This window comes from Copadichromis virginalis, linkage group LG23 (genome assembly GCF_057382275.1).
Source record: "Copadichromis virginalis isolate Kocher_CV1m ecotype Utaka linkage group LG23, C_Virginalis_male_GT1.1, whole genome shotgun sequence".
Taxonomy (NCBI): domain Eukaryota; kingdom Metazoa; phylum Chordata; class Actinopteri; order Cichliformes; family Cichlidae; genus Copadichromis; species Copadichromis virginalis.
This window is the reverse complement of record NC_140639.1, coordinates 14,624,035-14,872,044: the sequence shown is the minus strand read 5'-3', so window position 1 is coordinate 14,872,044 and position 248,010 is coordinate 14,624,035. Positions and strand designations below refer to the sequence as shown.

The following is a 248,010-nucleotide window of genomic DNA, read 5'->3' as shown; positions in this document are numbered from 1 at the left end:
AGATGAAACCAAAGTAGAACTTTTTGGTATAAACTCAACTCGTCGTGTTTGGAGGAAGAAGAATACTGAGTTGCATCCCAAGAACACCATACCTACTGTGAAGCATGGGGGTGGAAACATCATGCTATGGGGCTGTTTTTCTGCCAAGGGGACAGGACGACTGATCCGTGTTAAGGACAGAATGAATGGGGCCATGTATCGTGAGATTTTGAGCCAAAACCTCCTTCCATCAGTGAGAACTTTGAAGATGAAACGAGGCTGGGTCTTCCAACATGACAATGATCCAAAACACACCGCCCGGGCAACAAAGGAGTGGCTCCGTAAGAAGCATTTGAAAGTCCTGGAGTGGCCTAGCCAGTCTCCAGACCTCAACCCCATAGAAAATCTGTGGCGGGAGTTGAAAGTCCGTGTTGCTCGGCGACAGCCCCAAAACATCACTGCTCTCGAGAAGATCTGCATGGAGGAATGGGCCAAAATACCAGCTACTGTGTGTGCAAACCTGGTAAAGACCTATAGTAACCGTTTGACCTCTGTTATTGCCAACAAAGGTTATGTTACAAAGTATTGGGTTGTATTTTTGTTATTGACCAAATACTTATTTTCCACCCTGATTTACGAATAAATTCTTTACAAATCCTACCATGTGGATTCATGGATTTTTTTTTCACATTCTGTCTCTCACAGTTGAAGTGTACCTCTGGTGCAAATTACTGACCTCTGTCATCATTTTAGGTGGGGGAACTTGCACAATCGGTGGCTGACTAAATACTTTTTTGCCCCACTGTATAAACACTCAGTAAAACGGTACATAAAAAGATTATGGTCCACCGTCTGTGATTTTTATGAACTACAATAACTTGTAATTCCATATTTATATTTTGTTTCTCCTTTTGAAAGAAATGCAAGTTTTTTTCATTATTTCAGTACCCCCCCCCCCCCCCCCCCCTTTTTTTTTTTTAAACTCAAGACATGACGGAAGATGAATGAATGTTAATATGCTGATCCTTTCATCCACCATAAAGACATATTTCACAGGTTGTAGTTTGCATCTGCTAATTCAGAGAATTTAGAATCAGCAGAACAACACAAAGTGTCAGTGGACCAGTATCACCAGTGACAGCCCTAATTCCACTCTGCTTTTGCTGCACGTCACCTCTGTATTGCTTAGCCTCTTTCTCAGCTTAATAACCTTGTCTTGACTGAGGGCCAGACTTCTTGATATCATCTTGATGTTACCTCAGATAGCTGTTGTCTGGGTTTTTTTGGGTGGTGGTTGGTACAGTTTAGTGTTGCTTCTAAGACACATTAGTTAACTTAAAGGTTGTAACTTTAGTCTAAAAAAACAAATAAAGATCCCATTAGGCCTGATTTCCCTCTTTTGCATTAATCGTGACAGGTTTAGTTCAGGTCACATTAATTTCATAATTCATTTCAATAATAATTAATGTTCAAGAAACCCACTGAATTAAAAAGATGAGTGCCATTTTTTCTTTTTTTTTTTCAAAGTGTGTGATGAATTGTGATTTCAAATATTAATTAAAATTGCTGTTATTTTGATTTTTGCCATGAGCAGGGCTCAAATACAACTAACTGTATCTAAATGGGTCTACATACTACAGTACCCATAAGCTGGGTGCTGTTGCTATGGAGAAGAAACCAGTTGGAGGCATGAGTTGTAACAGTAGCGATGTCAAAAGGTTTTGTCACTGCAGCTAGCAACACTGTAGCAGCTGAATTTATTCAACCTGATAGGATTTAAAAATTTTGCATACTCAAACTTTTGCATTTGTCATTTTTTAACAAACACTCAGATATTTTAACATCGCTACATAGGTTTCCAAAATGCATAAATACTTCAGATGTTTCTTCACAAACATGTTCATTACGTTTTTGGAGAGTCAGATACAGATGCTGCTGTTGAGCCATCGATTATGATGACCTCTGTCGCACTTATTTATGCAAACCCTCGGTTTATCGGGGATGACAAATATAAAACAATCACAATAATGATGGCGGTTTGATGTGGAAATTAAAAACATACAGTATCTGTTTGTACGGTCTAATCGTCAGCGACTGTCTGTGTGCAGTCATTTGAACTAACTCTGGATGCGGCACAGTTGCTCGAAATGGTTTTTGCAGGGAAGCGGCATTATTAACAGTTAATCACAGAGTGAAGTTGTCAGCGGGGGTGGTTGCAGTTTTCATAATGGCCTAATTTCTAGCAATCGCAGACTAATTATCTGCATTTGCAATTGTTGTGATTTTCCTTTGTGACTATGCGGCAACTTTTAATGTAGATTTTATAGTCCAGGGATGAGTTGTTGGATTACGTCTCAGGAAAGCTCCATAGGGCATAACTGCCCCATAAAGCTGTGACATAATTGCAGGATAATTAAGAAGGTAAATTCTTAATGGGTGCCTGTTTCATAACGTGTTATAATCCGCTTTGTATCATCAGGAATTTTGTAGTAGGATGAATACAACTAAACATATAGTGTTTTTAATAAAAGATCCAGATAAGTTGACTAAAAAACAATAAAAATCCACATTAAAACAGCAACATACAGTAGTTGGTGCATGCTTTCATATCTGAACAGACTTGCAGGAGCTCATTAGTGTGTTTCTTAATATATTCAACATTATGGGCCCTGTTACCTTGCGAATGCATAATTTAAATGTGGTATTAAGTTATATTGGTCTGACTGTTTTGAATTACTTTCTGGTTTTAATTTCAGTTTTGTTGTGCTCTAATTAATCTGATTAAACTCTGTCAGTGGGTGTATGTTAATAGTTATGTCACAGGCTTGTGTATGCTAATAAGTTTTATGTGTCCACTAGTTTTCCTGAGGTTCACAGTATAATGGTGATCTAATGACAGTTTGTAATACTTTTCTGTGGGTAAACAAATCAACTGTCAGCTCTTTTTAAAGTACACTTCCATGATAAACTGTGCCTGTCTGACGGCGCAAGACAAGGGCAGAGAGGGTAAAGAGAAAGGAGAGGCAGGAGTAAATTATATCATAAATGAAAGGTGAGCAGCAATTACAGTAATTTGAAGTCAAAAGCAGGAAGCTTATTGTATTTAGAGGCAGGGAGGAATCATCTTTATGAATCTCTATAATGGTTTCAGGTTACTGTATAGACAGAAGGTTGTTGGGGTCAACAGTTTTGACGGTGTTCCCCTGAAGGCCCTATTTTCTGTCAGAAAAGCGGATTATGTTGTGGAGGGTTTATACATTAACTGAATGAACTGTGACAGCCAGCAAATGTGTCTAAATCTGTGGTTATTTGTAGAGACTCTGAAGAATCCCTCTCCTTGTTTCACGTGACTTTTTCCATTTAAAGAATCTCAGAAACACTTATCAGACTCAAAACATGTACCTCAGATTAGAAATGCAGCGAATCAGGTGTCATGACTTGTCTTTTATCCTGTCTGCCTCAGCTCACCCCAGCTAGTTGTGGCAGGTGGCTGCCCCTCCATGACACTGGTTCGGCTGGTGGTTTCTTCCTGTGAAAAGGCAGTTTTTCCTTCCCTCTGTCACTAAGTGATTGGACGTCTAAGTGTTGGGGTTTTCTCTGTATTGTAGGGTCTGCGAATGCTGTTGTCATTTGGTGATCTATAAATAAAATTGAATTGAACTATTTTTTACAATAATTTACTGCAGATACTTTCCCTTCTTTGCTGGACTCTCTGAAATTGCCACTGACAAAGCATTTATTTTTCGTCAGTTTGATGAAGGTTATTGCTTGCCGCCTTTGAATTTGCATGATACAGTTGTCACAGACACACTATCCGAGAGACTTTAAAAGAGAGAATCAGAAATAGAAATGTAGTATGTAAAGTGTTTAGCCATCCATTATAACACGATTTAATTACTGAAATGGTTGTGTTTACATATGTGTTCATACTCCTACACATATTTCCAAGGTTGAGAATGAAACTTTCAACTTAATTTAATGAATTTTGAACCTAATTATAAAAAGTCTGTAAAACTGTAAAGAATTTGAAGGTGTGACTAACGGTTAAGACAGTATAATACATTTATTTGAAATTAGTTTTCATCAGTTAGATCTGATTCACAAGAAAAAGGTGCACAAATATCTTAAATGTATTTGTATTAATACTTATTTTATTTATTACATGCTTCATAAAAATGTACAAAACATCCTCATCTTGTGGTTTTGAGTGACTTGAAGATCTTGACTGTATTTATATTATACAATAAATAGGACTAAGGACTTGATGATATTTGCTTTTAAAATAACTTAAGAACATGCGTACCTGTTTCCCTCTATTTCAGTATGGTAGATATAACACTTATTATGACTCTCTATATAGGGTCATCACAAAGTCAATTAAGCTTCAGGGATATCAATCTGTCTAGTTAGGAAGCATTAACCATTGTGAATCTTTTACCTAGTTTGGTACAAATTAAAGTTGGATTGGAGAGGAAACAACCAGACAATCCCCAAAGAGGGTTTAGTAGATGGTGGCACGGACCATCCCTCTCTCTTTATATCTCCTGACTGATTTTCCTATAGTATTTCTGCATGAGATGGTACCTGCTGCCCATTCAGAGTGCAGAGGTTGTCCAGTTCCTCCAGGATGCTGTTACAAAGTATGCTGTGTCTCTCAGAGTGCAGATAAATAACGCCAGCTGGCTGACTGTTTTGAACCCCCTTAAATCCAGAAGCTCTCTCCATCGTATAAATACTTACCTCAGTCTTGTTTGTCCTCTCTTCTGTCACTCTCCCTCTTCATTTTCCTTGCTTTAACTATTAAAGCAGCTTGTTTTGTTTATAAAGGTTTTCATGGACGCAGCATGCCAGCTAGCTAAAGATACGAGTTGCTAGCGACCTCCAGTTTGCACTGTAGATTTAGGTTTGCGGTCGATTGTAAAGTGGTGGGATTGAGAATTACACCTCCAAGTTTGAGCCTATGGTTGTCAACTGGAGAAGGGTATAGTGGAAACTCAGCCACTTTTAGTATCTTGAAGTCTTGGTCACAAGTGAAGAGAGGGGGCAGCTCGAGATTGACAGGTGGATTGGTACAGTATCCATGTCGATCTGGACGTTGTATCTGTCTGTTGTGGTTAAAAAGGAAGCTGTGATTTACCGGTCAGTCTATGTCCCTCAGCTGTGGCCACAAGCTTTGGGTAGTGACTGAAAGAATTAGGTTGCAGATAAAAATGGTATAAATTAGCTTCCTTTGAGATGGGTGACGAGCTCAGTCATTCAGTAGACTTACTGCTTCTCCACATCAAAAGGAACCAACTAAGGTTGTTCAAGCATTTGACTAGGATGCCTTCAGACACCACCACCTATGTGAGGTGTTTCAGGCATGTCCTACTGCAAGGAGGCCCTGAGGCAGACCCAGGAATCATTTTGGTTGACTTCAGAATCACTCGGTGACCTGCTGAATGAGCTGGAAGAGGTGGCAAGAGTGAGGGATGTCTGGACTTTTCTGCTGTCCCCACGACCTGAATCTGCAGCAGTAGAGGATGGATAGGTGTATGTGTTTAGCAAAAATGCTAAAATCTTAATTCCTCTTTAATGCCCATTAATATATGGTGGGTTTCAGCATGGCTGGCAGGATCGTGTTTTCTGCTGGCTCAACTGAAGATGTGCTCTGTGAACCTGAAATTGTCGAAGCCTATAAAACATCTGGTATTTGAAGGAAGAAGCCTGGAAATGTTTTAGATCGTGTGCCCTATTGAGCAGTTTTCCATCCAATGAGTGAGGCACCACCTTGTAATGTGGTATCATGTTCTCATTATCAGTTCATGGTAGAACCACAGAGCAAACGTACAGACTTGGAAATGTACACATTATGTACCCTTAAAAGGGTCAGCAAAAACCTGTAAAACTCACTGGCACCGTTTGGCAGGGGGAAAAGCAATGAATAGGGCACTGTGTGAGTATCAGTAATCCATGACTCTGCAGCATTCACTATCTTGCTTGTATATCCCAGTGTTGTTTTAATTAGTGTTTAATTATTGAGGCTTTCACAGTCAGTGTTTGCTTTAGGTTCTGAGCTGTGATTGAGCCACAGAGGGAGGCGGCCTCGATTTAGCAAGTTTTGGTCAGTAAGCGTTTGCTTAAATTTGCACTTGTCTTGTTGACTGCACATTTGTTTTAAAAAATGCTACATCAGATATAATCAGCTTTTAGCTCAGGGTTCAGATGCAGAAATGACCAGTGTTTCACTTTTTTTTTTTTTTTTTAAGATGTGTTTGTTAACCAAGACTTGACTTAGTGAAAAATGTGTAGCTTCTGCTACAGTAGACTCGCCTATACTTTTTACGGCACCTTTTCCTTCGTGCTCCATCTCTCGTTTGCTTTATCTCTGCCTCTCTCTCCTCTAACCCTAACCCCCCCCCCCATCACATTCTTTCCTTCGGAGAAAAGAAGGCTACGCATTAATGAGTCAATGCAGAGCTGTATTATGTTTAATTAGGTAGTTTATATAATGAGGTGTTCATTTCTAATGGAGGGACATGCTGTGAGCAGCACATCTGCAAGAATAACTCAGGCAATCAGCGGCATGAGGACCCATGGAACTGCAAATGAGACTTACTCAGAAATGAATTATGTCTCAGTGCCTTTCCCAAAGCCCATTAATTAAATCCACTGGCATCAAGGTCTTTTTCTTAATTTCATGTACCATTAGCATAATAAACACAATTTGAGTTAGCACAATGTGATCAGTTTAATGGATGCTATTTATTTTGCTTTATTATTTAAAGCTCTAGTAATGGGGGAAGAAACATAAATATATCTCAATGGCTCCCTCTATTAAAAAAAAAAAAAGAAAGGAAGGAAAAAACTCCCATCAGGGCCTGGCGTCGACACAGATGCTCGTTTCAGTGGCCCCCATACATTTGGAGAGCTGCTCCTGCCCTTCTGAGTGTGCAGAGTGGAAAGGTGGTGCATGGCTATAATTTTCGAGCAGTAGACTGCGGTTCGGTTTCACATTTATTAAAAATTGGCCTGTGGTCTTGCATGTCACAATCTCCTTCCTCATAGTGTTTAGCGTTCCGAGCTGTTCCAGCATTTCGGGGTATTTTTTCTCTGTTAAGTGAGCGGTGAATTAGAATTTGGAGGCATTTATACACTCGGGACATTTGAGGTGCAAGTGCAATCCGAAGCGGCAGGAATCCGTGCACCTTCATTAAAACAATACAAGGACTTAATGTATGGTAGCGAATTTGTTCTGACCTTAAAGCGAAACCCTAGAGGTGAGATATGATTAGCGTTATTGTTGAGGACAGGTACATCATTATCTCAATGTACCTCGACCATTGCCAAGTTCCACAGCCGTGCTCCATCCTCTGACTCGGGCACTGGCACAAGACATAATCTCTCCTCAGGAGCAGAAATGCACTTAATCATCTACTCAAGTTTCAGGGACTGCCCCCGAGTGCTCCCTGTCTAGTAGAACTACCACGACTGCTCGGCAGAAATCTGCAGCGGTGTTTTTAAGTTCCCAAATTAATTGCCTAATGGATTAGGAGGTATGAAGTGTCCTACTTTACCAAGATGGAGCAATAATTTAAATTGTGCCAGGTAAGGACAAGGAGAACTGTTTCCCCCCCCTTCTTTTGGATAGAATACATCTTTTATTGCCCCAAATTCTGTGAAGCCTCCTCCCCCACCCTCATTGGCATTCAGGAGTTCATTAGACAGTCTAGTGCCTTGAAAAGAGAATTACAACCAGTAGCTTCTTGTTACTTTTGTTACACACAAAACTACTCAGGCAGTCTGACATTGGCTCGTACGCTCTGTACGCTAAAGAATGGTGTCACGCACACACCAGATACAGCGAGGCTGCATGTTACCAAGACAACTTAGCGTGTAAAGATGCAAAGAAAGACTGGTATTTTAAAAGGAAAGGAAAGACTTTAAAATAGACGCTCATTTTGGACAATCAAAGTGACCAAAAGTCAGCCTGTTACTGTGGCATACCTCATCGTAATGGGCATTAAAGTGGAGTGATTGAAGGGGAATGGCTGCATGTGTCAAGTGTTGAGTGAAAAACACATGACACCAAAACCCATTAGTGTCCTCCAGAGAGACAATGCCCAGAACGCTCCCTCCTTCTCCTCTCCTCCTCCTCCTCCTCTCTTCAGACTCAGGGTGCTGTTTCTGACAAAAGACACTCTTTCTGCTGCAGATAAAAGGCCCCACGATTAGCCCAGGGGTTGAACTGTGCTCCATTCCAGTCTCACTTTTTTTCTTTCTTTCTTTCTTTCTTTTTTTAAGTAAAATGAGAACTTGAAATTATGTCAAAGTCTGGTGTAATGAAAGTGAGTGTTTTTCTATAATAGATCTCAGGAAATCATCCAATTATCTTTTTTGCTGAAAGAAATTTTTATTGGAAATGCTGATGCTCAGAGATGGTTATTCTTGATGTTTATTATATGAATTTAGATAGACACTTCTTTTAACAAAAAGTTTGACTTGGATTATCATACTGCTTATGGTGATCATTTGTCTGTCAGTCTATCAGACTGTATGTGGTTGTGTTAATTTTGTCTGGGGAAACTATGTCAAAAATATTCCTTGCCAGCCTTTTTTCCACAGTGACAACAAGCTATACTGAAACATGATTTGGGGTTTAGATTGTGACAGTTGGAGGAGATGAAAAAAATTATGTGCTTGTAGTTGTTAACTGAGCTTAAATCGTAAACTTTCTTGTTAAATAATGCAAATTAAAAAGCACCCGTGTGAAAATGCATTGGTTTCATGACTCTGTGGCGCTAACACTGTTAGCCTCGCAACAAGAGGAAGGTCCTGAATTAAATCAACCAACTGGCTGAAGCCCTTCAGTGTGGAGTTTGTTTTCCCCAAAGACATTAATGATTCAGGTTTATTACGTTGTTATATATTCTAGATTGGCCGTGGGTGTGAATCAGAGCATGAATGGTTGCCTGCACCTCAGTGTTAGAACTCCGATAGACTGGCAACCTGTCCACGATGTGCTAACAGCTGGGATAGGCTCCAGGAACCCCACGGCGCTGTATTGAATAAGTGAACGAAGATGGATGGGGATGGATTTATTTTTAATTAAATATATTTATTAAATTAGTATATTTACTAAATATACCTCCTCCACAGCTAAGGCCCAGCTAATTGTGAGGAGGTCAGATGGGAACTTTTTCCAAATTTGGTTGGCCAGCTTCAGTTTTTCTGTGAGCTCTTGTGTAACAATAATTATTCCAAATTATTCTGGCAGGAATTGAAATTTGATGAAAAGCGGTAATTAAGTGGTAATTTTAATTCATTACAAATCAGGTTCAAGCCCATTAAAAGAACTTTTGTTTATAGCAGCTGCACCATTTAACAAAAAGTCCAAATTGTGTTGCTACAACACAGGCAGTTGTGGGTAAAGACAAATGTTTGCAGTGCTTGTGGTCAAGTCAAGCCATAGAAACGTACAGATTTCTTTTCTTTTTTTTGTTTACAGTTTTCCTTTAAAAATGACTGATAAGCCTTTGACATGTGCTTAACACATTCGGCATTATTACTGGAAGCAACATGATCAAATTATGTATATAAAATATGTATTTAAGACACTCTGCTGAATATAGTTTAATTAACGCCATTTAAATGTTAGATTAAAACTAGCATTGTGATAGAATCTGTGTTTTCATCTGAAAATGCTCGAAGTTAAAACAGCTCTATTAGCAAATGTAAAGAAATAAACTTGGTGACGAAATCGGTCTCAGTAAAAGCAGATGTCCTGGTTTTGTTGACTCACTCTTCTCGGTTTGGCTGTAGCGCTCTTTGACACCCTTTGTTAAGAGTGTTTGACACAAGGAGGGACGTATTAGGATCAATAGTGGGGTTGTGTGCTTATGTTACCCTGAGAGTCCTGCTGGTCATTGAGTGGCGCCATGAGCTCATAGCTAATGACTGAAGATCGATGGCCAGAAACTTGACTGTGGTTTGTTTCAGTGTTATGTTTACCATACAGTGGCTGATGGCTGCACCACTGACACTCCTCACCCAAGGGAGAAAAAAGCAGGCTCTGGAAATGTATTTGCTAATAATGGTTTAGTTGCTCATTAGATTTTTCTGCCACATGACAAATCCCTGATTGCATCAGCTATACGGAAATCAAAGAAATTGTGCATGGGTCCAAAGAGTCTACTGCTCATCCACCCATTGTTCATTTTTTCGTGATTTAATTCAAATAGATAAACTTCCATATATTCTATATCCTGGGATGTTTAATATTTAAGTTGGTTTTTTTGGGGGGGTGGGATGATTGTGGCTTATAGGTCATACAATTAGAAATCCAGCATGAAATACATGTTCCTTATATGTAATCAGTGCTCTGTTGGTCCTTTATCATGAATTACTGCATAAATGCACCGTCGCATGAAGACTATCAGCTGGTGGCACTGGTTGCTTTGAAGGAGCCTCCAGCTTGTTTGTATTTTTGGGTGTCCCTCAAATTTCCTCCAGCAAAACTGACCTGACCCCCATAGAAGGAGGGAGCTACTTCAACAGTGTCTAACAAAGCATAGTGCTTTGCAAAATATGCAAGAAAACTGCTCCTGCTAAAGGTAAAAGCTTCAAACCACCTTGATTGGTGTGTTTTTGCCTCAACACTTGATCATCCAGGCTTCAAAGAATGACATGCTGACAGCTGGTGATGTGTAACCCAAATGTAATCAAAGGACTCTTGCTATTTGGTCTGAGTGTGAAGCTGCACTCACATCTGTTACTGACTTATGATTGAGAAGGCTTTAGCCATAGTTTTGTCCTTCAGAGGTCAAGACAGAACGATGCTTTTCCACAGATTTCCATAAGACGGGAACTCTTTTTTTTTTTTTTTAACCACAGTTATCACCTTCTGGTGGCATTCAGGCACTTCTGTGTTGGCTTCATTTTTCCGACCCAAAAACGACGTCCAATTATGGCTGAATCTCAACAGCGCTCAGCTCCATTAAAGGCCACAGAGCTGTCGCATGTCCTTGTGTGACTTGTTGTACAATCTGTTTACATATCTGGAATATTCCGTATTTTATTTTGGGGGAAAGAGAGTGAGCTTCAGAGAAAACGATCTAAGAAATCTAATCCCAGTAACGTTTGTGCAATTTTTAATGGAGTGAATAAAAAAACTTTTAAAAAAATGATGTGAGTGCAGATTTTAACAAAATGTACTGTAGCTTGTTTTTAATTGCTCTCTTACAGTCAATGATGCCTGTCTCTAAAGAGAGATTGAAAATGACTCTCTGTGCCACCATCAGCCGCTGTGGTTTCAGGCTCAGAGCCCACATTCAGAAACAGGCTCATCTAGTCCATTTTTTCAAATATAGACTTATTATTACCTTCCCACAATAAATTGCTCTAGAGGGCTGGGGAAATGCTGCTCTCCGTTTCTGTAACAGTGGCATCTCAGATATCATTAGGGAAGTACTATGCAAGGGGACAGCAGATCAATGGATTCGGCCACAAGAAGCATTAGTACACTCTGTATATGATCAGTTTACTGAACAACAACACCGCCTGCCTCTGCAGCTCTTACTGGAAACAATTGATGCATTGTTGCAGTGAAATTAATCCCCTGAATTCATAAGCCCAATCAGATATTCAATTGGCACTACCCAAAATAATTGTGTGGATGCCTACAAATGAGAAGCATATTCAGCAGCAAGGCAGAGGCAAGACTCTGGTAAGTGTGCCCATTTAATATCACATGATGATTTTTACACATGTGACTCATATTTGATTTAATCTTACACTTATTTTTGTTTTATTTGTTACAATCAAGAGACACACTGATAATTCCAACACTATAAAATGTTACTTTTAAAAAATTGTTTTGGATGTAAGATCACGACTGTGTCAAATCATGATGTTTTCTTGAACAAATGTTGAATTCTTTACAACCCAAACATGATCAATATGTTGGTCGTCAACCATCTACAACTAAAATTCAGACCTAATATGAGCCAGTAAGTGTATACTCCTTACTTAAATGTCTTTAGAGACAACTTTGATTTAGATGTAGATTACTTTGTCTTGAATTTGAAAGTAATCCCACAGAAATGTGGATGTTTTAGGGTCTGGCACTTGAACTATTGTCCAAAAGTTTGGAACCTCTCTGACTGGATGCTTTATAAACTGGATGTCAGCATTGATAATGTGTTGGTGAATTTAATCATTTATATTCTAAGGTTTATTTTCTTTAGATAACTTCTAACATTTGCATGTAACTAATAGTCGTAATCAGTGTGATGCAATATTTAAAATGAAATGTTAGTCTTTTTATGTGCCATGGCCTTGTTATTATGTAATGAGATAAGATAAGATAAGATAATATAACCTTTATTAGTCCCACACGTGGGAAATTTGTTTTGTCACAGCAGGAAGTGGACAGTGCAAAAGTTATGAAGCAAAAATTTGAATATAATAAGAATAAATACAGTACACAACTGTACAGAATAGAATAAAATACTATATACAATAGAATAAAATAGAATAAAATATACAATAGGATAAAAATAGAATACAAATGCTGTATACAACTGAGTAAAAATACAACGATGCCAGAAAAGAGTATTGCACTTAGTGTTATTGCACATGTGTGGATGTGTGTGTTTGATCAGTTATATCAATATTTGATCAATATTCAAAGCCTCAAAAATAGATCAAACTCATGTATATTGAATATTTTATTAATAATTAGCTTTTTTTAAGTAAAAAAACCTTACATTTTAGCACACAAATGAATCTTGACACTACTGACTTCTGATAGTTTTATCTGTGAAAAAACTCTGTTATAAAATGTATGTTTTGTTTTTAAACATTTTTGTCAAATTTTTAATCCTGTCGTCCTAACTTTTAAAAGTTCTGTCACAACTAACCCAGCAAGTTTCTCGACCTGCAGGCCGTTGTCGTTCCGCTGCTCTCCAGCTGGATGTCCTCCAGTAACACCATTGTATTCTGCAGCTGGTAATGCTAGGTCTTGTTCAGATCTGGATATCCGTTTCCAGCTGAAGAGCCACTCGGGTGGAGAACTGGTTCATGTGCCGCTATGCCGAGGCTGCAGAGCAGAACCAGGGCTATTGGAAGCTGATGTTCAAACTGTTGGATTGGAGTCCATCCACAAGATCAGGAATGCATTAGAGAAGCAGCTGATTGTTGAGACATTTATTGTTTTACAGCATATCTTAAACTATTGAATTCATTTAAGAAAGCCTGAGTAAAAAGCATCTTTTTACCCTTGGCCCATGAATGCCACAAAATGTGGGTGCACTAGCACAGCTGCTCTTTTTTTTTTATCATAGCACCTGTGCTAAATGCACAGTTGTGAAAAATATAAATTATAAACCCAATGAGCTCACAAGTCCTGTAATGTGGGTCACCCAGGCAATAGTGTTGTTTTGTTTGTTTTTTTCTTCTCGCATGCCCTCAAACTTGGAAGTCACATCTTCTGTTAGGGACAATAAATATTGTAGAGAGGCTGTATCAGTTAAGTGACATGGTCACAATGAGAGAAGCTTGCAGTCTGAATTAAAGATGTACTCTGTACAAATGCTGTGGCTGCATTAGATTAGCCACAACCTGTAATCTGTCACTTAGCTGCAGCATGCCTTGCTGTTTGAACTGATGTAAACTGCTGCTGTCTGGGCACAGAGCTGGGGAGTGTAATGGGGATTCATTGATCCACTGGTCTTTAGCTGATTGAGTTAGATAATTAAAAAGCCTCTTGTATCAGTTCCATTAAGGATTGTTTGTGTTGCTTTTTTCTTTGTGCTCTTGTTCTTGAACAGCAGAACTTCGAGCTCCAGAGAGCTGCTGGAAAACAAACTGTCTTTTCTGGCCCATTATTTGATGTATTATTTAGCCAGTTTGATAATGAGTTGACTGATTTTGGGAGCTAGTTGAAACACAAACCTACTGGCAGTTCTAACCCGGATTACATGGAGATATTTTTATGATTTGATATCTCCATGCACCGAGTGAAAAATGAAAAATTGGCGATACGAATCAGAATAGTAACCAGCCAGTATGATATGCTGGGATCACGCGTATCCCTCCAAATAGGATCTGGAGTGAGTGTGGTGTCCTGAAGCGTGCAGGCTGAGGTCTGCTTTGTACCTCCTCCAACAGGCCAACTGTCCTCTGCTGTCACTGGAAGCCGCGCCAGGCCTCCTCAGCAATGGCTATGATGTCTGCGGCAATGCTGAAAATAGCCATGCTGAGCTCATTAGCAGATTAGGTGTTGCAATGAATCTGTGTGGTTAGAGCTCCACGGCCTGATATTGTTCCTCCAGGACGGCTGTTACAGCTGATTGACGTGTTGGCACATCGGGACAGAGGGGTGGAGCCCATAGATTGTCCCTGTGGAGGATCGCTGAGTGAAGGGCAAAAAAGAAATCTTCATTATATCACATACAGTATGTTAATAAACAGTAATCATGCATGAAAAGGGAATACCTGTAGCTATTATAAAAGCAATTTTACCAATCATCAACAGAAGAACTGACCCTCTCAGAATCCAGCTTCATGTTTGGACAGTAAACTTATATGTAACTTTATAATATATTTACTCAAGGCATGCAACATTTTACCTTCATAATATAAAGGTATTCAGAGCTCCAAGCCCTTGAGGTACACAGGATTTAGTGGAAATGTGACACTTATCCATTATCCCTTAGCTTGCTGTATTTTATTCCAACATTTCCAAATGGCCATCTCAGATTACAGAAGATGGGCACATTCTCAGCGCTGAAAAACATATCAGAGCTCTGTTTTAAAAACTGCAGCCGAATCATTTTTATCCCATTACAAGTCTGTCTTAGTTTGAAGGTAAAATTTTGATTAAATAAACGAAATCAGTCTTCAGGGGTCAGGTGAGAACTTTAGAGCTGTCACACTGAATCTGGACTGTGGATGCCATCAGATTCATGGGATCTGTTGCTTCGCCTTATCTTGGCATTTACCAGTAAGTAGTTTTTTTTGTATATTGTAGCCTACTTACAGTGTAAAACCAGCTTGGCAGATTTACTTAATTACAGTTGTTTCAGCTATTTTCCCCTTTTATATCAAAGATACTGTGAGACATCCCAAGATGGCTGCAAATCAAATAAGCATGCCTCTTTAAAAACAACAACAACAAAGATCTAGTGTGTGCTTCCAAGTGACACTTCACACCACTTTGTTTAAAAGAGAATCACTGTGGGTTGCCAGTCACTGACTGCCCCCTTGTCTTTTGAATTTTACAGCTTGGTCTGTGCTGTGTTGGTTAATCTTCAAATTTCAAAATGAATATTTAACTTGATCTCACTACATCAGCTGGATGTGGCAAGAGAATATTTGATACTTTGCAGAATGCAACAAACTGCCAAGTCTGTGATCATGTTCTGTTTTTAATCAAATTGGCCAAATCAGAAAATTTGAGTGTGTCTTTGCCCCTCTTGACAGATGTGAAGTTTGTATGATATGCATGATTTAAAACTAGGGAATGGGAGAAGGGGGAGGAGGAGAGGGGCGACTGCATGTGTGAGTAGGAGGGTACAAATGTAAAGATATTTAGCAATGAGATTTTAGAATTGTTTCCTTAAAATAATACCAATCTCTTCTCACCTTGCAGTAAGTGACAGGTTATTCTGCTAATGACCTTCACGAAAAGGGCTAAAAAGCCTCTAATACTACAACATTCATCCAGGCCCACCTTTGCTCTACTAACCATAAGTTTCTGCTTTTGAGTCTAGGAGGAGCTTGGCTGTCACTGACTGGTCTCACACGTTCAAATAGTTGAGAAGACAAAAGACTTTTCCAAAAGGTTCAGAGTTTATGTCCAGATATCAGTCCGCAAATAAAAACTATTGCCAAAAATAAATATAAGATCTAAAGAACAAAGGAAGTATCAACAAAGGAAAAAAAACACCAATTCAGGGAACTGAGGATAGAAATGTCACTGATACCCCCAAAAAGAAGTCTTTGCCAAGACATGGGCCAATACCTCTGTCCTCTCCATTTACTGCCTCCTCATCCTCAGCCCCTTAAACAGTATCATCTCAGTACCAGAGATCAAATGAAATGGGCTTTTAGGAGTCTTGGTTCACAAAAAAGAAAATAGGCCTCATAAGATTCAAACCAGGTCACTAAAGGAGAATGCAGAAGATCCAGCCCATGCCATTGTGTCACACATTTCTTATTAAATGACGGATGACTATGGATCTGAAACAGTTTCATGTTGGCCTTAGTAAATGAGGTCAGTCTAAGACAGTAAAGATACTCTTTAATAAACCCAGCTGCAAGAAAGTAAAATTAAGCCTTCACCAATATGAATCAGGTTAATGATAAATGTAGGAAACCACAAGCTGCTTTCTCTGGTTAAAAAAAAAAGTATAACAACTGAAAAACTTAAATAAATTCTGACATTTAAACATCAAATAATCTCGATGAAGAACAGAAGATGATTAGAAACTTTTTGGGTGCTTTTAAGGTGAAGAGGCTAACAGATATCTACAAGCACCAGAATAGGATTTGGTAGAAAGTGCTTGTTTTGAGACACATCTCTTGCATCAGTAAATACCAGAAAAATGCAGAATTTTACATTTTCTGGCCATCTTCTAACAGTTTGGTTTTAAAACAAAAGACTTTAAAGGACTCTTTTGGCATCTAATATTTGAATCGTTTTGTCCAGGACTTAATGAAAATGCAACCACTGTATTACTACGCCATAGACCTTTTCACACCAACCATTTTGACTTGTAGAAAGAAAAGGTGTAATGAATAACCTTAACAAAGCCTGAGTTCCATTAAGTGTACCATTAGCATACAAAATGAGGATCCTGGAAAGGACTGCAACCATTATTACTGGTATCAATTAGGGATGTCGTCAGTTTGGTGACTTTCAATACCAAAATTCGAAACATGTGACAATATTTGCTTATTTTCAGTCCTGTCCATCTGTAACCAATTACTGCATTTATGCCTAACAAGTGTTGTGTTTCTCTAACATCCCTGATTGAAGCTGAGAAAACTCTATCAGAAACTAGGCAAAAACAGAGGCGGCCTACCTTACCAACACTACCTGATATTAGCAAAGAAAATATCCTGTCAAGTCACCAGAGGTATCAAGTACTCTATCGAGTTTGAAATTCTAATATCATGACATCTCTAGTACCAGTTACACCTGTAGTTTTCCTTCTATTATAGGTCAAAACTCCCACTGTTGAAAAGGTCTGTTGTCACTGGAATATAGAGGGGAACCTATGGTGAAAACATAGATGAGGATTGATGAGGATCAACCGTAAGACATCGGCGAGCAAGCTCAAGTTCTCTGGATTGTATAATTTGATGCCTCTTTTTTGTTTTTCTGTTCTAGCTGTTAGACATTTGGACTTTTCAGAAACCAGGTAGGTTTAATTTAACTCTAAGAACCTCAAAAGGTTTTTTCAAACATGCTCCTCATCAGGTAATGTCTAAAACAGTTCAGAGCTACAGTGAAATCATCTTCAGTTACCAGCAACTTACCATCCACCAGGATTTAGCTACAATTAGCTTTTAGTGATGGTAAAATGTCACAGTACAAGTTGGTGTTATTTTTTCTTCTTCTATTATTTTTTAGGATTTGTATTTTTTTTAATCGGTTAGTAACAACTATGTTACCTTTGCTCACATTTTTTTAAAACTCAGACTAACAATAAAAATCCAAAAACTAAACATGAAAAGATCCACAAAGACAAATTGCACTATTTTATTTGTGCTTTCTAGTTAGTACATAATTAGTCTTTTTTTTTTTGTCTTATTTGCTAATACAGATAAGAGATGAACATGATATTTGAATGGCCATTAAGCTATGTTAAAAACAAATAATAAATAATCCATTAATCGTTTTTTTGTCTAAAATATACATTTATGTCGTTTTTTTCAGCATCTGATGAAATGTCATTAGCTCATACTGCCAGAAGGTGGCGGTAATGCAGGAACTCAATATGATCAGTTGGTGTTTTAAATGATAAATGAAACGAGGTCCATTGCAAATTGCATTTAACATCAGGTTGGAGCGGGTGGTGATCTCCACAGATTCTTTATAGTTGAAATGATGGTCCCTAATACAGGCATGGTTGCTGTGTATAACTACACTCGAAGTAGGCTACTCTTATACAAAAGCGTTTTTGTGCAATCCTTGATGATTTAAGTGATAAAATGATTTCTTTAACTAAATTGATGGTCGTATTGTTAAAATATATGTGTCGGGTACATAAGTAACCCCCTTAACAGGTTTAGTGTTGGTTGTGTGAGGTGGCCAATGGCATGACCTTAACTCGGTACAAGGTAACATTTAATCACGTAGTGTCGGGAGGTGCTCCAAAAACCAAAAAGCTGCAAACCTTTAAATATTAATGCAAGTGAGCATGCAGGGCAAACATGATTGAGATTAATAGGAAACCAACAACCTGGCTTTACAGTTGGCACAACATAGAAGATATTCCTTGTTTAACCAGTTTATTTAGACCCACAGTCCAGTAGCCACTCTTTCAGCCCCATAGTTTTGAATGGTCTCTTTTTTTTAACCATTTCATGTCTTTTGTTGCTCATCCCTATTTCATTTTGAAATTTAATTAGCTTATCAAAATTCTTTCCTGCTTTGATTAACTTTGCTGACTAGGGTGTCCTTGGTATTTGATTCGCTAAGAGATTTCTATTAGTCTGGATTTGACAGGTGGATTTGATCGTGGATTCAGATTCAGTGTAATGGTGTCAAACTCCCTGCCCTAAAACTAACAGCTTTGCCTCTTTTGTAACCCTCCTCTGACCCATCATAGCAGGGTATCGATGCAGAGTTGCAGATTAAGGCTGACAATGTCACAACACATTTCTCTTTCAAAGGGCATTACTTGACCCCCTGTCGTCAAGGAGTGCAGAGGGGTTCCTCTGTGGCCTTTAGTAAAAAAATAAACATTTCCTCTATCTCTATATATCGCTTCACTTCTAATTTTACCTGCAAATGTAGGCACAAAGCGAAACACTACTGCCTCATAATAGTGTTCATTTCTGCTATATTATTTGTGTATTTCCCTAATGCAATATATGTCATTGTACCAAAGTTTTTGGCTATTGTATGAAGGATTAATGGAATTAATGGAAAGTGTCAAAATTGCTGCATTCATAGTCTTAGATCTAAAAAATGGAAAAGCTAGCTGTATGTGCAGGGTTACAGTTTTTTACTTTATTATATGATTCCAGTGTGTTAAGTCAAGGGTCAAGTCTGAGATGTCGTGTTTGTGTGTGTGTGTTTTAAATCTCTACATGTATGGGGGCCTTGAGGCTCAGGGTTTTGGTGTAAACTGATTTTATTGGGGTTTAGGTAAGGTGTCCTGCCCTGCATTGTCTTCTTTGGTCTTTTGTTCAGCGTCCTGCAGCAGTATGAATTCTTCTGCACCAGAGGGTTGAACATGTCTCTGAAGATATGATTGCTCATTCTTTTTGGTCAGGGTGGGGTTGACACATTCGTCCAGTGTAGCAAATTCTCCACCAGATTTGAGTTATCCTAAAGCATTTTATATTCTTTCTCCCCCTCACATACACCCTGCACTTACTGCCACAAACCATTATTGTGCCCATCATGCTCACAACTCCATACTTTTGTTCTTGGACTTTACTAGAGTAGCTTTACTTGATTCACAGTTGAAAATAATTTTATCTAATGCTGACCTTTGGTGCAGCCCATCAGTTGACGCACCAAAAAGGCTAAAATTACTGGACTCCAATCATCCATTCTTTTTTGTTTAATCAACTATACTTAAATATTTCTGCTTCACTTTTTAAATGGACTTTAAGACTTTTTTTCAGTGTAGTGTATGTAAATATTTCGCATGGCTTACTGAATGTTTTCTTAGCATGTTCATTACAACTGAAAACCTTTCTCTTTGTTAATTCCTTCGCTTGATTTATGTGCATTTAAACAATACATAATAGATGTTGTAATGGATGTGCAGAGACCGCATGCAAGTCTCACTACATGAAAACTTGACAAAATATTGTCAAATTGGAGTAAAATGGAGTTAAAGTGTTTCATTATGCGCTTGGTACATTATGATAAATATGCTCTCACTCTGCTCTGTTAAAAGCCCGGTCCTGATGTGCAGAATAGCTGTATTCTACTCTGTGCTAAGCTACATTTCTTCATTTGACTTTTATTGATGTAGATTTTGCGTGGCATCTACTCTATAACTACTTAAGTTTGAATGTGCCTCGGCCTCCCTTTTATCATTTGATAAATGTTTTTCCTCTGAGTGCACGTCGTGTCTCCTTACAAGAATTCCACAGCTTTTACCAAAAGCCATCGCACCGGGAAGTAATCTAATAATGAATACAACAACAGTTTACACACTGCCTGCCTTTGTACCCGTAATACAAACAATGGATCTGCGAGCATCCAGACCTCCTCTAATGGAGTACCAGAGCAAACACATTCATTTAATCACAGGCCTTTATTTCAAAGCAAACTGGCCAAGCAGCAGAGGATGAGAGGCTAATGACCCATGAGCAATAAGCAAGTGTTAGACTGAATGTAGTCTTGCTAAAAGAAGAAGAAAAAAAAAGCTTTTACGGAATAGCCTATCAATATTTTAAAGCAAAGCCTCTATGGTATCCCCTCTAACTGGATTAGCAGTGTGATGTGTTCTGACAGTATGTTGTTAGTGATACTCCATTTGCTTTGTCTATCATCTGATTTTCCCTTGGTAATCCACAGAGCACCGTTATATTTCATAATTTGTTTTGCTATCAGGGCTGATTTGTAAATGTGCAAATTCTAATTAGCCATAGCTACTGTTTCTAATTTATTAAATATTAAATGATTCCTGTAGTGGAGTCTTTTCTTCACATCCCCCCAGATGAAAGTTTGCGGTATGCAAATTCAATAGCCTTTTAGATGTCAGCAGTTTTTTTTTTTTAAATGTCCCATTTTGCGACTGAAGCCATTTTCCCCTTGTAGTTTGTTTGTCTGTCCACCGCTCCTCTTTAACTTCATATTTATTCATCTCTGATCTCCAGTTCTCGTTGGCTTTTCAATATAAGTTACATACTCTGTCAGACTCCGGCACCACTGCTTTGTTTAACGTCATTCCTCTTAACAGTCTGCTTTGGTCACCTACATAAAAGGGGGCTTTGCATACTCTCTGAAGTTAACTTTGTTCTTTATTATTGCATGGTGTTTTGGAAGTTTGAAACCCTGATTTATTTATTTTTTTTAAATAACAATTGATCCAAAGTTAGACATTTTTAGACACACTTCATGCAGTAGTTGAAATTGTTTGAGAGTGCTCTTAAATTGTATTGAAGATACAGAAATATGGGGCAGGGCAGTGTGATTAAAAGCATCGTGGAAGCTGTAGCACCATGCATTTTGTTTTTGGTCTCATTTAATATGTTCTTTTATGCATAATACCTGGTAGATATAGATTTAAAAGAACATAACTATTGTATTTTATTTCATTTTTGTCATAACAATAAGTTGTAAATTCGGATATACTAGTACATGCCCATGCTATATCGTCACCATCGCAATTTAAAGTTACCGAAAGAAAAATGGGGCAGCATGCTGGCAAAGTGGTTAGCACTGTTGCCTCACAACAAGAAAGTCCCGAGTTCAATTCCACCATCAGGGTCTTTCTGTGTGGAGTTGCATGTTCTCCCCATGTTTTTGTGGGTGCTCCGGTTTCCTCCCACAGTCCAAAGACATGCAGTTAGTGGGTATAGGTTAACTGGAAACACTAAATTGCCCATAGATGTGAGTGTGATTGGTTGTCTATGTGTTAGCCATGCAACAGACTGGCAGCCTGTCCAGTGTGTACCCTGTCTCTTGTCCTAAGACAGCTGGGATTGGCTCCAGCACCTCCCGCTACCCTAAAAGGGATAAGCAGAAGCAAATTGTTGGATGGAAAAGAAAAATTATGCTTTTTTTTTCTTTTTTTTAAAAAGGATTTTCAGTTGTGTAGCTAGTCAACATGATAACACCATAAAATCAGACATAGAACATTCGGGGGCCTAAGATCTACCTCTGTGCCACGTTTGTCTACTTAACTCTTGATTGTGTAGAAGGAGCTTTTGGACAGGAAGAGGTTTTGTCTATTACAGTAAGATTCTTTGATCAGTCGATGGTGTTGAGAGTTGTGCACAAACCGTCAAAGAAATTGCAAACTCTTTTTGGGTAAGTGGTTTGGGTCACTGTTATCCTTGCACCCAGACCAGATGGGAGTGATTTCTTTCAGTATAACAACACTCACATACATAGGTCATGAGGGGTATCATATGTCATGGCCTTCCCTATTACATACCTCTGTGAGGTTTTGCTCCACGTTCAGGACTGTGGCGCTCTATGCAACCATCATTAAAACATCAAATGAGTGAATGTGTTTGGGAGGAATGATGTTTGTCCAATTTTTAACAATAGTCTTTGCAAGTGACATTTTATGTGTCACATAAGAGCATTAATAAGTGGGGTGGTTTGTTTGCCCATTAGGAAAAATGTTCTGCAGTTGTGTTTAACATTGTCATGTTGCTGTGTATAGCTAATCTCTGTAAACTATATGTATATGGATATGTAGAATACATTATAGGGACACGATTTCTAATAGGGGAAGCTTTTTTCCAGTGACTACAATACTACAACCCTTCATGTTTCAGCGGGCTTTTGTTGCATGGAGGTAGACAGTGAGTGTGGGGAGCAAAGGAGTAATTGCATTTGCCAAAATGCACTCTTGCAACCATCATGTATTGTCTGATGAGCATTTTATTGGCTTTTAAGAATGGCTTGTGACCACCAGTGGCCAGCCGTTGGCTGTTGGCTAGCCTGGAAGCCCAGTAAAAATTGTTCACTGTCTCCAGATTGAGTTCAGTTCAATTGCATTTATATAGCGCCAATTCACAACACAGTTATCTCAAGGAGCTTGATGTGAGAAGGGAAAGAGCCTACAATATTAGAGGGAGAAAGCAATCCATCAGACGATGACTGTGAGCAGTACTTGGTGGAAGAACAGTCTGGAGGGAAGAGAAGAGAAAAAAGGACGTTATAGAGGCAGGAGGTACAAAACACAAACTGTGGGAGAAAGAAGACAAAGGTTAATGATATGAGGTAGTGACATTTTTAATGAATAGAGGAAAGTGGAGAAGGAATGCATAGTGAATAATGGGAAGTCCCCCAGCTGCCTGAGCCTATAGCAGGGTCACCTGATCTTAAAAATCACATAGCTTTCTATCTCATGAACGCAAACAGGGAGCTGGTTCCACACAAGAGGGACCTGATAGCTCAAGGCTCTGCCTCTCATTCTACTTTTAAAAATTGTAGGAACCACAAGTACGCTTGTGTTCCAAAAGCAAAAGGCTCTATTAGGATAATTGTATACTATCTGGTCTTGTGGTGTTTTAAGTCAACCAAAAGCCAAACTAGAGCCCAGGTCTACTAATGATGGGATGGACTGAGATTACCATGTAGTGCTGGTTAATATAATTACTACTTACTAAAGAAGCAATCAAAAAAATTAGGTTGAAAGTTCACTTTCTTATTTTTATTTATCCGTCCATCCATTTTATGCACTATTTTATAATATATCAGTATATAATGACAATGTAGTTGTCTCTCTGTTGTATTCACTCCTCTTGCTTCTCCGAGGCACCTCTCCTGCTGTTCCCTCTCAGTTTTATGTGATTTGAAATGTTTTTGAATGCCACTTGTATTCAACTGCTAGACATTAATTGAACACCCACTTATCCCAAGTGAACTTCACACTAATTAAGTTTTAAGAAACACATCCATCAAGCTATTGAGGCAGTTAATTTACTATTGCGGTGGGAATCTGATGCATATATTTCACATCACTCTGTGTGGAGTTCTTAGGCTGGAATGAAGGTTTCTAAAATATATAGTTACTCACTTGCATGTTGTGGATATAAAAGCGACGTTAAAACATGTCGAAGAGATGAATTTTCAGAGAATTGTTGCCACACAATTTGACGCACTTGGAGTAAAATCTTTATAAGCATTCATTTAAATTTTCTCTTGTGTTGTTGGGGTTTTTTTTCTCAATGTTTCCCCTGCCAGATACCACAGCATGGACTTTAAATATAGACACAGCAGCTAGCAGCCAAGCCAAAATTTTACAAGTCATTACCACATTTTCTACCTTTCCTAACTATAGCCCCCCTTTATTTTAGCTCCTCGCTGTCTCTGTTCTGCCTTCTCCTTTGCATAATAAACCTCCACCCAATTTGTCATGAAATCCCTCATTTGCTGGATACTCAGAAAGGCAGATTATGCTTATTTTTCATTTGGACAGTGGGAGATGGAGCCAGGTGTTTGGCAGCAGCAGAGTGTTCAGGTGTAACTGTGCCGGTGACGGGACATGACGAACAGCCGCAGATGAAGGATGAGGCGTGGAGGATTTTTGGGAAGAGCGGCACCCCACGACCTGCTCCCTCAAGAATACCCCCACCGATGGAGAGGAGGTAAAACTTTCTTTTCAGTCACTTCTTGCTAGAATCAGCTCCTCTTTCTTAATTAGCCAGTTAACGCCATATTGGAAATCCAGCTGTTAATCTGGGAGAACAGAGAGGTGATTCTGCTTTGCTCAACAAGATTAATTTATGCCTCCTCAGACGTCAGTGGTCTGATCCATAACAAGTCCATTAAATCAGTCGCCTCTGGTTATTGTTATATTAAAAGTGACCAGCAGTGGCATTAAAGCTTTTGTATTAGGGCTTTCAGGATTGTCACTTCTATTATTAGCACTGAATCATAGAGCTCGATTACATACAATGCAGCTCTGTAGCCCAGTGAGTCAGTCCATCATAAATCAGAATTGTACATGGGTGGTTTAGTTAAAACTTGCTTTACCTGCAGCACCCCGTAGGAGTGCATTGAGCGAAATGAACACCTGAAATCATATTTGTTCTAGAAATATATATTGTAGATCAGAGTAATATAACAATAACAACAGATGCAGGATTTTTCCTGCATTCAAACAATTTGGCACCCCAAAGACATTTTAGCCTTCCACTGAAAGGAAAATCACCAGGATTGTGTAGAAACTCATGGTGCCCAATATGAGAACGTTGTAGTACGAGCTGGGAGTGTGTACAAAAATGGCTGTAATTCCTGAACAGTTAATGTGATGTTTTTGTTGCACTGTTTGAATTGAAGCAGAAAGTCTGCAATTCAAAGACATCTTGATTGCTTGATTGAAAAATTGTGTACCTGACAGTCTCTTAATAACTCATTCAGGCTAAAAAAAAAAAAGCTAGCTGATGCACTCAAACAGTATGGTCCTGATAGCCTTGCAAAAAAGCCTTGATGAGCATTTTTGCCATTGCAATCTTAGTGAAACCAATCAGACAATGAAACCGCACACTCATTGGCTAACAACTTGCTAGTCACAAGTCTCTAGTCAGTGAACATGCTCTGAGCAGCCCTCCTGTCTGGCTCTTAGAATAACCAAAATCAAAAAATGGGTTTCATGTTTTATTCAGTTTGAGCCAAAATGAATGACCGAGCCCATAAATTCTGAGCCCAGGAAAGTGTTTACATGTCATTTTCCTAAAGACTTCTGTAGCATTGGAAATCTTTCTACAACCACAGTTATTGCCCATTGCTTGCCATAAAAAACTTCGGTGTTCAGTTTCTTTTTCAGACCCAGAAACTACAACCATCTTTTATAATGCCTTGCCAAAAGTCAAAAGGTGCAACTCCGCCTACCAAGATGGATGTAAATCAGCCTCTTGTCAAAGCAGGCAAACAAATTAGCACGTTTAAAGTAATTTAATATGATTAGAGTACCGTTTTTTTATGTCTTGACATTTTGTTTATGCTAGCAAAGCTAGCTGATCGGGTGCATTCCACAAACTAGGGCAGAATAAGTTAATAAAAAATTCCACCACCCTCTTTGTATTGAAGCTTTCAGCTTAAACTGCTTCAGGTACACTCTGCGATCACTCACTTCATTACGTATACCTTGGGGATAGTGTTTTGGACAGCCTTTTGCCTCAGTTCTTCATGACATAGATTCAACTTGTGCTGGAATCAGAAATTTTGGTCCAAAGCGGAGCTTTGCGGCATGGTGAATTATCCTGCATGAAACAGCCATGAGATGATGTGGTCACTGTGGTAATAAAGGGATATAGTCATCAACAATAATAATAACACAGCTGCTGCAGATAAATCAGTGCTGTGAGAGGAAAAGTTCTGTATTGTAGTTTAGTGTTAAAAGTGCTTTATGAATGTGTGATATACTTAAACACTTTAAACAGTAAAACTATAAAAGAGCTTCTATAATAATTAAATGTTGCCTATTTAAAGGTGTTGCCTGCCTCTCACCCTAAGACAGCTGGGATAGGCTCCAGCCCCCCCGAGACCCTGAAAAGAAATAGTGGAAGAGAATGGATGGATGGATGAATAGAGTTAAGCTGCTAAGAATCTATAATTATTACCGATACTCATTTATGAAACAGAAAAAAAAAAGCTAAACAGAACTTTAGACCCTCCTACTATCTGTGCACAGAGGTCTGAGGGATCTTCCAGGAACACTGAAGCTATTTTCCAAAGACTTGATTCGTCAGTAGGCAGTGATTTCATACTTACTGATCTCTAATCTCGAACATAATAGCAGGTTACGACATCACTGGATTTACAGACTGTTCTCTATAAATCCTGGAGACAGTTGTGTGGAAAAATCAGCAGTTTCCAAAATACTCCATGTCACGTTCACGTTCCCCATTCTGATGTCCGGTTTGAACTTTAACTTTGATCATGTGTACATGTCTAACTGCACTGAGTTGCTGATGTGATTGGCTAATATTTGTGTTAGTGTTCATCAGGTATACCTAATAAAGTGGCAGAAATTCATCTCATTGTCCAGTGATATGAATTGTTAAGAGAAGTGCATATTTTATAAAAGCTTATAGCACTTAATTAGGCTTGAACTGTGATAGATTTTGCTGTATACACACTCTTTTAGGATAATGATCCCAAACAGCAGTGGTTACCCCATTACAGACTTCCATCAACACCACCCGTCATGTTCCTAATCAAATGTTTTAAAGTGGATGCTATTTAACACTATTAATCACATAAAAGTGGATACTGTTAATAGTCACCGTGTGCTTGGCACTAATTGCATTCTCAATTGCAACATGTGTTATTAAAATTTTACAACGGCATTATCTCGATGGAGCCGGCTAATTGTTGCTCAGGTTTATGTGTCCTAATCTAATCGAAGAAATAACTATTTTTTTCTATCACTCTGCTAGAAAAGGCAAGAAGTACCCTGTGGCATTTGAGCGCCAAAGCTTACGAATCAGGTTAGGAAGGAGAACATCAATGGCCACTTTTCCTTTAAGTGTCTTTTAGAGCCATGAGCAAAAGCTCCAAGCACTGTGTTAAGCATACTTCATTGTACAGCCTTATTAGTACAGTCAGAAGGCTCATTACCATTTGCAGAACAAAACCAAGATCAAGACGATAATGTTTGCAGTCCACCGGCCTTTTGTTTGTGTACTGATTAGTTTACATATTTTAATTAAGTAGGACATTTAGCAAAGTAAGTAAAGCAGACAATAAAAGCTGTGCTGCAGTGTGTTAATATACCAATTTGTATTTAGCTGGCTAGCCGTCCTCTCTGAGGGGAGCAGCTTTGAGCATGTCTGTATTTCCTGCCATGTTTGACATTAAAATCCATGGGTTTGACTTTTCCTAGTGAGTTAATTTTGTGGCACATCTGTAGCCATGCCTGCAAGCCAGCTCGTCTTAGCACACAGACTCTATCATGTAAGCCCCTGAATTGAAATATCCTCTGCTTGAAATATTGACTTTAATATCTCATTTGAAAAATTCCTGTAACCTTTTGATGTTAAATCCATACTCAATTTTGCAGAATGTTATAGGAATATGCAGAAAGGGATAGGAAGCATTATTGTGTTTTCTCCTGGAGAGAAATTACATTTTATGGCTGTAACACCAACCTCCCCTGTGTTCTTTTTAGTCCGTGAGGGGGGAAAAAAAGACGAGGCCATTAAGGCAAAATGAAAAGAGCTATTGATTGGGCTCTTATGCCTTTTCTATTTGCCTCATTTCCTAAATGCATGATAATAAGGGCTCAGCCACTGAAACTAACAATACTCCTTAATGAATCGAACTCTAAAGAATTAGCCTAAGTTTGCATAATGATTCACAGATGTTTCCATCAATGGATGATATGCTTTTGGTTCGTTGTTTTGTGCATTCGTGTTCCGTTTACCCAATACATGCTCATCTCCTTATAGCATTATAATGCAATCAAGACATTATTTGATGATTTCTGTTAGGGAAAAATGCATCACTTGTCATCAGAGATGTCTGGGATGACTTTTGTAAAAGCTATCATATTAGAGTAATATTAGTGTTGATGGATTGGAGCTAATAATAGTCAAATAGGGAACATTAAGTTATAACAAGTGCAGAAAACCATGCTTTTAGCTAATGGAGTTGTGCTTTTAATAGAGAGATGGGCATAAAAGCATCACAAAGGGGAAGAGTGAGAAATAAAAAGACACACCATTATTAAATCCATAGTTTGCCAATAGTAATATCCAGTACATACAAATATTGGATTCCCAAACCTTTTTACCCAGCTTCCTGAGGTCCATTAGTAGAGTGAGTAGAGTGACTTTGAGTCAGGACATCAGCCTGCAAAAAGGTAAAGGATATTTAGTCTGTACAATAGTAGATTCAGTTCTGTTTGCACCCCTCAACCTTTTTTAAGAAATATGTTAATTTAAAAAAAAAAATAAACTTTTTACAGCTGCACAGAAAAAAACAAATCTGATCTTCTTTGCCAAACTATGCTATTGCAAACTATGTTTTGATGGCGATCGTGGCTCAAGAGTTAGGAGTTCCCCTTGTAATTGGAAGATTGCCGGTTCAAGCCCCGGCTCGGACAGTCCCGGTCGTTGTGTCCTTGGGCAAGACACTTCACCCGTTACCTACTGGTGGCCCGGTGGCGCCAGTGTCCGGCAGCCTCACCTCTGTCAGTGCGCCCCAGGGTGGCTGTGGCTACAATGTAGCTTGGCATCACCAGTGTGTGAATGGGTGGATGACTGGATGTGTAAAGCGCTTTGGGGTCCTTAGGGACTAGTAAAGCGCTATACAAATACAGGCCATTTAAAACATGTCCATATACAGATATGGTACTTTTGCACCGTTTGATCACATTGCATAACAACATTTTTAGGCAGTGCATCAGTGAAGTCTTGATGGAAGCCTGTACTACTTCTTCAGAAATTACTTGTGCTGTGTGTGCATGTTGATTCGCACAGCATGTTTCAATCAGGCTACTTATGTGGCCATAATAAAAAGGAGAAAGGTCATGTTCCTGTATAGAAATATGTTGTGCTTGTCATGAGTCTTTCAGTTTAATACTGTGGATGTTGGGCTTAGTTTGGCTTTGTTTTGTTTTTTCTTATTGCAGTGCATTAACAGTTACACTAACAAAAACCCAGTGAAACTCTGTGGGATATTTCTGTCTCATTCCTTTACTGTGGAATGTCACAAAGATTGCAAACTCAGCTCCTGTGATGCTATAGCAAGTGTAATTTAGCTTGATTCATAATAGTGGAAAGACAACCTTTAGTCAACAAGAGTTAAAGCCAAATCCATGATTTTCTCCAGGTCCATAAGTATTCATGTTAAATAATCTCAATATTTTCCTAATAATTATCAAGATCAAGAAGCCTTACTTTGGACAGATACCTGGAATTTATTTAGTATAAAACTGGCCCAGGTTTTTCCTAGTTTATGATTATTTTTGGCGACAACACAAGCATGCCAAATTGCTATAAGTTTTCCTTATCAGCAACGTTTGCTGCAACTCCGATGCTATGCAAGTTATTTTCCTCTGGGCAAATTACATGTTATGTGTCCAAGCAGCATATCTAAGCATGAAAGCAAAGCGAGGTTATCTCAACCTTCACTCCTTTAATCCAAAATACAGTAACGGGGTTTAGTAGGATGTTGTCGCGTCTCCACAGAATTGTATCGTCTAATTTGCTCTGGCTGTTGGCTTTGCATTACCTCAGGCTACATATTTGCATAATGAGCATTTGGAGTTGGAGTGTTGCATTGTTGAGTGAAGTGCACAGAGGTGAGGCCAACATCGCTTTTGTAAGGCTTTTATTGAGATAGGACAGTGGAGAGAAGGCAATAGCCTGACCGCATATAGGTCACTTCCTCAACCTGATGAACTTTACGGTGCCCTCCTTGGATATCATTTTTAAAAGAGGGGGGCACTCAAAAGAGCACAAATAGGGAACATAATCTCCTGGTTTTGTTTTACAGACTACATTTTTAAGATCTTCTGGCATGACAGAAAACAAAAAAACATTTTTTTATTGAAGTAGTTGCTCATTCTGTTTTTGCTAATTAAATTTCCACTTAATTAGGGAGAACTAAATTAGGTTTGGCCTTTCACTATGATGATTCAATTACTCATTCCTTGCAGGTCAACATAAGTTTTAGGCCACCAAGTAGACTAACAATTTATTTCACTTTAACAATTTTTAAATGCATAAACAAACAAATGAAAAAATAAAAGGAGAAATACATTTTTGTTTGCAGTGTTTTATAGGGTTGCAATGGTACTCCAGTTATTGATTGGAAGTTAAATGAACTTTAAGGATCTTCAGAAGCCTCGCTTGTTAGCTGCAAACCTTTACTGTTGTGCTGTGTTGATATAATCTAAGAAAGATTGTGGGTGGCAGGCAGAAACAAACAAATGAAGGAAAGAATCAGAGTTGAATCTGGGATGACAGACTGATGTAAGTGGAATGTAAATATAGCACTTGTCCACTCTACTCAAGCACCCAAAGCACTTTATACAACAGCCTTGTTTACCCATTCACACCAGTTCATACACGCGCATTAGACAGCAGCTCGGGGTTCACTATCTTACCCAAGGATGCTTTGCCATGCAGACTGAAGCCTCAGGGATCGAATCGCCAACAGACCCCGACCTTCTTCTTACCTACCTACTGAGCTACAGCCACCCCATGATGTCTGACCACTTTCAGGTGGGAGTCTTTCTCATGAGTGAAAACCATGAATCAGACAGTAGTTTGTGTTTATTAATTAATCCTTGGCCTTTGTATTAAAACTCCATGGCCACAGTGTCATCCCTGGTGAAATACCGGGCAGGAATGCCATTCAGCTCTCAAGACATTGTCTTTGTGGTTAAGCATGCGTTGCTTCTAAGTGAAATGTATCACTCTAACAGTTTATAAACAGGCTTGAGGAAACTGGTGCCAGCTGTAAGGTTGCTAATAGTGTGCTGATTACAGTGCTTTGCTTGCTACAGCAACTTCGTATCAGGGCAGTTTACCCTGCAGCTCTCTTTCGCTGTCTCAGCTCAACTCCATCCTCTATCTGGGGACAGTCACCTGCAGAGGGGCAGATGGTCTCATTTCTCCCACTGGGATAGTCTCTCTCACGTGCAGCAGTGTTGCGGTGCTTTCTTTTGCGAAATCTTGCTTAGAACAAATAATTTAACTTACAGTTTTGATGGATTCCCTGGACTGTGTATCACCTGTGAAAATGGACTTGGAAGCAGTTGGTGCAAGGGCTGACCTATTTTGGCAAGCATAAAAAATAGGCTGTTGGTCAAGTCAGCTAATGTTGTAGGTATGTCCCACAAAATACTGCATGCCAGCAACATGACCTGCAAGTATATCCATCTCAGAGAGAGCGTATGTTCCCCAGCAGTAAAGAAGCACTCTGCTGTGATATTGTTTTTCAGCTTCCTGTCTGCACCACGGTATTTGTTTTATTAGGCTGGTATTTGTTGCCTGTGACCTCTTTATGCTTATATTTGATTTAGAATTGCATTGCTTTAATAATTTAACATACAGTGAAGTGCGGAGATTTATTGTTATTTTGTTTTTCACAAACACTAACCGCTGTTACAGTGTTGTGGACTGGCCTGGGACCAGCTCATTTTACTCTGACCGGGTCACTCATGCCCACAACTGTTAATTGTTGTTTGTGTGTTTCCCAGTGTTTAGTGTGTTAATGCAGTATTTCTGTTCAACACATCACTTTCATGTGAAAGTTCATATTAAACTTTTTTGGGATCTAAAAAAACACAAAATCTACATTTCGTCAACGTTTCATTCCCTTAAATTTTTCTAATTTTTAAATAAATAACACATGAAAAGAATATGTTCTTGTAACGTGTATTATTATTTTCACCAGATCTCTACAGTGAATGGAGTTAATGGGAAGATAACAAAGAAGCATGCTTCTGTGCTATCTGCTATCTTCTTTCCTCATGAATGTTTTCACATCTCTTTTGAATTCATCCTTTCAAAGAAAAAAAAAACACGTTGATATAAATTTATCTTGATTTTTGACCTGAGCAAAATAAAATTTTAACCCTAATAAGTTCATTCACTCATTTTCTTCTGCTTATCCAATCCTGGTTTCATGGTGGGGTTGGAGTCTATCCTAGTTGCTATCCGGTCCTAAGTCTGACGTCATTAGCCATTTCCAGGTCCAAACTCCGCTTCAGGTGCCAAAGTCAAACAAACACTGCGGAGTTCAAAACTATTTCAACTAGTAAAAAAATTCCTTCTTGTTGTGCAGTGACAACCCATCAGATGGAATTATTTCCTAAAGTCAGAAATGAAGAAGAAACTGCTGTTTGAGGGCAGCTGGAATTGTTGAACTGAACTTTTAGAATGGGACAGGTGAAAGGAGATGTCTTGGAGAAAAGTGTGCAAAACTGAAGGACTTAATTGCAAGTTTTCAAAATCTGTTTCTGTAACTTGACTTTAGCTATTGGTTGTGCTCCTCCTCGGGCTGATGGCCATCAAGGGCAAATATTTGTGTTTCCGGTGTGACTGAAATTATGTTAGTAACACTAGGTGAAATTTTGCTTCATGTTTGTTGCAAATGCACCTTTACACGCCTCATTTCAGAAATGGCTTAAAGCTTAATAGTTTACCTCATCATTCCTAGTTTCTCTAGATCCAGACACAAAAATAATCCCCCCTCTTTTGCAAGCTGGACAAGAACAGGAGACACAAACCCTCACATATTTTTGTGAAATCAAAATTCTTGATTAAAATATGATTTTGGTCTACATGCACTGGCCAATTTGCCTTGCATGGGTCTCAACGCCTCATTAATATTGCATGATCTTGTTAGTGTCTACTTTTCCCCTCTGCACCACCCCCTCCAACCTCATCAGTTGCAGAAACTGGAGGGTACATCTGAAAGTCAGCTTGCATCTCCTGCTTTTACTAGACTTGCCGACACGGGATAGGCTCATATCCATCCAAGGATTATCCTCCACTGTCTTCCTTCCTTCCAAAAAAAAAAGAAGAAAATACATATATGGAAGTGTCAAAGAAATGAGATTAGTTCCTGCGTCTTTCCTCTCTGTGGTGGAAAAATACATTTTATGTGTGATTTTCCCCCAAATAAGCCGGGGGTACAGATGAGTAGCTTCTTGACAGCTATGAATGAGGACCTTGCTGCATTAAGGCAATGACAGAAGGAGGAGCAATTGCAGGTTTCAAAGAACACTGGAATGAGTCTCCGTCATCTGTGTTATGGGCTCAACACCCAGTCACTTGATCACGGGTTACCCTCGTCACTATAGATGGAGGCGTTCGTTTAAAACATTTCCCACTGAGCTGTTGTCGATGTAAAAAGCTTCTCTCCCATTACAGCAGGCAGTGAGGGGAGCAGCATCTAAATGACCGCACGGAGGCCAGGGGATGAGGCTACAGAAGAGCAGGAGGAGAGGAAAAACAGGTGGAGTGCTGGGAGAACAAGGTCAATACTTGAAGTGGAATAATGAAAAGAACTAACATCAGTGTTATTAAATAACATCTGCTGAACAGTTTCAAATACACAGTGACTGCTGGAGCCTTTTAAAGTACCCTGGGCATTACCCTGAACATCAGTATGCATCTGTGTGAGTTATTATCAGTGCCTAGCCAATCATCTGGCTAAGATAACTTGTATTTCTTCAAATAAGATTAAGCTGAACGCTCCAATCTATAGCTATAAATTGCAGTTGTTAGCATTGGGTGCAGACTTACAACATTTGGCAGGATCCTGTGGTTCATGGGCAATTAATTAGTTTTACACTTCAGCCAGTCTTCCAAAGAAGAGTTCCTGACAAGTGAAACTCCTTTAGGATTGGCTCTTCAGCACCACAGTTACGTACAGTATGCTGATATTAGTTTTGATAAAAGAAGACTCCGATTTTGCATGAAATGAAAAAGTATTGAGACAGAAAATGTTGTGTGTACGGTAGATTCATAATTAAGGGGTAGTTTTGTCAATGATTAATCTTTCAATATTTGTCTTCAAATGTATTGTTTTGTTGGACCAAACTGGGCAAAACCCCCAAATATTCTATTTGCAATCACATAAAACTAAAAAAAATCTTAAACCCTCAGAAATAAGAGGCTGGTATCAAAGAACAAAGGACATAATTTGAAGCTGGGTACTGACGATTGAGCTGCTTCTTACACTGTGGCTACGGAAAATGTGCAGTAAATGCAAATCGTTTGTATGTCAGACACATAGCATTTACTTTTTAGTGGTGTCTTTTACTTTGACAAACAATGTTGTTTCATTTTCCTTCTTTTTTAATGATAGTGACATTTAATGGCATTACATTTCCAAAAACTGTTTCTTAATAACTAATATAGAGAAAAAAATGAATTCATGAGGACACGGAGAGAAAAGATGACCAAAAACACGACTGTATGCTCAACAAAGCTTGACCAAACAAGACACCACCTGTCCAATCAAGCTACGACAGCCGAAGATATTTATATATTAGGTAATGTATATTTTTGGTCAAAACATATTATTTTGGATTATGATTGCATTTTATTCCCACAATATTTCAGCCAGAGTTTCAGACTTGGGAAAATTTCTCCTGCAATATGATCAGAAGTCATAAAAAGTCTTCGAATGGGTGACTTTTTCGTCCTACTTCTAACCCAACAATGCTTACCAGTACTGAATGTGAATTTATTGTTATAGTAATTAATCTGTCCTTGTTCTAATCTGTCAAAATGGTGTTCAACCTTCATGTTCTTCCATCATTGTTCATAAATGTGGCCTGTGTGCATCAGCAGTGATAAGGCAACGCAAGACGGACATGTGCGCTGCTCTAGCACCCTTCATTGATTATAGTGGAACTGTAATTGGGCAGGATACATTAATGTTTAGCGTAGCAACGGTGTTATTTGTGGCAGCTCTAGAATCATATAACAAAGAAAGTTTGCAGCATTTAAACTTTTTATAATCTATTAAAGAGAGAATAAAATAGATTTTTGAAATCACAGTGTTAAGACTCAAGTTCATAATTAGCCCCAACTGTTTAAAGTATACGCAGTTGTTGGGTTGCTTTTTCTTCACCCAGAGGCACATGTGCATTTTTTATTTGATAAATAAGACAGTGTTTTCTTAATGGTTTCTCTTTATTTTTAATCTCTCAGCACTTTGTTTTATGCATATTGTGTTTTTGTGCTATTGCTTTATTATTTACTTTTCCTAAACTTTTTCGTTTTGTTGGTATGTAACTTTTTATTTATTAATAGGTTCAAATTGTTTTAAATTTGTCTCATTAGCTTGTCACTGATGTATAAGGCACGCTGAACTGAAGTAATCTGCATGAAAAGTTTGATTATTAGTCCTAAGAGATCTTTTTGTCAAATATGCATTTGTAATGCAGAACAACAAATTTTAACCCTGTGAATGATTTCTGCTGCGATGATGTCCTGCTGCCTGTTTTAAAATACTTTTGTTTACTCTGATGGTGTCTCCATTCTTGGTTTCTGTAGATATAAAATCCCATAAAGAATGTGATGGACTGGTGACCTATCCAGGGAGCATGCTGCCATGCACTGGCGTGGCAAAGAAAATGGATGGATGAATGGATCATGCCATTAATCTTTAACAAAAACATATGCATATACACTATGTTACAGTCTGCACCTTTAGTATTGAACATAATTTACTGTTTTTGTATAGTGAGTGTTGATTAATGACTGTAGACCATTAGTGTCTCTGGACACATACTGCAAGATGAAGGGGCTTATATGACTGAGATGGAAACTAGCAGAAAAGCTGTTTTCACTGGCACAAGGTGCAAAACGTGAGACTGCTTCATTAACTGTAGGCTCGGTCGTTTCTAACTTTGGCTTGTACAAATATCTGCTTTGCTAGAGCAAACAAACTGGGTTCAGGTAATATTTAAAAATGACTCTTAAAGCACAGTAATTCTTTTATAACTATCAAAGCATCAGTGAAATGATAAGCACTGAAGGACAGCACACCAAACAAGGTATTACCTTTTCCATGAGCGCATGTTTAAATGTGGGGGGAGAATTCAGAGAACTCTTTGGAGATTAAATTTTGTTAATTGCCATCATCCATCAAGTATAACATTCATAAATGGAATAGCCATTGGACATTTAAGATAATGCTCAACTATTATGATGGATCACAGTTTCAGTGCTCGTGTTCAATCTGGTTAATGTCTGAGATAATCATTTGGCTTTAATCAGTCTCATTTTGTATATTTGAAATCCCCACCACCTCCTGAGGCACAGTTGTGGTCCACCACTAATAACGCAATGGCTTAAAGCGCACATAATGGACTTCGGTATTTGCTGTAGAAATTTGATCCCCCACAGCCTGATATGATAAATAATAATATATGTTAATACATCTCAAATGACAATGCAGTAGATAATGTTGAACACAGTACACAGGGTCAGTTTGCCTTTATAGTGAGAATATTTACACTTAAATATGTGCAAAGGATCCCCTCCAGACAGGTTTTAATATAATTTGTATTTGAGCTTTTTCCACATTTAATTACAAGCACTACTTGTTCCTCCCTGGAAAAATCTTATAGTCCAATATGCAAAAATTGTTCATTTCAAACATTGGATGCACGTGTTTACCTCACCGATTAATTCTTAGTATATGGGTTCTTTAGTTTTCCACATTATGCTGGTCTAAGTTGCGTATCAGACCATGACTGGCTTCAGACTTATCATGTTTGTGGGCATACATACAGCACAAGTATTAAGTGTTAATTTTGTATTTTGGACAAAAGGTTTATTGGTTTTAAAGCAAGGCAAGTTTATTTATATAGCACAATTCAACAACAAGGTGACTCAAAGTGCTTTACAGAGACATTAAAAAACAAAAACAATAAAAAGCATGATTTAAAATTGATTTAAAAAAACAGTAGATAAAATCAGAACAGTAGATAAAATCAGTAGTTAAAATGTAAGTTTTGAATTTTAAGCTTAAAAGTGTGGATTTGGTGTTTTATTCAAATGCAGCTGAGAATTAAATAAACTGAGTGTTTCAGCTGATCTGAGGCTTTCTGGGAGTTTGTTCCAGATATATGGAGCATAAAAGCTGAATGCAGCTTCTCCGTGTCTGGTTCTGACTCTGGGATCTGATAAAAGACCGGATCCAGATGACCTGAGGGATCTGGAAGGTTCATACTGGGTCAGGAGGTCACTGATGTATTTTGGTCCTAAACCATTCAGAGCTTTATAGACCAGCATCAGAACTTTAAAGTCTATCCTCTGACAGACAGGCAGCCAGTGTAAAGACCTCAGAGCTGGACTGATGTGGTCCACTTTTTTGGTCTTAGTGAGGACTCGAGCAGCAGAGTTCTGAATGAGCTGTAGTTGTCTGACTGATTTTTTAGGTAGACCTGTAAAGATGCTGTTACAGTAATAAAGCCTAAAGATGAATGCATGGACTAGTTTTTCCAGTTCCTGTTGAGACATCAGATCTTTTATCCTTGATATATTCTTGAGGTGATAGTAAGCTGATTTTGTTATTGTCTTAATGTGTTTTTCTAAGTTTAGGTCTGCATCCATCACTACACCCAAATTTCTCGCCTGGTTTGTGGTTTTTAGCTGTATAGATTGAAGTTCTCTGGTGACCTGCAATCATTTTTCTTTGGCACCAAAGACTATTACTTCAGTTTTGTTTTTGTTTAGCTGGAGAAAATTGCGGCACAAACAGTCATTAATTTCCTCAATGCATTTACCAAGAGCCTGTACAGGGCCTCGGTCCCCTGGTGACATTGTGATGTATATTTGTGTGTCATCTGCATAGCTATGATAGTTTATTTTGTTGTTCTTTATAATCTGTGCCAGTGGGAGCATGTAAATATTAAACAGATGGGGTCCCAAGATGGAACCTTGGGGAACTCCACATGTGATACTTGTCTGCTCAGATGTGAAGTTACCTATTGATACAAAGTATTTCCTGTTTTCTAAGTATGTTTTGAACCAGTTTAGTACAGTTCCTGAAAGACCTGCCCAGTTCTCCAGTCGTTTGAGTAATATGTTGTGGTCAACTGAATCAAATGCTGCACTGAGATCCAGTAAAACTAAGACTGACATTGTTCCATTGTCTGTATTCAGACACAGGCAGAGTTGGCTTGCTGAGGCCGGGTTGATTGCCAGCCTACTACTTACAGCAGGCCTGTCCAAAGTCCGGCCCAGGGGCCAATCACAGGTCAGATCTTATATGGCCCCTTTAGTCCTATCTTAAAATGTTTTTGTTTTTTTTTTTTTTTTTTATCCAGTCGTTAAGTCTAACGTCACTAGCCGTGTCTGGGCCTACACTCCGCTGCAGGTCCATATATCAAACGATCACTATGGCATTACTGAGAGTTGACAAACTGTCTAATGTCTTTCATCTTTAATAAAATGATCAGCGTTCTGCTCTACCAGGTGTAACAATTGAGTTTAACATCCAGGCATCCATGAAAACGGAATTTATGACATTTAACGGAGTTAGAAGTTAGCAGGAAGTTAGCTTGCTAGCTTCTATCTAAATACAATATAGCATGTCCTGACTGCGGGGTTTTTGAAACAAATTCAAACGTACAGCTCTGTTATCACTTCCAACATAAATGAAGACAGAAAACTAAACAGCAGCGACGTTGATGTGCTACGTGACCGCTAGCGACACAGCTATGTTAGCATAATATAAACAAGCTAACTTTTTTTGCACTCGATAAAAGTTAACGTGAGTGTTCTCGGTGGTCAGGAACAAATGTAATCGCATGGCAGGATGCTGTAAAAGGACCAAAGGACCAAAAAGGACCAAACTTCTTTTTGAGCTTTTTGAGATTAAATAGAGGAAAATACAAAACATTAAACATGTTAACAACACAAAAGCCATATTAAACGCAGACTACTTTAGGCCCGGAAGTAGGATTTGTCACGTCATCACTTAACGACCGGATTGCCCGCTATCACAAAAACAATTAATAAAGTGTAATTTGTCTTTTCACCTCATGGTGGCAGCACCATGTGGCATAACAAATGAATGTATAAAAGTTCTATACACGCTCACAAGAGTACATCTCGTTTAAAATGAACCTGTGATACTGATATTCAGCAGCTTCACTGAAGTTTCAGGCATTCCGGATAGTTTGATCTTTGTTATTTTTTTTTCCATATGTGAATGAAAAGGAGATTTATTTTATAATGACAACTCTCATGTTACTCAAAATAAAATTTAAAAAAGCATAACATTTATGCTTCAAAAAAAGGCACAAAGAATTGTTGGGCCCTGGGTGATATTAATAAATATGGCACTCTTGAAAATAAGTTTGGACACCCCCCTGACTTACAGGGGCACTGAGTCTTGGAGGACAACTGCTGTTCCCCGTTGAAGTTGTCAACATGCAAAATGTAACTGATTTGTGGCATAGCAGGCCCTGGCCTGTAGTTTTTCTTTTTTTTTCTGCAAGTTGGATATGGATATGGTTATTGTAGCAGATTATTGAATGATTATTTTCCTTTTGATCTGCACAATTTAACTAATAATTTACATTTTAGGATTTTAGCGGTTGTCATCTTTTGCCCACAGCTGAGACTGTTTGTCAAACTTAGTATCTGTTTGTGTTACAACCATGTTTTACATGCCATCCATCCATCCATCCATCCATCATTCCATCCATCGTCATCCAATTCTGGGTCACATTTGGCTGGAGCCTTTCAGAGCTGCCATAGGGCGAGATACAGGGTATATCACCATGCCACTATGCTGCCCATAGTACACCCCATCAGACTGTAAGCTTACCCCTGCCTGCTGTCGGCTTCGAGGTGACAGGAAGATGGACCTCTGCTGTTAGTGTGGAGCAAGTTTACGCTAAAGCTTGTTGATCAGCTTGTGTGATTATAGGACTCTTATCAGTGTTTTCTTTTAATATAATTACAGTAAAACAAAAAAAATGGTGTTTATTAGCAATGTTTTCCTTCAGTCAGTTTGCTTAACAGGTGAACTCATAACTGCTGTTGGCAGAAAATCCATCACTTACCCCAACATGCCAGAAGGGGCCAATCAACTTGGCCTGCATACTTTTTCACTGGCCGCAGGTTATATCGAACCTTGGAACATGAACAACATTAATGCAGTGACATTTCTTTTGCAAATGTCTTATGGATGGTTTTGATGGTGCGCAACAACTAAACCTGGAAGTGAATTATTCCTTTGGTTACAACGTGAAAGCTTTTAAAACAAGTAAATGTAACTTTGCCTGATAATTCAACTTACTCCTGAATAAACTCCTGCCTGCATCACCCCCCGTAAAGTTGATTCTGTTCATCTGGACGTAGCGTTTTCAGTTAGAGAAACGTCTACCTACGTGTTTTGGGGTATTTTGTAGCTGCCTTTTCGTCAATTTATCTAAGTTTAGTTACAAAACCTGAAATGAATGATACAATTCAAGACCCAGTGACATCAGTCAGTTTTATAGAGAGAATACTTCTGAGTGCAGGATGCTTCTGATAAATGGGTAAGCAGAAGAAATTACTTCCACTCATGCTGTAAGTCCCTCTGAATTGCCTTAATGTCAATTCATTCACCTTAAACTTTTGGTTTGTGTTAAAAAAAAATCATTCTCATCACAAAGTATTAATCAACTACTATTTTTGAATAAATAATACAGAGCACACATAGAAACTTTCCACTTTCAGTAGATTATTTCTCAAAAATCACAGTAAAAATAAAAACAATAAAACACACATTTGTTTATTTACTTGCAATGAAGCTGTGTTGTATATGTTAAAGTGTAAGATTTGTATTCATGTGAAGGATCAATGCCTACTTTTAGGGGGAAAAGCACTAGCGACTTACTGATTTAGTGTGTATTTGATGGAGCTCTGAGCGTCTCAGTTCTTCTGTCTGATTTATATGTTAAATTTCAAAGCTGAGCAGTGAAACACACTTTCCTTTTAGGCATCAAACCTCATAGTATACATAAATCCATCATTTACCTCTTTGCATTTTCTTCTTTTGCGTCAGTGCTCGTATTTCCCTCTTTGACTTCTTTGTCACAGGAAACATAATGCACTGTGCGTGGTATATATAATAGGGTGTCAAAGGTTACACATACAGACATACACCATTGCAGTTTGACTTTCAAAAGATGTCAGTGTCGATAAATGACAAGCAGGTGGAGCTGTGAGCAAAGTAAAGCTCAGAAAACCTCCGGCAACATTACTTTTAGGTTTTTTTTTCCCTCTTCTGAAGAGGGACGTGTTGGTGCTTTATTCCTGAGAAGGTTCCTCAGAGAGAGATTATTACTGCGCAGCCTTCTTCCACATAGATAAGTCTGTGTAACATCAAGACCTCCACTCTCCACACTTAGCCCATATCTATTATAACTAGAGGCTAATAGTCTCATTCTAATTGATGTTACTTCCACAGCTCTGCTTCTTCCTGTGTACTCCGATGCTGCTGCTGCTGCTGCTGGTTGGTAGTGTAAGTGACAGCGTGGAAAGGCACTTCTAATCCGGAGGTGGCAAATAATCAGAATAATTTGGACTCTGTGTGTGTTTGTGTGGGGCGATGGCCTGTATGTACTGCTTGTCATTTTTTCAATTACTCGAGCTGTGGTTAAATGTTCATTTTCAGCAGTCAGCCCGGAGCGAAAAACTACTGAGCCCCATTAGGTTTTACCCACAGCCTCGCACTCATTAGTTTTCTCCGGTCAGACGAGAGTGAGGGAGAAGCTGGGAAGGCCTCTCTAAAGAGGTCAGGGTGGAGTCTTGTGCAGCCATAGTAGAGATTGTTAAGGAGTTTTCAGCCAGTATGCTACAATGGGAAGATTGCTGTGAAGACTCGGGCGACCTTTTTAAGGCCAATCGCACACGCAGCCATATCTCTTTTCTCTTTCTCTCACACATGCAGGAAACTACTGACCTATGAGAAAACTCAATAAACATGACAGCACAAACATGGGTATTATACTTATGTTTAAATCTAGATTCTGGGAAATGTGCACTGTCCTCACTGCTAATAGTTACAAGGCTTTTATCTTCCCTGTTGCATCTCGAATGGCGCTTTCAGACCAGTACAGGCATCATTAACCAGCGTCCTCTGTTTCCATTGACCTGAGGGATCCTGTCTTGATTTTGTGCCGCTACGGCTCTGCCAGCTAAATGGAGGTTGCAGGAAGATGGCATCCATTATTGAGGTATTCAATTCAAATGTCACCCGTTTCCACTTGGCACTGTTTTCTCTTCCCTAATGTTTGCTCGGGGCATGTGGGAGGGAGGAGGGGCACTGGTTTTTCAGTGTTCTCCCAGCACTTGGGAAGGACTTTTCACAGACATTAGCAGGGAAAAGATGCAAGGTGACACTGTTGTAAGTCCCGCCACTTCACCTTGCACTCTGACACCTGGACGGTTTCTCCCTGCATTGTTAGTATCCTCCTGAGCACAGGCCTAAAACAAGGCTGATTGTAACTATTCATCATCCAGCCTCTGCTTAATTGGACCAAAAGTAGATTGCATGTAGGGCGCCATGAGTCTCTCAGGTGGGTGTGGACAGAATACAGTTCAGATAAGAGCTGGAAATACTTCAGGTGCTCACATGGAATAAACCCAGTTTCTCTCTAAGTGCAGGTTACTTATTTGGCCACTACAGACTCGACTTTCATTACCCGGTTACCCTCCTGTCAGTGTAATTCACTCCTATCATCCCTCAACCCAGTTGAAATTAACAGGTAATTTGTAAATGTCACTTTGGGTTAGACACCTCATTTTCTTCCTTTTCCAACAATCCAGCACCCGTGAGCTATTTTTTTCTCGTCTTTTGAATAAGGTTTTCATTCACAAATAGAGTTATGGTCCACTAAATAAATGAGAGTAATTGATGAGGGGGAAAAAACGTGATTTACCGTAACCTATTAGAGTCAATCAGTGACATACCACCCAGGATTCTTTTAGTTACCCTAATGCTGCATGTCAGCTGAAATTCTGAAGAAGTTCATTTTAGGAGTGAAATGAACTGTGATGAGATGGTAAAAAAGCTGTATTATGTATATTGTTTCCACACAACCCCACAAAAACACTCAAAGATTATTTATATAATTTCTTTTTTTTTTACCTAAATAGAAAAAATATTGTTGAGCTCTTTTTATACTTACATACAGTCTATATTTGCAAAGTGATCTTTAATTAAAAAACACATTTATTTACATTGGAAGTAGTTCAGAAAAATCACCCTGCCCTCCCAAATGTTACAGTTGTTATCATAAAGTTAAATAAATAAAAAAAAAATCTAGTTGCTTGCCAGTCATTTAATACACATATATATATTGACTATTGACTGTTTTATTGTATTTTTTTAATCTGTATTGCTCCAAATGTTTTAAAACTCTTGACTGTTTTAGTCTGAGTGTTTGCTAGAAAGCAGTGCTGTTCTGAGTGTGGTTTGGCATAAGCAAGGTTTTCTGGCCATAGGATATGTCCCTCCAAATATGTATCATTTAGCTTTAATGGTGTCTTCACAGACATGCAAGTTTCCATTGCCATGTGTATCACGACTCTGACATACCATCGCACTGGGTGACTTTTGAACAGTCTGAATACAGTCTGTGTGTGAGTGCCCTGAGTGATGGGGGTTACTCAGACCGTGGCTCAGATTGTTGAGGTGGGCAGGGGTAAAGTGTGGGGTGATCGTGTTTGTTAACAGTTTAAATGGCCCAGGGGAGGAAGCTGTTTGTGAGTCTGAAGTTGTGGGACCTGATTTACCAGAGGGCGGCGAGTCAAACAGATGGTGGGCGAGGTGCAAGGGGTCACCTATGGAGGGCCCTGGTTTTCCTGAGGTTCTGTCCTCCAGAACATTCCTGTTCTCAGTAGTGGCACCTCTGTACCAAACACCCAGGCAGTAGGAGAGCACGCTCTCCAACTTCTTCTTTACCAGGGTGTTGGTGTTGTGGGCCCAGGTAAGATCAGCGGCGATGTGGGTGTCCAGGTCTTTGGGGATCCGGTGATGAGTGACAGTGGGGGGAGAGAGGTGGGAGCCAAGTCTGACTGATTGAGGTTGGTTTGTGAGGAAGTCTTTGATCCAGGAACAGGTGACTGGGGGGATCTGAAGGTGGTCCAGTTTGTTGGCCAAGATGTCTGGGATTATGGTATTGAACACTGAGTTGTAGTCCACGAAGAGCATCCTCACGTAGCTCTTCCTGTTCTCCAGATGGCTCAGCACTTTGCTCTATCACAGGTGGGGGTCGAGGGAAGGGGCTAAAGAGTCTGTGATGTGCTGAGACACTATCCACTTGAAACACTTCATGACTACAGATGTGAGGGCTATAGGTCTGTAGTCACTGAGGCTGTATATTCCAGTCTTTTTAGGGATGGGAATGATGATGGTGGCCTTCAGACAGGTGGGAACGGTGGCACGAGTCAGGGAGAAGTGGAACAGCCTGGTGGAACAGCCCTACCAATTCAATTCAATTCAATTTTATTTATATAGCACCAAATCACAACAAAAGTGGCCTCAAGGCGCTTCATAAGCGGAAGTTGGTCCTCAGAGGCTTTAACCACAACCCCAGGGATGCCGACAGGGGTTAACCTCTATCTCCTCCTGACTTTTAATATTGGATTAGTTTTACTATTTTTTTTTAAATTAGTTTTACTATTTTAAAATTAAACCTGTAGTTGTGGATTTTTGTATTTTGGTTACTTGGTAAAACTTTATTTTTGTAATTTACACTTTGCCACCATCATAGCTGGTCTTGCATCTCAAGATACTGTATATAAGAAAACTTGCCTTAATGTGTCAGTGAAGTATTACATCGATATAGTCCCAGCAGGTCCCTGAGGTCATGTAATCAGGGCCTGCTGGCTGTGCATCATACCAGGCTGAAAGGTAAAGGAGACAGAGCTCTTGGAACAGTGCCCCCCTCCCCAGACTGTTGAACCCTTTCCCTCTGAACTCTGGACTGTATACCTCTTACTGGCACATACCCTCTATTGAACGTTACCTCAGCTGTTCATGCAGCATTGAAGAGTTATTCAACTTTTTGTTTTAGACAGCTTGTTTCTGGGGCATTTAGCTGCTGAAAAGCCAGATTCTTCCTCCAGGACTTCTTTGGTTTTAAGGAGGTGGAGACCCAAGGAGAGTTAAGAATGTGAATCCTGTACTTTTTTAGGTGGCCAGGACCACCGACTCCAAAGTCATGTTCCTGCTTTTTGACTGTTAAACAAGGGCATCCGACAAAAATTTCCAGAACCTTTCTTTTTTTCTTTACACAAAATTAAAATTCCTTAGTCTCCCAGCTGAGATTTCCTCTACTGTTTCTCAAACAGGAAGTAACTTTATTACTTCAGTGATGCATTTAAATGTTATGCTTTTACAAAGCCCATCTTCAGAGTGGTATTGCTGAGTTGTACTGTCCCAAATGTAGGACATACCTGATTATAAGGCATTTTGAAAACAGTCACTAAACCACAATATGCAAGGCACTTTGTAAAAGTCTGTAGTTGGTTCTTTACAATAATATTGGTCTTATCAATATTCTTCTGAAGGAACTGGCCACAAGTGGTGCAAATAGGTTTGCTCAAGATTTTTGGACAGTCCTGTATTTAGCATCACTCTTCCTCCCAAAATCTGATGCAGATTCAGTTTAAAACTGTGGCTTTAACAGGCTTATAAAACATGCTGAGATGGTGGCATTGAGTTACACAAAGCTAAGTTGATATAACGCTGGTTTACAATTTTTCAAAAGTCGTCTACTTTGGAAATACAGTGTAGTATTTATCAATCACGCTCAGTCCAAACATACACTGTGACATGGACAAACACTGGTTTCATTTCATTCATTTCACATTATAGCATCTGAATATGTTGGTTTCATCACTTGGCTACATGTCTGCCTCTGGCTGTCACCACTAACATAATATTATTTAATTATTTAACAACGAAGGGCACCAGTTGAAAGAATGCAAGAGCTTTTATAAGTCACAGTGCCAGCATGTTGTGAAAGAAAAATAATATAAAACTTATTGGATATATTAACACAGTTTTTGAAAACATGTTTGACCTTCTAGAAAGAACAAATCTATGTTGAAATAGAGTCCAAAAGTTCAAGTAGATATAGTATAGGTTTAGAATTTCACACTTGCATTTCTTATTTGGTTTGAATTCCAATTAATACAAGCCCTTTTAAAAAATATATATATATAAAAATGAGAGAAATAGTTTTGGAAGAATGACAATCTGAAAATGAGCCCCCACACCTATTTGCCAAATTTCAGGGCTAAAAATATATTTTATTTATTTGGATTTCAGTTATAAAACTTGTGGTTCTAAAACTGACCTATTACGATATCACAGAAACTGAAGCCAACCAATAGTTTTCAACCTTATTCAGTTTCTCAGTTTCAGTGACCCAGAACTGGGATTATGTTAATTTCAGAAGCATTTTGGCTGTAGACCAATATCGACAACATAAAAGCAATATTAACTACAGTGTTAACAACGTTAATTTAAAAAAAAGACATATTTCTGCTTTATATAAGAGTATGCACAGACAATGAACATTTGTAGGTATAATGATTTTTTACACAAAGGCCTCAGTGCAGGCATCACTGGTTTCTGGTCAGAAGGATATTCTGTATTTCTGTCTGTATGTTTGTGGCTTTATGCCCAAACAGAGACTTTCTGATCAAGAAAAGCAATTTCGTCCATATATTGACAAAATACAATATTACCACCTTCGCATAATTAATGCGACTGTGTTTTGAGGACAGATGTTATTGCTTTTGTAAGATATTAAAGGTTTTTGAACTGATCATTAGGAAAATGGAATTGAAATGATGGCCAAGCAGGTGGAGGGATTCGTGTTTCATTTGACTCAGCTAGAGGAGTCTAATAAGGAAAATTGTTCCATTAACTGTAATGCAGCCTTTAGTACCAGGAAAAGGCAACATTTAGGATACATCGCAATATTACAACAGCCAAAATCCCTGATAATATCTACTTTCATTTTAGGCTATTATATTACTAAGTCGCAAGGCTCCAGGTGGCATGAGCACAAAAAAATTATAGCAATAACTCTATTAAGACAAAGCATCACTGGCTTTCATACATAATTTATTAGTTATTGAGGGATCAAAAAATTTGGGAAAATTTCACGTTGAAAAGCATGCAGGTAATGTCTGCCTTTTCAGTGGCCAGGGGTGAAATGTAAATAAACATTACACACTTTAATTTATAAATAGTATACAGTTTTAGTTTTGTTCGTATAGCTGTCTTGGCTGTTGCAGTGCCATCATTCAAAATAGCATTCAAGCTAATTCCTCAATCAGTCAGAGCACCGGCTAAGTGGAATTCAAGACTGATTTCACCATGTGATACCCGTGTGCCTCCAGCCTAAAAGCCTCTGTGTGACTGATAAAAAGGAGAATTGAGGAGACATTTCGACTGGGAAAAGGCCCCTCTCATTAAAAATATGGTGTTCGTAATGAAGAGGAAATAGAATTAGCACTGAAAAGGATGAAGGGGAGCAAATTGATGTAAATATTGTAAAGACTGATTGGCAACCTCCTCTTCCAGCCACAGCAGAAAGTCATTATGTGGGTTTTGGGTATAGGTTCCCCATGACCGCATATTTATTATCTATCTAAATAGAATCACTTACCTCTGATGCTGCCTCTGATAGCCAGTCACCACAAATATCAGTTCCCCTGGTGCCTCTGCCGGCAGTTTTACATAAGGCCAAATGATTATATGTGAAACCAGACAGGATTGCATTTTGTTGTTAACTTGATTCCTGTTTTCCTGTGAGAAATAACCATTTGTGGGGGAGATTTTTTCCCTTTTAAGAGTGTAAATTCAACACTGTTTGACATCCTCCATGGTGGAAAATGAGGTCAGTGGTAGAAAGGCAGGATACTTTGTAAAAGCAGAGGCAGAAAACCGCTGTGGCCAAAATCCCTATCTGTGGTCCGATATCTTTATTCACTGCAGTCTGCTGTAATTTAGCATGGTTGTTTTTCTGCGCCGCCATTGTTCAGGCGTTAAGGCAATAAATATATGTATTACGACCGGGGATGCGGCACAATGCCTATTCATGAAGGCAACATATGCAGTGCTCAAAAGCATGTATGCACATAGGTATTGGCCCATTTGTCAAGCCAGGAGAACTAATTATCTCATACCGTGTGATATTGTTTTCAAGCCATGCATTTCATTTTGCAACATTAAAACACACGTGGTAGAGGCAGCAGAAATGGTTTCCATGAGTATGAATGCATTAGAAAATTTTGGGAGGGGATGTTGTATTAGAACTCCACAGGGATATCAGCATGCTACACCTCTTTCGGTTTGTCATTCATCTTCTTCCGCGAGGGCGGAGAAAGAACTGGTGGGTAGTGACGCCTTCAGCCAACTTGGCAGGTTAATGAAGGTAATTTGATTTCATGCATAATGGCTGCCCGTGCCACATTGGGCTTAATTGCGCGCGGTGTCTGGCCGTCATTTCGTGGTACCAGCCGAGGCCCTGCGTATTTCCTGAAGGTTGTGCAGAGGCAAACAAGTTCCTGATTCATGTGAGATGGAACTGATAGCTCAGTTTCATCTGCTAATAGTTTATCTTATTTCCCAGGCAGCTGTGAGCTCTGCCGTCACAGTGTGATGGCAGCGGCTCGGTTTTAGTGAATCGCGCAAGTTCATTACTACATGGCAAACAAACACCATAGTAGGTCGTACAGTCCCAGGATGACTCTAAAGGAACACGCTGGTGTTAACTCTGTCCTATTTGTTACACCTTGATATGATATTATCCATGTGGAAACTGATTTAGCTCTTTTTAAGAGCTGATAACTTTTGTCAGCTGTATGGTATAGTACTGTAAGGTGAGATTGTCCTGATACCTTTGTGGTTATTAGGAAATATTTATGGGAAGGTCAGTTTTGCTGACAATCAAATCTTATTTACCGTAAAGCAACCAAGTGACTGAGATTGTTTATAAATCCATTATATTTTATCTAGAGAAGATATTCCAAAATCATAGTTTCTAAACACTTTTATGCAAATACAAGAATGTAAGCACACATGTACCATGCCATAAAAGTCAGATAATCTCAAACTGGTTTGTTGAACGTGTAAACATTGTACTGAAATAGCTTCCACAGTCACCAGATCTCAATCCAATAGAGCACCTTGATAGACCACTTCATATATATATACAGATATACAACCAACAAATCTGCAGCAACTGTGTGATGATGTCATGTGAACGTGGACAAAAATCCACTGGGACTAGCATTGAATATAGCGTTATAAGATTCGATACGGACAAAAATTCAGTTTAATGTAAATCTGAAGCATTTAACATTTAATTTTTAAGTCTTTGCACATTATCAAATCTGTCTTATTTTTACCGTCAAAGTATGTGGAATAGTTTATGTAGACATATATCTGTTCCACGTATTTTGTTGTCATTATTCATTTTACTTTTCTTTTAGCGGTGTTATAAAATAAGAAACTGTGGAAATAGAACACTTTTAAAAGTTGCTTCTTTGAATAAATAAATACAGGGATGCATAAATGTAACTTTTTCCAACATTTGATGTAAATACTTTTGATGTAAAAAAATTATTTTATTTTTTTTAAATTAAAAATTCCAAGAATAAATAACATGTTCATATATATTATATATCATATCTATAATACTTATTATGTTATTGCATTATATTAAGCCTGCATTTTAAAAATAAGCTTGACTATATGGGTTATGCCCATGAAAAACACTCTCTATTGACTCTGCTATTTCTTTACTTCTTTTGCTGAGTTTCTATAATTCTTTTCATCTGTAGTTCTTCATATTGGTCTCACCATTACTTTTTGTACATCTTAAGTATCCAAGTCTTTCTCAGTTTCTCTCTCTCTCTCTCTTTGGACAGAATTTTCTATCTTCTCAAGTGAATGAGAAAAACGATGCATTTAAGTAATGTGGAAAAAATAAAGTATGCATTTAAAATAGTATTTTCAGCAGTTAACCCTAATCAGGTTTTTCCGAATAAAATAAAAACAATCTGAGAAAAACCCCTGCCTTTCTCCTCCAAACCAGATCAAATCACAAAACAATGGGAACTACAGGCCATTCTAAAATTAATTAGATTTTGTTTCCCACCCTATAATTGGATCCTAATTAGAATTGGGGTTCAATCTATTTTCCTAAGACCTCTTCACTTGATTATTATCTACAAAGCCGGTGTAGATATTATAGGTCATATTCCTTACTCTGCCATACAATCTAAATGGATCTTGTTTCAAAGCCTCAAGGACAGTCTGAGATGAGCTTGACTAGATTGCACTTTCCCCCTTATCTTCATCTGCACAGATGTCTGTAAACAACATAATGCAGAGATCAAAAAAATGTTGTGTTGCACAAAATGATTCTCAAGAAATTCAAAAATTATTCAAATATATTTCCAAGGAAACATCCACAGTCCATATGAGATTTTGAATCACGTATAACTGTTTCAATTTGTCTGTGGAGTTATTCTGCCTTAGATGTGGCCTCCTCAGTTTGGGCTTATAAAAACTGCTTTCCAGTGGCAAACAGTGAAGCTGCAAAGCGACAAAAACAATTTGGCTCATTCAGCGCACTTTGACGGCAGCTTTATGACAAATATAAAGCTGTATCTTCCTTAATTGCTGTTACCGGTACATCTACCCATTAATGGGCTCGTAGGCTGTAGTTCCTGATATCTTTCTGTGGTCATCTTGCCTACCAAACAGGTCTGTATGTTCTAGTTTGAACGTTTACATTAGATTGGCAAAAAATTGTGTGAAAATTATATCTTCCATTTTCACACAAAGGCCAAAAAAACATCACACTGAGGTGATAAAATGAGGAGATGGAAAAAGCTCTTCCTACAGGAACGCCTCACTTTAACACACAAAGACGTAGCTCCACACCGTTTTCAAATTACAGGAGGAACACACTGAAAAACAGTAGGCAATTTCGCTTGTAATTATTGCTGGGGAGGGAGTGAAAAATTACCTGCATTCACACCCCATACGGGATTACAATCACTGTCCAGGGCAGGCAATATTAAAATCACCCCATAAAATCTTATCCAAATGGAGCTTTAGAACAGCAGTGACAAGGAGCCTGAATGAATGGCTAAAAAAAGATCCAAAACAACAACAAAAAAAAGACGTGCAGAACTCTTAAAATGTGCAGTCGCTTTATTTAGCAACTTCTGAAAATGGTTGAAGAAAGTTTAAAGTGTTGATGTTTCGTTGTAGTAACAGTTTTGTCTTTGATTATACAGTTTGCTGAACATGCCAGCACGCAGGAGTCTAGAGCTGCTGTATGGCTGCATGTTACCTTTGACCACATCAGTTATGCACAGAAATGCTTCAAAGTGCTGTTTTCATTGGTCAGTCTCACTCTGCTCTGTCTGTAAAACAATTTTCACTCGGTGCCAGAAAGCTGAGTGGAAAAGCGCTCCTACAAATGCTCATAATATGGAGCTAAAAGCCTAGTTCTTCCTCAGCTCACTGCCAGCCTTTACTAGTGGCTGCACAATTAGCAATAATGGTCCCTCACATAAAGTGTGTGCCTGCCAGGATGAACACTGACCACCCACATTTTATAGGTGGGTGTTTAACTGTTATAGACTAAGAGGGGTTCTCAACTACCAACATTATAAGAATGAAGACATGATATGAACCGAGCACCTTCAAGTTTCCCTGTAATTGCAGTAGGGTGACTGTGTAAGAGAAAATACAATAGATGAAGATAAATGGCGTATGCATGTGTACATGTACTTGGTAGTGCTACAGAAGCATGTTGTGGATATTTATTTTAACGTTTTACTCAGTTTGACAAAACAATATGAGTGGTTTACTACTGGACAATCCCCTCCCTCTTATTTTGAAAGCTCAGTTGCTGTTAGCAAGCGAGCTCCTGTCTTTCCTGTCCTGTGTTTCCTTACTAGCACTCTGGTTTGGTCACTGTAGTGGCAGTCCTCAGAGAGGACATTTGGGACTGCAGTGGGCGATACTCCAACCAGAACGTGAAGGAGGTGGAGACCAGAGCTTTACTTCACCAAGGCTGAAGAACAGAAACATTGTTGTCCAACATGTAACATAAAATGAAGTATGATGGAACTTCCTTTCATGCCTTGGACAATATTTAAAGATAGACATGGGTGATGACTCCTACAGCTGCAGAAAGACCTCTGGTTGTGTGGAAGTCTATCCGGTCGTTAAGTCTGACGTCACTCCGCTGCAGGTCCATATATCAAACGATCACTATGGCATTACTGAGAGTTGACAAACTGTCTAATGTCTTTCATCTTTAATAAAATGATCAGCGTTCTGCTCTACCAGGTGTAACAATTGAGTTTAACATCCAGGCATCCATGAAAACGGAATTTATGACATTTAACGGATTAGAAGTTAGCAGGAAGTTAGCTCACTAGCTTCTATCTAAATACAATATAGCATGTCCTGACTGCGGGGTTTTTGAAACAAATTAAAACGTACAGCTCTGTTATCACTTCCAGCATAAATGAAGACAGAAAACTAAACAGCAGTGACGTTTGTAGGGTTACTGAAGTTTGGCTAGCTGGTATATAATGATGTACTACGTGACCGCTAGCGACACAGCTATGTTAGCATAATATAAACAAGCTAACTTTTTTTGCACTCGATAAAAGTTTTTTTTTTTTTTTTTTTTTTTTTGCCTGTCCCATTTGGTTCTTTAGCCATCAGAATTGTTGTCTGAAGACCAACAAGGATACCCAATGGATTTACTTTGCCAAATGGATCATCGTGGCATTGCCGTATTGGTCCATTTGGTCGATCTTTGTTTTTATTATTTATTATATTTTATTTTCAGATGTTACAGACGGGACAGACATGAGTGAGGGATAGGAAAGGGAGAAAGAAAGAGGAAGGAAAGGAAAAACAGAAGGGGAGAGGGACAGTGAGAAAGGGGGGGAGAAAAAAAATAAAAATCTCCTGGATCACCTGTTGAGAGAAGAATAGAAAACAAGCAGAAAAAAAAAACAAAGCAACATACTAAACACAACACCATCGCATTAATCTAGCTAAGTGTAAACAGCAGTAAATACTAAATATTCAATGTTGTTGTGCAGCACGCAGGACAGATGTGCTTCGAAGTAGCAGCCAAGAAAGGTGTAATTTGGGTCTACGAGCAGTGAACACCCGTGTGCATACCTGTGTGGATACCTGTGTGGATCCACGCGCTTGCATTCCAAAGGTTTCTCCATGTAATGATCTGCTAGGGAGTGTGTGGGGGGGCCACAGCCCCGTCCTCCAGGGTGTGAAGCGGGTATGGAGGAGATCAAAACTCCAGACTTCCAGAGGCCCCCAGAACACAAGAGACCATGGAAGACCAACAGAGGGGCAGCCGCGCCACTGTTCCAGTAAGAGCTGAGGAGAGTCCCAGATGAGGGCTCACTCAGCAGCCGCGGAGCAGAAGCCAGGGGGAGTTGCAGTGACGCGCCCATGAGCTCCGCCGGCCCCCAGCTGTGCCTGAGTGACCGAGCCCCAGGCCGAGAGGCCGGGGGCACCCAACCTCCGAAGGGGCCCAAGCGAGCCCTAGGCTCCAGGCCCCGATAAGCGGCCGCCAAGGAGTGAGCCGGTGTGTACCTGGACGCCCACCCCCAGACACAAAGAACCACCAACGCACCGACACCTGAGGGAGTCCGCCACTGGCAGGGGAAGTGGTGGTGGGCGGAGATAGGCCTCCAAACCTTGGAGGGCCTGAGGTGTCCCCAGAGAGGTGGCGTCTGATACCCAACCTGACATATAGACACAGACATACAGGCACACACAGACACAAACATGCACTCGATAAAAGTTAACGTGAGTGTTCTCGGTGGTCAGGAACAAATGTAATCACATGGCAGGATGCTGTAAAAGGACCAAACTTCAGCCAGGAGAACAACTGAGATAATCCATCCACAATACGAGGTTAGTCATTCAAATACTGCTGCATGGGCTGGGCTGTAGTTACATCCTAAGGTTTTAAAAACTGAGCTTAAATAAATGATTAGTGGTAATAAAAGCCGAGGGAGGTCAACAGTGATCACTAACTGTTTTAGGAGCTTTTTTAGATTAAATAGAAGAAAATACAAAACATTAAACATGTTAACAACACAAAAGCCATATTAAACGCAGACTACTTTAGGCCTGGATTCGTCACGTTACCACTTAACGACCGGATAGTAAAGCAGTCTTCTGCTCCATCGCTTTGTGACCTTACTAAAAACTTCCCTGATGATTTTATGGGCTTATTCCAAGAGTTGGGAAAATTATCCAGGATATTGTCATTGGCTGGTGACTTGTCAATCATAAGCTGTTAACTAATAAGCATTCATTTTTAGAGTCAGATCCAAACCTTGCTTGTCACTGGTTTCTAAACGCCAAGATGGCAACAATGAAAATGCTTAGCTCAAGGCATTGAAATGGCTCATGCATGTCACCATGACTACAGCCATCTGTTTCACAGGCGCACACACTAGCGTACAAGTGCAGGCTTTGTCCTGGACAGTGTATCTCTTTCTTTCAGTTCTGTGGGAAATATTTATTATTATTAACTATTTTTGTCTTCAAAGTCTAGTTGAGTATGGCACTGTACACGTTGAATGCCTAGTTATGAACTTTCTTTGATTTTAGCTTAGTAAAACAAATCTCGTCCTTGTTTATGCAAAAATCTTTCATGGCTCTCCTTCTCACTTTGAAATGTGTTACCCTCTCAACTCAGACATTATCTCCACCTTGTTTGAAGAGGTTGGGATGATCCAATTGCACTTGGCTTTAACAGATCGAGGCTATCCAGCAAAAGGCTGCTGGGCAGCTGAGATCGCTGTGGGAATTTTAGATGCTCTGTTTAGATAGATATTATACAACATAATATTAGAGAAAAGAACAGGGCAAATCAGCACAGATCTGCATCACAATCACAACAAAATACTCCCCTGCTGTGCATTGATGTGTTTGTCTGTGTTTTTTTTAATATACAGGTTGTGGGTTCTATACACAGTTACTATCTTACCAGCGTTCCTTGTGAAGCTTTGCCTTTCTTCTTGGCCCTGTTACTGGGTAGTCATGTCAGGCTGCCTGCTTTTCAAATATAGAAACTTTCCTTTTATAAGGTCAACATTTATGATTGTTTGGCTCCATAATCTACCATAAAGCCAAAGCCAAAGTCCACTTCTGAAAATGGCTCATTAAGATTTTGATCAATCTTGTGCTTTCGGTGAGACAGACTTAGGAAATGCCATCAGAAAATTGCATTTCCCAATGACATTAGGCGCCCAGTTGACCATCCAATTCCATGTGTTTCTATTGAGATGTTAAGATCTGATATCATTTGGGTCAGAAAACCTGCTTTTTTCTCTAAGTGAGGCAATTAAATTTCCTTGATGGTCTCTGAGAGCACTTAGCTTAAGAGAATACACTTCTAAATCAAAAAGCTTTCAATCATCTCAAATCATATTTGGGAGAAATCTGCCCCCGAGTGTAGTGTCACATGCAATGCCATTGAGCATGTGACAGACTTGTGCTGAGATAGGCGATGTTGGGAAAGGTTATTGTGCGTGTCTCTGTGGGCTGTGCATTGGTTGCGACATGTTGTTTGTCGGAGATCCAGTGTAACTTCATATCAAAGACAGGATGGGAGAAGAGAGACTAACCTTAACTGAGAACAGGCCTGCCAAATTGAGACAGAAGATATCAAAGGACATAAATGAGAAGAGAAATACTTACAGCCTGCTGAATTTATTAAATTTTTTTTCCTCACACACCACAAGTAAATTTGGCAGTTGATGTATTAAGAGTAGCATTAAGAATGACTGCAAGTTTTAAACAGTCATCTAATTAACGATTTAGATTGATTTGCCTTTAAAAGCTCACTACAACACCTGCCGTGGATGAAAGCATAGGCCATAAACATTTATGCCTAAAAGAACATTACCTTGCCAAACACATTTATATGCATGTGCTTATGAGTCTTTATCCTTTGCTCATATAAAACTTCCAAATTGAGTACAAACAGTGAACTTCTAACATACAGCCACTGATTCATGTTCAAATTTAAAAAGCAAAAATTCACATCAATTTTAAAAGATAAATAAGGTCAAATTAAGAGACTAAAATGCAATTGAAGAAATAGTTTAGCAGACAGAGCCTAAATAGACTCAATCATCTGTTCAGGCTCCATCATCTATCATAAAGCTCTGCCATGGTAAAAAAAAAAAATGTGGATAAAGACTGGCTAAAGCAACAAGAAATATTTTTTAGAAGTTGAGTCTACTTTGGCACAGCATTGTTCTTTTATTGTAGAAGTAGCAGATTATTATAATTTGTTTTTGTTTTTTTTAATCATTTTTGAGTTTGTTGGCCCTTTTTCATGTGGTTTTTATTGTTTGAAAAGGTTATGTTTAGCTTTTAATAGTGTTACTGTTAGTTTAGTCTTTTTAAATTATCTTACTATAGGAAGTAAAGTTTTCATGAATGCCTTGACATATTTGTAACACTTCCAAAAACAGTCAGAAAACTCTTGAACCTTGTTGCATTTGGACAAGTGAAAAGCACTGCTAAAACTCGAGACATAAAATAAGACAAAAAACTAAATACTAACAAAGTTTGTTGGGTGTAATGATGTACTATGGTCAATATAAATCTTTAGCTTGTGGAAAACAGAGGATGAAGGTTAGGTTATTATCAGTTAAAAACAGTAGCATGACTAATTGGAGACGTTGTACATTTGGAAGATGGTAACTGGCGTCTCTTTTTTATGGCTCTGTCACACTAGAATAGAAACAGGACAAAGCACTCTTTACGATTGTGCAATCGGTTGTTCTCTGGTAATTGCAATGACGTTTTTTGTATTTGGTGACCAATTGCAAGTAGTTACCGTGACCGCTTTTGATTGCAAGACAATTGCACAGGTCTGGTCACGGGAGACAAACAATCTTTAAAGAATCGAGGTCCAACTTGGACTGACTATCACTGCTATCACTCTGACAGATTGGCAGTGGTTTGCAAATAATTTCTGTTTAATTTATAAAAGCCCACAGATTGCCAACACGTTAAAGTCAGTCAAAGGAAATTTTGAATGATGTCAATTTTTTGCAGATTATTATGAGTTAAACTGACTCTGTGTTATTGCTCTTTTATTGATGTTTTGAGACAAAGTTGCTTTAAAGTTGCTTTGAAGACAACAACTAACTGTAGCTGGTCGTAGTCCTGGTTCACATCTTTTAATAAAACCATTTCAAAAGTAAGAAGATCACATTCCACATGGTCAAAGTAATTTCGACGGTGCCACAGTCTCCAGCAACTGTTCCCTAGTATGACCTTAGCATTAGAAAGGGATTTCAAATATACTAGGATCATGTGACCAATAAATTATTGGTAACATGAATAATAATAATTATTATTATTATTCACTAAAAAACCCAAGTAATTCTGGATACTTGATTTAAAAAAAAAATTCAGTACAATTCATTAGAATTTTTAAAATAATTGGTGACTGAATTTTCTAATTCAAAATAGGGAAAAAAATAAAATCTTTGAATATTATAATATAAAAAATAATTTTTCTTTGCTGCACAGTTGAGCATTAGGTCAAATAAATGTAACACATAAAGATCTTTAGTTAATAAAAGTGAAAAATATGCAAGGAGGCCATCTGGAGAGTGAGAAATAAAATCCTTAATTCTTTGTAACTACCTGCTCGCTGGTTTACCGTTCAGCTCTGTTTTACGACAGCTAATTAGGCTGGTTTTATAACCAGGTTTACTTAACTCTGTCATGCAAGGATAAATTACCATTTTGCACTTCTCACTTAATCATTTTAATTACCACAGGCAATTTATCAGGCTGTCTTCAGGGCATGAATAATTGGAAATATTATTAGATGAGAATATATACTGGATATATCAAAGTAAGCTGCATATGTATGCAGAAGAATATATGGTACACTTTAAGGAGATACAATGTATGTTGCTTTTTATATTTATAGTATAAAATGCATTACAGATGGGCAGGTAATAGGTTATGGCTTCATGCTCTTATATATCTTTTATATAGTCATTCATTGGCTCTGTGTTTGGAAGAGGCTGACCCTTTGCTGACTTTGTCCACGTTCATTCTCACACTATATTAGCAACAAAAGTGGGAGGCAGCAGCCACCCCTTCCACACAGATCAAAGTGGGGTGTGCCGTGCTGCTATGGTGCTTACTTGAGAGACTACCAACATGAAAATACCACATCCCAGTTCTCAGCAGGGGGCTGGTCTGTAATTGTGTCTTGTCAGACCTCCAGAGTCGCTCTCACAGCTTCGTACCTGACATTTTCCTCCAAAGAATTTATTTTTCAATCTCTGGTATTTTTGCAGTTGTGCCACTTGTGACCAAATTTAGCTCCTTTTTTCCCCTCTTCACCATGTGCACTGTGAGCCAGTGATAAAACTATGTGTGAAAATTGCACTTTTTATGAAAAGAGAGCATTACCCTCATCAAGAAAAGGTCACATCGTGTAACTGATGAGCGGCCAAATGCACCAGTGTTTTATGAGATTGTAATTCATCACTTTAGATGTCTGTGTGTGTGTGTGTGTGTGTGTGTGTGTGTGTGTGTGTGTGTGTGTGTGTGTGTGTGTGTGTGTATTTTATCCAAGATAGAAATGGGCATAAAATTATAAACACTATGGTTTGAAGAAAATCAAATTTCCCACAAAGCCCTTTTAATGTAAACAACCAAAACCACGAAGGACGTGTACGATGTGTTGTCTCTTCAGCTGTCGTTGCATAAAGTGTGCCTTGGTTATAAAAGAAGGCATTGTCCACGACACAGATCCCAACCTCTAACCATCATAACAGACAATTACCTGTCTTTAAAGGCAAACGATAACGGTGATACTAAATACAGATATGCTGTTTTTAGTTTTGTTGAACTCATTCCCTTGGGATCATCCTGAAGAAGGCTGGATCATACACCTGAGTCACTAGCATCCACCTCCACATGCAAAAATCTAGAGCAGCAAAGAACAGCAAACTGGATAGACGAGCTTTGGTTATTTTTGTATCTGTCAGAGTGCTTTTGTGAGGCTGTGCAACTGTGTTATGCTATTGTCTAGTTTAGGTTCCACTTTACCGTATTATTTTGTTTGCTTCTCTTATGCTAATTCATCCTTTGTTTTCATCTTTTCGTGTTAACCTTGCCAGAGAAAGCTTGAAAGGAGCGCTGCCATTTTCCCCTCTTCTCTTTTCTTTGAGTTGCTAGGAGGTTTAGTTGCAGTTTTTCTTTTGTTTAGTTAGTTGACGATGATTTTGTTTTAACTATGGGTCTTATCTGTTGCTTTGGTTTGACCTTTGGCTGCCCTGTCACCAGCTTAGGGATCAACTTGGATTCATTAGAATGAACACTTTCAGTGTTGGAGGAGGTCAGGGTTGGACGCAAATGCTCAGAAAGTAGATACAAAAGCACAGAGACTAAATCAAATCAAATAATTTGCCTGTATGGAGACTAGAATATGTAAATATCTGGATAAAACATAGCAGAAGTGACTTTATTGTAGGTTTTTTAGTCAATCTGAGGCTTTAACAGTAACTTAAGCTGTTACTGTTAAAGCTTAACAGTAACAGTAATCCATACCAATCCATACATTGGTATGGATTAGTGTTGGTCCTGTTGATGACACTGGCGATGTGAATGTGTAATATTTATATGATTTGTCCCACTAATTTTGTGCTGGCTAAATGATTGACAGATGTGTGAAGAAGAACTTCTAGACCAGCCCGTTGTACCACTCTAATGTACCGTTCTCTTGTGGTAAAGATAGGGTTTAGCACTAAAGCAACGAACCACGAGCTGCGGCTCATGACCAAAAGGATAAGACTGAAGATAATGTACAAGCTGCATAGATGAGCTTCATCGAAAGGGTGTCTGGGGTCGGTCTTACAAATCAGATGAGGAGCTTGATGATTCAGAAGAAGCTCAGAGTAGAGCTGATACTCCTCCACATTAGAAGGAGGTGATAGATGTAGATCAGCATTTGGCCAGGATGCTTCCTAGGTGAGGTGTTTTGGACTCGTCTAACTGGAAGGAAACTGTCGAACAGACCCAGGAGATGCTGGAAAGATGATCTCTCTCAGCTGTTTTGGGAATGCCTCCCATATCCCCACCCCCACCCCAAAATTATAGCTGGGGGTGGTGTCTCCAGACAGGGAGGTCTGGGCATCTTTGCCCCGACCCATCCCCCGATCTGGATCTGGACCAGGGGCACAGAATTGTTTTGTTTTTTTGTTTTGTTTTTTACAGTGACAATTTGCTCGTTTCCCGGGGACAAAAAGTTAAATACATTTAAAAAAAAATCTAAATACTGGGGAAAAAATGGTGTTGGTTATCAGCCAAATTGTTATTTTAAACATCGGCAACGAATTTCACAATCTGTGCATCCCTGCTAATAACATCTGTCCGACTGGGAAATAAACACGGAACTAATGTACCAATACACTGATGTGAAATACCAACAAAGCATGTGTATAATACACATCATATTATACAGATATGGTTTTCCCTGTGCTGTTTATTATTTCGGTTGCAATTCATTTCATCGGCTTTTTAAAAAAAAATATTATTTTGTGTTTTCGTATTATTTTCTTATAGATGTTAAAATGTTGTCATTGTGTTTTTTTTATGATTTCAGTCATGTAATGTTATGACAGCCCAAACTGTAGGCAGTCTGAGTTGTAGGAGAACGCAAACACACGCTGTAGGCCGTCTCATAGCACACCTCTGACTTACTGTAGTGCTCCTTGAAAGCTCCCCGTGCTAACATGCTGCATGTTACCGAGAGGACTGAAGATTAGCATATGACATGACAGATTACATTAAATCATGTCTGCGCCGTACTTTATGACATTAGCCTCTTAGCCCAGGCATACAGATGCATGCAAATGCTCCCTCAAACCCTCTTATTTAAATCTGCTGCATGACATGGCACCTTTGATATGATTATTAGTCATCTAAGCGACTTGACTTCACCCTCATCAGATAGAAGGTGTCAGCAAAGGTGAGAAATGATGGCCACTTTGAACACGAACCTTGATGAGCTGCGGAAAAATGGTGAAAATCAGACGAGCGACTGAAGACGTTATTTAACAAAGGACGGCCATGTGGGCGGAGGGGGAAGGGCCTCCGACCCGTCCGTGCTGACGTTATGAAAAAAAATGTTGTTAAAAAAGTTGAGCAGAAAGTGTCGCCACCTCCTCAAATATCACAAAAGGAGAAAGTTGTTGAAAATGTGGTTGTTCATTTCATGCTGGCCAACTCATTAGCAACAGAAGTCAGTCTGTCTCAGTCGTAACTGCTGCCCAGATGGCTCTCCAATCTGCCCTGTGTAAAGAGCGAATAGTCATAATAATACATAATCTTCTGTTTAACACATGCCTTTTGCTTCATTTTTTTGAACTGAACTAGTACAGTAATACATAAATCAAGCTCTCCCTTTTTTTTAACATCCTGAAGCGACACAGAGATCGTGAGTTATCACGCTTTCTGAAAGACGTCAGCGATTGTGGTATTTCAAGCTCATTCCGATTGTCAGTCACACCCAGTGTTTGCATATAGTGATACCCACATTCGCCTGCTCTTTAGGGAGGTAGGGATTGTAGATACTTCTCTCCAATTATTCCCAGTATCATCAGAGAAGCCCCCAACACCACTCGAGTGTCTTGTCTGTGCTCTGTGGTCTTTAATCTTAATTATAAAGCTATCATTACAGCATGAACCCTGGGCTGCCAACAGTGGAGCCCTGGGCTCATCTGCTCTGAATCAATCAAACTAAGTTCTGCACTGGAGGACTTTTTTCTCTTTTTTTCAATCAGGTCATTTTGATTCTCCCTTATCTCATTTTCATAATTATGCTTGTCCCTTCTCTAATGGAGTGAAAATGCTCTACCTCCTGAAGCTTTACATGGTCAAGTCTGAATATTAAAACCGTGCGGCAACCTTGAACGTCTGACCTTGCTTTAGAACTTTGTGACAATAAAATGCTTTTTTTGTTTTTCAGCGGCAAGCAAAAGCCTCTGTGAGCAATCCGAAAGATTAGAATTTGTTCCCTGCTGCGCTTGTTAATAACGCCTCGTTAATAGAGAAGGATGAGACAAGAACAAAATAACTTCGGCAATTTATTGTTTATGAGAAGGTGTTAGATGTGGAGTTATGTGTCTGCGAAACACCCTCATTCACACTTAAATTGCTGGCGTCTGCTGTAAATCAAGGCAGTGAAATTGGATGACGGAGAGAAGGCTGGCTGCAGCCAATGACAAATTCTCCCTATCTCAAACACAGCTGACATCTTAGAGCTGTGATCAAGTGGAATGATCAAAGGCATTCAGTACTGCATTTAGAGGTACTGCGTGTGTGTGAGCGTGAGAACGGGGTGACAGTGTCAGGAGGTTTATTTAATGTCAGACCGAGACTTTATACTCATTTCATACAAACTCGTCGTGTTTGCGCACTCGTGGTCAAAACTGTGACTGCCATAAAGAGGAATTCTGAATGTATTTGTCACTTCTGCTTGAATTTACAGTTCATCTGACAATGTTGGTACTGGTAATTGGTAGTTTTATTGATGCAATGTCTGTGTGGGCAAGCACTAAAAATAGTTTGACAGCAATTTCAAGAGCACACAGGCTGTTAATCAGCTTGAGGGGTGATGTTGTTAGCAGCTGCTTAGTCCCATCTGTGATATGAGCACTCTTTGTGTTAGAGTATTGATTTGATTTTTTTTAATGTATGCACCTTTCCTAATTATCGTATATGGAGTGTGTGACAACAATGCAGCAGTATTAGAATTTGTTCAACTTTGAACTTTTGCCAATCACCCGTGACAACAGCTTGAACTGACAGCTAATTAGACTTATTTCGCAGCTCCCAGTCCTTATAGCACTCACTGATGAGCATACTTCTTAATATTAATGAGAGCATGTTGGAAAACACAATTTATATGCTACCATACACTGTATTTCTTTATTTATAGGAAGATATCACCACAGAATAAATAAAATATCACAAAATTTTACAGAAACCAGACCTACAAAAACCAATCGGACTGTGTCATATTCCCAGTAATTATTCTTTTCTAAAATGTAGTTTATTAAATAGTTTCTGACACATAAACTGCAAATAAGAGCTGAGAGCTTCTACACACATACCGTGCGTTTTGGATCACTGTCAGATGCTTTGTCATGTGGCCATTGGAGGAACTGCAGTTTTTACTTTGACGTAGGCGTCATTTTCTAGCTGTTTGATTTTCATAAATCTTCATCAAGATAACATTTTCTTTATTTCACATGTTATTTTATTGTCATGTTGAATGTGGAGTGCCATTTTGTTATGAAAGTTTCTTGTACTACTCCGAAAAAGCAGCAGTCATGCTGTGTACTGTAGGGCTGTAGGCATTTTATTGTGATGTAGGGTATAGCTAGGAGAGTGAAACCAGAGTTTCAGTGCAAACTCCTTTAAAATAGTAACATTAGTAATAATAGTTGTTATACTTTTTTTATTGTGCTCCAATGTTGGGAAGGCTTGCTAAGGTGGCTGGAGTTGGGGACATTTGCTTCAGAAGTTTATCAGTGCCTTCAGAACTGTCATAAGATAAAGGTGATCATGAAGAACAATTACACATTGATTTGCTGTGAGGCCTCTCTCTCATTGGATCACTGGAATCCAAAAATTCAATGTTTTTCATTTAATTTGTCACCAATTTTGAAATGGTTTTATTTTGCAAACACAGTCATAGTTACTCTATTTATTCAATACTTTTTAGTGTATATTTATTTTTTCATGTATATTTAGTGACCGTTATGTATAGTATATATTGTAACGTTCACAAGAACCAGACGGTTGGGTCTCAGTTTGTCCGTTTATTCGGCACATAAGCAAGCGGGTTGCTAACTCAGGGGAGAGCGCCCTCGTGCTACACCTCTCTTCAGCCTGGCACCCACACAACACAGAACCCAGGTCCCCCCTCCCCTTCCTCCACACCACCCTCCCTACTTCCTGCAGCACAACCAAACATGAATCTTAAAGGAACAACAACAGTGTGCAAAGATAACCAACATGTACAATAACACTTAACCATCGTTACACTGCCCCCCCAGCAATAAGTTCCTCGTCCCCGAGGGAACGACACAGTCTCTGAGGCGGGGTGGTAGCCTACGTTCCCTCCTTGACCTCCTGAGCCCCTGAGGTGGGTGCGGAGCGTCGGGGCTTTGGGGTGAAGAGTCCGAGGGAGGGGAACGCAGCCCCGGTCGGGGGCCCCTCTGAGCAGGGTCATGGACACTCTGTACACGTCCCTCTGGAAAGGAGGGGAGGGACTGCCCTCTGTAGGGGGCCATCCGGTCTCTGTGCAGCGCTACTATCCTCCCCCTAGGAGGCAACTGCACCCTGTAAACAACCTCCCCCACTCGCTCTAGGACGCTGCAAGGCCCCACCCAGCTGCTATCCAGTTTAGGACACCGTCCCTTCTTTCTCTTTGGGCTGTAGACCCACACCAGCTCCCCAGCACGGAAGTGCCTCCCCTTAGTGGTGATGTCATAATTCCTCTTTTGGCGCAGGCCTGCCTTCGCCAGCTGCTCCCGGGCGCAGGAATGTGCAGAATCCAGCCGGTCCTGCAGCTTCCTTGCGTAGTCCCGGCCTGGTGGTGCTTCTGGCGCGTCCGGGGGCTTCCCAAAAGCCAACTCTGCAGGAGTTCTCAGCTCTCTCCCTAACATGAGCAGGGCAGGCGTACATTGGGTGGAGTCTTGCACTGCCGACCTGTAGGCCATGAGGATAAGGGGAAGATGGTAGTCCCAGTCCCGTTGGTGTTCTGAGGTAAGGATGGCTAGCTGCTGGGCCAGCGTCCTGTTAAACCTTTCCACCAGTCCATCGCTTTGGGGGTGAAGTGGGGTGGTGCGGGTCTTCTTAATCCCAAGGCGGTCACACATGGCAGCAAATACCTTGGACTCAAAGTTACGCCCCTGGTCACTGTGGAGGGTCTCTGCTGTTCCAAAGCGGCTGAACATCCCCTCCACTAATACATCAGCGACAGTCTCAGCCTCCTGATCTGGGATGGCGTATGCTTCCGGCCACTTGGTAAAATAGTCCATGGCCACAAGAACATAGCGGTTTCCTCTGTCTGTGCGAGGAAATGGGCCCATGACGTCCACAGCTACTCGCTCCATTGGAGCCCCTGCTGGTTGCTGCTGAAGCTGAGCCCGGGACTGGTCCTGTGGCCCTTTGTGTGAGGAACATGCATCACAGCTGCGGCAAAAGTCCTCCACATCCCTCCGCTGTTGACCCCAGTAATAGCCCTGGCGGAGGCGGCGGAGAGTCTTAGAGACCCCAAAGTGGCCGGAGCCAGTGCTCCCATGGCAGGCTTCCAGCACCGCTGACCTCAGCGACCTTGGCACCACAACCTGCCACCTCTCCTCCCCCGTGGCAGGATCCTTCCAGGCACGCTCCAACACCCCCTCCTTCAGCCTGAGAGCTGCAAACTTGGCCCATAGCCCCCTGGTACAGATGGAAAACCCAGTGACCTCATCCCAAAGGGGTTGCTCCCCCTTCTCCAGCCACTGCAGGACCGGCAGCAGGTCTGTGTCTTGTTCCTGCCGTGCCCTCCACTCCGCTGCATCCACCACCAGAAGAGCCCTGCAGGCGAGCTGTGCTGCTCCGTCTATTGTCGTGAGTTCCCGCTCTATTTCCTCTCGCTTCTCACAGTAACGGCAGCCAGCTGCAGCACATGGGCGGCGAGAGAGGGCGTCTGCGTTAGAATGGTGCGTCCCTGCTCTGTGCTCCACAGTGAAATTGAAGGCTTGGAGCTCCTCCAGCCAGCGAGCCACCTGTCCCTCTGGCTCCCTGAAAGACATCAGCCACTGAAGGGCAGCATGATCAGTTCTGATAACAAATGCTGTGCCGCACAGGTAGTACTTAAAGTGTCTCACCCCTGCCACCACAGCCAGCAGCTCTCGTCGTGTGACACAGTAGCGCCGCTCACTCCTGTTCAGGACCCGACTGAAGTACGCCACCACCTTCTCACCTTCCGGCCCAACCTGCGACAACACAGCTCCCAGCCCCACATTACTTGCGTCAGTGTCCAGGACAAAAGGCAGGGTGGGGTCAGGGGGGGCGAGGACTGGGGACTCTGTCAGCGATTTGCGGAGGGTGTTGAACGCCTGCTGACAGTCCTGGGTCCAGATGAAGTCACGGTCCTTCTGCAGCAGGTGGAAGAGTGGTGCGGCTATGGAGGAAAAGCCCTTCACAAACCTCCTGTAATAAGACGCCAGTCCTAGGAAGCTTTTGAGCTGTTTCTGGTCTGCTGGTGTGGGCCACTCGGTAATGGTGTGAATTTTTTCCTCCAAAGTGCTGATGCCCTCACGACCCAGCTTGTGGCCCAGAAACTCCACCTCCCTCCTCATGAAGTGGCACTTGTCGGGATGCAGCTTCAGGCCTGCAGCCGCCACCCTCTCCAACACTTGTCTCAGGGCATCCAGGGCAGCATCAAAGGAGCTCCCGTGCACTAGAAGATCATCCAGGTAAACCAGACACCGTTGCCGTGGGACGCCAGCCAGCACACTGTCCATAAGCCTCTCGAAGGTCGCAGGAGCATTGCAAAGACCAAAGCTCAGGACTTTGAACTGCCATAGTCCCCTGTTAGTGCAGAAGGCTGTCTTCGGTCTGGATTCCGGGGACAGTGGCACCTGCCAGTAGCCACTCCGCAGGTCCAGGGTGGAGAACCAGGAGGACCCGGCTACTAAGTCGAGAGACTCATCAATCCTGGGAAGGGGGTAAGAGTCCTTCTTCGTCACTTTGTTGAGTGGTCTGTAGTCCACACAGAAACGCATCCTAGGCCTTTTTTTCTTAGGCACCATCACCACCGCGGAGGCCCACGGGCTATCAGATGGCTCTATGATGCCCGCCTTCATCATTTCACACAACTCTCTGTCTGCAGCCTCCTGATGAGCCAGGGGCAGGCGGCGGGGGCGCACTTTAATAGGCTGGGCATCCCCGGTCTCAATGACGTGCTCTACCAAGTGTGTCAAGCCAACATCACTTTCTTTCAGGGCAAAAATGTCACTAAACTCTTTTAGTACCTGCCATAGACTCTCTTGCTGCTGTGGAGTCAGCCCCTCACAGTTCTTTGACCAGATACTCCTCACTGCTGAGAGCCTCTCCTCCTCCTCCGCTCGCTGTTCTGCTGGCGGGTCTGCAGGGGTCTCTGCGGTGGAGGTGGACGCCGCGGCAGATGCTGTGCAGACCGGGGGGGGAATAAGCGGCACCTTCTTCCCATCAGGGAGTGCGAGGAAGCCTTTGCCTAAGTCCAGTACACCACCAATGGCTCGTAAAAAATCCAGCCCAAGGATGCAGGCGTCCTGCACGTCAGCCACCCAGGCAGCATAAGACACACCGAGGTCCCCCACCTTGAACTGGAACACTCCCCTCCCTCTCATTGGGGCCAGATCACCGGTCACAGTCTTAAGTTGCACATTAGTCGGTTGCACAGCAGCTCCGGGTGGGACAACATCGGGTCGGACCAGCGTTGCATTGGACCCCGTGTCCAGCAGGGCCGTACAGGACACCCCCGCAATCGTCACTGGAACATGGCAAAAGCCGCCAACCTGGGTCCAGCCCACAGCGATGGCCGCACCAGGTGGGGGTGGCAGTGGAGTGGGGATGTCGTTCTCCCAGGCCCGTGTACTCCCGCCTACACGGGCCCATGGGCGTTTCCCTGAACCGCTGCAAGCTTGGGGCACTGCCTGATGAGGTGTCCGACTTGTCCACATCCCCAGCAGCTCTGCGGTCGGCGGTGTGGGCCAGCCCGAGGGGAAGGCGACTGCAGCGAAGCCGCCTGCACCAAACTGCACAGGCCCGCTGGCGTCTCCGTCTGTTCCACAGGTGCTGACACAGCCCTCACCACGTGTGCGTCATCAGCGCCCCCAGAGGATCCCGCAAGCATCTCCCTCTCCAACGCTAGCTCCAGGGCTGCACTGAGTGTGGCCAGCCGAGCAAGCTGAGTTTGCATACGGAGCTCTTTAGGGCTCAGGGCCTGCAGGAACTGGTCCCGAGCTAACTCCGCCTGCACTGATGGTGGCATGCTGTCATACGCCCTCCGGCAAAGGCACTCGACTTCATGGGCCAAAATGCGGAGGGGCTCACCTGGCAATCTGCGTCTGTTGTGGAACTCCGACCTCAGCAGCACTGGTTGGTTATACTGCCCGAAGCGCCTCTGAAGTGCTCCGACCAGAGCATTATAATCTCCCCTCTGCTCCTCGGTTAGCAGCAGCAGGCATGCAGCTGCATCCTCACACAGGCACAAAGCCAACTGGAGAGCTTTATGTTCCTCAGACCAGCCAGCTGCAACAGCTAACAGCTCGAACTGTGCGATAAACACTTCCCATGGCGTCTTGCCGCTGAACTTAGGCGTTTTTATATGCGCTGCAGCTTGCTGGGCGCCGCCATGTTTGTTTACATCACGTGACGGCGCGCCAAGCGAGGTCGACTCCTTCCCGCCGGAATCGCGGCCGCTGTGCGAACAGTTCCCGAGCCTAGTCAAACCTGGAGAAAATCCAGCCTCGGCAGACAGCCGCAGCGCCGTTTCCCTCACTCCATGGGCGGGCGAGCGCGGACGAACCTCCCTCTCCTCCGTCTCCTTCTTAATCCTGCCCGGCAACATCCTCGTCTCGTAACGGCAAGCGTCGCCAGCAACAGGGTGTCGGGCGTTCTGGGGTTCTTTTTTCTTTCTTCACTTCTGACACCAATGTAACGTTCACAAGAACCAGACGGTTGGGTCTCAGTTTGTCCGTTTATTCGGCACATAAGCAAGCGGGTTGCTAACTCAGGGGAGAGCGCCCTCGTGCTACACCTCTCTTCAGCCTGGCACCCACACAACACAGAACCCAGGTCCCCCCTCCCCTTCCTCCACACCACCCTCCCTACTTCCTGCAGCACAACCAAACATGAATCTTAAAGGAACAACAACAGTGTGCAAAGATAACCAACATGTACAATAACACTTAACCATCGTTACAATATTTTGTATAGCATGTACAGGTTTTACAAAATGTTGGTCAATGGAAGTTGGAACTTACGCGCATTAGATGAAATACTGTCCTTCATTAAAAAAAAATAAAAATGTGGAGAATTAAGATTTCAGTTGAGCTGTAGTGTAACATAATAGCATAAATGTGTATCAACTGCACCGATCAGTTTCTTGTCAAAATTCTTGAAAGGTTCAATTTGCAGATCCAGAGCTAAAGTTTAACCGAGAGTGAACTTTTTGTCTCCGGTGGAGAAATTCAAACAAAATCTTACACAAAGACAACCTGTAAGTCACGTTATTCATCATTAAAGACGATAAAACAGATCAAAGAGTAGATGAATCGAGCTTTTCAACTTTTAACAAGCAGAGCAGGTAGGGTATTACTTCCCACTGTCCGTGGCACCCAATCCTAGCACAATGGGGAAACGAGCCTGACAACTGAGCATAAGGCAGAGAAGATTATGTGGAGTTCATAGGTCACAGTTCTTTAATGCGCAAACCCTCCAGAATACCTTTTTATTGCTGTCTGGAAGAAAGCGAAAGCCTCGGTTTAATGCGACAGAACTGAGGTCCTCATCGGTGTTAAAATATGCAAAGCAGTACATGCTAACATTAACCAGTGCCTACATTATTTATCCTCCTGAAAAGTGTTTTATCAGCACTAGGCCTGCTTTACTTCACTTTAAAATATTCAAATTAGAGCAGAACTAAAATATCCACCTTGCAAAAATCAGCGCTTTTTAACTCTGGATTTGAAAATTAAGCTCACAATTCTCATATATTTGGTTAAAATACAGTTTGGTGCATTGCAAATTCTGTAGCACCGCAGTTATTAAAGGAATTGCCGAAGGCTCAGCGCTCCACAATAATCAATAGTTTTCCCTCTGAAATACAGTCAAGTACTGACAACTGTTCACGTTTTTCACAAAGTTAAAGTTTGACTTTAGACTGAAGTGGAGCTGAAACGAAGTCACACAGTAAAAATGTCTCTAATGATCATTTTTGTGAAATATTTGGACGCCAACATTACTTCATGAAACCAAGGCTGCATTTTTAAAAGTATGTTCCACTTTGGGCACTTGGGCTTCAAATCCACTTCAAAGTGTATGTTAGGTAAGAGAGCTGCGTGAGAAACATAACAAATGAACATATTAATTTCTCAAAAGTTACTTAGCGTTCATTTCTTAGACTTTGGTGTTTGATTCTTCCCCTGATGTGGTCTTTATTTACATGGCAGGGGGTTTTAGAGGGAGAGGGAAAAGCTTTTACTGTGGTTTACGTTGGCCATGTATCATTGGGCTTACTAAAAACTAAAGAGCTGCTTTGCTTTTTAGCACTCAGTCTCCCCCTCCACGCTCTTTATTCCCTAACACCCATCGCAAATTTGGTCTGGTATGTGACTGCTAATTTATCCTTTCAATGTATGATATCCTGTCATCTCCTCATTTGTCCCTGAGTGTTTCTAATCTGAGATAATCCCAGTCAAATCCTTTGATTGTGTGTTTGGACCAGATCCATCTCTAAAGAAGCAATTTAATGGGCTTCATGGCACTTGGTGTAAAGTCATTTATCTAGTGGATTGGATGTGAATGCTTGTTTTAATAAGTGCTCTTCATGAATAGTAGGAGACGTGCCATTTAATTAGGCAGAGTGTAGACCTAGCTCATCCTCACAACTTCTCCAATGTGTTTTATTTTTTTCCATATATATATTTTTATTACTATTTCTGAAGCTGAGTGCTTCGTTATAACAGGTATGAGACTCTTCAGATTTCTGTATAAAGAAATAAACTGTGTGATCTGGTGTTTTAAAACACGGCTGCACGATTTAAACTATATAAACGCTGGTAAGAAAAATCGTCTTTTTGCCAAACATATTCCAGACATTTAGGAGCCAAGAATGCATTAACGTCATCTGACAACACCCCAGACTACTTGTTTTCTACCAGGTTTAGACTGGGAAAGTAGAAATAAGAAAAGGTGAGCTATAAACGATTTAAGTTTTATTATTTCTTCTTGATTCAAGTTGGGAAGAGTTGGATCGTGTCTGCATCTTGCAGTGAATATTTGGATGTTCTGTATCACGTCGTGCTTTGTCTGGTACTTGTCCTGCTGACCTTTCATTCATACATTATGAAATAAGCAGTTATAAAACCTTTACTAACACACTGACAACTAGCTCATTTTATAATGAGTTTTTGCTTCTCATTCATTTGATGTGCTTCTTAACTTGAAATGTTATAACCTTGCATTTACTTGCTTCTACCCAGAGACACTGACAGATAAACTGAAAATCTTTATTCCCTTGTGTCTGTGACAGCTGTAACATTTTGTGTGTGTTTCATGGCCTGGCCTCACTTTCAAAAAGGAAACTGCAGGAGATCTATCAAAATGCAGCAGTAAAGGGACAAGTAAATGTCACAAACTGCTGGTGAGGAACTTTCCATCGATGAATGTGTTCCGACACAATGCAGAAAGACGTGTGGGGAAATTCCAGAACCTGTTAATCATTTCCCAGCAGGGACTGTACACGACGGTTTGTTGCAACTCTGGTGTTTTTTGGAAAAAGTCTCATCCACTTCATGCTCCTCCCTCACCATGAAACAATGCTCACTGTAAATCATTTTACTCTAAACAAGCAAACAGACAAGCACCTTTGTGCTGTGTGAGTCATCACTTTATCGCCAGCAGCATCTGTTTTTTAGACCTTCTTGAAAGCAACACAATGAAATCCAGCGGAGAGCCCCCCTCTCCAGCTCTCTCTCTCTCTTCCGCTTTCTCTCTCCCCTTTTTTTCTTTCATGTGGCTTCCTGTCGTGACGTGCTGCAGCTCACGGCTGTAATTGGCTGCTCACTTTCACAACTTCCGTTCAAACAAAAACACAGCTTATCAGCTGACCGAGTGCAGCAGCAGAAAGTGGAGCTATGCTGTGCTAAATTTCTGTTCTGACATGTCAATTCGTCTCTAAATGTTCATCCGTCTTCAGCGAGGGAAAAAAGAGGAATGCCAACAGGAAGTAGAGCAACTTGCTGGTATCTGAAAACAGTCAGAGGAGAGTGGAAGGAGTTGTTTCTCAACACAGAGTGAGACATGGGCTCCGAGTACCGACCTCTGTCTCCGGCAGAGTCATGTAGAAGCTTGTTTATAGGTATGTGCTTGACGTTTGATGATATGTTACAATTTTCAGTTTATGTGTTCAAACAGAAATGATAGATTGGCTTTTTTTCTTGGAAATGAAATGAAACAGCTGGCTGTCCATTTCTGACAGCCAGATGTTTCAGAACAGAAACCACAGCCTGTGTCATTGGGCTGTTTCTTCCAGGGAGGGAGTCTATGTGCTGTTGTCAAAGCACGCTGGCACAAAGCGCATATTTGAACACATTCATACAAGTTTTTATAACCAAGTTATCAAAGTTACCTTTAAAGATAATACGTTCAGGTTGTTTAAAAAAACAGTTGGTCTCAGTCTGCATCACTGTGTGAGGTAGCATAACGTAAACAGCATCAGCAGACTAAGTATACTTTATTTCTGGCATCTACCACAAAACAATCAACCTGGTACGCAAAAATCCCACTTGCTTTATACAGGACTTTACCCACACCTGAACCTCGTTAGTCTCTACCATTGAAAGAAATAGGTCAGACCAAACAATACAATTCTAAACAAAGAACAGGAATAAGATTATGCATGAAACTGACAAACGCATTTACTCAGCTAAATGGTTTGAAAAGTAAAACACTACATACAATACAACTCAAAAGGCTACTTTAAAGAAAATAAACAATACTAAACAAAATGAAAAACCCTTCATTTGGTTGCACCCAGTGATGCGCGCAGTGACCTCATGACCCTATATAAACAGGAAGTACTGAGGCGGCCCTTCCCATATACTTGCCTTAAATACAGGACCTGAATAAATGGACAAACATGGTAAGTATAACCGAAGAAACATAATTTACCAGACATTTGCCTGTGAACAGAAGAAAATTCAAGTGACCTGATGGTTAGCAGTGTTTGCTTTAAAAAACATGTGCATGGATGTAACTACTGCTACCACAAACAAACCCGGGATAGTGTGTTAAGCAAAGTTACACCAGCAATGTCTAAATTAAAGCATTATGGCTGACTGTAAAATAACAAGGAAATACATTATCAATATGGTCAAGGGACCAGTGGTAAATGAGCATGTAGCATGTAAAGCTTGTTTTCTTGGTTTAAACATTATAAGAAATCTATCATCACTTTGTCCTAAGCTAAACACAAAAATAAAGTGCAGATTCATTTTTTATAGCTAACTAACAGTGACTAACCAATGCAATTCTCTAAGCTTTATATATGTATGATACACACATATATGATGTGCTGTTTGCATATAAGTGTGTGAAACAAAGTCAGGATCTGCCTTTGTCTCTGTCCTGCTCTGACATCAGATTCAAATGTTTGAAGCAGCAAGAACATGAATTTCATTCTTCTGTTATCAGACTTTTGGAGATAAGTTTTCTAATTTGCCGGAAAAAGCAAATGAAAAACAAATAAAGAGCTTAAATATCATTGACATTTAATAATAAGCTATTGGCACAAAGGGCTGTAAGTAAACAGTGGGCAGCTTCTTAAGGTCACAGTGAGGAGATTTAAATCAGGTCCTTCACATCGATTTGATTGCTCAAAAGTCTACGTCAGTTAGCATTTATATGGGAGTATAGAGGTGTAGTGGGCAAATTCACTGAAAGGCCGCCTTCTGTATAACTACAGTGGATGTTGTGCTTGATTTCTCTTTTACCAAATTTGGAGGAGTTGCAGTTGAGAAAATGTATTTGAACAACAGCAGAGCCAAAGTTTTATGGCTGTTTTTTAAATTTTACTTACCTCGAAGCATCAGTGGTTATTGACTGTTGTGATATTTTTTTTTTAGTTTTCTTTTGAGTTTTAGTTTTGATATTGATTTGGTTTCACTTTTGCTTGTTTCGGTAAGTGTTTACTGTTTGAAAATGGCGAGCTGTCATTGGTTTCACTTTTAAAATTCAGAACCCATAATATATTTCAAGCACAGCATTTGACTCAGTCATGTAGACATCCCACCTCACTGAACAAAGCCTCCTTGCACTGGTTGTGTTGAGGAATTTGTCTAAATTTAAAAATGTAAATATAAATGTTAACCAAAATGCTTTTTCCCACCTAATTTTAGTTTTTGGTTTAGTTTAACTTAACTATGGCCACACCCAGTTTGCACCCATTTAGCAGTGTTGGAAACGACACTGCAAAATGAATTTATCATTGAATTTTTATTACCAGAGTCCAACAGCCAGTAATTATTACACTATGTGAGGTGGTGGTCTTCCCATTGCAAAGATTTTGGTTTTACCTGTCTTAGGCCAGTCATAAAACACTACAATGTCAGGTGTTTAAGGACGATACAGTGTTTTTAGGTGTGCATAAATGCACTCTGTGTTTGATGTATAATGGATATTATACTGTATATTGCAATTACCTACAAATAGACCTAAATGCTGAGAAAAGTCATTGAGCTCTTGTCCAGTATTAGTAATATTTTCTCTCATTTTCAGACTTTGGTCACATTTTCAGTAATTAAAGAGAAAAATGTCGAATTTACACTTGTTTAGTAAAACACCACTAACTTCCATCTAGAGGTGCTCTAGGTCTGCACTTGGAAGTTGCGATGGTCGTGGTGTTAGCTTACAAGTTCCCCAACCCCCATCGCAACCCCCCCTAACCATTGTAGCCAGATGGCTGTCACACAGGCGGTTCCTCGCCCAGACCATGCTGATTTCCCATCATTCTTTTGTTAATGAGGTCGTTAGCAATGCAGTGGACAATTAAATTATCCCAATCTGGCATTTTCCTCATTTGTTTACTTTGTAGTGCACTGTACAGTGTTTCAACCTCGAGTAACACTGCTCAGTTTGCCTCTGTTGACATTATGGTTTCCATCCTTCTGTCGTTTTCTCTCAGGTTTCATGTGTGATGCTGAGCAGCGGTGAATTAAAACATCACTGACATGCCTTGCAACTGAAGCTGGTTTCACAGTCAAGTAGCATAAACAGAGCTTTTGACAGAGTGTTGGTACGTTCTGCTTTGTGATAAGATCATCACCCTGTATGGAAGCGCACAGCTGAGAGCTGCTGCTGCTGTACAGAGCAAGTTTTGTTGGCTGTTAAATCGTGCAGAGAGGAGGACTTCAGCCAGTTAGTGGAGCACCCACCTTCATGTGAAACTCTGCTGAACGCTGACACCACTGACAGTTAATTATGGGAGTCACAGATCACGCAGACGTTCCAGCTCGACTACGATTGACACACTGCATGTTTACATCTCTGTTGTAATGTTGTTTTCTAGTTATTTTCCCAGCAGTAGTGCTGTTATTTAGCTCCAGAAGTGCCCCAGGGCTTGCCATAATGATCGTAAAAGCAGCACAGATTCGGGGGAGTGAAATGTTAAAAAGGACTTGTGCGTATAATTGGTGAACCTGCCATCACAGTAACTTTGGCAATATTTTTGGTCAGGCTGTTGAATCACTCAGACTGCCTGTTAGCTAGATTGTCATTCTCTATAGGTATGTCTGTACATGGCTCCATTATTTTCTGCAAACTCTTCAGCACATACAAACTTATTTTGACAGTGACTGAAAACCAACTAAACTTGCTATACTGTTAGGAAGGCAGACTAAAGGCGAGCAAACAGATGAATGTTGACATACTAGTATGTGGAAAGTGTGTCAGTGGAAGCAGTAGGCCAGTTGCTTGCTGTCAATAACAGCGAGTTAAAGCAAGCAGCTAAACACCAGACATTTATCTCGAAGTGCCAGCTTTGGGACTGAATCAAAAATAAAAGTTTATGGTTTCCTCCTTTACACAGCCTGTCTCAGAGATCTTAATGCAAAGTGAAATATATGCATGGTCAGTAATAAAATCTGCTTACGCAGATCGTGATGGGTTGCATTAAAGACTCTTCCTTTGATTAAAAGATTTTTCATCTGAGGATAGATTTTCACCTGAAGCAATGCAGATCAGTGAGAGGCCCAAAAGAGACAGGAGCTTCTGAGGCAGCAGTTCATCCTCCTATCAGGCGAGAGCACAGATGACAGCTAGCCCTCGCTGCCGTCTCTCAGTGTTTTTCTGGGATGAAACCAGCGGACCTGGCTTCTAGCTACTGTCCAATATTTAGCTTCAAAGCTGCTGCTTGGGAATCATCACTGACGGACGGTCCTGGGGAAGTGTGCTGTTAAATCAGAGGTGCTGGTTGCAGCACAATGGGGCCTAAAGCGCTGGATGGATGTTGTGGCTAACCCCAGCCTAGGGCCAGGACCGCATGTCTGGCAGCTCGCACATGATGTATTCTTCTCTACTTTTATGCCCACCCCTAATTGAACCGGGACGGATCATTTTACTGCGAGACTTTAGGCTTTGCTTCAGCTGTGCGCTCAAAGCAGCTGTTAGGAGTTTTGATGGCAGCAGATGAAGTGTTGTTGTTAACAATTAGCAGCTCCTGACCTTTCTTTACATCCTGTTGCTTAACACAGTCTTGCATGAGGACCGAAGCAATGGAAATTTGGGGTTTTAGAATGTGTGGTACTAACCTCGGCACTACAGGGGGCAAAACACCACCTTAGCTTAGATTAACGTATATTTCCACAACTTTGTTGTATATGTACAATGACAATAAAGGGCTATTCTATTCTATATAAGGGTCGGTTCAGATTTCAGATTGTAAGGACCCGTGGTTGTTGCAAACATATATATATATAACATATGAACATAGCAGTTAAGATACATTCACAAATGAAATTATTATTTTTCACCAAGAAGGAATCAAAGTTAGAAGATGAGCCTGCTATCAAAATATAGGGTAAAACGAGTCCTTCCATATCCTGCCTATTGCACATGATGATGCAAACCCTGAAAGTTTACCTAAAATACATTTTTTCAAGTTTTCTCCAGTGAGTTGTGAGATCAAACAATCAGGGTACCAATGCTTGTTTCTGTTCCTCTACGTCATAGAGATTAAACTGGTGCAGTTTTGCTGTTGAAGCTATGAGGTATTCCATGACAGTGATGCTCAGGGTTGGTCAGAAAGAAAAATGCAAGAAACAAAACAAATGTGACGCTTGGTGTAAAATCGATCTGGTTTTAGAAGCCCTGAAAATTTCATGTCATGAGTTATGATGCAGAAAGAAATACAGGAAAATGCTACATTTTGACCCACCTTTACGTACCTTGGGGACATGTAACTTGAAACATATTTGCAGTATGAAAGGAATATTACGCATGGCTTCATTTATTATACTTGAGTTACTACACAAAAACAACATCAGCTGATTCTGATGGGGTCAGGTGGGAGGGATCGGGTTTTCGTGAAATGACCCGTGAATGTTTTACGTGGTATAATCACACTTATAGCTACAGCTGCATCGGGATTTTTATAGTGACAGGAGGTTATGCAAAAGATGCCAGACTCACAGAGTTGTCACCTGACTGCAATTAATGGAGTTTTTAGCATGTGTGAGCTCATTATTTTGGTTTTATGCCTCAGTGCTCTCATGCGCATTGCTGCCAATAGGAAAATAGTGGAAAAAAAACCTCCCTTATCCCCAGTGTATGCTAACTGCCCAGCCCCAAACTGCAGACAGATTTAGCAGCTAGCTGGTGAATTTTGTGGAACATTTAAAAACTGAAATGTTTCTCCAGATATTTCTTTCAGTAGTTCTTCAAGGTGAGTGTTTTCTTTTTTCAACTTCAGCCCGGTTTTCCAGCAGTGCTAATATTGTTAGTTCTGAAAGTGGCCAGTGTTCACCTTCTGTATACTTTTAAGCTAAAATCAGTTTTTTTAAATGAATTTTTTAGGCTAAATGTGGCTTTGATGCAATGTGAAAACTTCCAAACTGACTTTTGAATGAGAATTACTCTTACCTTTTGTTTTTGTTATTTGCACGCACTAGTTGAACTTTGTAAAAGCTGCTCTAACTGAATAAACACTGCAGTGTCATCATGGTAAACCCAGTGAACCCAGTTCATGCTTAAAATCCAGTTTACTGTGTAGAAATACAGGTTTAAATAGATTGTCCCTTTAATGTTCCCTTAATGACTAAATAGAAAACAACATTGTTGTTGTTTTTCATCTCTTTATTGAGTTGGATTTGATGTATTTTCTGTACTTTCTATATTGTCTCTAGCTTATCAAAAATAATCCAAAGTTCAGAGGTAAGCCACCAGGACGTTTGATAAAGGCCTGTCAGTTGACTCTTCTACCACCTAACATGCACACATTGGTATGACAATGTTTTACGTCCTGAGAATTCTCAAAGTTGAAAACGCCCAGACTGCTTTTGACTGCCGACTGTGGGGCAACCAATCTGTAGAATAACTTTGTAAAGCTTTTATTGTTTTAGAAAGAAGCTGCCGTTTTTCTACCAACTAAATATACGTATACTTAAACGCTGATACAGGGAGTGCAGAATTATTAGGCAAGTTGTATTTTTGAGGAATAATTTTATTATTGAACAACAACCATGTTCTCAATGAACCCAAAAAACTCATTAATATCAAAGCTGAATGTTTTTGGAAGTAGTTTTTAGTTTGTTTTTAGTTTTAGCTATTTTAGGGGGATATCTGTGTGTGCAGGTGACTATTACTGTGCATAATTATTAGGCAACTTAACAAAAAACAAATATATACCCATTTCAATTATTTATTTTTACCAGTGAAACCAATATAACATCTCCACATTCACAAATATACATTTCTGACATTCAAAAACAAAACAACAACAAACCAGCGACCAATATAGCCACCTTTCTTTGCAAGGACACTCAAAAGCCTGCCATCCATGGATTCTGTCAGTGTTTTGATCTGTTCACCATCAACATTGTGTGCAGCAGCAACCACAGCCTCCCAGACACTGTTCAGAGAGGTGTACTGTTTTCCCTCCTTGTAAATCTCACATTTGATGATGGACCACAGGTTCTCAATGGGGTTCAGATCAGGTGAACAAGGAGGCCATGTCATTAGTTTTTCTTCTTTTATACCCTTTCTTGCCAGCCACGCTGTGGAGTACTTGGACGCGTGTGATGGAGCATTGTCCTGCATGAAAATCATGTTTTTCTTGAAGGATGCAGACTTCTTCCTGTACCACTGCTTGAAGAAGGTGTCTTCCAGGAACTGGCAGTAGGACTGGGAGTTGAGCTTGACTCCATCCTCAACCCGAAAAGGCCCCACAAGCTCATCTTTGATGATACCAGCCCAAACCAGTACTCCACCTCCACCTTGCTGGCGTCTGAGTCGGACTGGAGCTCTCTGCCCTTTACCAATCCAGCCACGGGCCCATCCATCTGGCCCATCAAGACTCACTCTCATTTCATCAGTCCATAAAACCTTAGAAAAACCAGTCTTGAGATATTTCTTGGCCCAGTCTTGACGTTTCATCTTGTGTGTCTTGTTCAGTGGTGGTCGTCTTTCAGCCTTTCTTACCTTGGCCATGTCTCTGAGTATTGCACACCTTGTGCTTTTGGGCACTCCAGTGATGTTGCAGCTCTGAAATATGGCCAAACTGGTGGCAAGTGGCATCTTGGCAGCTGCACGCTTGACTTTTCTCAGTTCATGGGCAGTTATTTTGCGCCTTGGTTTTTCCACACGCTTCTTGCGACCCTGTTGACTATTTTGAATGAAACGCTTGATTGTTCGATGATCACGCTTCAGAAGCTTTGCAATTTTGAGACTGCTGCATCCCTCTGCAAGATATCTCACTATTTTTGACTTTTCTGAGCCTGTCAAGTCCTTCTTTTGACCCATTTTGCCAAAGGAAAGGAAGTTGCCTAATAATTATGCACACCTGATATAGGGTGTTGATGTCATTAGACCACACCCCTTCTCATTACAGAGATGCACATCACCTAATATGCTTAATTGGTAGTAGGCTTTCGAGCCTATACAGCTTGGAGTAAGACAACATGCATGAAGAGGATGATGTGGACAAAATACTCATTTGCCAAATAATTCTGCACTCCCTGTACAGTTGAAGCTTTTTAAAGTTCACAGTTAACTCTTACTCCTTATTGGCTGCCCCTCGAAAGCAGACAGTTGTGTCTGACCATATTAGGATATCCGCTAACACTGACATCATGCAAAAAACTCTCTGAAACTTCATATTTATAGCAGTCTCAATCCTGAACTTTTAACTAACAGGGATGACTTGTAAATATTCGGACCTCATTATCTGAAACTGTGGCCGTATTTAATGTGAGCATGCACTATTTTAATAGTTTATATGTGGCAGAAAATAATGAAAAAGCATCATAAGCCCACATTCCCTTCTCTGCGTTCCCACTGGGAATAACATGAATGTCTAATGCTCTGTGGAACCGTACTGTGTGTGTTGAACACTGTAATAGGAAATAAGTATCGCTATACATGGATGAATATTTGATATGAATCTTAACGCGAATCAGGGATTAGCCTTTGATCCAATGTGAAACCATTCATAATCTCCATCTTCTGCTCGTCTTCCACAGAGACATCAGAGTGCTTTATATGCAGGGATGGTGAACTTAAAGCCAGTGACCCGCTGAGGAATTTCTGCGACTGCAAGAATTTACTTGCCCATCACGTGTGTCTGTCCACATGGATCCAGAGGGTAAGACAGACTTTCCATGTAGGGAACTGTGATATTTTTGAATTGCCATCAGCTGTTTGTTAAAGTGTAAGCGGTGAAACGTCTGTGCTGGTTTTCCAAAATTGACTAAATGTATTTGCCGTCTCGCCTTATTGAGACAAAACATTGCTTGCCTAATGAGCTACCTTTCAAATAGAAATACCAATTAGTTTTAATGAGGGTTTCTAACAATGGTGACGCGTCATCGTTATACAGTTGAAACACGGAGGCCAAGACAGTGAGAAGTACCTCTTAATGGACTGGCTGAAATCCAGGAAGCTATCAAGTGCCCAGCACAGGTCACCTACCACAGAGGAGCTCATTAACATCTGTAGTCCTTCTTGAACCAGCAGTTGTACTAACACATTGGTCGGGGAGCCGGTGTTTTTGGACTGCACCTCCCAAAAGCTCACTTTACACTCTTCTCAGTTGATAAAATCTAAGGTTCCGTAGGTGGCATACATTTCTCTTTCTGTTCAGTCATGGAGCTTCTTTCTGCTCATGCTAATTACTCTTCCACCATTAATTCCCAACAAACTGCTGCTGCTGTCGCTGCCAGAAATTGGATTGCCAGAATGTATAATTACCGCTGTGTACCAAGTATTTTCCCAGAAATAAAAGATAAAAGCTAAAAAGCGAGTGAAGAGGTGTGTTGATGTGAAAATGTAAATTCAGCAGCGGACTTTAACACCTCAGCTGCAGTCTTTCACAGAAGTAAAAAACCTTCTCTGTATGCAAATGAGTTTTTATGTCACAGGACATGAAAGTGCACTTTACGAGCTTGTTACTTTGCTTGGACAGATGCACTGATGCGCTGTTCAGTTTTACATAATGTGATCACTGTACAACTGCCTTAAAGGGCGTCATACAGCAGTAATCACAATATGACTCTAAAAGTACTGGTTGTTAGCTCTGAGAATCGTAGCAGACGGCACTGTGAAAGTTAAAGCTCTAATTTAATGTTTGAAGTGAAAAACAGATTGAATGGCTATGTGTTGTGTGTAATGACTCTCTCTTAGGCTAGGAGCTGTGGTTTTATAATGTAGCATTTTTAGCGCTTCCATTTAGCTGTCTTACCAACCTTGTAGCAGCAGGTAGCTCTGATAAACCCCCTGAACGTCACCAACATGCAGACTGACAGTTTTAGGAAAAAGCTGGTAAATATATTTAAGCATTTAGCAGTTAAAGAGCCACATTTTCCTAAACTGTGGGTGGCAACTAGGGGCTGCTTTTGCTAGTCAGCTAATCAGTTAAACAAAGTATTCTTACTTTATTAAGATGGTATGATGCCACGCACCATTAACAGGGTCTGCAGCCCCCACAGACGGCTTTAATGGGAAGTTGTAAATGAGCGCGGTGGAAAGTAAGCAGACAGCTGTGCAAATCGGTGCAGTGCTGCAGTATTTGGATTTCAAAAGTGAACATAACCATTTGACTGAAACATTCCATAAACTACATCCTGCGCAGGCGTGTGGATGCTAGTCTGCAGTAAGACAAGGCAACTAACAGCTAACGTTAGCCACACAAAATAATCTGATGCACACAAATTGATGAGTGATGCATTTCAGGAAAAAGTATATTTTGTGTAGGGACGACATCACCATGGCAACCATGAGCACAATGATGCGGACCGTTTTTTATAACTAAACTTAAGTTAAATATGTAAGTTTAACCTTGTCATGAAGTTCTGTCACCATTAGGGATGCTCCCAAAAACAACAACAACAAAAAAAAGCAGAAGATAATTTCAATAAATTAGAAAGTCAAACGGTGGAAAAAAATCTTCCTAAAATGTTCCACGTTTTCTGCTTTTTCAAATAAAATCTATTCTCAAGTTGAATAAATACACACACGGACAACTATAAAGACTACACAGTTGCATGGTGGGAAATGTAGTAGGCTTCAGTCTGTGTGGCGTTTACGCCTTCTAGAGAGTTAAATGTGAGGATGTGTTGGCACAAATTTCAACCATCTGATTTCGGATTTGACTGTAGAGCCAAAGAGCAAATAAACTGAAAAGTAATTTCATCTGTGTCACTAATGCACGTTTGGATAGTGCTTGATTCCATTTGAGGTATAAACAAATTCCAGCTGTATATAAATGCATCAAGATCTAATTCTGCATCATAATGTATGCACTTCACAGCATACTGATGCGTGTAGATTAATCAAAGAAAAATGTGCGTAAGCTTGTTGTGTCGTCCACTCCAGAGAGCTTTGGGTCTCTTTGGATACTCCACAAGTGGTAGACAACATGCTACAGCAGACCTTTCATCTGCACCACCCAGCTGTCAGAGTGAAGAGCCTCTTCCATTAAGTGTGTGTCTTCCCACTATACAATTATATACAGACATACACACAGGCTTATGAAACGGGCATGCTACACGCTCTGGGATGAGTGTGTGTGCCGAGTACTTTTAACGTGAGTGTGTGTGTGTGTGTGAGAGAGAGAGAGAGAGAAGCAGACACAGAGAGAGGGGGGAACATGCATCCATTTAGAGTGCTCAGGGTTGGGAGCCCCTTTCCCTTTTTACGGAACAGAAATCAGCAATTGACCTGTCACTTTTGCTCTGATAGCCATCTCTGGAAAGCAGGTCATGCACATATGTCTAAAGTGCCTCTTAACCGCATTTTATGAAGCCAGAAAATGTAATCCAATAATGATTTGACTTGAGAGAGACAGAGCTAGCCAGCTGGGAGTGATAGCATGCACAGTTACCACTCCTCTAAAAGCAGCTTGTACGGGAAGGGGGAAAAAAAAAAATCCACGTCCTTATTTAATTTCAGCCACAACAGTATCACACAGATGTTGTCACTAAAGAGTGGGCACGCAGAATTCAAACACGGCGAAACACCACTGGCATTCATTTCAGCTGTTGATACATACTTCAGCATGTTTGCAGCAGAGGACTGTCTGAGTGATTATCGTCTCCACTGAGGCAAAACATACGCTATCTTTTTTTAGGGCTGCCTCATTTGGCTCCCTCCCCCTTCTCCTCCTCCTCCTCCTCTTCACTCAGGTTCCTAAAGACAAATAGCATGGCACAGAACTAATTAGTAACCAGGAACTAGTTAGGAGATGCCCTTTGAAAAACATGTCCTGAGGCAGGATTTAAATATAGGGACAGAGTCAGTGACTGAGTGTGCCTGGGAGATCCCGGCCTCCAGGCACGGCAGCACTTTGACCTCTGACCCTCATTATAGGGAGTGCATTCCTAGAGGGGTGAAACCCCTCAAAGCACGAAGTACAAGGGCATGAGTAGACTGTATAGCACCAGCTGAGTGTGGACTGGTGTGAGCACTGCCTGCCCACTCACTGACAGCTTGAGTACTTGACTAGGATCTCTACAGATAAATTCTTATTTTTTTTATCCATCTGGTTTCATTATATTGAGGTTAATCAGAAAAAAAATGCTCTTTAGAATTTGTAATTCCAACCGTTTGAAAAAACGCAGAGGAAAAAAGAAGTCACGCTGAAGAGTTAAATATAGAACCGATTCAATGGAGAATGTGTGAAGTGATGAAAAACATAATGAGATGTGCAGAAAATGAGTTTAGTTTCTGACGTACGTTAGATATGTTTCTCATTTGTGATAAATTTGTTTGGGTGCATGACTATGTCTCCTTTTAATTGCGAGTTAAGCGTCTAACCCTCTTCTCTCCCTTTCACTCTCATTGGCTGACATCTCTGCAAACAGACCTGGTTTACATTCATCAAACCAACACTTGCAGCAATCAGGCCACAGTGCCAGGGGCAATGGTCCTCTTTATAAAATCACATTGCCTAATAGCAGTGTTCTATAATTATATGCCATTAACATCTATCAAAATGTGCTCCTGCATGCCATGCATGTTAGTGGTTTGTGTACGCACAAATGCTTTTCTTGTTATTAGCGTGTTTAGCGAGCGAGCACCAGCTTAAAGATTGTTAAACATGTTACTGGATGCGTGCTTCTGTCATATGAAGTGATGCATTTAGTCTAAGCGTTAAATACGCGCACGTGTTCATGCTATTTATTGTAGTTAGAGGAGGCCTCGTGTGCAAACCAGCCAAAAAAAAACACAATCAGTAAAACAACAAGAGTGCGGTGTCTGAAATGTTGCTTTCGGTTTGATGTGTTTTTTGAGTTTTGTGAAATATTGATGTTTCATATTTTGTTGTTTTGTCAAAGGTTGTTTTCTGATCCTTTGTGTTTTTAATGCATTTTTTGAATTGTGTTCTCTCCTTTGTCCTTGTGTCTTGTGAAATGCTTTTGTTAGTGTTATTTTTACGATTTGTGGTTTTTTTTTTATACAGTGTTGGTTTTCTGTATGATTTTTTTTTGGCTAATGCTTATTTAAAAAAAAAAAAGAAGTTGTGTTTTTGCTCCTCAAGGCCACCATACTATAAAGGCTTTTAAGCAATTTAATTAAATTAGCATTGTTATGCATAGTGCACCTTTGGGTTTAAAATAGTGCACCATTTCCCCAACAAACTTAATTAGTTTATTGATCAAAACAACAAACAAATGATTCGTTGTTCATGCGTGTCATTCAGGAACTTTGGAGCCGCTGTTTTCACGGCTCATTGTCACTAAATTACTTTTAAATATCCTTTTCCTTACAGGGATGTGGGAGTGAAGACAGAGCGCGATGCATCATCTGCAAGGCCAAGGTAAGTGTATCGACGAGCATGTGTGTTTTGAAAAGGGGGCCGTGATATCAAATTCAGTGAGATATCTGGTTATGTCTCATTCTTTTAATCTTTACTGTGTGGAATGTAGATGGTGCACATTTAAATAAACCCCAGTTAAGCCATTAAACAGTGTCTGCATCTCACAAGCAGATTTAAAGAGAGCAGATCTATAATACTAATGAGCAATCAGGTCTTTGTTTTGCTCTGTGATTTAGCTGATTTGCCAGCAGTTGTGTTGCTTATGAGCTGTAAGCTGTCTTTTATTCCTTATTATTGCAGCCGAACACTCGCTGCGGAAAAGGAGGGCGAAACATTATAATATTTGGCAGAGGATACAAGCCATGTAATGACAAAATCTGTATTCATTTCGTGAGCAGAAATTAATCATGCTTTCCTGTGTTACATTCCTAATGCAAATTTTCTGTCAACACATTGTGTCTCGTGTTTGTGAGTTTATTCGTTTGAAACGGCGGAGCTGATGTGTCATCACAGATGGGCCTGCATGCTGGAGAAGGTGGCCGCATTACTAACCATCTCAGATTAGGAAGTATGCCGTTGATGTGTTGTATGTATTCATGCTTGTGTCGTGGGTCAAAGCATCACAAGCTGGCTCTTGAGTGTTTTATTCATTGTTTGCTCTCCAGTGTCGGATTCGCTGTCTGGTCCTGTGTGTACGTATGGGAAGGATCCACTCTGTGGGAGAAAATGTCACAGTAACTTTGACGACGACCTTTCAGGTGTCGAAGATATTTTAAACATGAAATCGTGCGAGTGCACATCCACAGTCTCACTCTGAGCAAATTAAATGAAACATTTAGCTTGGGGTGGAAGTCTCGAGTGTGTGTCGTTGCCACTGTGGGGCTAAAAAAACAGTGAGATGTTGTTTTTTGGCAGCGGGGTGATGAGTATGTTTTTAAGGTCTTTTCATGGGTTTCACGTAAAAGAAGATGATAATCTAATAAGGCTGGTTTAAGAATTGTGTTCTTATTTCTTTTGTTTTTCTCCTTAAAAATTAGAATTTCTTGCTTCTGAGCGAGGAATTCTCATTGAAGCATTTTCGAGCTGAGATTGTATACGAAGATGGTCGATGTCGACGGGCTGTCACCCTACTCTGGTAAAGCGATTTCTAACAAACTGCAGTTGTGGTATTGAGGTCCTATTTTTGCTGGAAAGTCCCTTGAATGAAGAACTCTTAGAGTAACTGCTAATGTTTCTGATTTTAGGTGTTGTGCTCCTGACTCACCAGCTAAAGCAAAATTATCTTGTCAGTTCAGCTGGCCTTCAAAAGTCAAACTAACTTTCTAAACAGAAGAAAAAAGAAAAGAAGAAAAAAGCAAAATCCCTCAGAGTCTCAGTTAGTGCAGTTTGCTGCAGAGCAACTTTCTTGGAGGTTGGAGAGAGGTGACAAATCACAAGGTGCCAAAAAAGGAGCCGTCCTTTATGTTCTTATGTCTAATTTCAAAGGTCTGCAGATGCCTCCAGGTGTACTTCATTCAATCAGCAATGTTGCAGTTTTTGGCATCAAATAACTAATCAAACACAAGACTGACTTGAGGAAAATGAACATTAGAACAAACATAAAAGTACTCAGTATCACAGAAACCATATTTGTCCCAATGCCTTTTAGCTTTCAAAGGGTCGAATTCTGCCATTTTTTTTTTTTTACAAAAGGTGTCCTCTGTCATCAGCAGTATTACATGCCGGGAGCAAACTGTACACTTTTTGCAGTGTGTATTTGGAGATTGGCAAGGTGGCAGTGCCATAAATTCTATGACTATTAACCAGGCAATGGCTGTTTAAGTCCCATTTGGGAGCTCTGCGTTTTTCACTCACTGTTTACTCTGACTTTCACTCCCTGGTCAAAGAAACACGGCACTTAAAGACCAAGTGTCCTTATTTTCCGACTTGTCAGTGTTGCTGTGGCACCAACAACAGGGGAACTTCTCCTTTCTGACCTATTTAAACATGCTGATTCATACACTTTCAATTACATTTTCATTTCAGTTTATCCTTTAGCACAAATCCTGCTGCTCTGTTGTCCTACAGATATAATCATGCACCTGACTGTGGGGCTGTGAGTTACCGATTTGCTGTATAAAATGAAGTCGCCATGATATATAAAGAGAAGTTATGGAAACACTACTGCGAGCTGTCACACTACCCTGCAGACTATCACCTGACTGTAATAATGTAATCCAGTGTTGAGGCCATTTTCATTACTTTCCTTCTTCCCTGACAGTATCTGGCTGCAGGCAAACGCATTTTTTTAGGTGTTACAACCATCCCTCCCCTTCTTTTAGCTACGAGGGGACATTTCTCGCACTTCTGCAGCATCTCCAACTGACTGTTGCATTTGTCCTCGCCTATTGTACCGATGGCATCATTGTCAATTATTAATGCCGAGGAGTAAGTGTCTGAGAGACATCCCACTGAGAGACCAAACAGCCACGAACAGGGGTTAGTGGCAGGGCCAGGGAGTGCTGCGAGTGGCAGCTGCACCATTTAGAGAGTGATTGTTGGGAAGCTCCTACTATATATTGATATGAACTCTGCTACAGTAAGTTAATGCATCAGTATAATAACATTTTAATGTCTGCAGTGGCATGGGCATTTAATATTTGTCCACAGAGAGATGTATATGTAGATCTGCAATGACTCTAATGATGGTGATAATCATTTTGTCCTGCGCAGCTATCGCTCTATAATGCATTACTGCAATCACCCTTGGTTAACATTAAGAGGCTTTAGCCATTACGACTTTGAGCGAGCAGTGCTCATCATAGTCTCCGATTCAATGCGCCAGCCATTTCATTTTGCATCTTTATTTTTATTCTTCAAGCTTCTTTTTCCTGTATGTTGTTTTCCCCTTATTGCAACGGGGTCTCAAATGTGGGCCATTTGTATGAGTTATGCTAATTTGTTGGGGCAATGAATGCATTAATTTCATTAGCACATGGCCTCAAAGCAATAATTACCAGAGTAGGTGTGTCAGAAGCAATCATGTTAAAATTTGCCAGTTAATTATTAAGATTTTGTTCTGAGGGACCTGAATTTGACATGAGTCGCCGAGGGAAAAAAAAAAGAGAGGAGAAAGTTAATGCATTCCAGTGGCCGAGGCTAGCTGCTTGTTGTTGAACACAGTGGGGGTGTCTGCGACATTGTGGGCCTACTGGCACGATTTTTTGCATGTTGACAGCTCACATTCTGGACTAATTACCACAAATAGCAGAGGGTTAGCTGGTGCTTGGTCAATCCAGGAGGGTGTAATTTTAAAGAAAAGGAGGTCCGGTAGTTCCAGGCCGTCTAATGGCCCCTGCTCCGTCAGATTGCAGTCCAGTGTAGATGATATTGGTCATGACTTGTGATGAACAGATTCACAGCTCACTTCGTTGGTCTTAAATTGGATCAGGAATATATATTTGCAGCTTCACTGTGGCAGTAGTGATCTGTTGGGGTGTTACAAGGCTTTTGTAACGCGGTTAAAGGACCAGGGCGCCTGACTGCAGCCTCATAGACAATGAGCTATCAGAATAAGATTCGACTATGGAGCCTGAGGGTGTGAATAAAACACAGGAAACAAAAGTAGAGCTCAAATATATATATATTATGTTTGTTATGAGAAGTGTATAGACGGATGTGCAAAAGAAATAAAAACATATGCATATATATCACAAACAAAAATAATGTTGACAATACAAAACAGCTTATTAGGTTCCAAAAGGAGGTGGGATGAGGTGTAGTCCAGTATGTGATTTAGTTTAGTTCCATGGACCTGTGATAGGTCATGTGTCAACAATTTGTGATTCAGTCCATAGGTTCACAATTCCTACCGCAACGTAGCGGTGGTCGGGTGGCTCGCCATCTTGCGCTGATCAGGGCTGATCGCGGGAGAACAAAAAAAAACCTGACCGTTGAGTCGAGTGTGAGGTAGTGTAAAGATGAATGAATCGGCCGGGTTATTGCACGCTGTCAACTGGCCTGTAGTGCAAAATTTGTCGATATCTGACAAGTACGCCAACCACAGGGACAACAGCAGCCAGAGGAGCAGGGACATGCAGCTGATTGACCCGGAACTTATACAGGATTCATTCCCGCCACAATAAAGGGACTGGCGGAAGTGGGGTCAGAAGTTACCGTGGTTACACTCTCCCCCCCTAATCTCATGGACGTCCTCGTACATGGACTAGGCTGGCAGCGAATGACTGGTTGGCTGAGGTGTGAAGGCATCGTCTCCTCTTCTTCATCGTCTTGAAGAGCGAAGGAGAAGACAGAACTTAACCCATGCAGGAAGGTCTGAACGCTCTTTAACAGAGGCTTACCAGGCTTGATGTATTGCAGCCGATCAGGAGGATTCCTGGTGCGGGTTGAATGCCTCAAGGGTGGTTCTGCCTCAGGACTGAGAGGCTCTGATTCAGTAGGTGAGTGTTGTGACAAGTTACTTCTGGATGCTTCCGAATCAGAAGACAGACTTTCTTCATCGTGAGAAGTTTCGACAAGATCAACTGGCTCAAAGCCAGCTTCCACGGTTTCGCTAGCAATAACTTGTTCCTCTTCAGCAGGTACAGGTTCCTCTGAGAGGATAGCATTCTCTTCCTCTGTAGCCAATACTACAGGGACATCGGGCTGGTTGATAAGTGGCACAGGTTGCGGAGTATTGGGTAAGTCGATGGTTGTTGTGAAGGTGACAGGTTCAGCAGAGAAGGGAACAGGTAGGTATGAGATTAGTTCCTCTTCGTCATTGTTATCAGCATCATCAGCACGTACAGGAGACACGGGTAAGACAGGCATTTTCCTCTTCTGCTTAGTAAGCATTTCCTTTTCAGGTGGTAAATACCCACAGGGCAGTAGGAGGTCTCGATGTAAAGTTCTCAGGGGCTTGTCTTGGCCTTCGGGTCGAACTGTATACACAGGAAGAGTGCCGGCTTTCTTCACTACAATGTACACAGATGACTCCCATTTATCTGCAAGCTTGTGTTTGCCTCTTAGCCGCACGTTCCTCACAAGAACTCTGTCTCCAACATTCAGCTGTGATGCAGTGACATTTTTATCAAATCTGTTTTTGTTACGTTTCATCACCTTTTCTGAGTTTTCGATGGCCAGCTTGTAACTTTCTTCTAGGTGGGACTTTAGTTTGTCCACATATTGTGTGTGGGATGTTGATCCTTCTTTGGCAAGGGGTAGTCCAAAGGCCAAGTCCACCGGTAAGCGAGGTTGGCGGCCAAACATAAGCTCATATGGTGAAAAACCTGTAACATCGTTTCTTGTGCAATTGTATGCATGCACCAGGGGTTTTACAAAATCTTTCCAATGGGATTTCTGTTGAGCTGTGAGTGTTCCTAGCATATCCAGTAATGTTCGGTTAAACCGTTCAACAGGATTGCCTCTTGGATGGTATGGAGTGGTTCTTATTTTGTGGATCCCAGCCATTTCACAAAGCTCTCGGATGATTCTGGATTCAAAGTCAGGGCCTTGGTCACTGTGCAAACGTTCTGGGATACCATAATGCACAAGACAGTTGTCCCATAAACATTTGGCAACAGTCCTGGCTTTCTGGTTTGGTGTTGGCACAGCAATGGCATATTTTGTGAAATGGTCAGTTATGACAAGTATGTCTTTGACTCCACGATCTGGTTCCACAGAGAGAAAATCCATGCACACCAGTTCCATGGGATGAGAGGTTTTGATATTGACCAGAGGTGCGGCTCGTTCAGATGGGGATTTGCGTCTCACGCATCTTTCGCACTGTCTTATTTTATTGACCACATCACTTGTCATCTTAGGCCAATAAAACCGGGAACGGACCAAGTCCAGCGTTCTGTCAATTCCCATTTGACCCATTTGATCATGTAGGTGGTTAAGTACAACTGGTCGATATTCCTCAGGTAGCACTAGCTGGTATGCGAAGTCACTTCCCACTTGTCTCTTCCTGACGAGAAGGGTGTTATGGAGCTCCAGTTTATTTACTTCTCGCAGTAATAGAGGTAGATCGGGAAGTTCTTCCCTCAGGAATGGCGGTGGTGACTCGCCTCGTTCAACCTGAGCTATGACATGCCGGATGACAGGGTCAAGGCGTTGTTTGGCTGCAAGGTCAGCTGTTGAGATTTGGGGGAGTACCATGGAGGTGAACTGGATGTCGTCCGTGAAACTGTCAGGCAGACTGTCGACATTGACAGACATGGATAACACCAGAGCAAGATCAGGATCCGTGCTTGAACTGTACATCAGATGACGGTCACAAACTGCTTTGATGGTATGCTGGTCAATAGAGACATAATCTGGTTCATTGAGATGTTGCCATGCAAATCTCCAGATTCGCTCACGTTCTTTCTGTGACAGAGGATCATCAGACAGTTCACCATGAGGTCGGCGAGACAAACCATCAGCATCCGAGTTCTGCTTTCCTGCTCTGTAGATTAATTTGAAGGTGAAAGTGGACAAAGCTGAAAGCCATCTGTAACCGGTAGCGTCAAGTTTTGCTGATGATAAGAGGTATGTTAATGGGTTGCTGTCTGTCACAACTGTAAACTGAGCACCATAAAGGTAGTCATGGAATTTTTCAGTCACCGCCCACTTCAAAGCAAGAAACTCCAATTTGTGGGCGGGATACTTTGACTCACTCCGGGAAAGACCTCTGCTGGCATATGCTACAGCTCTGTTTTTTCCATCCTGCTCTTGATACAGCACCGCACCAAGACCTGTGGCACTGGCATCAGTGTGGAGTGTGTATGGTTTCTGGGGATCAGCAAATGCCAGAACTGGGGCAGAAGTGAGTTTGTCAATAATGGACTCAAAAGCTTGTTGACACATTTGCGTCCATCGTCCTCCAAATGGCTCTTTGGGGTTGAGGTAATTCTCTGGCTTTACAGTTCGTCTCAGTTTCCTCTGAGAAGGTGGATAACCAGCAGTGAGTTCATGTAACGGCTTGACAATGGCCGAATATCCCTGGACAAAACGTCTGTAGTACCCAGCAAAACCAAGGAAAGATCTTAATTCCTTCAAGTTTTTTGGCACTGGCCAAGAAGTGAGTGTGGAAATCTTGTCCAGATCAGTTTCAACACCAGCCTGGGACACTACATGGCCCAGATACTTCACCGATGTCTGGAAGAACATGCATTTCTCAAGTGAAAGCTTCAAGCCAAAATCTTTGAGTCTGGTGAGAACTTTCATCAGGCGAGCTTCATGTTCCTCAAGAGTTGGTGCAAAGACAATGAGATCGTCAATGAAAACCAAGACTTCTTTTAGATTTAATTCTCCCATGCATTTTTCCATCAGCCGTTGGAAAGTGCTTGGTGCGTTGGTAATCCCTTGTGGCATCCGATTAAATTCCCAAAATCCTACTGGGCAGACAAAGGCAGTCTTTGCCTTATCCTTCTCCTCCATTTCGATTTGGTAGTAACCCGACTTGAGGTCTAGCACCGTGAACCACTTTGATCCTGCAAGTGCGGAGAAGGTGTCTTCCAGTTTAGGCAGAGCATAAGCATCTTTGATTGTTTGCAGATTGAGTTTGCGGTAGTCAATACAAAGACGTATACTGCCGTTCTTTTTGCGTGCAACCACAATTGGAGAGGCAAATGGTGAGTCAGATTCTCTGATAACGCCAGAGTCAAGAAGTTCTTGCAGGTGCTTCCTGACAGCATCAAGATCTTGAGGGTGAATTGGTCGTGGTCTTTGCTTGAAAGGAGTTGGATCGGACAATTTGATTTGGTGTTTAACTTTGTTGGTCCTGCCGAAATCCAGATCGTGTTTGGCAAATACTTCAGGAATAGTGTTGAGTTTTTGAACAATGCGTTCTTTCCAGTCTGGAGTTAAGGGGGAATCTCCAAAGTTGTATGGTGGTTGAGATGGAGGTAACGACTCTATAGACTGGTCTGAATACTGGGTGGGTTGCTCTTTGGAAATGACCTCTTGGAAGGCGCTGATTTCTGCAATAATAGCTCGAGCTGGAATGTGGATTTCATGGTCGGACTCATTACTCACTACAACAGGCAGAGAATATAGCCGACGTTTAGGTAAGTCCACAAGGCAGGTTTTTACTAGGAGTCCACCAGGCAGAGAACTGGAGGTGGGGTGTTCCAGAATAACTGCTTTCTCACCTTGGAATAGCCTTGTGACCAGGCATCCCTCAAGGACAGTGGTTTGGCCAGCAGTAATCGTATGCGGTTGGTCTGACTTTAAGATTACAGGAGCATACTGGTCATTTGAATTCTGGATGTGGCGACACTGGAGGATTTTATAAACTGCAATGTAACCGGAACCAGATGGCAGGAATGACTGCTCAGAGAGGGTATCACAGTGTTTGCTGTACGCAACGTCAAGAGTGTTGGTACCAACAAGTATCATTGGGGGTGATTGCTGGACGTCAGGCACGACAAGCGCAAGTGTATCAACATTAATGGATGAACCAAGAAAATTAGCTGGGAACGTCATGTTAATCTCAATGCATCCCAGGTAAGGTACGGCTTGTCCATTTGCTCCTTCTACTTCCAACAGATCATCCAGTGGTTTGATTGGATGGTCTGAAAGGTAAGTATTATAGAAGGAAAAAGGAATCGTAGTAACCTGAGAGCCAGAATCAAGAAGACAGTTGAAATGGTTGCCTTTGATTTGAATTTGGCCTGTGCTTTTGGTCCCCACAAGCCCTTTTGGCAACAATGGAAATTTGTTGTGGTTTCTGGGACTGTTCGTGCACGCAGCTCCTGTGTGTCCCACCACAGAAACTCCTTCTAGTTTAAAGATGAAGTATTTCTAGCGTCCCACTCTTGCTGTTTTTTTCTTAATTGGCTCTTTTTCTGTTCAACAAGACTGGAGTTTGCTCTGTTGTTGCAGGTGGAAGAAACATGGCCATCTTCTCCACAGTTAAAACAGTACCATGGCTTGGGTCTGGTATTTGACTGAGGTGAAGAATGACTGGATTTGGTTTGTCGTGGCTTAAACTTTGACTCGGTTGGACGTTTTTGGGACAAAAGTTGGGACATTTGCTGTTGGAGGGTTTGGAGTTGTTTTTTCATTTCTTTTAGCTCTTCATTGGCTGTAGAGTGCCCACAAGAACAAGTACTTTGGGATTGGATGTTAGCTTTTTGTTTTGATGAACCGATGTATTTCTTCATAAGTGACTCCTTAGCAATTTGTCTGTCTTCTTCTGTCCGTAACGACAACAACAAGTCAGAGAAAGGTGGTGGGTTGTCCTTTTGCTGTTCTAATTGTAGTTTGGTTAGTATAGTGTTATCCCAACACCCACGACAAAACTGCTTCAGCAGATGCTTATTCATGTCAGCAGCTGCAAGTCCTCCTTGCTTTACAACAGTGCTGAGGGTTAGCTGCAATCTTTGGAGGTAAGCGGATGGTCGTTCACCTGGATTTTGAAGAATGTTTAAGTATTGAGCATACAATTCTTCACCATCTTGAACTGTTCCAAAAGCGGAGTCAAGTACACTTAGTATGACTGAAGGCAATGTGTTGGGACTTAGACCTTTAACCAAATCAGCAGCAGGTGACAACAGGCTCTCTATAATACGCCTGGCGACGTATAGAGCTGACAAACTGGGGTCGGCAAGCAGTAGATCAATTTGGGAACGCCATGATTCAAAATCTGCTTCACTACTTGGCTTAGGAATCCTTCCTGAAAAAGCACGGAGACGTAGTGAAGTTGTGGTGCTTATGTCTGGGTTTCGGACCACATGCTCAACAACAACCCTTTGTATTTGTGGTGGGTTGAGATCAGGGGCTGTGAGTGATACTCTTGGAGTTGGTCCAGTCTGGCTTTGACGAGGTCGTGCCCCCTGCTGGTCAGTGGAAACCTGTCTGGCAGGAGGTGAAGACAATTGCTGCTGCTCCAGTTCCCTTTCTTCTTCCTCTACACCAATGTCCTCATCTACTCCATTTTCCTCATCATATTCAATTTTTCCATCATCACCTGCTCCTGCTTCATGCAAATGTTGACCAATCTGCCTCATTACTGTCTTCAAGACATCTTCAAACCGGTGCCCGCTGCGATCAGCAATATGCTTGAGCTCTTTGAGGTAATTGGGAGGGGGACTGCTGCTGTCCTCCGTGGCGGCGTACTCACAGGCCAAAGCTGTGACGCGGAAAACAAGGTCGGCAACACTTTTAGAACAGTGGGTGTATGGCAGAAACGGCTCTAGAGTTGTAAAAGCAGTGGTATCTACAAACTCAGCGATCAGGTTTTTGAAGAAAGTACTTGCGGGATCATTTACGTAAAAATGACGGCTAAGATTCCCATAAGTACGCAAGTAGTCAAGAATTTCATTATCGGATTTTGTGTTAGACACACCGGAGATCATCACAGACTGTGATATATTTATGCCAGAAAGTGCAACTGAATCCATTTTTGATTTTATGTTCAGCAAAAGCGAAGTAAATAAGTAAAGAAAATTGTACGTAAGACCCCAAAATATTCACACACAAAGGCTCCTGGCTGGTTCGCCACTTGTAACGCGGTTAAAGGACCAGGGCGCCTGACTGCAGCCTCATAGACAATGAGCTATCAGAATAAGATTCGACTATGGAGCCTGAGGGTGTGAATAAAACACAGGAAACAAAAGTAGAGCTCAAATATATATATATTATGTTTGTTATGAGAAGTGTATAGACGGATGTACAAAAGAAATAAAAACATATGCATATATATCACAAACAAAAATAATGTTGACAATACAAAACAGCTTATTAGGTTCCAAAAGGAGGTGGGATGAGGTGTAGTCCAGTATGTGATTTAGTTTAGTTCCATGGACCTGTGATAGGTCATGTGTCAACAATTTGTGATTCAGTCCATAGGTTCACAATTCCTACCGCAACGTAGCGGTGGTCGGGTGGCTCGCCATCTCGCGCTGATCAGGGCTGATCGCGGGAGAACAAAAAAAAACCTGACCGTTGAGTCGAGTGTGAGGTAGTGTAAAGATGAATGAATCGGCCGGGTTATTGCACGCTGTCAACTGGCCTGTAGTGCAAAATTTGTCGATATCTGACAAGTACGCCAACCACAGGGACAACAGCAGCCAGAGGAGCAGGGACATGCAGCTGATTGACCCGGAACTTATACAGGATTCATTCCCGCCACAATAAAGGGACTGGCGGAAGTGGGGTCAGAAGTTACCGTGGTTACACTTTGTAACAGTAAAGTATAACAGCTTTATTACAGCATGTGAATAATACAGGGTAACAAAAGCAAATAATATTTCTGTGTATGTGGATGCCTTAAATCAGTAGTATGAAGCTTCTTAATAGCTTTGATTGTGTTGATTATAACAGGAATGATTTTAATTCATTGCATGGATCCAATATAACTGTTTGATATCTGTATTTATATTTTATGTCTATCAATTTTATTTAAATATGATGCATGTGTTTGAAATATCTGTCAAATTATTTGCTGCTTAAACATATGAATACCCCAGAAAACAAGAAATAAAGATACAGAGCATGCTTTGTGAGATGCTATGGCTTTATACTTGGAACAAGAGTTGGGTTTTTCCATGGCAACTAATGCACAGTACATGATGACAAGGATTGGACCATTTAGAAAAGTGGTTTTAAGTCATTCAACAAACACTGGAGTCTCTTGCTGAATGCTCTCTGAGGCCACGATGCCACATAAATGCAGGGTGACTCAGAGGTTTTAAAAATGCACGAGGTATACAGTGCATATTAATCAAATATGTGCACGCTAATAACTTAAGGAATCCTCTTCGAAACTTAAAATGCCACATTTTTTATGTCTAGCAGTTTTTGGACGCTTATCTCAATCTGGGTCACGGAGGCAGCAGTCAAAAGCTAAATTTATGGTCCTGCAAATGCGTCCGTCTGCATACACGTTGCCATTTGGACAGCTCCAGCGCAGTCCTCCAAAATCCGAGCTGCACAGTGCTGGATGTGGATGACCTACGCGTCGGTCAAATGCTTATTGGTTGACAAGTGGTTTGGAATAAGGAAGGGAGCAACAGAGTTCACCAGGAATGGGAGAAATGCAAAACATAATCAAATATTTTTACACCATGAAAATCACAGACAGTGAATGCAGTGAATACTTTTTATTGTTTTAGCACTCAGTGTGACTTCAGCTCTTTGTATGCTATAACTTCACTCTATTCCACGGCGGACTGATGGACCAACAGCACAAACTAGAGTATCATATTTACTGCATATTTTGTCCACTCCATTGACAGCAAACACTCTCTGCAGTTGGACTGCGTCTGCACTAACCCCGCTCAAGCATAAATCAGCAGAAACCCCGCCCACCTCCTCCAGCTCTTCTGGTGGTGTAGATGTTCCCTAGCCACCCAAGAGACATAATTTTTCTATCGTGCCTCCTCCCTGTTCATTCGAAACGCCTCACCTGCCCAGGAGGGAACCTGTTCAGATGCTTGAACCACCTCAACTGCCTCCTTTCGATGTGGAGGAGCAGCTATTTACGCTCCTCTCTAAGGAAGAGCCCAGGCGCCCTTCGGAGGAAGCTTGCTTCCATCGCCTGTCCCAGATTGACTATCATATCCCGCTTTTCACTACAACTCATTAGTAGCATAAGTTTAAATGGACATTAAATTTTTTTGTGGGAAAAAGGTTTTGTTTTCCAAAACAGGGCTAAATCAGCATGAACATTGTGGGACTTAAGAAATGTTGTGAAATTAGATTCTCCAGCAACATTTCTAGTATATAGAGCAATTTTGTCATATACTGAGCTTGTGTCCTTCATAAAATTAGATTTTTCCATTGCTTTAACAGTAATTATCATCAACCAAGGACAGGCCAAACTATAACCTGCTAAGCTCTAAGCTGTAGCAGATTGTAGAGAGCTCCTCCAGCCATACTAAATTTTCTAGTTTGGTTTTTACACCCTGATATAAAAAAGCTGCTCTGCTATGGTTGTCCTTCATTTATATATGAAATAATGACTTCAGTGTAAATACATTTTTACGTTCCCTCTGTGTATAATGCTGACATTACACATTTCTCTGCTTCTGCTTCTTTGTCATTATCTATGCTTTTCACATGTGCAAAGGTGGGTAATGGTAGCACTCAGTTTGAATCATGTACAGGAGCCTATTGTGTGATTGGTGTTTTGTTTGAAATTAATCCTGATTACGATAAAATGAAATTCCTAATTCAGAAGTGAGCCTAAACAGAGCAGCTCTCTAACCTGAGAGCCTCAAATCTTCCAGCACCACTCTGCACTTTTAGCGAACCTTCCCCGCCTCTTGTCTCTCAAGTGTCTCCTTAAAGGTGCTAGCATTTACGCTCCCACCCTCCCCCTCTGGGGGGGAAAAAAGTTAATCATCACTTGATTTTATATGGAAAGCAGATTATCCTTTGATTTTGATGAATGCAGCAGCTGCCAGACACTTCATTTGACTAAAAGCAGGACATTGTGCCGAGGCCTCTCGTATGTCACTAAGCCTCTGTCAGGACAGCACTGTGACAGGAGATGACACATGAAAGGAATTCCTCCTTGTGGCTCTCCCAGGACAATGGAGTATGGCCTTGAGGTAAAACGCGTGCGCATGTGAACACACACACACACACACACACACCATGCTTAGCTGCCAAGAATAAGCACACAGCAGCATTTCTTTGTAAATCTCTTCAGACACTTTCTTTTTTCTTTAATTTTGATAATTGCTTTAATAAGTATGGATTGGAATGTAGTTCAGTTCATAAATCTATTTAACCTTCAAGTGACCAATTGGAGTCATTTAAGACCCCACCCTTGTATTCATGCGCACAGTTACGATTTCTTAATCATAAAAATCTTTCCAACCGTGAATTCGCCAATGTATTTTTCCTGCAGCTTTTCATAGCTTTTCACTGGAACTGGCCCTTTGGTGTAGCAATGATAATGGAAAGCTGTGTGGAAATATACTGGGTTTTTAAAAAAACATTATAGGGTTTGATTTCATTGTAATTTTCCACTTGTAGTCAGTACATTGTACTAAACCAAAAGTAGCAAGACTTACTGCCGTTAAGGGTTTCTCCACAAAATATTTAAAGATTACTACAAACCAGATGTCCCACTATGACTTCATTGATCAACATATTAGAGTCTGTAAAACCTGTTCACAGAAACATATCTTACATTATAAATGAAATTGTTTTTCTTCGATTACTTAACCAAATAAATTGGTTTATTAGAAGTAACAGAAAAGGCAGTCAAAATAAGTGTCATTTTTGTGCCTATTAACTGCTTTGTGCATGAAAAAAACCTAATAATGAGATTACTTACTTTTGGAACATGAATCATAGGTAAAAGAGACCAGAACCATCTTTAAAATACTCGCTGCAGGGTTAAATCTGTGTGCTTCTTATTAATGGCAGCAAAAACAGGTCAAAACAAATAATTTTAAAAAGTGTTTTAATCAAAACCATAAACCTTCAGCAGGGTATTCACAAAAACATGTTTAAAGCCTGTCATATAGTAGGTTTTGAGGACTGTGGCTACTTTTCCTATTTATGGTAAATTTGAATAGACAGAATTTTGATGTAAAGTTGCAGATTTAGTTCATATATGAAATTTTTATAATCATTGTGCCAAGTAAATTGCTCCTGATAACATCAATACAGCAGATCAAACAGATATTCAACTAACATGAGATCATGTTTTTAGACATTCCCAGTCCAGTCAGCAGGTTAACAGCTGGTTAACCATGCTGACAGGTGACCTGCTAGTCAGCCTCAGATTGGCCTGCACTGCAGCCTGACATACACATCTCTATAAATGTATAGATGCTTATTGCTGCAATGGAAACTATTATTGGTCCGCTTGGAACCAATATGCTATATACACAAACCATATTGTTCAGCATTTATTAGCTCCATCTCCAGCTGTGTAAAATAAAAGACTTAAAGCGTGACGCAGGCATGGGGAAAAGAGGTGATTATACTGCAGTTCAATGTCAGTGCATTTTACCAATAAAAGCTCAGTGCAGTATCTCAAAAGAAAGTTAAAATAAATAACTGGGCATATTTTATATTGTAATGTGAACAGAAATTTAAAATTAAATTTTAAAAAGTTTGATTTTTTTATGTTGTCAATCATATTTGTTAAATGGAAAATCTGAAGCGGTATGTCAGCATTTAAAAATTCTGAATAATCTCTCACACAGAGGCAGCAGTGGGGAATTTTCATTTTTGAGGCTGTAATTACTTTTTCATTTAGTTTTTACTCATTAGCAAATAAAGTGAAGCATTTTGTCACTTCTCGCTCTGAAATGCAACTTGTGTTTCTCATTCTCCCTGGCTGTCAATAACTATTTTCTCCGGATTTGCTCACATGAGGAACAGAGAGGACTTTAAGGTGGACATTTTCAATTTTGTCAATTCATCGCCGAGATCGTTGTTGAGGTTTACGCTTGTATACTAAAGCTACTACAGGTAACAAACTAATAGAGGCTAATACGAGTTTGGAATTTTTTTTGTAGACCCCGTCTGTCGACAGCTACAGCATGTGGTTTGGCAGGATGTAGTTGCAAATGCAATTTAATTCACATCATAGCAGGGTCAGATTCTAACCATTATTCTGAGCAAAGACTGGGACTCTTGGTAATTTTACCCTCCTTATTTAACCTCCGTGCCCTCCTCCTCCTCTCTCCTGCCATCCGTCGCCAAACACAATTCATTTGAGTTCCTGTTCAGGAGGGTGATTCAATTATGTTCTCCTTTAATTGGCTTTCAGGCATCTAAACTGAAACTGATGGGGAATTAATAACAGCTCCACTAGGTCTCCAAACTGTTTGCAACCCTGGAAACATTCTAAGAGCCTGAGTTGGTCCCATTTTCCATGTGTCTGTTTTGGACGTTTGATAATGCAGCTGCAAAAACTTGGTCACAGTTGCTGTGTGGTCCTCGCTCTCGGTATGCACTTTGTCTCTTTGTCAACACCCTAGACGTTTGGTGCAAACTTTGTACCCATAAAAACAAAGCAGATGCCAAAGAAAGCTCAGCGTAAGTATAGTGTATCTTATTTTTCCTCCCTGACCTAAAAGATGCATGTGGTTTGAAAACATTTCCAAATCAGTCGGTTAGCGACGTGAGATGGAAAAAAAAAAAATCTCTGCATTCCTCTTAAGCCTTCGCTGTACGTTCTCTCCTATTTGTTATTCATTTAAGCACGTGTTGTACACAGCAAACACAAGATGGAAAAGCAGCGATATTTCTGCCTCTCCGTGGGTACGGCTCTCTTTGGAGTCCAAAGAAAGAGAAATCACTCGCAGATGCGTTACTATTTAGGTAGCTAACAAAAGAAGAGTTGTGAAATGGCAGGAAATGATGGCTGCTAAAATGAAGGTTTGAAGTTCACATGTCATTAACGTCCATGAAATCAACTTTTTCCTCTGAATGTACTCTTCCCCCAGAGTCTGCCTTTGTCTTCAAACAGCGCCAAAGCAATCATTATGCTCAGACATAATGCACCATAATGACAGTAATTTCAGTATCAAATTTTCAAATGTTAGGCTTTAATTCATTGTGGTTAAGTAGCTTAGTTGTAATTCACATTTCCTACCCGTCTTAGCAGAGTGCTCAAGGAATGAGACGTCTAAAGCAGGACATGGGAGCACCGCATGAAGGAACATTTTAAAGCCTTCATTCATTTAAATACTGTCTAAAATACATGAGAAAATTCAGTGACATTTGGGAGGCAACAAAAAACATTCTGCAGTCTCTCTGTTTAACTCTGGTATCTAATTTTAACAATTTTAACATAAATCCAGATCTGGAATCATTCCTATCCCGTAATGTCAACATCAGCTTGCAGCTTTCAAATCTTTCATGTAGTTTTCAGTTGGAGCAATTATAGCCTGTGTAAATGTAAAATTAATTGGCGACGCTTTTGATAAAAGATTACACTGAAGTAATTGTCAAAGCAAAAATAGCAAAATATTCAGATTCCTCTGATTCAAATCAACTAGTTTCGTGTTCTCGTTAGATGACTTGAGAAAACAAATTCTTTCATCAGGAATGAAAATCTTTAATTGCAGCACTAATGATTTAGCTCAGGATAAAACTCATTGCTCCCCCTCTGAGGGCTTTCTGACTCTCCTAGCTTGTCTGACAGTTCCTGTTGAAGTCTTTAAAAGCACACCGTGTACTTTCATCGTTGATGAAAGGCTGGGAACGTAGGGCTGACTTACATTTTCCTCGCACATGTACAGAAAAACCAGTAACCAATGAGAGGGTGTGTCCAGGTGTGTAGCCAAAATGGCTTGTTAGCACAGAAATTTAATACAGGAATTTCATTTGTCAGATATTAAAATACTTTAAGGCTACATTCACACTGCAGGCGAAAGCGCATCAAATCCAATTTTTTTTGACCCTATGCAACCCATATCCGATCATGTTATGACAGTGTGAACGGCACAAATCCGATATTTTCAAATCCGACCTGGGTCACTTTCGTATGTGGTACTGAATCCGATACATATCCGATGTTTTAGAAAGCGACTGCTCTTTGAACGGTCATGTCGCATTAAATCCGTCTTTTACGTCACTGACACAAGCCAATTATCAGCTCCGGAGAAACGCCCGAGAAGACATTGCGAACGCTTCCTGGCCATCCAGTGTAGATGTTAGTGAAACTGCTGGGAAGACAACGTTGGACAACGTTGAACATTTTATTTGTACTGTATAATCTGCAGATTCTGACAGAAATCTGCAGCTATCCTTTGAAGCACCGCTCCTCTCTAAAACAGCAATAAGGATAATTATTAGTAGTATTGTAGTGTGAACAAGCAGACAAAAAAAATCGGATTTGATCAAAAAATCAGAATTGAGCATTAAGACCTGCAGTGTGAACGTAGCCTTAGAGACACAAAGAAGGTTCAAGAAGTCCTGTCATTGACTCTGATGAGTGTAGACCTGCAAGGCTGCTGTTGGCCTTTACAAAATCAAAGTTAAAAGCCTTTCAATTAAGTTTTCATATGAAACAAGCTCTAAATATGTTTATTGCTCTGGCCATCGGAGGAACGATGACCAGAGCGATTCACCGCTGCCATGACCACATTAACCAAACTACTAATATGTCCCAAATCCAACTGCCAATTTCTGTTGGGGCACACTTTTCATTGTGCTGTTTTCTCAGTGAAGCTGACCATTAAATTAGCAAATTACAACAAGAAAAAGGATACAAAAAAAAAACAGTCATGGACTCGACAGCTGATGTAATCTTTAGTACTACCAAATCAGGGCACTGTAGTTGTAGCTGCAATTACTCAGCTTGGCTGCGGATAAAGATACCGAGGACTCGGTCAGATTGCTGTGTCCTGGTTATGTGTGTGTGTGTGCGCGCGGGTGTGTTAATCATAAATATAATATAGTAAATATGGCATCAGTTTCCTTTCCTTTGTGTTTTCTTTCAACTTGGAGTCAGACAATATGAGACCATTTGGCGGTGGCCTCATTACTGTGATTTGCTGGCATTAAAAACTCACACATAACACCTCCTTATAACTGAAGCTGACACTTGGGCAGAAGGCCCAAAGCCTATATAAGAGAGAGCAGTTACCTTAGCAACTAAAAGCGATCGAAAGAAAACTGCAGTTAATTGAACTATTTCAGCATTATTTTTGTGCTGCTTTTGACCAGCGCTAACCTTTCACATATGTACTTGTTCATTAACATTTTTCTCACAGCGGACCTTGCTAGTGAGGATCAGTATATTCATTATGAGGGTCCCCACAGCCATTATGCACCGAATCTTTTGGTTCCAAACTGAGCTGTAAATTTTGAGAGAATCTGACACCCCTGCCCGAGGGTTACAGCAGAATGCTAACGAGGCCACGGCGACATTTCCATCACCATACAGTCAGTCGCACCATACATCAGCTCAGCGCCGAACATCTCCCAGAGACGCATGAAGTCAGTGACAATTTCAGACGTAACACTTTATTAGTATCCCTCCCATCTCCGCCGTGTAATGAATGAGGCCATTTAGACAGGATTTACGATATCTTTAAAACTTGATTGCTTAGAATTTGAGAATTATTCATAAGACTAAAGCATCATTTGTCATACAGCGAGTGCTGTTTTGGTGGAAACAAATGGTTTTGTTGTAGTTTTTCAAATGAACTCCTTTTCATGCACTCTTCAAATAAGCCATTTGTATGCATATATGTCCATGTAGAGGCTGTAATTAAAGGGAATGTGGCTCAGGTGACAACTCGCAATCAAGTTTTCTCCGTAATGTGTTGTGCCACTATGGAGCTGAGGTAACGGATACGGATGCAAATGATTAGGAATACACACACGTATTGGATTACACCGCATCTTTTGCTGAAACAAAGAGTTCGCTGTTCACATGCACTCCTATTACTGTACTTTGGAGGTGTCGGGGATGCATAATTCATGTCAGATTTTACTTTGCTTAAAGGTAACCTCTGCTGAACTTCTGATTGAACGATACGCTGAAATAATTAAATTATTCCCCCTTGAGTTTCCTTATTTCCATCACGGTAGGAGTGAGTGAGAGAGAAAGAGAAGTGTCCTCGCCTTGTTACAAAGATTATTGTGTTCACTTCCTGAGGCGGTGTGGCCACGCTTTGTGTGCGATGCCCAGATCATCTCTCAATTACACAAGGATCCCGAGGCAGAGGGTGGGGACCCAAGCGAAGGACCAGTTATGTCCACACACACTCTTGTTCACTCTCTCTCTCTCTCTCTCAAACACACACGCGCACACACACACACACACACTGCTATTGCTCGGAGGCATGGCTTACTATAGCCACAGCCAAGAATGAGGCCTCTCAGGATAGATTTACACACAAATAAAACCAGTCTTATCTTGGCCCACATGTGAACGAGAACTGATTACACGGTCTACATTTCAATGCTCAGATTAAATAGAGTCAATTTCCTATGGCCTATTTAAACCAAATCCAACCTGCAAACATAATGAAACCAAATCCAATATTACTGAACTAAGACCTCAAATAAGTTCAACTGTCCACTGAGAAACAGTTGAGAAACATTTCTGGCTGACAATGTGCATAGCAAGCATTGGAAGGTAATGTTAGACACATGGAAATGCAAACCAAAGTGAAAATGATTTAGTCAAATAATGCAGTGGAAGTTGAAATTTAATATAACTCAAAAAGACAGCATTTTTCTTACATAACAGCTCCCATTTGTTAACACGGTAATTACCTTTATTCCAGGCACAGCGTGGTATTGTTTTCCTACTTTCCTTTAATCATTTTCACGCTGTTATCTAACGCACACAGGCTTCAGGTTTTAACAAGTTATGAGTTTATGCATTAAAACATGTTCATGTAGTCATCTTTTTCACATTGATGAGATAATCTTAGTTTAGAAATGTAAAATAAATCTTCATTTGAGTCATTTTATTTCACAAATAATAAAAAAACAAGAATCTTGGTACCTGTCCAAAGCATCTGTGTCCACAGCTTCCGATCCGAAGCAGTCAGGAATCCTACAAAAAAGAAAACTCACCTGACTAGATTTAAAATACAAGTACCAGCATTTAATTGTTTATCCAAACAGCTGCATTTTTTAAAGGACGTTTAACTTTAGCTGTCAGGTAATTGCTAAAATGACGTCTAAGTCCTTTATGTCACATGTCTTCATTTCTCTGCATTTTATTTCCTCTCCTCTTGACAGCCCTGATCTAATTACATGTGCGATAGAATGTGTTTTAATTGTTTCCTGGACCAATCAAAGACTGCTTGGTTAAAATTTGAAGTACTCATCCACAGAGTGAGCAAACTACTGATAAGTTATCTACAAGGTAAAATCAGAAAAAGTTCTGAGATGGAACATCTCTGGCAGCGGTAGCTTATGTTTCACAACTCAGCATGATATTGCGCAAGGAACATCAGGAGTTGTGTTACAAGCATTTTTGTGCACATTTACAGCCCAGGGATGATCCAACCTTCATAGCAAAGAGTTTGGAGTCCAAACGGCAAACTTTTTGCCATAGAAGAGCTGGCTGCACCGAAACAGCTGTTGCTGTCCACCACTCGCCTAAATTTGGTTTCCTGTGGCTTTGTGTTCTTCCCCCAAAAGCTCAAGGGCTTCCACGTTGCCACCACGGAGGAAGTCCAGAGCCTTAGATGGCCCTTGATGCTCATACTGAACAGAACTTTCTAACCACAGCAGGAAGGCTGGGAGCTTTGCTACTGCATGGAAGTGGGTGAAGGTGAAATTTAAACTAGGCTAAGACTTTGTCTCTTATTACAACATTTGCACTGTAGCTTTTTCCATGTTTATAATTTTATATTAAACAATTAGCAATTAGTTGACATCTGCCAAACGACTTTAATGAGCTTTATCTTGTTATTTTAATGATATACAAAAAAAGCTCACGTAGAATAAAATACATACTGATAACTTTACTGGAAGAATCCATGTGAAGCAGCTCATTTTTGGAAGGTAATTATTAGACTGTGCTGTTTATTAAAAATAAGGATGTTTAATCGCTTATAGGTTGAACTTTAGAGCTGTTTGAAAATAAAACAAATGACAAGTCTTATAGATTGGCTACTGCATTTTTCTGACGTTAGCTAACTCAAACCACCAGAAGCTGCTGGTCATACCAGACCAAGTAAGGCCGTGGAAGCAAAACGCTGCGAGAAATGAAGCACAGTGGAAGGGAGAATATTATTCCTAATAAAGTAAAGCTTCTCCGTTATACATGGCTCAATTGTGTAAATTCGTGTTACATTTTATAGAACTTCTCACACCAGTTTAATTACAATTAAAGCTTCTGACATATTTTGTAATACGTTTAAATATTAAACATCCTTTTTGGGGGTTTAACAGGCTGCATGCGAGTGGATGTAGACTGTATTTTTCTTTGAGGACATCTCTAAGCACCACTTGGAAAAGGATGATACCATGACAATGTGAAAAAATTAGTTGGGTTTTTTTTTACTCAAAAAGCCTGTATAGTGTCCGTATATTACACAGAAGTACTTCTCCAAATTATAAGCATAGGCTACGAATTTCCTGTGGTCTTTGTGTATCTACTCCCCTGATTTTTCAATTATTTTGAAGGCCAAAATCAATGATTCTACTTTCTTTTTTAAAAATCACAGAGCACCAAAGATCATTCTGATGTTCATAGAATTTATAAAAATGAAACTTCTACATTTTTAATCATTAGTTTAATTAATCCTGGACTCACAAAGGTAGGTTTGAGACAGGAAGAGCTCGTAAATGCTATCTACATTGCCACTTGTTTTGCACATATTCAACTCTGTATATTTTATATATTTTATTATTATTATTATTATTATTTTATTTTATTTTTTTACTATTTAATTTGTAAAAATGTGTATACACACACACACACACACACACACACACACACACACACACACACACACACACACGTAGGAAAATATTTAGTATACACATCCAGAAATGCATACACTATTATATATTGTACATATATTTATTAGTTTCAGGTTGGCCATTCTTGTATTTTGCTCGTTTGTGTTGTTGTGTTTGCACATCTCTGTTGCTTGTGGGGCTCGCACACAAGAATTTCACTCGCATGTGCTGTGCCAGTGTGCCTGCACATGTGATGTGACAATAAAAAGTGATTTGATTTGATTTGATTTACAAGTGGTTATGATTGATGCAATCAAACCTGCCAAACACTCGAGAAGTTTGACGGAGGTGGAAGGTTAAGTTAAACTTTTCAAAATTTTCAATCTACAGAGGTTAAGAACACAAGCGGATCACAGCACTCGGGGTCTTTTGAGTATATTACAATTACTCTAAATCACATGAAACTATTCCAAACACGGAGGTGATTTATTACATTAGCGGCGAGTGGTGGAGACCAGCACAAAGGGAGATTGTATGAAGATTACAGTGATGAAATAGTCAAATTTATTATCTTGACAGCTGGATATTCCAATTTCTTTGCCGCTGAGCCATGTAGATTTTCCAGAGTGCAAACACGTTTAAGTACTTCTTCAGAGTCAATTAAATCAGATACTAGTTAAATTACCATTTTTATTAACCTACAGGTTCGTATTTTTGTAATTTTAATCACTATTGGAAAGACTATTAGAACGTCTTTCCTATGAAGACAGAACCATGGGTCATTTAGAGAGCAGCTGAATTAATCACACATTGTCACTTCAAATCTACCTTTCAGTTCTCTTCAAAGCTCGCTCTGTGATTTACATGTGCATGGAGAATTATCTGCAGTTAGTTAAAGGAGAGATTAGGAGTGACGTCGGGCTGCACCCACCTCTAGGAAACTTGAGCATCACACCTTCAGCCAAAGTGAGATTATGAAAATGAAGCACGGAGAGTGTTTCAGAAGACTTACAAAGTTCAACTACTGTCAATATCACGCCACAAATCACTTGTACCTGTGGCTTCTCCCGTCCTCCCCCTGCTGTGCGTGGTGGGAGCCAGCCTCAGCAGACAGTGTGGACAGTAAATAATATACCGAGACAACATTAACCTTTAGTTGTGGTGTTAAGATGGAACCTCAATTAACAAGAGTAAATAATCCTTGTGATTACTTTTGGCTGGCCTTTATCTCATACATAACCTAATTAAATGGACCATCCAAACATAAAACCGCAACTAATCAAGGGCTTTGCTGAGGCACTGCACTATGGCTGTGTGGGATTTTAAAAACACACCCACGCATGTGCGACCATCCATGCGTCTCTACACACACACACGCACACACACACACAGTTTGAAAAGACTTAATGACTAATAAAGAGTTTTAGTTTTGGCATAACTTCCCAAATGTGCTTAATTAAAGAAGAGTTTCACTTTAAACATACAATAGTTTTTAATTAGTTAAACTGTAATTTAATCTGAATTAACCAGCCTTTACCATTTGGTACATGGCGCAGCACATTGACAGAAGAGACTGCTACTGCTGCTCCTGTTACTCCGAAATGGATGTTGGATTTATTTTCTATATCGCAAAAATTTGGGTAAAGTTGCAGAATTTTTTAAAGCAGGTGCCACATTATCGTTTCTACATTTTAATTTTGTGCAAGTAAACTTGTAACATGTTCAAATTTCTCTCTTGACTGATAATAAGAAAAAGTGTCTCTCTTTTATTTTATCCTTAAGTTTTGCATCTCATTTCTTCTGATCCGTGCACTGTTTGACTTCCAACTTTTGAGATTTGTATAGTCTGCATAAGGGGACACATTCCAATGGAAAATGAGATTGGGTTGACTTAATGGGAAACAAAAATCTACAAACCTCTATGGTCCGTTAAGCATGAACTTTTGAGGCAGTGTCTGGTGTCATCTTTCTAAGATTTCATACAAATTCTGTTCTCCTTCTTTCCACAGAGCACATTATCTCTTTTATATCTTTCATTTATTTTCATTGGTTTAAATTCAAATGTGGAGCTCTCCAGTTAAAATCTGCAGCTTTACTTTTTTTGTTTCTTTAACAGCAGATATTACATGTCTGTGTATATTTATATTTGGGGAAATGTTTCCACATTCGGGTTTAATTGTTTAAGTTTCCAGCGCTTCACCCTTCTGTTGTTAACTCTCAAGTCTCCCTCCACTGTGAATCGGTTTGACGAAATGTTTGACACAGACAACTACACAAAATATTTTTGTCACAAATTAAAACTATTTTTAAAATTTTAGAAACACAATTAGTGTTCAAGACAAAAGAAAATATGTGGGGTTTTTTGTCTTTGTCAATTTGCAAGTACTAAGCACTGCTATTAAAAAGATGTGTGAGGATTATTATTGAATTACTTAAATTACCGACTTTGCTCTAGTCTCTGTTTCAAGACAATAAATATCTAACTAATCTGTATATAAAGCATTGGCAAGATCTAATATGTTAAAAGAGAAAGCTATACAAAATTTAAAAATACCTCTGATAGTAAATCTTTCTCATAGGATTATTTCATAAACATATATATGTATTGCAGGTTCACACTATAGGTCTTTTTAAGATAACGGATATTATTATAACTAATACAACAACTTCTGGTGCTTTGGGATTAAAAACACTAAAAACACAACTTTTCTGTTTTCAGATGTGTGTTATTATTTATTAATTGCATGTACATTGCTCATAATAAGGAGGCTAAAATAAGTTGTGTCTGTGTTGTGTGATTGTGGATCCCCGCAAGGCTTGATATTCCTTTCAGGAGCACTTTTTTTTTCATTTCTTATTTATATGATGCCAAAAATATGCTCCCAGGACTATCATTTTTCTGTGCCTGTTTGCGAAAGCCGAGAGCTAAGAGGATTTATCTTCTTGACCCATCACACAAAGACAATGAGCTGCAGAATAGTGGTGTCCAACTGGGAGGACTGAGGGTGGGCACACCCAGCCGTCCTCGGGCCTCGTTCTAAAGGCAGAATCATGTTACAGGCGGAGAAACCCATTACTCCTGTCTGTATCAGCTCTCAGTGCCTTTGTAAAAAGCCTGGCGCATGTGAGTTGGTTGCAGGGATTACTGTATGTCAGTAATATTCTGTATCTCTGGCTTGTTTTGACCAGCTTGGACTTCAGGTTCAGGACAGTAAATGGCATTAGATATCTGCAGTGGCAGTAAACACCAGCACAGTTTAGCCTTTGCATTGAGACTAAGTAGGAAAATGGTGTTGCAGAACTCTCTACTTTTTAGGAGTCGTTTACCCCCGGGCTATGGCTAATGGTTTACTCACTCCCCGACATGCCCTCGGGCTCCAGGTAGTCTCACATTGTCAAGCTGCTCTCATTAACTCCTATAACTCCTGGAGAGATAAGCGTCAGACAGTCACACACTGGAGGCCTTACAAGTGGAAGTGCAACGGACTGACAAACACGTTTACAGGCTAAAGGACACGAGCAACTTATAGTTGTGTGTTGGAGGCAACTTTTTACCCATGAAGTGCTGTTCCAACAAGCATTTTGTAATTTATTCCTGACTGCTTTATTATGCAGCATAGCTACTGTTCAGCCAATTAAATATGCCGTAAATCTATCATTATATTTTCCCACAGGCCAAATTGATATTGTCACAGGGCCCAAAATATTCAGTTTACTGTCGAGATACAAAAAACAAAACAAACATGAAACCCTCATGGTGGAGACGCTGAAAGCAGCAGGGTTTTGTTAAGAAACCGACTAAAATGAAACTTCTTTTAATTTATCTAATCCTAATTCACTAATTAATTATTTAGTTAATTGTCGAGGTGCTAGAAATACTCTAGTGCAAGCTGAGTTGCTGTGAGTGAAATATGACTAAAAATTTAGGCTGTCATGTGTCTATCGTAATACATCTTGCTTAAATCATATAATATTATATTAAGTAAAATATTTTATACTATAATATTTAGTTGTATTTGAGAAATGTGATATATTAATTAAAGTAGAAGAAATGTGATAATAATAATAACGTTCCTTAGCTTTGGATAAATACACTTTTTCTTTCTTTTCTCTGTAGGAAAAAATGTAACTATGTAAAATGCATCCAGTATAAATTTACTGAATTGGTATTATATTAATGACAAAAAGAACAAAATAAACCAAAAAATAATAATAATAATTATCTAATTTATTTGCCCTGGTCTCATTTCAGCTTAGTGTGGGAGTCTTTACTATGTGCTACTGTTTTTTGTACTCTGATTAGTTTCTCCTTTCTTTGCTATCGTGACGATATGTCTTCACACATGAAGTAGAGTGGACAAGACACAGAAGAAATGAGAAAGGTTTGTAGTTTAGTCAAAATCTCTAAATATGGCAAGCGGTTTGAATTGCTTTTAAATTGCTGTACTTTTGCTGTTAGCTTCCTCCATGCTATGTTAGCTCTCATGCTAACAGCTGATGTGCTACATTTAGAAAAAACAGAATTCAAATGAGAAATTCCTAATTATTATTGCTGCTACAGCTTCTTTACAGTGTTGGTGTGGGGCGTAGGAGGTGGTTGTATTTTTATTCCTTTTACTAAGGTGCTGTAATAAGGGAGTGGAACTAGCTCTCTGTTCTTACATTTTGTGGTGTTCTTGTAAACTGGAGACCTGAAAATGTGTGGCAGCTTGGTGTGAGGCGCTTAGGTTCAGCAATCCTAGATTCCTTTGAAAACTTTGTACATTAACTCAGACCTCTTTCTCCAAATATTTCATCTTTTTGTTTATTAATTTTGTGTTTCCAGTTACTACAGTATGATAACATCTCTTATATTTATTCTTGCATTTTCATCATTTTATTAGTCATGGCAAAACCCCAATAAAATCTGGTCTGTATTGCTAACAGTCTAACTGAAAGCTCCCTTATTTACGTCTACGTAAGATTCCTAACTTAAAAACAGCAACAGTCTAGACCAGGGGTGTCAAACTCAAATACACAGTGGGCCAAAATTCAAAACTGGAACAAAGTCGCGGGCTAACATTAATATTTATTGAAAAAAAAAATCTTCCTCTAGATATAAGAATGAGTCTTTTCTTATGGACTCAAACACGTTTTGCTGAAAAACTGAATATGGAACAAGCAAAGCTTAATACTAAACAATATATACATTAGCTGTATAATACCAGTAGGCCAGCTCTAATAGTAATTTGGTATGGCTTCGCGGGCCAGAGTTTGACACCTATAGTCTAGACTTAAAAATGCAGCAGCTTGCAGATCTTTAGTTTCAACTGTTCGCTATAAGACGGTTATTTTGATGAGGTGTCATGAGGACCAGATCTTGTCCTGGGTACTTTCACTGTCACCTCATACACTCTTTTCTCCTTTAATCTTGATTAAATATCTTTTTTGTTTGACAATGTTTGAGCCGTTGGACCGTCAGGACTGTTGAGTGAATTATATACTGCTAAGCCGCTATCGTGGATGGAAGCAGCCCTTTTTTTCTCCATGTACGTCACTACGAAGATTTATTCAAAGTTTCTTCTATATTAGATATTCATCTGGATGCCAAGTTAAAGTCATGTTTACTATGCAGATAGCTCAGATCTATAGAGTAGACACAGCTGTCAGCATAAGTTTGATCAAGATGCCAGTCAATAAACCAAGATGTATGCAGCATTAAGTTAAAAAGCAACACATTAAAATTAGTTTAATCCAATTTTTAATCCATTCATCCCTCTATTAAGACTTTACATTTTACAATGAGATATATTTAAATTTTTATAACTATACATTAGAAATCGACCAATAGTTTTGGAGTCATAATTGAGACACATCCATTTACATTTCTGGCAGAAATCATAGCATTGCCTTCAGAGGTCCCATTTATGCCACCATCATCTATTAATTAGGATATGGTCATATTTGTCCTCCATTTAGATATCATGAAGTTTAAACGCCGTAACTGCCAATTCAGTTGACATAATACATTAAATGACATTTTAATAAAGATAAAAACGTCACAAGTTTGTTAAAGTTTTGGCTGAGAGGCGTTAAGAATTTGTAGAATTTGACGCGGTAATTTGCGGTGGTGGTGTTATACTGTTTGCATTATACTGCAACTGTAAAGTTGAAAATAACTGTCATTTTTTAAGACTGCAAATTTCCAGTTTTAGAGGTTCTACGTGTTAATTGAGGAGCCCGAGAACCCCTGAGATCTATGTATTTTGCACTGGGTATACCTAATAAATTGTACTGTAGAGGGGGGAACTCAAATGACTGGAGTTAAGTTCCATTTGTGCAATCTGTGTTTTTATTTGCTGAATTGAATTGTTCCTAAAGATGATAATGAGTGCTAACAAGAGTAAAATGCCACAGCTCAGGAAAACATAACAAAACAAAAGGTTATGAACAATTGGTCTTTTAAAGTAAACAGTCCATAATTCTAACATTTATAGCACTCAGTGCTCTCAGTTGGGGAAAAAATGAACAAAACAATGACACTAAAATCAACAATGATTCATCATAAGACTGATATATTCTCAAGATTAAAGCATATAAAATCTACACGTCCATTTAGAATGTTGATAATTGCATTATACGAACCATTACAAGTAGAAATGCGCAGTTCGTCACTTTTTTGTCACCACAGAGGAAGCAGCCGTTTAGCTTGATTAGACACTGTGGGGATTTTCAGTGGAAAAAAGCGAGTATTTAGCACTGTGAGCTCCATATTTTGGATGGTTGATTGAACAACCAGAAATTTCAGGTTTTGATTGAAAGAAAGGATGATTAAAATGTGTAATGGCTTAACATATCATACATCGAGATTTTCTGAAGCATGTTATACTTTTCCGGGATACTTTTCCGCCCTTTTCAAAGCAAATTTTCTGTTCGCCTATAGTTCACGTTTGCTATTTCGACACATAAGATTAAGATTGAAAACTGTAAACATGTTTAAAAACAGCTCAGTTAGTATCCATTATGTTCAGTCACCATCAGCAAAGTAATGCATGTGTTATAAAAGGTGGAGTGTAGAGATTTGAGAGACAAGGACACAAATGGCAGACTAATCCAGCAAAAATGAACTTTAATAGCTGAGTTCAAAATCAAAAACAAGGCAGTAGAAACATAAGAAAACAGGACACAGACACATATAGATAGATAGATAGATAGATAGATAGACAGACAGACAGACAAACTGAGGATAGAATAATCAACAAGGAACACTAGAAAGCAGATCACAAGTGAAAAACAATCAGGAAACGATGGGAAAAGGAAGTAAAACTAACACGGACAAGAAAAGAAAAGAAGAACTAGCGGCAAAGAAGAACTGAGGGGAAAAAACATGAATGCAGAAAGAGGAGACGGGGATCAGAAACACTGAGGGAACCAAATAAATGAGAAATAACAAACTTAAAATGGGAAGTTTTCAAAATGAACACTGGAACAGTAAAGCCATAAAACAGGAGCCAAACAAAAGCTCAGCATTTACAAGACTGATGAAGACGACAGGACAGAAATCCAAAGCTTAACAAACATGAAAAGCAAACTTTAGATGCAAGAATAACAATATGACCTAAACTTAAATAGATTAATTCAGAATTCAAGACCAAAACCCACAAAAAAACAGTGATATCAACTGTTAGTTTTCTTCCACCCCTGTGCTATACTTCCTATCAGGGTTATTATCCTTTTCTGTTTACTTTCACTTAGTTTCCACAGTAGCTTTGCTTGTTTCAGTTTAGTGTTTATTAGTTTCTGTTACTCTTTTTCTTTTTAGTTAACTAGCATGTTTTCACACTTTGCCTTATTTTTAGGTTTAATTTTAGCTGTTCTCTATAATAGTCTTGCTTCCTGTTAGTGAGGGAGGTGGTTAATAAACCCCCTGCTGTTCCTCTCTCGTGTGTCTCACGGGCAGCAGTTTGCCTGTTCAGAGGAGCCGTACCTATACAGGGGACAGGCTTGGATGACCAGGGGGAAAGTAAAGAGAGAATCAATATTAATTATTATGTATAATTATTAGTTATTTAGTGGAGTTTGCTGTCATTGGGACAATAATCCTTTATTATTTCAGTGAATATAATTTGCTTTCCGTTTTTATTTGCTTCTACCATAAAAATCAGTTTATTTGTGGTGGGGAAATTAACTTTGTAACTTGGACCCTAAACCTAGAAGCCTCTAAAGGCATCTGACTGAAGGTTGCACAGCCCCGCTGCCTCACTGCGCTCGACTAGTCTCCAAGATTTGAATTTTTTCTTCTGGGAAACAAAAATAGGAGCACATTTAAAAAAAAAAAAAAATCACCTATATTACACATGCTTCTCTCTTCTCTTCTTGCACTTGTGCTTGTTGAGAATGGTTTGAAAAAAGAAAAGATTAGGGGAAAATAGTGCATCATAAACTGGCTGCAGGCCTCAGGGCAACAGTGTCTGCTCTAAAGCTGGATAATCTCATATCAGTGTGGCGTGTTCATTTAGCTTAGAAGATAGGACCGTTTTAGAAGCACCTCCTTAGGTTATTATGAAGCTTTTCATACTCAAGATGATAAACTCATTCTGGCACCTGTGTAATTTACTAATGACACATGATTTTAGCCCTGCGCTGACTGCGAGCCGGGGAGGAATTACAGTGCAGTGCAGAGCCTCTGCAGATATGCCAGCTGCTGACATTGAGGCAGAACCAGGTTGGGCTGTTTTAACTTCTTTAATTAGGTGTGTTTACTCTGTATTTTATTTGCAGAGATCATGGAAGAGCCTGGGGAAAGGTAGATTTAATTAAGGGACACTGATGAAAGCACACAGCTCACACAATCTCCAAAGTGTTTCCTCTGATATTGCTGCAAAATATCCTGATGACAGGTGGTGCTGGGGAGGAGTTGACACGGCTGCGAAATAGAACGATTTGGATTCATTCTCACCATGTGTAGGTGGGAAAGTGTTATAGGTCTTCTGTTATATATCGCTGCATTCAATTTAACTGCCAAATAAAATCCATTTAAATACACAATCTGACTTACGTAGGAGAGTGGGATTTCAGAGGTGGAAACACAACAAAAAAAGATGATGTGATTGCACATAACTGAATTCTGATGGTCGGTGGGAGAGTGGAAATGTACAAGCAGCTTTGCAATTAGCAAGTGCAGGCCTGCCACATTGTCAAATGCCCTCATGCTCCGTCTCTGCGATAATTGTCACAGCCCCGCTCTTTTATTACAATCTGTCATAGAGTCAACCATATTCATTATGAATTCTTATCTGCTGGTGCTTTAACATTTGCCAGATGGCACGTTGGTATCAAAAGCTAATAATGATGTAGTAAGGAAATTAAGACTTTATCAAAAGCTACTTAATGCCGGAAAAAAGGAAAATCAAAATACACTGATGCATCAGTTGATCCTCGATGATCCCATCTGTGAACGTGTAAAAGATGAATCATCCTATCTTATAGCCACAGAATATGCAAATTACTGTCGAGAGCAAAGCTGAAATTAGATTGGGTTTATCTTAACTAATCTTCTTTGGTCACAATTTAGCTCTAATGTTGAAATAAATCTTATTTTATACACACTGATCTAATCTCACTCTCCAACCTACAGTATAGAATCCACTGGCAGGAAATGGAAAGACCATAAAATAAAATGTGTACAGTAAGATGTTAGCGCATGGGCAGGAGCTCTCAGACATTTTACCCACCTGCCACTTCCAAACAAAGGGATTTACCTTTGCCACCTGCTACAAATGCACCAGCCTAATTAATCATGATCAGAATACTGAAATCTCCCTTTAACAGAGCAACAAAAGAAGACGTGCATGTGATCCAACACATAAGATCAAGAGATTTTGGAAAGCAGTACGTAGATAAAAAAAGAAGAAATAAAAGCAGATTTAATTTGATTAACCACTTGTGTCTGAAAATTGCTTATCGGGAGGCCTCATGTACCCCTCGGTGTACTCTGAATTTAAATGGTTTGAGCTCAGCGGTACTTTTGAGTCACTGAGCGAAAGGAATCTGCATCAGGGCTGTCAGATTATAGTGTTTGTTGTCAAGTAGCGTGCTCTTACTTGAAGAAGAGATTCCTAAAGCATGCCTTCGTCAGGCAGCAACCTCCAGGACGGAAATGTTCCAGAAACTCCACTTCCTCTACTGACCACTTGATGCTGAATTCCAAAAGTGAGTCAGTCTTCACAGATTTGGACTATCTGGACTTTTGGAATATTTTAATCAAAATACCTGACTCCCAATATGACTTGATGAGCAATTACCAGACAAGTAGTCAGTGCATCAGTGTCGATGTCTGAAAATTAGAATGTTTTTTGGACGTTATTTAGCATTAATTAAGCAGTTGCACCCATACAGTTTACAAATGAAAGTTCTAACCAAACTAGCTTTAGCTGATAACTTGGTGTCTCACTCTGTCATCCAAATATGGTCACTTCTGGACCAAAAAATACCACAAATGTGTCATCAGTGTGAAATCACTATAGGTATGTGTATTCATGTGGTCTACGGCCTTCATTTTCCCCTTATTTTTTTTATTCCATGACTGCTTCACAGAGGCTAAGGGGGCACAGTGGTGTTGTGATATGTGAAGCAGCTTTTTCCCATTTCCCCTGCCCTCATAACTTCCCATTGTGAGAGTGTGACCGTGCTTTCATACCGGAGTGTTCCACTAATGTTAGGATTCACTAGCTAGCTTAGATCTTTTTACTGTAATTTTAAATGGGATAGAAATTTTTATATGTTGAAAAAGAGGCATAAAACAAAAAGTACTTACAGAAAAAGACTCTTCAGAGTGTCCTTTAGTACACACCTGCATAATTGAAGGCTTGAAGTACTATTTAAAAAGGTGAGTTGTTTAAAAGTCATGCTAGTTCATTCATCCTGAGTGGATGAAAATGGCTGTAGAGATGAATGTTTTTGAAACAGGCTGTAAACATTGTTATTACTCCTGCAAAGTTGGGTGTTTTAACATGGGAGTCTTTGGGGATTGGAGCCTGCTTCAAGTAGCCATTAGATGAACTGTGCTTTCGCCTAGAGGTTACTTTCATACTATCATTAGAATAGAAGTTTTTGAAATCCATGCACTTGATTAATTTCATATATTTTGGTATTGATGATGGCTTGCTATTTAAATTTAAATACAAATGTATTAATATAGTGATTGCTCCATTGGCTTCTGCTGGGGGATAGCTCCTATGGCAGAAATCTGCCCAGGAGCTGGCTGTCTGCAGCCCAGATTTGATGGACCATATTCAGACCACACAAAATATTTGTCAGTCAACACACAATCTGTCAATATCATATTTGCATTAAGATGTTTGCCCTAATATGTATAACAGTCAAATTTCCTAGACCGTACAAGACTGCAAAATGTATATGTACTATTAAAACCTCTTAACTGTATTGTTCACTGGCACTGTGTGCATAAAACAAACATAATTCCAGCTATGAGCATTAAATTCTGGTATTTATTAGGTGCATGATGAATAGTCCAGCTTTGTACATGATGTCTTACGCAGCGTACTTTGCTTTCATACTGTTTCATACTTGGCTTTGATAATGCAATAAAAATGAACTGGAAAGAAGCTGATGATATGAATGTTTTATTGTTCTCTAATTTACTTCAGTCACACAGTAACTTTCAGTAGTGAAAGTCTCATCTTGTTCCTGCTGCCTCCTCCATCCTTTTCCTTTCTTGTTCCAGTCGTTGAATTGAAGAATACTTTCCCTGTGCTTGCGGGGGTTTGCTCTGGGCCTCCTCCCACAGTCCAAAGACATGATGATTCTAATTTGGCTGTAGGTGTGAATAGTTATGTCTCTCTGTGTTAGCCCTGTGATAGACTGTAGCAACCTGTCCATGGTGTACCCTGCATGTTGCCCAATCCCAGTTGAAATAAGCAAAATATTCAAAAGTAAAATGCTCACGTTTACATTTTTGTTTTGTTGTACAGTTGTAAATGATGACTTTCTTTTTTTTTTGACTACTCAAATGAAATTTTGCATTGTGCCACTAGATAAGCCCTGGAAAAGGTCAACCGTGCAACACTGGAAAATAAGAAAAATATTGAGTTTTCAGTTAGTTCATTTAGGAGCACGATGAAGCACTCACTCCTTTAATATTTATGCGTCTTTGCCACTGTCTTCATCATCACCACTTGCAGAGTAAATCCATTATCTTGGCACAGTTTCTGTTGTCGTTTTTGTATCATAAATTTTCATATTCTATCTATGTTGCAGCAACAAACGCTAAATATGAACAGCCTAAATTCTTCCAGTCATGATTCAGTTCAGTTCAATTCAGGTTTATTTATTTGTTATTTAGCAACAAATCACAGCAACAGTCACCTCAAGGTACTTTATACTATAAGGTGAAGTCCCAACGGTATTTGGGAGAAAAATCCAGCAGTCAGATGATCGTCTATGGGCAAACATTGTGATGGTGGGATGGAAAAACTCCTTTTTAATAGGAAGAAACCTCCAAAAGGGCCAGGCTATGGGAGGGTAGGCCATCTGTTGTGACTGGTTGGGGGAGAGCGGAAAGAGAAGAGAAAAGAAAAAAGCGCATGATGACAACTGCTGGTTTTCCTTTCATCTCACTCTGTTTAATATGAAATCTGGAATTTCCATATATAGCATACACGATGCTGATAACACCTTGTTTCTGTGTAGTACAAGCCAATAAACAAACCTTAATTTATAGTTAAAACTCAATAAATTCTGGACTTCAGACTCCTCCAAACTCTCCATCTCACTCATTTCAGGCAATTGTTTCGACGTCTGCAAGGCTCTGTATAAGAGAATTACTGATTAGTTTGAATTGTCAGTGATGCAAAACAATTATTGTAGAAGAACTCCAGGAGTAAAAATATGGAGGTGGACGATTTGTAGTCTAGTTTAATGAGCCATGACAACATCCTGTGTTTTGACTTCTCCAACTGCACATATTTACTTTGTCCTAAAAAGTGACCCCACCAAGTGCAACTCTCCAATGAAATTAGTTGACTTGGCCACAAAATGTATTCACCATAGTGGTTTGAGTGCCCGTTTCAAATAAAACAATATTTTTAAATCACTAATTGATTACTTCAACTCAACTCGTCAGTGCAGGTGTTTGAAATTAAAAGCCCTTCAAACATAGATTTTTATCCTCAGAGCTGTTTGAATGCTTTTAATGTGAAACATTCTTTGATGGTAACTTAACCTCACTTAAAAAAAGAAAGAAAACCGAAGAGAAGAGAAACAGAGCTGCTGAGGTTTTTAGTATGACATGATTTCGTTTTAATTATGCCTATGGAAGTGTATATTACATTGAATTTATCAAGATAACAGGGAAAGTGTCTAGTTTGCCAACATCAACAGCAAATCAGAATATGACCATATCTTAGAAACATGGGAACTGTCTTACTAATATATGAGATAAAACAGAGGAAATTAGAAATAATGGCCTCTGTTATACCAGATTGTTGCGAGGCTTACGCCTGGGATGCTGTCATTACTTTTATCTAAAATGTAAGTAAAGCCGGTTATTAATGTCTTTAGTCTTGAAAAGTAGGCCCTGAAAAAAGGCAGAATTTGAGCAATGCACAATAAATAGTGGAGGCGATGAGGCTCATGGGAACAACGGCTCCGGCCCTAGATTTCCCTCCCTGGTGACATCTTGAGTAGTTCAGGAGTTATGTGCAAAAGTTGTGGAAGATAATGTCTGGTGACATGGACTTGTTGTCACATTTTTCATCCACTGATATCCAGTCCTATTGCATTCAGATCACACCTCTTCAGGCAGATAACTATTTCCTCAGGATTAATGTCCCAATTTCTGCATCCTCCAGCACATCACAGTTAATGACCTTGATTTAAATCCCAAGAAGGTTTTTTGGAACTCATATTACTTCCAAACAAGAAAATAGATCAGCCTTTAGGTGTTGTTTTAGTGTGGCCCGGTGCTGCAAAAGTTTTGCCCTCCAGCTATTGGCGAAATAGCCGATTGCCTGTACTCTTTGATTGATTCAGTGCTAGTTTAAAAAGCCGAGACTCCTCGCTTACGCACATACTGTTTCCCATTTTTCAGCGTAAAGTAAAATACCCACTGCATTTGCTGTTTGATTGCCGAAGCTTAAACAGTTTGACATGCTGAATAAATCGCCTAGGTTATGTTGCTTTACAAAAGTGAAAGGTGTGATAAGCTCGTAGGATGAATTAGTGCTGCTTTAAAGCTTGCCGCACGGTTTCAAAATTTCCAATAATTCCCGGCATCTAGGCTAAGCTGATGACAACATCACACAAATGACAAAAGTCAAGGCAACCTGCTTACAGGCCTATAAATGATTTTAGGCTCAGAGGGAGAGGGGGAGGCGGTCCTGATACGTGTCAGTCACAGTGCGAATACACATTCCCCTTAAAAAGCTCCAATATGCGAAACATAGTCCCAGATTTTTCTTGGATGACTCTCTGCATCTTATTAAGCATAACTGACACCACAATTTGCTGGAATTCACACAAAGCTAAAGACTTGCTCTAAGATATAGTGTAGGGGCATTACAGTAAGGTTAGAATATACATCACTACACTACATCATGCTAGCCAGAGTTGTTCTTAATTCTAGAAAAAAAGCCCTGCTACACTATGAATTTTCACATTTGAATTCATGCCAACTTGGGTCATTGCAGTCATTCCATATAAAATGAATCAAATCCCACCTGTGCCCTCAGAATCAGCTGATTTCTGTTTTTATAGAATCACTGTAGTATATTTCATGAAGCCAAGGCCATGTTTTACCTTCATGTAATGGTTTTTTTTCCCTTTTCAGTTGCAAGCTCTTGAAAAACATAGAGCTAGGTAAAATGTGGTGCTTTTAAATTGACTTTTTTTCTGACATTCCTGAGCTCAGTCATTTCTTAGATATTCATCTGAGCTTTTCTGGGCTGGAAAAATATATATTTAAACGGCGCCCAAATCAATTTTACACCCATTCTATGAGGCACTAAACTAACTAAAGTTAAAATATCATTTTTGTTCAGCACAGTTATTAGCTCATTCAGCTGAAAGACCAATGAGTTCATTCCATGGCAAGGTGTCCACCCGTTCATCCACAAATCACAAGAATCACTAGTCCTTGTTAAGTATTCACAGTGACAAGAAACAATGGCAGAAACAAACATTAGTACCTTTAGTGTTTGACTGATTTTGTTATATATCTTAAGAGAAAGATACATTTTGGTTAAACAGGGTCACAATTTATAGAATATAAAGGAGCTTCTTGTTTAACCTGCATTTTGATATATAAATGCACATGAAGTTCTATAATAAAAGTCACAATAACATTTACTAAGGTCACTGTGAACGCTCACATTTTAAAGTCCACAGAGCATATAGTGCTTTTAATAAACCTCCCTCACAGACCTGTAGAAGCAAGTAGCGGGCTTACAATTAGCTGTAGATCCAGTACCTTCTAGGACTGCCAACACAGAGAGTAGTGAACAATGCGCTCGACAAATAAATCAAAGCTTGAAATCTACCACTTTGAAAATTATTCTAAATTATAATCAAGTCATATTCACCCTTCTCTGCCTGGTTTCTTTGTGCAAATCTTTTACTTTACTGACTTTGTCATCTAAATATACACTGTTGACAAAATGACTAAAAGTGTTGGAACACAAAAAAGTCTTAGAAATGGGACGCTTATCACAGTTTTGCTCTGTCACACAGTTAATTAAGGACACTATGCGGTCAGTTTGGTGTGTCAAATTTTGTGGGGAAAACTTTACCGGAAGTAATTTTAGGCCCAACTTAGTAGTATTCAGCTTTTAAAGTTAATCCACATCTTGGTCCAGGAAATTATGAAATGTACATTTTACATCACCGCTTTGCTAATGAACATCAAACTGCAAGAAGAAAAAAATGGGGCATTAAGAATGATGTTCTTGAGGAAATATCTTAAATCTTGTATAGATCACTCAGTAAATGCATGCTATTGGGGAAACTATCAGCCTTGGCGGAGATATGCACCTTCGGATTGCTCTTATTTTATCGTGTAGGAAGTTTGAAAAGTTTTCAAAGATTTAGCAGGCTGAAGTGACGTGTGTGTGACGCAGTTGAGTTCAGTGAAATTCAGTTCCTGCACATAATCAATAGACAGCAGCTTTATTTGGACCACTGAAGACATTTATGTCTGCGAGACGAATGACTAACATTCATGAGTCACATGTGTTGGACACCAGCTTTAGCCTCGAAATGTGATGTTAGTGTGCTACTCTATAAAAACCATGGCTGCTAGGCTGTTAGGCAGCATATTTAGAAATCAATATGAGTAGATAATGTTTTCCCTGTTTTATTTTTTGCAGAGTTCAAGATATAGATGGGTTGTTTAAATTCACATAGCTGCAAACAAACAGACATCTGGACTTAATCTATATAAGGCCCGAGGACTCTGACTAATCACCTGAGTAACCCGAGTAAACTATTGCAGATGTGAGATAATTGCAGATGCAGGCTCTCGAAATAACTGCATTTAGATTTTCATAAGTCATTCTGTCAGCACGAGTGGTGATAGGCAGTTGACCCATCTCGTTCCCCTCCTTCCCCTCAGTGCAACTTGACCTGCCGGGGGTGCAGGGATATGTGCTGTTACAGAGCACAAAGGTATGTTCAAAGTTCTGTGTTGATGTTCTAATTTAATTTAACACACTTTAAAACTGGGTCTTTGTTGTTAGCTGGAGAATGTGTGCTGACACACATGCAGAGGATTTTGAAAGACAAACTTGCTCAGACAACACAAACAATAGAGCCTGGACTTTGAAGTGCAAGCTGCAAGGAATCCTCATTAATTGTGTAAAATGGGTTTCTCTCCAACAAAGTGACAGAAATGGTGTAATGGCAGGCTTCATGGGTAGATATGCTGGCTAATTGGCTCTTTAAAATAAGGTTAAGGCATTTTAAAGGCCTCAAATTGGTCTTTTCTCCTTCAGAACAAGTTTGGAGTGCCAAAAATAATTAGGGTGGTGCTGATTGTTATGGACCCCATATCACACTAAGGCGAAACAGACAGCAGGGAGGATGCCAAGGGAAGCTTTATGAGTCTCATTTGAGGTAAGCTGAACTGACGCTCATTATAAACTGTATGAGTTCTGTGAGCCATACAGATTACATAACTATCTGGAGCTTTTAAAACAACCATTTTCACTTTGTAAGTTGGTATTAGTGGAATTGAATATCTCTAAGGAAACACTTGTGCGCAGTGATGTCTCAAACCGCGAGCAGCCCTGAATGCAGAATCAAAAGACTTTACCAGGAAAAATCAGCATGGTTTGTTTGTTGACCTGGTTAAAGCAGCAGTGCATTTCTTTTTTGGCACAGTGGAACAAGCTGTAAACACAAATGTGAAATAATACCACCTCATGAAGGTACACTTGGCTGTTTACACATCCCGTAGGAACAATCATTTGGGCTGACGTTTCTGCTTGTTGCCAACTAAATAGCAATGGGCACAGCTCCTTGTTCTCTGAATTAAACCCAGAAGCGGAAGGTTAAGAAACCCAGTTGAAAACACTTTGCTCTTCTTTCTTTCCTTGTATTAATTAAACTCCCCCAAACTCATCTGCTCATTACAATTGCACACTACCATTCAGAAGTTGGAAGTCAAGAAAGCATGTTTTATCTAATATATGTAATATATTAGATAATAGATACTGCTTTTAAACAGTAGTGGGTTTAAAAAGTTGTTTCTTTCATAGACATAACACTAACCCACATAGCAAACAGGTGGCTGACTTCTGGCATGGTAACTGGTATGTCATCCAGATATGGGCCAGGCCTGGCATAGATGGCACTGTTTATGTGACGGCATGCCACATCTGCCTCGATTGTGGTTTGGTTTATGTGATCCAGCCTCATAGAAAACAGGTCTGGCCCGGATCTGGCATCAAGCTGGCACTTCTGACTGACTAGTGTTATGGCAGGGTGTATGTCAACCAGATGTGGGCCAGGTCTGGCAATGATGGCACTATTTATGTTCCTATTTTCCTACTTTAGTTAGAAGACCCAAATGCCATGTAGGTTTACAGGTTTGTGAGTGTACACTTTATGCAAAACCTATTGAGGGTTTACTCATGTTTACCACTGGGTGGCTGTAGTTCAGGAGGTAGAGCAGGTCACCTAGTGATCGGAAGGTTCGTGGTTCGATCCCTGGCTCCTCCAGTCTGCATGTCAAGAGTGTGAATGTATATGAATTTAGTTAGGAAGCACTCGGTTTAGAGAAAGTGTGTGAATGAGTAAATGTTGTACTTTGAGTACTCTGGGAGAGTAGAAAAGCGCTATACAAGAATCAATCCATTCACTGTCTGAACAGAGTTTCCTCAAGTTACTTTTGCACTATTATGTTCCGGCATATGTTGTTATTACATGGATTGATTAAGGTACACAATAGGCTGACATCTGGGGCCAGAGCTGAAACTGTTCTGGGCCGACACAGGGCTGCTGGCCCATGTGTGGGCCACCTCTGTCTGGGCCACCAAAGGGCCGTCATTCTTTGCGGGATGTGGGCAATGTGTAACGACATTGTGTGGGCCAGATCCGGGCCATACCTATTTTGCTATGTGGGAAACCTTTACATTTTGAGTTTTTGCAATACAACTTAAAAATAATCAAATAAATCTGAGCCGCAATCTTCAGCCATTTCCTGCATTTTCTGTGTATATGAGCCTCAAAAAATCTCTTGCAAAATGCAAAGACATGCAGTGTCGTTCCACACTGCCAAAATGCATTTTCTGTTGAGCAGGAGAGTAAAGGTCTCCTGCCACTGGAACACAGAGAGGTTCCTGTGAGTCAGGAGAGAGTCGTCATATGCAAAGTAATTTAAGCCATGTATGCTAGCAGCGACTTACTACCTACTTAAGATCAGACAGAATGTCCCAAGATTAAAATTCTTTACAGTACTCTGAGTATATAGTTTAAAATGTGGCATAAAACTTGACAATCTTCCCATAAAGATATTTAACAGTATTTACATATGAATAATTGCAGGATAGATCTAAAATGCTCAATGTGACCTGCTCCCCCATCTCTAGCTAACTGCTAAATGCACTATTATTTTCAGCAGACGGTTGGTAACTTTGCCAGCCACACAGAATTTTCCCTCCATGCTGCTTTTGATATGTAAAAAAGGTTGATGAGAACAATAATAGTGCATAAAATCAGTGAAAATTGTAAAAATGGTGGAACTAAAGTAAGGCCCCAGTGACACAGGCCTAGAGACCTGGTGACCTTGGTGAACATCTGGTAAGCACTTGTTGTTCCCCGACTGGTTTGCTGGAGGTTGCTAGGAGCTGCTGTGAAATAGATTGCTAAAGTCCCATTCAATCAGCCCTGGAAAACAGTCAGTAAAAATAAAAACACTGGTCATTTTTACACAAAAGTGTGTATTCCACAAATGGTTGACAGTGCTCTGCTATGTTACCAACTTATTACTAATACTACCTGATTTGTCTTAAATACTTCAGGGAACTAATTCCCCTAGCAGACCTTAAAGCTTTATAAGCTTATTTTCCAGATAATATTGGAACTTGTGGTCATGTAAGCGGAGGTTGTTTTGACTGAATATGTTTCCATGTTATTGTGTAACCATGCAAATTGGTCTCATACAAAGTTAGAGACTGTTTAAAAGAGGGAAAAAAAGTCTTTCATATAACAAGCAGTATTTATTTGTATAGAGCTTTTCACAGGAAGGGGTCACAAAGTGCTTCACAGAAATGATCTAAAGCAATTCAGTGTTTTAATTAAATGTAGAAAACTGCAGAGCAGTAAAAAGAACTCAAAGACAAAATGTAATGTATTGCATAAAAAGCAGAAGTGAAGCAAACATAACTCAACAGAGATGTATTTAGCTGACTTAAGAGTCTATAGAATTGGTACAAAGCTGAGATGAACTGCAAAGTTGGCTTTGGTAATTCAGTTTAATTCAATTCAGGTTTATTTATGTGGCGTCAAATCACAACACAAGTCACCTCAAGCTGCTTCATACTGTAAGGGAGAGACCCTACATTGTTCTAGAAAGAAACCTGACAATCAATCCTTTACAGCAAGCACTTTGTGACAGTGTGAAGGAAAAACTCCCTTTTGACAGGAAGAAATCTTCTTCATAACAAGGTTTAGGGAAGGACAGCCTTCTGCCATGACCAGAGGGGGTTATGGAAAAGAAAGAAAACAGTGCATAGGGAGATAAGACAAAGCAAAGACTATGGTGGAGAAGATACAAATCGGAAATGCTGCAGTGGTGTATAAACACATAGGTAGAAGAAAGAAGGAGGAAAAGTGTTCATTGCAACAGAGGAACATCGGGAGCAGCCTGAGCATATAGCAGCATAAATAAAGGGAGGATTCAGGGTCTCCTGATCCAGCTCAAAGAATGAGCTTTATCAGAAAGGAAAGTTTTGAGTGTAACTTTAAAAGTAGAGACTGTGTCTGTCTCCTGAATCTAGGTGGGAGCTGGTTCCGTGGGAGAGGGGTCTGATAGCTAAAGGGGCTGCCTCCCATTCTACTCTTTAAAACTATAGGAAAGCCTGCAAAGAGAGAAGTGCTCTGTTGGGATAATATTTTATACTATGAGGTATTTAAAATATGATGAAACCTGATTATTCAAGACTGCGTGCATGAGGAGAAAATTTTTAATTGAATCCTGGATTTAACAAGTAGAAGTGAAGAGAAGCCAGAATGGGAGCAAGTATGATCTCTCTTTCTCATCCCTGTTATTAGTCTGGCTGCAGTGATGTGGATTAACTGTGTTTTTTAGGGGACTTTTAGAACAACTTGATAAAAAATAATTGCAATGGTCCGAAACTACAAGTAATAAAAGCAAGAACTAGTCTTTCAGCATCACATTGAGACAGGAGATTTCTAATTTTAGAGATATTGCATGGATAAAAGAAAGCAGTCATTTGTGCACGTTGAAGGATACATCAAAAGTGCATCAAAAATGTGCTGATCAAAAGTGCTGCTGTCGGCCAAGGTAATGCCACACAAAGACACCATGTTTCTGAGATTTTCTCAGATTTTTAGTGCTGTGTATTATCATTTTAGTTTGCTGCAAGAAATAGAAAATTAGAGTTAATACATGTTTTTAAGGCATGTCTGTAGTTGAACTAATTGGTTAGCATCATCTGGCTCCATTATAAATAAAGCAGGATATCCACGGCATATCAGTGAGAATGCATGCAGTTTTTTTTAATACTATTACCTAAGGAAAGCATGTATAATGCAAAAATTATTGATCCTATCACAGAACCTTGTGGAACAGTGAGACTAACTTTTTTTGTGTGAAGAAGACTCCCCATTTGCATGCACAAATTGGAGTTCATCAGATGGATCTGATTAAAACCAGTGTAACTGCAGTGCAAGTCCTTCAATACCACCAGTGCGTTCTAGTGTCTCTATTAAAATGTTATGATCAGTGTTTCAAATGCTGCACTGAAGTCTAACAGGACAAGCACAGAGATGAGACCAGTGTCAGAGGTGAAAAGAAGATCATTAGTAACCTGCACTCGTGATACTTCAGTGCTCTGATGAACGCTATATCCTGACTGAAACTCTTCATATAAACCATTTCTATTCAAATGATCAGTTAGCTGTTTGACAACTATTTTCAAGTGTTTTTAAAATAAGAGGAAGGTTGGAGATTGGTCTATAATTAGCTAAGACAAAGACAGCCACCTCAAAAGCCTGTGGTACATATCCTTTTGGTAGATGTAACTGATCGTATTTGGAATTGTTGTCTTTATTAATGGTGAGAGTTCCTTAAACAGTCTTGCAGCAGTGGGATCTTAAAGACACGCTGATATGTTTATGATGGAAGAGACGAAGGAGAAATTATTGTAGTTTGGAAAGATTGATAGGACAGAAACTGTAAGTAAATATCAGGAGTTATTAGGGTTACTGTACTTAATTATATGTCTGTGATACAACTGTTAATATTTTTTTCTCCAGTTTTATTTGTGAAGAAATCCATGCTCAAGCTCAAGTTAAAGGAATACTCGTAGCACTTTAAAGACAAATAAAAAAGTGAAATTGGCTCTAAGCAAGACTGATCTACTCTAACTTTTAATCAAAAATACTTTTGTTCTTCAAACAAAACAATTCAGCAATAGTTAAAAATGTAACCAAGACTATTTTTATTGCTTTTTTGTTTTTTGGCAAAGATCAAGCATTAGTCGTCAGCCCCCTACTCTGAATACTCATTCCTGTGTTGCAGTTGTTTGGGGACTTCCACATTGTGAGGGTCGCTTGCACTGACGTGGAAGCATGGTGAGCAGTCGGATGTCCTAGTAGCCTCATTCTCCCTGCTAGCAGAGCATGTCCCAACTGTTGTCAATTTATCAATGTATCGTGCACTAGTGGGCACAGTTTGAGCCACCATTAGGACAGGTGCCTCCATCCATCATGGCCAAGTCACTTATTCCACCTTGTCAGGGGAAACTAAATGGAGCCTTTGAGGAAATGTAAACAACTCTCAGTGGACAATCGGAGGGCCCATCTCAACACTCCCGACCAGAGAGCCGAGGACAGAGAGGGTTCGGTCTCTCGTTACCACCCTAATGTATTCCCATATGTCCTTTAATTGCATGCTGAGACAGGCTGATATGCCGCACGTTAAATGCAGCATGTTTTCTTCAAGCTGTAATTATCCTATTGTCATGATTACCCAGAAAATCACTCAGCTCGGTTATACGAGAGCTTTCCATCTCAAAAATGTCACATTTTTAAAAAGCAACCAATCTGAGATGATTTTTAGCGCAAGATTTTTTTTTTTTGTGGCGGACCTCCTTTCTGCCAAATACTGTAAATTATGAAAGAAGGAGAGAAAAAAACTGAAAAATGTCTCATTCTCCAAAGACACTTACTGTGGCATTTATGATTTAAAAGCATGGATTAATAATGCAACAATAACAAAAATATTATGCATGTATTCACTGTACAAGGGAACTCACTATCTAATTCATGTTTGAACATTTGTTTTTCTCCAGCTTATTTTGGACAGTTTCATCTTGACAATTATAATCTTATGAGGATTGCTCTTACCCCCCTAGGGATGCACTTCATTCGATTTTGTTATACTGATGCACAATACACCCAGAGGTGAAGTGAACAAGGATTAATTAAAAGACAAAAAAAGAAACAGAAGCAGGGGGTGCAAAAAGCTGTTAATCAGTCCCCACCAATCAGCCACGATCATGATTGATAACTGTTTTTTCTTTTTACTTGCATGCATTCTGTTATTAAAGCTTTTATTTTCCTAAATTAGGCCTTTTCTCTAAATACACTGCGCTCATTATATTACAGATGTTCCTGTCACAGACATGGCTCTTGTAAAATGTTAAAAGTTGCATCAAGTTGAAGAGAGAGCACCAGTTATAGTCTGTAGTTGTTTTTAGAAGAAATTGTGTGAAGGACTTGAACTACAGTTGAATTGCTTCTAAAAACTAAAGCCTGCTGTATTTGAGATTGTTCCTCTGTGCTGCAGAGCTCTATTGTGGTCCCAAAACTATTACAAACACACCAGTGAACCACACCATTGCACTGAGTGACATGTTTCTTTATTGACATTAATATGGACACTAGGGCTGTCACTTTTCATTTGAAATTCAAACGGCCTTTTAAACATAGGAAACTGTTAAATATTTGATCTACAATCATCTGTTTGAAAATTTTACACAATTAATTAAAAGATGCATTCAATAAATGCAGGAATACCATGTTGGTGCTGTAGTTGTTTTTACCATAATCATTTCAGAAGAACGGTATTGTGTCTCCATGGACTCTTATTTTGACTTCTTCAACTCCTCTTTGCAGCTTGAAGCAACATCCCTCAAAAATAGAGTTTGTATATATTTTGTGATGAAGACCAGCATCTGGAAATCACTGGCATCGACTTAATTATGGACAGTGGAGCAGTAATTCCCACTGGGATTCTTGTTTTACCTTAAGCTTGTACTGTGGAATGGATTCTGATTACTGGTTTCATTCAGAATCAGAATCAGAAACTTTATTGTCATTGTCATGAGAACAACGAAATTAAGAATGGTCCCCGATCATTGTATCATCCCTAGCAATATCAAAATATAAATAAAACAATAAAATTCAATAAATAAAATAGATAGAATACTTAAAATACTAATAAGATATAACAGTAAAACATTCACATACATTCCCACACACATGCTTCAGACCGTGCATAGATTAACACAAGAGTGGCGTGATGGACATTTTTTTGTAGTATTCAGATGTGTTATTGCAGTTGGATAACAGCTGTGTTTGAGTCTATTAGTCCTTGCTCTGATTGCCCTGTACCGTCTGCCTGAGGGCAACAGTTCGAACAGGGAGTGGCCAGGATGTGAGGTGTCTTTTATGATGTTTTGGGCCTTTTTAAAACAGTGGGCGTTGTGTAGAACTTCCAGTGTGGGGAGAGGGCAGCCAGTGATCTTTTGGGCGGTGTTAATGATCCCTTGGAGTGCTTTCCTCTGAGCCCCTGTGCAGCTAGTGTACCAGATGCATATGCAGTAAGTTAGAACACTCTCAATGGTGGCTCTGTAGAAGGACACCAGCAGTCTCTGTGTGATGTTATTCCTCCTGAGAATTCTCAGGAAGTACAGTCTCTGTTGGGCCTTTTTCAGCAGCTCGGAGGTGTTCACACTCCAGGAAAGGTTCTCCTCTATATTGACTCCCAGGAAGCGGAAGCTTGCCACCCTTTCTACACAGTCCCCATTTATGAATAGTGGTTGGATCTCTGCCTTTTTCCTTCTGAAGTCTATTATGAGTTCTTTGGTTTTTGAAGTGTTGAGGAGGAGGTTATTGGCCTTACACCATGACGTCAGCTGCTCCACCTCGTCTCTGTACGTAGACTCGTCTCCCTTGGAAATGAGCCCCACCACTGTGGTGTCATCTGCAAATTTCACAAAGATGTTGCTGTGGTGGCGAGGAGTGCAGTCGTGTGTGTAGAGAGAGTAGAGCAGTGGACTGAGCACACAGCCCTGGGGTGAGCCAGTGCTGAGACTCAGGGCTGAGGATGTGTGATGGCCAACTCTGACTCTCTGTCTACGGCCCGAGAGGAAGCTATTGATCCACATGCAGGTGCTGTATGGAAGCCCCAGGTCTTGTAGCTTGGCCACCAGTTTGTGTGGAAGGATGGTGTTAAAAGCTGAGCAGTAATCCACGAAGAGCATCCGCACATAGCTACCATGCTCTTCCAGGTGAGTTAATGCAGCATGGATTCAGTTCCAAGTTGGTAAAATTCACAGATTTATTCATTCCTGCATCCCATATAGAATCTTCTTCTTCTTCTTTGCTACTTTGCTCATAGATGGGAGGAGGGATTCCAAACGATTCTGATTCAATAAACAGATTTGAAACTAGATTTAGAGCCAATGAAATGCTGCTGAATTCCATTCTTATGGAAAGAGAGGGCTCTGAATGAATATATTTTAAAGTGTAAAATTTGTTCTTACTTTAAAAAGTGATTTTATCAAATTGTGTGTCAGTCACATAGTGCTTTATGCTTGAGTGAATATTAAGAAATCCAGTCTCGCCCTGCGGGATCTCTACCAGAGGCCTGGGATCTTGAGGGTCCTGCGCAGTGCCTTTGCTGTTCCTAGGACTCCTCTCTTCTCGACAAAGACCTTGAATGTTGTTCCTGGGATCTGCTGGAGCCTCGCGCCCACTGTTATCTTCACCCTCCACATCTTTTCAACTTCCTCTCTGAGCTCTTGGTACTTCTCAAGCTTCTCGTGTTCCTTTTTCCTGATGTTGACCTACATCTATCGTTATGGTCATCTTTTTCTGCGTGTCCACCACTACTATGTCCGGTTGGTTAGCCATCACCACTTTGTCCGTATCTGGAAGTTTCACAGGATCTTAGCTCGATCATTCTCAACCATCCTGGATTGTCTCAGGGGCATCTTTACACAGCCTGCACCTGGGGTCTTGCCTGGTGTGGTAGACCCCCCCGCCTTTATGGATCTTGTGCTCAGAGCTTGTTCCTGTGCAGCCATGATTAGTGCCTCTGTGCTGTCTTTACATGGGATCTGGTCCTTTTGTGTGTATACATGCTTGTGCTTACACTCCCTGCCTTGCTGCAGCCACAAAAAAGTGCTGAAAAGCTGAGCACTACTGTTAAGTAGCTCTGAAGCTTTTGTTAAGTCAGTGAAAGTCTTTACATGCATCACAGATATTGAATCATTTTGCAGAGCCCACATAATGTGTATATATTTATTAATAAACCCGAATTGCCTGAATTGAATGGAATTGAACTGACTTAATTAAAGTGCACAAAATTGTCTTTTCTAATTTCTAATTGTAATGACTATAGCTGTATAAATTAAATGAATAGACTGCAACATTATCCTCATCCAGACAGAAGGGGAAAAAAACTATCCCTCTTTTAATCCAGACATATTTCACCTCATTCTGATATATTGTTATGAAGTGAATTCAGTTCAACATGAAAGTAATTATATCAGCTATATTCAAACAAAATGTTGTAAACCTTTGGCGACGCTAATCACATCTTCTTTTATTCCAACTGAAGACTCGAGTTGGCTGTTTCTTTCCTTTCATATTTTATATGCTTATTATCTAATTTTCTTTTGAAGGCCTTGATTATTCCCCGTCTGAAAATGAACAATAATTGCTGCCCTACTGCTTACAAAGTCTGCCGAACAGAAGAATAAAAGAGTAGTCTTTTCAATGGTCAATCAGCAAAGAAGTACATTAATCATTATCTTGCATTACAGTTTCTTGTTTTGTGCCTGAAACATGGCTCTGTAAGAATTAAAATGTCTTTTACCCTCTCAATTACACGTGAGATTTGTATGGTCACTCTGAAACGTAATATGAACAACAAGCATAAAATAGAATTTACAAAGAGGAGAGCGCTTTGATCACATACTGTATGCCTTGAGGAGTCTTGCCTGAGAGTCTTTGATGTGAATCAGTGCATGAAAGACAGGTCCAATTGGCCTGGGGTCACCCTCAAATTTGCACTCTTTAATCATGTGTTCTATGTCAGGTGTATGAAAAAAAGAAAAAAAGCCCCTCGTGGTTTATGATTTTTCCTTTTTACCATTATTGCATGAGGCAAATTTCCTGTCAGACGAGTGCGAAAGCATTTGCTGGCCTTAAATATGGTTTTAGCTATTGCACAAAGCTCTGCGTGCTGTGAAAGACATTAAAGAGGACAGAGACAAGATGGGAGGAAAAGCCCAAACAGTTGTTGTGTTAATACCTTCATAAACACTGGGATCGCTGCACCTAATTACCATCAGATGGATGGAACTGAAAGGTCAGTCATAGCCTTTTTTAGCTACACAACCGAGGCAGCTCTAGGGACTTCGATGTTGGTCTGTCCGTCTCTCAGTCCAGTTTTTTAGTCCACATTAAAGTCTCTCAACAATGTGGAAAGATTTCTGTGATATTTGTTTAGGCATTCACAGTCCACAGAGAATAAATTCTAATTTCTTTTCTTCCTGATGTTTCTTCTTAAGCTTCCAGCAGGTTGGAGTGTGCATCATCTCATTTGTATTTTGAGTTTGATAATACTGTTGTTTAGTGATGTGCTGATCATTTTTAATAAAACGCTCAACCTGAAGAAAAACACACATATAGCAGCAAGGTGATATCTTCCAGGCAAAGAAAGGAGGTAAATGCTACACACATTCAAAACTCAGATGTGGCCATTTATGCTCAAAATTAGCAACGGCAGCAACATTGACGCATTTCCAAAGAAAGCACAGCTAAAATAATCAGAGTGCGGCTGAAGCTAAAGTTTGACAAACCTTTTCTGGCCTCAAAAGGGCCATTTTTTTATAGTGTCCTTGAAAATTTAACAGTATATAAATGATCCAGAAGGCAATTTTGCATGGTTGTCCTCTGAGAATCTATATGATTTTAGTTTGCTGTGGGGGCCAGGCTTCCAGTCCTTGGTTTCTCCCGATGCCAGGGGACAGGGGAGGAGATGTGGAAGGCTAAGAAAAAGCCCCAGCTGTGTGACGTTCCCATTCCTGCTCTACAATCATGCTTTGGACTATTATTTTTACTGTTGCATCCATTGGCTACCTGTCCTTCAGCATCATGGATTGACACTTTTCTTTCAGCTACTCCCTTTAGGGTTCACCATAAGGAATCAAAATCATAACTAGGGATATTCCTGGCGATTTTTCTTAGCTGACTAACCATGAAAAAAATTAGACTAACTGACTAGTTTAAAACTAAGAAGCATACATGTCCTGCACCACTCTCACGTACTTCTCTACCACTTCTGACTGCTTCGTGCAATACCACAAATCCACTCTAGGCACCTATCACTTATCACATGCTTTCTTTGGATCAACAAAGGCATCGTTCAACTCCTTTTGACCTTCTCTATACATCTCTGTTAACACTCAAAGCAATATGGCTTCATGCTTTTTATCAGCATGAAGCCATATTGCTGCTCACTGATTGTCACCTCTTTACCTAACCAAGTTTAACAACTCTCTCCCATATCTTCATGCTATGTCTCTACAGCTTTATCCCACTTACTACATTATAGCTCTGTACCGGTACACATTTTTCTCCATTCTTCAGGCATCCTCTCACTCTCTAAGACTATGTTAAACAGTCCAGGTAAAAAGTTCACTGCCTTTTCAACTGGACATCTCCATAACTCTCCATGTCATCTGGACATACCTGTGTTATCTTCTCCCTTGATGTCCAGCTTCACGTACAGCTCACTAAATGTGCATTGGAGCCACTTGTGTTTGGGTCTGGGGTTTCACTGCCATGCAACACATAAATCATTGTCGGTAATATATTGAGTAAAGCGATTGGCCAAAACAAGACCTCAACAACTTTTCCTAGGAAGGCAACCCCAGGCTCCCGCAGGGGTCTTGCTTTTCTGAGATATTTTCAGCTTGTTGTGCACATCCCGAATCAGCAACGCTATTAAGCTACCTAATGAGCTAAGTGCAGAAAGTTTTTCCAGGAAGTCATCCAAACTGTTGTACCAAAAATATCTGACACACCAACTCCTTCAACGCAGTAAGAAACAATTCAAAATTCCAAAATAAAATTGCTGCAATTTTAGTTTGTCAAAGAACAATTGGGCTGAACTTAGCTACAGTTGGAATAATGACAGAAACTCTTGCAGTGAAGGCACTCTAGTTCTGTAGCACAACAAACAACAAAGTATTAGCCCTCATTGCTCTCTGTGTTCTTCAGAGCATTTGATCCTGTTTTATCTAACTTTGTGCCACAAGTTTTAAGCAACAGGAAATAAACTCACCCTCAGATTTACCTGCTTTGGTCTATCTACTGTACGTTTCTGCTTCTTTGATTCGGGCTTTGACACGGTGACAGTAGTTTTCTCTGGCTGTTCTTCTGGCATGCAGTATGTTGCAAACAGCCCAAAGAACCAATAAATGTTTCAGAAATACTTTCTTTTCCGCATCACTATTTTGACTGGTTTAGAATGAAAAACCTACATATGGGCCTCTTAGTCTTGACATGGGGATTGCAAATTATCTGTCTAGAAATTTAATTCTGTTGCAGTCGCAGTATAGACATTCCTGTGTGATTTAATAGGGTCTTATTTCTATATGGAGATAGAATTGGAAGACAAATAGGATTTAAGGAAACATATTACCTCTTGTCCCTCTCTGAATACAAAGGGCAGACCTCAGTGCTATCACAAAGAAAACAGCTTAGCAGCAGTGCATTTGTTTTCCCATTCAGCGAGAGAAGCACTTTGTCTTTCCAATCGTTACCTGTCTGTGAATCAGTTGCTCCATTATGGAGGGCCTAAAGAGGGAGGTGCTGTCTAGGGCTAAATTGCAATTAGTCGGCCTGCAAGTGAGGCTGGCACCAGTTAACTTGGGATATTGGAGTGCAAGGGCCTCGTAATCAGGCCTTGGTCATGTAGAACAATGCATAAAATTAAATTGACATTAATGAATAATTGTATAATGAAAATGGACGAGTAGAGTTAATTGCATGTTACAGTGAGTGTAATGCCCAGATAACCTTGTGTCTAATGCTATTCTTAGTCTGACTGCCAAGGCTCTCACCGTGGCTCCTCTCGGCGGGAAGTCATTAAAGCAAGGGAGTAGATAATGCCAGTGAGCCGAAACCCAGAGTAGCTACAATCTCGCAAAGACTTTCTTTCACAGGCTTTTTTTCCTAAGTGGGCTATGCTGCAGTCATTTGTACACAGTCTGAATGAAATTAAAGGTCACCAGTGCTGCGCATCTATGTCTGGATGGGCTTTTAGAGTGGGGCCCACTCACAAAGGGGGCTGTCACATGGTAGAATGAACACCTTGAGATGGCTTGGAGGACGAGGGTATTTGCAACAGATGAGGACTTGAGTGACAGCTGCTGTGCCTAATTCATAAGCGCACCCAATGTTGAACCACACCTTCCATTTAAAAATTATTCCAACCATTAAACACTTTGTTCAGAATTTCAATATGGCTTGAACTTTATTACAATACCTGACTAACATTACCATACTTATTTTAAAATGTCACTGATTTTTCAGCCTCATTAAACATATAAGAGGACATAGTTATTACACTGCGCTGTCCAACATGCAGGTTGGGATCCCTTCCGGGGGTCCAAGATTAATATTTGGGGTCCCAGTATGGTTAATAGGATGGTGAAGTTCAGAGAGATGTTTGTCTCATGAGCGTTTTTGCAACTGGTGAATTATGTTTTTTTCACCCTCACTGGCATCTAAAAAATATTGTAGTTATACATAATTTTACAAACCTTTCAGTTTCATTTACTTGCCTTTAAATTCCTAATTTCAGAGACAAGAAATATATATACGTCATTCAAACAGTTTCCACTGGTCAGTATTTAGTGTAAATGTAAGTGCAGCATAAAGTTTGATGGATCATCTTATTCAGTCACAGGGCGAGACAGTTGATTACAGGAAGTAGGATAGATTTTTTTTCCAGGAAATAATAGTCTAGTTAACAAAAAATGTGTTTTTATTATAACTGGCTATAACTGAGAATCAGTAATTAACACATATTATACAATGTTTATCTTAGAATGTCGTAAACCAGGGGTGTCAAACTCATATTAGTTCATGAGTCACATTTAGGCAATCCATTGTCTTTCACTTATTCAGTTCAGGGTCACAGTGGTTCACGCTCATGTTCACACTTCTGGCCAAGTTGTAGTTAGGTTCACTAATTAAGCTAACATCCTTGTCTTTGGGGTGAGGGAGGAAGCCAGAGTATCTGGAGAGAACCCACACAGGCATGGTGAGAACTTGCAAACTCTTCCCAGAAAGGCCTAAACAGGCTGGTGGATTCAAACCCAGGACCTTTTTGCTGTGAGGCGATCGTGCTAAACAGCACATTCTAAAAATGTTCATATTTAATGAAGCATCCATTTAGAGGCAGATGAACACAGTGAGATGTCTTAAGAACAAGAGAAATTTGAACAGTGTGTTTGAGGTCTGCTACGCACATTCTCGGATTACGAAGAAATGCTACTGGTCCTTATTTTTGTGTGGCATGTGAGGCCATGAGCACCGTCTTTGATAGTAAGAAGCATGTAAGTGTGATGATGAAGCAGATGATTATGAAACAGACAGGTTTTATACTATCATGATGTAATAGCATGTGCTTTGGAAAACAGCCTGATTGGAACCTTTGGCAGGGACATTATGGCCCCCTGGGCATATGTTTGAAACCCCTGTTACGAACTACAAGAACCACTTACATACTTGAAATAATAAGAAAAAATGTCCTAAACACTAATTAAACTGTTAAGTTATTTTTAAGAGCATATAAGTTTCCACAGAAAATAACTGCCTCCATTTGTTTTGTACTGAAGTGACACAAATGCCCACCAGGGCCTAGCAGCAGCTTCCCATAGGGAAATTCACTGAAAACAACAGCAATGTATCAATTTACTAGCTGCTAATTTACCGTTGTCTCAGCTCATTAGGTTGAAATGCATCACTAACATCACATTAACACAGAACCAATGCAATAAATAAAGCTAAGGAGGCAATATAAGCAATTTACCTGATCATTTCTGGTAATCACAGATTTGTTTGTTGATTGCTTTTTGCTATTGATGAACAGAATGTATGTTATCCAATCATCTGATAAGGGGGCCCAGGAAAGAGTGAAAATGGTAAGCAACAGGGTCACTGTTATTTTTTTCGGCAATGACACTGCAAAAGTGTGTCGCATCAAAATATGATAAGCAGAATTTAAAGGAACAACAATACAAGAGTTCATCCTTAAATCTGATGTCCCTTTCCTGTAGCAAGATGTGATATTTATTTATACTTGATCTCCAAGGAAACCTTTTTCCAGATGTCCAGACCCAAAGTATTAAGATTGTCTCCTAACAGTGGTTCATCTCAAGACCTGGAATATCTACATTATTGGACATTAAATGAACAGTCAGTTCTCTCCATCAGAATATCAGATGTGGGGGGGAAGGGGGGGTTAAACTTGAGCAACTATGGCAATGCCAAAATGTGTATCTCCAGGTTTGGGAATTTGCTAAATATCAAGGCTTGTGGGCTTGATTTTGTGAGCAGCAGTCTGACAAACCATGAACCTGTGGCAGTATGGTTGAACATGTGCTGGAGCAGGTTTGTTCTACAATAGCTTAAACTCAAACTCACAAATTAGAATTTAACAGATGTGCTGTTAATGTTTTGTTGCCAGATACCACAAGGTCAAAGGTCTCGTAGAGCCCATGCCTCAGCTGCTGGCAGCCGTTTTAGCAGAACATAATGGACCAACACCACATCATTCCAAGATGGCATAGTGTTTTGACTCATAAAGTCACATGCATGAAAAGGAAGACTGGCAGTCTTTTGCAGTAATCAGCAGCGATTTTCGACTGTGGTTTTGATCCTCTCTATAGTACATGCAGTTAAAAATGTCTGGTGTTTCTCTGCGTTTAGAAAAATAACCAAACTTCCAGCAATAACTCATTTCCTCCAGATACTCCTGTACTGTATTTCACTGCATTCTTTCTTTGTGGCTAAGTTTTCACAAAGAGAGACTGTATGTATATGTAATTCACATTGATGCAGGGCCAAATACTTTGTAATATTAATAATAATAATAATAATAATACATTTATTTATAAAGCGCTTTCAGACAAAGTGCTGTACAGCTATTTGAAAATAAAGAGATAAATAAATAAATAAAAGTGATGCATAGCAATACAAAAACGATAAAAAGGATTAAAAAAAAAACTAAAAGGCAAAGAATTAAGACATGTACGATAGGGTGAACAAGTGGATGTTCAACTTAGCTTTAAAAACCTCCACAGAGCATGCCTGCCTAATATCTTGAGGGAGGTTGTTCCACAAAAACGGGGCACGAAAAGAAGAAGCACGTTCCCTGATATATTTTTTTTCTGGCTCTAGGAATCTTTAAAAGGCCAGAATCCTGGGATCGGAGAGCACGGGATGGAACATAAGGTTGCAAAAGATCAGAGAGGTGCCAAACTATTTAAAGCCTTGTAGGTGAGCAGCAGGACCTTGTAAGTGTTTGTAGAACCACCACAAAAATAAAAAAGGAGACATTGTAAGCCATGCTAGTTTGTTTGTATCAAAAAGTATCTGTAGTTTTGGGGAATGGGAATTGGCATTGGCATGAACTGTAGTTAGCAATGAACTGAACTTCCCTTTTCCCCCCACTTCTTACGTTTTACATTTGTTGCTCTACTATTTGTGGCACTTGTGTGCTACATTATTATCATCGCCTCAGAAAGCTGCCTGAAATGTGTGGCAGTGTTCATGTACAAGACTCTTAAAGGTAATATATATGCCACAATGTGGAGTTTTAGTTATTTTAGTTAGTTACTTTTTTCTAGTTCTCTATCCTCGTCTTAGTCCCTTCGTTTTTTATTTAGAAATCTCCATTTCTCGTATACTTCAGTTAGCTGAAATTCCATACTTTGTTCTTTTGTGCTGTTTCAGTCATAATCAGCTTTGCTCTCCAAGATCGTCTTTTTCGCATACTTTGGCTTTTCCTTTGTGATATTATTTATCTCTCTGTGTTTGACTTTTCGGACTTCTTGTGGATTTTGCCTTCTGCCTGTACTTTACTGGATTTGTTTGCCCTACTGCCTGATAGCCTTGGCCTATTTTATGATTAAAGATTTGGATTTTGGCCTTTTTTGCTTCTCCCTGCTACCCCTTGAGCATTTTTGCTGTCACCATCATGGTGTTTTGAAACCAGACATGACGTGCAGGGGGGGAACTGATGAGTTTTTAAAAGCATGCCCATTGGCTAATGAGCATAGCCCATAATTGAGACCATAAAGTGATCAGTAAATGCTTATGGAGGAAGAAACCCTTTGGGCTGTTTTCCCTTAAGTTCTCTCTAAGTCTTTTTGCAACCACAAGAGTCTCCCCCTACTGACCATTAAATAATTTCAAATTTAAGCATTTCTGATTTGGTTTCACTTCAGACCCAGAAGCTATGCCCATCTTTTAAACTATCTATGCCTCGGAATAAACATAGGGATATGGGAATAAGACTGGGAATGGAGACAAGTCAGAACGTGTAGACAGGGAAAAGAAAAACCTTATCCTCTACTTGTGTGGTATACACACTGAACACGTTGGTGAATGAATCAGAATTAGTATGCAAGTGAACTGAAGCAGTGTCCCAGATCGTTCCCATCGATAATGTGCAGCGTTATCCACATTTTGAACACTCTTTGTCATTGCCGGTATATCAACATCTATTGTTGTCATTCAGAATGACTACAAGTCATTATCATTAGTTCTTAGAAGCAATGCATTTTCTGTATTTCATATGAATTCAACAAACAATGCCTTTTTGCTATATACAGTGGTATTCACAGGATAACTTTAGCACTTTATTGTTTCTGCAGTAGATCTAAGAAGCTTTTTAGACACAAGTAGCATCAATAGGCCTGATGTCATTGTATTTAGTTTCATATTTCCATGCTCTATAGGTCTGGATGCTATGGCCTAGATAGGTTTACCTAGTTATGTCAATCTATCCTTTTCTGTAGTTTAGCGTTTCACTGGAATGGCTTTTAGCTCATCCAGGGAGAGATCAAAAACAGCTGTTAGCTTAGAGGCATTAACCTGCATAGTGATAGTGCACAGAGATATACCACGGCATGATGTCATGTTTTCTGTCTTATCATAGGCACTTAGTGTACAGCATGAGGCCCCTTGTGTCCTGTACTGTGTGTGTTTGGCTTCATTACAGATTGTGGTGATGAGGCAGTGTTACCTCCAACAAGCCTTATCATGTACAGTTTTACAGTTTCCTTGTTTCATTGGTGGAAGTATGAGAAGTGGGGTGTCACATTAGAGGAAGTAGGCCAATTAATCTCCAGAACCCACCACCACATTTTTCACTGTTACCCACTAACCAGGAGTTTCTCAAAGTGGAATCCCTGGAGAGTTTGTAGTGGCTGTTTGCTTGGGGGGAGGATCCTGATGCGCTGGTTTGAGGCATGTATGAGTTCTAGTGCTGTCTCCTGTCCAAACCCTCAACCAAACAGTTTCAGGGTTCGAATATATATATATATATATATATATATATATATATATATTCATGTAACAGATTGGTCTTATTTTACATCATAATAAACATTGTAAGCCCAGCCACAAACAAAAATGCTGCTAATTCGGGATATAATCTCAGTAATTACATTTGCCCAGGGCTGTACATTTGATCTATTTGAAATTATACTCAGCGTAAACATTTGTTTGCTTTCTCACTGGTACTCGAAACCGATATCTGTGCACTGTTTGAAAAATATATGTTTACGTTTATATGATACCAGCCAAATTTAAACACATAAAATAAACATCTAAATATTAGACATCCATCGTGTATGAATTTTAGATGCTTGGACGTGGAACTTGCCATCGGACATCACTTTTTGTCTCACCTGTAATTTACACTGAATACGTCCCATTATGAACACATTATGCTTTAACATCACCTAGGCTGTGCTTTACACATGCAGCAAGCTTTAAATGTATGTGTACTATGTTTTATGAAATGTTGACCTATGTGGATAATTTTTCATGAAGTTTGGCCTTTATTCACCTCAACTTCAGAAAGCAGCTGACCTTTATTTGAACCAGGTTTGTATGAGAGGCAGGCTTTTAAGTCCATTTCATTGATTGGAATAAATGGACATGGTTAAGTAGAAAGCCTCACTCTGATACACCTCCTTTAGCTCTTTTAGATTAGAAATTGAAAAGATGCGTCGGCCTGTGCATGAAACTTTTTTTTTTTTATAAGAGCAACGAATTTCTGTGTATAAATATATGGTCATCATACCAACTACCCAACTCACCCAGGGTGTCACGTCTTTCCTAGTATACTTTTAAGGTTAACATAACATATCATTTCTTTATATGTGAAGAAAATGGGAATGGGAATCCAGGTTAACGGGTTGTAACTTCTCATAACAGTGATAAGATTTATTTCTTCATCATTTTCTAAGGTTTCACTTAGAGTCAAAGCAGAGCTGCCCCTGTACAGCCCTCACTGCCCTGTGGCTCCCATTTGTGCTGTTACAGGACAATAAATCATAATGATTGACAGTTCTTGGTATAGCATTTCTTTGAGAATTAAATATGTTTTCAAACTGAAACTCGCAGTTTTAAAATTGGAATACAGTAAAACAGCACTGTGGTCTCAGATCATCTTCACTCTGTCCACATACCAAGGAGTATCTTGTGGTCAAACTATTTGATGTAATATTTCATACATTTCTGATGCTGTTATCAAGCGGCTAGAGTACATCAAAGGGGGACACTACTGGTCTTTAGATTGACTGCCTGCTGGTGTCCACATTGTTTTTAATAGGCTCTTCGCAGCGGGCAGCAATACTACCGTTTGTGTTTCTCGGCCCTTCTCCTCGACTCCCTCATATTCTGTGTTCTGTGTCTGTAACTAAAACTGAAAGAATACAGAGGTTTTCCTACTAGAGGGCTGCGTTAGTCCATTTGATCAGGAGTCTTGTTCATGTCTGTTACATCAAAGCAAAACAAACTGTATAGTTAATAGTAAATAGTTATGGGGGTTTTGATAAAGTCCAAAGCAGAAATATACAATAAGGAAGCATTGAAATGGGCAGCATGATGACACGGTGGTTAGCACTGCTGCATCATAGCAAGAAGGTCTTGAGTTCAACGCCACCATTTAGCTGTGGCCTTTCTGTGTGGGGTTTGCGTGCTATCCCCACGCACTTTGACTTTGTCCCACTGTTCAAAGAGATGCAATCAGTGGGGTGGGTTAGTTTTTGATTCTTACCCATAGGTGTGAATGTGTGTGGGAATGGTTACCTCTGTCTCTATGTTAGCACTGGGTCAGATTGGCAACCTGTCCAGGGTGCACCCATATCTGTACCTACCTCTTACCCTTATGTAGCTGGGATTGGCTTCAGCCAACCCGTGACCCTGAATTGGATAAACGGAAGAGAATGGATGGATGAATGGAAACAATGTAACAAAACTATAACACAAGTACCTGTGGTTGGTTTTGAGCCTTGAAGAGACAAAAATAGAAGAGTCTGCAGCATGCGTTGGTATGTGTTTGTATTTCTTGGTAATTTCTGATGATAAACCATTCCACGTTTTCAGCTCTCAGTACATAACAGTGACAGGAAGTGCAAAACAATTTCTGGATGAGATGTTATAGCTGTGGCCAGTCAGAAATGGGCTTTATTTTGAACTTTTTGTAGATTCTTTTTTAATTACTTGATCACAACACATACAATACTTGTTTTTGTTAATAATAAAAAGCTTTTTTTATTTGCAGCCAGTATAGATAATTCCCAGTTTACAGTGCAGGTAAATATAGTATATTTATCATTTGCATGCATAGCTGTCCCTTCTTGATATGAAACAAGAGGAAAATCGGTGAAGTGGCCCTTAAAAGCATTTTGTGGGTCAACAGGTAATTGTTAAATTCGAATTGTAATTTAATTGCAATAGAATGAAAACGCATAGTGATTAGTATGAAATCTTAGGGCTAAGAAAATTAAACATAATTCACTCAAACACATTGACTTAGTGCAGTGTAGCACCAAGCTTCACTCTTAAGAGGAGCAATATACTGCTGTGAGTTTTAAGTATGCCCTCTGATCCAGTCAACTGAAAACCTGCCCTGAGTGAATTTTCGGAATTTCTCAATGTATGCCAATATTCATGAACGGGTAAGTCCGAATTGACCAGATGGGAAAGTTGCTAATGTAAACCTTTAATTTTGATGTAAATCAAATTAATTGAAAAAACTCAGGAGAAGCAAAAAAAAAAGAAGGAAAAAAAACTTCTGGAGCTCAAGGCTATGCTAGCTTTACCTGTCTAAAAGGGAGCAATGAATAATTTGATCACATTTTTCATCTCGCCCGAGTGCTGAACAAACAGGAATCTGTGATTAACAGTTTTAATTAGGATTCTAACTTGACAAATTCTTACAGCCTCGCAACGTTCCTAAGATGTATAAATCATTGGCCTGGGATCATCAAGCTGCCTCTTAAGTGAATGTGCCTCAAGATTACTTTGTGATTCCACAAACTGTGAGTCAGCCAAGGCTGAGCGTGTGTAACTAATCCTCTTCCCACCACATGTCAGGTGGAGGAAGTTTATGTCCACTCAATGAGCTGACTACCCTGCTCAGGTATTGGACCCTGGTGTTTTTTTCCCCCTCTCTGTTTCTTCTTCGACTCTTGAAAGCTCGATGTCAAAACTGAGAGGAGCCCGTGTTCCTTTGCCTCCAGAGTGTCAGATGTCTACACACCTGGATTATGAGGTCACTGGGGAAAAAAATAGTGGACTGGTAGATGAGGATCATTTACAGATGCCAGTTAGGGTTAGAAAATATGAAATTGTCCTCTTTTTGATGAATTATTTAATCAGAGTTTTTAAAAAAACCTAGTTCTTTTGAAATAAGTACTTTTTAAAGTAGGTTTTGATTTTATAAAATAGAAAGATATCTTTTTCCTGTAAACAATAGCTTTTACCCTAAGGGAATTTAAATTGAAATAAAGCCTAAAGCATTTTGTTTGAGCATAAAATCTATTCTTGTTCAACAAAACAGGATTAACGGTAAAATGCACAAACTTCTCTTATGTGAGGTAGCAAAGACTCATTCCCCTTAACCATATATGGACCAATCTTAATATTCATATGTGCATAGTAACCTATCAAAGGCCCATTTGGAGCCATGAGAAGCTCTGGAGGGTCATAGAAAAAAACAACCCTCCAGTGTTTTCAATGTCCAAACACTTGAAACAAAAAAGTTTACAGAATTAAAACTCAGTAACCTCATTTTGTTTTCATCCTTTTGGTTTTTCAAGGTGATGTCGCATTAAGAGGGATTTCATCCTAAAAGAAAAATGAGAAAAACTGTGGCCCCAGACAACTTCCCTGTGGAACACCATACTGTAGCATACTTCACTCAGAAAAGCAAAAAAATTAAAGGTCGTGTTCCATCATATAATTAGTTTCTCAAGTTCAATAAAGAAAGCGAGGTCTGACCCGTTAACTACTGATTACATTAATTGAAACTCTGCTGGAATATGAATGAATTAAATTAAATTTAAATCTTTGAATTAAATTAAAGATTTGGTGTTCAACTTGTTTATTCCCAATTATGGAGCAGAGCACTTTTTTCCTACTTTTCCCTTTAATCACTGTGCACTAAGTGTAAATTTATAGCTATAAAAAGTGCTGCACTGTAATTTTGCAGCACTTTGGTTAGTAATGGATGAAGACACACACCATCCCTCAGCCCCCATGACCCACCCTAATGCCAAATTTAAACATCAGTAATGTGCACTGGTGTCTGAAATTCCATTGTGAAATGTTAAATTTAAATCTTGATGATATGCATCGTAACTATTGTAATCAGACACCCCAAGCTTCGCCTCCGTTATTAATTGTCCAAAGCATAATGATTTATTGTAGTCCTGCAGTAGGATTATTAATTTTCTGGTTGATTATACCTGTGGGCGGCAACAACGCTGTTCTGCATATAAGCATCTGCTAAATGAAAAAGTATTCTTCACATGAAAATATGTCCTTGGAGAAACAGCAGCTCATTTTTAGTTTAATCAAACATATGTAAAAGTACTGTTGATTATGGATACAGTGGCATGTATTCAGAGAGGAAATGTATAATGAACATTACTTAATGATTTTTTTTCTTTGTTCAGACTTGTTATTGAAACAGAAACTTCATTGTGTATGCGGTTAACTCCAACTGTTGCTCTTTCCAATCAGTTGCACGCCGTGACTTGGCAAAGCCTTTCGGCCCTGCATCCCAAACTGCACCTGCACCGCAACAAAAACACGCAGCCCCAATATATGGCTCTGCTGTGACACTGGCGGTTTGCATTCCAAAGGAACGGCAGAGAGTGACAGAAGTGTGTGTACAATACAAACCGCTCGCAGCCAGGCAAGTCTGGGTACGCCCGGACTGCAAAATGCAGGCCAAGTTCAAACTTCACTCAAAGAAATCACTGGGATCTCAACACTTAGAGGAATGCACAGGTGCAGACACTCAGCAGCAGACAATCACAGCCAACACTTGATCAGTTTGACACTTTGCAGGGCCAGGGCCAGTGGCAAGTTCCTGTGGGAGTGTGATTGGGGCCCACGTAACAAAGGAAACAAGTCCACTGATGCCCCCCCAACCCTTCCCTGTATTTGTGCAGTAACCTGGCTGGTTGAATCCATCTCCACTCTTCTGCTCATTTACAGCCACACAGCTGATGGTTGTGTAATAACACTTTTACTCTGATAAGCTTGGCATGAGTATCCACTGGCATATTAATCTGTCCATGTCCAATTAATCAATGCTGGATTACATGTTGATGCTCTTAGCTGCAGGCTTCCACTTACATTTACTGATATCAGGATGTTACTTTTAATAGAACAGAGCACATTGCGTTAATTTCTTTGGCACCAAATAGATGTTTTTGCACTTCATTTTGGTTTAACATGATCAGTCAGGAGAGAATGTATGAAGAGCTCTGTTTGCAGCTTCATTGATCACAAGAGATATTACTATCGATCAAATAAATTTTCTCATGACTTTCATTAACCAAATTAAATTAAATATGCAATTAACGAGCCTCCCCGATAAAATTGGGAGGAAGGGGACATGATGCAGTACTTTAATGATACTGATTAGGATTGCTGCTTAACATCGCAGCAGTCTTATCAGGCTTGTTTGCAATACCACATCTGACACATCAGTGCTGAGAAGGGAAGACAGCACAGTGCTCACCCCGTCCTCTCTGGCCACTAAGAAGGAGAGGCAGATTAATTAACAGACCTTTGCAGCCAATGAAGACAGGTGGCAATAATCCTGACAAGCGACAGATCTGAAGCCTCTCATACAAAACCAATTTCAACTGAGCTCCATTTTTCAAAAGCTCATCAGGGTGAAGAACGAGAGAGTTGAACCCATGTGGCTGCAGAATTTGTTTCTCTCTGATTGCCTTGTCAGGATATCTTATCCGATGGCAGATGACCAAAACCCCACCCTTCATAGACAAACTCTCCCTCTTTCTGTCTCTCTGACACACAATCTGTTCCACACAATGCATCCTCTGTTTTCCCACTCACATGCGGTGCCTTACACTTCCCCACAAGGACGCACATTCAGCCACAATCAACCAGTCTCCAAGTTACTCATCAGTAGTTTGAGACTAGCAAGGGCATTTTGAAATGAATATGAGAAACAGACAGAGGCAGGCAACATCTTTTTTTTTTTTTGGAGACTTATATGACCAATATCACAGACAGGCTTCATCAACCTGAGCCAATACCATAATTAAGCTAAAGCTCGTTCGATGAGTTGTTTGAAAACAATGTCTCTCTCTACTCATTTTAACACACCAAGTCTGTGAAAGGGTGTTAAATATGCATGATACTGCGCTGCTGAGGTAAAAGAAAGGGAAATACATTAGTGGGTTTGTTGAAAGCTGGGCCTAATTAACCCTGCTATTATAATATGGGAAAGAAATGTCAGATCATTGTAACGTGATGCCGTTTGGCTGATCTGTACAAACCGCATGGTTAGATTTATGCATTGTTGCTCACATTCTCACACAGTACGTGTCGGGTTTACACAATACAAGAGAAAAGGCTTAAAGAACCAGACAGTCGGGTTCGAATCTCAGGTAACAAGTACAGGAGGAGGTAAAAAGACCAGGTTGCATTGCAGTTCTGGCTCTCACACAGTGATCGTACTACAACCCCTGGCAAAAAATTTGGAGGATGTTCATTCAACTTTTTTTGCTTCATAGGAAATGACACAAAGCTATTTGGGACTTCAAACAAATTCAATTATAATATTTCAATTAATGGTATGATTGGTTTTACAGATTAAGTAGAGGAAAAATTATGGAATCATCAAGAAAGACATCACTATCAGCTTTAACACTCTTTGCTTGAGACCAACTTCTATCGCTGGCATAGCAACAGTGTGAGCGAATGATTGCCATCTCTCCTGGTTTTTCACTTGACATCCAACCCATGTCATAAACGAGCGGGTAAATGTGCTTGTTTTTTATAGGCATGTCGCTTTAAGTTTGAGTTTTTTGCCACACTTTGTGTTGGATTTCCTTCTTGAAGGAGTTGTGTAACCCTTTCCATTGTTTCAGTCTGGTGCAAAATCATGTTAAGGTCTCTGAGATTATCATCTATACATTCAGGTATTTAGATTAGAAAAACACATTTCAATGTAACGCTGTCATTTTTTTCCTCAACACTGAGTGATTCAGTATTTTTTTCCCTTCATGTGATCTAGAAAAGATTTCTGAATTACAATAATTTAATTTAAATTGATTCAGGAATGTTAGATTAAGCCAGGATGTTCATCAATAAAATAAAAATAGTTTTCTTTGATCTAATTGTTTCCTACAAAATAAAAGAGCCGAGTGAATATCCTACAAGTGTAGTGATTCTATCATTATTGTCAACTGCCGTACTTTTAATTTAACACTGAAGAGGTGGTGACCTCACGCTGAAGGAAAATCACCAGGACTGTGATAATAATTATCTTTAACATTGTAGGGTTTAATTTACTTGGGAATAAAATGCATTTTGTTTATCTAATTACTAGAAAGAAGTATGTCTGCACAGAATCAGTGGCTAAACTATGCGTGCATCAGTCCTGCTTCCGTGCACCTCCTAAAGGCTAATCTTGAGCCAGTTAAAACCCTGTAGCGTAGAAATAAAAAAAAACACTTTGTTAGGAAATTTAAGAAAAATCTATCTGCCTGCCTAAGAAGGCTTTGGTGTATATATTTGTTGGTACTGGGATGACTGTGAGTAAACTGTGTTCACAAACTGTTTGTACTGTAGCACCTGGTCTGAACTTGTTTTGCACATGACAAATACACATATTGTTATTAATATAGAACTGAAACTATTGAAAAAAGCAACCAAAAATTAAACTTGATTAAAAATCAGAAAATAAAATGAATAAAGATTAATGAGTAAAATTCATACTTTTTCCTGTTATTTAAAGAATTACACTCCTTTTTAATTCATTACAAGTGCTGCTTTATAAACCTAAAATATCTGCAACATAAAAGTTGAAAAGAGTCAGCTGCAGTTTAAATTGAAGGCTCTGATTCTCACTGTTTATCTTGGTTGTTGTCTTTGATGTAATGAGATTATTTGTCTGGACAGAATGGACCCCAGTTGGTTTACTGCAGTGCAATCACCAGCACATTATAGTAATGTTACTATCCATTGGAAATTAAGTACATAATAATGTGCTGCACTTGCATTAATGTGATTGATCGTGTCTGTTGGGGATATGCATACATAACAGTCTTTGCTTCCCTTTTCAGCTCTTTAGCTAACCCTCCTCAGGAGAACCTCAGTGGTCGATGATAGGATCCACCCTGACTGTCCAAACACTGCTCCCTCTGGGACATTAATTTCCAGCCAGTCCAATGAGTGAGTCAAAAGAGACAGCGCTCACTAAGCATGAAGATTAGGGAGTCGGGATTCAAACTTCTCAATTAAAAAAGTCTCTTTTTTTCCCAGAGAGAAAGTATAATGGCAAATTAATTTCCCAGAGATTAATGTACAAGGTAAATATTTTAGTATAAGTAGTTATCTTCTAAAAAGTCAGAGGATCTACACCCCCTTTGCTCCCATCCCCCTCCCCTGCTCTCCCAGTGTGTGTTGAAAAGGCTCAGATGCATAAGGAGTCTAATGAGAGAAGAGATTCCAAGCAGCCTGATGGCTCTCATCAATCACCTTTCTCCTTTGGATGTGTGATGTCGGCCGGGGGATGGGGCCACGGAGGGGTGGGTGAGTGGGGAGGGAAGGCATCAGGCTTTTAATCTCAATAAGTTAATAGACTTTCGAGTTTGGTCATGCTAAGTAGAACTTCATCCTTGTTGCTTGCAAACAAGCAGCACTTACACGGGAGACGGTCTCAGGAGCTGCTTGGCATTTCCATGTTACAGAGTTAATTTGTGTCACACCTGAAATTAGGAGATCTAACTAGAGTTTGTCGATACACCTATAAAGGCCAGTTAAAGGTTACTAAATACTGACGCAGCTTGGGGAACCCAATCTAGATATCTACTGTGGCAAGAGTAATGGATCTTAATGTTAATTAGACACTGGCCTTTCCAAGCAAAATAACTGTAACATATTACTCCTGACTGTATAATACCATCCCATCTCTCTGTGTAACGTATTTAACAGCCCAGTGTCTGGTAGGTGAAAGCATGTCGTTTGATTTTTGTTGTCTAATGGCTGTCAGCAAACATCTTGTAGTTCTGGCAGTAGTAGCTCGTTGTATCGTTCCAGACACCAGTAAAAAACTAGCTGCATAAGCCTTTTTTATGTGTGTTTGACAGTCAGTTTCCTAATATTAAGATTTTTGCCCAAAAAATCTCTGATTCCTTAGAAACACATTAGAACTTGAAAAAATTTGATTCCTCACAAAAAGTTTCAACAGTATAAAAAAAACAAAACACTTTATAATGTATTTAGCATTTTATGGATACTCATTCCTGTACTTTCAGCATTCAGCTAACCAACACATCATGACATTTTCTGCAGTATTTAACAACTAGAAGTGCACTTTACATTTTTTTAATCTTTATGTGATTTTACTGAAAACATGAAAAATTGCAATATTGCTAGAGCAGCTCTAAGGCTGTAAGTTTGTTTGTTTTTCTACTTGTAAGTGAAATCAAAGACTTCATTTCGCTTCTTGTCCTCTTTCTGAATGTAAACGCTGCGTAAAAACCTCGATGAAACAGAAAAACATACAGACCTGGATCAGATTATCTTCTGCCATATTACATCACCTGTAGCGGTTTGTTCCTCTCCAACACGTTATATTAAAACTTTGATGTTATTATTGGAGTTATGTGATGTAATATCGCCATGACAGTCCTTTAAATGATGGGCCAAACATTCTGACCATGACTTTATGAGGATTCTAACATATTTTTGTATAACACTGACGTGACAGCTGTGGTTCATTAATTATCTCCTTTGCTGGACATTGTGTATGAGTACTTCTGGAGGGAGAGGGGCTAATGTGGAAAATATGTAGAAAATGTATTTGGGTTGACAGTCGGGCTATTAATAATGATTGTGTTTGGATAAATAGTGCCCTACTTTCACAATCTGTAGAATCTAAATATTCCCAATAGGCTTCTTCCCTCCTGTATTGATTGATTAGTATAGTGTTTAAAGGTCATAGTCATAAAACATCAGGAGTAAATAACAGACTGATTTTTTTTTAATGTATTGCTTGTTGGGTTTTTAAATTATTGCTTCTCAGTGTAGTGTTTGGATTACCACGTGTTATTTGAATTTGGGATTGGCTGCAGAGCAAATGTAATTTCTGGCAAGACGGCGTTCCTCTCCATAAAGGGGCAGACCTGGGGGTAGATATCCTTTATGTACTGTGTTTGTAATCAGTTCCCTTCACGAAGACGATGCACCGCTGCGTCTCCTTTCTCTCTCCTCCCCAAAATACTCAAAACCTGCTTTCATTCTATGCAGAGTTACGTGGAGGTGAGACAGATGTGACTGGCTGTCTCCTTATTGTCGCCTTACTCAGCGTCTTCACAGATAATTAATTTGACGGAGAGCTTACAATAAAACACACTAAGACTGGTTTGGCCTTGATGTGACTAAAAGCTGCAGCCCGGTTGATGGATATGACGCTAACAGCTTCATTTCAGTCTGCCTTTTTAGGATTGTGTTCAAATGCTTTCAGTCTCGCAAACATTAAGGACTGACCACCACAACTGGGTTGTTTTTTTTAATAGCTTTCCTTACAAGGTTCCCAAAATAAAAGAAGATAGCCTTGGGAGTACAGTCATGTCTCGGTTTATGCAGACATTTATCTCAACGTCTGGAGTTTCTTTGGCAAGAACGATGGCTCGCAGTATTTTCTTTTTTTATTTGTATTAATAAAAACATTTTCACCAACAGATATTTAAGAAAATTCAATTTCAGAAGAAGTCATTTCTGAATAACTAAATTCACTGACTATATATATATATATATATATATATATATATATATATATATATATATATAAACCCCAAAAGGTGATTGGTTTTCATTTGGCTGCGACACTGCTCGACCTTGACAAGGAAAAAAAAACACCACAAAAGAACCACGAGAGAACACGAGTGGAAACCATAACCCAGTAATTTAATCAGATCAACCGAAATCAAAGGAGGCAAAAGTTCAGGATTTGAATGCAATGAAATGTATCAGCTTCTTAGAACCTACTGACATTGCTCACTTGTGGAGGAGCAAGCCTCGACAGAAAGGGCTGAGTAATGAAGATGGATGCATTCTGTTATCAGCCAGCCACTTACTGGGGCCTGATGTAACCTTAAACATTGAGGATAGCTCAGTTGCACAAAGAATCTAATTAATGAATAACAGCCATGAAAGAGGACAAGGCAAGTGTGCATTTGCAGATGAATTCCAGACGCTAATCAAACACTGTTTAAGTGGTTTGGTTTGTCTCCAGAGCGAGGCAATATTTGGACAGGACTTAAGGCATGCACACTTAATGACTGCATGCATTTTTTAGTGCTTATATGTGTGTGTGTGTGTGTGTGTGTGTGTGTGTGTGTGTGTGTGTGTGTGTGTGTGTGTGTGTGTGTGTGTGTGTGTGTGTGTGTGTGTGTGTGCTTTATCTTGCTTTCAGGTGTTATGTACAACCATGCCAAGCCTGAAGTAATGAAGCACTGAATGTGTAGAGCAGGTGTGAGGTTAAAGCATTAGTTTGAGTTTCTTCCAATATTAGGAGGTTTTGTTTAATCTCTATTACAGGGTCAAAGTGCAGTTACTGTACTAGGATTTGGATATGAAGAAACTTTGTTCTGCTGCTCAGTGTATGCTGACTGCTTTAAGCTGGGGACACATTTACAAGCTAGAGTGCCTCTAATTTCTACGAGGTGGACAGCTATTAATCTCTATAAACTGAGATCTTTGTATGGATATACCAGATCTGTGGCGATCGGGTCAACATTTTTGTACTTCCATTTGTAGTCCAAGTTGTATTGACCAATCACAGCTGAGTAAGCATTGGCTGCATTTAGGTATTTCCATGTGGGCTGCAGAAGTGGCGCGCAGTGCTATCTTGAGACCGTTCCCTATCGTCTAATGATGATTTATCCTTCATTCTTTCCCTTCGGGATGGTATTGCTCTCTCACTTATTCTCTGTTGTGGTCAAATGACACATAAATCAGTCGCTAGATGTCAACAATGTTATGCGCAGTTTTTCTTAAATCTGTTTTTACACAAGTTACTGCAAACTTTTCACAATACAAGTGTTTTCTCTGAGAGCTTTTGATGTGAATTTGCACGGGAAAGGTTGGGTTGTTTTAATCCATGAAGTTAACAGAATGGGAGGAGATTGAAATGACAAAAATCTGCCAGTGTTTCCATGTTAAACAGAAGAAATAATGAAAGGATATCTATCTTCAGACAATTAAAGGTCCGTCTCTTAGTTTTGTTGGGATTTCACTGTTCCTGTTCGTGTTTTAATATTAATGCGTTAACCACAGCTGGTAGTTTTAACATGAAGTATGTTCTCCAGTGAATCAGTCAGCACACTCCAGGCACTTAAGTTAGGTTTGGACAAGCAGTAACAGGCCATTATTTTAGTCAGCTAGAGAAATTAAAAACAAACTAATCCAAATCTGTGGAGTGCCTGAACCTGTTTTTTATGCCATTTTTTATGCTAATAATATTATTTTTAATATCATGTCCTTTCACAGCGCTCCTGCTGTTATAACACCTTATTAAGACATGTTTCAACGTTCGTTTTGCCTTTATTGGCTCTTGAAATTAACCAATAGATGAAATTAGCTTGAATGATGTTTGATGTCTAAAGTATGCTAAATGTGGGTATTTTATTTCCTCTTTTGGAGAATAAAGAAAGTACAGTGTTGTTTAGGTGCTCTCCAGAATTTATGGACTCAAGTCAAACATTTCATGTCAACTCAGAGAAAGTAATTTCCCCACAGGGATCAATAAAGTATACATTATTAAATGACAAAAATTTAAATTACAAACAATAAGATAAGAATGCAGATCATGTTATTGTGTTTCAAAATTGTGAGTCTCTATTTATGTAATCTTGCAAACTTCAGAGAAACAGCTTGAATTTGACTTTGGAGGATTTCACACTGAGCCAGAGCGCTCTGCACTTACCTGTCTGCGCTAACGTGGCGATAGTCATCGGCTCAGCTCACTTAACTCTTCGTGTCATAGATTTGCTGAGCTCATATTCAGGTAAACAAAACAACCTGAGCTACTGACTACAAAATATAATTTACCAAACCACTTAGAAGGACATAACGCATGCATAATATGCACACCCTTCACTTTCCAGGCGGGCAGTCTGGACATTATTAATAAACAGAGTGACGCTGACAGACAGGTTGACGGTTGGTCTTTGCTTTTACTTCATGTTCTCCTGTCTTTCTTGCATAATACTCTCAGCTTGACAGGACTCATTTTAATGCTTTCATTTTATCCCTCACCAATAGCATGAATATGTTGATGTCACGCACACACAAGCTCACATTCAGTCGAAATGAGCACAGGGTAATTGTACTTTTAAGTGGTGCTTTTCATCCACACTGTAGTTGAAGTTGTTCCGAAATAATCAGGGTGCTAAATTAAAAAATGAAAGTGTCGCAGGAACGTTATTGTAGCATTAAATATGAAGTTTACTCAACTTGAGCTTTTTTTTACTGCTTTGAGCATTTAAAGTGGGTTCATCCAAACGTGATCACGGAGGTCAGAATCAAAAACATTTCTACGTTTCTACATGTAGAATGAACGTTGTCACGAGGCTTCCTCTTTTGTGTCGTCCAGTACCAGCTGCAGAGGAGTTCCCCGTGGCGGTCGGTGAGCTTCCAGTGGCAGACGTGGCTCGTGCTGATCACAGCGACCGTTTTGATGAGTCTGGTGCCCTACGCTGTTTACTGCATGATGACGGCCTTCACCAGCCCTCCTCCTCCCAGCACCTTTAAAGTGGCAGCAATTTTCTTCGGTATACTGACAGAGACCCTGCTCATCAAGTGAGTGTGTTCTGTTTTACTGTGCATTTATTAACTAACTCATATGTGTACTGTTTTTTTCCCACCATGGAGTGCCCTTGGGCTGAACTCAGTCTAACACGGTCAGAATGATTAATGATTAAAATGGTGATAACATTCTTTCCGCACTCTTTCCACATTCTGTTCTGCTAAATGCATAAAACAATATTATCAAGTAACATTTCATTTTTATGTGAGTTTAAAAACAAGAAGCAGCGAGTGCCTGTGTCATCCAAATAATCATCTCTGAAAACATGTTGTTGTCTGACCCACAGCACCCTCCCACCTCTCTTGTTTTCACTTAGTCTCCTTTTCCATCTCTATATTGCTAATTGGAACGATGCCTGCGGTACTGTAAACCATTAGTAAATGAACAGTCTGTTTTTATTAACATCTTACTTGTAAATAATGCATTAGATTTCTGGCATAAACAATAACTACTCTCTGATTAGAAAGCAGCATATGGCAGGTCCTGTAATCAGATTACAGATACAGGTTATGTAACCTGTAATTGCCTAAATTAGTGATAAATATATAATGGGTTACTTCGAATTATATTTCCTAATAATATTTTTGAAAATCAAGCTATGTTTTTAATGTGGCTTTGCCGACTTTGCTTAATTAAACTGGATGCTGGGATTCAGACAAGCTCCCCTGCTTAATAACATACTTTCTAAAATATGATGGTGGCAGTGGAAGTGACCCTCCAATCACCCTAAACAGCTTTCTGTGCCAGTAGCAAAATTAAAACTTTGTGTTCTACATGTGTCCTTCCTCTAGTATTTGTTTTAACTTGGAGGAAAAAAAAAAGGCAGGCTGTTTGTAATTAACTCAACAAGGCTTCTAACGTTTTTTTCCCCTTCCTCTCTCTCCATTAACCGCCCTTGCAAGGAATGTGGCTACTCAACTGGTAATTAATAAATATAGTGGTGGTAATGTGCTTCTGCATCATTATGTTGTTGAAGCCCTTATCCACACTAGTAATGAGCTGTAATTTTATGACAGGAAGTTGGTTTGTTTACAGCATGTTTGGCAGCGTCAGATGGGCTGCGTTCTCAGCAGATCTCAGCTGCAGGTATTTGCTCGATAATTAAGTCAAAAGAGGTTCAAATATGTTTTAGTTCAAATGCTCACACTCTTACAGGAACCATTCATGCTGACATGTGGTTTTCAGTGAGTAGCACATTGGAGCATCTCCTTTGTGCTATTCATGTTCCCATGTGTCTACATAACAAGTTAAACAGATGATCTGTTTAGGTCCATAATGTCCATAAGTATTTGGACAATGAGGCATTGTCTTTTTTTGTAATTCTCGCCCCTGTACAGAGCTACAGTCAGTGGATGTTAAATTAAAAATCAATCAAAAATAAGACTGAAGTTCAGACTTTCAACTTTAACTCAAGTGGTTTAACAATCATAGTCATTTTTACACACAGCCAAACCACTTTCCAAGGTTTAAAAAAAAAAATTAAACTGTTGATGGACAAGCAGTTTGATATCCAAGTGAGCCTGCTTGCCTTGTATTTTCATGACAAAGTATGCAGATAAACAATCTGTAGTTGATTTCAAGTGTTGAAATTGAGGCCTAAAGAAATATCAGTGCTAGTGAGGAAGGCATTTGAACTATCATAGATTTAGTAAAAACGTCATGAGTGTCCAAATCAACAATCTGGGTCTTTCTTAAAAAGAGGCCTGTGCTGACCGGCTCAGTAACACCAACAGGTGTGAAAAAACTCAGTTCGATTAAAGTTGAACTACTAGTTATATTTGTCTGCTTTGATTGAAAGCCTACAACCAAGAAAGTGCAAACAACTTGTTACACCCAGGAAAAAGAAGGTAAGATTAGACAAACATCTAAAAGTGCCTGCACAGTTCTGTAAAACAGCCTTTGGACAGAAGCCAAGATGAAACTGGCACTGAAAGATGTACCAGAATGATGGGAAGAGAAAAACATGGAGAAGAAAAGGAACAGTTTGGGACCTGAAGCATACTACATCATCTGTAAAACATGATGTAATGTTATGGCATGGGCATGTATGGCTGCTAGTGGAACTGGGTCAGTAATGTTTTTATTGATGATGTCACTGCTGATAAAAGGAGCAGGATGAATTGTGAGGGGTACAGGGCAGCACTCTCTGCTCACGTTCACCCCAGTGCTGGAAAACTGGTGGGACGGCACTCATAGTGCAAATAGATAATAATCCAAAGCAAACCTCAAAAACAACCCAAGAGCTTCTCAAAGCAAAGAATTTAAAAATTCTTCAATGGACAAGTCAGTCATAAGATCTCAACCCAATGGATCAACTTTTCAGTCATCGAGTTTTCAGTTGAGCCTCTGGAAATGGGGCACTGTGTATAAAAAAGAAAGCTAATAAAATACTTTTTAAAAACCCTTTGAATTAATTAAAAGTGAATGTTAAAATCCACGTGGTGGTGTACAGAGGTAAAACTGCAAAAGTTGTTATTGTCTAAATAGTTAATGACCTAACTGTACATTATTACTGGTACAGTAAGAAGGTTAATGGGAGTGGTCTACACAGACCTTGTGTCTCATTGTGCTTGTGCTGCCTGGGATGTGCCAGTGTCCTGCTGCCCCTTGTCAGTGTGCATCTCAGTCACACTTCAGCCCCAAGGGTGGGAGGTCTAGTAAGGAACGACCCCAACTCACCCCCACCCACGACTCTGCCCGTTAGTCTGACAGACAGGGATAAGATGAAGATAAACAAGCAAACCGCTCAGAATGACCTTTTATTGTCTGCATCATGTTGGATCCTTGTTGTGAACTCATTTGCTTAATTTGAGTTCACAACAAAAAACCAGTGGGAGAAAATAAGTGCAGGACACAGGTTCATCGTCTATGGGGTTAAGTGCTAATTAGGGGGTGTATTTGACCATAAAACCTCGTCTTGCAAGAAAATCCACCAGTCAGTCCCTGGTAGATTATGACACCAATGAGAGACTCAAGGGTGAGTGGACTTGCACATCTTGAGGGTCCTACTCAGTAGCTACAGGGTGAACAACAAAAGGCAGAAGCTATTTGTTGCCTGCTACCAAAAGTGACAGACCCCGGACGATCCAGAGACAAAGGCAGCTGCGGACGGACTCGCCAGATGTTGAACGACAAAAAGTTTTACTGCCCATAGAATGAAAAACCCAACAATCATATGACCCCCTATGAGCAAGCACTTTGGCGACAGTGGGAAGGAAAAACTCCCTTTTAGCAGGAAGAAACCTCCAGCAGAACCAGGCTCAGGGAGGGGCGGGGCCATCTGCTGCGACCGGTTGGGGTGAGAGAAGGAAAACAGGATAATCACTGGGAAGCAAAATGGAACTGAGATTAAAATCTGATTAATCACCCAGATCTGTGTAGTTGTTGTGTGTCAGCTACAGCATCTTTTGTTATGTAAGATTTATTTAGACGAAACCACGCAGCAGGTCCAGCTCCACATGTTAGCTCAACTTGACAATAATAATTTTATTTCACAGTTGAGTTCAAGAATACATTTTTGTTCATCTCATAAAAACTCGAACAATCCTTCTTTCAGCGATGCTCTGGCCTCCTTCCGGCATTTTGACCCTCCAAAATAATCTTCTTGCCTCCTCCTCGTGCTGCAGGTCTGTTATTGGACACATTCACGAAGTCACATGATATTTGTCAGACTTGAACTGCCTTTCAGAGGGCTGTCACACAGTATGCGCTCTCTCCTTCCTTTACTGTCATGGTGAGAGTTTGCGGCGCTGCGACAGTGCCCTGACCATGCAGCTCTGCGCTGTGAATTTTTATATGCCATTGCCTGGAGGTTAGAAACTCTCATTATGCCGTGTTAGATTTATTAAAATAGATTATGGAAATGTTAATTAAGTCATTAATTACATTATTTAAGCAGCATTGACAGATAAGGGAGTGTGTATGTGTGTGTGTGAGGGGGGGTGTCGAGCTCCCTGGGTGGTTTAAAAGGATGTGATTGGTGACAAGGGACACTGTGGAGATGGCGTCTAACCGCTAGCACTGACATGATACAAAGTGGCCTACACTGCTCTCTCACCTCACGCTACTGTCTACAGCAGTTTGCAGAGCTGCCTGAGGACGAATAGCTCATCGCCCTTTTACAGATTTAGAAGTGCACACAAGGCTACAAATGTGCTGCTTTTAAGTGGCCACTGCACGTAAGTTGAGCAGATTTGGAGACGAGTGCTCTGAGCGTACATTCTGCTTTACATTCTCGTTTTTTGTGAACGTTTGGACGAAGCATTCGCGCTGACATATGAGCAAAAGGCCTCAAACCAAATTTGCAAGCCGTTCCAAAGGAAAACACAACAGCACAATTGTAAGATGAATTACCCACGAGTTGATACCATGGACTCTCTTATCTGTTGACAGTTTAGTTACCACAAAGCACAAGAAATGTGTTTTCCAATTCTCTGAGAATTGAGCTTTTCTTTGTCCCATCAAACCTATATTAAGGGAGGGAAAATTGCTCTGATCACTCTTGATAAGAACAAATGATAGATGTTGTAAACAAGCCGAAGGCTTCAATTCTGATCTGAGGCATTGATTTGCCTCAGCAGCCAATTACTGTGGTGGACCGAGGTTATGCATTCAGTGTACTGGGAAAAGGATTTTTTTTGTTCACCTATTATTATTTTGTAAAATGCTAAATTAAAACAGTTTTTTTTTTTTTAATGGTGAAAAAATCCAGGTGGAAATAAGCAGTCTTCGCTTAGTTTTCGATCAGGTTGAAGGCAGCGCTGAAAGGTGAATGTCTTCATATTAAGTGGCTGCTGATTGTAGGAAATGATACAGTGTGTTGCTGCCTGGCCACGTCAGAGTCAAGCTATCATGATTAGCTTCTACATCAGTCACATGAACCCAATGATCAGTAACTGATTACTGAGATAGTTGGTATGCACTGTGCCTACAAGAACACACTCATGGAAGGTCTCCCAAGACTGAAACATGCTTTTTTTCCAGTGTCACAGTAGAATTTTACATTTTCAGCATTTTTTCTCTTTCTCTCTTTTTATGTATGTTGTATGTATGAATGTATGTATTTGTTGTCCACCACATCCACTCCAAAACAGACATGGGACACTTTGTTTTTCACTTGTCAAACATTCTCTGAGTCGCTGATGCTTAATGTGTAGGTGGGAGGTAAGGTGGAAAGAGCTAGTCTGGCTCCCATCACCAACTCCTCAAAGGTTTACCCATTAACATTTTATATTCAGATTAATTAAAAATTAAAGAAAAGACCACTGATGGCTTCTTTGGCATTGATTCTCTGTTGAGTTTCTGGAATTCAATTCGAGTTATAAATGCCACTCTACCAAAGCATATTTCTTAATTTGGTGTTTTGATGGTGAACACAGTCCAATGCACTGGCCCGTTATCTCTGGGTTGAGAGTTGGTTAATCTAAAAGCTTTATCATTTTTTTTATACTCATCAAGCCACTCGGTGACCCGTTGTGTCCACAGACATTATAGAAGATGAACATAGCCACTGAGATATTAGTGAAGACCTCTTATGAGTCTATTTTTCATTAGTATCTTGGTGGGTTGGATTTAATTGTTGTTCAAAGGAATTCTTCAACAATCTGCAGTGCAGGAGTATTGACTAAAGAGTTGTCATTGAGTTATTACTTAGTTAGCATGCCATAAATAATCCTCCTTTTTAGCTTTAATAATGAGGATAATTTATATTTACTGAAGTCAGAAAACGGGGGCGCCGAGGGCTGAAATCCCAGAGACTTTTATGCAACCGGAAGTCTTTTTTAGTGAAGGACCCCACTGGTCATTAAAAAGAATGAAAGTTTAAGCACTTCCTCACTGGATTCACCTTTAAGACCCGCGAGCTCTGTCCATCTTTTATACCCTAGTTTTGTGCTGTGGGCGGAGGAGATTGTCAACCTGGAAGCGATCTCTCCCTTCAGGAAAGAGTGTAGTATTTATTGTGCTGACCTTTATTTAAACAAAATTCAACTTGTATCTCATTTTGTTCATAAGCGGACTCAAACCATGTAAGCAAAATCCGCCCGCAGGACAACACAGGCACCAGATGCTCGCACAACAATACAACAATGCTCTCGTAACAACTGTTTGTGCATAGCAACTAAAAGGTGAGCGCAGTGGTTGGTGAGATCTTTTCAGATACATTTTGAGCTACTGTGCACAAAGAAGTACATCGTTTGTTTGTTTTTTAAAAAAACATCCTCACAGTTCAGTTGGTCTCAGTTCAGCAGCAACAGTTTTTTGTAACACAAGGGCAAAAAGGTTTTGGTCATATTAGGTCACATGTGCTGTTTGCATGCAAGAGTCCAACAAACAAAGTGCTTCCAAGTTTTTATCCCTGTTTAATAAAGAGGGTGAATGTTAAGGAGTTAATGGCCCTGATGTACTCTAAAACACACAGACCTGGTTCTGTTAATACTTATTTCCATCTTCATGTGCCTGTTTACAAGAAGTTCACAACAGTAAATATTGAGCAGCATCCGGACACTCCTTGTGGACTTTCACAGAAACGGTATTTAATCATTTACACTCTTGCAGCTTTGTTGACCTCTCTGTGGAGTCCTGTTCTTTGGAATCTTAACTGCCCACACTGACCTCTTTCATACCTTTTCTCTGCAGTGCAGGAGTATTAAACATCCTGGCTTAGACGATCCGAGCAGTTTCTTCCAACATGTTTTTGACCAAGCAAAGACGTCTTGTATAGATGTTTTTGCAGGAGATGGTGCTGGATAGAAAAATGTGTAATTTCACTCCAGTGTAGCAGGTTCTGATTTACACAAACTAGCCAAATGATTACAAGAACTCGCAGAGGAAGTGAGTAATGATGATTGGCTCATGGCATGTTCAAAGGGTACGTGAACAGTTGGTTTGTGTAATCAGTATGTTGGATTTGGGAGACACGACCAGGTGTTAATCCCTGTAATCCAGACATAACGACTGATGACTAAGATTGATTGTTTCCAAAGTGGGAAAATTTGTGGGTCAACCGCAGGGTGAGGAGGGACAAACAGCCACAAGCTGTTTATATAATATATAATATAATGAAAAAAGTATGATCTGCGGCCCCTCAAGCTCTTAAGGAATCTGTTGCTAACGATGAGTCGTGTAGGGATCGTGCCTCAGCTTGGATTCAGATGCTTAGCGGCAAGCAGAGGACCACAGCATATTTGGGTTAGTGGTCGTAAAAGTTTGGCTTATCGGTGTTTACTGATGCATCAAAAGAATTTTAATGTCAGCATGAGACGGTGAAGCTCGTGAATATTTTAAGACTGGGCTGTATGGGAGGCCCTCTGAATTCAGCTGCAGGCTTCCACGCTCTCTAACGACTAAGTTAATGGGAGGAGAGGGACTTAGTAATGAGATTAGGATTATGTTATTACACTAACAAAGTTATTTGGGATTTGCCAAAGTGCGAATGTAGCTAATTGGACTTTTTCGGCAAAATTATGTGGGATGAAGCAGTCAAACCTTGAGTCTTTTCCTAATCTTTGTGCTTTGGCTGGATTTTCTCAGGTGTCTGTGGAGTTACTTCAGCTCTCGGTACCGGCAGGCGGCGCAGAACTCCCTCGTAGTCCAGCCCAGAGACTCGACAGAAGACAGAAGCAACCCCGGCCTCTGGGATCGGCCTGAGGCCGCCTCGGCAGATCGCGCTTCATCAGCAGCCTCATCCACTCACATGGAGGAGAGGAAAGTGGATGTGTTGAAGAGTGGATGCCTCAGCCTTTTCTGAACCAACAACAGAAGGAGTTTACAGATTACAGGGTGAGAGTAAATCCTTGGGGAATTAGATGTGTCTGAGAGCCATTGAAGCTAACACATCAGTATATCAGTGTGGCATTTATAAGAACTTACACTTTAAAACCTATTTTTGAGGTGTCAAATATTCTTGTTTTCCTTACACTCTCACTCGTTTCAGTGGATATATTCACACATGTTGCAAATTGATAACAAGGAAGGGAATGCACGCAGGCAGCATGAGTGTATTCAGGCTCAGAGAGGGAGAAAAAAACCTGAAATTACTCCCTTTCCTTAATGATGCCCACACAGAGACAATGGGGCGCCGCTCTGATTAGTGTCACCTGTCCTTGTGCATCTCATCAGCTCCATTATGGCTCCATCTCCCATGCTTCTTCTGCTAATTGAATAGCCTGTGAAGTGGTGACGAGGACGGGGGCGAGAGCAACGTCTGTCCTGCTGCTGCTTCAGAAATGAGACTAAAGCTTCCCAGAGAGACACTAGTTCTTAAAACATAAACCATTATTATACAGACAGAAAACGTGCTAACAAGTCGCTCTCATGTTATATTACCATCACACTGTCTGCACATTATTTTCACCTATAACTGCTTGGAATTAACATTTTGGGCCATTTGCAGCAAAAGAGATGGATGAGAGGAATGATAATCAAACACACATCTGTTTATTAAATATAAAATTATTGCTGGTTAGGTTAGCTTAGCACAAAGTCTGGGAACATAGAGCCTGGCTTTGATGAAATCTGCATACCAGGTGAGCTCTGAAGCTCGCCACCAACCCCCGATATGTTGTGTCTTTGGTCTCTTCCAAAACTGACGTTGTGGGCAGTTGAAAATGGTGTAAGACAGACATTAATCTATCAAGTGCATCTTTTTAGCCTACAGCTCCTGATGACTGTTACCAATCAGCTTTGCAGCTGCTAAATGAATCATGTAAAATATTAAATAGTACCGATTCCCATCTGCCATGGTTGCAGCCAGTGGGTCCTGGTGAATAAACTGCTTTTCTGGAGGAGAGACCTAACATGTTGATTGCACAATTACCTTGCTTGGTGTACGTTTGCATTACTTTCAAATAAAGTTTCCCATAGCAGCTTCCCACAAAACCTTTGAATAGTTCACTTTGAATAGTTTACATCAGAACAACCCACTCAGACATCAGCAGTTGCTCCTTCTTTATTCAAAGCAGCTGTCAGTCACAGCGATCTGTAATGAGGACAAATAATCTTATTATAGCATCAAATAACTTATAATCAGCAAACTGATAACAAAAAATATCAACATCAGTGTTATGGCAAGTTCCTGCAATAGGAAACTATTTGGTTTTGGGGGGAGGGGGTTAATTAAAGGTTATATAAAGGTTATTGCTGGAAGTAAATATACTGCAATTTTGGGAGATTGTCTGGGATTCGTTTACATGTTTTTAACGGGGGGAGAAACTGAAGTTCCCAGGAGGGAATTAGACCTGCACTCAGAAGGACTCTTAACCTCCAATCTGTCACCCGAGTGATGACACGTTGATGACATCATCCAGGTTTTGAGTGGAGCTCTCCTTCAGTATTCGCTCAAATGTGCTGTAAATTGGTGTTCCTGTATAAATGTGTTTCATAGGAAACTGTCTTGTATATTAAACAGTCAAATAAGTGAGTGTTGTCCTTTGTTAAATCACTGTGTGTGTGTGGGGGGGGGGGGGGATTAAAGTAAATGAGAGTTATTATAAACTGAGGCGGGCCTCTATCTGATGTTTGTATTCAGTTGTTTTCAGGTCAGTCTATATTTAGTCAAAAGCAAAGACATGAGATATTATTCAGATGTGAAGACAAAACCTTGAAGTATAAAAAGCGCTCTTTTATTTTGATTGGATAAACATTGCCAGCTGTGATGCAGGGCTGCAGTGTTGGTGCCTCTCCTGCCAGGCAGGAGCTTTGCTGTTATCTGCATGTGCCCGAGGCTCAGCTAATGTAAAAAGATCCTCCTCACTCTGCTCTGCTAGCAGTGAGCTCTGCAGGCTTATCCTGCTCAGTCCCTTTCCGTTTCACCTCCCAGTCACAGCCAAGTGACTCTCAGCTGTGCAGCGCCTCAGCTCGGGCCTTCCTACAGACAGAATAGAAGAAGTACAGCAGTATCTCATGCTCTCGAATCTGTTAAATGCCACAACAACAGTGTCCCGACGCCTGTATGGGTTCTGGGACTTAATTTGAGTGCGTGGGACCAGATGGACACCTTCGTGAGTGTACAAGTGTGGATTATTCTGTAGGCTACATCTGGGGCTCCACATGGCACAGCAGACTGCAGTAAGAGAGGCAGGTGGGCACATGGGGAGGGCACACCTCCAGTGGGCTCTCTTACATCTATACACACCGACAAGACATCTCCGCAAATGGCAGACTGAAAGGTTACGAGACCATCCTGCAAGACAAATGCCTTTCCGAATCCTGGCCGGTGTCCTCTTCTGTCCTTAACTTCCTGTGTGTCATCAGCATTCTGCTGCTTCCAGGTGACTTCAGGTTGTGTTTTTTTTTTCTTAGTTTGTTTCTGTTTGACGCTTTTGTCCAAAACATATTTCACCACATCCACATAGTGGGAATAATTTGGGTTAAAGTGTCTTGCTCAAGGACACTTTGTCATATGGACAAAAAGAGAGAGGGAATGGACTGCCACTCGTATGATTAATGGCCTGCCTACTCTACCACCTGAGCTACAGCTGCCCATAGTACTGTAGGAGCATACCACCACCATCAGCACATTATCACATTGTTCAGTATTTATCAGTGGTGGAAATAGTAAGATCATGTGATAACAGTAAGGGAGCAATATGCTGTGTAGCATTAGGAAAATCCACTGCTGAAATAACAACTCAGTAATTTGGTAGATTAATAAAAATTTAAATCTAATTAATGATTATTGTGTGATTGAGCTGTTGGTGAGTTCATTTTCTTAATCACCCTGAGAAAAGTAAAAAAAAAAAAAAAAAAAGATGAGGTGGTAGACGTCAATCTTTTAAAAATAGGTCATTCTAGCCTGTTGTTAGGTGGTTGCCAGGTAACCTAATTGGCGTTATAATGTATCATGAGTAACTGAAGCTTCGTGGATACAAATTATTACAAGTTATTGTGGTGAAATAAGCATGACACAATGCATAAAGGCTAAAATGGTTGGTAAGTAACTTAATGACTTAATATATTTCGTGTAGAGCGCACACACACACACACACACACACACACACACACACACAGCAAGAGATTTTATGGAATATAGTAAATTGCACAATTCCAAATTTTAGTCAACAAATTTAACTATTATTTATTGCATAAATCTGCTGAATTACCATAGTAGCAAAGGGATAATGCAACTTTATAAAGTTGATATTGTAAAGCATGCTAACAGCTAATGTGTCCAATATTCATTTTACACTGAGCTCACTTTTGGTCTCCACCATTGCATGAAAATGTGTCTAGGTCTAGTTTGTGGATGCTCAACTATGTGCACTTGCTATTTTCTTTGTGTCATTTGCTGCTGTGTAATTGGATTTATCTGAGCTTGTAAACCAAATGACACTAAAATGCTCCACAACACCGAGAGGAATAGCAGTGCAGTGTATTTGTGGGTTCATGATTTCTAGGGATGTCTTTCACATTACGCACAGTTGGTGCTGCTGCTTTTCAGTATTGCAAATCAAACGTCTTTAGGGTTTAGACTGACTAATCTGAAGAAGTTGTATTGCAGTATTTTGGAGGGGTTTTTTTACATGATTTTTTACATGTGATACATTTTTTAAAATATATTGTTATAGTTACTCTGTGTGACATATGTTGCATACTCTATATATTGCGTTTGCACTGACTGCAGTAGCGAGGAAAGAAAGTGACTCGATTACCTGCCATTTCATTTCTTGTGACTCCTTTGTGCATAGGTAGGCAATCTAATTACAGCGTGGGAAGGACAGACTCTTCACTCCAATAAATTTGTACTAATATAAGGAGGATTTGCCTTTGATACTGGCATTTGATTTGTTAACAAGTGCATCACCTCTATAATCACCTTATGACACTGATACAATATGTGTTGCAGTTAAAAAGCGCTACCTACAAATGTCTAATTAGACCATAATATATCCAAGATGTGTATATTGTCACGTATCGGGGAACCCGAATCGTTCTGTTTCCTAATAAAAATTTTCCACGGAGCACATTCGCAAAACTCAACCCAAACTTATTAATGCCCCTCACTCATTAGATTGAACTCAAGCCCAGGGCTTTGTGAAATCAGAGCTCATTAGAAGAGTCCACCTCATTATGAGTGGCCAGATCCATCAGGAGAGATAAAGCTCCCGCTCTTCGCTGACTGAGATCCAGTCAAACACACCCGCAGCGCTTCAGACCACATGTGAACAAGATATTTGCTTTGAAGCGCCAACACACGGATTCGAATGAGCGTGTCAGAGCGCCAAATGTCCTAGGTTGCAAGTGACAGGGGATCCGCTTTAGAGCTGGCTACCTGTTGAGGAGGATTAAACAAAATACAGATGGTGTTTACATATTAAGCAAACAAAGGCAGGCTCTGCTCTGATGATGACAGGAGAGTGCTTTCATCATTTTAAAGTAGAACATTTTGATTTGTTGTTGTGACGCACTGCTTCTATACCTTTCCACGAGCCTCCAGAGTTTCACATTTGAGCAAGTGGCTGCAGATAGAAAGTCCTGAATGATGTTTCTGTGGCCCTGAGATCACCTCTGAAGGACGAAGGCTGCTGAGTGTCCGTCCGTGTACTCCAGCCATCAACACAACAGGAGCCCAGCGCGGTCTGATCCACCGCGGGTCGACTTGAATAAATTAAATGAATTACCAGCTGCCTCGTGCAAGTTCGCAGGATGCAGGGTGGCATGAGCACGCCATTACAACAATGATAAGGATATCTGCACGGCCTTGTGTTAAAGGAATTACGCATAGCATCCAGAGCCTCTAAGGGAGTGTGACAGTTTTGCGCACACTGGCAAGTTAGTATGACATGAAAATGTGTGTGGCTGCAGAACAGCACGGCTGCCACGTGGCCTGAGTCAGGGGCACGGAGCGCTCGCTGAGAAGTCAAAAAAAATGGAATCTTATTGTGATGCAAATGGACACCGTATTGTGCTTAAACAATGCATTAATCTGTCCCCTATTTGTGAAGATAACATCAGAAGACGCACAGTAACACAAAATGATATCCTGCGAGGTTATTTAAAGCGATATGACATCACATCCTGACACTGCGAGAAGTGCTTACTGCCCGTCCGGCTGGTTTTGTCTCCAGCTTTGATAAAAACTGATGAAGGATAGAACGCTGCTTTTGAGTCCCGGCCGCTATATTGGAGAGTCGATTTACATAATATTATGTATATTGTATTCCGCTGCGTCCTAATGTTTGAAAGTAAACTGAATTTAAGTGTTCAGCGGCTGGAAGAAGTGTTAAACGCAGGACACGTGGCGAGGTGTCCGATAGCTTTGTCTTCTACCTGTAATCTGATGCCGCGTGGAGAGGAGGGATCGGCCTCACTTCCCCTCAGAGTGATTTATGATTGAGGACATGTTAATAAAAATATCAAAACAATCTGAGCTCTGCTGGGGAAGATACCGGTCTGCTACGTACATCATGCTCGACAGGTCCATGCAGGGAATCGCCTGCTCGGTGATATTATGCTCATATGGATGCCCCGTTGCCCTGCTCTTGAATAGAATATGCAGCTGTTGTTGGGGGTCGGTGGGGGAAGTACTACTCACACAAGGTGACATTTGCATGAATGTATGCTCCTTGAGTGCAACTCTGCTCAATAGGTGAAGCTCCTCTTTAAAATCTTATGTCAACACTTGTATGTACCTATCAATCCATCAGGACGAGTTAAAAGTCATTAAATTTTGAGCTGCACGGGTCGCCTGCCCTTTTCAAGAGCACAGTGTGCTGTCATTTGACAGCCGGCGGTACAGGAGTGAAGAACACGCCGCTTTTACTGAGTAAACACCCATTTAAAATCTGCTTTTCCTAAAGGATTCATGTGTGAAATCACTGGAGAGACACGGCCCAAATTGTTCATTAAATGCCCTCAGTGGCTGAATGAAACCATGTAACTGCCACACCACCACCACAATCCCCTTTGATGGATTTATATCGAGTATGGGCGTGGACGCGCTGTAATTTAGTATGTGTTAGGAGCTGCTGCCGAGATGTAGCCGTAACACTCACTCAAATCCACTTCCAATATCCCTGTTCCTGAAATCTCAATGATTTTCTGTCTCTGCCCGAACACAGAATCATCACAAAGCACACCGTCAAACAGAAAATATTCTGAAACATGAAATCTTCTCCACAAACGCATTGGTGTTGTTGTCAGAAAGCACACGGTGCATTGATGCTGCTACGCTGTGAAAAACTTTAGTGAAGGGGGTGAAAGAAAATGCTGTAATAAGCATCGTGGATGTTGTCAGGTGCTTTAATACAGCAGATTGTTTCTTTCACTAGTCTCGCCGGGTCACTGGCTCCCATACGCGCACTGCTGGGTGTAGCAGCCATTCATAATTGTCTTATGTAGTCCATAATGGTCTATCCAGTGGAAGGTAGTGTTGTTTCGAGTTTTTCTTTCTTATTGGAAGTAATTAAGTGGATATTGTCAGATGTCAGAAGCAGATCGCCAGACAGGAGAGCAGCAAAGGCCGGGCTTCAAGCAGAGGAACTCAACAGACTTTGAGTGGGAGATCAGCCCTTCTTACACTGCTACAGTACAGTACACACGGGTTTGTGAACTTGGATGAGTAGATGGATGGGCAGAAGCGTTAAAGTTATTTTAAACAGGGTTTGTCTGTTAGATGAAAATAGGGACGAGATTACAGTAAAGGATCTGGAATCTGGGGCGTGACTTTGGCTGTTGTTAAATTCACAAAATCAAGTTATAACATATATGAACTTTTATGCAATTCATTAACTCAAGCACAACCCACAAAGCCTAGTTGTAAAAGACACCGTTGAACTTTTACTGGCATTGCAAAATCTGTCAGTTTTAGTTTTACTTTCTTGAAAATCAGCAATGTAAATAGTTTTGAGGTAAAGGTCACGTCAAAGCCAAGCAACAAGAGACACTGCTTGGAATTGCAGAAGTAAGCTTCTCTAAAGCTTACTTCCTCTAAAGGGGCCCACTGTGCTAGCATGTAATAAACTCTACCCACGGGCTTCTACTCAGAAAGGGTCAAAAATTCTCTCAAATCAGTTTTTTATGCGAAAATTTGAGTGGTCAGTCATTTTGAATTCCTTAGTAAGAAGATATCAGGCTTTAATGATGTGCATATTTACAACATGACTGACTCCACTGACACGCCTCGCCTGGGAGAACAAATAGTTTGGACAGAGTCATTCACAGCTCACAGTTTGTTGTTTGTTATCCTGTTTTAAGAAAGTTCCAGGTCATCATAGTCATGTGTTGTGCTTTTATTAATTGAAGTAACAGACCCTCAGGTGTTTCCACCTGCAGGGCTGGCAGGTTGCTGTTGTTGTCCTCAATATCATTAAGCTGCCTCTCCAGTGATAAGATAAGATAAGATAAGATAAGATAAGATAAGATAAGATAGAACTTTATTAATCCCTCGGGTGGGTTCCTCTGGGAAATTCGATTTCCAAAAAAGCACAGCACCGACAGAAGTTACAGAGTTATACACACACACATATATATAAATACAGAGACAATATAAATAAAATATACGAAGGGGATAAATAGAATAAATAGGAATAAAAATAAAAATACAAGTGAATTGCACATTTCAAGTATTGAGTCTATTGCACCGTTGACTATTTACAAAAGTATTGCACAAAAGGTATTGCACAGTGAGGTGAAGAGGCACTACAGCTTAGTTGTTCCCTCCTTTGTCCTCCTGTTTCCCCTCCCTCTCCCCTCCAGAGAGGAGTTAAACAGTCTGATGGCGTGTGGGACAGAGGAGTTTTTAAGTCTGTTAGTTCTTGTCTTTGGGAGAAGCAACCTGTCACTGAACAGACTCTTCTGGTTGTTAATGGCCGTGTGCAGAGGATGCCTGGCATTGTCCATAATGTCCATCAGTTTCTTTAATGTCCTGAGCCCCTGATTCCACCATCTTGGATTACATGTGGTGATGGTAGTTCTTGTTTTGCCCTCCAGCAGTTTGCGCTGGAGGGACAGCAGGTAGAGAACCGGCTCATGTGAACTGATTCAACCTCCCAGAGGTCGCAGAGAACACATCTGCCCAGGAAGGAATAAGCCCAACGCCGTCGCCGCTCACTGAAGTGGCATTGAGGGCACCTGACCCACCCGACACTGGAGAAAAAATGAGAGAGGTCGTGTCGGGGTTAGCTGATTAGCAGAATTCAAAATAAAACACTTGAGTGTAAAACCTCAGCACGTCTCCTTTTATCTACCAGGAAACCAGGAGTTCAGTTAGGCGCCTTTTACTGATGTCGGAGCCAGTCGTAGTTTTGAATCAGTCTCCAAACAGTGCAGGAAAACATTCCTTCAAGACAAATTTTACCCAGCATGAGCTGTTGCACCCTGACACTGGCAAAGTTGTATAAATGTCAAGAGAGATGTGCCCCCCTTTTGTTCGCCGCAGAATTTGCCAGCAGCTCATTTCCTCCAGGAACGCATTAACAAAGCAGTTAATTCTATCATTAATTAAAAGGAATCACAATTCAGTGAACACTTCAAATTAATCTATTGAGATTTGCTCTCACACAAAGCTCACATTCTATTTTCTTTGTCTCATCAAAGAAACTGCAGCTCGAGAGACATGTTTTTTTTTTTTCCTTTCACTTGCGTCAGTCTGGTTGTGTGTAGCTCTGTTAGCAAAGCATGTCAGCGACGCTGCCAGGTTTAAGGGTTTGATTCCAAAGGATGCATCCATGCAGTAAATGAACACACTCGTGGCATTAACAAGGCGCTAACACAGGAGCAGTTTGGCTGAAAAAAAAAATATATATATATATATATATATATATATACACGCACCCCCTCCCACAACCCCCCAAGTCATCTCAGAGATGTATTATGATGACGCCTAAACTTGCCAAACAGAGCGGCCTCTGGAGCAGACAGTTCAGGTGAAAGTGATCTGAAAGGCGACGTCTCCTTTGTCTAGAACAATGCAGCTAAATAATTCTTTAACACCAGCAGAATGTTTGATCTGGCCATCGGCCACGCAGAGCTGTTTATCTCCTCAGTCACTGGGTTATAAATACTCGTGTGCTTGGCGTCTCCGCAGTATGGAGCTACTTGGAGGGTGATAAGGTGCTAATTAGCAACTGTTAGCACAAGTAAGAAAAAAAAAAAAAAAACTACATCCACGGAGCGAAGCACATCTTGCTGTTGCCACTGAATGTTCTGCCGCTGATCCTTTCTCCTCTTTCACCGAGACTTGAGAGATGTCTCTTATTAACACAGCGCCGCACGAGAAACTTGCCTTTTTTTTCCCCCTTCCAGGCAAGCCAGGTCTGACAAATTAAGGCTGTGGAGTCATTAGATTAAGATAAGAACTTATCTTTTACTCTGAGACAGACTTTTATCTATTGTATTTTTCTTCCCTCCCATCTCTTTGGCCAGCCCCCCCCCCCTCCTCAACCGCCTCCCCCACCACCACCTCTTCCTCCATTCACTGTGAGATTGTTAAAGTAATTGGGATGTTATGTGACCAGAAAGGCCAGATAAGTTTTTAACCCTGTCATGGATTAACCTTTCGTGTCTGAGGTAGGTCACGAGAGGTGCAGCCCGAGACATGTTAAGACTCATTTAAAGGATTCTTGATGTATTATTGCGCGGACACGGCTTGTTTTTTCTGCAGGTACATGTGCCAGGAGGTCTCGAGATGACTTCTGTATGCTGTCAGGGGGTTATTAAAGCATAAAGTGTATTCTTTTGGGGGTCGCTGGGCGAGACTGGTCTTCATCTCAGAGTACATCATTTCCAAACGTTCAACCAGGTTTCATCACGTGCTCCCTGAAAGCTATTTTAAATGACCTTTTAAAGTTAATCACGGTCATGCTCTGTTGAACTAGTTTAAAGAGAATCAGCATCAAAAAAGAGAGGAGAAAGGAGGGGGAAAAAACTCCTTCATAATGTAATCCGCGGCAGGATAATTAGGAAAGTAGCTCTCCGAACATCAAATAAACAATCAGCATCAGATGCTTCATCTTTGTCTAAAAGCTGCGTATGGATTCAGCTGAATCTGATGCTTGTGTATACTTTTCTGCGTTATTAATATCTAAGGGAAGAGTCACAGCCTGGAGCAGCGTGATTAGAGCATCTAGATTTATTATTCTTCAAAGCAGAACACATGAAAACCACCTGAAATAAATGAGTTGGAGCCTTATGGCGGCAGCCAGCGCACTTCTGTGATGCCGGTGTTTAGAATCCTTTGTTTTAAAGGTCATTGCACCACCTCGTTGATATCCAGACATCTCTTTGTAGCGCTAATTGTATCTACATTCTTGACCACTTTGTCAGACAACTCCGCACTAGAGCTGAGAATTCAGAGGAGTATATGCGGCTTGTTTACTGCGATCAAGATAACAAGGACAAGTCTGTGAAATAACGAAGGCCGGGGCTGATGCAGAAAACACTGTATTTTCCATTTTAATGGTGTTTAAGCGTGGAAGCTGGAGGAGAGAGAGCTTGAAAAATGTAACTAAAGGATCGGATTCAGTGGGATCCAAATGGCAAGGGTAGCTGTTGGGCACGATGACGTTCCTTTGATGTGAGCTATAACTAGCTTTAAGCTCAGCTCGGGCGCATCACGGCTGCATCCTGACTGATGTGGGTATTCCACTTAGATGAGATGGCCACTTTGTCGTGTGCGCCAACTGTACCTTTAATTTCAGATTCTCTAATGTCTCTGATGGGATGACATTAAAGGGTCGGGTCATTAGTTTATTGTAATGTTTGCCCGCAACTGTGTGAGCTGGACTGTCATCTTTTGGAATTTTTGTCACATTCATCAATGTTCTGCATAATGGGATGAGAAACTATTTACATATCGGATCAAAATTGCCAGAGGAGAGCATTAATTATTGAAAAAGTGACAGAATCAAAAGAGCTGCTTCCCCCCACCCCCTCGTAGTTTGTGGCCTGCGCTGACTGAAAGCCACTCTGTGCCCAGTAAACACAATTATCTCAATTTTAAAGACATTTGAGAGAACACGCACAAGCACAAAGGCCGGAGCATCTTCAGTCGGTGCAGTAGAATGAAGGTTTACCCTTCACGCCGCACTTCCGCCAATAGGCTGTAACAAGCATGTGCGAGAGGGTGCAGCCTCTGGAGAGCCTCCTCGTCTGCTCTCTGCATCTTTGTTTGTGTGTCAGGCTGCTGAACAGAAAGTGCGTCGTATCGATCGGCGTCATTGAGCATCAGGCTTGTACGCACTTAATTATTGAAAATAAAACAAGTGTGCTAACAAGAAGCGCGGCGGATTGGTGTGCATAATCATCCCAGGTAGTCCACTTCCTTCAACCTGCTTCGTTCGCTTCCTCTGGCCTAAACTGTGATTTTACTGCACATTACTGAGATATATTATCAGAAACTGTATCCTGTACCTGCCTTGTTGTCTTGGCACCGCGAGCTGGAACTTTTGGATTTAGCTGTCATTATTTAATTTTTATGCTTGTTCCCTGTGGGGATCATTAAAATTTCATCTTGATCTTATCTTCTGAATCATAATCTTTAAATCTGTTTGAATCGTTGTAACCTGCTTTTCCACTGATGCAGTAAACTGCATCTATTTTTACGCTCTAAAAATGAAAATATATCTTTTTTTTTTTAGGTGTCGCACACCCTAGACATCTGTTTCAACAGAGTCATAATGGCACATAATGAAGTTTGTTTTGCAGCACTGCCCTGATACATATACAGTAAATTATATGCATAGGCAACTGGGACAGTAAAGACTTGAAAATGCAGACGGATACATTTTACTGCATTTCCCCCCCCCCCCACCCCATCCACAGTGTCATCCCCTTAAGCTGCCAAGAGAGTGTAGGGGGGTGAATTCATGAGGGTCTTCTGTAATAGGCTGGCACACACACAGGCACAGCCTGTGGAACCTTACAGGCTGCTGAAGCTGGTCTTGGCATCGCTTTTGGCAGCTATGTGGTTATGCGCTCTCTCACACTACACATTCTTTCTGGAAAAAAAAAAAGTTTTAACTAGCTGGTCCTACCACTCCTTTATAAATGAGGAAGCCCTTGGCATAAATAGATCTACATGTTCATTTGGTATATTAAGAGAGACACACAGTTAAAGAGTGTTCATTACAATTGTAAATTTCTGCCCTCGGGCCCTTCGCCCGGCGCTAGATTACATGAGGTCTATGCTCACGGACAGCGCCTGGCATCTGATTGAGGGTCCAGTGCAGCTAATTAATTTCATTAGAAAGTGAAGTCATCTTCTAGCAGGAATTAATATTTGGAGCGTCATGTTGCTAATTTATTTCCAGATTTAATTAGCTCAGAGAAGAAATGTTGCTTGGGCAAGAGGACTTTTTAATTATCAGCTTGGATAAATTTGAAAATGTTGATGCCTAAGGGTTGAGTTAATTAAAACCTGCATTATTTTAACTTTAATTAGCTCCCATCTTTGTTTTTCTTCACCATATGGCCATGTCCTGTAGTCAAATTTAGTTAATTAAGCTAATTAAGCTAATCATTTTAATTACTCAAGACAATGTGATTGGATAGAGGATGACTACAAGTTTATAGCCAAGTACTTGTTTTTCATTAAGTTGAAGGGACAGAGTTATTTCTGATTGCAGTTGGCAAGCATAGCAGAGTAGTTTGAGAATGTGACAGCCTCTGAGATATTAAGGCTGAAGTCTAATTGCATTCCTTGATAATAAAAAAAAAGAAATCTTGTCACCAGCACAACTCTTTTTAAAGGAGAAATGGTTTGCTACAACATATTCGAGCTTTCTGCTCGTATGCTGATATCGGCCCCTTGTACTCCATCACATTAAATAATGTCTGCTCTTCCTCACGTTTAAAGAGGCTCGACTCCACAATAGATGCTCCCCACCGGGAGCATGTGGGAGACGAAATAACAGATATCATGATCTGCAGATAGAGTACGTGTTGTTTCTTTTGACCGCAGCAGGCTGGGAAATTGAATTGTAATTGGGTAATAGGGTGTGTGGTTGGTGGTGGGATAGTATGCTGCCCTTCCCATTTGTGACCCTGGAGTGTGGGATGGCCGGGGCGTGGGTCTGTGCGAGCGGCTAGCAGCTGTGCGTCAGTCTGGACACAAGCTGGGCCCATCCAGAAGCCAGGCCTAGCTGACAGATGCAGGGGCTAAACCCAATAATGAAATAATACTGGGAGACATCATGTCCGTGGTTTCCATCATTGTTAAAAGAGTTGTTTTTTTGTTTTTTTTTGTAGTGAGTACCCCCACTTAGGTAATTTGTTTCCATGTATAATCCTATTGCTCACTATTAAATTAAACCAACTGGTCATTTCAGTTTGAGGCTTATAAATAAACTGGTTGCTATGTGCACGGGCAGTATGTGGGACGTCTCATCTGATTAGAGGGGAAGCACTTAATAATTTCAACTGCAAGAGGTGACCTTCAGTGTCAGGTGACCTCAGTGGTCTGCCACACATATGGCCCTGTAATATTACTAATGTCCCTTCCTAATGTATTTTTACAATCCTCATGCTGGACCACTATCCACAAATTGTTTTTTATCCAAATGTTGACGTGCGTGGAGATGGCAGAGGGTGCTGCTGTGAGAGCTGTTTACATGGTTGAGAGCGGTGATGTAGTGGACCACGAACACACCGGTGAAGAGAGACAATAGGCCCCTCTCTGCTTTCATCAGAGCGAGGCTGGTTAGTCAACAGCGTGCGTTCGGGTTCTGGTCAACGCTGGAGGGGCGGAGCCCCTGGCCTTCTCGTAGTCGCACTGTAACTTAGAAAGCAACACGAGAGCTGAATTAGTCACCACGTCCCCAACAGGCATGCACATCCTTCACTAATGGTTTTTGTCACCACCTGCATATTGTAAACGCTCCACCTGATCTGCTTGCACAGTTATGGCTTCCAGATGAAAATAAGTAGACAGGCCCTCAGTTACTCATTCCTTTCATTACTCTTAGAAATTATCTGTTGCTCTTAAACATTTTACAAACTAGAATATTTATTAGTCCGTTTGACATTTATGAATCAGTTCAGGATGGACAAGAGTGGTGCAAAGAAATCTGAAAGAAATTTTAATCACAAGTATCCTCTAAACAGTAAAATACAACTCTTTGCACACTGTCTCACTTTTAAAAACACATCTATCAGTCACGAGAAGTATCTATGTCCCCCTGCGGGGTGCAAGCTTCAAGCTCAGGCCCACCTGAGCAACTCTCCCAGTCGACGGGGTCACTGTCCCGACTGCATCAGTCTGCCCCACCGATAATGAGAGACTTTATCATGCGCTTTTAACTCTCAGATGTCTTAGAGTCTGCTGTTTTTAGAATATACTATGTACTGGTCATATTACATGGACAGCAATTACAAGTTACATCAGCTGAATAATTATGTAGCATAGAGTAGGACATCAAAAACATGGCAAGTCTGAGCAGATTTGAATGAATGTACGATACAACTGCATGATAATGTCAGGAGTATCTCAGGGAAGTGCAGGAGAATCGCAAGACTGTGGTGAGGTGTGCAGTAGGAGTGACAGATGGCTTCAAGGTGGAGGTGGGATTACATCAGGGATCTGAGCCCCTTCTTATTTGCAGTGGTGATGGACAGCTGACATATGAGGTCAGACAGTCTCCGTGGACTACGATGTTTGCAGACGACATTGTGATCTGCAGTAAGAGTTCAGAGGATGTGGAATAGAGCCTAGAGAGGTGGAGGTACGCTCTGGAGAGACGAGGAATTGCAGCAGAAGCAAGACAAGAATGCATGTGTGTGAGTGAGAAGGTGACAGGTGGAAAGGTGGACATGCAAGCAGAGGCAGTGAAGGTGGATGAGTTGGTTTGGTTTGGAAATGATAGGACTGGAAAATAAACAAGAGGCTGACCTGAATATGGCAGAGCTGAAGATGCTAAGAGTGATCAAGATGGACTGTATCAGAGGGAAAGCTCAGAGAGGCAAGGCTGAGGTGTTGTGGATATAATGTGAAGAGCAAAGATGAGGAGAGATGGTCAATAAATTGGAAAAGATGTTAAATATGGAGCTGCCAGGCAGAAGAAAAAGAGGAAAACGACCAAGCGTAAAGGACATGCAGAGGGTCAGTGTGACAGAGGAGAACGTTAGGGACAGGGTAAGAGGAAGGCAAGTGATCCACTGTGGTGACCCTAGCCGAAAGAGATGAATATCATGAATACACATGAATACCGTATAAATTCTCGGGTGCAAAAGCACTACAAAATTGGAGCACTCTCCACTGGTAACATTTGTTTCTTGTACTAGCTGGGATGCTAGCTTGTGGCTAGGATAATTACAGTTTTGTATGGACTGGATTTACTAGATTTCTCATTTACAGGCTAAGAAGGCTGGCCTATTATCAGTGTTAGCATTTGTGGCTAGGATTATAATACATTTTTTAGATGAATAAATACTTGCTAGAAGATATTAACACAGGAATGGGCTGACTGTTGTGTTTTAAGTATTATTTTTCAGGGCACAGCTAACTGGAAAAGTGGCATGTTAGCATGTAGCTAAAGTAATAGAGAATTTGTGATGCTCATTCAAGAAGATACTTACCCATTTCAAGATAGAAACCATCCAAAAATGTGCCTGAAGTAACTAAAAATGGCAAGTATGTTATAAATATGGGCATATGTGTTTGTTTTAGATGGTAATTATTTGTTCATTTAAGAGGTGATCATCGGTAGTTCTGGCCACTATAACCTGGCAAGCTAACCATCCTGCTTGTAGCTAAACATAGTGTCCAGTTTTTATAAATTAAATTACTGATATCAAGAGTCCATTGCTGCTAAAGGGCATAAATTACACATCACCTTGACTACAGTATAGTAAAAAAAAATAAAAATAAAAGGGAGAAAAGTAAAGCTGAGTATAGCCAACTGTGGTTAAATTTAAGCTGGTGTTTAAAGGAAAGAAATACTTTTTAATTGCCTTAGTATACATCATGTGAATACACACAGCTTTACAATAAGAAATAGTAAATTATCTCCCCAAGGTTTTATTACATTTACATGAGCCCCAGAGCCTCAGCTAGATTAACTATTGCAGCCTACATTAGCCAGTTGTTTATTTTTATATTTGCTCACTTTTTCAGTCTTATTCACAACTTAACATTACAACATAACTATCATTTTCATTGATGGCATTATAGGATTCAATGCTTTTTAACTGTTGTCATTTGCTTGGGGAATTTTTAAGGGCACAATTCAGTTTAATGCTCAATGAAAAAAACGTTAATTATTTTTACCTTATAATCTTAATATATCGGGGCGATCGCAGCTCAAACAGTTGGCAGTTCGTCTTGTAACCGGAAGGTCTCGGTCGTTGTGTCCTTGGACAAGACACTTCACCTACCGCCTACTGGTGATGTCCAGAGGGGCTGATTGCGCGATATGGCAGCCTCGCTTCTGTCAGTCTGCCCCAGGGCAGCTGTGGCTACAACTGTAGCTCGCCTCCAACAGTGTGTGAATGCGAGAGTGAATGAATAGTGGAATTGTACAGTGCTTTGAGGGCCCCGAAAAGCGCTATATAAATGCAATCCATTATTATTAATATATATATATGCATGCATATATATATATATATAGATATATATGTGTGTGTGTGTGTGTGTGTGTGTGTGTGTGTGTGTGTGTGTGTGTACACTGGTGTGACCAACTGTCCAGTATAAGCTCCTCCACCAGCCAAGGAGCTCGGTGAGAAGCAGCTTAATAGCTTTAGATGAAAGGAGGGAGTCATGGAAGCTTCAACCAGCAGAGAGCGAGGAGAGCATCTGCTTAAAGGCCACCTCCCCACGCCCAGATCACCATCTCCAGAAGAACTCGGGCATGGAGCCTCCATCTCCACAGCTCCACACTAATTCCAGTGCCCCCACCACACGCAGGCTAATTAAGGCCATGCATTTATTTATGACTGAGCTCATTAAACAGGGAAAAAGATGGTCGCCGCTCTGAAAACACATTAGTCCCCGAGGAAACCGCCTGTGAAGTCGCTCTCCTCAGGCTGTTTCAGGTCACAGATTCTGAATCTTTGTGACATATGAAGAAACAGCGAGCTGTAATGCCTTCAAAAAAAGAATAGGGGGTAAAAAAAAAAACATCAGTTGTGAGGCGATGAAGTGATAGTGCAGGACATTCTTCAGGGTATATTTGAAGCTGCTTGAACTGGTCCTGTAATTACATGTATAGGTCATTGACTGGGGGACGAAAAGAAATTTCACTTGCAGGACTTGTGCTTTGCATTTTTGTCTTCGGGTCTTTGTGAAATCTGTTCCCTTAATGACGCACTTCCTTTAATAGGATATGACAACTGCAGCAAAAAGATGGCGATGCAGTCATTAACAGACATAACTCAGTTTAGCTGCACACAGACTGTCCCCATCCTCAACCACAACTCACTGCTTCCACCCACTTTTTATATTACTATGGTATATAAGTTAATTTAGGACTCAGGCAGAGCTATGAAATCAAAGAGGATATCCTCAGGTGTATTTTCCTCTCCCTGGAGTGCTTGTCTTCTTACTCTCTCGCTCTGTGTGTGTGTGTGTGTGTGTGTGTGTGTGTGTGTGTGTAAAGGGCATAGACAGAGAGATCTTAGGCAGATCCAGCTCCCTTCCTTGTAATTGCAAAGATAATGCCAAATCACACAGTTCTTTGCTGGGACAACTGGAAACTTGATTTAGTGCTCTTTAATGGCTCCAACTTTTAAGACACTGAGAAATTCCTTCGCTCTGCTTGTAGGCTACCTTTGAGCTGCTTGTAGAGATGCTTAAAAGACAGCATTGTTATTAGTATAGTTTGAAGTGTAATGCCTCTGCTAGCAGTGGTCACAGTCTGGGTGAATTTCGCAAAGGAAGCAAAGGAACACTGAGGCAACATCAACAGTTAAAAATGGTCCAAATTATTTCGGCTTCATATAATTGAAGTGTGTCACTGTTCTCCCGCATGTTACAACAGTACAAAATAGTGCAAAAATACGCCATCATGTAGAAACCCACTGGTTTGTCGACTACTGTTTTGGCACCTGGGACAGATACCAAATATTAGGTCATAAGATTAGATCATCATTACATCATAAGTTTTTAAAATCTTAAAGACGTGCTAATACCCAGCACATACACTTAATTCAATGTGTAGCCTATTTATCGTAAAAATACTTGTCTGTCTTTATTTTTTGAGCCTTTGTCGTGCTAATATGTGACAGTGGTCATTTTACAACATTAGTGAGAAAGTGGGCTGAGTTATGTGCGACTGTGTCCTTTACAATATTGCTAAAGTTATCATTTCTGGCCACTGCTAGCTAGAAAATTCACAGATTGTGGTTAGAAATAAAGAAGAGGAAAAAGCCGGCATATTGTTCGCGCTCCTGGTTGCGTTTCAGGAAGCTAACACGTTGGCTGGTTTTTAGGATTATAACACTGCTGTGTTTTGTCATTTGAGGAAACCAATATGTTTCCTCAAATGACAAAATGACCAAAAAATTTGAGTTTTATTTTTTTAAACACCTTATCTATAGAACTAGCTGTCAAGACGTCACCCACTGATTTGTCGAGTACTGTTTTTAAGTCTTGAATTTTGTCCATCATCTTCTTGGGGTTTTTTTTGTTTTTTAAACTGAACCATAGCTGGACAAGACAGAAGAGTTCCCAAATTAAGCTCACTACTCCATACCAGGAAGTTCTATCTGGGCGACTAGATTAAAGTCAGAAATCTGAAATGTCTTTATTTGAACCGATATCATCATTTTAATCTTTCTTTAGTATCTTGTCTGCTGGAACCTGAAAAATTTGTGACATAATTTGCTTTAAAACTTTTTTGGCTTATCAGACTTTTTTAAAGTGAATTTTTCTTCTTTTTTGTCATTTTAATTAAATTATATGTCTTTCCTTCTCATATTGTGATTTAGGGGATTTTGTGGCAATTAAAGGCCACAGTAATATAGAACAGATGGCGTTAAAGCTGGGGTGCCATAACCTTGCTTTTCTGTGTACCCCTGTGCTCCCCTGTAATAAAGGCATTAATGTCAAAAATAAAAATGTTTATCCACATATTGAATTATTACAGAAATTCACTTTCTTTACATCATATTTACAAAAACAAACAAAAACATATTGGTTGTAAGCTTGCCCAGTCATTAAGCCTACAGCCTTACTACTTTTATATTTTTTGCAGTATTTGCGTGGACATAATGATTATGGTGTGTTTGCGATGCCGCTCACTGTAGAGGGGCTAAAATCAATCCACAGGATACTCGCTCGGTGCTTCATTTCAGGATGGCTGATAAACAACAGCATTTGGTGACCTTTTGCTGTTCTTATGGGGGATTTAACCCCCTGCTCAGAGCTGCACCATGCTGGTGGCTCCAGCAGACAGAAGCACGATGAACGCTAAAACTCAGGTGGGACTCTTTCTGCAGGATGCCTGCACAAAAGCAACGATACCAGACGCAGAAGTCCTCAGATTCACCAGACAGCACGAAAGCCCGACGGTGTTTTTAGTTTCTTCACCTAGACTTGCAGATAGGAGCCTATTCTGCGTCTGTCTGTGAGTGTGTGCGTGTGCGAGGCAGAAAGAGAAGGGTGGGGGTGGGGGTGCCGAGGCAAACTCTCCACTCTCTGTAGGACTGTGTGTAAGATGCTTTCAACAGCAGGCAAACTGGTTCTGCACTTACTGTGAGAGGAAGCTCTGAGTGTTTAGAGTACTCAGCCCACTTAATGCATTATTATTGTTACTACATTCTTGAGGAGAATGGGGGAAAATGGAACAAGGAATGCTTTTCAAGAGTCAAACCAGTAAAAGGGGAGGAGATGGTGTGCGAGTGTGTGTGTGCGTGCGTGCACGAGAAAGTAAACATGACACGACTGTTGACTGTCTCATTCCTTTTGTATTTATCCTCTTTTTTTAATATGAGCCAGATGTCATGTTTGTAATATTCTCCTGTGAAATAAACATTTATGTCAGCAGAGAACGAGTGGCTCCCATTCCATTTGTGTGTTTATTTATTTATTTATTAAAAGAGACGCTGCAGTTTGAAGACAAAGAAATGTAATCCGTTTATAAGCAGCTAATAGTGTAATTTAAGGGAAAGCTTACAAAAAAATCTGAGATCGAGTTTAATAAGTGAAAAAAAGTCACGTTTATTGCTCATAAGAAAAAGCAATATTTATTTTTCATATGGTCTCAAAACACTTTGGTGTCTTCTGCCATGATTTGCCAAGGAGGTCATCTAATCGGTTCAGATTGTCTGTTTGTTTGTTAGCAGGATTACTCAAAAAGTTATGGACAGATTTGCATGAAAATCTTACAGAAGTTGGGACTTGGCCCAGCTTAGAAACAATTAACTTTTGGAATCGATTTGGATCTGGAGCCAGGAATTTTTGGAAGGATTCTTTACCATTGTGAGGTTGATTAAAATTGAGCATTTTGCATCACAGCTACACAAATACATATCAAATAGAAGTGAAGGGAAAAAAACATTAGGAAGCACTGTGTTAGAATATAACAAACTTTTACAAATCCAGATATACAAATCCTTCAGTAACTCAATTCATGCAAAGGTGATATGGAAGAATTTTCAGCCTCGGCATATGTTTAGCGTCTTGGATTGCTTCTTGTTACGGACATCAGTTATGACTCAAATTGAAATGTGTGAAAAATTCACTTTTAAATAAAAAAAAAACACAAAACAATTTGCTCTTTGATGGAGCTGTAAATTCTTCAAGTATTATTTGTTACTTTTCCAATTTCCACTTTGCCTAAAGGTGGCTTCAGGTCCTGCGTGCATGAGGTGCTTCATTTCTCTCATTGCATTACGAGTGCATTTCCACCGTGAAGGACATCTGAGTGTAAAGTGAACCTCTTCTGGTCAGTTAAAAGCAACGCTTTACCAGTGCACCTCGCACCACACTTCACAGCATGCATAATGGAGAGGATAGAGTTACCTGCTACTTTAGGCCAAACACAACTGCCAATAATCACCCCACTAATATTTGCATGTCCCTCTCTGTGTGTTATTGAACACCCGGCTAAGTAACTGAGCGCTGTGCCCAGGCATTATTTTCAGTTGTTTGCTGATTCCACAGTGGGCTGAAACAAGGCAATTATGAAGCGCATTTCACACCATGATGGTGTTTTTAAGGGGCTTCAGGTTTCACTGAAAGCTGAGATTCTGGTAACCTTTGTATGGATAGTCTATGGATGTCTGATGGTGTTAAAGTTAATGGAAATTAGACTTTCTAAGATACATTTATAGGTGAAGATTTGCCAAGTGCTGGCAGGAAACTGCATACACCTTTGAATCTTCACTGTGACCCGTAATCATTAGAAATCTGAGGGAAAAGATGCTTCACTTTCTCAAGTTTAGTGAAAGCCTGATAAATGGTTTATGAGATACAAGTGAACAAAGGAACAGACAAAACCCCTTGGACCTCATCAGTGTAATTACAGAAATGCTGGAACGTGAAAGTGAGATGCATAATTTTCACAGGTTTTGGCAAAATCTGATTAAGTCTGGCCAAGAAAACAGATGGCTGGATGAACTAATGAAGGAACAAATAAAGAAATGGAAGTTGAACGATGCTATAGAGAACGTTCTGTTTAAGAAGTACAGGGAGTATCGGAGAAAGGAAGGGAAATTATTCACACAAACCTAACAAAAGATAAAATGAAAGAAAACAAACAAATAAGCTTTAGTCTAACACCGATTTAGTTCATCCTTCTGGAAGTGATGTTGATCCGTTTCCTGATGGTTTTATTGATTAGTTTGATAGATGTGAAACTGATCGCTTTAATATAGGTTCATTACACATCAGGCTACAATCAGCAGCTGTTTCCCAAAAATGGGAAAAGCTAGTAAAGCTTGACATAGTTTTTGAAACTTGAGAGCGTATGTAGGTTATAATTAATGAATTACTGTTAATTAATGGATTAATTAGGGTAGCACAATGGTTAGCACTGTTGCCTCACAGCAAGAAGGTCCTGGGTTCAAATCCACCATCTGGCCGAGGCCTTTCTGTGTCTGCGTGGGTTCTCTCTGGGTACTCTCGCTTCCTCAGTTAGAGGGAATAGATTAACTGGTGATTCTAAATTGTGTGAATGTGAGTGTCAGTGGTTGTTTGTCTCTCCGTGTTAGCCCTGCAACAAACTGGCGGAGTGTCCAGTCCCTTCTCACCCTATGGCAGCTGCAACATGCTTCAGCTCCCCTACTAGATCAGTGGATGGATAATGGATTAATTAATGAACTTTAAAAATGCCGATGTTGCTTTAAGCTCTTCTGAGGTTAGCCATCTCCTCATGCTTCTAGTGTAAATAACACTAGAAGCATGATTGTACTTTTTCCCCCCTTTCTTCATCCTCTAAGAACGTATCCCTGGCCACATCACATAAGAAGTATCTTTCATATTAATGCCACCTTATATAAATTGCAGCTACATTCACAAACTAGACCTCACAGTGGCTACGTCCATCTTTTACATACAGTCTATGGTTGTCTGACTAAGTGCAGGACTCACTGTATTCAATTTGAGAAAAGTCTGTTCAAATTCATATACTACACAAACAGTATATAACATTTTATTTTGAAAGGTTTCACCGGGACTCCTGTGGAAAACTAAGTGCACCCCATGATTCAGTGTCTTGTAGAACCACCTTTAGCAGCAATAAACTGAAGTAATCAGTTTCTTTATGACTTTATCCGTTTCTGGCTCCCACTTCTTCAAAGTGTTGCTTCAGTATCTTGAGGTTTGCAGTTCTCTTAAGGTCCCAGGTGGTCTAGATTGCGGTTTGTTAAGATGCACCTTTGCAGGCCTGAGCTGTGCTGTCATGTTCTTTTTTAAATATTGAGGTTTTCTTCAGCAAATCTCTCCAAACAAACCGTAGTTATTGAGTCTTTTTAAAACGGTGTCATTTCATTATGATCTTAAACATTTAGCATGCTAACTGAGGCCTGTAGAACCTATGATGCTTCTTTTTTTGCAATTTCATTTACAGACTTGAGTGCTTCAGACAAGCAAGATGCCAAAACCTTTGCATTTTTAGAGGTGTTCACACTTGCTGATGATCAATTAATCAAGTGCACTTGATTAGCAGCACCTGGCTGCTACTTATCCTCTTAATTCCTATGGAAGCAGTGAGGGTGTACTTAATTTTTCATGTAATTGCAAAGAGTCTTGTGAAAATCTACTTTTCCACATGGATGTAGTATACACACTGCACTATATGAACACATCCTGACTAAGTCGCAGTAATTATCTTCATTTTAAAACTGACTATGAACCGGACAACAGTGCGACGTTTAATTTAATCCCCAATGGCACCCAAGAAGACAAAATTGTGCACACATAACACAAAAGCATCATCCACCGAGCCAAACTGCTGGAAGATTTTTCTGTATGCTATTATTTCAGAAAGAGGAAATACTAGAAGGATGGAATAAATAAATAAATGGATTTAATGTGTTGATGTTATTATCTCAAAGCATCTGGAAGGTGTTAAGTATATTGTTTCGGATGCAGTAAACAAAAGGAGATAAAACTAGCTTGGCAGATGTCTTCGGTTTGCACAGGCTGTCATGCAGAACACAACATCCACTCTGTCATAAAAAAAACTCTTCCAATCACATCGAGATAAATGATAATCAAAAACTTGCAGCAGAATGAAGACGTAAACTAATTAGAAATAAATACAAGGTGGCTAATCATAAGTAATCCAGTTGTGGTGCATCAGTAGACTCCCCAGTGAGCGCAGGAAGGAGCTGGAGTTGAAGCAAAGTGATTTCCCTCAGGCTGCCGTGCCATTTAAGTGTGCTTCATTGTTGTGGGTGGGATCCCATAGCCCTCACTCTGGTTTACCACATCAAAGCAAACTCTCACATATGTATTAAGTCCCAAACTGAGCAATTTGACTCAATAAGTTGATTTGAAAAATGACTCATGAAATCTGTTAGTACGCACGTGCACGGCTTATGTATATTCATGTGTGTATGCATGTATTTATCTGTGTGAGAGAGTAAACAGCTTAATGGAACCAAGCGGATTTCATAATGGAAAAGGCCAACGTTAGTGTAGCACGAAATGGTCTTGTTCTGATGTGGATTACTGAGATCACTTTAAACCAAAATCAACTTAAAGGATAATTCTTTTTTTTAAAATCTGATACTCAAAGGCTTCTGCAGCCTGACAGCCATTCATATGCAGGTGAAAGTGGGGATGCATGTTGCAGTTATCACCTCTGAAATAGCAGCAATGGATGGGCATCATGTTTCATAATTCTCCCTTAAATCAAATGCGACAGTTAAGCTAAATGAGGATGATGGTTTTGAAGCATTTTGCAGTCCTCTAAGTATTAAAACTGCCACATTTTAATGATGTTTACATAGCTATCCTCCCCTTTTCCACACAAAAAATTCCTGTTTTAAGAGGTTCATAGAACCTCTAGCCAAAGCCCCATTTGAATCTCATGTAAAAAAAAAAAAAAAAAGTGGAATTATCCTTTGAGATCGTTTCAATTTTTTGCGAATCTGACTATTGCTAGCCTAGATAGAAATGCATTTAGTCCATAAATGGGTGAAAACCGGTAGTATGAAGCAATATATGATTTACATAGAATATACGAATTGTTATGAGAGATTAATTTAATGCAATGATTGTGAAACTGAATATGAATATAAACTTTCCTGCCTCAGTTCTGGTATGTCCACACGGTGCGTTACACTGGATTCTTTCCATCTCAGTTCATCAAATTTAAAAAAACTACAATTTATAAATATGAGTTATTCAAACCTGAGGAATATCACACTGATATGTTGTGGAAATGTGTGGTTTTTAAAAATATATATATCTTTATTTAATATCTGTGAAAGCATTCAGCTGATTTGGATTGTCATAGAGTTATTATGTATCTTGCATATGAGAAGCTGTAAATCAAAAAGAGTCCCCAACCAGCAACATTGTGATTTCTGCAGGAATCCAAATCTGCTGTCAGAGATCGGGTATCCAAATATTTCCGGGACTTCAAGCGTCCATCACTCTGTTAACTTAAGCTACACAAGGGTCCACATCCATAGAGCCATAGTACCAGATATTCATTGTAAAATACTTGAAGCACCGAGCTCAAGTAGTTTTGTAGGTAATGGAATTAAAAAAAAAAAAAAAAAGAAAGAATAGGGCTTGAAAAATGAATAAAACAGACCGACTTTCATCCCTAAAAGTATATTTTTGGGAAAACTAATGAAAGCAGCAACTGGGAATTTTCCATAATTCCTTTTAAGAAGTGAATGTTGTCTCTGGATTCTTTTCAGGGATGGTCGGGTGGGAGGGACGCTTTATATTTTGGAAAATTAGGGGACAATTAACAGTTTTTATATAACATTCAATAAACCTACCACTACAGCTAAATTGCTTTGAGAGGCGGTTTAAATTTGGGGGATTTTCAGGAAACCTGTGAAGTAAACCTCGGCTTGATTAATTTTGTTTTTGATACTGAGCCGTTCTGTCTATACGAACTTTTTAGAGTGTTCCACAAAATCCAAACATAAACCTACCTGCTTACTATTGTGTATAAATGAACTTCTGTCCTCAATTTGGTGTTGCATTTTCCTCATTATTAATAATCATTTTCATGTTTTAATATGCCCACTTTTTTCCACTATTAGTAAAGCTCTTTGATCTGCAGCTGTGTATGAAATGTGCAGCATTAATAAGCTGCCTTGCCTTTGTCACACTGGAAGACATTTTGGCTTGTCGTAGTCAGAGAGGCACAGGTGTTACTAATAACATTAACTATGGCTCCGTTCCATTAAAGCCATTTCCCTCCACCTGTATCGATGTGCATCTCCCGTCGATTTGTCCGTGAAAAAAAAAAAGAAAGAAAGAAAGCTGAGCGGAAGTGCTGGAAATTTAACAAAATGTAAATATTACAAAAAAGGCTGAGGTGGAAAATGTGATGTATGGATAATCAAAGCTAGACATTTGTCAGGTACATGCGAGTACCTGCATGCTCAAACAATGCAAGCAAGCAAGCAAAGAGATACAAATCGAGAATGTTAAAGTGGTGTTCCTGCCAGGAAACGACTTGTTTGTTAAATGGTCTGGTGTGTGGCAGAGCTGCCATGCAAGCTGTTCGCCCGCCATAGCAAGCAGGTTGGCATTCAAGCGTCTTGCCCAAGGATACTTTAGCACGGGATCGAAGCCCATCTATTACCTGAGCCACGGATTTAGTTACATTGTCCTGTTTAGTGTATCTGTTATACGCACCAATCGGCCACAACATTAAAACCAGAGATGAGTGACGTGAGCGTTAATTCAGTGTCCTGCTGGGAAACGTGGGACCTTCCATTTGTGTTATTCTGACTTGTACCACCTCCTGAAACACCACCACAGACCAAGCACTCCTCTCCATTGCGCCCCCATCCCGGAAGCCCCACAGGACCCAAAGGATTTGCTGTTAGTTCCATTAAAGCCTTTTGTTGTGATGTTCAAGGTAACAGGTGTGTATTTGTTGTTTTTTTAATATTTCTTTTTGTTCAGGTTTGCGCATCAGAGTCGTATTAGATACTTGGCTAGACTTCGATCAGCATGTTCAGAACCGGGACTCTGAAAGTGACGCATTGCTAACAATCGCTATGTTTAGGTTGTGCTTTAGAAGGTCGAGAACAAATCCACTCGGCGTGATTTTCATGCCATTGAAATTCCAATTTAAAACACAAGGGTCTGTTTACTCTTCAGGTCCATTTCCTTTCCTTTTCGAGATGATTTTTTTTTGCATCAAAGCCTCCTTCTGGAGAAGAGCAGCATTGTTTCAGCGGCAGCAGCGAGCTCATGCGAGGCCGCAGACTCCGCAGATAAGCGCATCAGCCATTACCGGGTCCCTCCTTCAGACCTATTAGGTCTTGCAAGGACTTCAAACACCAATTTGTTCTGCAAATAGCCCATTCAATTTGTGCCTGCCAGAAAGAGACACCTCTCTCCCTCTCTGCAGTAATTGAATCTTCAAAGGGACATTTTCCTCCATTTCTGTCAGGTATTAGAGTGATGAATAGCAAACGGTCATCCGAACAGAAAAGAGAGGATACATGTTTATCCATTTTCAGTTAGACGCTCATCATGCGCCTTGATGATTGCGAGGCTGGGAATTGAATGGCAGTGCTGCAGGATGTTCAATAGAGGATTTTCAGCCATGCTGATATCAGGCTTTTGCCCACTTGAATAGACAAAATTAGCCAGGTACTCATTACAACATCTAAAAACCCAAGTTTAGCTAATTAGAGACACTGAAGCTTTACAATGAATTTAAGGAGGCTATTAAATCTTCAATATTTTTATTACTTAAATACACCATACTGGAGCAAATGTCTCGGAAAATATCACAAATAAATTTCTCTTTCATTCAGCATTTAAATGTTGGTGATGATCTCTACATTACTGACTATGAGCAAATTTCTTCAGCTTGCCATGAGTTTCAAAGGGAGGAGCTGAGTGCGGAGGGGTCAGATGTACTGTAGCCACGCCTGGACAACGACATTTACATGCATACTGTACATACATGGTAGTTTTACAAATACACCAAGAGAGTGTTCATGATTTGTTTTCCACAAAATGCCACAGATTTTTTTTAAACCCCATCTTAATATATAGATATATACCACCAAAAAGAAAGAAAGAAAACCAAAAAACACATTCCCCTTTGACAACACTTAAAATATAGAAAGTGGAAACACCATGTTGCTGGGAAATGAGGATAGAAAAGGAGGAGAGGAAAAATGAAAAAGTCCCGGTTTCCCCCCAAAATGTCTTTAAACAAATGTGCAGAGTTGAAAAGCCTGCGCCTTTTAAACCTCATTAGTCTCGTTCCTTCTCTTCAGTCACAACATAGTCTCGTCACGTTGTTTAATTTTCTCCTCCCGTAGAGTCCTCTAGGATTCGGATCGGTCTCCCCCTTTTTTCACTTTTCTTTTTTCCCCCCCTTTAAATCGTCCCAAGGTCACAGAGTCCGCAGTGTCCCGATTCAGGTGTAGTAAGTGCAAGTATCCACCCACAGTTGGGGAAAAGCCAAGGATTGAAGGCTGAGCGCTGGGTATGAGTTGCAGAAATAAAAAGTCAGGTTACTGATTGAGATGTGAGGAGGATTCCTTTAGGACAAAAGGGCCTGGGGGCACAGCTAAAAAGGCCGGGGTGCTGCTGATCCACACTGTCTCGGGTGTCAATGGGTAAGGGTTAAAATGAAGGCACACATCCTGCTTCCTGCACGGCTCCCGCCTAACACACCTGAAAGGAGAGGGCGATAAAAAATTTAAAAAAAAAAAAAGGGAAAAGTTTAAATGAGAACAGACATCAAGCCGTCATTAAGAGCATCAGTTCACAAAATGTCATAAATGTTTCACCCCTTGATAAATAAACTTTCCACCAGCTCCAGTGTTTAATTTATTGATCAGCCAGGCTTTGAAAACCATCTGGTGTCCCATTTACTTTGCATTAACTAAAAGTGCATTCATGAAGCGATTCTCTTTGGTATAATTAGAACCACGCTCCGACATAACTGCAGGAGGTGTTCAGTCCTTTGAAACAGAAAAATGCAGGGGAGGAAAGACAATTATCTGTCTGGGTACCAGCAGCATTCAACTTTTTCATCTTTCTTGTTTTTTTTCCTCCGCGATTCGAAGGGGCGATTTACTTTTCCCTTCATCCCTCAAATCACTAGGAGGGCTTCAATCTATTAGTAATTGCAAACTCCTACTTGGGGGCTAATTAAAGTGACTGACGCTGGGAGGGTCCCTCTCCCCTGGGTCAAAGCAGCTCTGTATGAGAGCGGTAATTTGTCTGTTCTGAACAAAGAGATTAGGAAGAAGCTGGGAAGAAAGCTTAATAAATGAGCATCACATGTCCTACGCCATGATCGTGAACACCACCAATTATGTCACAGCGAAATCGCACATAATCAAAACAACGGTCAGAAGATAACCCTGTGACTGCTTCATTTTCTCCTCTGCTAAACCAGCTTCTATATTCAGGCCGATACACTGGAGCCGTATTGATTCAGAGGGCTGTTATCCTGCTGTAAGCCTCTGCTGTTTGAGGCTGTCGAAATTCTGTTCGAGCAAAAGAAATACAGTGTGATAAAGTGCTTGAGCGGCAGAATAATTCTCCTTATTTCACTCGCGCAGATAACAAAAGCATCCAGAGACTGTTCCCACTGAGCGATGAGTCTCTGTTTATTTAATAATTCGCTCTCTGCTATAATTAAAGCACCAGGGCCAATATTCAGATTGCATTTTAGCATCAATAATTCAGCAGTTTTCACTACAATTGATGTTAGTGCATAAATAAACAATGAGGCCTCATATTTACTACACCAGCCATGCTGCAAGAGACACTGGGGGTGGGAGCAAGGACTTAAACAGACATTTAAAATTAAGCTAGATAATGCAACGGCTTTCAATTTAAATGTGAGGAGCTCTTAGAGCTCCAAGAGCTGATTTGTAAAAGTGACAAGCCCTTAAAAGGCCTGTGACGTAAGGGGAGGAGGGATGTGGGGGGGCTTAATGGAGTTCTACCTCTCCTCTACTCACAGAACCACTCAAGGTGAAATGCATGCTCCCAACAATATAATTCCTCTTTCAGTCAGACTCTGACACACTCCAAACACCTCCCATATCTCTCAGTGTGCTCTATGTGCAGACAAGGTATCAATAAAGCTGCTTGTTGTGAGGCAAAAATGATTAGATCTGCTGCAGGCACAATGAAGCTATCCTGAAGAATGAAGTTATCCTTCGTATATGATTAGGCCTTCTGTTTTGCTTTCACTGGAGGCATCGAGATCAAATCAGGGAAAGCCATGATGACAGCTTTCATGATATACATGCTGCTGCAACTTGCTGTCTGTGTTCGCTTCTCGCCCCCACTCGGATGCACATTTTTGGCCTCGGAGTAATAACTTAACCCAGGTGATCCCAGGCGTGTTGATAGAAAAGTCAAATTCGGTTTTAAACACTCCGTATTAATGTTAAAAGTGGACGTCTGGCTCAGAACGGCAAAATAAATTCACAATGAGTCAAATATGTGTCTGCTGGTAACAAAGTGTGAGGGCAGCGGTACACAAAAACATCATTTTCGCATGCTTTGTGCTGACAGTTAATACAGATTTTCTAAGTTCATGTCCTCCAACAAGAATGATGGAAAAATCCATTGGCTGTCTAAAAATAAAATTCATCTCTGCTCTGTAAGATTTAATATCGGCTGCATGCCTTGCAGTGAAGTCGAATCGACGACATCAATATAAACAGAGTGAAAAATGTTGCCGTGAAAATTACAGATGTTTTTCCTTTTCCTGCTAATGACTCCGGCTGACTGATGACTTTTGCTGCTTGTCTTGTACTTTGAGACCACAAAGAACCGCGGGGCTCCCTCCGCCATCATGGGGGTCTTACCTTCTGGTCGGGCAGCAGCGGGTTCGTCTGCAGTGAACTCAAATGGCCGTTGATGAGCGCTGTGGGTCTGTCGTGTTCGCAGAACAGGCTGCCGTTGATGTAGTGGAACCGGTCCCCGGGGACGAGCCGGTTCCGACAGGTGGAACATGTGAAACACTGTAAACAAAGACAGAACCGATCTTAAAGGTCTTACAGGTCCTTCCCTGTAGTGTGTTTACATTGAACTTGTAAAGGAAGCTGAGGATAAAAATGTTGCTTAAGCAGGTTCCAAGAATCTTATTTGTGACTTGAGCGCCTGTGATCTCTAAATCTCAATTTCAATTAAAGGATCCTGCCTTTAAATTGCTCCTTAAATAAAGCCAGCGCACATTAAGATTTAGTGTTTGTGGAAGACACAACCATCATTTGGTTTCTAAATAGCTTCCCTGTTCTCAGTAATGTTATCAAGTAGCTAAAAAACAGACTTTTTACATTTTAACACACTAGAACACCACATCACATCTGTAAATTCAAAGATCTTGCATCTGGCATTTATTTCCTTACATCTGTCAAGGAGAAATCTTGTCACGTTGTTGATAGATATCATGCAAAATTCAGCCTTGGATACATACATGTGCAAATTGCAGTACTCTTATTTAACCACTAGGGACATCACGTCATGTCAAAGTTTCATAGCCAAGCATTTCTTTGTTTCTGTTGCAGCAACACCTGAGCCTTAATGCTGAAGTGCCAAAAAAGGTCAGATCCTGTAGTGTCCACTTTATTCTGCTCCACAAACAAGTCACCCCCACAGCCTCCCTCCTCCTGCTAACACGTCCAGCTTTACAGCTTTAAAAATGCATGGTACAAAAATCTGTTTTTCTCTTAATGAACAGCTAACCATCATTAACCGATAAATCAGTATGCCCTCATCCCGCCTAAACATGGCAACTTTAAATTTGAAATATAGTTGTTTTTAAGCACAGAGGCTTCAAAACCCAATGACTAACATCAGGGCAGCTACATCAATTTTTCATACGCAATCTATAGTTTTTGTAGAGACTTTGAGGCTTCAACCAAATATCTACACAAAATATTAATGTTTTCTCATAGCTAAGATCAAAACTGATCCTAGGTCTGTTTCATAAGTCTTCAAACACACGCTCACATCATTTTTCATCACAACATTTTAATACAGTGATGCTATAAAATTTCCTTTTTTGTGAAATAATATCAAAATGCTAAATGGATTAACATTACTCAAGAAGCTGAAAATTTTAATTATTAAACATGAGAACAGATGGTGATTAAATGATTAATCCGCTTATTGTTTTAGCACTCCAGCAGTTGGATTTTACACCAATTTGAATTCAAACTAAAGTTTTTGCTTTAATACTTTTTTGGATCTCCTGTTAATCATATCTCATTAGCCCTGCTCCGTACAGACAGTAGTCGCTATTGACCACAACAGAGACATTTTAAGCCAAGCACACAACATAATTAGTGTAAAGTTAATTCAATGTGATGCTGATTTGTGTGTTCTTCAAAGAGATAATTCCGATACTAAGGAAAACACTGTTATACACAAAACTGAAAACTAGGAGTGTGCTGATGTGTCGGTTGAATATCCGTTTGTTCAGCTGATTGATATCGGTATATTGGCAAAATGCTAAAATATGAAGTTACAAATGAAAGAAAATAATGGGATCACCATCAGTTATCTCCAAAAAAAAATGTTATTTGAAACATCGGCCCAGGATTTCATAACCGATGCATCGCTGCTAAAAACAAAACAAAGGCTTTAAACTGTGCAGCACTCCAACTTCATCAAGTTCAAAACTCCAGAGAGGAAACTTGACTTTACCTTGAGATGGTACACATTGCCCTGTGCCCTCATCACCAGTTCACTGGCTGGAATAGACTGACCACAGGCGCTGCAAGCTCCACTGTTCCCAAATAATCTGAGGGGGGGGAAGAAAGGGACGAAGAAGGAGTGTTACTGTGGAGCTGCTGTATGCATCTGCACAGATTTAGCCTTGTGTAATGGACTGTCCACACTTTTCTCTGCAGAGTGTGTGACTGAATGAAAAGTGTATCCGGCGCTAAGTTTCCCCCCAACTCCATTTCTGCCTCGAAGGGAAAACATACAGCAGAAGAAATAGAAAATCATCACAGTATCAACAGGAAAAATGAATCCAACACGACTCTGCCCTCCACAAGCATCTAGCACTGAAACTGCATATTACTTTGGCTGCACATTTTTTGCAGCCTAATAATAACGTGGAACATAAGCAATAAGGACCTAAGAGGATTTGATTGTACATCCAGGCAGAGATGTAGTGCTTTTGCCATTAGGACTCCTGTGAATGCTCCGTCAGTGCCGTGTTTCCATTAGAAACCCCGTAGCTACTCGGGTTGATATATAATGTGCATGGGTTAACCTTTTCAATCATGGTGTCAACACTTTAGATTTGCTTCTGCTCATCTCTTTCGTCCCTAACCTTCTCTCTCTCTCTCTCTCTCTCTCTCTCTCTCTGCCTCTTGATAATGAAATGCTTGCTCCAGCTTCCCTTCTATCTTCCTTCTGAGTCCACAATTTAGATTACTTCATCTCGGTGAGCAGCAAACTGAATGAAATTTCGATTTGAGCAGAAAGTAATTTACTGGGATCTGGACCCATTTGTCATCATATCTCACCGGGTGTTTGCTCTATCACTGCACTTTTCCTAAGCAATCAAATAAGACCACGGCATCTGACATGCTCCGGAGAGAAGGAGAGAGAGGGAGAGAGAGGGATGGAGACAGAAAGGGATAGGGGGGAGTGGTTAACACTGGCGTGCGTGCATCAGATAAAGTTGTTTGGTTGGGGGGAAAAAAAATTAACAAGCGAAAGAAAGAACAACAAGATCAAAGTGTCTTTCTGCGCAGACCTTCTTGAAGACATTTTTTATGAAATGTATTTAACAAAGAGGGAATAAATGCCTCTACCATCCCAACCATAACCCGAGCAGTTGTTAGAAAAACTGACAAACAAACAAGCCAGAGCTCTTTGCAAAGGGACACAGAAATGGCTTTCAATAAGGCAGCTTAGGCTGAAGCAAATTTTGTCTTGGCATCATTTGGAATGGCTCCATCAAAACTCAATTTCAGAAACTAATTAACTGGAGACCGTCGTCACAACACTGCCAATTCTCTGCTCTCGCTGGGACAAACATGACAGTGGAAATGAACATATATGCCTTGCTTTAAGACTCTTGTGCTCTGCTGCAATGTGTGTGTGTGGAGAAGCAAAACTACACTTTCCCCACAAGATGTTTCTGCATATCAAAGCCGGCTCATTCCGAAATTCAAACTTCGCTCAAATTGAAAACATGTTCCTCGTGCTCTTGTTGAATATGTTGCTCGAGGAGTTTCCTCCTGTGCGAAAGCTTTTGAGAGGTGAGGAAACAAAGGACAAAAGGAGTTTTCACCGCAGCCTTTTTACATTTGGGCGCAGTGTGAAACTCGTACCGGGTTAATTATTTTACCAGGGGATAGCTCTTGATAGTATTTGATTTAGGAGCCAAAGCCTTTAGGTGCTCAATTAAGTTGCTGCATCGGTTTAGAGTTGGGCTCTAATGGCCTCTTCTGCCAGTGAACTACAGCGCTGAGGTGAAGCCAACACCCCAGGTCAGTATAATTAAGGCCAAGGGACTCTTAATTGCAATGACACATCTGGTTTCTGCTTTTTGCAACAAAAAAAATCAGTTACTCACTACGTTTCTCGGGGATGGCTTTATCTTGATTTATCTGTCGTCTTCCGCCCTTGTGAATCTGTCTTAGATTAAATTAAATAACAAACAAAAAAACACATTTGGACCTGTCTGTTGCCTATGCAGGCAATGACTATTGGATTTCATTTCAGCGCTGACTGCCGGGTGAAATATAGCATAGCTTGCTGCGAGGCTGTCTGGTAAATGCAGACCTCATTCACCAAGGCCTTTGAGTAGGGTAAAATTACCCCACAACAATGATTTCTGCAACACAGTCCATTAAAAATGCCTCTCTACATCAGCAGCCAAAGCACCTTAAAAGCACTAGGCCATATTGATACTGAAGCGGGGCTTTGCATAATGGCAAGAGCTGCATTAGAGAAAAGGGTGGAGGGGGGGTAGGACAGGGCGGGGTGGGGAGATTGCGAGGATGAGGGAGGGTTCGCGTGAATCTGTGATGTGCATGTGTTTCAGGAGGAGGGGGTGGGGGTGTGTAGGGCTGGAGTCGGAGGCTGGGTGGTGCTGGCGGTGGGGGATCAGCCAAATTACACTTGGTTAATTCAGAGTAACAGATCTGGCCCCAAGTGAATTGAAGGCCTTGAATTAATTCTGTTATGACAAATCAAGATAAACGTTTCCCCTAAATTGCATGCGATTTAATTAATTTCTGAGATCCAGTTTTTTTTTTTCCTCCCCTGGCCTAATAGTTCACATTCTCTTGTGCTGTCATAGTGCTTGAGTGGGCAGACTTCAAAGTGATATTAAATAACCAACTATTAGATTTACCTCACACGTTCTATTGGAAAAGTGCCATTTAATTACCTAGGCTTATTCAATTAAGGGGACACACATTCTCCCTGAATCCAGCAGCCACAAGTAAATTAATTCTCCCTCTACTAGCAGCCCACAGAAATAATATCACCTCCAGCTTAAAACAACATGATCCCTACAGCAAACACAACTTTGGCTTTAAGTTAAAGCTTTTGGGGACAAGCGCTGCATGAAAAACAGGGGATGGGTTATCATCCCAGGCCAGGCATACGACTCAACTCCCGATCAGTCAGATGAGCATTATTAAATCAGCTGTATGGATATAAAGCTGAAGCTGCAGCTGAGAACGTATGTTGAGCTGTTTAGCACTCTATTACAAATATGAATCTGCCCCTTTAAGATGAAGAGGGGGAAAAAAACAGCAGCAAATGGCCTTCACAATAATCCCTCTTCTCTCTGTCTTTCTCTCTTGCTCTCTCTCAAAAGCCAATTTGGTTAATTAAATGTTTTGTTTGCAGTGTGGCTCTCATTCATTTCGGACACGTCATTGGGAGCGGATACAAGCCAGGGACCAGATCTCATTAGATAAAACCCATCAGGACTAAAGGAAATGGAGGGGGACTATAATTAAAGCATTTAATTGTGTAGACTCACTGTCAGATGTTTTTTTCCTACCCCGCTCCTGTCTTTATCTCCACAGAGATCTCATGGTTCCATAATGTGCGTTTTAGCTCTTCCACCAAGCATGCTCTCATTACAAGTGGAAAGGTGTATCCACATTTTCCCCCCCTTCCAATTTTAATTACGTTATAGTCCCATTATGAATGAAGTACCCCATTGACTTCCCCATCCTTTTTATGAGGTGGGTGTGAGAGCGCACAGGCGCACTTTAGATTTTGAATTATCCGTGCAGATTTGATAGCAGCGTTGTACGTTAACTGGAGTGCGGTTCCATCCATTAGAATATGAGCATGCATTTCTATTATATAACAATAAAAGCAGACTCTCCGACTGTCTTGCATGAATAGAAACTCAAGTTTAGCAAATGGCTAATTGATTGGCTTAAAAATCCATACCAGTCTAGCACATGAGGCTGAGTCAAGGATGCATGTCAACTTTCAGTAAACTGCACCTTCTCTCGTCACTTAAGACTGCTCAACATGACCAGAATGAGTGTCATCAACAAGCTCTGGTTGGGTGTCTGGCACACCTACTTGAATATTTAAAAAGGCTCTCTTTGCTAATTAAATGATCCTTTTTCCACTGTATTAAAAAAATTTAATAAAACAGCCTTCACTGAACACAGATCCTGTCCGTGTCTCTTGCAGAGCTAACTCAAGTCATTTAGGACCAGTTTTCTGTTCTTTTGTTGATTGTAAAACAGGACAGACCGCATTATGACCTGCACAGACTCTCTCCTTTTGCTTTGTGCTCTGTCAACATGGCGCCACGTTTGGCGTCTTTCAGGGCAGGCCAGAGAGCCTTCAACCAGGATGCCTTAATGAGCGCTGATGACGTTAGTACAATTTGAGACGTGCAGGAATGCACCAAACTTTGCGGACGGTTGCATGACCATGACAGATCTACATCAGCTTAGTCCTGCTTTTAACTTGATTTAATATCACAGCCTAATATAATCCAGAAGAAAAGTTCTACGGGCTATGAGAAGCACAGTTTTTCCTTTTAAATTCATGCAAGATGTTTAAACATCAAACTTGCTCAGTAAGGCTGCACAAGCAAAATACAGAAAACTGAACACACAACCTGGTGATTTCCTCACCTGATGTAGTCGTTTCTACAGAGGATCATGCCACTTTTTGTGTAGCACGATGTGCCGATCTCACCCAGCTGGGCCTGGCAGCAGGAGCACTTGAGGCATCGGCTGTGCCAGTAGCTGTCCATGGTGTAAAGGAGGAAACGGTCCGCAATTTTGCCCCCGCAGCCGGCGCACCGCTTCCAGGACAGAGAACCTGTGCCCACCGGTGGTGGCTGGCTGCTGCCTCCGGGATTCACCATCGTACCTGAGAACACACAGAAGAAACCATGACAGGTTGCTGTTCAGACTATTATTTTTTTTCCTTTTACACTCAAGGACTGCTTTGTACACACAAGGGTCAGGACTTACACAGCTATGAGTTGACACATTTGTCATAACTGATCAGTTATCAGCTGTTTGAACATGTTGTATCTGCAGCTGCGAAGCCCGATCTCTGCTACAAGACAACCACAAGTCACTTAGTGAATTAATCTGCCCTTGATCTCTACGCTGTTGCTTCATCAGACCTCTTGTGATGAATGTCTATTCACTGATAACACTGTGGGGCCAGAGGAACAATTACACAGCATGGGCCTTTGTTGAGCTGTCCTAATGGCGCACAATTCCTCACTCTGCAAAGAGGTGATGTCCACAGCAAAACTCAAGGGAGTGAGTAAAGGGAGGCTGATGTTTGGCACAATAGTTCTGATGCTGCATGAGCCTTTGACCTCAGCCAAGTATATGATCACGCATCTACACCACAGCCCTGATACAGCGATGTGCACACGCTGTAATGATGTTAAATGTTCTAATCTACTGAAATGCAGGCATTTGTTTCACCCACCAAATTAATGTGGGCTCTTTCAAATGTAATCCTCTCCAATTTGGTCAGGCAGCCTCGCCTGGATAAAGCCAAATCTATGTTGAAAGACAGGTAGGCTAATTAGAGTTAGGAAGAGGGAGGGTGGGGGGTGCACAGAGAAAAGCATTCAGTAAGCCCATTAGCGATGGCTCTTAGGGACAAACCACAGCGTACCTTAGTGCTGATTAAATCTAAAAGGAGATGAATCAAAAAAGCCGACCTGAAAGTGACTCCCGGATAAACAAGACGGGGCCATCATCAAGTTTCATTCAGAGGAGTTTCCTTTTTTTCCGCTGAGGGATGGAGGGGACGGGGAGGGGAAGAGGAGGGGGGTGGCTTTTAACTTAAATGGGCTAACTCAAGTAATTACACGGGCAAGCAATTTGGAGACCAAGTCATGGAAATAGAAGAGGGAGCGAGAGAGACGGAGGGGGGGAACATATCAGACAGCCATGTGCTAAAAGCTTCTGTCCGCTGCCTGATTTTGTTTTTGAAATAGAAAATAAAAGAAATGCAGCTTCACATCTCAATTACTACGAGCTGAGTCCTTTAAAAAGACCAGTGTAATGTCCGCTGTCACATCTGAGCGCAGGCATTCCTAAAATAGACACAGGCGGACTCAAAACCGACTGTTTCCACTCTGAAAACTACGGACAATTGCAGGTAGCATATATACATATAAAATATATATATACAGCGCAAACACACAGAACAGCTGTACCAGCGGCAAACACCCACCTCGTTTGTCTCCTTTCAGGGTAATGGCTGTAAAGTTGACGGCTTGAATGGCAGGTAGGCGAACAGGTAGGCTGCAACAACAGTACCCCAAAAAAGTACAGGTAGAAAGCGGACGCGACACCGCGCGCGGTCGTCGGCCTCCAGCTCCGCGCGGCAGCGAAACCCTCGAGCTCGGCTCTTCAGCAAGCAAATGGAGTTATCAGATAGTATTTCCACTGGATGCTTCCCGTTTAACTGCTGCTGCCGCTTTTAGTGCTCTTTTTCTCGCTGGAACAAAAACGAGTCCATCACAAGCCGTAATTACAGGTCTGCGCATGCCGTTGTGTCCACAGAGCTGGAGAAGTGCGTGGAGAAGAGGGAGGGAGAAAAAACAGAAACACGGAGGCAGGCAGAGAAGCTGTAATTGACTGTCCTCTGCTCTGGTCTCTGGGTCCCGTTAGCTGCTTGTTCTACATGTGTCGCTGACAGGAAGAAACCTCCAGTAAAAAAGCCCCTTCAGCCGCGTGACGAAAGGGCCTCGGCAGCCAATCCGCGCGCGGTCCATTTAAGAGGAATAACAATTCTGGCCAATCAGAGGGAGGCGAGACTGACTCGGACACGCAGACAGAGAAGGATGGAAACGGAGGTGAGATGGACCGGAGAGAAGAGACACGCAGCAGTCCAACGTATACAAGCCAAATCAGGGGCAGAGACGAGATTAGAGCGGATTTATACGACAAAGAAAATCCGTAGAATAAGCTCAGTGTCCTGTTTAAGGAGCTTCAATATCACCGTGATAAATATATTATCTCTTCTAAACGTCCATAATACTCGAACATGGAGAGATTGCATATGAAGCATTGTAATAATATACAGATCAAACTGTCTCCATTGTCGGGACTACTGAAAGCTGCATAGCAACATCCTGTAGGCTGCATTCATCTCACGCCCGACTTTAATTAGTTGACATTCAATAACTACTTAGTTTACCGAGGGTGACTCCAACCTCTGGGAAATATCAAGCCCCCCTAATAGCTGCGTAGTGGCGCCATCGTCTGTCACTGGAAAAAATCGCAGCGAGGCCTGCTGTCGTTTACAACCTCATTAAGCCTCGGGTCATTGGTTTCAACACCTATTAAGGCTAATCTGCAAGACCTGATTTGGCTGAGATCCTTTTAATTCCTTCAGTTTGAGTTTTTCCACCATCACGTGACACTTCTGAGATCCCATCAACTGAAGGTGACTGTAACGCTTTTTTAATAAAAATGAAATGTATATGGTGGCGACACCACGACAGAGAGGCGGGGGGCTGCTCTCCTTGTAAAGAAAAGCTGCAAACAAGTGACGTCTTCAGTTTAACCAAAAACAGTTGCTATTGGAGAAAAGTTTCCCTGTTTGAGATTCAGCAGGCTGAGTGGTTTTACATGACAAAACGGCTCTCTTATAAGATGCCCCTGGCTTCATTAGAAAGACGTCAGATGTATAAAGATGATCTTTTTCTTGACTTTAATTGTTTAATTATTCCTGCAGCTCCGAAGAGATCGCGCTGCATCAAGCTGATTTCCCTTTTGGCAAAGCCGGTGCTACTCCGCCTTGGTTTGAGCCACATTCTCCTGACATTCTCATCAAGCCTCTCACTCAGCAGAACAAAAAAACCCCACGGAAGATTGCAAAGAATGTCTTTTCCACCAAGGAATGATTAATTGATATAAATGATTAAAACAGAGGAAAATTATGAAATGAATTTGAAAAGAGGCCTCACAGGAAAAGCTTTGTTTGTTCCGGGCCTTTTTTAATGAGCTTTTCATAACTGGGCAAGAGAAATTACTCTGCGTGTTCTTTTTCTGGAGCTCTTTTGCAAAATAATTATGGCTAGTTGAAGTGAGGAGGAGGAAGTGGAGGGGTCAGGGAGACGAGGGGGAGAGAAGAGGGTGGGTGGCTGGGTAGGTGGGGGTTCCCTCAGAAATTGATCACCTCCTTTCTCCGCTGAGATCTTTGAGTCCTATGGCAGTTTCCAAGCAGCTGCATTATGACAAAAAAAAAAAAAAAGAAAAACGAAAGAAAGCAGCCAACAACAATATGATTGAACACTATTTCAGTGTTTAAACAGGGACGAGAGAGCGTCAGATGTGGCTCACAGTGTTGATACTCCCCACAGGGGTGATCTCACTGAGATGAAAAGGAGACCACGGTGCTTCATAATGAAGCTGCTTGTCCTGTGGGAAAAAGCAATAGAGCCGCAGTGAGCACGGTGGTTAACTTCAGCCTGGGATTCGCTCTGTGTTCTCGTCTATTGACGTGACACTGAGCCGCAGAGAGGCCGGTTTCAGCCTGAGAGTTTACACAAAACATCCAGGCCACTCCAACATTCTCTCGGGCTCATATTCTGAGATCGCACAGCTACATGTGGCCTCGTCTGCCGTTTGCGATACGACGTTGCTCTCGCTTTACTGCACATGTTGTCTGTAAAAGAGAATGATGTTCAGTTAGCTGAGCCAACTGATCAGGGAAGATTAGAGTTCAGATTATCTGCAGATACAGAGAAGCTGCTCTAGGACTGCACACAGGGTGGCACAAAGATCTCTGAGTGAAATCTGCTAAATGAGTAAAAGGTTACTTACCTAAAGAGCCATTAAAGGAACACTTAAAGTCCACATTCTCCGAAAAACATGTTGATTCAGGATGCTTCTGAAAGTGATAAACTGATTTCCTGAACATCTAAAGTGCTTTTTTCTGGATCAGACACAACACACCAGTACACACAACTTTGTGCATCTGAGAAATTGCAAAGGTTTGCAAAATTTTAAAGTTATTATAATTATATAATCCAGGCCTGTCAAAGTCAGTTCAAATGCTTTAATTGAATCAAAAATGCATGCCCTGCATAGCCTTCTCATGTACAGTTTGATCCACATACTTCACCCAGGCCACAAAAGTGCTCCTTTGCCTTTCCATGATGGGAATCTGCACACCGTACAAAGAAACTCTACTGGATTGAGATCTGGTGACTGTGGAGACCATATGAGTATTATGAGCTCATTGTGATGTTCAAGTAGCCAGTTTGAAACGATCTGAGGTTTGTGACATGTTGCGATCAGAAAATGGGTACACTGTGGTCATAAAGGAATGCACATAGTCAGCAGCAATACTCAGACAAACTATGGTGTTTAAATGATGCTGAGCTCATACTAGTATTCCAAGAAATATTCCCCACACCACTGCCGGCAGCCTGAAATGTTGATACAAGGCAGGATGGATCTGTGCTTCATGCCAAATTCTGACACCACCACTTGAAAGTGGCAACAGAAACTGAGGCTCATCTGACTAGGCATCCTTTTTCCAGTCTTCTAAAATCCAATGTTGAGAATTCCCATGTGAATTGCAGGCTCAATTTCCTGTTCTTAGTTGATAGGAGTTGCACCAGGTGTGGTCTTCTGCTGCTGTAGGCCATCTGCTTCACAGTTCAATCTGTTGTTTGGTGTGTGTGGACTTACTGTTGTTTTCCTGTCAGCTCAAAGAAGTCTGGTAGTTGTCCTCTGACCTCTGGCATCAACACGGCATTTTCACCTCAAGTCACTTAAATCTACATTTTTCCATATTCTCTCAGATTCTGTACTTCAGCAGGTCATCTTGACAATGCCTAAATGCAAATTGTTGCTGTAAGTAAAAAAGTAAAAATCTATTTCCAAGTAAAAGAAATAGATTTTTCATCATGAATTTTTCTTAAATTTTTATTAAGAATCTAAAATAATATATGGATTGGATAACAAGGGACAAATTTGGCTCCATGGCCTTGAGTTTGGCACATGTGGCATAATCAAAGCTAAAGAAGAGTTTGCAGATCATAGCGCAATCATGCATGCTATTCATGTGAATATACTAGAAAATATAGTATTGTTTGTTTCTGATGTTTACTGATTTTTGGTACCAAAATAATTTACAAATGGGTTATTTGTAAGCAAACACCAAAAGTTTTTAATTAAACTTTAACTGAGGATGTCATAGCACATCTGTGCTCACATTTGGCCAAGTAGGCGGTACTCAATAGTAAATAGCCCAAGATTTATATAGCAATTTTGCATTCTTACTGACCACTCAAAGTCAGGCAGTGTTTTCCACTCACTACTGCACAGAATCTGGTCACAGGAGCAGAATGGCAGCATACACTATCATTTCCATAACAGTGTAGCGTCTCTTTTGTAAAGTGAAAGGAAGTGGGGACAATGCATCAGTCATAGGTAGGGGTGGCTGATTTAGAGTTTAGAGTAAGTTCATTTAGAGTAAAAAAGCGCTATATAAGAATGAGTCCATTCATCTTTTTACAGTCTATGGTGGAAGAAATTGGCTAGGCTGTGTCCTAAGCTGTCACCAGTCCTGTACTCATTCCTCTTTCTCATCGTGTGATCAGCCTCATGTGCATACATAGTCATCTCTCCCCAGTTGTGTTTATCAGATCCTCTGTTGAGATTCTAGTGTTTAACCCGTCTTGCTTCCTGGTTTTGGTGCTGCTTAGGATTCCCTTTTAAGTTTGGCTGTGTTTTTGAAAGTATCACCGGCTTGTTAATTGTTAATAAGTTTTGTGTTTTTGACTGAGCTTTTGCTTCTGCATTTGGACATCCTGACTTGTGGCTAATTATAACACCACAGCCGTGCTGACACTCTGATTGTGTGGCCAGCAAGTAACATATTGAAAGACAGATGTAGCAACTGTGACATCACCCATTTGTCTGTGAAACTTAGATTGGTTTTTACTACAGCTGAACAGTGAAGCCTGCCTAGGATTTGCTACAGAGAACCAAACCCTTTCTTTATACCAGGGTGTGAAGCTTTTTCTTTTCTGGAGTCTGTCCCATGGCCAATTGTGGAACTGCAGCTTTGGCACTTCCACACTGGCTTCATTTGTCCAACCCAGGAGGTCTCTGCTCACATTTTATCCCCTTTATTGCTCAAAAGGTGCTAAAAGCTGTCTGTCTCTTCCCCAGCCACTATACTTAACTGCGTTAACAGATTACTGGTTGTACATGGCTGTACCTACACGTAGCACGCAAAATTATGTTAAATACCATCTAAATCTCCTGTGGAATGCAGATAACCACATTTTATTTTCGCATTGTTCGTTGATTCGATTGCTCAAACATTTAATAGCAGTGAAGCCTGGAGGTAAATTAGACACGAAAAGAACAACAAATAAGAATCCAGCCGACCACATTCAGCTCACTACAGAGCAAATCACTCCACTTTATGGTTATGGTAGAATACAGTTGTGCAATATGTAGCAGAAATGGTATGAAAATAAGCACATTCAGAATGACTAAAGTTTCATCAAACCCTTCAATCTGAGGTCACGGCTGCGTTGCTTTGTTTTGTGGTATGCTGCGGTGGTTCCAACTCGACTTGGGTCACGAAACAATGAAACAGCCTGAAGTGTTTAGCTCGATATTCCCACGTTAAAATGTGCCTCACTTCATTTATTTGGGGGTATTGATCGCATTCATTTATCGTTTGTAATTAAACAGAGAACAAGCAAGCTTAGGTAAACAGAAATCAACAGCTCAATAAATGCTTCATCTGTGTCAGAGGGGTTAGTTAAAACCTCTGCTGGAAGTTTCTGATTTTTCCGGAGTAAGAAATTTGAAAAATATGTCAGCAACAATACAGTGGCCTGAAGTTTTAGACATAAAAAGAAAGCAGAGTGATACTAAGTCAGAGTCCATTATCCAAACTTCAATATTAGAGATATTTCTTGGTTTTTTAAAGTGACACTCCACATTTTGGGAAAATGTAATTATTTGTTTTCCATCTCAGGGTGACATTCGAGGTTGATGTGTCAATGCGCATTAAATAAACAGAGCTGAAGTTAGGTTTAGCCTAGCTTAGCATAAAATAAGACATATAAGGAGCTCCTTATATGTACAATACTAAGTAAAAAAAAAACCCCACACATTTAAAGCTGTTGTATTTAGAGAGCTGTTTAGTGATAAGGTGTTATTTGGTACTAAAACAGGAAAAGCTCATTTTGATAGCAAAACAAAGACTGTCTAAGGAGTTTGTTCCATTGATACTAGAATGGGACATGAGCTGATAAGGTTTACTAGAATTAGGGTTTGATACCCTTGTATATATGGTTCCAATCAAGCAACAACCCCCAAAGGTAAAAAAGGAAGCTTCTTGAAGCTTTTTTCAATGGCCACTTCAGGCAGCCATCAAAAAAAATGAGTCAGTCCCCACAGACTCTGATTTGCTGTTGCCTTCTAGTTTTACAGTATTTTAAAGGAAGTTTATGTTAAGTTTTGGCTGTTGTTTATTTTTTTAAAGAATCCCTCTGGATACTGGAGGTAAGGGCATGGCCACTTTGATAAACAGGTGTTCAGACACAAGCAACTGGAGCTGATCACAATAATTCAAGTCACTTAACTGAACCTCTGGTCCATCACTGTCTAATGGCCTACACTGGAATGATTTGCTCACAGCTGTACCAAAAAACTGTTTTCTATGTCGGAGGAAAGTTTTACGTTTGTGCAATTTCGAATTATTTCTTTTTATAGAGATCTTTTTAATTAGATCAAGCAATCTTGAAAACACCAGTAATTTATGTCGGCATTCTTTTCATTATGTGGGTAAATGGATATTAAAAAGGCAGTGGGTTCGTCACTAGTGCCTGGAACAGGATTCACTGTGTTAACAAAGAAATTGGAGAAGTTTGTTGCTGAGAGAAGTTGGTGGTGAAAGGGTCTCTTCAAATCTATGCAATAATCTTATAGATCCAGCAAAAAAAACCCCAAATGAATAATTAAATTACATCCACGTGGGATACAAACTTGGGAATCCTGGTTGAAAGCATCATGTCCGATTTACATCACTGCAAGCTACTAACGTAGATGTAATTAAAGCTCATTGTTTTGGCCCGGAGCTCTATTTCTTTGGTTCAGCCTCAGTTCTCTCATTAGACAACAAAATGCTAAAGTCACCTTGAGCTACCTGCCCTGGACAAAACATGAAAAACTATCTAGTGAACACAGTGGAGCATTTACAACTAAAGATTTCCACCTGCAGTCAGTTTATAAACTGAAGCATGAACTGGAGTTTGAGCTACTGCCCTCAGGTCGGTGTATTAGGACATTTGTTTGGTGGGCCAAAACATGTCTCTCTTATTCTACGGATTATTGATGGCAAATACAACTATGATCTTGGTTTCGACGCTACATTGAATCTTTGGCAGACATGGTGTGAATTTCCATTTCCTGCAGTTGAATTTACTGAGATGGCGTTAACTCTCGCAAGGCTACATTCTCTATGTCTAACTTAACTAACCACCCAAGACCACCTAACAGTACTCTTTTAAAACAAACTGTCCCAGCAATGCTAGTCGCCTGTTTCCAGCATTAAGATCAAAGTTACACCTCTATTTACATCTCTTTACCGTTTGACCTCATCAAATTCTTCTTGCTGGATTTTAAAACTCATCGTAAAACACATTTATACTCCTTGGCCTTCGATGTATTTAATCATTTTTGTGTACATCACTTTGTATCTCCTGTGCCTGCTGAAGTTAAGTTAAAGTGCTTTATATATAAAGTTGGTATGTTATGTTGCTTTTTGGGAGAAGCTAAATGGTTTGAATCAGAAAAGTTTTTGCATTTTAAATCTATTTAAAGGGAAAATGGGGAGACTACCGCGTTTGGACAGTACTGGTTACTTCCATGTAGGTCATAAATCATCACAGGACAAGAAGCTTTTTGTTATAAGTTGCTCCTACATACTATTTCCTTTTTCTTTTGGTGGCATTATTGGTGGTTTGTCACTTTCATATCCTCACACGATATCTAAATCTATTTTTCTTTCAACAAACATTTTGTCATTTGATGCTTTTCTAAATAAAAGGGGGACTTTTGCTCTCCTAAATTAACCGTGCTAAGTCTGTACAGGTCAGGATTGAGAGACAGACGTCTTTCGTAAAGCTACGTAATGAAACCATCTAGTCATGACATTTTCCTATAAATGTAATGGATTTTGTACGTTTTTTGATGGATCAGGGTGCACATTTCCAAATGCACCCGAAGCCCTTGACAGTAATGAATGTGCACAACAGAGCCAGAAAACATTTCAGTGACGGGAGAGGAGGGGGGGGGTGGGAAGAGAGGGAGAGAGACGTGAAATGATGGAATTCAGACTAAATGACAGAGAAGCAAAAACAGCCTTTCCTTTAAGTGCTTTAATCGTTGGATAATTGCTTCTACACACTATTTCAGACTCTCTGCATGCGCACACGTACAAACACAAACAGAACACCATGTGCTGCCTCTAACAACGTTGCTTTAATGAAATGTCGCGAATCCTTAATGAGTCTCAATGTCTTGTGATAAATTTCATAATTATTCAACCCCACGCAACTGGAGCGGGAAATTCATCAGTCAAAGCAAATTAGTTGGGATCCATTAGGGTTCAGTGTCTTGTAGGGACATTCACTTTATTAGCTCCTTACACCCATTGCAATAATTGGGAGCATATTTCATTTGGCTCTAACCCCACTTTACTGAATGACTGCTCTTTCCCGTTTTATTTACAGCGATGTGCTGTGTGCTGCATACTGTTCTTCAGTCTCTGTGATACAGTACGGAGCAGCGTGAGTGACAGCGCTGCTTCTTTGTTTCGATCTTGCTGTTTATTTTGGGAGTGGCATTTCTTCTACTTTGCTCGTTTTCCTTTCAGTGAAGCACAAGGCCGAATCTACCTGTGCCGTCTTTACCGATTCATCTAAAACTTCAAATGAAGCAAGTGGAGAGTAGCAGTGATTAAAACAAGTCAATAATGAAAGAGGGTTTTGTCTGTTTGTGAGGAGACCGCAGTCCGATCATGCAGGTCCTTGGTGATCAGTGGGACATGGCAGAGGGGATAATTTCTTTAAGATGACTGACGGTGGTTTCCACTCACAGATGCCTCTCTTGTTTGTCCTGGGGGTGCCTCGGGGTTCGCCTTCCCCTCGCTCCTCTGCCTCTTTTTCTGACAACCTGCAGACATCTCAGACGAGCTGCATTCTTCCCACAGAGACACCAAGTCTCAGACATGAAAGAGTGAGCGGGGAAGTGTCTCTGTTTAGTGTCGAGGCCATGGGAAACTGATGTTGGAGAGAAATGTGCACAAGGGTTCAGGTGTTGGCTGTCTTTGAGTGAAAGACCTTAACATGCGTTACTTTGTATTACTTTGGCTCTACTTTACTGCAAACTCCAAGGACCTTCAGCTGGGTAATGAATGTCTCAAAAGTTTAAAGGTTCAGTCAGTGTTTTTTGAGCTTATTCAATGGAAAAAAAGAATATGGTACTACTGAAATTACTTATTGTCATCAGATTAGACATGCAACCCTCCTCTCTCTGGACAGCTGGCAAACCTGCTAAACAACAACACCAGCTGGTCCTAAACTAACATTGCATCACCTAATGTTAGACTCCAGTGTCCCCCCAAAAAAATCACACTTTGCCTCTGATAAACAGTTTGATTATTCTCAAATAGTATGAAAGTTTTGTTTTTAAGTATCCGAATCCAAAATTTCAACTTGGCTCCACTTCAAACACAGTTTCGCTAACCCATGCTAACACTGGCAAAAACAGCAGTGCTTAAGGACTGAAAAGTTCAGAATATCCTCAACAACTCAACTCTGTCATCAGAGAGAAATGAGTTTCACTGACTCATATTGACCTCTTTACAGTCCAAATAGTGGATACTTGGTATATTGAAAGCTTAAAGCTGAGGTAAACAGCTGACTGACAGCCAACACTCACTACAGATCAAAAGCCAACAGAGTTGGTTGTCTTACAGTGGCCACCATAGCTAGGATTATGCACTTCAATTAAAAAAAAAAGAGTCAGTTTTTTACATCATTGGTTATTTGTCCAGATGTTTGCTTGTCAGGTGCCTTTTGTAGATTTATTAATGACTACAGTGTGTCTGGAGGTAAAGAAGATCTTATAGCACTGGAAAACCTCACTGGGAGGATGGGTGGGTATCTTCAGTGTGACTTTAACACAAGCATGCTTATAAATTAAAATCTGCAGATGTTCAGTGGATTATGTTGATGAAGCTGTTTCAAAACTCACAGTTTTGTTTTGTTTTTAATTAGCTGACTTGTTGGTATTTACATACCACTAAAGTGCCTCTGTGCACTCATTTCCTGTTTTCATGGCTTCGTACAAAACCTGTATGCACCAGAATGGATGAACAGGAGCAGCAGAGTTTAGGTTTATGATGACCAGAGGCAGAATTTTGTTTTATCCAGATAACTTTTGGATTAATCCTGAGTTTTCAGTATTTCGGGTATCAGGGAATATCACCTTGGTAAATTGTGTTGTGAACCAAGCATGCTCTAGAGAAAGTTGGGTTACAGATTAGAGATCAACAGGTATCACATCACTGCCTTCTGACCAATCAGTTCTCTGGAAAATCATGTCACCATTCCTAGAGTGTGCTGACAATAGAAGGGTCTAAAGTTTTCTAATAGCATCTTATGAATATATAAGTATAGAAATTCATAAGAGGCAATTGTATTATTTTATTCTTTTCCTGTTGGCTACAAATGATTTTACAACAGTTCTATTGTTGCATAAACATTAAGATCCTAAAACAGAGCAGCTATTTGTACTTGCTGACCCGCAGACTCATTTTGAATTCTGTTTTTATATTTATTCTTTACTTATTCTTTATTTTTAAACATGACTGAGGCTGCAGCTGAGAGATAAAAAAAAAGTGTCTTTTAAAGATGAATTTATTAGATACTCAATTATAATCTAACAGTATCTTCTGTGTCTTAATGACAGAGCTGTGATATTGATAAGTCAACCAACTTTTGTGTTGGTTGACTTTTTTAATAGGCTTCATACGACAACTAGCTTATTTCTCAACAGGTGGTGCTTTTCCAGTCTTATTGACAAAAGTGGACCATCTGTGTTGCTTTCATTCTGTATTATCTTTGTAACCTCTTCATTTGTAAAATTTATAGTTCATTTCTTATTTTCAGCTGCCGGTCCAATAGTCAGCGTGACTGGTCAGATGCTGCCAGCGGCATGCGTGAACATGCTCATAGTCAGAACCCTGGGTTAACACTAGCGCTTTGATAACCAGGTTAATGCAATCACTTATTCTGACTACCGATGTTAGGGCAAGTCAAAGCGGATAACACAACCTTTTGCCCGATGACGTTCCATTTTGGTAACCCTGAGTCAACCTTTTGCCAGCTTTGCATTAAAAAAAATTATGTGTTTAAATTCATCTGAGGGCTGCAATTTTATCTCAACTGTCTTCTTGATATCACAAGTATGTTTAGGTCCACGGTAATCACAGCCTTGATTACAAGCCAGTGATTACCGTGAATGGTGCACATACAACATGCACGCATTCTCAAATCAACCAGGCCAGGATTCTCTTGTCAATGTTACCACGTTAACAGGAAAAAAATCACTTACTTTAAAATGTTTAGTTGAGTTATAAACTCATCAGCCAGTTTATAAGGTACACACGTTCAGCTCCTCATTAATGCAAATATCTAATCGCCAATCACATGACCTGCTGAGGTTTTCAAACTAAGCATAAAAATGGGAAAGGTGATTAAGTGAATTTGAATGAAACTTTGTTGTCGGTGACCAGATGGGCTGGCCTGGTTATTTTCAGAAACTGCTGATCTACTGAGCTTTTCCTATATAACCATCTCTAGATTTTACAGAGAACGCTGTGAGAAAATATCCACCGAGTGTTGGTTCTCTGGGTGAAAATGCATTATTGAAACAATAGGAGAATGGCCAGACTGCTTTGAACTAATAGGAAAACAAAATCTTGTGTCTTGAAGCAAGATGAGCTACAGCAGGAAACAACCATACCGACCTCTGAGGAATGCTTCCAATACCTTGATGAATTTTAGTAACAAAGAATGAAGGCAGTTCTATTCAATTCATTTCAGTTTTCTTTATACAGCGCCAACTCACAGCAACAGTCACCTCAAGGCGTTTTATATTGTAAGGTAGACCCTATAATAATACATACAGAGGAAAAACCCAACAATCATATGACCCCCTATGAGCAAGCACTTTAGCGAAAGTGGGAAGGAAAAATTCCCTTTTAACAGGAAGAAACCTCCAGCAGAACCAGGCTCAGGGAGGAGCGGCCATCTGCCGTGACCAGCTGGGGTGAGGGAATTAAGACAGGATAAAAGACATGCTGTGGAAGAGAGCCAGATATAATAACAAATATGATTCAATGGAGAGATTTCTGAAGGCAAAAAGATGTCCAACCTAGTACTAGTAAGGTATACCTAATGAATTGGCTATGAAGTGTATATAGAGATAAAGCTTTTTGAAGATGTTTGGCCTAAACCTTTTAATAACACTTGATATCTTCCTTTAAATTTACTGTGGTTTGTGCCTAAGACCAAAAACATACAACAAAGACTGATTATAAAAATGTTTAATTGGTGCTAAATAAAATACATCTAAATCATTTTTCTTATTAAATTTAATAAGGAACTTTGGCCAAGTATTTCTTAATGTCTTTATCTCGTGTCTTGTCCATTTATTATGTGAAGCAGTCATGTTTGCAGTCGCAATCTGTGGATATATTTTTCATTTAAGTAAAAGGATTGCGGGATGAGACTCTGCTCAAAGTTGAAGGGCAAACTCACTTTCACACTGAAGCATTTTCTGAGTTATCAGGGGACACTGAATACTCCACAGCAGCTGAAGGCCCTTCACCGAGGCCTTGTTGTAGCATCTTAATCTCATTCTGCCCACATCATGGCCATGTTTGTCCAAAAAGCCTCTGCTGTGGAGCTGACCTGATTGGAAGGTAATAAAAATCTAAGTCGAACAAAGGAAAAGAAATAAGCTACACTGAAGCACACACGCACACACAGAGAAAATAGCAGCCTTATCATCCCTGTTTCATTTAGAGTTGATTGCTGTCGGATTATAATGCAATCACCACGCTGTGCGAGCCGTAACTATGGGAACTGGTTTTAACTGTTTATCTTGCCAGAGATCTTAATTTAAGTTTGAACACTCTGGATCACTTAGATGTGAGAGACATGGGAAATTGACAAAAAAAAGAGGACAACAAAGGGAAGGGAGGGACTGTGAGCTGTGGACGAAAATGGAGAAACAGACACTTTCTTGTTCTTTCTGTTGTATTTCATATGCAATTTAATTTGTCTTTGAGAGAAAATCAGTTTATGATGACAATCCACGGGGGCAGTAATGAAAGCAGCGGAGTTCCTTTGCCATGGGAAAGTTTCTGCCGGAGAATGCCGCTAATCTTGGCAAAATGAATCATTCACACTTTATTTGGACATCTGTGTTAACCCCCCCTGCTGCCCCTCCCCCTCGCCCAGACTTTCATTCATTTGTGACAGTTTTATTACAAGTCGTGCAGGTGGCTGGAGGCTCAGGAGTCAAAAAAGAATGCCACATGGAGATAGTCCAAAATGTTGAGGAGCTGTTGAGTTTTACAGGGGTGTTTCCTCTGCGCAGAGCAAATAGTCTTACAGGACACTCTCAGCTTACACAGCCTCACTCCATAAAAAGGCACACTGGATCAAAAACAAGCGTCTGCTTTGTTGCGGTTTCTGTTTTTTGAACAAGACCACATTAAATGTTCTGAGGCCCCAACTTTGTTGACCCTACTCTGTCCTAAATACAGGAAATTGCACATGCTGCCGTATCCACAACATGATTTAGCACTCGCAGCCTTTTAGGTATTCCAAGAATTTCTGTAAAGTATCTACAAGCTGCTCTTATTTTGAAACAGCAAGATAAGAACTAGGGCTGGGTATCGTCACTGATTTCTAGAATCGATTCGATTCCGATTCACAAGGTCCCGAATCGATTCGGGACCTTGTGATTGTGAACAGAATCCGTGTACCTGCTCTCATTTACTGTTTTAGCTGTTTGGTGGTTGTTGGAATTTTGTGAGGTTTAACCTGAGATTCTGGCGTTTTGGGCAAAATTAATTCATATTAAAAAATCGATTCAGGATTTTAATGAATCGATATCACGTTATCCAAGCCAGAATCGATTTTAATCGATAAATCGATTATCAAAACCCACCCCTAATAAGAACACAGGTCAGTACCTATAGCCATTGACGGACCACCACACTAGCACGTCCAGTGCCCTGAATATAATACAGGACCTTGGTCTTACTGTTTTTAAAATTTTGGAGTAAAGAAATTATAAAGGTGTTTGTTTGTTTTTAAGTTAGTCATTATGATTCGATTTAATTCACTAAGTGTCAGCTGTCTGGTAGTCAACAAGGAGAAAACGTAGACTATGGGAGAAAGGAACTGTGCTAATGCTACAGGCCTGCCCAGCTGACTGTTTGATGCTTGCTTTATGCAAATGGAGAGGACTGGGGCAGCTGCTAAGTGTTGGTCTGTCTCATACTGCTGTCTGCTCAGTGTGTGTCTGTGTGTGTGTGATCTGTTTCTTTAAGTTGAAGGTTCTCTCTGATGACAGACTTGGGCCAGTTGTATTGAGTTGTACACACAGGTATAATTCCTATTACAGTTTTATCTTAAGGCTGCAGATGTTATTTTATAGCTACCAAGGATCAAATGTTATCTTCAGTGTAATTTGACAGGCTGTTCCCATTCCCGTGGCGTAAAGTGATGTCATTCTTGTCAAAGCTGCTGGCGTGTCTCAGTTACACACAAGGTGTCCTTTGATAGTGGTGTGTGACGTAGTGGGTTATGGCATTAGTGAAATGGGACTGTCACTCCTAACCTCTCATTCATTAACACAAAGGGGGTGTGAGGGGGACTTTTTGTAACGTATTCAACAGCACACATAGACCTTTACATGGACTAAAGAGAGCTGCTGTCTGCCGGTGGCCAGTTTTGCCATAGTTGGTGGATCAGTGTTGTTGTTGGTGGCTAAAGACTCAATATGTGTAATTGTGATGCTCAGGTGGCATTTGAAGATACGGTATGATGTTAGGATTAATGGGTCACCAATACAAGCAAGGATAATGGTTTGTTTCCCCGCTTCAATCCAACAGCCAGCAAAAGCATCTATTACTATAATCTAATCTTTTCATGGTGTTTCCCTGACCTATACAAAGTACTGGTTTATCCTCAGCTTTCATAAAACATGTAAGCTTTATACCAGAAACAACTTTTATGTCTCCTTGAAGAGAAGATTTAATATTTTTGGAAGACTTGGAAGAGGACTGTTTGTTACATCATTCATCACTTTTTTTTTTCTCACTGGAAAAAGATTATTAATGTTTTAGTCCTCGAGTATGAGCTAAAAGGAGCTTCCAATATAGTACTTAGTAGACTTCACCATATTTTTTTTAATTTGGAAGAGCTCTGAAGCAGTGTCCTCATCTAAAGCCTTTGGGTTTGATTTGTAGCCCATATTTGTCTCCAGCATTGGTAACAGTCATGTTCTTATTTTTTTAATTTTAGATTTTACCTCAGAGTTGAGAGGAGTATCCACCACCTATGCCTTTTTGGTGTTTGTTTGCGCTTTATTTCATGATTGCCACATTGCTGCTAGTCTCTCTCTGCATGTACACCCCTTAACAATAGAGTAAAAAAAAATTTTGGTTTTTTTGATAGAAAAAATACTGTTTTACTCATAAATATATATTGATTAGTGTTAAAATACATTTTCCAACAATGTAAAGCATTGTCATAAACTTAAAATTAATCCATTAAAAACACATCAGAGTTGGTGCCGGCTTGTAGAAGCTGCCATCTTTATCCCATTTTGAAAACGGTGGCTAGGATGGGACTCATTATTCTGCCTAACTGCTTTTTATGTATGTGCCTAGAGACAATCCACATACATAGTACGCCTTTTAAATTTTACATCTCTTTTAATTTAAAAATCTCAAATAGCACTTTGAAACTATATACGACCACTTAACATCTGTTTTTCTCCTCCTTCACAACTGCTCTTTCTCCTCCCTTATTTCCATCTCAATCTCTACCTCCTCATCTCCTGAACTAATTTCTGGGCTCTAACACACGAAAACATGTATCAATATACTTTTTTATTCCCAGTATCATTGTAAGTACTTATTAGCAGCAGATTAGTTAATTGCGTTCTTATATCGCATGAGCATTGAGTCCAATGTTGTTAGAATTTGTTTCACTAACAAAAGCTAACAATGGCAAAAATTTACAGAAAGAAAAGTTCAAGATCCCAACAACTCACCTCACTATCCCTGTCATGAGGCAGAAGAGTTTCAATTACCAACTCATATCAACAAACTTTTACAGCTTCCTCCAGAGTAAATAGACATAGATGCAGTATATTGCCAGCTGAGGTAAACAGCAGACTGACAGCCTACACTCACTACTGATGAATGATGGCCAGAGGTTTTTGTTCTACAGCAATCACCATAGCTAGGATTGTGCATTTCAATTGGGAGATGTAAGAAGTCTGTTTCGTGCAAGGTTGGGCCTTCTGTGGTCTTCACTCACAACCATCTCAAATAACTTTCACAGAGCAGGGCAGTTTCTGGGGGATGAAAATGCATTTTATATGAGGGGTTAAAGAAGAATGGTTGGAGAGCCTGTAGTAAGAACCTGCGATGAGGGGGAAAGGCATTTCAGACTGCACAATATGTTCGGATTTAAGCAGGATGGGCTACAACAGCAGAGGTCCAGGTTGGGTTCCACTCCTGTCAGCCAAGAAGAGAAATCTATAGCTGCAGTGGGCATTGGCTCACCAAAACTAGGCACGTGGTGACTGGGGATTAAGTCTCTCTGCTAAGATTTCTGCTGTATGGCTGCAGATCAGCTAATACACTCAAACTGACATTTTTCGTCAGGTTGCTGTTGGTGTGGTGGGATGGAGAATGTTTTCCTGGCAGCTAAAGTTAAAATCTTTTTACAAGAACCTCCTGCACTCTACACTACTAGAAAATCTACCTATTTTTTTTTTTTTTTTTTTGCATTTGTAAGCTGTGACATTTCAGTTTGAAAACTGAGCTCGGCTCATGATTCAAATGCAGTGACAGAGTCGGGCCCACAAAGACTCCATCGCGTCCTCCAGCCTCCTAAGCCTGCAGTTGCACGGGTCTTTCAGCTCAAAACTGCACTTTACATTTCTGAAAAATCCATTATGAAAACTTGCATTTTCTTTAAACATACCGACATTAAATTAACTCCCACTTGACCTCACCACTTATTTCTTCTCCTGCGCTGTGTTTTACTGGAACACACATTGGCTGAATTGTAAGCCGATGTGTGAATTGAAAATAAGTTGAAGTGGCAAGGTCAGTGATCAATAGGAAGTTAATTAATGAAGAGTATGCAATGTTGTGGAAGTATAGATTTGTGAATGCCTTTGACTATGTTCCAATCATTGAAATGTCACCAGCACCCATGTTAAAAAAATAAATAAATCAGCCTATCTTTAATTTACCTTGAATCGCAAACCTAATAAAGAAGAAATATTCAGCTTTGCCTATTAACTTATACTGCACTGCAGATTTCTTTCCCCGTAGACTCCAGTGTTGACTTTGAGAAATGAATAAAGCCGTCATAACAAAAATTCATTGCATGACTGAAGACAGATAACCTTAATAATTCTTTTGATCCATTAAATGCTTTTTTTTCAATCTTGAAAGCATTTATGTAAAAATTCCACTTGTGTTTCAGCTGCTGATGCATAAAGATGAATTAAATCTATTTTACTTAGAATGAATTTAAACAGCTTTGATCCAGGTGATAGGAAGACCAAGCAGAGGTTCAGTCCTTTGAAAAAAGAGGCTTTCAAGTGCAAAATGGAGTAAGAAAAGGCGAGAACATGCGCTGTATATATGGTTAAGGCAATATGTGTAAACTGTGGCGAGCAAGCTAATGATTTGATTATATACTGTGTTGAAGACACACGCAGAACATCGAGTCATTTACCCATAAAGGTGGGGATTAGGTCTCGTTGGACAATCCTTTTCGAGCATTATTATTGTATGTAGAACATAGCTGCAGTGTTGTTCAAGCTTGAAAAGTTTGCGTGAGAAAAGTTGTGCTCTGAAAAGAGAACAAGGATGAAAAATTAAGTTCTGATTACAATTATGGGACGTGACACTTAGCTGATTTCAAATCAGCGAGGCCAAATTTCACAAAGCCTGTCAATGGTGGCAGCAAGCTCGCCAGATCCCTCCCCAATCAAAAGTTTGCTCTATATAATTTTACGCAATCAGATTTCTCCACAGTCATCCAGTGCAATCAGGTAATCAGAGGGGAGCATTAACAAGACAAATGGGGTTTAAAAAGTGGGTGCACTCTGTTTGCAGGAACTTCCTATGGAGAAGCCCCCTCCTCTTCTTGATTACTCCTATCACCCTCATACAGCGCAACATCCCCACTAAACAGCTTTCTACTACAGTACAGGCAGTATGTGTAGTAGGAACAAATGTGATTGGCTTTGCACGCAAAATTCGACAGGTAAATTGTTACTCTTAAGGTTATTTATGTCAAGTGACTAACTGCTCCAAGTAACAGTTTCTCTGAATGCCTCATATTGTGTACAGTAATGGCACTGTGGCCTCTTTCATTATAGGAGGAATTCTGTGATCCAGATTGCACAGTGAGGGACCGCTGATGCCCAGAGGTTGGCCCTCCATGTATCTACGTGTTGCATGCAAGTTGCATTTCCGGACTGGAAATGTTACTTCTTTGATCATTAGTAAGGAAGATTGAATGTACCTTTATTAACTATGATGATATTTAGGAAAACAAAATATTGATATCATGTGTGTATTTAACCACATCCTAGTATCGTACATAATTCATCCCCAGTTTGTATGTACTATTGATGGCTGTTAGGCCTTTAGCTTGTTGTTCTTCATTATTCTTCAACTGTAACAATTTTTTTTTGTAGAATTATGGTTAAAGTCTGTCTCCAGTTCCCCACATTCATTTATTTTATGTAAGTCATTTGCCAAAAGACGCTAGGCAATAAACAAGACCAAATATTAATAATAATAATGGATACTTTATTGATCCCCATGGGGAAATTACTTGTTTTTCTCTGCATTTGACCCATTCACTCAGTGAAGCAGTGGGCAGCCCACTAAGCAGGCGCCCGGGGAGCAGTGTGTAGGGATGGTACCTTGCTCAGGGGTACCTCAGGGTAGCCGTTAAGTGGATTCGAACCGCCGACCTTCCGATCATGGGGCGACCACTTTACCTACTGAGCTATCCCTGCCCTTTATTATTGTTTTGTCCTAATTTTGTTCTTAATAATCCTGACTTTGAATTGTTTTGTCAACAATAATTTTGTCGTCAAAGATCTGATGTCTTCTGCTCAGCTACAATTTCACCCTGTCAGTGTATTGCAGGCTACTCTAAATCAAGCTAATACACAAATTGTGTTGCACTAGCCATTTCACAATCTTTGAGACTTGTTTATATGTTAAGTCCCCTTTAAAACCAGCCAATGAGACATCCAGTCATTTTTGCCACCCAGTCAGGGTTGTGGGATCAGTAGTCTAAACACAGAAGCTTAGACCTCCTTCACCCTAGTAATCTCCACAATCTTTTTCAGGGGGACACTAAGGCATTTCCAGGCCAGCTGAGAGAAATAATTTCTTTAGTTTGCTCTGGAACTGCTGGGGGTCTCCTCCTGGTAGGACATGCCAATGCCACACCAGTCCTTGGTGCCTAGGAGCCATCCTTTCCAGATGCCTGAACCACCTCAACTGGCTCCTTTTGGTGTGTCCAATAGAAGCTTTTCTCTGAGCCCCTTCTGAATGAGCAACGAAGATCCCAGACATTCATCAGAAGCGAATTTCTGTTCAGTACCCACAGCTCATGGATGATGGTAGGAACGTAGGTCGACTGCTAAATCAACAGCTTTGCTTTCAGGCTCAGCTCTCCCTTTGACAGACTGGTATAGTATCTGCATCACTACAGACACCACAGCAATCTGTCAGTTTCCTGCTCCAGTCTCCCTCACTTGTAAATAACTCCAAGATAATAATAATAAAAAAAACCCTGTGAGAAAACATCTGTCAAAGGATATTGTCCAGGGACAGGGTTACCTGGGCCCACCCTGGTCCAGGCCTGGAAAAGGGAAACAAGGGGAAGCGTTTCATGGCTGACTTTTACCCCGTGGGCCCAACTGGGCCTACCCTATAACAGGCACATAGGTTGGGGTTGGGTGTTGAATGCATTATGGATTGGGCTGCAGTCAGATCCCCACCTGCCAAGACTGTTGCCCCTTTTAAAATAAGCCAAAAGCTGGTTTTAAAACTAGCAAATTTCTTATCATCTCGGACTACTAATGTACAATGTGGAGGATATGTAAAGTAAACAATTGCTTGCAAGTTTAGCTAACGATCCTCTAAATTTAGATGACCAAAGACTATAAACTCAGTAGTTTATAGTGTAACAACTGTAGAAAACAGTCATATTTACACACATGCAGATAAGTTTGTACCTCAGGGTTATTCAGAATTAGCAGTGATCTCACACACAGAAAAGTAATCGTTTATCAGTACTGTGTGCTGACAAACCATAATGATATACAGTAAATCTGAATTTCACTGCAGATCACCTTTACCACATGAATCCGTCGAAATGCTGACCTACAATAAGAACTGAAAATATTCATTATTGTGTTCTTAAAGCAGGAAAAACTGTATCTCATATCAGAAAATGTTATGCAAAACAACATCTGGTACAATGCTGAATTCCAATCTTGGGCTGTTATGCATAATGTTGGTCTTTAACGCTGATATAATTATCGGATTTAGCTATAAGTTGCACTGGTTGAACAGACACATTATATATGAAGAATGTTTATCCTTTGCAGCACCCCAATGCAATTAGTTTTTTCTCTCCCAAACTTTACTTCTTCCTCAGCTCTGCTCGCACATTTCTGCGTCATCTAAGAGACTGACCTCTTCAGACACTTAAGCAATCCTTTGAGCAGATTTTCCTAGCTCTGAAATAATTAGGGAAAACGATGTGAGGACGACAAAAGACAACAGGAAAATGAAATGGGCCCTCTCTCCGGACCCTTAGGGTCTTTGCAGCAATTCTAATTAAGCCCATCCAGAAACAGAGGAGCTGGATTGAGGCAGTTTCTCATCAGAGTCCCTCCATGAGCCTCTTTTGTCATGAACACACAGCCAATTACAAAGCTCAACAATGGAGTGGGGAAGTCTTATACCCTCCACAAAGACGAGGGACTACAGAGAGTTACAAATATCCATGAGCATGGAGTGACACTCTCACCTTCCTGAGGAGTGAAATCAAATCTGCATTCTTGGTTTGCTTGTGTGCATGTGACCCAGATTGGTAGACGTTCTCTGAAGTGTGCATGCCAGATTCAAAGGAGCCGTGCAGATCCAATAAAAGTGTTTTTGTTTTGTTTTTTCCAAATCTTCTACTAATTAAATTGAAATAAATTTCCACATAAAATAAAACTGGACAGCTCTCACTTCATATCAAGACAAGCCAAAGATAACCTCGCTTGTTTATCATATTTGCATATTAATCTCGGTGAATAATAATATGAGTGGCTGTGTAATCTTCGAGCTTGCCAGACCTTAGATTATGGAGCTGTCTCTCATTTTATTCATTGTGCACAGAGAGTAATTACCCAGAGATAAGTGTTCTTCTATCAGGGTCCAGTCGCTGCGCCCCGAAAGCAATCTCCTCAGACACGGGTCCCGTCCCAGGCTATTTGGGCGTCACGGAGTGGCAAGTGGGTGAGCTTTGTGGTTGCCTGCGCTCGGATGAGGCCTCCTGACAGTCACGGCAAGGTGGGCCAATCTTTCAATCAGACACCCTATTTACCATTGCAAAGCTCTACTGCCCTGCCTCATTTATAGCAGCTAAGGTTGCTTGTGATGAAAGCAGATAAGAGGGTACATTCAGCCTCCCACAGCTTTCCTCAGAGGGGGAGAAAACATCCTCTGCTAGGGAGGGAGGGTTTGGACTATTATTTTTTTTTTGCTGCATCAAGAATGAAAGCCCCATCAGATTTGCTGGGGAAATCAGGTGACGTGTCACAAAGTGCAATTAGTCACTGAAAGAGTGTTCTATTTTCTGTTTGATTTGTGATGAGGATAAGTGAGGCAAGATCAATGCTTCAAGAAAAAAAATCAATGTGTGGAAGAAAAACACACCCTTTGGTGTTGTGCATTTGTAGCCAGGATGTTTGAGGCAGGTGCACGCACAGCAACACGGAAAATCAATGTAAGGCAATGAAACAATAATCCTTCCTCCATATGACTGAGCGGACAGGTCTGCATAGATTTAAAAGACTGAAAGGAAGGTTTGACTTGAACGGGAAAAAAAAAATGAAGGTGAAATGTCAGCGTTTCATCCGTGTCCTAAAAGGTTATGATTAACAATACGAATCTATTCCTCTCCTGTGTTTGCGCATATAACAAACCAATCGATCGATCGATCTGTCATTTTGCTCTGTGGATGGGCAATTTCATTTTTAGTTTGATTTCAGCAAGTATGGAAACAATATACGATGAGATGCAAACTCCGGTTGTCTTTAATTTCCATAACAATTGTGCATTTTCACCTCTTTCTAAAATCGCAGATTCAATCAGGCTCTAGTTCAGCTCAAGGCAAGATTAAAAGAGTTTTTATTCAAGTTTCACATCTTGTACACATAATGGTTCCCTGTGCCGCTAGGCTTCTTGTTGCCACCCTGTCTGCACCCACAGACATCTTGGAGTGGAGGCAGGGGGCTGCCCTGGCAGATCAGGCTTCAGTGTATGAGTCTAAATGCCTACTAGTCATGTTCCCTACCTCTTTAGTGTTTTATTTGTAATAAGAAACACTACTTAATCTAATAACATTCTTAATTAAAAGTGTGTTATCAATAACTTAACTTATTTCCATATTTCCATCAAGTTCACTATATTCCTTTTCTTGCTGGCTTGGGTTTTGACTCTTTGGGTGTTATCACACTGCTGCGCTCTCTTCTTTCCTTCCTGTGGTAAAGATAAGAAAATGGGAAATTGTTTTGCTACATCAGTTATCATCATCATCATCCTTCCTAGCTGCTATTTATGATGAACCAACTATTTGTATACAAGTAGTGTGGTCATATTGATCTTGAATTTCGTCTGATATATTTTCTCACTATTTAAGTAAACTTTGATCTTTGAACATTGATGGAAACATAGAAGCAAAATTTTTATTGTTATACCGGATGGGAAGAAGCTCATTTAAAACCTTCTTGTGGAATCAGAAAAAGGGTTGTGGCACTTCATATCCTTGCACTAAATCTTAAACTACCAAAGCTTAGCATTAAGAATGGAAGTGACTGCTACTGTCTGGGGGAAAAAATGCTGCTAGTACCTAAGCTGAGCTAATCAGCTGCTAGCAGTGGTTTGATAGTTTTCCACAAAAGCATGTGTGTAATATCAATCTTCTCATTCCACTCTTTGTTAGGAGGCTGAATCAATATCTTGGACTCTTTGTTGTGTTCCTCCAGCTGTTCCTGAGCAGGTTTGTTTTCAAGATGCATGCATTATGTTGGGAAACTGCTGCTATGGGAGGGTGTGTTTGGTCTGCAGCAGTGATTAGGTAGGTGCGTGTCAAAGTAAAATCTGCTTTCTGTTCTTCTAGGACCCAAAGGTTTCCAAGGAGAGAACACTGCACATTGATATTATTCACTTCTCCTGTCTGTGGTTTTAATGTTGTGGCTGGCTGATGTAGTTCCCGAAAGTGTTGAACTATTCCTTTAAATCTGATTCTTATATTTTGTGGAGTGTTCCTTTTTTTTCTTTTCTTTTTACTATGATTGCCCATGATGCTCTTCTCTCTGGAGCTTCTTTAGTTCATTCATTTCTCTGAGCTTCGTCTATATGTAGTGAACAGACATAAGGAGACCGTATGTGCACCGTGTCAGAATCATAGAAGGAATTCCTTTATGATGCTCTTAATGAATAGCATTGAGGGAAAGCTTTTGATTATAGAAAATAAACATCCTACCTCCACCCACCGAGTGGAGTCACCCCAACATTTGGCTCTTGAATTCCAAACGGCACAAACGGCAAATCTGTTCCGCAGCCTTACCTACTGGTACATGTAAACATTAGTTACGGAGCAACCCATTTTAAATGGCTAATTCAAACTGTTGTCTACATGCAGCTAGTTACAATCTCTCCAAACTACCTGCTGCAGTGCTTCAGTTACATTGACAGATTACCCAGCAGTCAGAAAATTACAAAATTACTTACCAGTTACTTTTGTGGATCCGAAACAAATGGAAAGCTCCAGATGTTAATGTTCATCTAACTAGTTTTTTTTTTTTTGCTCGTTTCTTAAGAAATTTCTTATCTGAGATTAAGAAGTTATTTTAAAGTGCAAATGCTTTCAAATCATAACGCAGTTTGAGAAAAACTGGCTTACATGAAGGAAATTTTTTGAAATAAGGTCTTTGCATTATAATTATGATTACATTCAGAAGTTTGGACACGCCTCCTTCGAGAGTTTTGTTTATGTTTGCTGGCTGTATAGCCGAGGGCGGGCAGAGGGCCATGCTCACTGAGATCAGTAAGCAAAGAGCCACATATCACACAACTGGATTAAAACATGAAACACAAAGTACTGAATTATGTTAAACTTTATAAAAGTGGTACAGATTGATGGGGTATTCGTCAACACAGAAGACCTGAGTCACTGTTTCGTGAAAGAAGATTTTTTTTAAACTATACTACAACAAACAAAGTGGCATATACAGTGAATACTGGAGTTCGGGATGTGACTTTATTGACTGAGGTGCGCTGATACATGTGGGTGCAGCCACAGACAATTGAAAGACTTCATCTCTGCTAACCAGAAGCACTGAACTGGACATCTTAGCCATGTGTGTTGTTGCTGCCTTCTTGAACAATTTTGTTATTATGTGGCACCTAACATGATGTCATGTGTAACAAACAACAACAACAGGCTTAAAAATTTATCGTGTAAAACCACTGAGTAATATTACGTCAATCTAAAGTTTATGGTACAGATTGACTGCAGTTATTCACCTGGAGATTGACTAAGACAGTGCTATCTTTTCTTAATTCCTCAAAGTAGACACTGTTGTTAACAGCTTTTTACAGTATTTTTAATCCCTGAGCAGCTTTGTGAGTTCATGTGGGAGGTTTTTAAGTTGACAGATGAGCCTCATCAAAAATTAATTTACTACTGTATGCTGTCTTGCATACTATGATCTAATTAGTGTTATGTATCATACTACATTTTCCAGTATTTCATAAGTAGTTTTTATGCTATTAAAGTCGGCTATATACACAGAATAAAAGCAAAGTATGATCCCTGCAACACAAAGAGCAAAAATGTAGGGGCTCAGTGTTTTCTGGAGAGAATGTATAATACGTAACTCGAGGCTTCACGTCTCTCCGAGCAGGATCAACACCCAGCTTCTCCCCTTCTTCAAAGTTAAAATCGGTTGTCTCAAAGTCAAAACAAGGACATTTTCTTTTATCAATCATTTCCTGTGTACTGCTGGGCTTCAGCTGATCCCACTGAGAGTCCAGCAGTCCCACTCGGGCATCCAGAGCAAAGACGTCTAGGGCAGCTATCCCTGTGGCTGTGTATATTTTTGCCTATATTTGTCATGGGAAATATTTTGCTAAGCATGCATGTTCTTTTCTTGCTCTCGCGACTGCCGACATCTAGTTTTTGCCCTCTGAGCTGCATTAGCGGAACAAATGGGAGCAAAATGGTTGTTTTTGGAGGCGAAAACATTACTCATTCCTTTTCTGCAGTGAGATTTTCCCAGCTGGCGTGCAGAGTCCAACACACACAAACCTACTTCAGGCTACCGCTGCCTCGTGAAAAGTTCACCCAAAACACACTTTGTGCGTTTTAGCATTTATTATTGTTCTTATGTGTTCATTTACATTGCATCTTCAGTAAGTCCTGCAAATAGCCAACTGCTTTTCTCCCCTGCTGCTCCCATTCTGTCCAACCGCTTTCTGAACAGCATCATCACTTATTTCTCCTGCCAAGAAAAAGACGCTGCCTCTCTCAGACAAGAGAGTAACAGCACCAAACCATTTCCTGGTGTCAGATGTTTCAGCTCTGTAAAGCTGAAACAATTCTTTCTTTCATTACAATGAAACACGAGATGCCACATAATCTTATAAATATGAGTTGTATTTCTTTTTCTGCACTCCCGCTGCTCGGGAGAAAGAGGCAGACCTTTGTTTGGGGCTTCCTGGCCCACAGGAAGTGATTGCAGTGGGACAGTGAGGGACACTCATCTCTTGGAAAGGGGGAATGCTGGAAGACGTATCCCTTTTTGATCAAGGCTTGCTGACGGATCACCCGGAGAAAGGCAAATGGGATCATACCAGGGCCCGATGACAAGAGGCCAATTTTGATGTCCCTTTTCTCTCATTGCGGTGCTTCTCTTTCAAGCCAAAATCTGCTTGAGCAGCCTGGGAAAATGGTCTTTTACCCACCTTCCCGGTCTCACAGTTGACAGGACAGCTAAGCTTAATGGAATCTAGATGAATGTTGAGGCTGAAGTAAAATGAGTTCTTTAGCTCCGCGCGTTCTTTTGTCTTCACGGTCGCAGGAAAAAGCAGAAAATGCTGTCGTGAAACTGCAGAGAGAGCAAAGAGCGAGGAATAAAAGCCGTCTGCGAGCAAAAACAAGGGCGCTGCTTCGTTTCATCCCAGATTGTTTAATTCAAAAATGTTGACCCATGTGAGAAACATTATATCTGAGCAGCATCGAGCTCCGTATTCAGTGTAACTAGAACCTCAAAGGCCACATGTTCTCTCAGTGTTTATAATGCATTAGTGGAACAAACTCTACACTGTACTCTCTTTACAAATCCCACCTGGCCATGTATTAGTTGCAGATGTGGCTCTCTAATTCATAATGAACTAATAATGGTTTTGTTAGTGCAAGATTGTTTTCCTTTCCTCCCTCGCGCACACATAGATGGAGCTAATCTGTGCTGGAGGTGTGGCAGGGCAGGAGGAGATATTGCTCTCTGCATGAAACACAGACTTTGGAATGTGTTGTTGCAGCTAGCAGGCTCTGAATTGTCTTAATATGACTCACTCATCGTGAATGGATCTGTATCATTAAGTAACCGCCGAGATTATAATGAGTCAGTGTAAGCTCTCCAACATACACAAGAGACACCGCACAAGTTCAGCACCTTGTTTTATTGAAAGTCTTTGACTATATTTGCTGCAAATTTAACTGCATGACACAGAACTGCAAATTAATGACTCCATATTTTGATGGTGCGCTGATAAAAAGGAGAGCTCAAGGACTAGACAAACGAGATAGAAGTACAACAAAAGACGGAGATCTAAAGGCATCAATTAACAGCCTGATCCAGCTTTTATGTCAAAGAGACTGCAATAACAAAAAAAACCCTCACTAACTCACTTGCAGCTGCTGAGATGGATTTATATCGACTATGCTAATGCAAATAAGTCTCACTTTTAAATTATGCTCAATCTGTCTTTTAATATGTTAATGATCTCAATACTACTTAATGAATATTATGAATGCTTCATTTGAATGATAACATATGGGATTCAATTAGAAGGTCCCACGACTGCACCTATAAAAATAAAAAATAAAAAACTTGCCTGTATAAATTTGGCTGTCACCACCTTCACGATTGTCCCCTTGTGCACCTCTGAACCATTTCCAAAGCAGCTGCTACCTTTAAACCCTGGAAGTCGCTTTCTCACCCTTTGCATGTGTGCTCTGGGAATTTTACCACAAAGAGAGCAAATTCCAGCTTCTGTGTCAAACCGACCAAAGTTACCTGGGTTTCCACTACAACTCAAATACTGGTCTTCAGTGGAAGAGTTTATGTTGTCATAGCCTGGAGGTCTCATATCAGGTCAGGAACATGAGCAGGATGTTTTGCATTGTGAATTCAACCCCAGGGTCAAGGGGTTTTTTTTGCCACACCAACTCAATCTTTGCCCACTGCATGTCATATTTGCCTGATCTGGCTGACTATGAGTTCATCCTCTTCTCCAGAATTACGAGTGATCATTTTGAGACAGCAGAGTGGACTCGATGGACGTCACAGATGGGCTAATAATCAGAACAGAACTTGTACAGACTAAGCTGAAAAGAGAAGTAGTTTTGGTAGCAGTTGGGAGGTGCAGTGAAACACAACCTTGAAGAATAGATTGGGTAAAAAGGTTTTTTTGTGTTTAAACGCAAAACACACGTTTGCTTAATAAAGGCTAGAATAAAAAACAGTACCCTCCAAAGTCTTCACATGCTGTTCTTACTGTAGCACCAGCCACACTGTGCTTGGCACAGGACGAGATCCAAAGCTCAACAGTCCTGCAATCAGTCTCTAAGCTATCTACTGAAGGGTCAGTTTTATGTCACATTCATGTCAGGATAAACTATCAACATGGAAATCCCTCCTATGGTCCATGCTGCCAAATGTAATATCAGTATATTACTCTTTAGAAAAAAAAATCTGCTTATGATTTTAAAATGCCACAGACGATGATGCATTATGTATTGAGCAGCTTATTTTTGTGATTTATCTGTATGGATTTGGCCAATCGCCCCTGCTCGAATCGAGCTCTGAGGAAAATGGAGGGAAGGTCTGCGCGCTGGGTTGTGTTTTAAATTTATATGTAGTTTGTCTACAGAAAATGACTTCTCGTGTATCCAAACTCAGAAATAAAGCCTGCTATTTGAAATATTGGCGATCGTGTGTACAGTACAGCTAGTGCTACTAGAAGCCAAGAGGTTTCGTATTTTTCAGTGCACACCGAGGTAGCTGTGCAGGCTGTCTACGTGCAAAGAGAGGCCGTATTGTACTGAGGAGCGTGCTATCCTGCTTTCAGTTTATCAAAGGTTTGAAAGCGCATTAATGACGTGCAAAGAACAAAGCCGTAACACGTGTGGCGTGAAGTTATTAAATTAAAACGTCTTCCTGTTACTTCCCTCCAAGTTTTCACCTCACCACTTTGATGTCTGACCTGTGAGGAAGAATGGAATGAAGCCGCAGCTCTGCACTATACAGCGTATGTGTGTGTGCATAGAAGAGTCTCATTAGGGAATTTTACCCCTGTGAAAGATTTCGCAATAAGGTAAACAAGGGTGATAAAGAAAATGAAAGAAATGGAGACAGCAGGAGGAAATCCAGAGGTAAGGAGTACTGGGGATATTGTAATTAGTTGCACCTGTTTCCTTTAACCCAGCTCCAGTTTCCCTCTACAAACGTATGCAGATTACCCATCAAAGCCCCTCTTCACTGCCTCTGCTCAATGGTTCCTTTGTTGCCAGTTGTCAGGGAGGCGGCCCACAAAAGTATGTAACACAAGCAGGCCACATTGCTCTGGAACTTACAGTACATGCAAGCCTCTGTCGGCCACCACAGGAATAAAAAGGGAGCGTTTGTAGACACAGAGTCTGCATCAGTCTGCATGGGAGACGCTGGTGGTGGCACTTTTTTTCAGTGTGACCACAACAGTTGCGTTGTCTGTCAACACTCTTAAACGGGCTTGTGTTTGCTGTGCCACACATGGCTGATGTCAGGAGTGGAAAGACGACTTTTTCTGTCTACATGTTCACAGAGACACATGCGTAGCACTATTACTGTCAGCAGCAGTGAACAATGAGGGACTAGTCCTGTATACTGTAGGGAGTATGCAACTGTTCAATAGCTAAAGCAACTTTTATATTTATATCTATCTATCCATCCATATATGTATATGTATATATATATACATATGTGTGTGTGTGTGTGTGCGCATAAGTTTTGGCTGTTTGGGATCACTTTACTGATAAGATCTAGGTTTAGTTTATTTCAGGTTAATTCCACTTACATCAATTTAATTTTATTTATATATAGACTCCCATGTTAAACTATCCAACATTACGGCTTTAAGAAACACGTGTGTGCTGTTGGTGCCTGCTGTTGATTTTTAATGCAGTTATCTGACTAATAATGTGGCTTCTGTGCAGTAAACTGTACTAACAGATTGTCCAAGAAGTGTATGCCTGATTTTTTATTCCTTTATTTTTGTCTGTTACTCATGAGCAGATGTGTATGATACAGTTTATGAACATTTTATTCTTAGCACTTCCATCTTTCTTGTCACAAGTTGTTACCCAGATGATAAACCTGGATAATCCCCCAGTCTGAAACATAGAATTACCAGATTTTACAAAGTGAACTCAATAGTTTATTCAATATTCCCTGAAATGACCAAGTGAAATGGTAAACTCATTGGGAAAGAATTTAAAAAGGCCTAGTCATAAAGCTCTTTTCCCCATAGACTTCTACAGGCCTGGAAATCTTTTTGTAGCGACAGGTATCGCCCCCTGGGGGCCATTAAAAATGATGCAGGTTTAAGGCACTTACTTAGCTCTATTAATCTGTTGTTCCTTCCGTGACAGTAACTCTGAACTCCATTGGGTAACGTTGCGGTCATTATCTCATCTTTTTCTATTATTTGATGTGTTCAGTGGCTTTTTGGTTTGGTTTGTGCACCAAATCTATTTTCATTAAAACACACCCTGTTACAAGTGCACATTATAAGGATTCATTTGCTGTCTTACCCTGGTTTTTACCACTGTTCTACGTGCATTTCACAAAACAGATGCCTGCATGATATTTTGCTCTTTTTGTCATTCATTTTAAAATGGTTCCTAACAGCCTAATCAACCTGCCAGTAGGCAGAGGAGGGCAACACGGAAATTGATAGTAGCCATTCAATGGACTGATAATGTCCAGTTTTGTTGTATTTGCCAAGAAATCTGTGGCACAGCTGTTTATGGACATTTCTTTGACCCCCTTAAAATTGAAAATACATCTCTGTGATCCCATTTTTAAAAATCTGCATTCTTCTGTAAGAAGTGGTGAGTTTGGGGCTTTAAATTTCACAAAGTATTCAGACAGACTGCATTGTTGATTTCAGCCTTTTCAAGGGATTTGCTGACAATAAAAAGAGTGTAAAATATTGCCAGCCTTAATCCTTAGGCAAATCTGACAACAAAGGGGGGGAAAAAAACTACAATGATAATAAAATGGAAGATTTAACGATTACATTTTTGTCAAAGGACCAGTAATCTGGATTTGTTTATTTCTTTGCTGTTGCTTCTCATTACAAACTCGTGCTGTGCAGCCAAACATTCAATCAATGTGTTAAAAGTTTATTAAAATCCAGAAAAAACGAAGAAGAAGAAATCAGATTAGATTGAATTTTGAGCATGGGTGCATAAAATAATGCGTCAGTTAAGAAACAACAACCCACCTCCCCCTGCCTAACAAATCCACCCTGGACTGTGGTTACATCTCTTGCAAAGTTGGGAATTAAATGTTGAATTGCATCATTCAAAGATCTCACCCTTAAAGTCCAGCTTCCTTCCTTCCTGTTTGTTTAAAAAAAACACCTAGAGCCAAAAATATTGATTTTCAAAGATCCCAAACTCTGTTCTGAGTAGTTCTGTGGCATGTTCAACCCATCTGTAGTTTTTGTCACTTTGAAAGTGGAACACAAATTTAAATAGCACTCTGAGTGTGTGGTTAAAAGATCTCAAAAAGCATCATGCCATGACCCATAAAAACAAAGAAACTATCTATCAGCTGTTTCTAAGGCTTTAGGATTTAAGTGAACTAGGGCTGGGCCATATCATACCATTCACGGTAATACCGGTATAATGTTGAGCTAAGAAAATGAAATATCGCGATAGAATATGGGTAAAACGCGCATGCCTTTGTTTTCATACGCACATGGTGGGAAAAAAAGCATGGCGGCGATGGAGAATGAGAAGGGCGAAAGCGGATCGTTGAATGAAACGGATGAACCAGAATTGGTTTGTAAAAATGCTGCAACTTCAGTGGTGTGGAACACAACAAAGCACTATTTTTGGTAGAGCATGCTAGCGGGCCGTCATTATTACTGTGTTGTTTGGAAAATACGGCACACTTAAAATCAATCCTTTGATTTTTCTGAAAATCGACAGTGCCCCTTATAATCCCGTGTGCCTTATGTATGAATTCTGGTTGTGTTTACTGACCTCGAAACGATTTTATGTGTACACGGCGCTCGAAAATCTGTCAAATGTTTCAGTACGACTTTGCTAAGCTACGAACCCGCACCGCTTGATGGATTGTCGGAGCATTACGGCTATCGTAGGCAGGAGCCTCGCGGAGTGATACGTACTGTGCTTCAACATAATATTACCGTATTGTGTGTGTGTATAACCTCTTTTTAAGTTTTGTGGATATTCTACATGGTTATGGTTTTCACTGGAAATGCCTTTTGGTTAAACTGTCAGCAAGGAATTTGCATTTGCACTGTTAAATTTTTATATAACTTTAATGCACATAAAAAACAGCTGCTTGTTTAAGTGAAAATACATTGATGGGGGTTTTTTTTGCACTAATAAAGTTGTGGAGTTGTAAAGTATTTTGTCTAGTGTCAATTTTATCGTCAGAAATATCGTTATCGCAAATTTTCAAATGTATATCGTGATAAATATTTTTGGTCATATCGCCCTGCTCTAAAGTGAACCACAGTGAAAGCCGTTATCCACAAATGGAGAAAACTGTGATGAGCCTTCCAAGGAGAGGCCAGCCCACCAAAATTACTTAAAGTAATGACGGCTCATCCAGGAGGCCACAAAAGAACCCAAAGAATATCTAAACAACTTGCACATGCCTCATTAAAGACTGCATTTGCCAAAAAATATCACGATGGTTCCCAAGACCTTTTGGAAAATAGTCTGTGGCCTGCCCAGACAAAAGCTGAACTTTCTTAAAGGGTTGAGCACCATTAGTATCATGCACTCAGAGATGGTGGTTGCAGTCAGAGATGGGCAGTAATGCGTTACTTGTTACTGCCAAGTAAGTTTTTCAAGTAATGAGTAAGGGATTACTATTGCAAAAAAATGTAATTAGATTACTGTTACTTTCCCGTAAGCATGCTGCGATACTGCGTTACTAAAACCGTAATTTTTTTGCGAGAGTATCTCATGACAATGACGTAAGCAAGTGCAACGTTCATGGCAACAGCTGTGTGCAGATCAACAATGGATAATATATCGCGTGCGGGAGAGAGTATGAGCGTGCAGCGTTTAAAGCGTGGAAGTACTGACCTTACTTTGAGTTTGATTCCATAAAAAGTGACAAAAACATTAGCGTCGTTGTGCGTGGGAAGAAAACTTCTCTTTACAGCGAAAAAACACCTAAACTTCCAAGCAAGCACCGAGTGCGCTACCACGGAATGGGAAGTTTACAGAGAAACTCGCAGATTCTTCCACTGACCGCTGTGGCACACCTGCACCAGGGCAAACCTCCGCCTACCGTAGTAGTAGTATAGTAGTATTTATTTATTGTCATTGTCAAGAACAATGAAATTGCGTTTGGGGCTTCCATACAACCCAAAAAAAGAAGAAAATAATAAATACCCCTTAAAACCCAAGTGTACATATTTAACCCAGTGTGACTCCAATGCAATAAGACAATCCTTAGCAATAATGTTCGTAGAAATTCAGACAAAGACCTGAGAAACATGACAAAATACAACAATGCAACCCATTCAATATTATTGTACTGTGAGATATGATATCAGATATGATAGTTATCTATTTAAGAAAGAGGGGGGGGGGGGGCAGGAGGGGGAAAAGAATAAAGATATGATGCACCAATGCAGACCAGTTCATTGCTATTAAGAAGTTGGATATGGTTATTGTCCGTGAGAGGGGGGCAGAGAGTTCAGGAGCCTCACAGCCTGTGGATACAGGCTGTTGGCCAGTCTGGATGTTCTGGCCTGTATAGACCTGTACCTTCTCCCTGAGGGCAGCAGATGGAAAAGGTGGTGCGCAGGGTGATGTTGGTCCCGCAGGATACTGTGCACCCTCCTCAGACAGCGAGTGGGGAAGATATTACTGATCTCTGGCAGACTTGTTCCAATAATTCTGCCAGCTTCTTTCACCACCCGCTGGAGTGCTTGCTGATCGGCCTTGGTGCAGCTGGGGAACCACACTAGAAATCCATACGTCAGAACGCTGCTGATGGCACAGTTGTAGAAGTTCAACATCAGAGATCTGGGAATGTGTGCGCTCCGCAGTCTCCTCAGGTAGTAGAGGCGCTGTTGGGCCTTCCGTGCAACTGAGGTGATATGGTTGCCCCAGGACAGGTCCTCGGTCACAGTTACCCCCAAGAATTTAAAACTGCTCACCCTCTCCACCGCCTCACTGCCAATGAAGAGAGGCAGATGGTTGTTATGACCCCTCTTCCGGAAATCTACAATGATCTCCTTGGTCTTTTTGGTGTTTAAGACCAAGTTATTGTCGTGGCACCATGACTCTAGTTGTTGCACCTCTGTCCTATAGTTTGTCTCATCATTGTTGGATATAAGTCCGAGCACTGTAGTGTCATCTGCAAACTTAACAATGAGATTGGACGCGCAGGAGGAAATACAGTCATGGGTGAAGAGAGTGTATAGCAGAGGGCTCAGAACACACCCCTGAGGGGCACCGGTGTTGACCACAAGGGTGGAAGAGGTGTTCTTACCCACTCTGACACTCTGTCTACGGTTAGTGAGGAAGTCCACAATCCAGTTGCACAGAGAGGAGTTAAGTCCCAGTTGGTGGAGTTTGGGACGGAGTTTGTATGGCCGGATGGTATTAAAAGCAGAGCTGTAGTCTACAAAGAGGAGCCGTGCATAGGTGTTCCTGTGTTCCAAGTGCTTCAGTAATGTGTGCAGCACTGTGGCGATCGCATCCTCGGTTGACCGGTTCTCCCTGTATGCAAACTGGTGCGAGTCCAGGGATGGTGGAAAAGCAGCTCTGATGTGTTTAATGACCAGTCTCTCCAGGCATTTGGCGGGAATGGGGGTGAGTGCCACAGGTCTGAAATCGTTCAGACATGTGACATTTGACTGTTTTGGGATGGGAACGATGGTTGCTGCTTTGAAACAGGATGGTACCAGTGAACAGGACAACGAGGTGTTATATATAGAGGTGAAGACGTCCGCCAGGTCCGCAGCACAGTCTTTTAGCACCCGGCCCAGCACTCCATCTGGCCCGGCCGCCTTCCTGGTGTTAATGCTCCGGAACACATGCCTCAGCTCATGAGTGCTCAGGACCGGAGCAGGGTCGGTTGAGGGGAGAGGGGACAGGACAGGGTCGGTGTTCTCCCTATCAAAACGGGCATAAAAGAGATTTAGATCCTCAGCCAGAGTAGAACTGTCGGCTGAGGGTGATGGTGTTCTTCTTTTGTAGTCCGTGATAGCCCTGATGCCCTCCCAGACCTGCCTTGGGTTTGTGTTGTTCTCAAACCTGGCCTCGATACGCCTCCTGTGCTGCTGCTTGGCAGTCTTGATGCCTCTTCTCAGGTTGGCCCTGGCAGCACTGTATGCCTCCTGGTCCCCGGATTTGAAAGCGTTGTTCCTTGTTCGAATAAGTTGTTGAACTCCGTGTGTCATCCAGGGTGGATTATTAGGGAACACACGGAATCGTTTCCAAGTTGTTACATTGTCCACACAGAAACAGATGTAGTCCAAGACAGTGGAGGTGTAACTGTCCAATGCGACACGATTGTCAGTGTCCTGCACCTTGAATACATCCCAGTCTGTGCAGTGGAAACAGTCCTGAAGCATCGGAATAGCATCCTGCGGCCATGTTCTCACGGTTTTGGTTGTAATCCCAGTGCTCTTGATCTTTTGTGTGTATATTGGGTGTAGCAGAAGGGAGAGATGGTCTGACAGACCCAGGTGGGGATAAGCCTGGGCTCTGTACGCATTCGCCATGTTGGTGTACACCTGGTCCAACGTTCTATCTCCTCTGGTAGCACACTTCACATTACGGTGGAAATTGTGAAGTACAGATTTCAGGTCCGCGTGGTTAAAATCCCCAGCTGCAATAAAGACACTGTCCGGGTGTGCTACCAGGCTGTTATTGATGCTGCTGCTCAATTGTGCTAACGCTAGCTTAGCATTAGCATCTGGTGGAATGTAAACAGCGCAGATGTAAACGGCAGAAAATTCCCGAGGGAGATAGAATGGACGGCACTTTAACACCAACAGTTCTACCTCTGTACTGCACAGTCTTTCCGTTACCGTGATGTTCGTGCACCAAAAGTTGTTAATATAGATGCACAGCCCCCCGCCAGTCTTCTTACCCGAGTCCGCAGACCTGTCGGCTCGATAGGCGGTGCGGCCTGCTAGATCAATAGCCGCATCGGGAATGGCGCTGTCCAGCCAGGTTTCAGTGAAAATCATGCACGAACAGTTATTAAAAGTCCGTCGAGTGGCGATCTGCATACCGTAGTCCTGCTTTACAGGTGAAAATAGAGCAACAGGACCGCTAGTCTTTGATTTTATTTATTTTCTTCTGTGTTTTACTTGCATCTATTTGAAAGACTGAGTGTAAACGCAAAAAAATTATTTTATTTTATGTGCTGGAATGTGCAGAAAATAGGTTTAAATGTTAAACAAATTTCTTCCAGTCAGAGAATGTTGCATATAATTAAATCTTTGCTTGATGCATAAAGTTAAAAGATTAAAACTAATAAAACAAGTTTTAAAAAGAGACTTTTCCATTTGATTACATTTTGTATGATGGATTATGCAGAAAAAGTATAATTGGGCTGAAAGATCTATTTCTTTATCACCTATTCAGGTTGTAAATTGTGTTTTCAAAAAGTAACTAAGTAATTAATTACTTTTGAAAATAAGTAATCAGTAAAGTAACGGGATTACTTTTTGGGGGAAGTAATCAGTAATTAGTTACTGATTACTTTTTTCAAGTAACTTAACCAACACTGGTTGTAGTCTGATGGTCTTGGGCTGCTTTAGCTTGCTCTAAATGATGGAACTATGAATTCTGCTCTGTACCAGAAAATCCTGACGTAATATCATTTAATGCTCTCAAGCTTAAGCACACCTGGTCTATGCAACGGATGCATAAATGCAATGGAATGGATGACTGAAGTCAAATCTGGACTTAGATCTTCAAAACTTTCTGATTGAGATGCTTTGGTCCAACTTTAAACAAGCTGTCCATACCCAAACCTCTGCAATGTGGCTGAATTAAAAGATTTCTGCAGTGATGTGACGGAAGCACACACATGCACAAAAAAAGTGAAGCCACCTCTTGTTTTCCTGGTGACTACATTTTAAATGGGTTTTATGCTAGCCAAACGATGGGACTTCATATCACTGTGAATTCTGGTTGTACTTTGCAAAGCCAGTGTTATTGTTGGCTGAAAACGCCCCAGGTCTACACATTCATCCATTATGACTGTGTCTGATTTAAAAGAAACAAAGGTACAAACACCGTGGCGGCAGCTGATATGTTTTGTATGAAAGATTTACTCTATATAAAAAATTTTCTGAAAGGTCTAAACTACAACTCAGTGCGCCAAGAAATATCACAGTTAAATTATCCGACTATGTGAAGTTTTTTTTTAAAAACTTCTTAATCTTTTTTGCTTCATTTTAGCTATTACTTTGAGATTAATGTGAAAATATTTATTTAGTATCAAACAGTATGATTTACTGTAGTTCCTTTTTCTTCTTCTACCCGTCTGATACGATTTTACTGGCTTTTGTTGATTTTAGAACTTCCGTTGATTCATTTAAAAAAGTTTAAAGCTTTCTAAATGGTTCAATCACTCAATTCTGTTCTCTTGTGACTCACTTGATTTTAAAGCATTTATGCAACTTTGATTTTTGTTTAATTTTTTACATGTTTTGGGAGATGTTTGAGATTTTAATTGCACTGTTAAAAATGAGAGCACGTTAGAGTTTTCATTGTTAGACTGAAAGCAATGAGTAGCAGGTTACATTGGTTTGAAAACTGTGGATAAAGACAGCTGGTGGCCATTGTTTACATGTTTGTCTATGGTTCAGTGTGAATCCAGGAGCCTCCGTATCATCGCCAGCTAAATGAAAACACTGAGGCATTTTGGTAACAGATCTCAGATCAGCTAGTGCTCAGCTGCTGCAGCCTAATTCACTCATTTAAAGAAACTGTCCTTGATTAGGTTATTATCAAAATCACTTAGCGGTTCAATAAGAGGAGTATGGGGAGGACTGATGGCGATGTGGTGGTACAGTGATATTCTCTGGCATTGAATTGAACGCTGATAGGTTCACATGCTCACCTCATGGAATGCATCTGACAATGAACGGCACAGTGGAAGCAGGAGGTAAAAAGGGGGAGAGACCGTTCTTCATTCAGGCGCTAATTAGAAAAATTAGATCTATGAAAGGCAGGGAGTGATCGAGGCCTTCAACCTACGTCTGTGTACCGCTGTAGCAGCACAAAGAGGAGGCAACAATGAGCACTGAGGAGGAGGAGGAGGGGGGATAAATAATTTAATCCATTATCTACTCTGCAAAGCTCATCAGCACTGCTACACAATGGCCACGATTGAATTGCTGATTGCATTTCTCTCCTACCCTCCAGGAGAAAATGCCCATGCTCCACAATGTTCTCTCAGCCTGCCGGCACAACCAAGAGCAAGAGAAAGACGGAGAGGGAGGGAGGGGGAGAGAGAGATGGAGCAGTGTAGAGTGTCTTCCACCAAGGTCAAACTACAATACAGCAATCTAATTAAGAGTATCAGAGAGTTTCCTGTATGGGGTCAACCTCCCTGTTGTGCTCACTGGCTCATAATGTCCATTAAGAATTAGTTTATGTACTTCAACATGTAAATGACAGAAATGATCCTGATTAAATCTTTTTTACTCTGATCTTTATTACAATACAATTTTAAATGTTACAAGTTTATCTATAAAAAGGCGCATAGCCATTGCCTGTTTAACAAGCGGTATGTTTGCATAGATTACCGTAGAGAGGTGTGTGTGAGAGCTGTACTTTAAACCATGTTAACAGCATGCTATATGAAGAGTCCCCAGAGGAGAATAATCCTTTTTTGTGTCACCATGGGGGACATTTGGGTTTTTAATATTTCAGCAAGTATTAGATGGATTGCAGTTGACTTCAGTAGTACTAGTCCCTCACAGTTTTCACTTTAGTAACACATACACTCACTGGCTATTTCAGTCAGTCCAATGTTCAACTGCTTGTTATTGCAAATATCTCATCTGCCAATTACATGGGCAGCAACTCCACTGTTGTCAGACAGGCTGGTGTGAGTATTTCAGAAACTGCTCATCTGCTCATCCTACACATGCATCCGTAGTGTTTACAAAGAGTAGTCAGAAAAATGACAATGACCTATTGATGCCAGAGCTCAGAGGAGAATGGCCAGACTGCTTCGAGGTGATAGGAATTCAGCAGTAACTCAAATAACCACATGTTAGAACCAAGGTATGCAGGAGAGAGCATCTCTGAACACGCAGTAGGTTGAACCTTGAAGCAGATGTTCTACAGCAGCAGACGACCACACAGACTGCCACTTCTGTCAGCTAAGAATATTAAAATGAGGCTAGGATTCACACAGGTTTGCCAAAACTAGACAATATAAGATTACAAAACCGATCCCTGGTCATTCAGATTGCAGGGTCCGAACTTGGCACGAACAACATTAAAAGCATGGATCCATCCGGCCTTCTGTGCATACTTTTTTGCATACTTTGAGCCCCGTATATCTAACTAAGTGTTGTTTAAGGAAATCAGCCTACCTGAGTAATGCTGCTGACCATGTCCATCCCTTTGTAACCACAGTACACCCATCTTCTACTTACCCAGCAGGATAATACTCGCTGCACAAAGGTCGGATCATCTGAAACTGGTGTCTTGAACATGACAATGAGATCACCGTAGTCAAATGGCCTCTACAGTCACCGGATCTTGGTTAATGGATTTCCATTAGAGGTGAGTGTTTCTGTGCCTGCTGATACTTTAGGGGCCTTTTGGGTCTGCGTGGAGCAAACTGTCATCGAATGTTGATGATTTCCTGAGTTGACAGTCACAGCTCATTAGCCAATTAACCAATATCTCCAAAGCTATTACATATATTGCCATTATGTTTGGTACATTGCCCTTAGAGGCTGAACCCTACTTTGGTGATCCCCCAGACTTTTCCTCCAGGTTATTCCAACTTTGTGCTTTTTATTAAATTTTTGAAAGTTTGATGTCTGCCTCGGAATGAACTCTAACAACCTTAGAGAGCCTCTTGCTAAAGCAAAGGTCAAAGCATCACCACCAGGCAAATGATAGACCTTTTATCTGATTCAATTTAATCCAGCCATTGCTCTATCAATCACTCGATAGAGGATTGGTATTTCTGTCAAATTAGATTAAATGTCCTGAATCATTTCTTTTATTGCATCATCATTTATTGCATCATGTTATCAGCAATAAAACAAAGAAACATAAATTTCAGTGTGGACCAAAGAGGTAGAGCAGCTGAGCTACCACGTCACCCCTAAACAGACCCACAGTGAGATATGATGAGACTTAAATAAAACTAAAAAGAAAAATGGTCAAACCTGAAGCACCAGAGACCGAGACCTCCTGACTTTTAATCCGTACAACGTCTCTCGCTCCAAACTTCTTGGGTCCTATACTCAGTAGCTAAATGTCTTTTATTTTAAGGACAATGGCAGTGACAAGTGATTATTTTCTTCACAGAGCTAAACGTCTATTACTGGTGATATTTAAAAAGTTTGGGGTATTCACCAAGAGTTATTGCTGTTCTGAAAGAATTTCTGAAACCCTCAAAGACTCCTCCAACCATCTGGATGAAAGAACATTTTGTTTGATGCACACAGCATCCATTCTCTACACGCCTTCCCTTCCCTGTCACCTGCTAGAGTAATGACATCAGGCTCGATTGCAACATACTGATGCTAGCATTTAGCTCAAAGCACTGATGGTCCCTAATTGGCAACGCTCTTGTATAAGTAAAACATGAGTAACACAAAACAATGATGTCCTGTTTTGATCAGCACTTACTATATTTTCTCACTGACACCACAGTAGGAGACATTTGCTTGTTCCTGTCATCCTGGGAGCTGTATTGTCTGGAGCAATAGCTCCAGGTAGGATCTCCCATGCCAAATAAGTCCCAGGGTAGGGACCAGACAAAGAGCAATTCAGAAAAGCCCAATGAAACACAGTTCTTAGAGCTAGTTAACCTCACTCGGGAGTGGAAAACTGGAGCCCTCACCAAGAGATGGGTGCCAGGCATAGTTTTGGGGTGTGGAGCAGCCTGGGCATGTCCCTTTGGATGTGTTCTGGGATGGCCAACTAGGAAGAGACCCCGGGGTAGACCCAGAACCTGCTGGAGAGATTATATTTCTCATCTGGCTTGAGAATGCCTCAGGATCCCCCGGGAGGAAATGGAAAGTGTGGCCAGAGTAAAAGGATGTCTTGATTACCATGCTTAGCCTGCTGCCACCATGAGCCGTCTTTGGATGTGGAAGATAATGGGTGGACTTTTTTTTGGAATTCATTTCAAAACGTTTAAAAAGTCTTTCTGTGTGATGAAAAGCACACTTAAATACAATTTACTCCAAAGAAGATATTTAAAAAAACAAAAAACAAATACCCAAATCAAACTGGTTCTTCCAAGTCTAAATAGTGAGGCTAGTCCAAGACTGTGGTAAAGCGACATTCTTTCTACAGCCAGCAGGGGGCGACTCATGGTTGGAAAAAGACGTCCAGGTAAATATAATAGAGAACAACCTTTTTGCTTTTCTGATGACTAAGGTTTAAATTACTGATTCGAGGCCTTATTAAATGCAACATCATGATAATTTTGTAATTTATGATCCTCATTAGAGGCCACCAGCAAGATAAATGGTATTTCTTACTGTGATTGATGTCACAGTAGTTATGTCAATGTTTTGCATCCCTTCATTCATCCATTTTCTTCTGCTTATCCAGTTCAGTGTCACAGAGGCAGCGTACGCCCCGGACACATTGCCAGTCTGTCACAGGGCTAATGCACAGAGTCAGCCAACCGTCTATGATCACATTCATACCTATAGCCAGTTAAGTCTATGATAAACAGTACAGTGTTCACCGTAGTCATGTTCACCATTTCAGTTTGTGTAGCATACTGATATTTTCTCCTTAGACAACACTGTTGCTGACGGGAATACTTTTCATTTTAGCACGTGTTTGGTGATGAACCACAGCACAGAAATTCTGGTCTGATGATACAGGGGTGAAAGGAAATTTCATGGCATTCAACAGTTTGAGTAAGATCTTTTTTTTTTTTTTTTTGCGTTGACACAATATATTTAGTGTGATGGTTATTGGTGTATTTTAGGATCACATAAGTGTTTTCAGGCAAGCAGTTTGTGAGTTTCCCCAAACATTACCATGTACTTCTCCTCCATAGAAATGGATGCTTAGCCCCGTGTCTTAAATGTAATGCTGATACTGGAGGGGGTAAACTATCTGTGTAGCCTCAAATAGCTGCTAGTGTGGCTGAAGAGTCTTTGTCTTGTTCAACTATCCTTTTCACATCATGAAATGTCAATGAGTAACAGGCCAGAAGGCAAGAAAGCATTAATGGATGAGTCTGGCGATGCTTTATGATGATGATGGCCTCCATCATTTTCTCTCCCTCCCATCAACTACAATCTATCATCTGCACCAGGCTCCAGTAAAATATCAGGGACACTTGAGGTTTTCTTGGCCCAGAGCCTCTGACATGCTGGCTTAATTTTACCTTCCACTGCAGCGTGGCGCATTTACATAAAACACAGAGAGAAGTAGTACACATAATGGTCCCCTTTGGCCAAGCGCTTTAAGGTCCTGTCCACAGTCCCAGCGAGGGGCAGTCAAGCTGCCTCTGCTCTGCTCTGTTTGTTTTATGGAGCAGTAGTGAAACCACTTTGAGGTCAGCTAGCTGCAAAAACTGTGCTGGGTCTCCTATGGTCTGCTGAAAAAGGCTTCAAAGCCAATCCAGAGGGCCATTTGGAGAGGTCCAGCCAACTTCCATTGACAAAAAGAGGTCATTATTGTGCATACATTAGATCATTTCACTTATATCAAAGCTGCTGATCAGTTCTTCTTGCAAAGGAAGAGACAAACCACTAAAAAAAGCCCAACGTGTTCCTGTTTGCAGGGAACTTCAGTCACACATCCTGAATTAATTTGAGTGCCGTCATTATGCAAGTACGGCACAAATTGTCCAAGACCAAGTGAAACTATTTATAGCCGTCACTAGGCCTGTGAGCCAAGTGTGCCTAATGGTGTAATTTGTATTGTTAATGGTAATGCACTGTTAGTTTGTTCCATTTGGCTTTGCACAGGTGCATTAATGTGGGCCTGTTGAAGCGTTGCAGTCAGTCCAAGAACCCATGCTGCTATGTGCAGGTTTTCAGCAGCACCACGGCTCCCTCTTGTGGATCAGAGTGCTTAGAACACAGGCTGGCTTCAAGGTTAAGGAAGAGCAGGTTATTTTTGCTAAACGAAACAAATGAAGTGGTCTTATTGTGATGGGAAGACCTGCTTTAAACCAGAATGTCAACCACAAACAGCTACAAGAGCAGCATAGACTTTTGAAAAATCGTGTTCCTAATTAACCTTCAAGCTCATCAGGCACAATCAATATAGAGTGTAGCCTTTTTTCCTAATTGAGATGAAGTAATTATCAGACTGTATTCATCTCATTAATGAAACAATGTTCCAATATGCCTGCAGCAAAACTGTTAATTGAGTTCTATTTTCTGAGACAGGCAGCCTCTCCTTGTGTCCATGGCCACAAAGCATCAAATGTGGGTTGGGGCCTTTGTGCTCGTCTCTGTGCAGACACAGGAACAGGCTGTGGACTGGTGGAGCATGGTAGTGCTCTCCCCCCACAGACACTTCCCCTCCCCACTGCCTATTCTCCCATCAGAGAGGAGGCAAGAGTTGGTAATACAGCTGACTTCAGCAGATCATCCCGTCCCAGTGTGTTATTTCACGGTTTCAGTGGTTAAGTGCTCCCTGTTGAGTAAGATATAGCGAGGCAATTATTCTGTAATTATGGAGCCAAAAGACGAGAAATAGAGTCAAGAGTTACTGGGCTCATGTAAATCACTGTAACGGATCTAAAAAGGGTGCAAAAACAGGTTGGATTGTCCACAAGTACAGTCCAGACCATAAGTATGTGGACAATTACATTTTTCCTTCCTCCAAATCAAGTTGGAGTCAGGTGAAATGACAGAGT

At 40.4% G+C, this 248,010-nt stretch overlaps 2 protein-coding genes across 5 annotated transcripts; one reads left to right on the top strand and one right to left on the bottom strand.

Annotated features, from left to right (window-relative positions):
* Positions 1-24,325: 24,325 nt before the first annotated feature.
* LOC146680487 (uncharacterized) lies at positions 24,326-167,143 on the top strand. 4 transcript variants are annotated; one of them, XM_085447845.1, is made up of 6 exons: positions 72,326-72,593; positions 80,968-81,089; positions 85,713-85,760; positions 157,513-157,718; positions 165,256-165,504; positions 165,844-167,143. In XM_085447845.1, the coding sequence occupies exons 1-5, from the start codon at positions 72,536-72,538 to the stop codon at positions 165,470-165,472; spliced, it is 651 nt and encodes a 216-aa protein (XP_085303971.1). In that variant the 5' UTR covers positions 72,326-72,535; the 3' UTR covers positions 165,473-165,504; positions 165,844-167,143. The 4 variants fall into 4 exon arrangements, with proteins under 4 accessions (XP_085303972.1, XP_085303971.1, XP_085303970.1 ...); XM_085447846.1 differs by lacking the exon at positions 72,326-72,593 and adding an exon at positions 24,326-24,480 and having other exon boundaries at positions 165,256-167,143; XM_085447844.1 differs by having other exon boundaries at positions 165,256-167,143.
* A 25,830-nt stretch (positions 167,144-192,973) lies between these two features.
* lmo4b (LIM domain only 4b) lies at positions 192,974-204,431 on the bottom strand. Its single transcript, XM_085448254.1, has 5 exons — positions 203,954-204,431; positions 202,378-202,618; positions 197,939-198,035; positions 196,096-196,251; positions 192,974-193,936 (listed from the first exon to the last, which is right to left on the bottom strand). The coding sequence occupies exons 2-5, from the start codon at positions 202,611-202,613 to the stop codon at positions 193,928-193,930; spliced, it is 498 nt and encodes a 165-aa protein (XP_085304380.1). The 5' UTR covers positions 202,614-202,618; positions 203,954-204,431; the 3' UTR covers positions 192,974-193,927.
* Positions 204,432-248,010: the final 43,579 nt, after the last annotated feature.

Coding starts and splice junctions, on each gene's coding strand:
- LOC146680487 (XM_085447846.1), top strand. CDS start 24,402: ATGAGGCGTGGAGGATTTTTGGGAAGAGCGGCACCCCACGACCTGCTC. Junction 81,090..85,712: donor TGTCCACATGGATCCAGAGG/GTAAGACAGACT, acceptor TTTTCCTTACAG/GGATGTGGGAGTGAAGACAG. Junction 85,761..157,512: donor GCATCATCTGCAAGGCCAAG/GTAAGTGTATCG, acceptor TGTGTCGTCCAG/TACCAGCTGCAGAGGAGTTC.
- lmo4b (XM_085448254.1), bottom strand. CDS start 202,613: ATGGTGAATCCCGGAGGCAGCAGCCAGCCACCACCGGTGGGCACAGGT. Junction 198,036..202,377: donor TGTAGAAACGACTACATCAG/GTGAGGAAATCA, acceptor CCCCCCCCTCAG/ATTATTTGGGAACAGTGGAG. Junction 196,252..197,938: donor GCAATGTGTACCATCTCAAG/GTAAAGTCAAGT, acceptor CTTTGTTTACAG/TGTTTCACATGTTCCACCTG.